Below are 235,972 nucleotides of genomic sequence, written 5' to 3'. Positions count from 1 at the left end.
GCAGATTTGGCCTATTGAATAAGGATCAAGTTAGCCATCCCATAAAAAGTCTATATACTGTCCCATTTTACTGCCTTTCCCCCCCTGAACTGACTAGCAGTGGATCAGGAAGTGTACAAAGAGTAGGGCATTCTGCACTTGTGATTTCACCCACACACTGCCGCTGCCAGCAGATACAGTATGTCACAAAACAAACATGCCGTAAGACCCAAGAAATACAGATTTAATTTGTACATAAGCTTTGGAGTTTATGCTTAAAGTTAGAATATTGTACCATTTTCTTTATATTCATTTTTGACCTTTTAAAGAACTGGAAGTGAATTAAACTTTAGGAAAATGAATTAGAGAGTAGATTTCATTGGTTTATGTGATTTTTAGCAGCAGCACATTCAATTTAGTCTCAGAAATCTGAATGAAAATGGTTCTAACCACAGGGTCAATAAGAGGGAAATGTAATTACAAGCAGACAGTACTAGCATCAGTCTGTGCTAGGTCATAACTTGTAATGTGGCAGGAAAAAACAACAGAAGTGACAGCAGCCAAAAGGGTAATCCCAAGGACAGGAATACAATTTATACTAAAGGATTGCATGTGTTGGTGCTGATATCTGATATGTCTGTATCACTCAGTGGGAGCTGCTCTTTTATGATCCTTGGTCAGCAATAATTGTGCCTGGTAGTCCTCTCGGGATTGACAAAATTGCTTACATATATGACAGTGGCTCTGTTGCAAGGTGCTTATTCTTCTGTGTTTCTGGTGCTGATCCAAGGTGCAGGATAGTCTCTATATTTCCACAAAGTAACTGTCATCCCGTCATGTATACTACTACCAGGTCATGGAAAAGGAGGCCAGCACTGATGGTACTAGGAATGGAAGTGTATTTGAATGGAAGTAAAGTTACCAGGTATTGGACTGCAGGCAGTTGGCAGCAGGACAGCAGCCAATGATAATGCAATATTACTGTTCTTAACATATCATTTGGGCCCTAAAATTACTATGACCCCCATTAAAAAGCACAATTTTCCTACACCAGTGTATAAATTTGTAGCAAATAGTAATTTAAAAATAATGCATCCTTCATTCTAACCAAACTTTTTATGCTATCCAAAAAAGTGTTCCAAACAATACATAGAGGTGGTTTTTTAAGCTTTACATTTTGTCGGTTACCGCCACAAAACCTGCTGATAACATTTTACTATGCAACAAAGATGTCAATCCTGTGCCCGCCTATGCATTGACTGACTGTTCTAAACAATAGATAACAGCAGATTTCATAATCTGCTTTTGTAATCATCATAGTTAGTGAACTACAACCACCCCTGCATTCTCATACATGCTTTTTCACGCTTGTCCCTGAGGCTGTAATCATTTCAAGAAATGCTAGATTTTAATGAATTGCCATGCGGACATCTAAAACTCAAGATACCAAGCGCATATATGAACACACATGCAGTTTGCAAAGTGCAATTCGTCATATTTTTTTCAGTGTAATTGTGGCTGCAAGGGGTAGTTGTGTCTTGGTCCGTGTGTCAAAATACACTCAGTTGTCTGTAACTGTGCTGACAAATAACAATGTCCATTTTTGCATAAATGCAATTGTGGCTGCAGCTGTAAATGAACCCTACAGTCTCTCTTTTTTGGTTGATGGTTTTAAAGACAATCTAAACGGAAATATAGATTAATCCATTGTTTTAATGGTCCAATCACTTCAGTTCTTTAAGGGTCTCTTAAACACAATTGAAAATTGCTATGTCCCTTCTGTGTTTGCAGTGCAGAGGATCCCTGTCCATCAGGCTCATGTTGACTCATCATTTTGTTCTAGTGCCAGACTGAGAATCCCCCTATTGGAAGTGCTCTGGCGCTCTCCCCTGAGACCAGTAATGATGGCTTAGAGTCCTTCTAGAGGACAGAGCAGTTTATTAAAGTTGAAACACAGAAAGTCTGACATTGCTTTAACTACATCAGTGCATGCAGAGAAGATGACCAAAACACAGGTAAAAAACATAACTAGTGATTACTTCTGTTTTTTTATGAGTATAAAATGTTGCATCTGTACTAAGATGAAGCTCCCAGCATTCATTTAGCCTATTGAAAACTGGGGTTGATTTCAAATGACACTGTTTCAGCAGTTGTGTAAATGACTTATTGTGTGTGCTTCTGTTCACATCAATTCCCTAATACAGAGTTGCTGGTGTCCTTAGACATGAACTGTAATTTGTTTCCTGTCTATGTTACAAAGAAGGGGTTAAGTAAGTGGTGTTTCTTGGTCAGGAGATTGTGTCTGTGCTGTATTTTGACTTTGTGCATCCTCCATTGGTCAAAATGAAAAAAGGGAAAATAGGAGTTAATACACAATCAATACAAGCAAACAATGCCCAATAAATTGCCCTGTACTCTACGTTGCTATGGTGACTAAACGCTCTGCATTCAGGAGGAAAAGACAATGCAGCAGAAAAGCAAGCTGCAATACATATATCTCAGGGGAGAATATTTCTCTATAAAGTGAAGTAATACATCTATACACTGAGCTTGTTTTCTCATCAGATGGATGATTACAGACCTACACTGCTAAAAGATAAGTACTGTGTATGTCTCAACTAATCTAGTAATTTGAGCCATGAACAGTTGCACACTGTTAACTCATGAAACTACATTAAAGGACTGCCATCCTGCTCCCTCCACGCAGAGTCTATCACAATGAAAAGTGTCTCTGTAAAACTGACCTATAGATGCTGATTAGCGCAGCAGAGATAACAGATGCCATCTTCTGCATTTTCAGGTTTTCTTTGGATCAGTTTGGTGACGCGGAACTTGCTGGCACATGTGCAATTGAGGGTAACCCCCGGAGTAGCTTTAACTGCACATTTACCAGCAAGCTCCATGGTAGTGGAAGGGGGCATTTGTCTGGAGGGGTTTAGTTCTCCTTTAAACATAAGAGGGCTTATTTACCAAGGTGTGACAATGTGTAAGGTTCTAAAACACAAGCCAAATGTGCCATATTTTTGGCTACAGTTCCCCACTTTCTTCCCACACAGCCTTGTCAAGAGACACTGTTTGTGTCTTAGATATGACGCACAAATATTTGGGCCTGACTGGGAATGTAATACGTTGGCCATAGGAAGGGCACATGTCAGCGGGATGCACACCCCTTCTTTGCATGTTTGGCATCCACTGTACTCTACCCTTTGTGCTATATTTTCTATGTAGCACCACATGCCTCGTCAAGGCCCCCAATGGTACATGAATCCTACACTGCCTATTGGTATTCTTAGTCAGTAGTGCATTTAAATCATTTGTCCCTAAACAAACAGTGGGGAAAAAAATCAGTAAGACCGTAGGGGTCCTTTACTGCCCCTTGACAAATAGTTGCTTCCCGAGAATGCTGTACTCTGCACCAAGCGCCGCAGTAAAAGCTTACATATTTTGCCTGAAGTGTGACACTACCATTTAAAAAGGCTAAAATTGTGCACTTGCAAGTATTGCCCTTCTCTATGATTGGGATCAAGCCATATTTACAAATATTGCCTAGGTGACACACCACAATTAGGGTGTCCTTTTACTTCATTTTTGTAAATGGGTTGTAAAACATTAATATCAAATTCTGCATAATGAGAGAAAATTGTCAATATATACAGTATTCATTACACATTTGCAATGATTAAAAAAATATAAAAATATTAATAAGTGTAATTGCTACTGAATGCAAGGAGTGCCCCAGGAGTGAAATTCCCAGTCTTTCAAAATAGAAAACATGGGTGACCTAAGACTCCAAAGGTGACAAGAGTTTCCGCAGGATGTCATAGATGTTCCTGTGCAGTCTTTACATTAGTGTAAGCAATGCTTCCTTTAGGCAAACACACAATAGTACTGCAGCTCTAGACAGAACAACATCTGTCAAGATCAGAAATCTGACCGGTACAAGCAATGACAAATGTCACAATTGTATTTCTGACATTCCGCAACAAAACAAAAAATGCATGTTGTTTCATTGTGTTAATTGCTCTTCTTTTAGATTAAAGGTTTTGTTTTTATTGGGCATGGAGAATTTCAGTAGTAGAGCTTAGCACACATGAGTTTGAAAAGGTAGCAACACAGTAAGTAAAAAAGCATTTCTCTGTCTGAGTACTGTTCTGTATCAGTGTGTAGTGTAGGGAATAACCTAGTAAACTGCAGTAATACATCTCTTGTCCCAGGATGTGGATAATCCTTCTGGTGACTTCTATCATTAATATTGTGCCATTTATTTGTATTGGTGCCTGCCTCCTAACTGACGCTTTTATAGTCATTTTTGTGCAATATTTGTAAATGAATAAATCATCACCTGTATATTGGTAACTGCTGCAGCTGCTGGTGCTTATAGACTGTTGTCTTTTACAGAGAGAAATTAGTCTTTGTGTTATTCTTTATTACTTTATAGCGCCTGTGACTAACATAACTCTTGACTAGAAGAGCTGTCCTGCCGTGATAGTCATTGTGCAAATTATCAAGTTTGGGTACAGTTTAATTAAAATTGATCTGTTATTCAGAAACACACTTAATCAGAAACACACTTATCTAGTCTTTATCTAGAAGCTATTTATTAGGAGTTAAAATGTCTTGTCATGGCGCACCCCAAGCTGTCACTTAAATTTGTCCCCAGTAGGCTGATGTCCTGTTTTTAGACTAATGCTTGCAGCCTTGGGTTTCACAGTGTTCATTCCAGTATTTAATGGTAAGCGAGAGCTCTTTGTCATTCTTTGCCCGATGTTAAGTGATGACTTGATGATGAGTGGTAGCTCACTGTCATTGTGGCATTTTATAATGATCAAGAGCTCTGTCATTTTGCTACCTGATGGTAAATGATAGCCCTCAGCCATCCTGGCAATGGAATGTAAGAACAATTTTGTCATTCTGTCTCTTGATATTTGGTAGCCACTCTAAAAATATACCCTGGTTATACAGCAGTATATGTGAATTTGAATCCAAAAAATTGGAATAAAAAAAAACAGTAAGATGTTAGAACAATAATGACTCCCTGTGTATTGATAAACTATTATCTGATTCCTAACATGCCTAATGTCATAGTTAAAAAATGTAAGAACAAACAAGGCCATGCCCCTAATTAAATTGACTGCTGAAGCTAAAGGCACTTACAGTAAATTTAATAAAGGCCAGTCCCTATCGTCCATATCAGTTTAAGGCTTTTTGCTTCTGAAAAAAATTGTGACTGTAACTTTTGTACAGGAGAGCAGCGCAAATAAAAAAACACAACTTACTGGTTTTCAGGAAAGTCTAAAGAAAGCTTAGTTTTGTCGACTGCTGCCTTAAGATTAGAATGCTTGCTAGGAAAAAATACCAGAGCTCACTTTCACTTCTGATGCAGTGAATAAAGCACAATTTTTGACTCAGTTGCCACAATGCATCAGGATTTTCAAGAATTCATGCGTCATTGCATGAGCAATTTGGGCATTGATTGGGGTGCAGTTGCACTGCATGTGACTCTTGCACGCTGCATCCAGCACAATTGCATCTGAGTCATCAAAAATAAAGCAACAGTGCTTGCACAGGAAAACCTGGAGCTACCACCTAGTCAGAAGGGTTCAGTAGATTCAAAAGTTTATACGGTAGACTTTAGACCCTACTTCAATAGGTGGTGCAGTGCTCAGTTCGGAATGGAAGACAGAAAGGACTGATGGCTGCTGAGTGCAACTATACAGAAGTGCACAAAGTGCATTTGGACACAAGTACATTTAGGGCTATATATATCATGCTGTGTAAAAAGTGGAGTGAAACATTACTGGTGATGTTGCTCATAGCAGCCAATGAGATGCATTGCTTTGGTTTTCCAACTATTGAAATCTAATTGCTGATTGGTTGCACTGGGCAACATCACCAGTAATGCTTCACTCCAATTTTTACACAGCATGATAAATATACCCCTTACTGAAAGTGATTTTAGACACAACTCACTGCGGGGGAAAAGCGCAAGTTGCCCACTGTGTCTGCGGATGTATATGAGCCCACAGGGGTTTTGTGGCTGCATTTTGGTCTCTAGAAAAGTAACATGATACACACAGATCTTGTGCTTCTAAGGATCTTTCCATTTTCTTACAGTTTGCTCAAACACGACCACATAAAATGAATAGTCAGTACATGTCAGTCCTTTACAAAAAGGCTCTACACAGTAAAAAAAATAAGTAAATAAAATAAAAATCAGTCCATGGAGCCTTGTCACCTAACGCAAGTCTACCTTCTACACTACCCACAGTCCACACCCTACGTCCCACCACACTATAACCCTTACATAGAAGAATTAGTGGAGAACACAGAGTTGGTGACAGACAGAATGAGGAAAAACAAGGTGCTAGTCTAATAATGAGTAACTCAAATAGTGTGCATAACACAATAAACATATTTTCTATGGTCAGCAGCTGCCTGTGAGGTCTACCCCTAGTTCCAGTCTTATTCTGCAATACAAATGAGTAATTTTAAGTACAGGCAGAGCTATGCAGAACAAGACAGATATATTCAAGATGTGTTTCTCCCTTGATGGAGTTGCCCCCAGGAATGAGCATAACCTTGGAATTAAAATTACTTTTAATAGGACGGCTGCTTATGTGACCAAGTATAATACTTTACGCAGCAGAAGGATTAACGTAATCTTTCCTTCTAAAATGCTTTCTGGAGCATCTATGGGAAGTGCTTCCCTTTCTTGCACTTTCATTTTATTACACTGGTCTGACCTAAGTAGGTAAGTATTGATCCTGTGTAGAGCAAATTTCTTTATTGCTAGCATTAAATTATAGATTGGATTTTTTAGTAGTATATCTTGTAACATTTTCCACATAATGCTTTTTAGTATAATCTGCTTCTTGTTGCCTTAATTCTTTTAAACTCCAGACAATAGGTAAAGAGAATGATTTACTCTGGAAAGGCAGAAAATTGAATGATAACTCAATCTTTGTAGGATTAAATAGTTATTATGCAGATATGACCAATTTCAATTTTAGGGAAATTGTCCATAACAGAACTGAACAAGAAACAAGAAAATGGCACATTAAGAATTTAAACAGTGCTATATTTGTTACAGCAAATATCTTGCCTAGGGTTACTTAATTACATTAAAAGGGTAGCTTACTTTTGAATTAACTTTTAGAATATCAATGTCTTCATCATACTAAGACAATGTGCAATTGATCTTTATTTTATATTTTTTATGGTTTTCCAGTTTGGTATTTTACCTGCTATTTGGTTGCTATGGTGCTATTTACCCTAGCAACCAGGCAGTTTGGTATTTGAATAGAGGAGGGTCTACATAGAAAGATAAGTACTAAAAAATAACAATAAATTAAATAATAATACATTTGTAGCCTCACAAAGCAATAGCTTGTAGCTGCTAGAGTCAGTGGCCCCCCATTAAGGACCATGGCACACGGGGAGATTAGTCGCGCTGAGACAAATCTCTGTTGTGGCAGGCGACTAAACTCCCGCAATGCCAACCCACCGGCTAGAATGTAAACCGGTGGTATGGCATATGCGGTGCCACAATTTGCCGAAGTCGCCAAAGTTTCCTCTCAAGGCATCTTCGGCAAATCGCAGCGCCGCATATGCCATACCACCGGCGATTTACATTCTAGCCGATGGGATGGCATTGCAGGGAGATTAGTTGCCCGCGATAAATCTCCCCGTGTGTCACGGCTGAAAAGAGTCAAAAGAGAAAGGCAAATAATTCAAAAACTATAAAACGAGAAATAATGAAGACCAACTACCAAGTTGCTAGAATAGGACATTCTATTGCATACTAAAAGTTTACTTAAAGCAAATACCAATATTTTTGGTGATCATTTCAGGTTGGCCCACACAGCAAATTACTTCCATTGATGTCAGTGGTAAGTTACCCACTGCAGGTCATTGTTACTTTCTTTGCTCTTGTTGTATCACCAATCTTATTGGAGTAAGTGATCGATGGATGAGCCGTGGCTCCAGAACTGCTTGTAGAGTTAATAAATGAACACCTGTGTCACACAGCTGCTTTGGTGGGAGAAGCATTTATTTGCCTTAGCAAAGTTCAAGCAAATGGGTATATGATGAGTAAGCATCAATATATACAGGTATCAATACAGGTATGGGCATTCTTTTGAAGAGTCTGCAAGTAGTTTAAGTATAGGGGTTGGCCCCAAATATTTGTGTTTTTGCTGATAGTCCACAAGGGGTCCAGTTTAGTGAGGGAGCACACCAAGGGGCCTATTAATTACTCTGTGTAAAACGAAATTTGTAAAAAAAAATTGTGTAAAAAGCTGTGTAAAATAAATGGTGAATTTTGCCATCTGAATGCCAGATTTTACAATGTTATTTAACACAAGTTCTGACACTGTTAAAAAATGATGCTATTTTTACACGGGGAAGCATGGCGAATTTTGTATGGCAAATTTTGTTGCTTTTGACTTTGACCCTGGGCCAGGCGCACATGTGCACTGGAGTAAAGATCGGCGGCTCGCTTGGCGAGGTTGCCAAGCGAGCTGATCTTCTCCAGGCTAATTCTTCTTTGGGTTTAGACACAGTTGGTTCGGATTAACGAGCCGACACAGTCCCCAATCCGAGGGAAAAATCAAACCTGCCCGATTGAGATCTGACCGATTTTAGACCAGATGTCAGTCAGGCAGGCCTGTCATTCGTGCCCATACATGGGTAGATAAGCTGCCAAATTGGTCTAAAGGACCAATATCACCAGCTAGAATTGGTCTGTGTCTGGCCACCTTAAGTTTAGCATTTCAATTTATTGCTCATGTCGAACTGGACCAGAACATAGAAGAAGATTTAAAAGTAGAAATGATGGTTGAGGCACTCCTGCAGAAGCACCCAGGGCCTGTGCAATTTTCAGCAAACAGGAGCACCAGTCTGGTGTATCAGGTAAGTGATTATAATAACTGGGGGGGATCCTTACATTTGGCATCACCCAGTGAATATCCCTTTCACACTCCTTTAAAACTGAAGACAGTGTCTGTTGTGGATTCCGCATTCTTAGTATATAGATAAATAAACCCAAGCTCAACACCCTTAAAAACCCTTACATATTCCCTTATGTATATGTAGCTCTTCCTTCAAGTCGATAAGTTGGAGAAAGCCATTTGGAAGATTCCTGTAACTGGTATGTTGTGCCTATATGTTGCATGCCTAAAGCATCTAAACGTTTGTGAGTATATACAGTATCACAAGTATTACAGAAATCACTTTGGAATTTTTATCCTACCATATTTGAGTAGCTATAGCCACAGAAGTATTTATAGTGTATGTGGTGCTTTTAAATGTGATGTGGTGCATAATCACTATTGGGTGTGATACTACAGTATTTATAAAGATCACTGATTTTTTAAGCGAGTACTTTACACAATTGGTGCGTTATCTGAAGTGGAAGATACTGGACTATTTTTGCGATTATTTTTTTCATCTTCTCTTTTGCTTCTTTTTTTTGGAGGAACACTCCAGAGACTTATAGTGGATTTGGCATTGGGTTTAAAAGTGGGGAAGACTTCTCTTTATTCTGAATTGAGAGGACACTTGATTTGGAACTTTGATTATTTTATGGTGATACACTGATAAGAGACAGGTACAGAGTTTCAAACTAAAATTTGGCATGTGAATTTATTTAACATATCAGTTTTGGCAGAAAATGAAAGTTCGTATAGCTTATATGCCAGTATAACAAATAAGTAGCGTTTTGCCAAAATGAAACTGTCCTGCTCAGGGGACACACACAACCTCACTTGGGCAGGTTAATCCAATAAAAGTAAATGAGAAAATAAGTAGAATCCTTGTGCTCTCTCAGAAGCAGCTGCACTTTAGTCCCAAGTCTTTAGGCATCAAATAGTTGCTGGTCCTTGCTACTAGGAAATCTACCTCTTCTGAATAAATATCCTCAGACTAAGAGTTAACTGTGCAGCAAACAGTCCTGTCCCATACACACTTTTGCAAGCATTATGAGTTCCACACCACAGCTTCAGTGTTTCCCCTCTTCACCAGAACAGAGCAGAGAGAGATACCCTTAGAGCTTCCCTGTGGTATAGAGAGAGCACAGCTAACAGCTATTCTGTAAATACCAATTCCCTTGCTGAAGTACTGTAATTAGCAAGAGGCAAAATCGCAAATCTGGATTGTTGCATTCCAGTGTGGTGTGTAGCTATCTAACTTAGTTGTGTTGCATTGCCCTTATTCTTGCTTTTACTTCTCTGGTTTTTAACTCCTCCAGGTCTTAGACTATTTTCTTGACTTATAGTACAAATGATAAGCTCGCTCAAAATAAGACAATAATAATATTAACATTAATTATAAATCAGATATCAACTGATTGCCTCAAAGGCCAAAGTAACGAATCGTACCAGGAATTAAGAAGAGACCCGGGTGTTCATACCCCGGGTCTGTCACTCAGGTAACAAAAAGTCTGAAGAGCGATGAAAAGATAAGAAGAAGCTCACCGTGATCCTGTAATGGTCCGGGTGCTTAGAGCCCCGAACCCGTAGCCAAGGCAAAATATCAGAATTTGTAAAGGTGAATCCAAGCGCACCGGACAGCTGAATGTTCTCTTAAAACTTAGTCTTTATTCATCCATTAAAAACATGCCACGCCTGACGCGTTTCGTGCACGGATGCACTTACTCATAGGCAGGAAGTACAATCACATCACAGGGGATTTAAACAAGAAAGTAAAGATTGACAGAATGACGTGATAACAATTAACAAGACAAAAACACACCCCCCCGGAAGTAAGATCAAAGGAGAAAAAGACCCAAGAGAGACATCCTAATATCGCATATTCACAGGTGAAAAATCATTGTATCCAATAGATAGTCAGGTCAAAGTAAAATCATGGTTGAAAATAAACAACAATCAGTCAAATAGTTATATAAGATAAACACAAAATTGCACGTTGTCAATCAAAAGCATTTAAATAGACCAATGACTAAAGGAAGGTTAACCAATAGCTGCACAGGTAAGTTGCATTTAGCACATTCAATTATATCAAATGAAACAAATGAACAGCATCGGTACAAGATCCAAAATCTAATGTCAATCAAAACATTTATAATAATAATACTGATCTGATTAAGTTAATGCATTTTAGTTCCATATGGTGTAATTTTATTTACTCCCAATCAAAATAGAGAAAGAGAAGGAATTTTTTTAAAAAAACTAATTCAATAATTTTAACCATAATTAAACATAACAGCTCACGTCAAACACAGAGTTCAAACCACTAGGGTGACGTGTGCCCAGAAGAAAAATCCATTTTACTTCTAATCGCAACAACCTTTCAAGCATATCAGACCCCCGTTCATCTGGTAAGACTCTGTCTATGACTTGAATTTGCAGGTTAGATACATTCGAATCGCAACATTGTATAAAGTGACAGGAAACTGGACTTTTGCTGTCTTTTATAACTATGTGCCTTACATGTTCCCGCATCCTACTTTTCAAAGTTCTTGTGGTACAGCCAACATATTGAATATTACATCGTGAGCAAGTAAGTAAATATACAACATGTTGCGTATTACAATTAGCATATGTGCGCATTTTAAAGGATTTTCCAGATGCTGAGCTCTGAAAAGACGTGGACCGTTTTATGTATGTACAAGTAACGCATCTCCTCGCTCCACAGGGATAAGTCCCGTGGGTTGCTAACCAAGTATTCTTGACAGGTCGCGAATGCCACAATGTAGGGGAAAGAACATTCCCCAACGTTGGGGCCTTCCTTGCTACAAATTTACAGCCACCTTGCAAAATGGTAGCCAAAAGAGGATCATTATATAGAACAGGCAAAAGGTTATTAAAAATTTTTTTAATCTTGTAAAATTGATTAGTATAAGTAGTTACAAAGACAGGCATTTCAAAGCCTGCCTGCTCCGCAATGTTCTTAGACTCATTACTGCCAATTTTGCTCTCAACCCTCTTTTTTTCTTTTTTGTTACTTTTATTTACTTTTTTGTTTGTTATCATTTCTTTAGTTTGATTCATCTTTATTAAAGTATTGTCACTCTTAAGTAAATCTGATCTCTTCGTATGCAGTGCTTTGGTAAAGGCCACTAATAGGGGTTTCATAGTATAGCCACGATCTAAAAACCTATCCCGTAGAAAACAGGCCTGCTCCACATAGGCATCCACGGTACTACAATTTCTTCGAATCCTGTAAAACTGACCCAAGGGAATGCCCTTGAACAAATGCTGAGGATGGCAAGAATCTGCCCTTAAGAGTGAGTTACCAGCACAAGCCTTTCTATAAGTGGTGGTTTCTACATTATAACCAGAAGCAATTAGCTTCAAATCCAAAAAGGCAATACTGGTTTGATTAAACTCACTAGTAAACTTCAGGTTGAGCAAATTCTCATTTAAAGATAAGACAAAATTAGAAAACTCCAATTCAGATCCCTGCCATACCAGTAGGAGATCGTCAACGTAACGTTTATAAAAGACGACGCTACGCAAAGACTCCATATTGCCCCCATAAATGTGGGTCTCCTCCCACCAACCCATGTAAAGGTTTGCGTAGGTGGGCGCAAATTTGGCACCCATTGAGGTCCCACACTTCTGGAGGTAATATACACCATCGAACTTAAAAAAGTTGTGTGAAAGTTAGTAAGCAATAGAATCCAAGATGAAAGCCTTGGTGACGGCATCATAAGTGCTATACATATCAAGGTGATATAAAACAGCTTTTAAACCTTTGTCGTGAGGAATGCAGGAATATAAGGAAACCACATCAATAGTACCCCAAGAGTAATTGGCCCGCCACCTAAAACTACTTAATAATTGCAAAATGTGTTTTGTATCACGCACGTAAGAAATGAGTCGCTGAACAAGAGGTTGCAAATATAGATCCACATATTCTGACAGCCTCTCATTAAGAGAGGCTATCCCTGAAACTATGGGTCTACCGATTGGGGGGCGCTCAGCCTTATGAACCTTTGGAAGGTGATGAAATAACGGAATTTTAGGATTCTTAGGTATCAAATATTCCTTTATTTTCTCATTTATCAAGCCTTCTCTAAAAGCTCCTTCCACCAGGTTCACAAGAATACTAGAATAGGTAATGGTCGGATTCCCCTTTAAAATCTGATAGGTAGAGACATCACAAAGTTGACGTAAAGCTTCTTTATGATACATTACACTATCCAATACAACGACCATTCCTCCCTTGTCAGCATTTTTGATAACTAAGGAAGGGTCATTACGTAACTGATCAAGAGCTATCCTTTCAGCATTAGTAAGGTTAAAATGCGAACAATGGCCCTCAGCCTCAGCTTTTAAAGAGAGGAGGCTGCGTTCCACGAGATCCTGAAATGTGTCTATGACACTACCCCTGCAATGTACGGGATAGAAATCAGAGCGAAATCGCAGATTCTTTTTAACATAATGCGAATCCACACCCACTCGATCCACAGACTGATTAGACTCACTCTGTAAAGTATGAAGGGCATGTAAGCATTGTTCATCCCCAAAATAAAGATTCACATTTGAGCATTCAATCCTATCGGAGGATGACAGACAGCTCGTCATTTGGCCATCACGCCCTTGGCTCTCTACTAGAGTGTCAGCTTTATCATATTCAAATTCATTCATGAAGTACTTTTTTAGCGTCAACTTACGCACAAATCTATTTATATCAATCAAAGTTTCAAACACGTTGAAGTCTCTAGCAGGAGAAAAAGATAAGCCCTTTGATAATAGGGCCAACTGCGCTACAGAGATTTAGTTGATAGATTCAAAACATAGGTCTCTTGCTTGTCTTCCGATCGCGAAGCCGGTAGTTTGGGCGATTATCCCTCATAGAGTCAGATCCACTCATATGTTCAGTTGCTTCCCTATAACGGCTAGCCGATCGACCCGAATTTCTCGTTTGTGCTCGGTTCCAAGCTCTCTGATCACTGTTCGCTGTCACTTCCGACATTAAATCCCTTCTACCACGTCCACGCTGTTTAACCGATTGTCTCGGAACTGATCCCACGTCATTGAACACATCTATGGCTCTTGACTCCCGGTCCCGCTGTGAAGAGACAGAAGACAACGAAGAGCAGAACGAGGTACTATCATTTCCAACAAGGGCTTCATCCTCAGTGCTAGAAAACCTAACGTATTTTTTAGGATGGGTTTTCGTAAGGCTGGGTTAGGGGAACTAGTCGAACGATACCTCCCTGATTCCGCCCATGCTAATGAATAAACCCTTCCATTTTCATAATCTTGCCTATCTCTCTTAAGTTTTTTGATTTTTCTTAAAAGTACTATATCCTCCGCTTTCTTTATTTTTTGTTTTAAATTCACATTTAGATCTTGGTAATCATCTGACTGGTGGAACTTAGAAACAGCCTCTGAAATATTAGTTAACTCAGTCTGTGTATGAATAAGATTGTTCTTTTTATATTCTACCAAAAGACCCATCAATCTGAACGAGCAGTCGCTCAGCACTAAATTCCACCTTTCCATAAAATCGGGTTCATGAATAGCAAATGAAGGTGCCTTACGAATCCGTAGACCTCGGGGGATTATATTAAGTTCAATATATTTTTCCAAAGAGGCTATATCCCACCAAAGGTTCATCTCCTTTAAGGTCAATTTTTCAAAATTACGGAACCTCAGATTTAACGGCAACTCTACATCCATTTCGCTTAGGTTCCCAGAAAACACATTTTGCAATCTTTGCATGCGCTCATTGGCGCTCATTCTTGACTTCGCCACCTGCCTATAACAGCTGTTTTTTCGCTGTACTTGGCTTACCTGTCTGCCATTCGTTTATTTTAGTGTTGTATGGGCTGGCCCCAAACCTGCAGATCAGGTTTGGACCTGTGATTAAATGCTTTGATGAGTCTCGGGCCTCACTGGACTGCCCTCATCCCAGATATTTCTGCTATGCTTCCCCGCTCAAACACTTCCCACACTAACATTTATAGACTAGAAAGGGAAGTTTGAGAACAAACTTCATGTTTGGTTGAAAAACATGAAGTCACTGAATGGGCTGTGCCCACTTTTTCTAACCTTGGGCCACAGTTATAAAGTAAAAAGTTGGGGACCCTGGTTTTAATAGTGTCTGAATGGCAGCAACTTAAATTTTCCCACTTAAAGTCAACGAGTGACATCTGATTGGCGGTTGGTGGCTCCACCCCGTTTTTCTAACCTGGAACTGCAGTTACCCAGTGACTAACTCTGCAAAGTTTAGGGACCCTAGGATTAATAGTTAAAGAACGGCAGCAGTTAAAATTTAAACCACTAAAAGTCAATAAGTAAATTGTGGTTGGTGGGTGTGCCCACTTTTTCTAACCTTGAGTTGAAGTCACCCAGTGACAAACAGTGGGCACCCTGGCATAAATAGTGTGAGCATGACAGCATTTTAAATTTAAACCAATAAAATTCAATGGATGAAATCTGATTGGCTGTAAGTGGCCCAACCCACTTTTTTTCTATTTTTGCCCCAGTGACCAACTTTGCAAAAAAATTGTGACAATGACAGCATTTTACACTTCACCATTGAACGACAAATACCCAGTGACTAACTCTGGAAACTTTAACAACCCTGGAATTAATATTTACTGTGAGAATGGCAGCAGGTTGAATTTCCCCATTGAAAATCAATGGTTAAAATCTGATTGGCTGTTGGTGGCTCCACCCACTTTTTCTAACTCTGAACCGCAGTTACCAGGTGACTAGCTCTGCAAAGTTTGGAGACCTTAGTATTAATATTTAAAGAATGGCAGCAGTTTAAATTTAAACATATGAAGTCTATATTTGAAATCTGATTGGTTGTTGTTGGCCCCGCCCACTTTTCTAAACTTGGAACATAGTCACCCAGTGACAAACTGTGCAAAGTTTGGGGACCCTGACATTAAACATGTGAGAATGGCAACAGTTAAAATTTCCCCACTGAAAACAATGAAAGAAATGTGATTGGCTTTTTTTTATCTTGAGTACGGAGTCACCCAGTGACTGACTGTGTAAAGTTTGCGAACCCTGGCATCAAACCAATAAAATTCAATAGGTGAAATCTGATTGGCTGTTGGTGGCCCCGCCCACTTTTTCAAAACTAAAACTGCAGTCCTCTAGTGACCAACTGTGAAAAGTTTGGGGACCCTGGTGTTAATACTGTGAGAATGGCAGCAGGTTGAATTTCCCCATTTAGAGTCAATAGGTAAAATCTGATTGGCTGTTGGTGGCTCCACCCACTTACAAAAAATTCTTAAATGCGTAGTCACCCAGTGTCTGACTATGCAAAGTTTGGGAACCCTGGCAACAAACCAATAAAAATCAATAGGTGAAATCTGATTGGCTGTTGGTGGCTCCGCCCACTTTTCAAAACTAGAACTGCAGTCCCCTAGTGACCGACTGTGAAAAGTTTGGGGACCCTGTTATTAATTCTGTCAGATTGGCAGCAGATTGAATTTCCCCATTGAAAGTCAATAGGTAAACTCTGATTGGCTGTTGGTGGCTCTGCCCACGTTTGTTTACCTTGAACCGCAGTTACCTGGTGCCTTAGTCTGCAAAGTTTGGGGACCCTGGTGTTATTACTGTGAGACTGGCAGCAGGTTGAATTTCCGCCAAGTCAATAAGTAAAATCTAATTGGCTGTTCACAGCTCCGCCCACTTTTGGGCATCCAACAATCATCATATTTTCATTCAGGCTGACCCCATGACTATGTGATTCAAGTTTGGGGAGTGTAGCCTCAAAGATTGGCAGCAGTTTCAATGTCCCCATTAAAGTCAATGGGTGAAATTTGATTGGCTGTTGTTGGCCCCTCCCACTTTGTGTTTTTTTTTTTTTTTTTAAACTTGAATGTGTAGTCACCCAGTGACTAACTGTGCAAAGTTTGGAAACTCTGGCATCAAACCAATAAAAATCAATAGGTGAAATTTGATTGGCTGTTGGTGTGCTCAGCCCCCTGCTGTACACCTTGTTCACCCACGTCTGTAGAGCAACACACAGCTCCAATACTATCATCAAATTTGCAGACGACACCACCATCATCGGCTGCATTTCTGATGGAGATGAGTCGGCTTACAGGGCAGAGGTGAGAGCCCTGACATCATGGTGCCAGGACAACAACCTGCTGCTCAACGTCAGCAAAACTAAGGAGCTCATTGTGGATTACAGGAGACTGCAGGGGGGAGGCCATACCCCCATTCACATTGAGGGAGCAGAGGTGGAGAAAGTCAGCTGCTTCAGATTCCTTGGCATCAATATAAGTGAGGATCTGAGTTGGTCTCACCATGTTGGTGTGATCACAAAAGCTGTAAGACAGCGGCTCTTCTTTCTGCGGCGCCTGCAAAGGTTCGGCACGGACTCCAGAATAATCACAAACTTCTATCGATGCACCATTGAGAGTATTCTGTCTGGCTGTATCACCATCTGGTATGGCAGCTGTAATGCTTTGGACCGCAAAGCTCTGCAGAGGGTGGTGAGATCAGCAGAGCACATCACCAGGACTGAACTGATGGCCATGCAGGACCTGTACAGACAGCGCTGTAGGAGGAAGATGCAGCGGATCCTCTCTGACCCCAGCCACCCCAGCCACAGATTTTTCACGCTCCTACCATCAGGCAGGCGGTACAGGAGCATCCAGACCCGAACCAGCAGATACAGAGACAGTTTCTACCCACAAGCCATCAGGCTTCTGAACTGCTGACATTCTACCCAAACCAACACACACTCCCCATAACTACTGGACTCTTCCCAGTGTCCACTTTAAATCCTCACTGCACAATTTCAAATATTGCATTGCATTTTATTTTATTATTGGAAATACTTGTACCTTTATTGCTCACTTTTATTATATTTAATATTTGTATTGTTTTGTTTTGTTTGTCTATGTAAAGTTGGGAGGAACACGGGTCAAAAAAATTTCATTACAGTAATGATGCTTCATTGTTATTTGTATATGACAATAAACTTGAAACTTGAATAAAAATCAATAGGTGAAATTTGATTGGCTGTTGGTGGCTCCATCCACGTTTCAAAACTAAAACTGCAGTCCCCTAGTGACCAAGTGTAAAAAGTTTGGGGACCCTGGTGTTATTACTGTGAGAATGGCAGCAACTTGAATTTACCAAATCAATAGGTAAAATCTGATTGGCTGTTCACAGCTCTGCCCACTTTTGGGCATCCAGCAATCATCATATTTTCATTCAGTCTGACCCCATGACTATGTGATTCAAGTTTGGGGAGTGTAGCCTCAAAGCAGTAAGATTGGCAGCAATTCAATTTCCCCATTAAAGTCAATGGCTGAAATTTGATTGGCTATTTTTGGCCCCTCCCACTTAGGGGTCATCCAACAAATGTTGCTGTTTCATTCGGGGTGAAAGGCTTCAAAGCTGTAAGAGTGGCAGCAGTTTGAAAACCTTCCCTGTCAAAGTCAATGTGAAAATTAGGGGGTTCGGAGCGGCGCCACAAAAAGATGGGGGGCGCAATCGCTTAGAAAAGCACAAGCAACCTGCTCTGCTATAGGGCGAAGAAGTGTGGAGAGTTTGGGTGTTGTACCCCTAAAACTGTAGGAGGAGTAGCGTTTAGAAAATGGGGGGCGCTAAGAAGTTTTCAACCCAACACAATAAGCGTTTATGCAGTATAGTTAATCAATATGTAAAAATTTGGCCTACTGCCCTATTTTTAACCTTAAAGGAGATGTAAATGTTAAAAAAACAAATCATATATTTAGCCTTAGACTACTATTCTCTACACTTTACACTACCTTCATATTTAATATAAGACTACCTTAATCCACCGTGTCCAGCACTTCCCCCTGGTGTTTTGCAGTCACATGTGCCATGTTTGAAAGTCTTCAGAAGGAGCGGAAGCCCCCACCCTCCTGGAAATAAAAACCCCTGCTCATACACAGGCTCCTGCTGCCTCCAGGCATGCGCAGAAGGGGCTCTCCACTCCGACGTCGGTGTAGTGAGAGACCTGAACAGGAAGTGGGGGCGGAGCTTCACTCTGAACAAGGAAGTCGTGGAATAGAGCAGAATGTAACTCAGCAACCAGGTAAGAAAGAACAGAGGGACAAAGGCAGGCAATCTGGGAAGCTGTTTAGAGTCATTTTATTAATAGAAAAAAAAAAAAAGGTTTACTTATTCTTTAATGGCTTCCCTAATGGCTATACAGTAGCTTATTTATATAAACTATATTCGAGCCTCTGAAGGGAAAACACAGTTTGTAGCAGTAAAGAGTGAGAGTATATTATATTTAAATGCATAGAAACCCACTCTTATTTTTGGTCTTAGTCATCCTTTAAGGCCTTGTGTTGTATAGTTTATGGCTGTAAAATAGTGCTCTGTCTTTGTATGGCATTTTTCTATAAAAAATGGCAACAAAAAAGCGTCTTCTTTCAGAAGAGACATCGCTGATTGTGATCACTGCTAGGAGGGTGCCGTCTACACAAGGTCTTGAGCAATGATTGGATTTTCAGCTGTAGTAAGCAGTCCCATCCATTAAACTCATATATTCTGCCTTTGAGTCCCTATCAGAAGTCATAATACATTAAGCTCTGTGGCTAGCCTAAGCCTTGAGGTTTGCAGTAAACCTTCAATTAAATTATTCTTAAGTAATTTACTGCACACATGCATTTTACTAAATATAGAACATCATTTTCATTTATAGTGTACTTTCCAGTAGATGTGTTTTTCAGACACGCCACTCAATGCTGTGCAATGCTAACAGTCATGAGTATTGCATATAGAAGGTTTCCTCTGTTTTTGATTGAAGGGCAATAGGTATGTAGAGAACTCCCATCTTCATTAATTGTGGAAAGATGTATGTATATTAAATTATATGGTATTTAACTGAAAGCAGAATCTTACTATTTGTGACTGTACAATATTATGCACTAATTAGCATAAATCAAGCTCCTGCTGTACACATTCATTTAAGTACAGCCAAATGTCAGATGAATTGCAGCCTTATTAAATGCAATTTTTACAATTAGGGGATTGTAATACCTGATTGTTAATCATTAAATGGAAAAATTGTAGAAATACCTGTTATTAGTGTAGCATGGTTGGGAAAATCATAGAAGGAAAGTATATCCCTCCCAGAATTCTCTATGAAGCAGCACGGAGGGCTGTGAAATTGAGGGTCTGTTTAGCTGTGAAGGCTGATTAACCTCAATTATAGTTAAAAGGTGGGCTTAAAGGGGGTTATATGTCAAGAATCAAGTAGGCAGTTTTGTTCTTGATTCAAGAAACAAGAAATATATATGCATGGGTTTTCTGAAACCTTGAAGTTGGAGTCCTAAAAAAATCCCATAAATGTGCAATTTGGAACCATTTTCTCCATTGCTTTTCCCTGCTACTGGTTGCACAATCATGTATTGGGATAAAAGAATATATTTTATGTTTATCTGAAGAAGATGTCAATAAATGATTGATTAGTTTACTAGTCCATTAGCCAGTGCATATATTTCATGTTGCCTACTTAATCTAATTGATTACATTAGCAATTTTCATATATTTACATAAATTAACAAAAGATTTTATATTGGGACAGGAAAGAATAGCAGCAAAGTGACCAGTGTGGTTTGGGAATTACTTTTAATTTGAAACAGAAAATATATTTAGATGACTCAGCATTTGTCAATTTTAGATAAAAATCAATCAATGTGCTTATGAACTATACGACAGACATTTTTCACATACCTATCTCACAAAGCGTTCACTTCTCCAAGACACAAAGATTTAAATGGAAATCATACAGTGGAAAGTTAACTGTTATGAAATGAATGAACATTAGAAACAAAGGCAATATACCAATACGTAACTTTGGATCATTTGTCTCAATAAATAAAGGAACAAACATTAAATTTCCTTCACTCATATGTTTGAGTTCTAATTACCTAGTTTTAAGACTTTAATAAAATGCATATCACATTTTAGGTCATATTTATATTTATTCATATTTATGTACAATGTCGGGCTGGGGTATCCAAAGCTGCGATCCCCAAGGTCCCCCTTGCAACATCAAGGATCCCCACTCCCGACGTTTTCCCTACCCTCTCCCCTTGCTGCCACCACGCCACATTGCATACTTAAACCTCTGGCTCCTTCCTCTTTGATCGGAAAAGAGGGGGTGGCGGAGGAGCATCTGCACTGGGTTTTCTCCAGTATCCTGTCGGCCCATTCGGATCCTGTATGCAGAGATATTCTAAGGGTTTGCAAGCTTTCAAGTGTATGTTACAACCTTCAGTCAACTTATTATTATGCATTTGTTATGTTATGCCTCTTACTGAAAATGTGTATAGGTTATTCTACGCATTTGCAGGCCCAGGCAATACGGAGTTAATGTCAATTTCTATTTTGTTGCTAAAGCAATTACCTGTAATAGTGAAAGTACTATTGTTGCATTAGTTCCTATTTTGATGTATAATTTTGGATCTTATCTTCTTGTCTATTCTGGGAAGTAACTCTAAAGCTTGTTTATAAAACACAATTTATAATATCTGCTCAAACCTAACTATATTCCTAGCATGCTGCTAGATTCTTCTGGATTACAGGTTATGTCTTTGCCTGGGTAAAAGTATGCATTCGATGTATAGCCCTGAAATGCAGGATCATAACTTTGGCATAAAAAAATTAACATACCTCCCAACATTTTGAAAACGGAAAAAGGGACAAAAAGAGATGGCGCACATAGTGCGGCACAATTTTTTGGCCATGCCCATTTTTGCAACCACACCCCCTAAATACCACTCCCATTTGACTGAATTTGGCAGGTTATTTAAAGTTTGAACGCATTTCTGGGGGTTTTGGGGTCTTGTTTTATTTATTACAGGTTTTTTTTTTAAAGCTGATATTGCCCTTTAAGCTGCAAGTCTCAGTTCCCCCAAGACACCTTTTGAGCTCATTAGTTACAATTGTATCTCAGTGCAGGTGTGGCTTTTTAACTTTCTGGGCTCTCTGCCAAAAGCAACTTTTTTAATTAAGTCAGAGAAACAATGTTTCTAAGTGCATGTGAAGCTCGTAAGGATTTCTGGTCTCTCTGCCAAAAGCTACTTTTTAATTAAGTTTGAGAAACATTTGTATCTCAGTCCAGGTGAAGCTTGTTAACTTTCTGGGCTCTCTGCCAAAAGCTACTTTTTAATTAAATTTGTATCTTTTTTATCAAAGGGAAATGAGGGACTTTTTAGTAAGAATCAGGGACTGCGGGTTGAGCTGTCAAAAGAGGGACTGTCCCGCAAAAATCAGGCCAGTTGGAGTCATGCTTTAAGGATATATACATCTTCCATTCCTCAGCAAAAAAAAGAGGGACTGCCTAAAATGTTAATGTCAGACAAGGGGGCTGATTTACTTACCCACGAACGGGTCGAAATGAGTCCGATTGCGTTTTTTTCGTAATGATCGGTATTTTGCGATTTTTTCGTATGTTTTGCGATTTTTTTGGATTCTTTATGAATTTTTCGTTACCAATACGATTTTTGCGTAAAAACGCGAGTTTTTCGTAGCCATTACGAAAGTTGCGTAAAATCTGGCGATTTTTCGTAGCGTTAAAACTTGCGCAAAAAGTTGCACTTTTTTCGTAGCGTTAAAACTTACACGAAACTTTGCACCTTTTAAGTTTTAACGCTACGAAAAATGCGCAACTTTTCGCGTAAGTTTTAACGCTACGAAAAAAGCGCAACTTTTTACGCAACTTTCGTAATGGATACGAAAAACTCGCGTTTTTACACAAAAATCGTATTGGTAACGAAAAATTCGTAAAGAATCCGAAAAAATCGCAAAACATACGAAAAAGTCGCAAAATGTTCGTTTTCAAGTCGGAACTTTTCCAATTCGGGTCGGATTCGTGGGTTAGTAAATCAGCCCCAAGGTGTTACAATAAATCATTATTTAAAACATCAGTTAGGGCAGGGCTGGATAAGATACCACGACACTACAACAATCAGGAAGACCATATGGCATTTGGTGTAAAAAAGAAAAAAAGTAGTCTCTTTCAGATTCCAAGATGGCAATTGTTTTATTTCCTGTATCAATTTAATTTAGAGAATATATCAGTATTTTATTTTTGTGATTTATTGTAATGTAGTTTGAATGGAACAGTGTATTTTTAAAATTTTAAATTTTTTCCCTGAAAGCTGGCCCAGCTTTCAGATAAGATGTGAGTGGGTGAGCAGGAAGGGGGTGGGGTACAGGTTCCAGTGGGGGGGAGCACACTGGGTATGTACCAACTGCACATAGTGGTAGGTTAACTGGCTCCTGCTAACCCTAGTATTTGTGAGCGTGTAATATGGGAATTGTATTGTAAACTTCACTAGGATTGGGTTTATATTTTTTACTACACTGCCATGGATTTTGCTAAGTAGATTTTGAGTAACTAACACATTTCTTAGAAACCAACTAATATAAATCAACCTTCCAAGAATCCAGTTTTGCATAAGGCAACTCAGTTCTATGCAAGACTGATACGGATGCCAGAAATGAAGCCTTTTTTTTGCATCTTTCATAATAATGTCTTTGCATGCTATTTATAATTTTGCCATAAAAGTATTTGCCCAATGCTTTTACATTACCTATCTGATTCCCCATGTCCATCTATAAGGGGGCAGCCATATTTGTGCAGCAGTAGTCTGTTAACATTAGAAGCTATAACTGACAGGTTGAAAAGGGACAGTCATATTGGCAACATTCAGGTTTAGAAACTCCAAGTAACGGCAAAAAATGATCAACGTAACATGTAGGTAACTTTTTTATTTAGTTTTTTATATTTTAAAAAGTAGTTTTTTGTGTCAGTATCTCTTTAAGATCAAAGACACTCCACTGTGTATTCTGACTGCCATTGTGCTTTTAAGAAGAACTGCTGCAGCCAACATTCCATTCTTCACCTGCACTTGCATCATATTTTAAGTGGAAGGCATGTTGTGTAAGACAGTAGCAGGCAAGGCAAGGAACGCTTTGAAAGATCAAAGTGACTATTGCCTGTCAGCAGGGTCAGACTGGGGGGTGCAGGGCCCACTGGGGCTTCTACCTTGGGGGCCCCTGCACCACCCAATGGCCCCCGCCACAGCTTTTCAACCCCAAGCCCCCCCCACCCATCCGACCCGCTCGTCCGAGCGCCTAAATTAAACTTACAGTCAGCTTGTCGGGGGAGACAGGAGGGAGACTGCCAGCTCGGTATAGTTACCTGGGGGATCGGGTCTGGCCCACCGGGTTTTTTTTCCAGTGTCTGAGATCTGCACAAAACTCTCTTCTCATCTTGCACTACTGACATATCTAGCATGTCCAGTTCATTTGAATGCAAAGGGGCAGGCTTATCAAAATGTGAGCTTAATTTATCAGTGGGTGAAAGCTAGAATTGATAAATACACTTCTTAAAATCCTATAAGAATGAATAGAACATGGGCGAGTTTTTATGTATTAAGGTCTAAACTCACATTTTGATCAATCTGCCTCTAAGTGATGTTTGTCAGAAAAATTGAGTTTGACCAAACCAAATTTGTTATCCGAATTGCTTAATTTTACTTAAGACTTGTGGTTCTGTTCCTGCTAATTACATTTTGTGGGAACTCCATTCTTACTTCCTTTAAGCAAATAAACATGATTGCACCATCTTTGCACATCCTTTTTTTTTTTTTATATATAAACCATACCTGTGGTTCTCTACTCCTAGAATTGTTTTGGATTATTTTATTTCTCTCTCTTATATTGTTTATATAAAATAATGTAAGCAATACAAAATATAATTAAAAGTTATTAATAAAAAGAGATCTGGGCTGTCTTTGAGACCAGACTTAATTTTCCTAACAGTGTTATATAAGTTTTATATGTTCTTCTAATAGGTTGCTTAAAGAGTTTACGTCACTCTATAGAAAAAAATTAGAGAATGATTTCAATGCTGTAGCAACAAGAGGTAAGGGGACTGGGGGTTCATTACAATAGGTTTTTGTGCCAAGGAGTACTTGATTTTATATTTTACTTTTACATTTTTAAGTAGTTGGCAATGTGTTAATCTAAAAGTAGCTATTGAGTCAATGTAGATAGTAATCCTTGCATACTGTGGTGTTTATCAAAGTTTCTTAACACTTTTTCCAGATTAAAGTGAGTTACTTATTTTAGGGATTTGTGTTGACCCCCCTGTGTGTGTCATAAATACCTATTAATGAGTTCTGACAGGAAGTCCTGAGTCCTGAAGAACTGACTGGTGCACGGTACTGTGCACTACCACGTAGAATAATGACAGCAATGGATAAGAAGGAGCCAGCTTAAAGACCAATCAAGACCAATTAAGGGTAATGTTTAAGGTTAACTCTTATTAGATCTCCAAGATATTGTTCCATTTTTAGAAGAATAACTAATATGCTTTCAGATACAGTGATTGGCCTATTTCTAGTTTTACCTATTTATGAAGCTTTTTAATATTAAATTTGATCAGTTCTTTCTAATCGTATATGAATGAAGCCTGAGAGACTATGACAATGGTATTGATTTAATTGGTGTGTGCAGTCACTGAAAAAGTAATTGCGCCTTCACAATCTGTAATATGCTGTCCCTGCTTTAGATGCAATAAATGGTTTCTGTAGCACTCGACCAGGGTCTAACATTACTGTGGAAGAGTTTTTGTCTACTTCTTCGTGCAGAACTTTAACTCAGGGACATTTTCTATTTTGTTGAGTATGAACAACTCCTTTGAAATCTTGCATTTTATTTGTTGACAGATGTAACAGGGTCCATGTCATTCAAAAAGTTCTGTCTTTAATTCATCAGTACACAGACTTGTGCTTTTCATAAACCTATGCATGATATTATAGTTTGCACATTGAAAGATTTTAACCATTAGGTTGATATACTGTTTAGCTTTGATCCATTTGATAAGTTAGGCCAATCACACAAGTTGTTTACTTTACTGGTGTAGATACACCCTCTGCCTTCCTTCTCCTCTATCTCTGTTGACTGGCAGGAACTGGATTTACCTGTTAGCCACACAGAGCTGATTTAGTATGAGAAATGCTGAAGTATGCATCATCACAGCGAAATCCTTTCTGTGTGTGCAGGCTAATAGACAGATCCTGTGCTAGTCAGCACACGCAGATTTGGGTAATGGTAGGCAGTGGTTCAGCTTTTCTCCCCTGTAAATATGTACCGTTGGCCTTAAAGGGGTTGTCCCCCTTTGAGTTAACTTTTAGTATGATGTAGAGAGTAATATTCTGAGACAATTTGCAATTCAAGTCTTCATTTTTTATTATTAGTAGTTTTTTAATTATGTCATTTTTTGTTCAGTAGCTCACCAGCTTGGAGTTTAAGTAGCTATTTGGTTGCTAGGATCCAAATTACCTTAGCAACCAGGATGTGGTTGGAATGAGAGACTGGCATATGAATAGGAGAGGGACTAAATAGAAAAATAAGTAATATAAAGTAACAGTAACTATAAATCTGTAGCCTCACAGAGCAATAGTTTTATGGCTGCTGAGTTTTGAAAGCTGCAAAGAGTTAGAAGAAAAGCAAATAATTTAAAAAGTATGAAAAACAGAGGTACCAACCCTCTACTACATGCCACAACAGCCTCAGGATGAAACAAATCACCGCTGCCTCCCAGGATCCATAATATAACAGTAAACATGTATTCTCTTAAATAACTTTGTCCAGAACTGGTGAACTCAAATGTAAATAATTTATACTGGTTTCATTGAAAGTTTTGTATTATATTCTTTATCTTGTTTTAATTTAATTACAGCTCGGATTTCCACCATGACACACTTATGGTAATATGGTACACCTAAGTGCAAGACAGCCAATTACCCTGTCGCTCACACGTCCGCTAACCTTTAATAAGCTTACTAATGCAACTGTCTTGAATATTAGGACTACCGGATTTGTGGAAAGGCCCGGATTTGTGGAAAGGCCACAAAGGCCCGGGCCTAGGGCGGCAGAAGTTTAGGGGCGGCATGCCGCCCTGCCGTAACAAAATGTTTAAATTTGGCTCCCATACGGAGCAGTCGGGACCTCTCCCCACTGCTCAGTATGGGAGTTTAAAGGAGCGCGTGCGCACTCGTGGCTGGCATGGGGGGGGGGGGGTCGCGCGTCCGCGCATGCACACAGGTGGAGGGGCGACCAACAGGGGCAGCCTCTGGGTGCCCAGAAGACATATCCGGCCCTGACCAGATACAAGACAACCCATGGATTTCATTATACTCCATGTTGATACCATATATATCAAATTCTATGTCATACTGTTTTCTCTTGCAATGGACATTATTTTGCACATGTGGAATCTGATTGTTACAAAAAATAAATAAAAACAATATTAAAAAAACAAAACACTATGGAAAACAAATAATGAAGACCAGAAGAATTGGCCTTTCTATAACATACTAGAAGTTAACTTAAAGGAGAAGGAAAAGTAAAAACTAAGTAAGCTTTATCATAAAGGTCTATGTAAATACAGCCATAAGCACTCACAGAAAAGCTGCATTGAGTCCTCTATGAAATGAAACACAGGAGTTCTTGTCTCCTTTTTTGTAAACGTGTTCTTAGGGTATCTGACTTCCTCTCTCAGAAAAATCCTTAATTCCCGGGGGCCAGAGTCTGCGCAGCTCTCTCCTCTCTCCCTTCTCCTGTTCCCCCTCCCATAAGAATTTATAAAACTCAGTCCCCCCTCCCTTAAGAATGTGTAAACTGAGCTTCCAACAGCTAGAGCAACAGCAGGAAGCTATGGAGACCAAGCTAAAATGGCAGCTGCTATCTTAAACAAATGAAGGGAGTTCTAGTGGTCTTTACTCAGGTAGGGTAATGCTTTCTGCAGAATAAATATAGCATTTTAGGTGGCACTAATGTGGCGAATCTATTTGCAGCAAAATGCCCAAATGACGTTTCTTCTACTTTAAAAGTGAACCTCTGCTTTAATCTAACCTTGGATAAATATCAGAGACTTTAACTGGTTGTGTAACCCAGTCCTGGTGGGCTGGAGGCCTTCACATAAGTTTAGGTTGATTAGATTTAGGGAGCAGTTACTTTGTACACCTGCAATTTTTTCACCAAGGAAAATGAAAATACTACTAGCGTCAGTTGTCTCTCTCTGAGGCTACAGTGACATACTTCTACTTGAAAAGACAAAATATATGATGCGGCAAAAAAAACTGGAAAAACTGGGCAAATGTTTTTCGCCAGCACTGAATGTCCAAGCTTCTTATGGAGTAAGGAGGCCCTGTCTAAATGGTAAAACACACAAAAAAAGTATCTGTACCCTGACACACACAAATAAGTCTAATCTAAAGCCTTATTAGGTGCAATTTCCAACACAATGAGATGACTGGTTGATAATGGACAGGTACAGGTTTTGTTCTCATTATGCCAGTGTATAATTGCTGTTGACTGCCATTAATTATAGGTGGCTGTGTTTGGTAGTTGTACCTCATATCATTTTGCTAAAGCAACATATAACTTTTGCTAACACTGAGTCAGTAGCTGGTATTTTTGGAAAGTCTATATTAATGCTTTAATTTTGCATAGATCTTGTAATGCCAGGGTCGGACTGGGCTGCCTGGGGACCAGGGAAAAACCTGATGGGCCCCGCTGGCCTAGATTGATGCCCGCCTGTTGCTCCCTCGAGCCGCTGGTCACCATCTCCCGACACAGACCCTAGTCCAACCCTGTGTATAGCAGTAACATTTGGGTAATTAGTTTTAACTGTAATATGAAATACAAGTCAATTTGTCTTTTTATTCACAGTTTAAGTAAAATATACACATCTTTTCTTTACGTGCTTAAATTATTGTTTACCCCCTGCTGTTCCCAGATTTTCATATTTGTGTTTCTGTGCTGGCTTTGCATATAGCATTGCCTGTGCAAGACAGATTCTTAATAATCTAAAAAGCACATTAACCAAGCATATGGTCACAAAGTGATAATGATTATAACACAGGAATGTGAATGTAGACACAATTTTCACTTTAATTTATTACAAGAGTGGCAACTATTTACACAGGTCTGTCTCAACAACAGTAAGGTTTTTGCTTTGAAGATCATTTTAACACTCAGGGAATAAGCACAGAGTGGATTTACAGTACTAACATAGACAAAGCTGCATGGGATGATTTCACATGGGAATTCAGCCTGCGGCTCCACAATTCAAACACTCATGATCTCAGTGTTTATATCAGTGTAACTATTGTACTACACTGATCTCTGTACATGTTGCTGAAATTACTACTAGAGCACATGCTTCCTGTAATGTAAAATATTGGCTACAACATTTCTAAAATATTTTATGGTTTTGTGTGATTTCCTTGCTTTTCCCTGCTAAATTTCTTACTATAAAATTTATCTACTAGAAATATTTAGGATTACTCGCATATCTATCTATCTGTCTATTCAATATATATACTTACTCACAAGATCTATTAACAAACCTGATGGTTGATTCACTAAAGGTCGATAAAGCGCGCGTTATTTATAGTGTGCGTTAAAAATTTTATTGTGTCTAATTTTTCACATCAACGCACGATTCACTAAAAGCATACTTGCGTTAATTTACACGCGATGCTGCTTGCGTTATTTTAGTTGCGAAGACTATTTTTGTGCGGTATTTGACGGAACGCGCGCTAATCAACGCACCGCATACAAATAGTCGCCGCGTGCGAAAAAAAGCACACCATGTTAGCCATACATGCCATTACTTTCGGAAAACTACTGTACTGAAAATTACCATTTCCCTGCAAACTGGAGGCTGCATCACTCTAGGGCCAACACATACTTGAATAAATAACACTGCAAAGTCCATATTTTATTGCCAAAAGCTCATTAACTGTACTTTTCTATAATTACCGCCTGCCTCAAGTAGGTGTTAATTTTCGCACAGACAAATGCAATATTTAGCTCATCTAAGTGTTTGTGAATCATGCGTTAGTGTTATTTCGGCGCACAAATTAACGCACGCGATATGCGACTTAACGCATACGCATACTTTAGCGAATCGTGGTTTTTTTCCATGTCAATTTTAATGCAAAAAAGCGTGCGATAAAACTTATCGACCTTTAGTGAATCAACCCTGAGATGTTTTATGGCTAAACTCCACAGAAGATTTTGCAGGACGCATTTGGACAGACAGAACACATTCTACAAGTTGGATGTAGTTGCATGGGTTAAAATATATTGGAACCATGGACCATCCAACACAACAGGCCTATCGGAAGGGAACACAATGCTGTATCTTAATGCGACAAGATAAAATCTGATGATGTCTCGATGAAATACATTGTCTGTCGTATATAGATGCAGGAACAACACCATCAGACTTCAATTTTACATTACAGCCTATGGAGATCAGATTTTGTAGTTTCCTACAAAATATTGTGTTGTTGCATGGTGTTGAATGCTATTGCATGAAGGACTAGATTAAATCTGACCCACAAAATCTTATGAAAATCTTCCGTGGAGATTAACCTTTAAATCCCCAGCCTTTGAGCAATAAGCAAGGGCCTCAAATTCAATTAGCAGGTAAGTGACATCATCCCAGAGAGACACCCACAACAACACACACAGGTAAGTTACAACACAACAGCTGTCAATCGTAAGCAGTAAAAAAAAAAAAAAAAAAAAAAGCGCAGAATCGAAAATTCAGGAAACCATTAAAGCAAATTGTAACTCAAATGTGCACCGTAGCACAAAGCAGTTATACAGTGTAAATACATTTGAATTCAAACTATAGTATCACAATTATAAAATATATCATGCATACAAATAGTCTATGACTAAAATTCCTGTGCTCAGAATACAAAAAGACAAAATGCAAGATAAAACTCAGTTGTTATTAACATGATTATAGCCCCAGTCAAGTGATGTTTGTGCGCCCAAATATATATTTGAGTGGGTGCTGCAGTGTTGTTTGGGCTACTACAAAACACAGTGGGCAAAACATCTCTCAATTTACCCATGTCTTAATGAGAAATCTTAACGAGAAATCAGGGACACGTTTAGGAAATCCAACTAAAAGGTGTGCACTGGTGCGTGTATTGCAAATGCAATTAGCTCAACCCAGAAACTTGTATTTTTTAGAATTGTACTTGATATGTTACATGACCTGCTAACTTTTGACAATATGCCTATTGTGCCATAGATGTAAGATACTTGTGGATGATTCAACAATGAGTGTGAGAAAGGTAAGGCAGCATACATGAGGCAGAGTAAATAGAATCATTGAACTTTCAAAACACTGTATAAAAATATATACAATCTAAAACTTGATTGTGGCCAAAATTAACAAAGTACCTGTGCTTTTAAAGCTAAGTTAACTTAAAGATAATTATGTGATGAGAGTATCCCTTTAACAAATCAGTTACCAGCCAATGTAATAGGCTATATGTAAGTATATCTTAAGCTGGCCATACACGCACCGATAATCCCGTACGAAACCTCGTTTCGTACGATATTCCGTGCGTGTATGGCAAGTCGGCGAGTCGACCGATATAGCAGGAGGCTGCTGATATCGGTCAACTCACCGATCGGGTGAGTTAAAAGATTTTGATGAGGCGCCATAGAAGGCGCCTGAGCAAAATCTGCCTTCAGTGCTGAATCGGCAGAAAGAGGTAGAAATCCTATTGTTTCTACCTCCTTATCTGCCATTTCAGCCCTGAACGTAAGTGGCGGATTGGAAGATCACAAATCGCCACGTGTGTGGCCACCTTTAGGAAGAAAAATACATACTTACAGTCATTGTATGCACATTCCATTGTAGGGTTACTGAAAAATCAGGGCAGCATCTAGAAAACACAGTTAGCTGTGCTACAATGAATGATTTTCATTTAAATGTATTCATTTTACAGCCAGCACTGAATTTAGTGACCTATCACTGATTTTTTCATGATCTGGTAACCTTATTCCGCTGGGCCCAGGTATCTCTATCCTTCCCTAGTCCTAAAGGCCCAATTAATTGTGGGCATATGTTTTGTAATACTTCTAATCTCTAAAGAGAGTTCGCTAAGAGGAAGAGCTGATTTGGTTACTCCAGAGTATAATGCTCAGGTGTTGGCAGCAACAGAATTGTTCCAATTGATTACTTAGACTTCTTAATTAATTCCCTTAATTGATAAGAGGCTTTGTAAGTGTTCGTAATCACAAGTGTTTACAACGCAGGCTGAGTGCAAAAAAACCTCAGATATGCGTTTTTGTCAGTTCTAAAGCAACCCTCTATTCTACTGGATTATGAAAGTGCAAGAAAATGATGCATGTTGCATCTAAAAAATGTTGAAGACACAAATGGGACATGCAGCACACACACGCTCTTACCTTCGGTCGCACCTACCACTTCCCCAGTAGTTACACCATTGGGTGTGCTCAAACATGCCTCTCAGAAACACATTGAACTTGAGTATGAGCCCTTATGCATTGGCAAAAACGGCAAAAGATTTCATAGACTCACGGATTTAATTGTCTCCTGTTCTTGCATTATTGTCTGTTCAGTTGTAACATTTCCCTACAGCCACATTGGAGGCAGATTTACTGAAGGCCTTGTGTGTATTTGCATTACCTACTGCTCTCCCTACTTGAGAGACCACCTATTATACTATTCCTGTCACAGTATGGTAAGTTAACCAATAGCAGTGCACCTTATATTTGCTTGCTGCAGTTGTTCAGAGAGGCACTTGCCATACCATGCCATTGACAGTGCTGTTAAAGGAAAACTATACCCCCAGAATGAATACTTAACCAAAAGACAGTTTATATTATGTTAAGTGACCTATTAAAGAATCTCACCAAACTGAAATATATATCAGTAAATATAGTCCTTTTACGTCTTTTCCCTTGATCCACCATTTAGTGATGGGCTGTGTGCTCCCTCAGAGATCACATGACCAGAAATAATGCAGCTCAAGCTCTGGCTTGTTTGTTTGCGCTGTGAATCCTATGATCCCAGGAGGCGGCCCTTTATTCTTAAAATATCAGTTTTCTATTTAGGAGTACCCAATAGCACATAGTACTAAAAAAGTATATTTTTATGAAAATGATTTATTTAGATGAAATAGGGTTTTACATACTGTATGAGCTTGTTTATGCAATATATTTTTATGGAGACCCACATTGGGGATATAGTTTTCCTTTAAGGAATGGAAAATTCACAAAAGTGGAGTTTAGACAGAGTTACATAGGAGCAAAACGTTGAAACTTCCATTTTTTTAATCAATTTTATTCCAAAATGTTTTTTCTTTTTTTAGTCAAAAAAAGTTGTACTTCATATTTGTATTTGTTTTAGTTGCAGCTGTCCGGTTACATGGGGAGCACTAGGACCCAGGAGGTAGTGGAGTCGTTTGGCAGTGAGAGTGTATGACAGAGTTGCTACGCAGAAGCGGCTATGGCTGCAGAGACTCGGCAGAGGTCTTTACCAGCAGGCAGCTTTAGGATGGCACGAATAACTGTGGGGATATAGGCAGCAGCTTATGCCCGAGAGAGGGTGGCACAGAAAGAAACAGTAGGTAAGTGCATGCGAGTGCCATTGCCCGGCATGGCTAGAAATGCGCAGCTGTGTGAGGCTGGAGGGGCTGGAGATCACATTGTAAACAAACCTTCGGTGGCCTCAAGCGTGCAGCTTATCAGCGCAGGGATCAGAGAGTAGGGGACGCAGAAGACTAGACTGTCAGCTCTTTGGCTTGAGGTCTCCCCTCAGATACTTTAGCTTATCTATGTGTCTTCCTCAACATGGTTATAAAGCGCTTCCTGTGCATTTCCTGCTTTCAGAGAATTTAGGTCTATGTGTTCATGATTGTCATGCAGTGCTGATAGGCAAGTGCAGTAACAGCGCAACCCCAAGGCTCCCAGGGCTACAGTACATGGAGCACAGTAACAGCACAACCCCAAGGCTCCCAGGGCTACAGTACATGGAGCACAGTAACAGCACAACCCCAAGGCTCCCAGGGCTACAGTACATGGAGCACAGTAACAGCACAACCCCAGGGCTACAGTACATGAAGCACAGTAACAGCACAACCCCAGGGCTACTGTACATGGAGCACAGTAACAGCACAACCACAGGACTACAGTACATGGAGCACAGTAACAGCACAACCCCAGGGCTACAGTACATGAAGCACAGTAACAGCACAACCCCAGGGCTACTGTACATGGAGCACAGTAACAGCACAACCCCAGGGCTACAGTACATGAAGCACAGTAACAGCACAACCCCAGGGCTACAGTACATGAAGCACAGTAACAGCACAACCCCAGGGCTACTGTACATGGAGCACAGTAACAGCACAACCACAGGACTACAGTACATGGAACACAGTAACAGCACAGCCCCAAGGCTCCCAGGGCTACAGTACATGAAGCACAGTAACAGCACAACCCCAGGGCTATAGTACATGAAGCACAGTAACAGCACAACCCCAGGGCTACTGTACATGGAGCACAGTAACAGCACAACCACAGGACTACAGTACATGGAACACAATAACAGCACAGCCCCAAGGCTCCCAGGGCTACAGTACATGAAGCACAGTAACAGCACAACCGCAAGGCTCCCAGGGCTACAGTACATGAAGCACAGTAACAGCACAACCCCAGGGCTACTGTACATGGAGCACAGTAACAGCACAACCACAGGACTACAGTACATGGAGCACAGTAACAGCACAGCCCCAAGGCTCCCAGGGCTACAGTACATGGAGCACAGGTAACAGGACAACCCCAGCTACAGTACATGGAGCTCAGTAACAGCACAACCCCAGAGCTACAGTACATGGAGCACAGTAACAGCACAACCCCAGGGCTACAGTACATGGAGTTCAGTAACAGCACAACCCCAGGGCTACAGTACATGGAGCACAGTAACAGCACAACCCCAGGGCTACAGTACATGGAGCTCAGTAACAGCACAACCCCAGGGCTACAGTACATGGAGTTCAGTAACAGCACAACCCCAGGGCTACAGTACATGGAGCTCAGTAACAGCAAAGCCCTAGGGCAACAGTACATGGAGCACAGTAACAGCACAACCCCAGGGCTACAGTACATGGAGCTCAGTAACAGCACAGCCCTAGGGCAACAGTACATGGAACACAGTAACAGCACAACCCCAGGGCTACAGTACATGGAGCACAGTAATAGCAAACAACATAGCAGATTTAAATACAGGGAGCAAAATATAAGCACAACCCCAAGGCTTGCATGGTTCAGGTTCAAGGAGCACAGTAACATCGCAACACCAAGGCTCACAGAGCTTCAGTATATGGAACACAGTAACAGCAAAACAGCAAGGCCAGTGGGGCTACAGTACTTGGAGCATAACAGCACCAAGGCTTTCAGGATTTAAAGGGCATGTCAACCCCAGCTTTAAAAGTTATTTCTAAATGTAACGGCTATTGAAAGCAGCATTTGCTAAACTCCTGGTTGTTACTTTTTACACAATGTTGCAAATGCCAGTCTTCTCCAGCAAGACAGGTCTGTCAATCTGCTGGCTTGTGGTACATTGTTTTAAATGCCAGAGCCACCAGGGCAGAGAACAGAAAAGGACAGGCAAACACTACTTCTAATAGCAATTATATGTGCAAATAAGTAAAAAAACATTACAAATTTGTAATGAATGTATATTGGAAAGTTGCTAAGAATGATGTTATCTTTTATTAGGCAAAAAATGATATTATGGGTTGACTTGTCCTTTAAGTACAAGGAGCACAGTAAAAGCACAACACCAAGGCTTGCAGGGTTCAAGTACAAGAAACACAGTAACAGCACAACACAACACCAAGCTTGCAGGGTTCAAGTACAAGGTGTACAGTTACAGCACATATTGAGGCACACAGTGGGACAGAACAGTTAAACTGTAACAGTAAAGCGCTAAGGAGCATAGTGTTACAATGTATGGAGCATGCGGTGTATAAGAAGTTATAGCATTAAATGAATTAAACACAAGGGTCTTATTGACTTGGGATCCACATTATCAGTATTCGGGCAAAAATACAATGTGTTGCAACCATTTTTTCCCCCCAGACTGTAGTTTTTCTATATCAGGTTGACAACTGTGCGTTGACAATTGTGTGTGGCCTATGTAAAAGTTTGCAGTTGAGCACAAATGCCTATGTTATGTATGTGGATCTGGGAATACAGATGGAATTGTGTATAAGGGATAAACTTCATGGGAGATTTTGATCCAATTTTGTAGGTCACATGTAGGCACAGAACCCAGTGTTTCCTTACAACTGGCATGTCACCTTGAATGTTCCGTGTGGGCTACACATTAAATTATCAATCCCATTATATTTTGACCAATGTGACTATGTCTGACTTGTTGAATGTATTCTGTTCATCTGACACCATCCGAGTTTAGCCCTAATACTGGTGATAAAACTTCACACACCAGTCAACAGAAAGGTGATATGTTGTGGATGCTTGTGTTGAAACTGAAACTCAATAATAACTTCTCTCATGGCATTCTAGAGTTCTTATTACTGCATTTGCCAAAGACCATTTCCACACAGACCTATTTTATCCAAACACTGGACCAAAACTTCCATTGTTCTCTGAAGTGGTAGCACCTGTGGTGGTCAGGAAATGTTTCCCTTATGGCTTATGCCAGACATGGCATTTGGCGTATATTTTCAGCAAGCCAAAAAACGCTTGCCGAAAATAGCACCATATGCCTCCTACCTGTGCCTACACCTGAATGAAATACTCTCGGGTACAGGCACATGTTATAAGACTTCATATCTTCGGCTGATATCGGCTATATGTGCCTGCACCTGAGCGTTTTTCATTCGGGTGCAGGCACAGGTAGGAGACATATGGCGCTATTTTTGGCAAGTGATTTTTGGCTTGCCGAAAATATACGCCAAATGCCACGTTTGGCATTAGCCTAAAACTCCGCTCAGGCTTTTGTATTGCATATTTGGGCAATTAAAAACCATGTTAGTCAGCACACCCAAAATCAACGTACTGCCCTACCGCTAAATATTTAAGGCGGAAATAACGTCTATAATACCTGATGTATATAGCAGATGCAGACATTGTTAGTGTATGCAAACCAGCCACATTGGTTAGTACTCAGTAAGATCATTATAAGCATGGCGCTGCACAGAGTATTGCCAAATATCTGCAGTGTAGCACAGCTACAGCTGTTGTGACTCATTACAAGTAACAGTAAATGCCTACAAGGCGCTGGACCCTAGCTAATTTATGAATTGTTGTACCTTCTTCTTATTGTGCAGCAGTGCAAAACATGTTGGAATTTGATATGAATATTATACAGTTATAGGATCCTTTATCTGGAAATCCGTTATCTAGAAAGATCAAAATTACAGAAAGGACATCTCCCATAGATATCATTTTAACCACATAATTCACAATTTTTTTAAATGGTTCGTTTTTTCTTTGTAACAACAAAGCAGAATCATGTACCTGATCCCAAGATAGAAGATATTGTTAATCCTTTGTGGAGGGCAAACAATCCTATTCGGTTTATTTAATGTTTAAATGATTTATTAGCAGACTTAAAATATGGAGATCCAAATTATGGAAAGACCCCTTATTTATAAAGACTCAGGGCTTGAGCATTCTAAATAACAGGTCCCATACCTGTATACTGTATCAGAAATATGAACAATCCAATGTAATACTCTTCAGTGGCCAGACGGGAAAAAGCACAGTGGGGATAAAAAAAAAAACAACAAATTACTTGTTGCGGTGGGTAAATTTGCCCAGTGTTATTAATGAGCTCAGGTGAGGGAAAATATGCACAAAAGAGCTTTTTAAACTTACAGTCATATGAAAAAGTTTGGGAACCCCTCTCAGCCTGTATAACCATTTACTCCACTTTCAACAAAAAAGATGGTATGTACAGCGCTGCGGAATATGTTGGCGCTTTATAAATAAATGTTAATAATAATAATACAGTAATAATGTCTTTCATTTCCAGTTCTAGGGTGTTTTTTGAATAAAGATTTTTAGTGAAGCAGTATTTAGTTGTATGGAATTAAATCGCTGGCTGTGTAAAAATTTGGGTACTCTTGTAATTTTGCTAATTTGAATGCATGTAACTGCTCAATACTGATTATTGGAAACACCAAATCTGTTGGATTAGCTTGCTAAGCCTTGAACTTCATAGGCAGGTGTGTCCAATCATGAGAAAAGGTATTTAAGGTGGCAAATTGCAAGTTGTGCTTCTGTTTGACTCTTCTCTGAACAGTGACAGCATGGGATCCTCAAAGCAACTCTCAAAAGATCTGAAAACAAAGATTGTTCAGTATCATGGTTTAGGGGAAGGCTACAAAAAGAATGAGAAAGAAGCCCTTTCTGCACTCATGCCACAAACAGAGTTACCTGTTGTATGCAAAAGCTCATTTAGACAAGCCACAGGCATTTTGGAACAAAGTGCTATGGACCGATGAGACAAAATTTGAGTTATTTGGTCATAACAAAAAGCGCTTTGAATGGTGGAAGAAGAACATGGCATTCCAAGAAAAACACCTACTATCTACTGTAAAATTTGGTGGACATTCCATCATGCTGTGGGGTTGTGTGGCTAGTTCAGGTACTGGGGCCCAGGTTAAAGTTGAGGGTTGGATGAATTCAACCCAATATCAACAAATTCTTCAGGATAATGTTCAAGCATCAGTAACAAAGTTGAAGCTACGCAGGGGTTGGATATTCCAACAAGACCATGACCCTAGACACAGTTGGAAATCTACAAATGCATTTATGCAGAGGTAGAGGTACAATATTCTGGAATGGCCTTCACAGTCCCCCGACTTGAATATCTTGGAAAATCTATGGGACGATTTGAAGCAGGCTGTCCATGCTCGGAAGCCATCAAATTTAACTGAACTGGAGAGATTTTGTATGGACGAATGGTCAAATATACCACCATCCAGAATCCAGACACTCATCAAAGGCTATAGGAGGCATCTAGAGGCTGTTACATTTGCAAAAGGAGGCTCAACTATTGCATATTTTCTGTTAATCCAATAAAGTTTGTCACTGCTGAAATACTACTGTTTCCATAAGGCATGTCATAAATTAAAAGGAAGTTGCTACTTTGAAAGCTCAGCCAATGATAAACAAAACTCCAAAGAATTAAGAGGGGTTCCCAAACTTTTTCAAATGACTGTATATACAGTGGCTTGCAAAAGTATTTGGCCCCCTTGAACTTTTCCACATTTTGTCACATTACAGCCACAAAGATGAATCAATTTTATTGGAATTCCACGTGAAAGACCAATACAAAGTGGTGTACACGTGAGAAGTGGAACGAAAATCATACATGATTCCAAACATTTTTTACAAATAAATAACTGCAAAGTGGGGTGTGCGTAATTATTCAGCCCCCTTTGGTCTGAGTGCAGTCAGTTGCCCATAGACATTGCCTGATGAGTGCTAATGACTAAATAGAGTGCACCTGTGTGTAATCTAATGTCAGTACAAATACAGCTGCTCTGTGACGGCATCAGAGGGTGTCTAAGAGAATATTGGGAGCAACAACACCATGAAGTCCAAAGAACACACCAGACAGGTCAGGGATAAAGTTATTGAGAAATTTAAAGCAGGCTTAGGCTACAAAAAGATTTTCAAAGCCTAGAACATCCCACGGAGCACTGTTCAATCGATCATTCAGAAATGGAAGTATGGCCCAACTGTAAACCTACCAAGACAAGGCCGTCCACCTAAACTCACAGGCCGAACAAGGAGAGCGCTGATCAGAAATGCAGCCAAGAGGCCCATGGTGACTCTGGACGAGCTGCAGAGATCTACAGCTCAGATGGGGGAATCTGTCCATAGGACAACTATTAGTCGTGCACTGCACAAAGTTGGCCCTTATGGAAGAGTGGCAAGAAGAAAGCCATTGTTAACAGAAAACCATAAGAAGTCCCGTTTGCAGTTTGCCACAAGCCATGTGGGGGACACAGCAAACATGTGGAAGAAGGTGCTCTGGTCAGATGAGACCAAAATGGAACTTTTTGGCCAAAATGCAAAACGCTATGTGTGGCGGAAAACTAACACTGCACATCACTCTAAACACACCATCCCCACTGTCAAATATGGTGGTGGCAGCATCATGCTCTGGGGGGGCTTCTCTTCAGCAGGGACAGGGAAGCTGGTCAGAGTTGATGGGAAGTTGGATGGAGCCAAATACAGGGCAATCTTGGAAGAAAACCTCTTGCAGTCTGCAAAAGACTTGAGACTGGGGCGGAGGTTCACCTTCCAGCAGGACAACGACCCTAAACATAAAGCCAGGGCAACAATGGAATGGTTTAAAACAAAACATATCCATGTGTTAGAATGGCCCAGTCAAAGTCCAGATCTAAATCCAATGGAGAATCTGTGGCAAGATCTGAAAACTGCTGTTCACAAACGCTGTCCATCTAATCTGACTGAGCTGGAGCTGTTTTGCAAAGAAGAATAGGCAAGGATTTCAGTCTCTAGATGTGCAAAGCTGGTAGAGACATACCCTAAAAGACTGGCAGCTGTAATTGCAGCAAAAGGTGGTTCTACAAAGTATTGACTCAAGGGGCTGAATAATTACGCACACCCCACTTTGCAATTATTTATTTGTAAAAAATGTTTGGAATCATGTATGATTTTCGTTCCACTTCTCACGTGTACACCACTTTGTATTGGTCTTTCACATGGAATTCCAATAAAATTGATTCATGTTTGTGGCTGTAATGTGACAAAATGTGGAAAAGTTCAAGGGGCTTGAATACTTTTGCAAGCCACTGTACCTATAACCACCATTAATAGGTGACTTGATTGTTTTCGACATTCATTTGTACTGCAGAGATATATGCCTTTGCTAAAGGTTTACAGAGAATTCAGTCACAAATGAATCTTGTTACATACAGGGTACAGTTAACAAGAAAAACATTCCGGTGGAATGATTTAATTCTATATTAAGAAGCAAAGACCTGGCCCATTTTGGGCTTGATAAATATGGCCAATAATGAATCATATTTGGAAAATGTCCATGTGAAAAATTCACATAATGATTATAGGCTGGTCTGTAAGACCTTTGCTTTGCTGTTAAATCCTTAAGGGTCAAACTGCAAATCCAGCACACGTTTAATTCAGCTTTATGTGTTTCTGCCAATGGTTAATTCAATAATTTCTAATTATGTTTTATGGGCAACATTTCGAATTTCCTGCAAGCTCGCAAAGTAGCAGCTCATAGGGGGTTTTAAACAAGTTTTTTCTGTGTACAGACTGACTGCACGTAGATATTAGCTGCTTCAGCACTAAATTGTTTGTTTTCTGTTTACTGCTGAGCCTGTACATTATCCTTGGAAACAGACACCTGCTTTCTAAAGGTCCCCATACACGGGCCGACTATAGCTGCCGATATCGGTCCCTTGGACCGATTCGGCAGCTAATCGGCCCGTGTATGGGGAGAGCAGAGCGGCCTGGCCGACCGATATCTGGCCTGAAATTGGCCAGATCTCGATCGGCCAGGTTAGAAAATCTGGTCGGATCGGGGACCGCATCGGCCATTGCCACCCACATAATCCGATCGTTTGGCCCCAGGGCCAAACGATCGGATTATTTTTTTTTTTTACCTAAATGCTCCCCGATGTTGCCCACCCGTAGGTGGGGATATCGGGGGAAGATCCGCTCGCTTGGCGACATCGCCAAGCGAGCGGATCTGCTCGTGTATGGCCACCTTAAGTCTTGTTTGGGTCTGCGTTCAATAGCTGATGTATTAATTATTATTCCTGAAGTACATTATCAAGAAATGCTTTCAAGCTAATCTATCAGTGAATTGACTTGCAAAGGATTAAATCAATGATATGTACATTTGTGTAAGGGAGTGCATTCGTAGGTTATACATAAAACAGAAGAAATAGAATATACATGAACTGTATACATTTGTTGGTATATATTGAATATGTTTTAATTTTTTTCTTGCTTGCTTATATATATTATAGATATATGTAGAACAAAACATGCTTTAAGCATCACAGGTTCATCAGCTGAGGGGGAACAGTTTAAGTTACATCTAATCTAAAAATGGCTTATCGGAGCATGCACAGAAATTTAACTTAGTAACAGGTACTTTTCTCAGTGTGTGAAAGGAAACAGAAGTGAGTCATTGTTTTCAGAAAGGCATCCCAACTTTTTCTAGTCTGGGTATGTTCTTCTGGTACACTCGCTTAGCCATATTTAGCCATGTTGACCCTGGGCCATTGCTCCTATTAGCAAAATAGGCCCCGGGTACCTGTGAGTAAGCAATCATCTTTTTCTGTCTCCTTGATCACGGGCCAACACTTGCACAGTATAGTGAAAAAGCTGTCTTTTTTGCTCAGCTTTTCACTCACTGTGCATGCCCAAGCGGCACGAAGAAGGAAGAGGATCGTTTGCTTGCAGGTACCCTGGGCTTGTACAGTTTTCTGCTAACAGGAGCACCTATTCAGGGTATCAGGTAAGTGATTACAATTACTGAGGGGTGCCTAACATTTTGACAAACCACAGTGATTGTACCTTTACTTCTTCTCTAACATTTTTTAATTTAAACGTGCTGCAAAAAACTTTTTCTTGTATTGTTAAAAATGTCAATTCTACATGACTTTCCAATATACATTAATTACATATTTTCAGTTTTAAATATATTCGTAAATGCAATGGAAAGCAGTATCTGTTTGACTGTTTATTTTCTCTGCATTCCATGCCTGGACTGAAAAAATGTTGCAAGTCTGCTGCTTTAACATACATGGAGGAGACCTGACTCCTGATACAGTATTTAAAAGGCAGAACTGGAGGACAGAAAGGAATAAACAAACATCGCTTTTAAGAGCAATTACATTTACAAATTACTTGTATTTTGGAAAGTTGCTTAGAAGTAAGTGAAGTGAAGTTTACAAAATAAATGTACCACAGTTCATAATAGTTTTGATTTACTAAAAGCACATGTTTTAGGAATTGCACTTTAATTAAGCCCATAGAGGAGCAGCTCCTAAGGAAATGAGGGCAGGTGGCTGGTTATATTCAGTGCAGTTGTTCTGGTACATAGTATGGCCTGTGAAAAAATGTAAGCAAAGTTTCCATAATAGAGACATTATAGCTATATTTAATTACAGACTGGTAGCATTTTGGCCATCTCTCTGGGGAAAGTGTTGCCCCAAGGTCTTTCTACAAGTGTTTCATGTTGCAGTGATTTAGATCGGCATGTTTTAAGGTATGGCGCTGGATCCAAATGAGGCTTGGCAAGAAAATCGGGTGTAAAATATAAAATTTGTACACATCTTGCTGCTCTGTAATATTATTGCAAATTTGGGACATTATCTTTTTATTGATTTTCAGTCTCTTATCATCCCATATAAAGGACATCATTTTTTCAAGTCTTGCTTATGGTAATATATAATACAATTAATTTGCTTATTTTTTCATTCTTGTAATTCCTGCGCTAGATCTCTGTAGAGATAGGGATTATTATATCTATATATGCAGTCTAATTTGGGGGTCAAGTTAATGCCCAGGTGCAGTAGATATTTCTCCCTTATTTGAAAATTAAAATTAAGCTGAATTAGTGTGTTGAATACTTTTTCTTAGGACAGTAAAATAACAAGAATGTATGATGTGATGCTAGCAGAGTAGATTTTAGAACTTGGCAGTAATGAAAACCCTATTTTGAACATGAACAGTTTATTGGGCAAGGCAATTGTTTTGTGGCCAGTAAAGCAACTTGAACAATTCTTTAACATCTAGTTTTTAATACAATATGCTTAATAGCTCTACCTGGTTACGGGTTGTGTTTTTGAACACTAGTCTAAGTGCTGAATGCAGTGCAAAATGTGTTAGATCAAGGAAATGTTGTGTATACAAAGTACATTTCTTAAAATCACTTTCTGTTGGGCAGTGTTGGCAGTTCGGTTCATTATTTGACCAGTTCTCTTAGTTTTGCCTTGAATGATTCATTATTTGCCTGAATCCAAACATTATGGATTCATTGCATCCCTAAAATGTAATGTAGGCACGCTTGTAAGTTTTTTTACATTGGAGACCTAGCAAGAGTATAAGCATAATATATATTAATATTTAACAAACATTTTCAAGGGTTGCTTTGGGCTTAAAAGGTGACTGTAGGCATCAGGCACCTTTGTTTAGTAGGCTACCTGTCCTTGCAACCCATTTTGGCTTCAGTTACCATCTTAGCCCCGCCCACCGAAACCTCTTTTGTTGCATGTCGGATTGGCTATGGGTTGCTTCACACTGCAATACATTTTTCCAGCAATAAAAAATGAATTATTTGCAATGGCCCCAGTTTCTGTACCCCTTGTAGTTATCCACCATCTTCAAGTTTAAAAAAAAAAAAAAAAGCAAAAATGTAAACCTTATCATGATTACATTTGAGTTGCTGGGCAACTGGATCTAATTGCATGCATTTCTACATAAATTCCTATACATGCAACATACAGTAACATCATGTAATTGATTTTCACCACAAAATACACAGGGTGTTAATGCAGCTATTTGACTTAGTGAAGAAGGAATTGCTCCCAGTATCAGCTGTTTGGGAGTCCATAAGGCAGGAGATTTAGATTTCTTATGCTCTCCAAGGATATAAAGTGCCGATCACAGGCATGTTATTTGAACTGAGTCATAAATTACGTAGTTTGCTTTGTGAAACATTTGTCAGTACAGTTATAGATAATCAATGGGGTTGCTTCTTTATCTTCTTTTTTGAAGTAGAGGCCTGGCCCTGTATTATATTACAGTCAGTAAGGAAGCAATAGTAAGTCTCCCAATGTCTTAAATTAAAGGGATCCAAATTTCCTGAAGATAGTCTGGTTATTACGTAAACCTACAAAAAAAGTCCAAAGGACTGGTTCTAGGGAATATACGCCACATTTGGAAAGTAGCCTCACAAATAATGATTGATAAAAACACAGATCCTTGTACCCCCATTCAGGATAACCTAACTAACCCTCTGCTAGTACGTATGGGTCATATGAAGCTATGGTCCGATAAGGGTGTTGAGACTGTAGTTTATGTATGGATGGATGATGGTTTTTCTTCATTCAGGCAATTGAGACAAATTAAGGGCAAACGAAATCGCCAGTGGCTTTACTGTATCAGAATAAAGAATGCCCTTCAGTCTGCCCATAAAAAAGAAGCCATAGTAGTACAAATCGTTTGCTATTCTACCTTAATAAGTCTTCCACTAAAGGCTTAATTGCCATTCTTTATGCATTACTTCTTTAAGAAAGTAGAGCAGCTCCATTAGACAATCTCTGCCCTGCCATACTTGATATGTGTACCAGGTGCAATCTGGAAAGAGGCTCGCTGGTACATATGCTCTGGGAAGGTATCCAGACGTGACAAACTTTATCCCCTTTTTGCTTTCTTTAAAAGTTCTTTATGACAGTGTATGCATGTCTTTTTATTTTTACTATATATCTCAACTGATGTAATTTTTATTATTCATCTAATACATTTCTACCTGAATTTTTTTGGATAATCTATTTTGCCAAACTGAGGCCAAAGCCGACAGTGTTTATGTAAAATGTATATGAATATTAGTGTCAGCCCATAGTGTAAAAGGGTTAGGACTAAGCCTTAACTAAATTTGGAACTGGTATGGTTCCTCAAGGCACTTACACAATGCTTTGCATTCCTGTGAAGCACACCTGTAGTGTAAAATAACACACATATATTTGCTAAAGTGCATTTATTTAGATGAAAACACTGTTACATGTTACATGTTAAAATAACTACAATACAGGTAAGGGACATGTTATCCAGAATGCTTGGGACCTGGGGTTTTCTGCATAAGGAGTCTTTTCATAATTTTGATCTCCATACCTTAAGTGTACTAAAAAATAATTTAAACATTAAATAAACCCAATAGGATTGTTTTGCCCCCAATAAGGATTAATTCTATATTAGTTAGGATCAAGTATAAGGTACATCTTTTAGGGGGGCTCCCTTTCCTAGCAGATATGTTAGCATTAACTAAAATATCCAACACCAGCACAAACAAAATAACTGACTCCAGCACAAATCCTACATGTAGAGAAACAGGATTTCGGCCAAAGCCAGTTATTTAGAAAGAATGAGCTGTAATACCGCTTCTGCGCAAAGTGTGCAGTCCCCCCAAAGGATGTATTAGAGCAGTGGTTGTCAACCTTCCTAATGCCGGGACCTGTTAATACAGTTCCTCATCTTGTGGTGACCCCCAACCATAAAATTATTCCTAAGACCATCAGAAATATGTGTTTTCCGATGGTCTTAGGCGACCCCTGTGAAAGGGTCATTCGACCCCCAAAGGGGTTGCGACCCACGGGTTGAGAACCGCTGTATTAGAGCTAACTGTAAATCAAAACATGAAGAGAGAATGAAAAGAGACAGATGATGAGAGGGAGATAGTGAAGAGTAACTTGGTTAATTCAGGAACAGGACTGAATTTGTTGTTGATTATAATTAGAAAGTTTCTTATCTCAGTAAGATGAAACTTATATTTAATTTTCATTTTTGCAATAGATCCCCAACTGCGGAGATGTCATGTAAGTAGCAGAGTATTCTTGTGAATTTAAAAAATGACTTCATGCTGATGCTCAATATCACAAATGTGTTGTTTTAAAGGGGATTTATTGTGAAAATGAATATTAAATATAAGCTTTATCTGACTGAAATAAGAAAAAGGAGATAGCTCCCCTTTAACATCCTGTCTTTGCATGGCAGGACTCAAATGCAGATTTATTATGTCCGGCAACCAATCACATATTTACTTTACTTTAATGTAGGGTATTCCCAGAGCTGTCAACCGCCCCTATTTCTTTGGGAGTCACCTGATTTTGAAAGCTCTCCCCCGTTTTCCCGTCCCCCAGCAGCATTCTCCCTATTTTTTCGAAGGCTCACAAAGTCTTGCAGTGAATTTTGGGTGCGCATGCTCACGTCATTTGATGCATTTGCGTGTGTGACTAAAATATTGTGGCGGCACGCTGACATGCTCCACATTTCCCCATAGTCAAGAAGCTGTCATATTGACAGCTCTGTATTCCTTGCCTTTCAAAGAGAATGTTCCTTAATTTCTGTTATTGCTTTTTTAAACAAAGCTCACATGATTTTCAGCAAGAGTTTGGGTTTGTCCTCACTAAATTTAGTAAATTGTCACAAGTACAAACTGAGAAAATAAAGAATAAATTAATGTATTCATTCTATCTTAGTTTACTGTTGACATATTGCTGAGCTAATTTGCAGTTTTGTCTGCACATATATAATTTAGTGATAGATCAATCCAACTGATCTAACCGATCAAGATCTGGCCAGTTTCAGGCCAGATGTAGGTCAGGCAGGCCCGTGGTCAGTGCCCATACATGGGACCGTTATCGGCAGCTAGAATCGGCCCATGTATGGCCACGTTTAGTGAGGAAGTATTCTTTAGTACGTTTTGACTATACGTGTTTAATAGGTGTTGTTGGAGGCACTACTACAACTGGACTGCAAAGACTTTAGGAGCTGCAAGGGCATGGGACTATAGCGCATTCAGCCTTGAAGAACATGAAACCCGCTTTATGAAGATGTTTAGCGGGATTGGGGAAAAATATATTGGGGGTGTTCAAGACCGGAGGTGCAGAGCCAATTTTGTTTGGCAAGGTTTGTGGGCTTCATTATAATGTTATGTTAACACCCAGATTATGTTTTTATAAAATATAATCCTAATTATTTTTCATATTAAGTAGCCCTGTTCGATAAAGGCACTGATCTACTTTCTTTACATTATAGATCCAACTAAGTAAGTATATAGTTAGTAAGTATAGTAAGTAAACAAAGGGCATTGGAGGGTAGATGCCATCCATTTCTAAATGATTTCTTTGTCAGATCTCAGCTCCCATGTAGTGCCAGTCCAGCAGTTACCTAAAAGACAGTACTAGTAATAAACAGTGAATGTGAATGCAGGATGTTAGTGTATCAGCACTCCTGAAAACTGTGTCATACACAGAACAGGATCTGAGACAAAGTTCTCCTCTACTTTAGGATTTCCTGTTGTTAGGGTTTTTTCTGTAATCAAAGGCCTGACGGGAAGGAAACAGTCAGTTGCTTATTTTTATTACCAAAGGAAGTTAAAGAATTAGACTTAGTTTTCACATGTTTTATACTTGCATAACAGTTACTTAATGTGGCTTTCTTTGGTAAGCAATTCTCCCAGCAACAAGAATGTTAAAGCATATGCAGTAATAATATATAGTGCTCTATTATCATTAATGTTCTGCTTTGGAGGAAACACTAAGTTAGCAATGTGAGGCTCGTGGTACTCCAACTACTGTGAACTATAAATTCTGCTATGAGTTGCTTGAGTTGTAGTCAACAAACAGGTGGATTTTCCAGATTATAAAATCCTTGCAGTTATTAGGGGACATTCTTTGCATTAGTCACTCCCCAGATACACACTAATGTATAACTTTATATAGTGCTACTGGGATAAGCACCAGTATACAATTTTACAGTGTAGAGAACTGCACACAGGGAGGACAAACATTATAAAACATAAGAAAGTACAATTAGAAAAATATATAGAGATTAAGTGCCATATGGTAAGAGTGGAAACAGAAACCGTAGGAAGTAGGTCCCTGTGCAAAGAGCTTGACTTAAGTATATATATGACCTGCATGGTTATGTTGGGTTGAAAAACCCAACGTACCATTCTTCCACTTCAGCTTATTCTTCCTCTTTTTCTTCTTATGTTGGACTGAAAAACCCAACATACTGTTCTTCAACTTCAGCTTATTCTTCCACTTTTTCTTCTTCTTCTTCTTCTTAGCGCCCCCCATTTTCTAAACGCTACTCCTCCTACAGTTTTAGGGGTACAACACCCAAACTATATAACTGTGGTCCAAGGTTAGAAAAAGTCGGTTGAGCCAACAACAGATCACATTTCATTCAGTTGACTTCACGTTTTTCAACCCAACATGAATTTTGTTCTCAAACTTCCCTTTCTAGTTATCACTGTAATTTATAGATTAAAATACCAACAGCTGAGCATATGAGCAGTGAAATTCTTCTATGCAGTTAAGTTTTTAAACCAATGGCATTTCCAATATAAGGAATTAAAAGAAGGAACAATCTCCAGACATTAGGGACAGCTGGCAAAGATTATTATTATTATTAACATTTATTTATAAAGAGCTAACATATTCCGCAGCGCTGTTCAATAAGTGGGTTTCATACATTGGACATACAGAGTAACATATAAAGCAATCAATAAGATGCAAGCTATTTATTTGCAGACCTCACAGAAAAGTTAAATATTCTCAGTTATATCTGCATAAAGACATTGCCCACCTGTGACAATAGGTAGGGACAGAGATGTTGAGGAAATCAGAAAGCCAGTATTGGTGAACCCAAAGACCTATGGATCAGTTTAATTGCTTTCATTAAGTAAATGACAACAGCGGTACACATATACTTCCCCTACACACAATAAAATATAAGGATTGGCCATATGGAGGTGTGACACTGCAAGCTAAAATAACTTCCACTAACTTCATATTTTACAGTAGTGAATTATTTTGCATGTGTTTGCTAGAAATAAGTTTATATTACACAAGTATTCTGTAAATTATATACTTATAAATGGTGGTTAGTGATGCTCTAAGTTATAATCAATGCTTAGTAATGTAATATCTGTCGCATGATTCACTGAACTGTGTATTATAATAAATAATGTATTCACTGTTGAGCACAATCGCTTCGGCTCCCAAAGCTGCTTTGAAAGGAAACTTTGGGTGACTTTGAAAATGAAGTGATGTATTTGTTTTACCCATTGGAGTTGCTCAAGAACATAAAGGAGGATGTCCCACAATGGGCCAGTTAGAGCCCTGACCTTAGCCCTAGTGACAATCTGAATACTTTTGCAAAGCATTTTATATTTGTAGAGTGAACTGGGTGCTTGTAATATAGTTCAAAATTGATTTAGAAAATCCTACTCCTTAAAAAACTGATGCCAACATTAATATAAATCTTTCTTATAGACATTGAGACTGTAGATTGTTTGATTTTTTGGCTTCTTAGCCTTGTTATTTTCATTTTACATCTTTGCAGTGGAATGTGGTTGCTAGAACCCAACACCTTAGCAACTAGGCAGTTTAAATCAGACTAAAAGATAAATAGGAGAGGCTTGAATAAAAAAGATATGTGATCAAGAATAGGTTTAAAGGAGAAAGAAAGGTAAAAACTAAGTAAGCTTTATCAGAAAGGTCTATGTAAAAACAGCCATAAGCACTCACAGAAACGCTGCACTGACTTCTCTGAAAAAAGATTAGTTGTGTCTGTAATTCCTGTGCCAGAGACACGCAGCTTTCAACTCTCTCCTGCTCTCCCCTCCCTCAAGAATGCTAAGAACTCACTCCCCCCCCCCTTAGGAATGTGGATCTGAGCCAATCAGCAGGAAGCTGATTCATAGGGGCAGATTTATTAAGACATGAACGCTCAGAGCGTCTGGCCCCAGAATGACTCTTGTTTGTGGATGCTGATCCCACCAACCTCAAAAAACACTTTATATGTAAGAATAGTGAGTCAAATAACTTCAAATTTTCTCAGTATTTAAAAACATCCTCTACACTAATTCTACAAACCTCCAATTTTTAGTTATATTTGTACATCCAAGATATCACGTAATGTAAAAAGTCAGTTAATTTAAGCACCCTTTAAGAAGCATGCATGGTCAGTCAAGTGCATTCTTTCTGCATTACTACTGGCGGCAAGGGCAAATGAAAGAGCCACTTGTGAGGAATATGTTAAGGAATTGTGTTTCTTTACCAAGGGCAACCATGGACAAGAATTCCATTGGCTTAGAATAAGTCGCTTTAATGTTTCCATATTTTATTTTATTTTTTAATGACTTTTATTTGCATTGTAACTTTTACAAAGCAGATATTGCAATAGAACAATTGTATAATAATAATTTGATATCCTGATAGCAAAGGAAAGAAGAACTGAGGAAACAAGAGGAAAAAGAAAGTCGGTCCTGTGTCAGGCAGGCAGTAGGGCTGAGGAAATTAAGAAGCTAAAAGGGAAATTGCCTCAATGGTCTATACGTAAAATTAAAGTCACAAATATTTTAAGCTTATGATCTGTTGATACCTTTGAGGTCCCTTAGTATAGAAAATAAAACATATAAAAAGTCTAGCAGCCACTGAGGGACAGCTAGTTTAAGACCTTATTGTTATATTCCATTAAACCATAAATTTTATTCAATGTATTTTATTCAAAACTTAATCCAAAATGATAAGGTAAATGAGATCTCTGCATTTGAGAAGGTGTGGGTGTGCTATATTTTCACACACCTTCACCTTTTCATGAACTTCTTGTGTTTATCCGTAAGTATGCTAGTCAGCTTTTCATTGACCATAATCCAGTTTAATTTGTCCTTGAAGTGCGAAATAGGGATGTGGGTTGATTTTCAGTACTTAAAAATTGTCATTTTGGCTGCCAGGAAAATAAAGGTTATCGATGATCTTGTATAGTTGTCAGTAAACAGATGGGAATCATGTACCAGCACATAAGAACTCTGTATGAGGTTTCCACCAGTGTAACATTTCTGGTGCAACTGCCCGTAGATTTCCATATTTGAGACCAATTTTCTTTTGAGATGGTAGTATTAAGGTTCTTGTTCCATGCTAAGAGGTAAGAGATCTTTAGAATATATATCAAGTAACAATTGATATAAGGATTAGACAATTTGCATATGGGTAATTAATACAAACATTAAGAGTTAAATTAGATTTGTCTTTATTTAATGTGTGGATAAAATGATTTATCTGCTGATAACAAAAGACCTCAGAGGGGGGTGGGTTATAGACCATATTTTAGGGCCTGATTGGAAGTAAAAGTGACATACATTTAAAGCTATTTGACGGCCACCAGTGGAAAATGTTTTATGGGAGATAGTCCTGGTGGGAAAAGTGGCTTGTCAAGAATTGGTGCTGCAGGGAGAGTTGGTGAAGAAAGTTTAGCAGAATATTTGTCCCATATTTCTAAAGAATGGGCTAAAAATTTATCAGTGAGATAGGGGCAGTATTGAAGGGGAGTCCATAATAATGCATTTGGGATGATTAGGTACAACTGGTGTTTTAAAATTGTGACCCACTTAGTTGGGTACAGGAGCATGCATATGTATTAATGGAACCAGTTGTGCCACTATATAGTGGTTTTGTAGGTATGGAACGCTCAGACCCCCTTGGTAATTGGCCCTGTACATAGTCTGTCAGGTGATTCTAGGGTGCTTATCTGCTCATATAAATTGAAATACTTATTACTTTTTTGTATGGCTTTAATATCCTAATCTGAGCTTGGAATTATATTTTTTATTTTATTGACTCCTCAAAACTGCAACTCTCAGAATCCCCTGCCAGCAGCCAGGATTGCCTCTGAATACAATAATTATACTTTTCTTCTGAGAATAATGGCTAAAAAATAGTTCAGCAGGAAGGAACAGTTAAATATCTCTGCCACGTGGTAGCTATCCAACAGGCATTTCATTATATCAAATAGTGTTAGTGAACTACTTAATAATTCATAATATTTTCTGGAAATATGTACTACAGCTGCCAAAATATAATTTTTCTGGAAAATCAAACCCACCACTGAAGATGCAGACAATTGGGCTCCCTAAGGGAGGCATATGAAATTTCTGTGTGCATGTTGAATGCGTTATGTGAAGACAATATATGCGTTTACTAATGTGCTTAGAATGCATTTAACATGCACTTGCAGAACACTATGCTGAATTCCTGTTCATCTATAAATGCATTGCCATGTATGATTAGAAATGTGTATGAAAGTTGCTTATTGAGAACAGTGCTCCAAATTCAAATATATTGTGCATATAACTGACTTAAGCCGTCCATACACTCACCAATAGTACAAGGTTTCGTACGATATTTGGTGCTTGTATGGCAGATCGACAAGACGACCGATATTGCAAAGACTGCGGATATCGGTTAAGGGCTAAATCGGCAGATGGAGGTAGAATTCCTATTGTTTCTAGCTCCATATCTGATGATTCAGCCCTGAATGTCAGTGGGGGAAATGAACGAACTTTACTGCGACCAGTGGTTGCAGGAAAGATCGTAATTGCTACCTGTATGGCCACCTTTACTTTTCCATAGATCTCAGCACCAAATGAACCAAGCAGTTTTGAACGCATTGTTCCACATCAACAACACTCATCAGACCACCTAAGATATTGGCCTATAGAACTTTGGGCCTCATTTATTAGCATCACAAAAGTGGAAAAAAGAAATACACAATTTTCCCACAATGCAGTGTTTATAATAGTGTCATTTTGACCTCCACAAGCAAAGGGAAAGGCACATACCATGCTACAAAGCTTGCATTTGCTTGTACAGGTATGGCATCCATTATCAGGAAACCTGTTATCTAGGAAGCTTCAAATTACAGGAAGGCCATCTCCTGTAGACTCTATAAAAATCAAATAACTAAAATGTAACAAATGATTTCCTTTTTCTCTGTAATAATAAAGCAGTAGCTTGTATTTGATTCTAACTAAACGTGGCCATACACAGGCAAATTTCAGCTGCCGATTCTGGTCTTTCAGACCGATTTGGAAGCTTATCTGCCCGTGTATGGGCACCACCGATGGACCTACCCAACCAATATCTGACCGCGTTGGCTCATTGATGCAGTCCTCAGTCTGATGGCACCTACTGTATGCCCGTCATTGTACCATTAGGCATATTGGGAAAAGTTTGGCTCCTTTGGCACCCTAACCAAATGAGCGAATCTTTACATGTATGGCCACCTTAAGATATAATTAATCCTTTTTTGGAGGCAAAACAATCCTTTTGGGTTTATTAGGAGGCAGGTTTAATAAGACTCTACTTTTCTCATTTTTTTAAAAAAAAATTCTAATAAACTCATTTCCACAAATGTCTGACATTTACTAAAAAGTCTGAACTGGTAAAGTACATGTGGGAAAAAGTTGCAGAAAAGTCGCAAAGCTGCAACTTTTTTATTTTTTAATTGTCGTGCCAAAACATCTACTTTTTCAAATTATTGCACAAAAAACAGCGGAAAAAATCCAAAAACCTCTAAATTTTAAAGCAAAGAAGGTTCCTCCAGGGAAGGAACATCTTCCATTGACTTCTACTTGATCTTGACAAGTTTTAGCTGGCTAATTGTGTATTAATTTTTTGTAGATTTGTCACATAATAAATCTTGAAAGTTTATTTTTGGCGACTTTTAGCGCTAAGAAATCCAACAGTTAGTAAATGGCCCCTTAATGTTTAAATGATTTTTAAGTATACTTAAAGTATGGTAATCTAAATTATGGAAAGATCCCTTATCCAGAAAATCCCAGGTATTCTTGATTATAGGTCCCATACACAGGATTTATTCACATTATTTTTGTTATTCAGTCCTGGTATTCCCTTAGATAAATAAAGTACAGGGTTGCATTGCACATTGCATCATAGTTATGAGTAACAGGTATAAACGTAGCATTGCCTTTTTGTGTGAAGTATAGATAACACTACATTTCCAGTGACTTAACTAAACAATCTTTTTTAAATTTAGAGGTTAATCAGAAGAATAAGCTATCTTAAAAATGTACCATAAGCTATGCAAGTCTGCCTCATTGTAGTCATGTGTGCTGCCAATATAAGGCAAAAAACAATGGCAATCTAGGGCAAGAAGCTGTGCAAAATTTGTCTGCATATTTTTAGTCGTTGCTGCCCCCTTATCTACACTCCTACACTGAGCCATTTTGATGCTGTAACTGTACTGTATTCACTATGAAGAACACTTTCTGACAGACATTTTCTTTTCAAGGGTATACCTAGGAGTGCTTGGTGACCTTCTTCAAGTTCTGAAATAAGTCCCAGCCTGCAAGTTTAAAGGTGAGAGTCAACTCTTGGTAGACACCAGATGCAGACTGCACGTAAAAGTGCTGCAAAAACTGGTCTTCTTGGTAGCCAGACTACCTACTACTGTGTCTTTTATATCCTTTATGTTGCCCACCTCCTTTTTTATATTGCCATAGTTTTAAGGAATGAACCCTTGCTCTCTGTCAATAATATTAATGCAGTATCAGTATAGAATCTTTTACGGACTTGGTACAGAGAGCATTATTTGATTATTAAACACACAGGCTTAGGTCATTTACAGTGAACAAGGATTTTTAGAAGAATCCCCATGGTTTCGCCATGACCTGTGCTACACACAAAATCACAGATGACACAAGATTTTACACTCTTTATGGTCTGTGATTTCTTGGGCCAGGGGGTGGGGGTTATTTTTCCTAGTATCTAGTTAGAAAACAGTGATGGAGCCTAACCTAATGAAAAAATGTCCCATTGCTTGTATAGCATGTACGGTATTGTGCATAGAAAATATTGCTTGCCAAGCTTCTGCCGTGTTAGCAGTCCTTATTTCAAAGGAGAACTGATGATGCTAGTTTAATGCCAGTTGTGTGCAGCCACAATAGGAAGTATTTGCAAAGCTTGTTATTGTTTTATTGTTAAATTTAACTAGTTAGAGGGTCACTGAGAGGCCTTTCAACTGCGTGCAATTACATAGTCTTTTGAGCTGGGAAAGACCTATTAGGAGTTCTGCCATTATTCTGGCTGGAATTAAAACTAATAGTACTAATGTAAACTGTGTAATTCAGTGCAATTCTGAGGCTAATATTTGCAATGTGTTAACATATTTTAGATATTCACCTAGACTGTGTGCATGCCAAAGTAATACAAAGATACATGTAAAACTGTACGTATTGTTTTTTGTCTTGTTGAGTGTGTGATGCTGTTCACCTTTATGGTATAATCAAGAATATTAACCACCTACCACCACCACCACTGGGGCCAGATACTGTAAGTCAAAAAGGTACCTAAACATGCCACAGCCTACTTTCCTTTGTGTTTCTGTAATGGAAATAGTCAGATGTGGCTACAATGCAATGTCTCATTGGGCTGTACCTTACCTCCTTGAAAGGACTGTGGCTCACCTTGTAATGTTAATTATGCTTGAGCTGCCATTGTCTTGCAAGACTTTCACAACCTTTCTTATGACCTCCCATATCCCTTCGAAATGGACAGCAGGACAGGCAGCGAGGTAAAATTTCACTAGAAGGAGTGGATTGGGGCTATAAACGAAGCTGTCTACAGCTGGAACAACTTTCTAGGTTTTCAGGAAATTGCGCCAAAAAAGTTTTCTAATACATACAAGAACCTTTAGTTTCATCATTATGCTATGAAAATGTGCCTAGTGCAGGGCAAAAGAGCATACTTATTAATTTGCTGTATTTTCAAAAAAACCACTGTAGTACATAAACTGTTCAGGTTATCTAGTGATGTCCTGGGAACACATACATATTTCATAATTCTCTGAAAACCCTTTTTACTTGCAGTACAAAGAGCAGGTACTAGCAGTTTCCTTTTAATTAACTATTTGTGAGTACTGCATTTTTTATTTATTTTTTTTTGGAATACAGTTCTCCACCGAAAGATACGTTTTATAATAAATATTTTCTGCTACTTCCAAGAATGTTATTTATCAAAGTCTGCTAAAGTAACCCAATTGTATGTGTGCTTGGGGGCAAACAGTTTTCTTCGTGGCTCTTTTTCTCAAGTCTGCAAATTTACTGGAGTCCCAGATCAGCTCATTAGCTTCACCAAATTGTGATCTGGTAAGCTTCTAAACATCAGCTTGCTAAGCAGGTAGTGTTCTGTCTTTATTGCATGTTCCTTAGCAACCTGCAAACAGCACAAATTTATTATAAAAATGTAATTTCTTTGGGTGCTTAGTATATAATATGGATGCCTAATTGCTATAGATTACTTATGTTATTTACTATTTGTATGTGCAGTTATTAGCGAGGTGTGTGTGTGTATTTGTGTACATGTGTGTGTTTGGTTGAGGGGGGGAGGGATAGGGCATGGTTGAAATGAATTTCTCAAGCCAGTTGTCTCCCAAGCTTGGCTTTTCTCTGTATTCACATTGTTTCCTTGATTGCTCTAAAACTGGAAAATGAAAACCTTAGCAAAAGTAACAGAAAGTTACACAACTATAACAGTTGTCCTTCAAGTAAAGGTGGCAATATATGTGAAGATCCCGAATATCAAAATTTGTGTCATTGTGAGTTCTCAAGAAATGAGCATTGTAAGAGAAAACAACATGAAGAAATAATCATATATAGTGTAGTGTTCTTATAAATCAACACACCCTTTGTCACACACTTTTTGGACTGAAGCTGCTTTGTACTACCTTTTCAATAGATGCTTTTTAAAGATCTGTTTGTAAGTGCAAGTTTTTAAGTGAAAGTTATTTATTAAAGATTTTTAAGATTTTCTGCACATGCCACTTTTTTATTATCCCTGAAAGGAAGGAGAAGAGCTAGGGTTATCTAGTGATTTGAATGAGAGCACTCTATATGCTGCAAACTCCACTCTGTTCTGTGAGTATATTGGGACACTACAACCAATGGGGGAAATAGCATACCTCCCAACATTTGAAAAGCAGAAGGAGGGACAAAAATGTCTGCTGCGCGTATCACGGCAAAATTTTTAGGCCACACCCACTTTTTGACCCCCCCCCCCCCCCCCCATCCAAACAGGCCCATTTTACAAAACCACGTCTGAAAAGCATAACATACACAAAGTGCACCAGAAGACAGACACGGTGGCCCGAATCATTTTATGACATATTGTGGCCCTAAGGATTTCATTATGCACTCTGGCACCTGTATTTAATGACAGACTCATGACAGACATTGGTAGCCAGGGCCCCCTAAAATACTGGTAGCCAGGTGTTATATTTTGCATTGGTGCTAGAGCAGGGACCCCCTAAAATATTGCTGGTCCTCCCCCAGTGTCCCCATACTATGGGCCGCTCCCAACTGCAGCATCCTCCCCAACATCCTTCAGCTCCCCCCAGCATCCACCCAACATCCTCCAGCATCCACCCAACATCCTCCAGCTGCCCCTTACCTTCCTCCAGCTCCTCCCCAACATCCTTCAGCTTCCCCCAGCGTCCTCCCCAACATCCTCCAGCTCTCCCCAGCTTCCTTCCCAACATCCTCCAGCTCCCCCCAGCGTCCTCCCCAACATCGTTCAGCTCCCCCCAGTGTACTCCCCAACATCCTCCAGCTCCCCCAGCGTACTCCCCAACATCCTCCAGCTCCCCCAGCGTACTCCCCAACATCCTCCAGCTCCACCCAGCGTCCTCCCCAACTTCGTTCAGCTCCCCCCAGCGTACTCCCCAACATCCTCCAGCTCCCCCAGTTTACTCCCCAACATCCTCCAGCTCCCCCAGCGTCCTCCCCAACATCCTCAAGCTGCCCCAACATCCTCCAGCTGCCCCAACATCCTCCAGCTGCCCCAGCGTCCTCCCCAACATCCTCCAGCTGCCCCTTACCTTCCTCCAGTGTCTTCCCCAGCATCCCTCTGCTTTCTGCAGCTCCCCCTGCTCCTACCACCATCCGGCTGCGCCCCAGGGCTGAAGGCCTTTATGTTAGAACTGAACTGAGCAGAGCTGCGGCGCTAAGGGGAGACATGCGTGTGACGTCACGGGAGCAGAGACCTTTAAAAGCGGGACAGATCAGCGGCTATCCGGGACAGCGGGACGGGGTAGCAAAAGCGGGACAGTTGGGAGGTATGAAATAGAGTGAGCCCACCATCTCACATACTTGTTTTACCTCTTCATGTACTTATATTAATACAATAATTGATTAATGCGTGGCACTTGAAGTGTTGTGGAGCTAATTCTGGGTACTTTAAACTTGGTTTGGGATTTATGTTGTATGAGTGTGATTTTAAGGAACGCTGCACTATATATTATTGTTTTTTCATCTTGTTTCCCCTTACAATGCTCATTTCTTGAGCACTGACAGGGACCCAATTTTTTATTTTCAGATTTTTTGGTTCACAGCACAGGCAGAACATCATCAGAACATTTATATATATTTTTGAGAGTTCAGATAGTGTTTATGCACATAACCCAATGAGCTCATGTAAAAAAAATGGGAGTATATTTTCCTTTTAATCTACTTGAATTTCTCTTTAATTGGCCAAATTTTAATCCTTAATTTGTAAACTAACGTTCTGATTAAATACAAATCAAACTGTTTGGATATATTATCTCCCGGTAGTAATTTTTGCCTGTTACCTTTATAAAGGATTGTTATAATTTTGGTATTGTATTACATAATCTCAGGGGCAATACTGCTCCCAGGCTGCACTGGGACAACCTTCACCGTGTCTTATGGCAGGTGTTCCTCTGTGTGACCTCTTACATGACATCAGGAATGTAGGCCCAGGATAGATTGATATTGCAATTAATATTGTATTGCTTTATTCTTCCAGTGGGACAAATACTTCCTGCATTTTAAGTCATTTTTTCACAGTCTGCGCTAATTCTAAATCAAACCTCCATATTGTATCCTCCCAATTTTTAGGTTCCTGCACTTTTTTAAAAAATACCCTAAAACATTAAATTGTGGTTTTACTGTATAAAGCTTTGTAAAATTATCTACACTGGAAGAACAGTGTAAAAGTTTTTATAATAGTAGCAGGTTTTTGTGTCTTTTTCATTGTGTCTTATTTATTGTGTCATCTAGTTTTATGGTAAAGGAGGAGGTTAGTTGCTTGTGCAAGCCGGGGATACGAACCCTGTTTGTACATGAGCAGCTTAAGCAGATTTCCTGCTACCACCAACTGTGCATGTGCAAGCAGGGTCCGTAACGGCGGAGAGACCCGAAGTGTGTCCAGTTGCAATAAAGATGTCGGCCAGGTACGCAGCTGCGTTACTCTGCTGTTTTAGGTTGGGGTTAGTGATGGGGACAGTTGGTAAAGTTAGAAACTATGCGATAATAGAGAGGATGAGGGGGGTCAAGGCAGTGCTAGTTAAGGGGGCTTTTATAGCCCAGGGGGTATAGTTCTCCTTTAAGATGTTTAACTAGAAATCTCACCATTCCAAACAGCCAAAGACCACTGACTGCCTCTTCCTAACAGAGATCATGTAGGTTTTTATTAAAAAGCCTCAGCTCCTGGGCAAGTACCTGTTTTATGATACCAGGATGTGGTTGTAGGTGTAAAGTTTTTTCCTGTTCCAGGCTATTTTATTATTGAAACAAATAAACCATGATGGTTCAGGTGTGAAAGACTAAGGGGCTGATTTACTAACCCACGAACGGGTCGAAATGAGTCCGATTGCGTTTTTTCGTAAAGATCGGTATTTTGCGATTTTTTCGTATTTTTTGCGATTTTTTCGGCGTCTTTACGAATTTTTCGTTACCAATACGATTTTTGCGTAAAAACGCGAGTTTTTCGTAGCCATTACGAAAGTTGCGTAAAATCTTGCGATTTTTCGTAGCGTTAAAACTTGCGCAAAAAGTTGCACTTTTTTCGTAGCGTTAAAACTTACGCGAAACTTCGCACCTTTTAAGTTTTAACGCTACGAAAAAGGCGAAACTTTTCGCGTAAGTTTTAACGCTACGGAAAAATCGCAAGATTTTACGCAACTTTCGTAATGGCTACGAAAAAGTCGCGTTTTTACACAAAAATCGTATTGGTAACGAAAAATTCGTAAAGACGCCGAAAAAATCACAAAACATACGAAAAAGTCGCAAAATGTTCGTTTTCAAGTCGGAACTTTTCCAATTCGGGTCGGATTCGTGGGTTAGTAAATCAGCCCCTAAGGCTTTCTCAAACACAAGACAGTTAGTAAGAGGCTTCTTAAAACAGAAGGCATTGACATGTTACACACATAGCACTGCCTTAAAACCAAACATGAAAGGCATTAGGCTGGTGGCACACTGGGAGATTTAGTCACCAGCGATAAATCTAATGTAGGTGACTAATCTCCCTGAAATGCCACCCCACCAGCAATTCTCATTCTTGCTGATGGGATGGCTTTGGTTTTCCAAGTTTCCTTGTGAAGCAAATCTGTACGATATCTGAAAACCGAAGCAAAGCGAATGCCATCCCACCAACAACATAGGCATTTTGGGGAGCTTAGTCGTATGCAATAAACCTTTGCTACTTCGCTATTGTGTACCACCAGCCTTATATGTCTATTTTCAGCCAATTAGGTTTTGTGTTTGTTTTTTTTTTTTAATTAAAGCCAGAATAAAGTTTAGGTACTTTAATTGACCCATCGGCTTAAAACCAATTTATCTTTTGTCTTTGACCATTCAATCGCCAGTAATTTTTCCTACATAGTTGGTTATAAAATGGGAGCTTTTGGGACTACTTAGGTCCAGTTGACTAAGTTAGCCAATAAAAGGCATTGCCTACTCTTAAATATTCTGGTTTTGATCTATAGCTATCACTGTATAACACTAGTAAATATATCACCAAACAAGTGCATCTTGGTGTATATGGCTAGATATTGTTGCCATTGTTGCTTTTAGGTCAGTGGCCCAAATACGCGTATTTCATAGAAACTAAGAAGGAGCTGTGACTGCCCAGCAATAAAGTGGCAGAGAGAATTTTCCATTTGGTCAGATTGACTGTTATCTGATTAATCTGAGGATTAAAGGATAGCCTGTCAAAATGCCCCCCTGAGGTGTCTATTGGGTAGTATGTAGCAAGCCTAAGTTGGCCTGATACTGACATTTTGAATTGCACTTAGCTTTTTGTTGATGCTGGCGGTTGCATTTTATCAAAGCTTACATATTATTTTGTTTTGTTACATCTCTGTTAACTCATGAGCTACCGGGATCAGATTCTCATTAAGCAAACCAAGTTAGAAAATGAAAACAAAACAGCATTTACTGCTGGCAGGAATATGCCGGCTGAACATTATAAGCCACAGCAGAACTAATTAGAGCAATTTCTTTCTAAAATAAATTATATTTTGTGCTTAATTTAATTAGAACTGTTTGCAGCCAATGTGTATAGCGTGTTTATTCCCTTTTGATATCCTGCCCTGTTACCCAACAGTAGTAGCAGCAATAATAGAAAGGGTAATGCAGTATAAGGACTGGTAATTGGTACTACGCAGGAGGTCATACAGAGCCATTCACTGTGAACCTCACTGGCCCTGGATTTATCTCTGGGACTATTATGTAGTGAGTGGAGATGCTTTGTAATGGCAAGCTCTTTATCATCCGTCTGTTAAACTTATTATTTGGTTCTGCATTGAGCATACAGCAGATGATTCCAGGCTGCCTCCCTGTCTATTTATCCTGCAATCGTTCAAGCCTCCTTTTTCAGTTTGTTTTTTTAAAGGCTTCCAAAATGGATTGATAAGTTCTAACACACAGAGGAGCCTGCATGTCTGTTAGCATCTTTGGTTTCAACTGCTCCTACAGTCTGAGGTGTGAACAGGTAGACAATGTGGGTGATTACAGCCTGAGCCTGAGGTGTGAACACTGCAGGGGGTGAACAATGCAGAGATTAAAAGGTGTGAACAACACAGGGGATTACATATTTAAACAATACAGCCTGATTACAGCCTGAATCTGAGGTGAGAACCATGCAGGGGGGGTGCAGTTAATCACAGTACTGATACCATTTAAAGCTTACACAAGAGTAAGCCATCAAAGCAGCCAGACAGGTGGTGGGGCCAGACAGAGGGGGCCGCCAGTTGGACAGCACTGGTCTAAAGGAATCGGCCTGTGTGTGGCCACCTTAAGTTAGGTCTCTGCCATGTCTGGTGTTTGGCATAGCTTTCAACAAACTTTGCCTGCTTTACTAACTTTGACTATTCAAATGCTAATTGTGAAGAAAGAAAACTATCATATTACAGGTATGGGATCCCTTATCCGGAAACCCATTATCCAGAAAGCTCCGAATTACGGAAAGCCTGTCTCCCATAGACTCCATTTTAATCAAATAATTCAGAATTTTAAAACTGATTTCCTTTTTCTCTGTAATAATAAAACAGTATCTTGTAATTGATCCCAACTAAAATATAAATAATCCTTATTGGATGGAAAATAATCCTATTGGGTTTAATTAATGGTTTATTGATTTTTTAGTAGGCTTATGGTATGGAGATCCAAATTACGGAAAGACCCCTTAATGTGTCCTATACCTGTTCTACATTTTTAGTAATGCAGGTTCTGCTGATTTGCTGCTGAAAGGGAAAGGAAGGGGGGGGGGGGGGGCATGATATCTCCCAACTTGGATCGTAGCTGTAAAGAGACACTAAAGTATATTAGAGCACAAGTCACATGGCTGAGAACACATGAGAACTAAGAATATGTGAAGACTCCCATCAAATTTAAAAATAAAAAAATCTGCTAGCTCTTTTGAAAAAAAGGATTACAATGCAGGATTCTGTTGGAGAGATTCTATAAACGGAGAGATTTTGTAAAAACACATGTTTTCCCATAATGGAATCCCTTAAAGGCCACATACCGTATTTTTGGCCGTATAAGACGCACTTTTTCTTACCCAAAACTGGGGGGGAAAAGTTGGTACGTCTTATACGGCGAACTGCATCTTCCTCTATGTGCCACGGCTCTCTGCTGCATCCTCGCTTTTATAAGGTTGCGCCCGCGCGTACTGACGTTACACGCACAGGGCGCAACCTTATAAAAGCACAGAAGCAGCTGGGAGCCGCGGCAGAGAGAGGAAGACATCACGGGAGCCGGAGGCCGCTGGGGGGAAATGGAAGGTGCTTGGGGGCCCTGGGGGAAGCTGAAGAATGCTGGGGGTGCCGTGGGAGAGCTGGAGGATGCTTGGAGGCCCTGGGGGAAGCTGAAGGATACTTGGGGGGGCCCTGGGGGAAGCTGAAGGATACTTGGGGGGGGCTGGGGGAAGCTGAAGGATACTTGGGGGGGCCCTGGGGGAAGCTGAAGGATACTTGGGGGGGCCCTGGGGGAAGCTGAAGGATACTTGGGGGGCCTGGGGGAAGCTGAAGGATACTTGGGGGGCCCTGGGGGAAGCTGAAGGATGCTTGGGGGGGGCCCTGGGGGAAGCCTCATTATGTGCGAGCCCAGAGACAATTAACTTTATACAGTTGATATAAAATATTTTACTACAGTATTTGGTTAAGAATCTTTTTTTTCTAGATTTTTCTCCTTTAAAATTGGGTGCGTCTTATATTCCGGAGCGTCTTATAGGGCGAAAAATACGGTATTTGATTCTTGCAGCAGATGTTTACTTTGCTGCCAAGATGACTTCCACTCTGCAGCCTTCCCAATTTCTAGACACGTAGATAACAGTAGTATTGATGAGCAAGAAATAGTGAAAATCATTTAAGCTCTCCACCTGACCACTTATGACCTTGACCTAGGCCAACAGTTCCACTACTAGCAATTGTAGAACACATTTCTCCAGCAACCCATAAAATTGTATCCTTAAAACTAGATTACTGCAATGAGAGTAGTGGTCTTCTAGAAAAGGAACTGCGCCAACTACAGTTGGTACAAAATGTGTCAGCCTGACTACTTTCCCATCAATGGTGCCAGAGTCATATTACACCAATTCTACATTCGCTACACTCGTTCCCTCTGTCCAGAAAACCCAAGTTTTGGTGCTAAAGTAATATTTATAATACTATATGCCTTTATTAGTAATGTTTGACTTATATTCATAGATACAGGCCTGGGTGGAAGGTTGTCCTATTATTAGCTCTAAAAGATATTAAAACATATCTATATCGTATAACTCGAATATATATATTTTTGCTTCTGGTTTCTCTTTCAATATAAAATTACAGTGAATTATAATGGGCGACTTGAAGATATTAATTCCCATGAGAGAATAGGCTGAAATTGCCCTCCCTTCACTTACTCTATTGAATAGGCTGGAACTGAGCTCGATTACAGAGAGTGCCAGCTAAGGATACTGTGGAGGTCATTGACAAATGAGAAATTTACTGGAGCTGTAGGGTCACACAACCTCACAAAGAAAAGCTCAGGTATACTTATTCATTCTACATCAATCTTCTTTTTAGTTTGGCTTAAGGAGAGTCCTTTGGAAAAGCCAAATGTTAATAATGTTATTTATATATCCCACTAAATTTATGCACAACTCTGTATGGTATTAAGAATCAAACCTGTAACCTCGTAGACAAAAGTAAGTGATAAAGACCTATATACAGCTCAGAGGGGCCCTGTGCCCATTGTAAAGAAATATAAGCAAATTACTGATTTACGGATAAGGTTTTTTTCCCCCATAATTTTGTTCACCATACCATGTTTTGAGTTTCTGGTTAAGACCACATGCACATCAGGTTAATTCTCGCCCTGTGGATTAATGCAGGCCAAGAATCAGCTCCTAAGATCTAATCAGCCTACGACTGACCTGCACCCGGAGCAGATTTTGGTGCTGAAACATCTTTTTTTACATAGCATTGATCATATGTGCAACACTAGAATTTTTTTCCATGCGTAAATCATTGTAAACATTTCAGTATATGATGGTGATGTGTCATATATCAATGGTGACTCAGTGAGTAGCACTACTAACTTGCAGCTCTGGTGTCCTGATTTTGATTCCAGCCTGGGCACTAACTACAAGGAAAAATGGCCTGACATGTTTTGTGCCTTTTGGTGCACTCATAGGTTATGAGTAAGTGCCCCAACAGGTGAGAAATACTTTAGGCCAGTGCTGTCCAACTGGTGGCCTGCGACCCCCCTCTGTGTGGCCCCCCACCTGTCTGGCTGCTTTGATGGTTTACCTTTGTGTAAGCTTTAAATGGTATCAGTACTGAGATTAACTGATATCCCCGCAGTAAGGACCAAGCATTTGGGTTTTTGCTGCACTACCACCATTGTGATAAAATAGGTGTGGTGTAAAGTGGGGGTGGTTTAAAAAGGGGGAGTGGTCAAAACTGGCTTCCATTAGCGGCCCTCCACCATGTATGCTAGAGAAATTCCGGCCCTCTGCACCGCAGAAGTTGGACAGCACTGCTTTAGGCCATTTTCCCATGTCTAATAAATTAATTTTTTGCTTTTACTACTTTTCCTTAATTTTTATGGGAATCTCACATCATACCTTCATTTGTACACCCATAGACCATACACCCATAGACTGGGGTGAATTGTGTTAACTTTCCTTATGTTGACAGTTGCAGTGCATACATTTTAGTGCAGTGCCTTTACTGTATATTTTATTTATATTGGCATTCAGCACTGCTTTCTTATTTTTCACTGTCTACAAAGACTAATCTGAATTATGTAAAATTTCTGTAAAGTGTTTTTTACCTCACACATCTTCAGTGACATTTGCATCTGAAAACAGCACATGTGCACTGTAAAGCTCATGCAATGAAGAATGCAGGCTTACACAGGCAGAACTTAATTTGATAAAAAGTTTGATAAAAAAAAGTTCTGCTTGGACTGTTATAGTTAAGCTGAGCTCAGGAGAGGAGTTTAGGAGAAAAAAAACTGTTTCTCCAGCAGAGTGCACAGCTAGAGCAGATTTTCTGTGGAAACCAGCAGTGCCATCTCTTCATTGGCTGCTAGACTGGAGGGTGTGTTTGGTATGCTCAGTTAACCAAGAGCCAAAGTCATTTCCTAAGGGAGGGGACTGAGTGGGTTAAAGGAGGAGAAGGTTTCCAAAGTGATTTAGGGAATGCTGCAACCTTACTATATTAACCTTTGAAAACAGGAGTGGCAGGTATTTAAAGGAGAAGGAAAGGTAAAAACTAAGTAAGCTTTATCAGAATGGTCTATGTAAACACAGCTCTAACCACTCACAGAAAAGCTGCACTGAGTCCTCTATCAAAAGAAACACAGGATTTCTTGTCTCCTTTTTCTGTAAACATGTTCTTCCAGTATCTGACTTCCTCTCTCAGAGAATCCTTTATTCCTGGGGCCAGAGTCTGCGCAGCTCTCTCCTCTCTCCCCTCTTCTGCTCCCCCTCCCACAAGAATGCTAAGAACTCCCTCCCCCCTCACTTAGAAATGTGTAATCTGAGCTATAACAACTAGCACCATACAGCAGGAAGCTATGGAGACCAAGCTAAAATGGCAGCTGCTATCTTAAGCAAACAGAGAAAGCTTCTAGGGTTCCTTACTCAGGTATGGTAATGGTTTCTGCAGAATAAATATAGCATTCTAGGTGGCACTAATGTGACAAATCTATTGGCAGTAAAATGCCAAAATTACTTTCCTTCTCCTTTAAAGATATTAAAGAGGCAGTTCAGTTTCGTGGAGGGTTTACATGTCCTTTAAGGTATATACACACAACTATAAAACCTGCTGACTCAGTCCCTCCAGCATGGGGCCCACTTACAGGCCTGACAAACTAAAAATTACTCGGGTTTAAAAATGCCTGTGGCCAGTGATTGCATCAGCCAGATCTGGGCCCAGCACCTGGTTGTCCAAACTGGGCCCAGATCCCAAATTAGGCAACCTCCTAAGGCTAATGCTGAGGAAAAGCTGATCTGCTCCCATCTGCTCATCCAATGTAAGTGCACTGACAGGCAGGGTGTCAGCATGTGTGCACAAACACAAAACAAATTTTGGCTCAATCAATGCATTTGTTTTTCCGCACAAAAATCCACTTTGTTTGTGTGTGTGTAGCCTGGTGTGTCATTAGCCTAAGTATTAGGCTGCAGTAGTTATAGAATAAGGGCATAGACGTGTAGCCTAGCAGTTGCTTGAAAGAGAAAGGCATTGGTCAGTCATCATCTGTAGACAGTGGGCTAAAGGAAAATCATGACATCCAGAGTTGCTGTGTATAGGCATTTATGATCAAACTACATGTTTACTACTAACTTGCAATGTCTCTGGCAATTAAGGCGTTAACGAGTTAGAATTTTTATTTTTTTTTTACAGTTGTGTACAGACTTTTGAAGAAAGGGTTTTAAAAAAGTTTTGGCTTCTGTTATAATAATGGGTATGTGCTGTGAATGGGCAGGCAGTGTTGTAAATGTTCAGGTGTTTGTGCCTAGGCCACTCAATGTGCAAAATACAAAAAAACATGCAGTTTGTTCCCTTATTTTGCACTTTGTAAATAAAGAAAAGTAGTGAATGTATTAAATATGATGGTCTGTCTAGGGTGACACTGGACCTAAATACAGTCATGTAAATACTAATTACTAATTTAATAATGCTGTGCTAAGTTGCACTAGTGCTGTTACCCATGGCAACCAATCAGATCTATGATTTTAGTTTGTCTGATCTCTGATCCTGAGTGTATTATCTAAAAATCCCTGCTATAAATAGGATTCTGCGATACAAGCACAAAGGCTGACTAATCATTTTTTTCAGTAGTGATGGAAATAGTGTTTTTCCCAGATTATATATATTGTTTTCAAATATAAGTGAAACCCTTGTTGTTGTAACAAGAATATTTTTAAATGCATGGATACAATCACAAATTTAAATAAACTTGTGACCTGCAATTATGTTTTATTTGTTGTAGCTAGTGTGTTGATTTACCATGGCTGCTCTGAAGCAGACTTTCAATCATTGCTCATGCATACATAAAATATAGGACACAAATAATTAGGTCTTGTGGGTATCCAATAAAGATAAAAGATTTCAGTTGGATTGATGGTTCTGCTTAGAAAACAGAATATTTTTCTTGTGCTTGTTATAAATATAATTGTTATATAATTTTGGTAAAATGCAGCAAAAGCAGCGTATAGCGTGTTAGCATAATTCACTGCCCTGCACATGCATATCAATGGATATGGAAAAGAGCAGAGGGAGCCTTGACTATTCTACCCCCCATGAAGTATTGTGAGTACAGGGGGACTCAACTATTTGTGTTTTCTTACTATGGTAGTCCACAAGGGGCTCAATTTAGTGAGGGAACTGCCTTAAAGTGAAGAAAGTGTCTGTTGTGGATCCCGCAAGTTTACAGTGGGCATATGGGCAGAAGATCTGCTTGCTTGGTGACCTCGTGTATGGCCACCTTTACTCATATTCTGTGTTGTTGGGTCACACATAAGGGCTGCCATCAATACATAGCAGGGATAGGTTTGACTCTGAAATGGACCATCACGGTCTAGCAAATGACAAACAATGGCCAGTGTTATGCATGACTATACAAAGCTCAAATACATGCAAAATATGGTAGGGGCATATTGTGAGACACTTCATGCTTTTCAGCTGACTTCCTTTTATTGCTACATATAATAAAAGGAAGCCTGGATGGTGCAAAATAAAGGGAAATAGTGCAACAGAATCTGTTCCAATTTGCAAATCAAAATAATCTTGGTAGAACATTTAACTTCCAGCAGAACAACTATGTCAAACACAAGGCTAATTGAGTGGGTCAACTGCAAACAGGCAAATTTCCTACAATGGCCCAGTCAAACCCTTGATCTAAATCTAGCTGAACATCTGTTACAGTATTTGAAAATAAAGGTGGACAAGCAAAGGTGAAGGATCCTTAATACTTCTGCAGACACTGTATATAAAAATATATATATTATAGCATTTCTGAATTAAGGAGTTTTTTCTTCTACATGCTGTTCAAAGACACATTAAACACAAGGACCTTAAAAAATTTGCAACAAAAAAATACAAAATATCTCGTAAAATACAATGTATCCAAAATGTTCATGGATAAAACAATGTAGGAAACATTTTTACCAAGCAAGAGAGCCACAAATATAATATTTTTTGCCTCTTTTTGATCATTTTCATTGATATATATGAAACAACTGCTTAGACCCCCTGTTCGGGTCTAATTGGTTTGACCTGAAAGTTAGAGCCTGCAAATTACCTACAGTCCTGCAATATCCAAAAATGTAGGAAAGAGGGCGCCTTCAGGTTTACTGCAAAATATTTATTGTGGGTAGCGGTAACACAACATGTTTCAGGTCAATACGCTTTATCAAGTCTTCTTCCTACTTTTTTGGAAATTGCAGATTATGCTTGGTTGCAGCACAGAGCAACAACGAGGAAGAAAGACATTTACACATTTTATTCATACACAGTTCACTGACAATTCTATTTTTGTACCCACAGTTCTGCTGGTTCTTGACCCTCTGCAAGACTTTAATATAGGTTAGGCAGTCATATGCATTACTTTAAAGTGAGTGTTTCTTACTCATTTTTTTCCTATTACAGTTATAGAAAATGTCCTCCAGTCATCATTAGTAATACATAAGCAGTTGTTTTCTTAATCTGGAACTGGATAGCATAATTATATATATATGTGTGTAACCCTATCCTCACCGCTTCTGGCACTTTTGACAGTGTTACACTCCACGTGTGGCGCTTACCTGATGGCACGGGACAAACCTGAATCACTCCGCAGTGGTATTGGGAGAGACTGGGTACCTGGTACTTATTAGCGCAGTGCCTCCACCTAGTGGGATCCGGGAGTGCACCTACGGGTGGCCCCACTAGGAACAATAATAATGCACACACAGTACTTGATAAACGAAATAACTTTTATCTGAATAAAGGGGAAACTAATACAGATAACACTCCTATCAAAGTGGCAATAAGGGCCTTACTAACTAGCTTTGCCAGCGCAAGCTATCTCACTAACTATGTACAGTCCTTTAGCTCAGTCCAAAGGAAAGTTTATATACTTTAATCTTCAAGCGCTCCTTTATTAGTTTCACTTTAATGATACTCACTCCAGGGATCTCTTTGGGCGATTCACACAGAATCTTCAGGCGAGTCCAGCACTCACAGCCATGCAGTGCGACTACTAGCCCCTTTAGGTACTCAGATGGGATTCCCCTGCAGGTGTTTGTTCCTCCAGTCAGGACTCCTCACAGGATCTCTGTCTCTCCAGGTACAGGGTCTGCCTTCCCTGTACCAGCCTGTTCCAAAGGCCAGCTTCTTCTTGTGCTGCTCCTCTCTCTGAGCCCACGTGCAGCTTCTGGAGCTCTGGGACTTTCTGTCTCCTCCCTCTGGCTTCCTCTCCCAGGCTGCTTTGCAACTTCCGGCAGCCCTGAGCTTGCTGTTCACCTTGTTGCTAGGCAGCAGCTCACAGCACAAAGTCTCAGTGCCAGCTCCCCTACAGGGAACAGCAGCAGGAGGGGGATAAGTGCAGGGACCCAGCACTACCTCCCTACATTCTCCCCCTGCTTGAATGGGCAACGTCCTCGCTTGCCCTTTCTCACCATTCTTATTCTCCCTAACCTTTGGGGGAGATACACAGGGGAAAGCTTTCTCACTAACTGCCCTGACACTTCCCCTGCCTGAAGGTCTACGCATTCCCAGGCCCAGTCTCTTACTTTTATTGGGGGTGCCAGAGTGCTCAGAGACCATCCTCGTGCCACAGGATTTCTCTTCACAAATATCCACTTCACATGGAAAAGATGTCACATATACATCAGTGAAGTCTTCATTCCGTCCCCAGTCACAGGTGTGGGAAGTATGACCGTACCAACCACAGGTGTAACACCTCACCTGATTACGTCTCTTCCGATACCTCTTTTGGGGTGGCTTCCTCACATCACAGCCATATGAAATAACTTCTGTAGCTGCAGCATTTTCACGTTGCGTCGGACAGTGTGGGGATATATGGCCCAACCGGCCACAACGGAAGCACTTTGGTGGGTCACCGCGAGCACCACCTGCTTTAGGAAATGAAGAGGTTCTAGACATAGTTGACCCCTCTTCCTTTTCGGACACACGAGCCTTGAGCTGAGCAACCTGTTTTTTTAACTCAGCAATCTCTTCCGCTTTCTGCGAATCACTGTATGTCCTTTCAGAACCACGACTTTTCTTCTCTCGTCGCAGAACATTAACTTCCTCCTTTCGGATCTCCCGGATCAGCTCCTGATAAGTTGGTTCTTTCTTTCCTCTGTAGAAAGATCTCAACATCACAGCTGTGGGATCCATAGATAAAGCCCCTCTGAATAACTGTTGTAGCCTCATAGAATCAACACGATCTGTAGCAATGATTCTTCGGCAAACAAGTAATTTTAGCATTTGCTGCAGTCGCTTCAAGTACTCAGACAGATTCTCTTTTTCTTTCTGCATGCAAGACTGAAATTTGTACAACATTTCAATTTCATCTTCCACCGGTCCATATGTATCTTCCAGTACTTCTATCAACTTCTCAGGACCATCTTGTGGGCACACCTCTCGGTGGAGCTTAATTAGGTCCAATGCAGGCCCTCGCAAACTCTCTTGGATCTTGCGACATAAAGCAGGACCAGAGCCAGGCCAATCGGTAATAGCAACCAAAGCAGCATCTCTCCAGGCCTCAAAGGTCTCTTCACCTGGAGGAGTAGGTTCCATACCTGAGAATATTTTTAGTCTCTTATAATTTCCATTGTATGCCAGCTGTCTCAAATTCTCACCGACTTGGGCCAAGACTTCCACCAGCTGAGCTGCCTCAACAACATCACTTAGAGGTCGGCTCCTCCCAGCAGAGTTCAAACTTTCACATGATGCAGTGTATTTCAACTTTGTCTCAGGTATCACATCAAACAGTCTTTTAGTCACTGGGCTGTGATCAGCAGCAGGTATCTGTGGGGTGCCACTGCACAAGGGATTTGGATTCTCCAGATCGCCTCCCACTTCCTTCTCCTCAGGGACATCCGGTAAGACAATTTGCCAGTAATCATGGTCTTCCGCCTGTACACCACGTGCACATGTTTCTCTATTAATCTCACCAGGACTATCCACAAGCACATTTAAGAGGATGCCATCTGGGTCTCGTCGCGAAGCTACCACTCTAGGTCTATAAATAGATCCATCTGCATCTAGGATCTTGTAAATAAATTCCTCTTTTGTTTTTGGTATCATAGGGCCCACTACAGCAGTCTTTTTCGGGTTTAGGCCCAAACTCTTGCACCAGTCCAGAACACTCTGGGGACTCTCAGTAGATGACGCCATCTTGTTTCACTTTCTGTGCAACCAGGTCCCAGCCGGATCTCAGCAGTGCCTCCAAAATGTAACCCTATCCTCACCGCTTCTGGCACTTTTGACAGTGTTACACTCCACGTGTGGCGCTTACCTGATGGCACGGGACAAACCTGAATCACTCCGCAGTGGTATTGGGAGAGACTGGGTACCTGGTACTTATTAGCGCAGTGCCTCCACCTAGTGGGATCCGGGAGTGCACCTACGGGTGGCCCCACTAGGAACAATAATAATGCACACACAGTACTTGATAAACGAAATAACTTTTATCTGAATAAAGGGGAAACTAATACAGATAACACTCCTATCAAAGTGGCAATAAGGGCCTTACTAACTAGCTTTGCCAGCGCAAGCTATCTCACTAACTATGTACAGTCCTTTAGCTCAGTCCAAAGGAAAGTTTATATACTTTAATCTTCAAGCGCTCCTTTATTAGTTTCACTTTAATGATACTCACTCCAGGGATCTCTTTGGGCGATTCACACAGAATCTTCAGGCGAGTCCAGCACTCACAGCCATGCAGTGCGACTACTAGCCCCTTTAGGTACTCAGATGGGATTCCCCTGCAGGTGTTTGTTCCTCCAGTCAGGACTCCTCACAGGATCTCTGTCTCTCCAGGTACAGGGTCTGCCTTCCCTGTACCAGCCTGTTCCAAAGGCCAGCTTCTTCTTGTGCTGCTCCTCTCTCTGAGCCCACGTGCAGCTTCTGGAGCTCTGGGACTTTCTGTCTCCTCCCTCTGGCTTCCTCTCCCAGGCTGCTTTGCAACTTCCAGCAGCCCTGAGCTTGCTGTTCACCTTGTTGCTAGGCAGCAGCTCACAGCACAAAGTCTCAGTGCCAGCTCCCCTACAGGGAACAGCAGCAGGAGGGGGGTAAGTGCAGGGACCCAGCACTACCTCCCTACATGTGTATATATATATATATATATATATATATTTATCTACAATATGGCAAAATTTGCCAATAAATGTCAATAAAGAGCCATTCATACCAAGAAAGAGAATGTCCCATATGCATACTACTTTGTAGGGATGCATCAAAACAACTTTTTCTGGATTCGACCAACCAAATAAAAAATTATTTGGCCAAATCCAAATTTGCATACGCAAGTTAGTGCAATTGTGTCGAGGATTTATTTAATAAAGTTATTAAAGTTAGTAATTTTAAAGGTTTGAAATCAGTTCAGCCAGGCACTTGCATTCGCCTGAATCCTGCCAAAAAAGGCTTTGGTTCGGCTGAAACCTAAACCAAATCCAAGATTCAGTACATCCTTACTACATTTCTGGTCAGCAAGATATTTTGATACAGCTGCTGTAGTTTTGATTTCAGGCAAGCAATAATTATATAAAGCTTATAGCACAAGGAAGCTTTACAGTCTGCTGAAGAGCATTCACCGTCACCTTATGCCAGCCCCCTTGAATTTAAAAGTAATTGTGCATGCCCTTTCAAGACAATGAAGGTGATTTCAGTTGCTTTTTGGTTGTACCATCAGCCTAAGATTCTACTGAACGCACTATACTGGATGGGACTTTCTTTTAAATATGTGTAATTTGCATGTATGTGACTGAAAATTAATGTAGGAGTTATGACTGCTTTCAGAATGTCTTCTAGCCAGAGACATTTTCAAGAATAAACATTTCAAGAATATAACTTTTTGCCTGTAGCACAGAGACTTTCAGGACACCTAATTTGAACTCCATTGATGCTCAACCAGCTGGCTAAAAATATATTTTTTACATAATATTGACAGTTCATAACATTATGTATCTGAGAGTTTTCCCTATTATATCTAAATACTAATGCAATGGATATTACTATGAAGTGCAGTGACAATTAAAGGCATAGTGACACGTTCCAGTTGTAACAAGTCACTATGCCCATATGGATCCTACCATCACTAATATCTTCTTTTATAGGCTCCCCACTGCCTCTCCTCAGCCCCCTCATTAATAACCTATGTCTAACTAAGTCACAACTACAAGTAGTTATGTGTGAATCGGTTCACGAAAAGCATCAAGTCAGTTGGTGTTTTTCCGCTGCTACCGTGCTATTTTTTTTACATGTGCAACTTTTTTTCTCACTCCAAATGCATTAAAGGCAATGATGATTTTTTTCAAGTTTCTTTCTCACTCCAAATGCATTACAGTCAGTAGGTAAATTTTCTCACTCCAAATGCATAAAAGTCAATCGCAAATTTATCTCACCTTTTTTCTAACAAATGCATAAAAAGGAATGGGCATTTTATTTTTTCAGCATTTTTTTTTCTCATGGATGCACTGCAAAATTCTGCATTTCGCCATTGGGGACATTTTTCACTGGCAAAAAATCACCAATGGAGAAATGTAGAATTTTGCCTGGTGAAAAATTTTGCTCATCACTAGCTACAAGCAAAACAGCTTTGTGAGTGATATCTGTCTTGGGAGGTAGGACAAAGTCCTGATAGGCTAGGGCACTATTTACATTTGTTACCCAGTATATCAGAATTTTGTGATGTAACCCAGTGATGTTAGTGCTTTTATTTAATTCAAAATGCCTGGCTTATTTAGCATTTCTCTTGATCTCCCCATATGTCGTTACAATTGCAGGGGCAATTTTTGGGGGTTATGGAAGCAACCTAATTACATGAACTTTTAAAAGCACATCTCCATTGTTGGGGTATTAGTAATGCACAGGCAGGGCCGAAACCCACAAGTCGGCAGATTGGGGCTGACATCTGCACATCAAAAGTGGGTTATGGGCAGGTTTGGCCCAAGCACTTCTATGGTCCTCCCTGCCCATGACTCAATTGAGCCTGGCTTCCGGCAGTATCTATAGGCACTCGCCTGCTCCACCCCCTCTGTGAAGTCAGAGATGGGGGTGGTTTGTGCGCTGATCTATAAACAGGTGTGGAGCCGTAGTTCGGATGCAGGTTGACTATTTGTCAGGTTCTAAAGGATGAGTGGTCTGTTCCTCACTAAAGCACATTTTAAAAACCCTGTATCCTGTAAACATGCATGTGGCTGCAGCCTTGCTGCAGAACTGCACAAATAATAGTTGGATCCCGGGAACCCACTACTTCTTTGTTTATCTTAGTATGTTTCCTTATGTTCTGCCAAGCTGTCAATGTCAGATATGAATGTCCCACAAAGATAATTGCAAGCAGTGTGTATTTTTCATTTGTTTCCTTTGAAGGGCTATGCGAACTGCTGGTATATGGAACCATGGCCTTGATTTTTATGCTGCTGTAGACTAATCAAAGGCATATTTTGGTTTTGACTGTTTTGTGAATGAAAAACAATTAATATACAAACCTTTTACTTAGATTTACTGAATAGCTTGCTATACAAAGTTAAATTCAGGACTTTAGTAGAAGATGGGAAACCTTTGGTTCTAATTACTACATCTCTAGTCACAATAATAACTGGGACTCTATGGCCCTCGTGGTCTTCATGGCAAATAAGAGCAAAAAAATTGCAGTGTAAAGGGTAAAGCCACAGTACTTAAAGCATATTCTTCAACTAAACAAGGCTGGATTTGAGAAACTGGGAGTGATGAAGGCATTGTTGAATGAGGGTGACTGGTGGGGTGTAAGTCCTTGGGTAAGTAAGTTTCTTTTCATGCCACTGTCTTTGTCTTTATAGATGGGAACTGGTTTAAAACTAACCATAAACAAATAAAGTAAGAAAAAACAAAGTAACAATACAACATTATACCAAACTAGCATGTGTCTAAGCACCTAACCTTTCAGAAAATGGGAAATATTAATGCAATATTAATACATTTATTCCTTTTCTGCAGTAATATTTCATGACATAATAATGGATGAACATGGTAACTGCAATGATCATGCAAGTGATTCATTATTGAAACCATTGTACATTTTTTTTTGAAGACGAAGCTACCCTCAAAGGGACTTCCACTGCTTGCTTTATCTTTTAGCTCCATTGAACTGTAATTTGCACAGTTAGCTTTATATAAATGAATCTGCTAGCAAATTCCTAAATTGTGGTGAGCTTGGCATGAATATTTGTGATCAAGATCCAATTGTCTGAGGCTGCATGTGAGCACTTACTGAATTTGCATGTACTTATATGTACTGCAGTCAAAATGTTTTTTTTTTATTACATTGTCCTTTTCAAGTGGTATAAATATAAATATGCAAAGAAGGAATTTTCAAAACACACTATCCTCCTATATTTTTAGTAAAAGTAAAAATAAAAACAAGGTAAACTTTATTTTTCTGTTCATTTTCTATGAAATGAACAGTGGTGGAGATACTTTTGGGAATATCTTGTGGACCAGAGCTAATATGGCTCTGTGGAAAGCAATTGCTAGTAAGCTGAACAGCTGTCCCTTAAACTCTTCCCACAAGGCTTTCCTTAAATGTAATAGATATGGAAATCTGTATTTTCATTTCATTCTACAATCCACACATTCCCAGAGCACCTTCACATAGACACAGTAATATTGTATCAGCCTACATCCTGCATATCACCTGTTGGGTGATGTATGACAGTAACAGTTTGAATTAGCATGTCATATTATCTTGATGGGATCAGATATGACAGGTGCAGAGATCACCATCTTAAAAAAGATGGCTAATATTTCATTTATAACAAGGTGAAAAGCAAAGATCTACTATTTATTTTAGGCTCCATGCCACTATTTCGAGCTGACTTGTTATAACCAGTAGCTAGGGGCATGATGATAGTCAGTGTTTTTTTTTTAAGTTTTATCATCATCTATTTTGACTGAGAATGCGGATGCTGGTTCAAATCCTGTGGGAGCTTTTTATGACCTTGGGCTAGTCTCATTCTATCTGTGAAAGCCTTGAGCAGTGAGTGAGCAAAAAAATAGATCTGAACAATATGTATAAAGTTATGTAAATATCCAGATAATAGTTTTAGAGGACACACCACTACACAGTTAATGTCATAGTAGGATGAGCTAGCCTTGTTGTTTGGCAGCTAAGGATAGTACCTTTCATTTTGGCAAATAATGGCTGTTAACTGTCAGAGATCAATGCTTTCATGAAGTTGTTCTCCTTGCTTGCTGCAGGGTAGCCAACATATGTAGCTGTTTTATGACTGTTTGAAGACAGTCAAAGTCCTGGAAGTTGCTTAAAGAAGTTCCATTTATTTTAGATTTCCCTTAAGGATTTTAAATTGATTTGGGCAAAACTACACATATGACAGGAAGCTACACAGGGAAACAGAAAAATATTCAAAAGTAGCATATTGCATACATAGATATTAAAGGGTTAAACATTGCATCTGAATACCATCAGTAGTGCAGTGGGCAGTTTTTGCCAAGAAAAAGCAAATGCTTGCCACTGGTCCATAAATTACAGTACACGTTATCTCTCAATCAGCAAGGTTTAGAAACAAACACTTTATGGCACTGACTGAAAGCTCTGCTTTCTGAGCAGTTCTGCAGCAACTTGTAATTAAATAAACACATAATAAGTAATTGTACTACTGTTTAACCTCATATAATGTTTAAACAATGTCATAATTGTGACAGCGTTTTTGGCTTTCTTTAAGTCAGCATGCCACTTTAGCTGCACATGCAAGTGATTTTTCAGATTGTGAACAAATTGGTCAACATGCAAAAACCATAAAAACTTTATTACTTTTTTCTTGCCTAATTAGTTTCTTTGAACGGGCAAATACAGATTAGTTAATTCAGAGATGGGATTCAAACTCCATGTATCATTCCAACCACAAGGTATTCATACATCTAATTTTTTTATCCATTTTCCCTCATTGTAGGAGCAATTTTTCCTATCACCCCCTCTTTTTGATCACTAACCCAGCAGACACCATTTGTTGTAACTCTATATGTGTATTTTCCATGAAGTGTCTAGATACTGATGTATCAATCCACTTGTGCAGTTTAAAATTGTGAATATACCCCCTTATATTCTTGCATTCTTATTTGGACTTGTCATGTTGCCTGTTACATGTTAACTTTGCCACATGGGTACTTTATCATATACTACATGTGTAGCTGTACATGTGGCATATTTGGGTAACTCTTTTGTTGGATGGTTAATAAATTCACCCTTTATAACTACATGACATTCTATAATATACACTCTACGCAGGGGAATGTACCTTTTCTTTAGCCATATGAGATGGACATAAAAGTTCTTTAATAGTTTTCCCCCTACTATAGCTGAACAGTAACCAAGGTGACCAAAATCGTGGTCGTTTTGTAACAACAGCCAATACCTCCTTATCACGTCTTCAATATACTTAACAAATTTCATTACAAATGGTCTTTGGGTGCTTTCTGTGTTAACCGGTCGACTTTTCTTACATCTGCTGCTACTCTTTCAATCCTCTTGGGATTATACCCTTGTTCTGTGAATCTTTAAATTAAAGGAACAGTAACACCAAAAAATGAAAGTGTATAAAAGTAATAAGAATAAAATAAACTGCTGCCCTGCACTGGTACAACTGGTGTGTTTGCCTCAGAAATTTATATAAACAAAGCTGCTGTTTAGCAGCCATTCAAAGGAGAAAAGGCACAGGCACATAGGAGATAACAGATATAAACACTATTGTATTCTAGAGAGGTCATCTGTTATCTCCTATGTAACCTGTGCCTTTTCTCCTTTTTTCCAACTTTAATGGCTGCCCCCATGGCTACACAGCAGCTTATTTATATAACCTATGGTAGTAATACTGTAGCAAACACACAACTTTTACCAGTGCAGGGCAACAGTACATTATATTTTAATTACTTTAAAACACTTTCATTTTTTGGTGTTACTGTTCCTTTAATGTGTCTGAGGCCTTGTCATATGTAGTTGTATCTGATGCTATTCTTTTAGCTCTCAACAGTTGCCCAAAAGGGTGACATCAATTATCTTGGAGTTGTGAAAGCTTTAGGGATGTAAGATGTTATTCCTTTCCACTTTCTTGTGGTACAGGCTTGTACCTAATTGACCCCTTGTGTATTCCAGTTTTTATATCAAGGAAGTATATTTACGTATTGGAACATTTCTATGTAAACTTACTCATCATCTCAATTTGTTTCTTTGATCTGGATCACAACAGTAGAATATCATCCACAAATCTGAAATATGAATATATGTACTCCTTGTATATGTCATTCTTTGTGAATTATCCTTTTAGATGTACTGTTCTTTGTGTTAGCCAAGTGATGTTCACAGTTTGGCTGGACCATTTTATGTTACTGTGTATGGCAATAGCCTTTGTGAAACATGCCTGCTTGCCTACATTAATTCAGAGCCAGAGTGCTTTGTGGTGCATTATTCCTAATTCATTGCCCATGGAGATACTTTTAAAAGACTTTTCCCAGTACAGCATTATGATCACTTCTTCCCTACACATTATCTAAGGATTTCTTACTGAGTCCTTCCATACACTTCTATTAACCTCCTCTCTGAAAGGCTTAGTACTAAACAAAACCACTAAGAATTCTGTTCCCCCCTAAGGCTAATATGTGAGTCTCTACCCACAGCTTGAACATTGTCATGCACTTTTCATTTTGCTTGGTTCTAAAACTGGGTAAAGTTCCAGTTACATTTCTTTAGGGCATTGAGGCTTTTTTTAAACAGAGAAGTCAAATACAAAAGTGTATGTTATTAATAAGGTTTTAAATCCTAAATCTAGGTCTGTAATTATCTGTGAATGACCCAAAGGAGAATGAACGCAGCAGAGGTGAATGAGTTACAACACCGTTAAATGACTTAAAAAGAAATTATAGTATCAAGCTGTTTTAAATAGCAAGTATCCTTAGCGACCACAGATTTCAAATAGGAGAACCCTATTATTTATTTATGTTTATGAGTCAGTGTGAGAGCACAGAGGCTTATCTGAAATTGGTATTAGAACAAAAAGAGATCCTGTAATATTTTGGGTAATTGGTATCTTCCATGGGTAAAGTGACCTCTGTTGTCTTATCTTGGGCATTGCACCTTATATAGACAGCATATATCTTTTTGGCATTCTTGGCGCAGTGTGTATTGCTCCAGCTATTGCTCAGTATTTCTTTATTTTCCTGTTTTGGGCAATGTATGGTACCTTTGCTGTCTTGGTCAGTGCATTTGTATCAATTATTTTGATTGATAAATCAAAAAACATTTGTCAAAAAAAATCGTAAACTCAGATATTAACAAATATGCCCCTAGTTACACTGTAGTTAAGGTTGAAAAAGAGCATAGATCCATCATGTGCAGCTATTAAGAGACTTTAAAACAGCAGTTCTCAACCTGGGGGTCGAACAACCCTTTCACAGAGGTCTCCTAAGATCATCGGAAAACACATATTTCCGATGGTCTTAGGAAAAATTTTATGGTTGGGGGTTACCACAACATGAGGAACTGTATTAAAGGGTCATGGCATTTGGAAGGTTGAGATCCACTGCTCTAAGCACTATGGTACTGCACTGGTCAACCACACTTTACTAAGTTGTTGCTGGATGATATATCTCAGTATACTTTTATTAAAGTTAAACATGCTGGGAGCTGTAGTCCAGCAACATCTGGGTTGTATTTTTAAAGCAATATTGCTCAGTAAACTTTCCCTAGCTCTCCAGGGCCTGTAGCAGCATTAAAATGCAGATTAATCCTAATGCCAATGAGAATCCCACCTAAGGGCTACGGCACACGGGGAGATTAGTCGCCCACGACAAATCTCCCTTTTCGTGGGCAACTAATCTCCCCGAAATGCCATCCCACCGCCGAAAATATAAATCTCTGCTGGGATGGCATACGCAGCGGCGCGATTTTCGTGGAAATTTCCTCTCAAGGCAATTTACATTTTCGCCGGTGGGATGGCATTTCGGGGAGATTAGTCGCCTGCGAAAAGGGAGATTTGTCGCGGGCGAATAATCTCCCCGTGTGCCGCAGCCCTAATATGTGTATCTGGCTCCGTGTTTTTTGTTCCTATAACTGGAGTTGGAAGCTTTGAACAAAGGTTTCCTGGCACTGAATAGGTATTTATCTCCATGTTTAATTGCAATATTATGAAGCCAAAATGACACAATAATCTCTGTATATAAGATAAGAGCAAGATGCAAGAGTAGATGACTTCAAGTGAATAGTAATAATACCCAATGTAATATTCAAAAAGTGACACCCCACCAATAAAGTGAAATTGAAATAATGTAACGTGAACAGCTGCCTTCCTCCAAACTAATCCTCTAGCAAAAAAAACTATCTCAAAACAGAGTTGGCGCTCTCACAAAACAAATCACCATGTGATGTGAATTAATTCAAATAATTTATATTTATTAGTGAATCATTATTATCATTATTATTATTATGATTCACTAATAAATATAAATTATTTGAATTAATTCACATCACATGGTGATTTGTTTTGTGAGAGCGCCAACTCTGTTTTGAGACAGTTAAAAGATTTTGATCAGGCGCCTTAGAAGGCGCCTGACCAGAATCTGCCTTCAGCGCTGAATCGGCAGAAGGAGGTAGAAATCCTATTGTTTCTACCTCCCTATCTGCCGTTTCAGCCCTGAACTGTTTGTGGCTGATTGTATGATCTTTCGTGCGACCATCGTACGATCGCAAATCGCCACGTGTGTGGCCACCTTTAAAGCAGTGATCCCCAGCCAGTGGCTCAGGAGCAACATGTTGCTCACCAACCCCTTGGATGTTGCTCCCAGTGGCTTCAAAGCAGGTGCTTATTTTTGAATTCCTGACTTGGAGGCAAGTTTTAGAGGCATAAAAACCAAGTGCACTGACTATCAGAGTCTCCTGTAGTCTGCCAGTCCACATAGGGGCTACGAAATAGCCAATCACAGTCCTTATTTGGTACCCCAGGGATTTTTTTATGCTTGTTTTGCTCCTCAGTTCTTTTTACATTTGAATGTGGTTCATGGGTAAAAAGAGTTGGGGACACCTGTCTTAAGGTATGATGGGTTTATAAACTGTGGGCAGAGGGGGCTGATCTCTTAGACATTACTTAATCTGCCTTTGCTGATATAGGGAGATTGATATTCCTTCAACTATGGGATGGACTTTTTACGAAAAGGGATTTTGTGCTGTTTTACTAAAATAACACTTTTGATATTAATATGTAAACCTGCACAGGTGGTACAGTACATCAAAAAGCCCCACATGTAATTTAGCTTTAAAGGGGTTGTTCACCTTTGAGTTCACTTTTAGTATGATATAGAGAATGCTATTCTGAGACAATTTGCAATTGGTCTTCATTTTTTTTTATTTGCGTTTTTTTGAATTCTTTCAGTTCTTGTTCAGCAGCTCTCCTGTTTGGAGTTTCAGCAGCTATCTGGTTGCTAGGATCCAAATTACCTGAGCAACCAGGGAGTGCTTTGAATGAGAGACTGATATATGAATAGGAGAGGACTTGAATAGAAAAATAAGTACTAAAAAGTAACAATAACAATTAAACTCAAAGCCATAGTTTTTTTGGCTGTCGGGGTCAGTGACCCCCGTTTGAAAGCTGCAAAGAGTTAGAAGAAGGCAAATAATTCAAAAACTATAAATAATAAATAATGAAGACCAATTGAAATGTTGCTTAGAACTGGCCATTCCATAACATACTAACAGTTAACATAAAGGTAACCCACCCCTTCAAGTACAGAAAGCTCCTACTGATCACTATTTCTTATATACAAAATGTGGAAGTCATAGGTTAAATGTTGTAATTACTCCTCCTATAGACTGCATTTCACTTACTAAAATACATACATCCTGCTACTTTTCTGCAAAGAGAAACGCACATTACAAAACCACAACACTTCTCTTAAATGATCCCTGGTAGACGCATTCATTCAACATGGATTTTCCAGGTAGTCAGGGGAATTATATATGTGGATTGTACAAATAGTATCTTAATTAGGGAGATTAAGTAACTCCTTCATTGTTTCATTGATTGTTACTGCAGCAAGTTTAGGGCTCAGTTTTCCAGTCTTCTTGGATCCACTGTATAATAGCAAAATAATATATGTTAGTAATAATAAATTGATGGATCCAGGTAGGGGGTCTGTGTCAGCTTCTTAAGATTTCACTTTATGCCATATGCCACATGGCCAAAATGCCACATAGCAGAATTCTTAACATAAAACCAGTTTTGCTATAATTGCTATACTTGAGGTAAAGGGGTAACTAGTTTTGTTACAGGCAAACGGTCTTAGACACTGAAGAAGCCAGTTTGTTGCCAGCATTCCATATACAACCAGGATGCAACCCATATTCCCAATTTGGACTTGGAAGCTGGGATGGCTGTATTGCTAAATTTAAGTCTTGACATGGGGAAGTAATTTTTTTTTACACAGTTACAATATCTCTTGAGTACTTAACGTGCTTTCAGGAGCTTATATATTGATAGTCGTTATTTATGCCATTACTGCTCTGTTTTTAATTACAAATTAGCACTTTTCTTTTAAATCTCTTGCAGATCTCCCAAATTGCCCCCCACAAATGCAATCCACTGCTTCATTGTATAAAATTAGTTCATTTTATGAACAACCTGTATATCTCATATGTCACAAGCGAAAATATTGCTGGAAGAATTGTTTTGGGTCCAAACTTAGGCCAATAGACTGACTAATGCCAATGCTGTATTTTGCGTACGTTCCAGTGGAAGAAAAACCATAAAAAACTATGCTGACTTTACACTGGTTTTTACTCGGCAAAGCCTGCCGATGTGTGATGAATTTTGTCGCCGTATTTTACACAGCATAAATGGGTCCCTTAGAGTGGTCAAGGCAGAAGCAAATGTCTGCCTGTGTATTGGCAGATTTAGTCTAGAAGTGTTTATTAGTGTTTGTGCTTAACCAGAATAGGAGGGCCGTGCTTTAAATAACATTAGCCTGGCTACCCATGTATAAAGTGGTATGAGGAATTCTTGGATTTATGCCAGCATGTTCTGCAATGAGGTTGATATTTGGGGATGAATGCTAATCTGCTGTATTGGATAGTCTGTGATTGTAATAATATTTTTATGAATCTATAACCTTGTTATGGGCAAAGGGTTGGCATAGCCAAATGCTGGACCATAAGAAGGGCTTGAAAATAAAAAAAAGTTAGAAAGTCCCTGACTTAATTTATAATACCCTGATTAGCCATGTTCTGTTGCCAAGAGAAGATACATATATTACTTTCATCACACATCCCAGTGTGTTTAATGGACACACCTGCTGCACCATCTCACTGGCGCCAGTATCACATTTGCTGCATGTTAAATGCACTTATGGTGTCAACAATTGTGAAGATGAATTGCTTGAGTACCTGTCACTTTTGTACTGAGCTTCTGTAAACATTTTCTCTGTATATCCATAACTAACAATCTGTTTTGGCATTTACTAGTTCAGATTTATATGAAAGTCGTTTTATTTTCATCAGTTATATGATTTAAATTCTCTCTGCACACTTAATTATGTGTGTTTTGTTTTGGAGTCCAGCTGTTCATGTACATTGTGATACATGACATTTTCACTTTTCTGGTTAATTATGAAAATTGGATTTTAATTAGCAATGTTCTCCTTTGTTTAAATGGAAGAACAAGAGAGGTTAGTGTGTTGTGGGATAAAAGTCCAACATTGTACATGAGTGAAAGCCTTTCCAGAAACAAAAGGCTATACACATAGCATTGCTTTAAGATCAAACATGACAGAGTTCACTTTTTTTTACTTTTACCTTTACTTCCATGCATGGTTGAATGGGAAAACAGAAATAAAACAATAACAATTGTAGTGTTAACTAGAAGGGGAAGTTTGAGAACAAACTTCATGTTTGTTTGAAAAGCGTGAAGTCTCTGAATGAAATCTGGCTGTTTTTGGCTCCACCCAGTTTTTCTAACCTTGAATCACAGATATATAGTAAAAACCACTGTGCAAAGTTTGGGGACCCTGGTTTTATTAGTATCTGAATGGCAGCAATTTAAATTTTCCCACTGAAAGTCAATGAGTGATATCTGATTGGTGGTTGGTGGCTCCACCATTTTTTCTAACCTGAAACTCCAGTTTCCCAGTGACTAACTGCAAAGTTTAGGGACCCTTGGATTAATAGTTAAAGAACAGCAGCAGTTTAAATTTAAACAAATAAAAGTCAATAGGTGAATTGTGATTGGTGGTTGGTAGTTGGTGGGTGTGCCCCCTTTTTCTATTGGTGAAATCTGATTGTTTCTTGGTGGCTCCATCCACTTTTTCAAACCTAATGCAGTCCCCTAGTAACCAACTGTGAAGAGTTTGAAACCCTGGTGTTAATACTGTGAGAATGGCAGCAGGTTGAATTTCTCTATTGAAAGTCAATAGGTAAAATCTGATTGGCTTTTGGTGGCTCCACCCACTGAACTGCAACTGCAGTAACCTGGTGCCTAAAGGTGGCCATACACGAGGCGATTTCGCTCGTTGTGCGATGAACGATTATATCGACAAACGATCGTATGGCGATCGAGTTCCCATACGATATGCCATCCACGGGCAACGATAATTCGGGAAAGATTTCGTCGCATCATTATCGTAAAATACGTACGATCGTACATCTACGTACGATCGAATGTCGTTGACTTCCGCTGCTGGCAATCGTGACATGCGCAGAGAACAATTGTTGAAAGACAAATGTCTGACACTCACACCAACTGGCAGATTTTATCGTTAAACGACCAAAATTTTTAAACCTGGCCGATCGATTTTGGGGACGATAATGTCGGCTCGTTTAGTGGGCCGACGATCGTTCGTACACCACCAACTATACGATAACTTAACGATAGCATCGGATCGTTCGGGAATCGGTCGTTTGTAAGTAAAAAATCGGTCCGTGTATGGCCACCTTAACTCTACAATGTTTGGTGACCCCAGTGTTATTACTGTGAGAATGGCAGCAGGTTGAATTTCCTCCATTGAAAGTCAAAATGTAAAATCAGATTGGTTGTTTTTAGCTCCAACCACTTTTGGGCATCCAACAAATATCATATTTTCATTCAAGCCGACCCCATGACTATGATTCAAGTTTGGGGAGTGTAGCCTCAAAGATTGGCAGCAGTTTCAATTTCCCCATTAAAGTCAATTGTTAAAATTTGATTGGGTTTTGTTGGCTTCTCCCACTTTGGGTTATCCAACAAATGTCACTGTTTCATTCAGGGGTGACCCTATTATTATGTTATTCAAGTTTGGGGACTGTAGCTTCAAAGCTGTAAGAGTGGCAGCAGTTTAAAAATCTTCCCTGTCAAAGTCAATGGGAAAATTGGGGTGTTCGGAGCGGCGCCACAAAAAAACAGGGGGCAAGATCACTCAGAAAAGCACAAGCAACCTGCTCCGCTTATAGGGCAAGAAGTGTGGAGAGTTTGGGTTTTGTACCCCTAAAACTGTAGGAGAAGTAGGGTTTAGAAAATGGGGGACGCTAAGAATAATAATAACTAGAAAGGGAAGTTTGAGAACAAACTTCATGTTGGGTTGAAAAACATGATGTCACTGAATGGGCTCCACCCACTTTCTCTAACCTTGGACCACAGTTATACAGTAAAAACCACTGTGCAAAGTTTGGGGACCCTGGTTTTAATAGTGTCGGAATGACAGCAACTTAAATTTCCCCACTGAAAGTCAACGACATCTGATTGGCAGTTGGTGGCTCCACCCCCTTTTTCTAACCTGGAACTGCAGTTACCCAGTGACTAACTCTGCGAAGTTTAGTGACCCAAGGTTAATAGTTAAAGAACGGCAGCAATTAAACCAATAAAAGTCAATAGGTGAATTGTGATTGGTGGTTCCGCCCACTTTTTCTAACCTTGAGTCGAAGTCATCCAGTGACAAACTGTGGGCACCCTGGCATAAATAGTTTGAGAATGACAGCATTTTAAATTTAAACCAATAAAATTCAATGGATGAAATCTGGTTGGCTGTTAGTGGCCCAACCTACTTTTCCTATTTTTGAACTGCAGTCCCCCAGTAACCAATTTTGGGGATTTTAGGCATTCATTGTGAGGCTGACAGCATTTTACACTTTACCATTGAAAGTAAATAGGTGAAATGTTATTGGCTGTTGGTGGCTCCGCCCACTTTTTTCTAACTTTGAATGGCAAATACCCAGTCACTAACTCTGGAAACTTTAACAACCCTGGAATTAATATTTAAATAATGGCATCAGTTTAAATATAAACCAATGAAATCTAATGGGTAGAAATGGATTGGCTGTTGGTGGCTCCTCCCACTTGTTTGGGAACCCTGACATAAATAGTGTGAGCAAAGCAACATTTTAAATATAAACCAAAAAAAATCAATAGGTGAAGTCTGATTGGCTGTTGGTGGCTCCACCCACTTTTTTAAACCTAAAAATGCAGTTCCCTAGTGACCCTGGTGTTAATACTGTGAGAATGGCAGCAGGTTGAATTTCCCATTGAAAATCAATAGGTAAAATCTGATTGGCTCCACCCACTTTTTCTAACTCTGAAACGCAGTTACCAGGTGACTAGCTCTGCAAAGTTTGGAGACCTTAGTATTAATATTTAAAGAATGGCCGCAGTTTAAATTTAAACATATGAAGTCTATAGGTGAAATCTAATTGGTTGTTGTTGGCCCCACCCACTTTTCTAAACTTGGAACATAGTCACCTAGTGACAAACTGTGCAAAGTTTGGGGACCCTAACATTAAACATGTGAGAATGGCAGCAGTTAAAATTTTCCCACTAAAAACAATGAAAGAAATGTGATTGGCTTTTGGCAGCCCCGCCCACTTTTTCTAACCTTGGGTACAAAGTTATGCAGTGACTGACTATGCAAAGTTTGGGAAGCCTGGCAACAAACCAATAAAAATCAATAGGTGAAATCTGATTGGTTGTTGGTGGCTCCGCCCACTTTTCAAAACTAAAATTGCAGTCCCCTTGTGACCAACTGTGAAAAGTTTGGGGACCCTGGTGTTAATTCTGTCAGATTGTCAGCAGATTGAATTTCCCCATTGAAAGTCAATAGGTAAACTCTGATTGGCTGTTGGTGGCTCCACCCAGTTTTTCTTACCTTGAACCACAGTTACCTGGTGCCTAACTCAGCAAAGTTTGGGGACCCCGGTGTTATTAGTGAGAGAATGGCAGCAGGTTGGATTTCTGCCAAGTCAATAGGTAAAATCTGATTGGCTGTTCACATCTCCGCCCACTTTTGGGCATCCAACAATCATCATATCTTCATTCAGGCTGAGCCCATGACGGTGTGATTCAAGTTTGGGGAGTGCAGCCTCAAAGCTGTAAGTTTGGCAGCAGTTTCAATTTCCCCATAAAAGTCAATGGGTACAATATGATTGACTGCTGTTGGCCCCTCCCACTTTGCGGGTTTTTAAAAAAAAAAAAAAAAAAAACCTGAATGCGTAGTCACCCAGTGACTGACTGTGCAAAGTTTGGAAAATCTGGCATCAAACCAATAAAAATCAATAGGTGAAATTTGATTGGCTGTTGGTGGCTCCACCCACTTTTCAAAACTTAAACCGCTGTCCCCTAGTGACCAAGTGTAAAAAGTTTGGGGACCCCGACGTTATTACTGTGAGAATGGCAGCAGGTTGAATTTCCGCCAAATCAATAGGTAAATTCTGATTGGAGGTTCACAGCTCCGCCCACTTTTGGGCATTCAATAATCATCCTATTTTCATTCAGGCTGAGCCCATGACTATGTGATTCAAGTTTGGGGAGCGTAGCCTCAAAGCAGTAAGATTGGCAGCAGTTTCACTTTGTGGGTTTTTAAAAAAAAAAACAAAAACCTGAATGCGTAGTCACCCAGTGACTGACTGTGCAAAGTTTGGAAAATCTGGCATCAAACCAATAAAAATCAATAGGTGAAATTTGATTGGCTGTTGGTGGCTCCGCCCACTTTTCAAAACTTAAACCGCAGTCCCCTAGTGACCAAGTGTAAAAAGTTTGGGGACCCCAACGTTATTACTGTGAGAATGGCAGCAGGTTGAATCAATAGGTAAAATCTGATTGGCGGTTCACAGCTCCGCCCACTTTTGGGCATTCAATAATCATCCTATTTTCATTCAGGCTGACCCCATGACTGTGTGATTCAAGTTTGGGGAGTGTAGCCTCAAAGCTGTAAGATTGGCAGCAGTTTCAATTTCCCCATTAAAGTCAATGATTAAAATTTGATTGGCTGTTGTTGGCCCCTCCCACTTTGGGGTCATCCAACAAATGTTGCTGCTTCATTCGGGGTGACCCCATGATTATGTTATTCAAGTTTGGGGGGTGTAAAAAGTCAATGGGAAAATTGGGGGGTTCGGAGCGGTGCCACAAAAAGATGGGGGGCACAACCACTTAGAAAAGCACAAGCAACCTGCTCCGCTATAGGGCGAAGAAGTGTGGGGAGTTTGGGTGTTGTACCCCTAAAACTGTAGGAGGAGTAGCGTTTAGAAAATGGGGGGCGCTAAGAATAAGAAGAAGAAGCGGAAGAATAAGCTAAAGTCGAAGAACAGTATGTTGGGGTTTTAAACCCAACATAATAAACAATACATTCTGTCAGATCCAGCTTTTTGTTTCAAGACAGTGCTGAACTAACTGTCAGAGATTGTTGGGGTTGCTGAAAAGGGTTGGCATTTGTGCAGGTATGGGATGTGGCCAAAAGGTCCAAAAATGTTATTTTGAGATGTAGTAAGATATGATAAAAAAGAGTTCTGATAAGCATATAAGCAAAATAACCTTTTGTACTCTGTTACAAAATCACACAAATGTTATAATGAGCAGACAAAAATGGAGATTAAAGTGTCACCTTGAGACTAAAAGTTTAGGACTTCAGCAATAACCTTCTAAGAGGTGAATACACACACACAAGCCCTGTCCTTCAGCTCTGCTGTTTTATGCCTTAATTGCTATCGGCATTGTAAAATATTTGCCAGAAATTAAACATTGCATAGAACAGGTCTTTATTCATAAAGAATTGGTGTCATTCTCTTAAATTGTGGGACCAGGAAATGTTATTTTCCTTGCTTTCCTCTCCTGTTTAGCTGCACGTTATCATTCGTTTTGGCCATCATTTGCTAATTAAAGATTTCATTTGGCACAAGGCTTTATTCAAAAGCTGTTTCAGTTGAATGAATGTTTTGATCACTTTGTTACTTATAACACCAGATTCATGTCAGGCAATTTTTCCCCCCTGGGCTGTTAAGAATAGCACCACCAGTTCTGATTTCATGTTTCCAATGTAATATCTTTTGAATGAGGCATCTTACAGAAAAAGAAATTCGTTTTTTTTTAGTAAAAAAGTATGATAGTTCTCCTTTTCATTTACTTGTAAGTGTACAAGGGGTGTAAGGTATAGAGTTGCAAAGGGAACTAAACTAATAAGAAATAAATCAATTTATGTGAATTTTAAAGTTTTGATGTATTGCTAACTACTGTACAGATGGAAAGAAATGTAACATTTTACTTGAGAGAAAAATATTTGGTTTAAAAGGAAACAAAGACTTCCTGTAACTATACAGACTGAACGTGCAGCAATCACATTACGAGCCCAGCAATTCATAAATAATGCATCTGAATCTGTGCAAATACAAAATTCACACATTATTTAAATTGCTGCAAATTGAGTGATTATTTTTAAATTACATTATATTTATATCAATTCTTGTTGAAAGGGAATAAAAGCGTTCATATGGAAACACAAGTTTGCTGTGAAAATATTGTCTTACCTTTATGCAAAGGATTTGTTTGTAATTGTATACTTTCCATATAAACCACTTATTTGGGAAAGGAATTATTATTACTTGAATAATGTGAATATGTCTCACATTTAATAATCTGCAGTCACTCTAAAGAAAGTGAGGGCTTGCAGCTGTGTTGCTACAAATAAGTGAAATAAAATTTGAAACGATATAGCCCCTAGTTAAAGGGACCTTTTGAATGAAGGGGTGCAGGGGGAGGGACAGGTGCATCAGGTATATCATATAGGCACCTGTGGCCATGCCTGCTTATATATAGTAGGGCTAATTTACATCCACAAGAGCAGTTTGCACTTTTCCCTGCAGTCAGTTGCACATTAAAACCACATGAAAGGTAATTGCTTCAAAATGCTCTCTTCTGTATAGTTGTGCTTGGCACCGCTCAGTCCTTCTTGCCTGTTGTTGCAAATCAGGTGCACAGAAAACCCAGAGAAAACCCAGAGCTCCACCACCTGATGGGGCAGTAGCTCCAGGGCTCCCTCTGCACCCCTACCCAAAGAATAAGGCACACAGATGCAAAACACTGGAACCAACACCAGGCAGATATTTTGCACATCTGTCCAATTTACTGAGACTTCTGCTGAACACTTCTAAAACTGAAGTAGTCACCATGAGCCCCCGTGCCACTATATATTCTATGGCACAATTATACAGTCCCATGGGAATCCACTCTAGACAGAAAATCCCATCTACCCAGTGTCTAGTATTATAGTAACACCCCTCAGACTAATGTTGGGCAGTGCTAAAATCTACACCTATTGGATACTTTTGGCAATACTTTGGGTCTGGCTGCACTTCAAAGCTCTGGAACAGTCATAGCTACCTCCTACATATTGCTTACACTACATTTATTGTTACAATTTCAAGTTTTTCTTGAAATGTTGTATTGACAAATGTGGACACACTCTCTAGAAGCTTCTATAAGCATGTTACAGTTTTGGGTGGGCTAGGTATTTTTGGTTTGGTATGTTTATTATTTGCCTATAATATCCGCTTCCAGGTTATTATGTATAGTAATTTTCTATAAGTGATTGGCATTGTTCATGGCATGATTAGCCTTATACTTGATACACTATGGCTCAGATCTCAGTGACCTCATGGAATATAATTGAACTTAATACTAAATTCAAAAGGAGCCTCATGTTCACCTGACTAAAGAGGTATCCTCCCTCTATGTTCTTTCTTCAGGAGTCCCACCCCACAGGCCAGAAAGTCCTAGCCCTTAAAAAAATTGTCAGTGGGCTGGCACTACCACTCCACCTACTCCTCTAATTTGTGAGGAGTCAGTAAGACAGATGGACTTCCATCAGACTGGTACAAAGCAGTGTCAGAGATCTTACCCACCAAATTTTTGAGGCTCTAATTGTGGTCATACTGAAACCAGGTAAAGATGCTTTCCTCTGCTCCTCATACTGCCCCATCTCCCTACTTCACTCTGATGCCAAAATAATGACCAAGATTTTAGCAGTGAGGCTTCAGCATTTGGTTCCTGACCTTGCACGCCCTGATCAAGCAGATTTCATGTCTGGGAGGTACCTGTGGGAGATCTTTTCTTGCATTGGCATTGGCCACACATTCCTAAACTGGATAAAACTCCTGTTTTAGTGTCCTACAGCCAGTGTCCAAGTAAATAGGATCCCCATCTTCTCTATAGAGAAAGGGACACATCAGGTCTCCCCACTCTCACCAATATTATTTGCTCTGGCGATAGAGCCTCTAGCCATACTGGTTAGGCACTCTCCAGGTAACAAAGGTCTCACACATGGTAACATAAAATGGAAAATCTCTTTCTGCACTCTATCTCTCTGGGGTCACATAAACATAATAAAAATGATAAACCACCCAAAATTCCTATATATACTTCATAATGTAGTATGATTCCGATCTTTTTTCAAAAAACGTTACCAAATCCTCTTACCATTTATAAGGAACAACCAGCCCCAACTGTGCACCCCCCTTACAGAGGGAGGCCTAGCCTTTCCCCACTTCTATTTCTATTTCCTAGCCTTGCAGATTCACTATTTAAATAGACGCTTTGTCCATAACCCCTGTAACCCAAATGTGCAACTCCAAGGGATGATACCTCCTTGGAAGGACTTGCCTATACCGGAACCCCAGCTCCACTCCCAATGACCCTCACCACTTCACATAAAGCTTGAACCATAGCGCTCATGTTTTTTAAGCATCCAGGGTCCCTGTACTGGATGGGCTCCTCCCTGCCTACTGTCGCTGCCTGGAGAAATTTTGTGAATGTTGTCGTCCCCTTGTACAAGCTCATGTATGAGACTAGGGGCACACTTACTAAATTCAATACAATCTGGTGAGACATGAAGGTTAACTGAAGAGCCATTCGCCCACCCATTTTTTTAAACTTCCAAGTGGGAATGTGCCTACACGTGAAACTCAGTCGGCAAACCAACCTAATACCTGATCTGCTGTATTATGTTGTTTTGTCATCTTGTTACCTGCACCTTGTTTCAGAAATACTGTCACTCGCTGTTCAACTTGCCCTGGATTCAAGCTACTGATGTATAATTCTAGTATTTTTATTGTATGTGTTGTTTTATATTCTGTCTGGAGAGCACTGCTGTGTCATCCTACACCCCTTTTATTTGCTGCTCACCTGCAGCCAAATCAGGCAACTACCTCCAGCTGGGCAGCTGCAAACACTAAATGGAGTACTGAATTGAAGGCCCATGCTATTCTCCTTCATTCGTTCCAGCGCCCCATTTATCCAGGTTTTCCTAAGCCAGCAAAAAAACACAAGCTTTACATGCTGCAGGACCAGGCATTTTCCCTAGAGCTCATTGTGCATCACCTTCAACACTGGTAAAAATACACATAACAATGATCTTGTTCATTGCATCTCTTACAAAATACCCAGCCAGAGGTATAGAGTAAACAGGTATAGAGAAGTATAGTATCTAGATCACAAACAAGACCTGTTTAAGGTTCAAACTGCTTCCAGTGCATCATTTCCTGAAGAAAATCTGCAAAGGGAGCCTCTAAATACAGAGATGCTCATTTTAATCACACTGGACTGGAGACAGTGCAATACTTCAATAGGCTAGAGTGCCTTCTCCAGCCCAGCATGGATGATCTTAACATCTAAGCCATGACAGCATGTTGTTAGTACCATGGGCTGGGCTAAGGGTGGCTTGTGGGCATTTTTACAGCAAAGAAGGTCATGACTATTCTTACCTAGAAAAACTGACCGGTTCTTATTAATTTTTGGAATGTGTCAGTTCCACTTTAATACTAATGTGTTTGTGGTTTGATCCTTGTTGGGATCTTGGTCAGAAAAGCAATTAAAAAAAAAAAACCTACTTGAAGGCATCTCAGAATACAGGAGGAAATGCAAAACTGATTCACAGATTAAAAAAGGGTAAGTATTTTATTACTTTCTAAGGGCTGTGACAGAAATCGCCGAAGTTGCCTTGCGAGGAAACTTCGGCGATTTCAGCAAATCACCGTGCCACGTATGCCATCCCACTGGTGATTTATATTCTAGCCGGTGGAATGACATTTTGGGGAGATTTGTTGCGCTGCGACTAATCTACCCGTCTGTCACGGCCCTAAGGAGGTCCTAATCAGTCCTTCTCGTGAAACTAATTTATTTGTCAGTACAACCACTTCAGGGTTAGAATTTTACAGTTTCACAGCTCTCACTGTATCAAAACTTTTTCTTGACTTCCCCTTCTTCTTCTCTCAAAGGCTGATGAATACAGCATTAGACAGTTTATTGTATAGTCCCCTATACATAGTTATCATATACCCCCTTTAGCACCCCATTTCCAGGTGTAATCCTTTCTAATTGGGCCAGCCTTTCTTCATAAATGAAACACCTCATGTCCTTTATTATATTCATTGCTCTTCTCTTGACTTTCCCAATTGTAATGCCTTTTTAAGTACTGAAGACAAAAACTGCACTTTATGGTGGGGCTTTACCTGTTCTTTGTAAAGAGACAATAACCAAAGTCAATACAATCTTTGACTAATGGAAATAAAAAACTATGTATACAGTACAGTTAGTTAAACATTCTGTGTTGTTTCTGAAATAAAGTTTCACTTTCCCTGTCTCATCAATCTGTCTTGCTACATAGTTACACTGTTAATAAAACATATCCAGCCCCAATGCCTCTTATCACTCTGTGGATTTGTTTGTCTGAGGTCACCCCAGTTGGTATCAACACTTCCAAACCACAAGGTGAACTGCTTAATAAAGATGCTTAATAAATATAGATTTCTAAATATCTGTGTTGTACCTGCCACAGCTCTCACAAAAAATAATTTGCCCGTAAATTTGGCACCTTTTATACAATATAATTTTTTTAACTAAATGAAATGTTCTTAATCTTGCCATGTAAAAAAATGGAAAACACTGTTTTTTTTGCTGTTGTTAAGTAAACATGACATTAAATTGAGTACAAAAATAAATGAACTGGTTCAACCAATTGGAAAAAAAAACAACAAAATGATTTATTGTGATGAGTTGAGAAAATATATTGCATAGTTCATCCCATTGTGCATCTGTGCATGTCAGACACGTAATTCCTGTATATGCCCTTATATATTTATTCTGGCAATCGCATTCCTGAAAAATAGGAAGAGTTTGAAGCACAATAAGCTATATTTATCAAGATGAAATTGCTGTGAAGGGATTGCTTCTAATTTATCACTGGAAAATGTTCCATAGTTGTTAAGGTAACATTGCTGGTAAGTATGAAGCAATCAGTCTTGGCTTAGTAAATACAGCTCTATTGGGAGAGTGTAATATAGGTGGCTAACGGGAAAAACATTCACAATGGGGATAAAAATTTGCATTGCGAACAGTTTTGCCTTTGCGCTTATATAAAATACCTTTTGTGAACCCTTTGCCATTTACATGACAGTAGGATAGCTATTGCTAATTTTTAAGCTTGCACCTGTGCACACTATATTTAATAAATCTTCTTTATAAAAAAGTTATTTTTGCGCTACCGGTAAATTATGCATTAAACTTTGCAATACAAATAGCAGTCTAATGAAAAATATTACATTGCAAAATGCAAATTTGTATTTTTAATTTTGTTTATTTTTGCCTTACTATATGATATATATGTGTTTCAAAAGTGCTGTTATGAAATCTGGGCTACAGCTTAATTCACTCAGCTCAGCTTACTTTGATAAGGTCCTTTTTTCTCTCAATTTCAGTACATCATGTTTAAGGGTAAGAACCCACAGAGCAGTTCAGTTGCCCATGATAGAGCTCTACTATCACAGGTGACAAACTGCTCCGAAAAAAAGGCTTTCCAATGACAACAATAGGAGTCGCCGGTGGAAAGCCCTTTGCATCACTTTGTTTTCCAAAGTTTTTGGATTACCAACATGATGTGAAGAGCTTTCCACCTGCAGCTCCCTGTATGTTCACTCATTCATCTCACAATAATTTAATTAAAGGTTATTTCTAAATTACACTGCTTACATAGCAAATAATTCACTCTACCATTTAAAATGTTATTCTTGAACCAACAAATGCATTTTATTTAGTTGTAATACTGGTGTGTAGGCAGCCATCTCAGTGCATTGTGCCTGAGTCTGAGCTTTCAGAAGGAGCCAGCGCTACACATTAGAACTGCTTTCAGGTAACCTATTGTTACTCCTACTCACATGTAACTTTAAGAGTCCCAAGCTGGACTTGGATTTCTTATTATTGAGATATTCTGATATCTACTGGGAGCCAGGCCCGGATTTGTGGAGAGGCCACAAAGGCCCGGGCCTAGGGCGGCAGAAGTTTAGGGGCGGCATGCCGCCCCGCCGCAAGAAAATTTTTAAATTTGGCTCCCATACGGAGCAGTCGGGACCTCTCCCCACTGCTCCGTATGGGAGTTTAAAGGAGCGTTTGTGCATGCGCACTGGGGAGAGGGCGCGTTCGCGCATGCGCACGGGGGTCGCGTTCACGCATGCGCACTGGGGGACGCGTTCGCGCATGCGCAGAGGGGGACACCCACAGGGGCGGCCTCGGGGCGCCTCAGAGAGAAATCCGGCCCTACTGGGAGCTGCTATCTTGCTACCTTTCCATTGTTCTGCTGATTGGCTGCTGGGAGGGGGGTGATATCACTCTAACTTGCAGCTCAACAGTAAAGTGTGACTGAAGTTTATTAGAGCGCAGGTCACATGGTTGCAGGACCCTGGAAAATGAAGAATATGGCTTGCCCCTTGTAAAATGTGAAGTGCAGGATTCTGCATCACAGTATTCTTTTCCTTTCAGTTGTCTTTTTATCTATACCAATTTGTTGGAAAAACTACTTAATGCATCTTCATCTTCATACAACTTTCTAATGTTATATACTTAATTTTTGTTTCTCCCCTTCTGTAATTTCCAGCACTGTAACCTGTTATTGTTTTATATGTAAACTATGACCACTGTAACACAATGTATTGCTCAATGCTTGATGCACACTAGCTTCACAGTTTGATGTCTTCATGCAGCTCCTCTTTCTGTCTCAGAAAAATGCTTTCCTCTGCTATTTTGTGAATTTTCCTATTACAGGTAAAGGAGTCTATTCTGCTGTTTCATATTCCCCCTTGTCCTTCTGTGTTGTCATATTTACTCACGGGTCTCTCATTCTTTTTACGTGACTTTTTCTTGTTGTAATACCTTTACTTGCTAAAGAAATGTACTGTAAAGAACTGTTGTACATAGATTCTCAATCAGTGTACATGCAATTGAAGTTTATTGCATTTCAAGGAAAACTCTTACTTACATTTGAATTTATTGTTTGTTTTGCGCATGTAGGTGCATGTCAAACACATTAATGTGATATGACATGCTTCTATATATGGATTTGGAGCCGCCAAACACACTTCTAAACATATATAAATGCACACTTAATTGTAGTTCAAGCATGGCTAAAGGCAATACTATGCATTAACAATTCTGTGCATTAAAAGGTAGATATATTTTTTTGTGTAAGACAAAATATTCTGATGTCTGTCTGTTTGGTTGCATGCTTACTAAGGTATTTGCTACTAATGTGTGAAGGATTCAAATGTAGACATAAATAAAGGTACAAAGACTAATAAATTATAGTACACTATTGTACATTAACAGTACACTATTTTTGTGCCTGGCATATCTCTGTGTACCAGAAGTGGGATAATGCAAAATTAAGTTGTGTTAAATCATGTAGATACTTATGTTCATGGTACAATTTTAGTGTGCATACTGACCAAAAAACATTTCTACATACCAAAAGCTTCCAAAGCATTGATGGCTATTAAACTGATTGGGGCTCATTTACCAACACATCGCAGCGCTATAATAGTCGCAGAGGCAAAACTTTTGCCCTGTGCATAAGCATATTTAACAGTACAGCGCAAACACGGTCGCTTAAAATTTTACGAGCTAGTTTTTATGCAAACTGCTGCGCCATACAAACATGCGCATATAATGTCGCAAAACTGCACATATGACGACACAAAACTTGTAATAAATTGTGTGCATAGATGGCTCTAATAAACCCGTACCAACTACATGCTTCCTAACTTAACAACCTAGTCAGTAGGTGTTTAAATGGAAAAAAAATATGAAAGACTCCATCACATTAACAAGGGAAACTGCCTTTATAGATAAGAACAAAGTTAAAAAAGGGTAAATGTTATTAAAACATTGTAAACAAATTAACAATTATATTTTTATAATAATGCTAATAACGTATCATAATTTTGAGAAACATTAAAATGGTTTTCTTAATGACATACCTAAATTAGTTTATTGTAGCGCAAATCTGCGAATATACTAGCGCAAATGGTGAAGAACGCACAGTCAGAAATACACCACAAATAAACAGGCGTAAAGATTTCAATGCAGCCATGCCTGCGCAAATCTGCCCATATATACGCGCAAATAGCACATATATAGGCGCAAAGGGCACACTCGCACAAAAAATTGGGTACTTAAAACACGCCCCTAGCCACGCACTCAAAAAACATGTTGTTGCTTGCGACATTATTGCGCAGTATTTGCGACATGCGCATAAAAAGAACTGACGGAAACATAAATGAACCAACGCAATTTAACGCATATGCAATTGCGTGTGCACACAAAACGGTGCATAATCATAATTGCATCGGTTTGTGTGCTGCGATGCATTGATAAATGAGCCCCATTGTATACAAAAGCGCATAAAAATGAATACAAACGCTGCTCAGCAACTTTGTTGTTCAACTATGCTTTACTCAATTGTTGGACTAAAAGTCCTGGCATACTGCATATTATGAGTATGCCAGGCAAGAGATAAAGCACACTGAGGGCTATACATTGCAGCTATATCAGGGTTGGATACTCAAAGCAACACTGCTTAACAAAACATTTTTTTACATGTCTATGATCAGTAACCTAGTAATGCATGACAAACTGTTCTGTGTAAATCTGACTTTATCTTCTTTGTTTCTGCAACTTGAGCAACTTGGAAATGTTCACCACAGTTTGTAGACTGTAAGCTCTTGTGGTCAGGGCCCTCTTATCCTATATTTATGTTACCCTTGTCTGTTAAATTATAGTTCACCTTATGGATTTAAAGGAGAAGGAAAGGCTAATAAAGTGTTAATCTCAAGCTGCAGACATACCTTCAGTTGTCTTAATAGTGCCCTTAAGTCTCCCCATATTCACCTGTTCAGAAGATCTGAACGGAAAGAAAAAACACTGAGCTGTGTAAAGAATGTTTCCATAATGCCTCACTCCTGCACAGACATGCAGACCAAACTGAACATGCTCAGTTAGTTGGTGAAAGAAAGACAGTTTACAGACACTTTTGTGAATTTGTCGTTTAAACAATATTTATACGACATTTTAATGACATTTTTCCCCGACATTTTCAAAATGGAGTAAAGCTCAGTGTAACCAATTCTAAGCTCTGCTGTTTTGTTTGGTTTCACCCAGGCACCATTTCACACCTCTGGTAGGGGCCCCATTGGGGGGTCATTAACATATTAATGGGGATTAGCAGACTGTTGTTAGGGGACAAGTTTCTGTCTAACCCTAGAACAATAGGTGCAAAAAGTCACATTAACATTTTATAAACAAGTAAAACACTGAGTTTAATTTATATCTTATATATAAAAAGTTTTTACCTCACATTTGCATGATTATTCTAGTTTTATCTTAATGAGTGAGGCAATAATAACATTTTGTGTGAATATATTGTAAATATTTTTATTAAAAGGAAAAGTAAAGCCTCCCACTGCCCCCTCTTTAATCACTTCACTGACATTTGCCCCATCTTATCTGTGCCCCCATAGCATGTCCAGAACTACAGAGCTGCTTGACAGCATTGGTCCCCCACCTGTTCCCAGCAGCCATCTTTGTGATCAGCAAACAGCACATACACACTGGCACCCAAACTGGGATATTGGGGTACAGGGTTGGACAGGACCAACAGGGCCCTGGATAAAGACTCGATGGGTCCTAGTCCTGTTGAACCTCTATTCACCGGGCATGTTGGTGTGTGGGCCGGATTGCTGCTGACCAGTAATGAGGAGGGGCTAGAGAAGACTGTATTTAGAACAGAAGTGGAATTACACAGAAATATAGGAAACATTAGAAAGCCCAGTTTGTCTTGAAAAAAATGATGTATAGTTTCCCTGGGCAAACTAAAATGACCCCTCAGGAAATGCCAGGGCCGGAACTAGGGGTAGGCAGAAGAGGCAGCTGCCTAGGGCGCAACGATTGGGGGGCGCCAGGCAGGAGTCTCTCCTGCCTACCCCTAGTCCTCTTCCTCTGTCATTGCCCCCGCCACTTGTCATTAGCGGTGGAGGCAATAACCGTTCGGATCGCGCCCCCCCTCGCACCTCTTCCCGTCCCCCCCCTTCGCTTGTGCACATGCACCGTTCGGGGGGGGGGGGAAGTGGCTGACCGGGTTGCCTAGGGCGCCAGGTCAGCTTGGCCCGCCCCTGGGAAATGCCCCCAAAGTGAAATGACAAATGGCACATGAAATGAAATATCCTGCTGGTAAAATCCTTACCCCAAGGCTCCTGTAGCTGTGGGACTGGGTTTGATGGCACCGACAGATTTACTAACAGCTAAAGGCAAATTCATAAAAAAAAATGTTGGGAAAATCACAAAATCTGAAAACTGTCTGTTTAAAAGACAAATTCACAAAAGTGGAGATAGAGGTTTGTGAATTAAGTGGAAAATCCGACAAATCTATCTCCATTATTATTTTGTCTCAATATCACCACTTTTGTGAATTCCCCCCATGAGTCAGCTTCCTGCTGATCGGCTCAGATCCACATTCCTAAGGGGGGGAGCAGGAGAGAGCAGAGAACAGAAAGCTGCGTGTCTCTGGCACAGGAATGACAGACAGAACTAATCTTTTTTTCAGAGCAAGTCAGTGCAGCGTTTCTGTAAGTGCTTATGGTTGTATTTACATAGACCTTTCTGATAAAGCTTACTTAGTGTTTACCTTTCTTTCTGCTTTAAATAAATAGATGAGTAAATTGCAATGAGCAAAAAATGTGCATTGTATTCCCCATATGTGATAAAGTTTGCCCAGTAGCAGCAACCCTTTGCAAGCAATAAGGTGTTTGCTGTTGAACAGGTGGCTGGTAAATTCTATTAGCTGATTGATTGCTATGGGTTACTGCTGCTGGGCAAACATAGTGCCTTTTATTACATGCGGGGGATAAAGTGTAAATTTTCGCTTCCTAATTTTACTCTTATTACATATATGTTAGACAGCAGCAAGAGGACTGATGTTGTAATGCTAAGTAGGTTTGTCATTGGTGCATATTCATGCATTAGTAATTAAGCTTTACACGCCTACTTTAGAAGGTTAGGGGTGCAGTGGGACAGTATTACAAAGGATTTGTTTGGATCCCCTTTAATTTGATATTGTGATGAGATTGATATACAGTAAGTGTGTTTGTATACTTTTGGATTAAAACAGTAAAAGAAAACATTTAGTACCTTATTTTAGTACCATATTTAGATGGTATTTTATTTTGCAACAGGTATTTTTTATTTGTTTATTACTGTTTAAACCTTTATGTTATGTTAGTGTGCAGCATATAAGCTGCTATGTGATTGCTAGGATAACTACTTTTATCATCCAGCTTTTGCCTTGCATGATAGATGCAATAAATAGTGAAATGTAATAACAACTATAACATTCTAGCTTCCCAGGCTTTTGGCATTCTGTTAGCTAGATTTCCCTGGGATGAAACCAAATAGATTATTGCGGCATGTTGTGATTCCAGCAAGCATCAGATTTTCAGTATAGGTATCCCACTTTTTTAAATTTATAATATGTTTTACATTTTTACACAAACTTATATAAACCTGAAATACTGGTAAATGCAGTTTTTTTTTTTTATCAAGACAACTTTATTCAGCAAAAGGGATTGCACAACAAATGTACACTTCCCTCAGTTACTTAGGGACTTCTCCATTATATTCACAGCACCCCCTCTGCCAGCATCAGAACATTGCAGTGTACAATGATTCTGTCAGTAGAAAGGGTTAATTCTCCCACAGACATTGGGTAACCTGCAGTGTAGTTAAATCCTCTTGCATTGTCACCTTAAGTTGGGCAGCCCAGGAACAAGGAGGAGATTCTGGGGTGCATTTACCTGTGCACATGCCACCAATATGTTGTTGAGGGGTTCAACATCCATATTTAGTACATCCACTGGTAATGTGAGAATTATTAAAGCAGCAATAGACAAAAAAAGGATAGATATAAATGTTGGTGTTCCCCTGGGGTTCATGGGTGATGGAATTAACACTCTATCCTCGCTGTGTTTGTTTCCATGGCAACAGCTACGTACAAGATCCAGAGAACTAGACTATCTTCACGACACAGTTGCAGAAACAGTAGCTTGCAGGTTTCTGATATCGCACCACTGGACAGGCAGCACCCACTGTACTGAGTAAGTGTAAAATTATTTCTCCTGTAGTTTGGGAAAATTCTAAGAATTGGAGTCAGTGTGGGCACCGTAGGTAGTTTGCATGCCTTTGTTATATGCAATTTGGCAGTGGCAGTCTAGAAGTTGCAGGTTTGGCGAGACCACTGTGTGCTAAATATATCATTACATGCTGTGTTTAGCTCTCAACTCATGCGATAACAGCCTGGGAAAAACAACCCTTTGATTTCCACACTGCTGACAATAATGCTCTGGCACTCAAACAGAAACCCTAGCCAGTCTGTTCAATTGGAGTTCAGTGGAGCTCGGTGCCAGGGAGGCTGGGAAGTGGGTGATTTTTAGAGTAAATAAATACTATTCTTTCCTTCTGTAAGAGATGTTTTCATGTGAATAATAAGTGTTGTTGAAGCTGGGAATATCTTGTCATACGTGTGGATGTGATCTATGACTTTCTCATATGCATTGACATCTTCATGTCCTCTGATCCTAATAAACTACCGTATCACAGAGAATCCACCTCTCCAGAAATCCAAGTGCTGCTTCTCAAGCCTCCACGTTGAACATGTTGGTTGTATTTTGCATCTCTACTGAAATCTTTCCATATTTCTCTGGAATGTCTGAGGATAAGTGATATTATTTGTCGGGCAGCTGTGTTGCAGGGAGGATTTTAAGCTGGGATTCTAGTCCAGTCAACGTCAAGATTGTCTGATTCCCCTGTGTGAAATAATATGTGACCAGCTGTTCCCCTGCAAAGCGGGGAAATCCTCGCGCACACGATTCTGCCAGACAAGATTTGTATGTTGTGGGAATACATTTGGCGCCTGGGTGGTGTGCTTCCCATTTAGATACTCGCTGAAACCAATTCATAGAGGCAATCATCTAGAATCTATTCAATGAAACATTCGTTTAGCAGCACAGAACATCTGCATAGTGGGCTTTTCTCTAGGTGAAATTTTTTTTTAGTATTCACCATGGAAGATCACCCCTTTTGTTCAGAGTCTAGGCTGTATTTAACTCCGTGGCTGCGGATTTGCTGATTGAAGACATGTTGACAAAGTGGTTAAGCACCAGTTGCTGACTTGTCTTCCCACTAAAATGCCACTAAATTAGCTTTGTGGCCTTTGGAAATCTATGATTATTGAACCAGAAGGGTGGTGAAGATATGTTGGCCAAAGCATTGTAGCAAAGATGCTGCTAATGGAACTGCCATTGTATAAACACTTTTAACAGTTGAAGTAGCTAGGATCAGTGACATAACTAGTTGTTACTTGACCCCACAGCAAAACCAATTTAGAGCCCCAAACTATTGGAATGTTGACTATTATATATTGAAATGACCTATTTATTAGGGTCCTTACACTCCTGAGCAGGGTCTGCTACCTCTGTAGTTACGCCTCTTGCTGGGATAAATAAAACCAACTTGAGTTCTGGTATGTTGCTCTTATATTCAGGAATATGTTTTAAGATGTTATACTGTGTTAGCCATTGAAAAAATGCAGAAAATGGTGATTTTGCCTGACAAAGGGGCCTGGGTGCTTCGAAAGCTTGCAATTTTTACTTACTCAGTTACCCAATAAAAGCTATCTTACATTTTGTGCAGGAATATGAAAAGAATGGCATTCAACAGGTTAGAAATGAGTGATAGAAGTAAAAATAACAAAGCTCTAAAAGATTCACTCTGGATGCTTTAATATGTCTAATTTGTCTGCTAATTTTGTTATTTTTTTCTTTGGTAGGTGATTTGATTTAAGTGCAAGCTGATTTCCTTTAACCACTACAGTAGCGTGACTAGCCCCTATCCTGATTTAAAAGGTGTCTAAATAGATATACAGAATATAGAACCTGACACTGGAAATTTCTTTCTGCAATTAAGTAGGAGGTACTGGGTAACTATTGGAGTACAGTTTGCGTTTCCTGGCAGGTTGCTTTCTGTCTTGTCTTTCCATTGTATTTGTACAGAGGAGGATCCAGATACTCAGTAGCCTCACATGGTTGCGTCTTTTTGCAAGTTAGCTGGAGAATCCCATAGAACAGTGCTGTCCAATTTATTAGGACTTATTATGCTGTAGGCCAGTTATTTCTCATATTTCTCATTAAGCAGACTGGTGGCCATTAAAAGCCTTTGGAGAGCCACATCTGGCCCACAGGTCTCCAGCTGAACAGCCCAGCCATAGAAGAACCATCCCTGTTCTGCACTGGAAAATAGACCCTAACCGGCAAACCTTTTCCCCTCTACAAATGTCACTCCACTTCCTAAACAAAGAAACTGGCTTATCCTCCCCCTTTTTTACTGCAGGCTACTGAAAAACTAATTCATGATGGGTGAAATTGCTTCCATTACCCTTCTAACAAACAATTTCTTACAGCTTAGGTTCTTGTTGAGGGAAAAATTACCTGTTTATAACTCGACCTTCCTTTTATTTGCCCTTCAGGCAGCAACATATACATTAGGGCATCCCCTATTGACTGGTTTTTATAGTTTTAAGGTTTGCAACCCAATCATGGTCCAATATTTGGTGTGAATGCCCCCCTCCTTCATATTTGACATATTTGTAAATTAAAAATGTTTTTTCTTCACTATCATTCTGGGCCCCCATATGGTGCTTTAAGTGGTTCTGGGATTGTGAGCCTACAGTTTGAGGACCTTTTGCAGTGCTACGCAGGCCCAGCTTGCAGTATTGAAACTACAAACTAGTAGATGATTGGGAGTTAGGGCGACATCTATAAGGATTGATTATGTGCTGCCCCAAGTCTTCCTGGAGGTTTAGCATGGTAATGGTTACACCAAGCTTTTCATGTAGCTATATTTTTCAGTGCTTTCTCTATAAACACCAGTTAGCTTTGTCTTCGTATTTACTGTCCAGAAAATACTGATAGATCTTTACCCAAAATTAACATTTTTTTTTTTTTTTACTGTATTGACAGTATTATACCAAGGTAATTATACAAGGCGGACAAAGATTTTGCTGTATTTTTACAATAGAGAGTTTAAAGTTTTTCTCTTGTCAGCCTATTCTGCCCCCATGCTTATAAAAACATTCTTAGCTTGTGTATATATCTGTGTCTCCCTCCAGCATCACAGACAGATGAACCACATTGTGGGATTAATTAGCACAGTACCCTATAAATTCCCTAGGCATTATATAAATAAGAGTGATATGTAATTCGGGGTGGGGGGGCAGTTCATCAGATAAGGCCTTAGCAGTAATAGCAATATTTCTGACCAGCAGAAGGTTTATGACTTCAAGGTGGTTATCAAACAGGGATATCCAACCTGCCTTCCTCTAGCTAGCTGCCAAGGTGTGCTGGGAGTTGTAGTGCAGCATTTGCTAGAGGGCCACTGGTTGTTATTGCTACTATATAAACAGTGTTTACCCAGTGGTATGCTTTTACCTGGCTACCTCAGCTCATGGCTCTCAAGTTGAAGTGCATGGTTAAGCTATAAGGATCATTTCTGCACATTGGCTTCTACTACCTAACTGGGAATAAGAAAGGACAAAGAGAAATGTGGATATTGTGAGTTTGATTAATTATCTAGCATGTACATATGGAAATAAATGAACAATGGGACATCAGGGAATAACCCTACTGCAGGAATGATAAATGAGCCTTTTTTCAGAGATGACTATGTTCAGAAAAAGCATTGGTATAAAAATGACTTTATGTTTATATGTGAAAAAAACACAATCATAGTGACAATTAGTGCACATTATTTAGACACATATATGCCCAGCCCAGTCTAATGTGATGCCATCTTTTGAAATAGGTACAATGATTCCTATTGTTCTGGAGATCAGATAGAGGACACAAGCACAGAGAATTTCTCTTTTCCGCTGATTTAATCTACGGTTTTCTTCAGAGTGGGTGATTTCATTTAAATGGAAATACTAAACTGCAATGTACTGCAAGTGGTGTAGAATGAGTGTTCTCTAAATGGGCCTTCAAGACTTTGCTCAAAATATGTAGCAGAATCTGTGTAAAAGAAATGCAGTTTGCTGTTAGGCTGTGCTGCTGTTTTAGCCAAACTGGGGATAGGATATTTGTCCATATACTGCATGAGCACAAAAAAACTAATGAGACCATAAAAGCCAATGTTGGTATATATTAGGGGTAATTTAGTTATCTTTAAGCTGGCCATACACGTGGCGATCTCACGATGTTTCGTACGACCGTCGGTCGCACGAAACATCGTCAGATCCGCCACACACCATTCAGGGCTGAATCGGCAGGTAAGGAGGTAGAAACAATAGGATTTCTACCTCCTTCTGCCGATTCAGCTCTGAAGGGAGAATTTTGGTCAGGCGCCTTCTATGGCGCCCGATCAAAATTTTCTAACCTGGCCGATCGGCGAGTCGACCGATATCAGCAGCTTCCTGCGATATCGGTCGGCTCGCTGACATGCCATACACGCACCGATTATCGTACGAAACGAGGTTTCGTACGATAATATCGGTGCGTGTATGGCCACCTTTAGGGCACAAGTGCTAAAGCACTAAGGGGTGCAAGAGCAATCCTAAGTAGGCGGGGGGAGATATCTGTATTGTCAAACAAAACCAGAAGTTGCTGAAGTAGACAGAATACTGCAAATGTAGTATTATATAAAACTTGTGTTCACTATGCATGTGTATTTTTATTATATCACATTTTTTTGCAGCTCTGCCAATAAATTTTCGAATATTTGGTATTTTATTCTACCATGCAAGAGACCCCATAGTTGCAGGGGGCCAGACCAGGGGTGTTGAACTGTGGGATCTCCTGTATTGTAGCCTTCCTCCCCAGCCCCTTTTATTGGTTTAACTGCCCCTGCAAACAAGTGAATGGATGGCAGTCGAGCGCTCAGGGCAGAGGAGGGACAGTGTGCACCAGGCCCCTCTGGAACTATTTTTGAGGGGGAGGCCTTGACCTTTGTAGTTAAAGAGATACTGACACCAGAAATTAAACCTTGTTTTACATCTATCATAACATTGTCTTTGCATCCTCTTTATAATTTTTCATTAAAAGTATTTGTCCAATGCTTTTTACATTACCTATCTGATCCCCCATGTTCTTATGTGGGGGCTGCCATATTTGTGCAGCAGGAGGCCGTTAGCATTAGAAGCTGTAACTGACAGGCTGGGAAGGGACAGTCAGGTTGGCAAAACAGTCAGGTTTAGGAACTTTAAGTAACAATTACTTACAAAAGCAGCTCTATCAGTGAAAAATGATAAACATGACCTAAAGGCAACTTTTAATGAGTAGTTTTTTAGTGCCAGTATCACTTTAAGATATTGTGGTAGCCTCTGTGCTTTATGGTCCTAGCAATCAAATCATGGTTTGGAAGACAGATACAATACATTTGTCTGCCAGCATTTGGATCACTTTGAGGCCTTAAGGGCCTCTGCAGACCTTGGATCTACAGCAGGGGTCTCAAACTCGCGGCCCGCGGGCCATTTGCGGCCCTCGGTACAGTATTTTGTGGCCCGCACCAACGCCTTCGCAAAAGCAATGAATGGATCGCGATTTTTATTGCGATTCAAGGGATAATGCAAGGCACGGCGGGCGGGAGCTGCTGATTGCGGAAATGACGTTATGCCATCATAACAGTTATTATGGGAAGACGTTCTGTGTGCACAATTAGCTGCTAAGGAGCTAATTGTGCACACAGAACGTCTTCCTATAATAACTGTTATGATGGCATAACGTCATTTCCGCAATCAGCAGCTCCCGCCCGCCGTGCCTTGCATTATCCCTTGAAAGCCATTTTTTTGTGAAATCCCTTATGCGGCCCAGCCTCATCCTGACTTTGCCTCCTGCGGCCCCCAGGTAAATTGAGTTTGAGCCCCCTGATCTACAGCCTTGCATGGTGGGCATTTTCCAGCTAATGCAATTAATACCTGGTTGAACCCTGAACAAATATTACTCCAGGAGGCTGTCCACGGGATCTGTAAGATGCCAGCTCAGTTAAAAGCAGTCAAGTCAGCAGCTATTACCTGTGTGTAGCCAACTTTATCTGCATAGACTGAAACAGTTACGTTTAGAAACCTTTTGAATCAAGCGCTTTCCTAGTACTGGCACAGATGAAGGCCATAAGTTAGTGACAGTTTTTAGTTTGCATGTCTGCACATTTGGATGGAGTGTTTGTGGAATACTGCCAAGCAAAGCTGTTGGCTATGCAGGATTTTCCCTCATTGTAAGTGACTGTGTGTTTCATTGTATGAATGACATTTTATTACTCACAGGGAATTCCATACATGATTGGATAAACGCAGTTCCCTTTTATATCCATATCCATAATCAATATATCCATCTATTATCCATAGCTCTAAAAACTTAAAATAATCTAAAACAAAAGGCAGAAAACTTACCAGGAAGTTCCTTTTCATACTAAGTTATCTCCCTAATTTGCAGTAGAATTTCTTTTTAGAATGGACCAAAGATTTCTTATATCAAATCACATCCTGTTTAATCCTAGATAGTCTGGACAACTCTGAGTGACTTGCTACATACACATACGCACGTGCAAAATGGTTAAAGTGAAGAACTTATTCTAAACAATATTTACAACCACTGTGAATGTGTTAAAATAATAAAAGGTTTGTAAACCCAGGAACATAACAAAAATGACAGCAGACCCAGTGACTGCAAGTGGAGTCAGTATTATAAGAGGACTTGTGGGGGGAAGGTTAGACTGAGTTGCAGTTTTTAGTTTGCCGCGTATGCACAAAACTGATCTTCTTCTCCAAGGTTGTAGGGATTCCAAACAAATTTCTTGCAGGGCTTAGTAATTTAAGGGTAGTGACAGACCGCGCGACAAATCTCCCAGAAATGCCATCCCACCGGCTAGAATGTAAATCGCCGGTGGGATGGCATACGCGGCGCCGAAATTGCCAAAGTTTCCTCTGAAGGCGACTAATCTCCCCATCTGTCACAGCCCTAATTACACCATTTGTATCTCTTTTTCACTATTCTTGTTTCATGGCCAACAGATACAGCAATGTGGTCGTCAAATATTTATTGAATAAGGGCTAGTACACTATACAAATACGGTATTCAATATTTATATTATGTTTGGATTTTGTCTGTGCAAACAGTGTTTGCCTATGTATTACCTACTGATTTGCAGTTTGAACAGACTTTTATTTACATTCCTGTCTATACTTTTGTTTTTTTTTTTATAAACTTCTGGCATATAAAAGGTAATAATTAGTTTGTTCATAGAGGAAACCTGTGCATTGAATCAAGAGGCTTTTAAACAATTGCCTTTTTGTGCTGGTGCCCAAATGACACATTCATCATTGAGTTTTTGGACTAAAATATAACTTCTGATAGAGTTTGGATACCTACTGTCAGATGTGTGGGACATGCACTAAAGGCCTTAAAAGCAACTCTTTCTCACATGATGTTTGGTTTTATCAGGACACCAAATCAGTTATCCCATTTATTAGAATATTATTCCCCTTGCATTACCAGGCAGGGGCACTGGAAATGAGTATTGTGTGCTTAGAACATTTTTTACCTGCTTATTGCATTTATACATACAAGTAAGTTTTGCAATACTAGCACTTATTATAAACAATAAACATCTCTATGTAGCAGGCATTAGGTCAGTGTAGAAGAAAGTAGTTTGGCATCTATGTATGTATGCATATAAATGGAAAATATATGGAAATATTTACTTTTAATGTTCTGTTTAAGTCATATTCACTTCTTATAAATGGATAAAATTGCCTTTAACAGGGAGATATCATTGTTTATTTGGAGATGTGTTGGACAGGCTAAAGTGATGCCAAGCAAGAATTATTGGCTTCTTTACTAATGAGCGTTATCTGCACTAATGAAAGGCTACCAAATAATTTAAAAAGTCAGGGACACCTATAAAAAAATCAGGTTGCTGGGCTGCACTGATTGCATTTGTGTGCAGTCTGTGCAACCTTTCAAACTGCATTATCTAAATCTGACACTAATTTTTTAAATGTGTTACCTTATGCCAGTGGGCACAATTCTGAGCAGATTAGTGTTTAGTAGACTTTTTTTTTTTGTAACTGTGCCTACCCCTGCTGTAGTAAAAGAACATTCTACAGCCCTGTGCCAGCTGCTCGGTTATTGTGCAGAGTGCATTGCTCTGAGGTCAAGGGTCTTCTCGTTTGCTCTACTCAACTGAGTGCAAGCCAGCTATGTGGCTGCCCACTTGTCGCACACAAGTTTCTCCTGCTTTCATGCTATTTATGCTTTTTACCTAGCCAGATAGCAGTGGTTGTAGTTAATCAGCCATGCTGGGAAAGTGGTGCCTTGTGTACAAAGAAATCATCAACAGTTAGCTAATGTGTGATTTTCTTTCAGTCAAGTATGCCTTCTTTGACATGTCTTCTCTGTGCTTTAATGAGTATTTAAGGATTTATGGACTTAATGTATTTATTAATCTAATAAATCTATTCTGGTGCATTATTCAAAACCACCAAAGTAACTATACTTTGCTATAAGCTATTAAGTGCCACATAAAACATAGATATTATTTATTATATCAACATGCATGCTCTGTCTCCAGCAGCCCCTAAATTCACAAGAGTGCTAATGGCACTGTATTTATTGTGGGACCAGAGTACAATACTTCAAGTACATTCTAGTTGACATCAGAAACTCTGTTTGTTCAGTACTTTCTCAGGGGAAAAAGGGAGATCTGAAGAATGCATTTTAACTCTGTATACTAGAGAGACAATTAGTATTCATCAACGTACGAGTTTGAATCCTTAAACATGTAAAATTCGAATTAGATACGATAATTTCTGATGATGAATAGTCACGATAATATTGTATTGGCGATCCGAAAGTCACTAAATTTTTGTATCCGAATGATTGTAAACGGAAGGAAAACCTTTCTGACTTTGATCCTTTTGTGCATGTTTTTCGAAGCCTCCCATAGGACTCAATGGTACTCTGCAGCTCCAACCTGGCCCAAGGAAAGTCTCCCATAGGGCTCAATGGCACTCTGCAGCTCCAACCTGGCCCAAGGAAAGTCTCCCATAGGGCTCAATGGCACTCTGCAGCTCCAACCCGGCCCAAGGAAAGCCTCCCATAGGGCTCAATGGCACTCTGCAGCTCCAACCTGGCCCAAGGAAAGTCTCCCATAGATCTCAATGGCACTCTGCAGCTCCAACCCGGCCCAAGGAAAGTCTCCCATAGGGCTCAATGGCACTCTGCAGCTCCAACCTGGCCCAAGGAAAGTCTCCCATAGGGCTCAATGGCACTCTGCAGCTCCAACCTGGCCCAAGGAAAGTCTCCCATAGGGCTCAATGGCACTCTGCAGCTCCAACCTGGCCCAAGGAAAGTCTCCCATAGGGCTCAATGACACTCTGCAGCTCCAACCTGGCCCAAGGAAAGTCTCCCATAGGGCTCAATGGCACTCTGCAGCTCCAACCTGGCCCAAGGAAAGTCTCCCATAGGGCTCAATGGCACTCTGCAGCTCCAACCTGGCCCAAGGAAAGTCTCCCATAGGGCTCAATGGCACTCTGCAGCTCCAACCTGGCCCAAGGAAAGTCACGATAACAAAGCTTTAATGAATCCGAAACTTTCATACTCGGTGCGACTAATATGATTTTGTTGCACAAATTGTTGCAAGGTACAAAAAAGTTGCACAAATTAACGAAAAAGTCGCAAAAAATACACACAGTATAAAAATATACATTTTTTGGATACGGATTAATTCGTTCTTTCATGATTGTGCCCCTCATCGGTTAGTGAAGGTAGATCAGATTTGGTAAATCTTTATTAAACAACAAGTAATGCTTACTTTGGATAAGGCTTTAAACCCAAAGGCTGTACAATGAGATCAAAAGTCAGTATAACCAGCTCTAGAACTTAACTGGGATGCATTTATGTGTTTCCCCATGTGAACTGTGCAGTAGACAAGCAGACTAAAGAATGGTAGTGGGAACCGCTGCACTCCTTGGCAGTAACGGTGTATTAGCCTGCATGGGAATGTAAAGCCTTATTAGCATGCACAGGGTACTTGTCTGAGATTCTTGATGACTTCCTGGAGGGGCTATGAACACTTGTTGAGTAGACTGAGAATTCCGGGATATCTTGATGAATGAGAATCCTCTGCCTGAATGCATTCTTCCAAGTCTGCACTAGTGTATCAAAGCGTTTTGTCATGATCTTTCTTACTAAAATGCTTTCATGTGCCTAATCTTACTTAGGGAATGTCCCCAAGGTGTGCATGAGTTGTTGAGATTTTATTTAGCTGTATCAATCAAATCACGTTCAACAGATCAGCCACCCAAGGGTTTTGAAGTATAAATGATTACATGAGAAAAATAGCAGTTTGACTGACCAAGGAAACATTGCTGCAATATGAAACACAATGATAAGCTTTCCCAAAGAGTAACCTAGGATTATCTCTCATGTACAATATGATTGCCAATATGGTAATTTGTTTTCAACATATCCAGAAATATTTTTGTAAGGAAGTCAAAGTAAAAGGTAGCAACATAAAGACTACTATCTTGGAAAGACTGTATGAACATCTAGAGAAAAGAAGAGATTTGATCATTTAGAGAAATGATTAGACCTTAGGTGGGTCATGTGGATTTTTGGTTAGGATATCAACATTGTTAAAACTATAAAACTGTTATCACATGACTGGCTATGCATGTACAGATGTTGTCATAGAAATGAGGGGACGCTTCCTACATTTTTTAACCTGTCCAAACTTAGAAACCATCAATATGCATGGCACAATAAATTTCTGCGCCCAAGAGAAAATGTTAAGAAATATTTAAACCTTTGGCTTTGAAAGAGTTAGCGTTTGCTTATCTACTAAACCAGGAAAGGTTATGAATTTGGAAGTGAAAAGTTAAAGCAAAGATAATTTTACTTAAAGGATGGTTGTTGCATAGATAAAGTTGGCAAGCAGTAATCCATTTCAACATGCTAAGGGAGATCTAAGGAACAAATATCTAAAGTTAGGGCTGTTAGCAAATGTAAAGCATAAATGGGTTCCATGTGGAGTTCCTTTAGCTGTAAAAAGTCTTTCCAATGTCTTTATTTTAGCTACAGTGTAACATGATATGATCAGTTTGATCTCCATACTCATCACTTTTCCTATAACCTGAGACTAAGCAGGACAGCCCTCTGCGCTGTCCTTTACAAAAAACCAAGATGCCTTGATATATAACATGGATTTGGATGCTGCTGCTGCTTGCATTTGGTGAATAGTTTGAAACTTTGTATGTGCTTTACTGATTACTGGAGAAATGCACCAGCTGCACCCATGACAGAAGTGAGCATTAAACTGAGAGACGTTGGGGCTTAGGCAAGCAACTGCACTAGAAACTCATATATGAATTTTGCCACTCCCAGAGACATTTTGGTCCATCGTGTAATGGGGCAAAGTGATTTACTGTGTTTTGATGTACCCCTGTTTGTTATCTAAAGTTTTCTGCAAATGAGGCTACATTGCATTTAATAAGTTTTAACTTTTAGGTCATTTTCATAGAAAAAATTACCTTGGAAAATCATTAAAAATTAGGGAGTGGCTCTGCAAAGTAGAGACCATTTGCATCTGTGCTGCTTATACCTGCAATATTGATTCCATTTAAAGCAGGGGTGAAATTAGAAATTACTGAGGATTCCAAATGCAAGTTAGATATTTTGTTGAGAAAATATGGCGGCTCCATACATATGCCAATTTAAAGTGAGAATACATTTAATATAAACACTACATATTATGGTATTAGGGGACATTTCTAAAGGTTTAGGCAGAAGCACATGATTGTTAGCCACTTAGACCTTTTGGCTCTGCTCTCTGGGGATAATGTTAGATTAAAAATAAAATGCAAGATGCTTAGTACATTGCTGACCGGTGTCGCTGCACTTTTCAGTACACAGTCAGTAAGCACTTTGTATCCCTAGGTGTTCCTGGCTTAAATCATGTACAATTTAGGGCCATGGCAGAGGGGAAACTTCACCCGCCCCATACAGGAAGAGGCACAAGTCTTTGAGCTCTAGTCTAGGAGAGCCACAGATTCAATATTTCCAAAAGTAAAAGACATTTTTCATTTTTTTATGAGGTCTAAAATGTACATTTAAACAATTATCTGCTTTTGATTTTAATGGAGATACATTTGTTAATACAAATATCAATATAATATGTTTCCAGGCTTTCCCAGCAAAGCAGAATGGAGGGCTTCACCATTTCTATGGGATATTTCTTTACAATGTTACTATAGTTGAAATGTACTTTGCAGGACTATTTTTCTACTAGTGTATGCTGACCGAAAAACAACCAATGTTTGATGTAATAATTTTTTAATGCAATATTCCAAAGAAGTGACAGACCCTTACTTTATTCACATAGAACATGAGGCATGGGAATGTCTGACTGAACATTCAACAGAAAAATAAGCAGAAGCATTACAATAATGCGATTTCAGCTGTTTGTCAGTTTCCCTTTATGTTTTAATTCTATGTTTCTTCAGCTTTTGAGTGGACTGCAATTACAAAGTCGGGCCCTATGACTCTATTGCAGGCTGCCTGGCATGGGCTGTTTGTTTTGTGTGCTGCTGGTATTTTCAGGTCTTGACAAAGCAGGAGGGACCAGCAGATTTATCCACCTCCAGCGCTTTACAAGGAAGGGGGAAAACAAGTATGTTTAAGAGGATAATAGCTCTCCAAATAATTCATTGTACTTGACTGTGCATGGAGAAGAGCAGCTTTGAAATGATGAGCCTTTTCCTCTAAAGACCTAATCACTTGCACTCAGTGCCGTGAATCGGCTTCAATTGCTTTGCCCAGCTCACATAGAAGAAGCGATAACATGTATTGTTTTTATTATTGCAATCACACCAATTGCGTTTGAGTGTTTGTTTAACCGGTTAAACACTTAAATGCCCTCTGGGAGCATTTCCAAGAGCAGATGGCTATTTAGTTATCAAAAAGGAAAGTTTTGAAATATGCATTTTAATTAAATGTTTTTTATTTTTTAATTATGTGAATAGTAAATAAGATGAAGTAAGAAGGGTGGGAACCTTATTATCACGGGGGGGTGAGTTGGTTGAAGAGAACAGGGAAAAAGCAGAAATTTTGAACTCTTATTTTTCATCTGTCTATACATCTGAGGAGCCAGCTAATGAAGGCTTCCCTTTTAATATGCCCAGTTCTAGTAATTTAGCTACTGGCGTATGGGTCACTCGGGAGGAAATTCAAAAGAGACTTGAACATGTAAAGGTAAACAAAGGTCCAGGACCACATGGTATTCATCCCAGGGTATTAAAACGAGCTTAGCACTGTGATTGCCAAGCCTCTTCACTTGATTTTTCAGGATTCATTGAGGTCTGGCATGGTGCCGAGAGACTGGCAAATTGCTAATGTGGTGCCGTTATTAAAAAGCCTAAAAACTATAGGCCTGTTAGTCGGACATCATTAGTAGGAAAGCTTTTGGAAGGGGAAATAAGGGATAGGGTACTTGAATACATTGCAGTTCACAATACTATTAGTTTGTGCCAGTACGGTTTTATGCGTAACAGATCTTGCCAGACCAATTTAGTCACCTTTTATGAGGAGGTGAGCAGGAACATCAATGCTGGAATGGCAGTTGATGTCATCTACTTGGACTTTGCTAAAGCGTTTGATACAGTACCTTACAGAAGGTTAATGATCAAATTGAGGAATATTGGCCTAGAACATACTGTAATATTTGTAATTGGATAGAGAACTGGCTGAAGGATAGATTACAAAGAGTGGTGGTATATGGAAATGGAATTTTCTAACTTGTTTATTAATGACCTAGAGCAGTGCTGTCCAACTGGCGGCCCGCGACCCCCCTCTGTGTGGCCCCCCACCTGTCTGGCTGCTTTGATGGCTTACTCTTGTGTAAGCTTTAAATGGTATCAGTACTGTGATTAACTGCCCCCCCCCCCCCCCCCCCGCGCATGGTTCTCACCTCAGATTCAGGCTGTAATCAGGCTGTATTGTTTAAATATGTAATCCCCTATACTGTTCACACATTTTAATCCCTGCATTGTTCAACCCCTGGAGTGTTCACACCTCAGGCTCAGGCTGTAATCACCCCCATTGTTCCCCTGTTCACACCTCAGGAGCAGTAGAAACCCACAAATAATCCCTGCATACTACAAAAAGAACATATACTGAGGTGGTACTGCAATTAAAAAGTTTTTTAATATATAGTTATTGTGCAGACTGTAGGAGCAGTGCCAGCATTGTGTCACTGTAGGCTGCCTGTGTGTGCCATACATAGGGCAAGCAGAGTATGGCACACACAGGCAGGGTAGGGAAGGCAGAGTATGGCACACACAGGCAGAGTAGGGCAGGCAGAGTATGGCACACACAGGCAGAGTAGGGCAGGCAGAGTATGGCACACACAGGCCAAGTTTGGCACAAACCAGCCAGGAATGGCACACACAGTGAAAGTATGGCACGCAGGCAGGGTAGGGCAGGCAGAGTATGGCACACACAAAGGCAGGGTAGGGCAGGCAGAGTATGGCACACAGGCAGGGTAGGGCAGGCAGAGTATGGCAGGTTTTTGCTGTACTACAACCATTAATATGGGTATGGTCATGTGATAACATGGGTGTGGTTTCAAGTGGGTGCGGTTTCAAAAAGGGGAGTGGTCAAAACTGGCTTCCATTATCGGCCCTCCACCACGTAGATCAGAAAAATTCCGGCCCTCGGTACAACAGAAGTTGGACAGCACTGACCTAGAGGTGGGCATAGAGAGTACTGTTTCTATTTTTGCTGATGACACTAAATTGTGCAAAACTATGTTCCATGCAGGGTGCTGCCGCTTTGCAGAGCGATTGGACAAAATTGGAAAACTGGGCAGCAAACTGGAAAATGAGGTTCAATGTGGACAAGTGCAAAGTTATGCACATTGGTAGAAATAATATAAATGCAAGCTATCTACTAAATGGTAGTTTGTTGGGGGTATCCTTAATGGAGAAGGATCTGGGGGGTTTTGTAGATAACAAGTTGTCTAATTCCAGGCAATGTCATACGTGGCTACTAAAGCAAATAAAGTGCTGTCTTGTATAAAAAAAAGCATTGGACTCAAGGGATGAAAACATAATTTTGCCTCTTTATGGGTCGACTGGTAAGGCCTCACCTTGAGTATGCAGTGCAGTTTTGGGCTCCAGTCCTTCAACCCTATCTAACTATGAAATGAAATTGTACGTACAATAACCTATAGCAGCTTTCAGCTCTCTAGACGATGTTGGAGTAAGCTCTTTGTACTGGGAGTTGCAGTTTAACAGCAGCCGTAGTGCTAAAATTCAGAAACATTTCTGCATAAATGTTTTTACTTTGTCCTTCCTAGAGGAAAAAGGAGGTTTTATGATTTTAAAATTATGGAAAGGAGAAAGGGGGGGTTTAATGGATTTCTGTGCCCCAGTACCTGCCTGCTTAACAGCTATAATTTCATGACTTTGTACATAAATTATTTTGTCAGTGTCCTTTTATTTTTATAATACATAAGAAGTTTTATCATGCAGTAAAATGTATTCTTATACTTGTCACTTGTGTGTCATAGAGTGATAAACAGAGCATGCATTGTCTAGGTCTAGGATAATAAAAGCTAAAAGTTAGACCCTCCAGACAAATTTGGTGGTATTGGCCCAATCCATTTGGCAGTCCTCCTCTAATTATCGTATCGGCATAATTTGGCTCAGCACATGGGTGGAAAAACCAAGATCTGCTTTTTGGAGAGGTTATCCATTGCAAGCTTTAGTCAGGTATTGCTTGTGTACTTTATTCTCAGCTGGACTGAGATAAGGGCTTTGAGCAAGCAATTGTTGGACATTTACTATTTCATCCTTGAGCCACTCCTGTGTTACTTTAATTTTGTGTTCTTGTTATCATTGTTTTTAAAGGACTGGGCAATTCTATTGACTTATTGACTTGTGTGGATGGTAGTGCAGCTAAAGGTATGAGGAAGGTATGCACAGGGGCAGGTTAAGGACAGGGGTAAAAAGGGACTTGGCTGCCAGTTGGCAATGGGGATGGGGGCCTTGGCTTGGGGGTTTGTGACAGGGTGCAGGGTCTTGGAGTGGGTGGGGGGGGGCTTTGTGGCAGGGGTGGGGGCCCTTAAGGTGAGGTTTCCAGTGGTCCCAGAAACCTGGTCTGACACTGTCTTCTACTCTGGGCTGGAACACTGCTGCTTTAAAAAACACATCAGCCCAGGGTTCTGTATGCTTTGTGCTGCACTATCATCTTTGTCTGGTGTTCTGGGCATCCCCCATGGGGCTTGGGCAAGTGCAGAACGTTTCTGAAATTTCTGTACTATGCATATGTCCTAATAGAATTGGGGAGGACAAAATTAAAATGGTGCTGGGTGCTCAGCAGACAGAACCCCAGTCTGTTACTTTTTTTAAAAAAAGAGGAGTGCCAGCTTTCTGCAGTAGAAAAGCTACTAGAATCACTGGGGTTATCCTAACAAAGCATGATGCTACCGCAACCATACTTTATAATGACTTAATGACCAAAGTAACATTGGAGTGGCCTCAAAACAGAAAGTTGGTCCATAAAATGTAGGTGCCTAAAATGATTAGCAAACTAAAGCTGGCCTGGCCATATACTAGCCGATATAAGCTTTAGACTGAATTGGCAGATAATTGGTGAATGCACCATTATCATTGTTGTATTGCTTGATGTATAAAATGGTGGACAAAAATACATATTTAAAGTCTGCCGTTACTTATAGAAAAACTGTCTATTATGGGAGGGAGCATGAAGTCAGTATGCAGCAAATAATTGGGTATACCCAACAGATGCATCTCAGTGGGAATATCAGCCAGATTCCCAGCTTGATGCACTATAGCACCAGAGTTAAGCTGATTACTGATTATTAGGAAGTAATCAAGCAAGATCCTAATCCAAATTCATATTGAAGGGAAAGCTTGCTTTACTTATTCAGAGGATTGTGAGCAATTTAGTAATTGGTGATCATCCTGTTGCTGAGCAATTTTACTTTTGCTTTCCTTTCCCGACTTGGAATTAAATTGCCACCTTCCTTTCTTGTGAGAAATTATAGAGCAGGAGCTTCTGCGGGGCCAAGTCTCATCCAAAGGGAGTGGAAAAAAGAGAAATAAGTATACCACCATAACACTGGACAAAATAAATAAATCTATTCCCAAAGCTTTTGTGGTTGTGAGAAATAAATAAATGAATAAACTGGCCTCCAAGGTGGTATAATACACCCATAAAATGATAACAAAAATGGTCCAAAATGTACCTAATTTCTGTTAGTGATGCTCCAGAGAGGAAGGATCATTTAGCTATTGGTTCATTTGCAGCAAAATTTCAGTTTACACATCTTACAAAACTTGGTAATCATACAGGATTTGTTATTGCATTTAAATCAAGCTGCTAAAGCATTAATACCTAAGAGATGGAAATACATTTCCACATCAGTGAAAGAATGGTTCTTACTAGCATAAGAAATTCAGAACCTGAAGAGTTAACAGCATTATTATAACCAGAGCAAGAAATATTGGGAGATTTGGTCTCCATGGCTACACTTTATAAAATTCAATGCACTGTAAATACATAAATATAGTTGGTTTATAACATATTGAAATGGATACTTTCTGAAAATAATATACTGTGTTTGAGATAGGAGGACTCAAGTTATTGCTATATATAAGTTTTGCTATATACAATGTATAACAAAACAGAATCACTATGCTCCCCCATACTTGTTCCTGCTTTTAACCATTTTAGCTTGTTTCTTTTATAAACCTGCATAAATAAATAATACACTAAAAAAGATTAGGGGTTATTGCTAATAAATATGCTATTTAAAATATTTTTCATCTTTCTGTCTGTATGTCTTTCTATTTTCTGTTACTCTTTACACAGTACATTAGGCAAGTACATACCTCACAACAGCTTATGCTCTGATGCTTGAATAAACACATTTGATATAATATTTTCATTGCTCTTAATGAAAAAAAAGAAAAAGTGCAAATTTAGTTTATTAGGGTCACATATATATTTGTACAGCTTCAGGTGCAATTTTTAAAGTTAACCTTATACGGGTATTGGACTCGTTATCCGAAAACCCGTTATCCAGGAAGCTCTTAATAACGGGTAGGTCATCTCCTTTAGACCACTTTAATCAAATAATTCAAATTTTTAAAAAAAAAATTCCTTTTTCTCTGTAATAGTAAAGCAGTACCTTGTACTTGATCTCAACTAAAATGTAATAAACCTTAGTGGGGCAAAACAATCCTATTGGTTTTTTTTAATGTTGTTGTGGAGATCCAAATTACAGAAAAGACCCCTTATTCAGAAAGCCCCAGGTCCAGAGCATTCTGTATAATGGGTCCCATACCTGTACCTATTTATGTAAGAGTCAGTTAGTGGTGAAAACAAGTTTTTGGGCTGCAGAGAAAAATCATTGTATGGCCCTTCAAACCACAGAAAAATGTATACTTTTTTTTAAAAAAAACAAATATTGAAATGACACATTATTTGGAGCCTTCCACACTCCTGGGCTCACCAGCATCCAATATGTCTACTTCCCAATTATTATTTGTGATTAACTATGAAGGCCACCAAGGACCAGCCCTGGCATGACAAGTGCTGGCAGGCCATCCACATATTTGATGATAGTTCAAGTGGCAGTACCATGTGGTATTGCATACAAGGGAACCACACAGGGGAATTAAATGGCAGATTCAAACTGCTTTTAGATCTCTTTTCAAATTAGTCACCAGTGAGCTACCCTTGGTTGGGCTTGGTTGTTTCATGCTATCACATCTCCTGCCCGCCTATTGCTGCCCACACATAGGCCAAGTTTAGGATACTGGTCTTATGATTTTTGCACAGCCAGTGGTGTGCTGGGTCAGCTGATGAGGGCAAGAAGTTAACATGGTTGGCTTAATTTTCTTTTTTGGCCAATCACCTTTTCTGCCAGAGTTTTATTGATCAATAGGAGGGCTAAGCAAGCAGCAAAGGTCTTAAAATTGTAGAGGAACTCTCCAGGAAGGAGAGCTGACTCTTGCTACATTGTATTAAGGGTCAGGGGAAGCAGTGCAGGGAATAGAAAGGGACAAGCAAATACTACTTTCAGTAGCAAAAAACCTTTACAAATAAATTACAAAAATTAGCTGACAAATTTTACATATTTGATTTTATATTCAAAGGTTGCCCAGAATTCCATTGTTTCTTAAGGAACATTCTGTATTCTTTTATTCTTTGGGTGTTGCTATATTTTTATAAAAATATGTGACCAGCAAAACATCACTGGCATGCAAACACTTTGGTCCTAGGAAAAACAGACCTGTAATCATGTCACTGCAATTAAAAAACTTTGGACCATGGTCTTGACATATAATATGTCATTACTAGACATTAAGGGGCCCATTCATTAAACCACAATGCATAAAATTTGGAGTAACCACGTTAATTTCTGACATTTGAAAATGGCATGAAAATAATTTTTTTCTCTTTGGTTGCGTTCCGAAAGTCACAAAATTTTTGGATCCAAACGTTAGTAAACGGCGCAAAAACCTTTCTGGCTTTGAAACCTTCAATGTATTGCATAGTGCATATCTCTGTTGTTGTTGTGAACGAATTGCCACTTTAGAGGCTTGCGTTAGAGCACTAGAGGAACAAGTTGCAACACTGCGTTCAATTGACAATCTTGAGTGGAGTCTCTTGCTTACTGAGCAGGAGCTAGCGGGGTCAGATAGTTTGTGAGAGGGGAGCAGTGAAAGGATGATAAGGCAGTAAGCTGGGTGACAATTAGACAATCTAGTGTGCACCAGGGTTTGCACATCCCAACAGATTTGCTAGATTGTGTGAAGAAGATGGGAGTGTGAACTCTGGACTGGCGGTTCTAGATGAGGCTGATCACTCTAACAGCCAGGAGACCAGTTTTTTCTAGTAGTGGTGGGGAGGAGAGCAGAGCTAGGCCTAAACAGATGGTGGTTATAGGGGATTCGATCATTAGAAAAGTGGACAGGGTAATCTGTCGAGCGGATCGCTTCAACCGGACAGTTTGCTGTCTTCCTGGTACCAGGGTTTGGCATGTGGTTAATCGTGTTGACAAATTATTGGGAGGGGCTCGCCATGACCCTGCTGTCTTGGTACATATCGGTAGTAACGACAAAATGAACGGTAGGTGGAGGACCTTAAAGAGTGAGTTCAGGGATCTAGGCGCTAAGATTAAGCAAAGGTAGTCCAATTTTGGAAATTTTGCCGGTGTCACGTGCAAGTTTAGGGAGACAGCGGGAGCTTAGGTAACTAAAAGCATGGCTAAAGTCTTGGTGTAGGAAGGAAAAGTTTGGGTTCCTAAAGCACTGGGCTGACTTTTCTTTGGGTACAATCTATACAGCCGTGACGGATTGCACCTCAATGGAAGGGGGTCCGCTGTGCTAGGGGAGAGAATGGTTAAGAGGCTGGAGGAATGTTTTAACTAGACAAGGGGGGGTGGGTGAGCTAGAGTTTTATGGGAAAGCTAGTGTAGAAGGGGCAGTGGGACTAGCAAAAGGTTGTGGGGGAGGAGTGAGGGGGGCATATAGTTTATCAGGTAAGGAGCTTCCGTTGTTACAAGGAAAACAGACTAATTTTCAGCTTAGCTCTAACTCTCCGTTTGCTAATGTAAACATCAGAGGGAGAAGTAGTAATCTCCGCTGCATGCTGGCTAATGCGCGTAGCTTGTCGGGTAAATTAGGGGAGCTGCAAGCTATTGCATGTATTGAAAATTATGATTTAATTGGTATCACTGAGACCTGGTGGGATGATAAATGCGACTGGGCTGTGAATTTAAATGGTTATACACTTTTTAGGAGGGACAGAGAGATTAAAAAGGGTGGAGGGGTTTGTCTTTATGTAAAGTTATGTAAAGCCATGTAATAAAGACATTACCAATAAAAATGTTGAATCTCTTTGGGTAGAAATTTCAGTAGGACTGAAGGTCACAAAGAAAATGATCATTGGTGTATGCTATAAACCACCCCGTATAGATGAGGGGGATGAGACCCAGCTATTGTTGCAAATGGAGGAGGCTTCAAAACTGGGTCAAGTTGTTATTATGGGGGACTTTAATTATCCGGACATTGACTGGAGTAATGGGGTGGCTAAGTCAGAAAAAGCTAGTAGGTTTGTAAATATGCTAAATGACAACTTTTTATTTCAGGCGGTTCAAGAACCTACTAGGAATGACTATTTTGGACCTGGTGATTTCTAATAATAATGACCTCATCTCTAACATTTGTGTGGGTGAGCATTTGGGAAACAGTGATAACAACATGGTCTCCTTTGAGATAATGCTGCAGAGACAGCTCTATAAGGGAGTAACTAAAACGCTCAATTTTAGACGTGCAGACTTTGCCAGTATAAGGGCATCTCTGCAATGTGTCAACTGGGAAAAGCTTTTCATAGGGTTAGACACAGAAGGAAAATGGAACATCTTTAAAACATTGCTTTGCAGGTATACACAACAGTATATTCCCCTTGTAAGCAAGGAGAGGCATCGCAAAGCAAAACCTTTATGGCTGCATAAAAGTGTTAGTGTCGAGGTTGGTAAGAAAAAACGTGCTTTTAAAGCATTCAAGTTAGCAGAAACTTTCATCAGGTACAAGGAAGCAAATAAAGCATGCAAAAAAGCTATCAAGCAAGCTGGAAAGGGATATTGCAGTTAGGAGTAAAAATAATCCAAAATTATTTTTTAATTATGTGAATAGTAAAAAAATGAAGCAAGAAAGGGTGGGAACCTTATTATCACAGGGGGGTAAGTTGATTGATGAGAACGGGGAAAAAGCAGAATTTTTGAACTCTTATTTTTCATCTGTCTTTACATCTGAGGAGCCAGCTAATGAAGGCTTCCCTTTTAATATGCCCAGTTCTAGTAATTTAGCTGCTGACGCATGGGTCACTCGGGAGGAAATTCAAAAGAGACTTGAACAGGTAAAGGTAAACAAAGGTCCAGGGCCGGATGGGATTCATCCCAGGGTATTAAATGAGCTGAGCGCTGTGATTGCCAAGCCCCTTCACATAATTTTTCAGGATTCGTTGAGGTCTGGCATGGTGCCGAGAGACTGGCGGATTGCTAATGTGGTGCCGTTATTTAAAAAGGGATCCCGTTCTCAGCCTGAAAACTATAGGCCTGTTAGTCTGACATCAATAGTAGGAAAGCTTTTGGAAGGGGTAATAAGGGATAGGGTACTTGAATACATTGCAGTTCACAATACTATAAGTTTGTGCCAGCATGGTTTTATGCGTAACAGATCTTGCCAGACTAATTTAGCCGCCTTTTATGAGGAGGTGAGCAGGAACCTTGTTGCTGGAATGGCAGTTGATGTCGTCCACTAGGACTTTGCTAAAGCGTTTGATACAGTACTTCACAGAAGGAATATTGGCCTAGAACATTATATTTGTAATTGGATAGAGAACTGGCTGAAGGATAGATTACAAAGAGTCGTGGTAAATGGAACATTTTTTAATTGGACCAGTGTGGTTGTGGAGTACCGCAGGGGTCAGTCCTTGGTCCTTTGCTTTTTAACTTGTTTATTAATGACCTGGAGGAGGGCATAGAGAGCACTGTTTCTATTTTTGCTGATGACACTAAATTGTGCAAAACTATAAGTTCCATGCAGGATGCTGCCACTTTGCAGAGCGATTTGACAAAATTGGAAAACTGGGCAGCAAACTGGAAAATGAGGTTCAATGTTGACAAGTGCAAAGTTATGCACTTTGGTAGAAATAATATAAACGCGAACTATCTACTGAATGGTAGTGTGTTGGGGGTATCCTTAATGGAGAAGGATCTAGGGGTTTTTGTAGATAACAAGTTGTCTAATTCCAGGCAGTGTCATTCTGTGGCTACTAAAGCAAATAAAGTGCTGTCTTGTATAAAAAAGGGCATTGACTCAAGGGATGAAAACATAATTTTGCCTCTTTATAGGTCCCTGGTAAGGCCTCACCTTGAGTATGCAGTGCAGTTTTGGGCTCCAGTCCTTAAGAAGGATATTAATGAGCTGGAGAGAGTGCAGAGACCGCAACTAAACTGGTAAAGGGGATGAAAGATTTAAACTATGAAGTTAGACTGTCGAGGTTGGGGTTGTTTTCTCTGGAAAAGAGGCGCTTGCGAGGGGACATGATTACTCTGTACAAGTACATTAGAGGGGATTATAGGCAGATGGGGATGTTCTTTTTTTCCCATAAAAACGATCAACGCACCAGAGTCACCCCTTTGGATTAGAGGAAAGGAGCTTCCATTTGAAGCAGCGTAGGTGGTTTTTCACTGTGAGGGCAGTGAGGTTGGGGAATGCCCTTCCTAGAGATGTGGTAATGGCAGATTCTGTTAATGCCTTTAAGAGGGGTCTGGATAAGTTTTTGAACAAGCATAGTATCCAAGGCTATTGTGATACAGGTATGGGATCCCTTATCCGGAAACCCATTATCCAGAAAGCTCCGAATTACGGAAAGCCTGTCTCCCATAGACTCCATTTTAATCAAATAATTCAGAATTTTAAAACTGATTTCCTTTTTCTCTGTAGTAATAAAACAGTACCATGTAATTGATCCCAACTAAGATATAAATAATCCTTATTGGGTGCAAAACAATCCTATTGGGTTTAATTAATGGTTTATTTATTTTTTAGTAGACTTAAGGTATGGAGATCCAAATTACGGAAAGACCCCTTATCCAGAATACCCTTGGCCCCGAGTATTCTGGATAACGGGTCCTATACCTGTACTAATATCTACAGTTAGTATTAGTGGTTGTATTTATAGTTTATGTATGTGAGTGTATAGATTGGTAAGTATAGGTTGTGTGTGCTGGGTTTACTTGGATGGGTTGAACTTGATGTACTCTGGTCTTTTTTCAACCCTATGTAACTATGTATAATTTTGGAAGCCTTCCATAGGACTCAATGGTACTCTACAAATCCAACCTGGCCAAAAGATAGTCACGATACCAAAGCTTGCATGAATTCTGAAATGGTCGTAGTGTTTGCGAAAAATACGACTTTTTTGTGGAAGTTAACTAAAACCATGAAAAAGTTGTGTCATTTTAACGATATTATCGTGGAAATTACGAAAAAAAAACTTAATTGTGGTTTAAAGGAGAAGGAAAGGCAAAGTCACTTAGGGATGCCAAAATGTTAGGCACCCCCAAGTGACTTTAACCGCTTACCTCGTACCCCTGTGCCCCTGTACGGAGAAAACGGCACTAGCCCAGGGTACCTGGAGCGCAGCGCTTCCTGCTTCCTTTCTGAAAATGCCAGCGGTCGGCGCATGCGCAGTAGAGTTAAAGGCCGACTTTTCTGTTAAAGTTTGGCTTTTCACTCTACTGCGCATGCACGCGCAGGGAACACAGAAGGAGGAAGCGATCGCTACAGGTGCCCCGGGCTGGTGCGGTTTTCTCCGTACAGGGGCACCAGCCCAGGGTACGGGGTAAGCGATTAAAGTCACTTGGGGGTACCTAATATTTTGGCACCCCCAAGTGACTTTGCCTTTCCTTCTCCTTTAATGAATAGGCCCATTAATATTGAAAATGACTGACCTATAAACAAGAAAGCATAGTTAAATAGTTTGCATTTAAAATAGTGTTTTACTCATTTATTATGCAATAGAGTGTGAACAAAAGGAAATAATGTTTTGGGTGGACAAACCTCTCTTTATCAGATTAGGCTTGCTAGCCAAAAAGTTGTTTCCTTTTGTTCACACTCTGTGGCCTAATAAATGGTTAAGGCACCATTTTAAATGCAAACTTTGTGGGTGCAGCTCCTATCTTGCTTTATTGCTCTGGAATTGATACCATGCTAGGTATTAATAGTAATCTAAAGGTGGCCATACTCGGGCTGATTTTAGCCACCAATATCGCTCCATTAGACCAATTAGGGCCTGTGGAGACCTGTAAGAGGAGGGCTGCCCAAAGGATTGGGCCAATAAGCCTCCAAATTGGTCTGGAGGGGCTGACTCTCCAGCTTTTATTATCCTGTATATGGGCATCTTAACCTGCACAACTCTTAAGACTTAAAGTGATACTGACACTTTTCAAAATATGAATATACATAAAATGCTACCTATAGGTCATGTTGATGGTTTTTCGCTGACATGTTTGCTTCATATTCATACACCTGACTTTTGCCAACCTGACTGTCCCTTCTCAGCCTGTCAGTTATAGCTTACAATGCAAACGGACAAATATGGCCGCCCCCTCTTTCAGGAACATGGGGGATCAGACAGGTAATATAAAATCATCAGGCAAATACTTTTAAGGCAAAATTATAAAGTTCTTGCAAAGACAATGTTATGATAGATGTAAAAAAAAATATTTAATTTCTGGTGTCAGTATCTCTTTAAGGTGGCTCTACACAATATAGGTATACTGCCAATATAGGTCCTTTAAACTGATTCGGCAGCTTATCTGCCTGTGTATGGGCACTAACGATGGGCCTCCCTAACCGACATCTGAAATCAGCCAGGTTTGATTTTTCCATCGGATCGGGGACCGCACCGGCTCCTTGATCTGGTCCCTGAACCGACGGCTGCTATACCCACCATTCTAATTCAATCGTTTGACCCAGGGCCAAACGACCAAATTAGCCCGATATTGGCCACCCATAGGTGTACATATCAGGAGAAGATCTTCTCACTTGGCGACCTTGCCAAGTGAGCGGATCTTACTGTGTATGGCCAACTTAACACCACTACAAATTGGTTGCAACCAATTTCATCATATTGTGACAGTGTGTTTAGAAAACACAGCTTTCTAACCTAAAAATTCACATGAAAGTGTGCGTTTAAGGGCAAAGACACACAAAGCTACTTAGTAGTAGCTACTAAACATCAGAAAATACCCTGCCATAGACAAAACTGAGAACTGCCTCTGCTAAAAACACATGTAGAGACACTTTTCAGTAAATGATCAGCGCTGTCTATTTTATTTTTATATTTTAGGAGTGACAAGTAGCTGCTACTAGTAGCCCTGTGTGTCTTCACCCTTAGGTGCATGATACAGACTGCAGGGGGATATGTGCAGATAGGGTTAATATTCCCTCCTGAGAGAGTAGCTGCCTGTGGAAGTAAAAGCAGTGTGCTCCCACACCTATGGGCTTTTCCTTGAATATTTGAATATTCCTTAGTTGTCTGAAGGAGACTGGTCTTTCCTGTGTGTTTGAAGGAGAGACATGGACCTGGTTGTTCCTAGTGTGTGAGACAACAAGAATCCTGTGGGGCCTGAGACACGGGGAGTGTCTGATAAAAAGAGGCAGAGTGCCTGAGCTTAGAGCTTGAGCTGAGAGAAAGTGAGTGTCAAGGGGCCTGTGACTGTGTGACTGGGAGGAAGGCTGTATAGCGAAGTGTGAGTAACAGGGTGTTAACTTGTGGTGGTCTGCGAAAGGCCTGGTGAAGTCTGGAAGACTACAATCTCTTGTGTAAAAGACTGTTATATTTTGATGCCTTATGAAGACAAGGCAAAGCATTGTTTTTCTGCATTATTGGTGTCACTGTCTCATTCTGGTTGGCAAACCTGTTTGCCTACCATCATAAAAGCTAATCTTCCCAAAATATACTACAGTCTGACCTATAAACAAGTCACATTTGTTAAAACATGTTGATCTTGGGTCAATATTCATTCCTAAACACGTCATTTTCATTAGCTTATAATGCTCCTGTGAATCTCTTACTGCAGGTCTGAAGACTGACCCTTAGTAATAATAGATTTAATGCCTAATGCCCTCTGACAGCGTTGGGTCAATAGTAGACCTGCATCTTTTCTCTCTTTGGCCTAATTACAGCGCAAACTCTAGGATCTTGCAAATCCTCTGATCTTGGCATCTAACTCCTATTGATCTCTGTGATGCTACTCCATGGCTTTCAGATGATGTGAGGGAATGAATGTTAGCTATCGGGTTAAGAGTGTTTTCTGGATCTTCACTTCCTTCTGCAAGCTTTGTTTTTTATCCATTTCTGATTATATTTTACATAATGCTGGATATGCAAACTTGTGCAACAGTGATTACAAGACAAGACTTTGCTTTTATTATGCAGAACCAAGTTTTTCTCTCTGGGAAAAATGGCTCTGAGGTAAAAGATTGTTTCAATACAAATCACACCAGCACCAACACCATTATTTGTAGGATATAGAGAATGTAGACATATTTTATGTGGTAAAAAAAGGGAAAAGGCACACTTATTACATGATCACACATGTTGGAGTGATATCACCCCCCTCCCAGCAGCCGATAAGGAGAACAATGGGAAGGGAGCAAGATAGCAGCTCCCAGTAGATATCAGAATAGCACTTAAAAGTAAGAAATCCAAGTCCAGCTTGGGACTCCAGTTACATGGGAGTAGGAGAAACAATAGTTCACCTGAAAGCAGTTCTAATGTGTAGCGCTGGCTCTTTCTGAAAGCTCAGACTCAGGCACAATGCACTGAGATGGCTCCTACACACCAATATTACAACCAAAAAATGTTTTAAATGATAGAGTAAATTATTTGCTATGTAAACAGTTTTATTTAGAAATAAAAAGTATACCATAAAAATCATGACAGTATCCCTTTAAGGTACGTACCAGCTGTTTGTTGTGGGCTATGTGGCATACATCTAAACACTGCATTGCAAGAGAGTTTATTTCATCAACTCCACCCACTTTCTGATATGCACTACTCTTTTGGGATCAGCAACTCTGGACCATTCAAAGAAAACTGGGACCAGGTCCAATAGGACCTAGGTCAAAATAGGCCCTGTAATTTTAATTACACCAAGGCCCAAACAGCCCTCACCGGCCCAAAATATAGTGACTGTCAGCAGCCCTTTTGGCATTTGCCAGAACACACTTGATTGCCTGTCTGGGCCTTACTGGGACTTTTGCAGAAACAGAAACAACTACCCACCTATCCCCTCACAGGCCTGTTATTTTAAATGGAGCTTTACAATTACAGCTGCTGCTTTTTGATCAGCATACATGTTCTTATTTTTGTACAGTGTAACCCTTAAATTGTTTATGCTGATTGATCCCTTGGGTGCTCCTCTGTGGTTATTTTAAAAATATGTTCTCATGGCCAGTTTCAGCCTCACTAAGCAGTGGAATCTTTCTATGGCAATCCAAGGAATGTTTTTATAATTGGGGAGACTTGAAGCTTCTTGTTAAGTGCCTTTATGTTACTCCCTAAGGGTAGAGGTACATGGGGAGATTAGTCTCGCCGTGACAAACCTCCGTTGTTGCGGGTGACTAATCTCCCCGCAATGCCATCCCACTGGCAAGAATGTAAATCGCCAGTGGGATGACATACGCAGCGCCGCGATTTGCCGAAGTCCCCAAAGTTGCCTAGAGAGGAAACTTCGGGCGACTTAGGCAGATCGCGGCACCACATATGCTATCCCACTGGCGATTTACATTCTTGCAGTTGGGATGGCATTTAAAGGAGATTAGTCGCCCGCGGTAACGAAGATTTATCTTTACTGATCTCCACATGTGCCACTGCCCTTAGACTGATTCCCAGCTTATCTGCCTATGTATGGGCACCACCGACGGGCCTCCCCAACTGACATCTGGCCTGAAATTGGCCAGATCTTGAAAGTTTGATTTTTCATCAAATTGCTTGTTTATGCGGTCCCCGATCTAATGCCACATATGTCTGCTGTTATAATTGAATCATTTGGCCCTAGGGAATTAGCCTGATATCGCCCACTCATAGGTGGGCATATCAGGAGAAAGTCTGCCCATTTGGTGACCTCACCAAACGACCGGATCTTAGTATATGGCCAGCTTAACTCATGGAGGATTCATAGTGGTTAATATATTACTTTATTGTGATCTGATCTTATTTTTTTTTTACCCGTAATTTGTGATAAAAGCGGCTCATTAAAAGTTGATACATGCAAATATTTTTATAAGTGCATTTCCTTTTTACTGCATGTAATAATAATTACATTAGTTTCACTGCAACTCATAAAATGTTGATTTAATATGAATTAATGTTTAATTCATCGTTATCTACCCAAACATTTGATTGCAGAGCAAATGTACAGTGTGCTTTAATGCCATGAATTGTATTGCTCTAATTGAAACATGTCCCAACTGACACCTGCAAGCAATGCTTAAGGAAGCACTGCAGCTTTTAAATAGTTGAATGTATATTACAACAAGCAGCCTTTTTATTACAGAATATTGTTTAGCATTAAAGGAAAAGTAACACTAAAATTTTTGAAGTAAAAAATCTATTCTACCCTGCCCCAATAATATCCTGCACACCATTTATAATTGTGAATGTTTTATTAGAAAATACCTGCTAAAACTTGGCTTCCGGTCATTTGAAATAGGGCGATACGGCAATGCAGGGCAGAATCCACTATGCGCTGACTGATTGATCGATCCTAGCCTTCTTTCTGTATAGGAAGGAGTCGGGCTAGGATTGATCAATTGATTGTCCCATAGCGGACGCTTCCCCTGCATCGCCATATCGCCCTATTTCAAATGACCGGAAGCCAAGTTTTAGCAGGTATTTTCTAATAAAGCATTTAAAATAATAAATGGTGTGTAGGATAGGGCAATTATTGGGGTAGGGTAGAATAGATTTTTTACTTCAAAAATTTTAGTGTTACTTTTCCTTTAAAAAGGAAAAGATACTCATAATCATCTACTATGGTCTGAGGTCAAAATACAGGTATGAGACCTGTTATCCAGAATGCTCAGGACCTGGGGTTTTCCAGATAAGAGATCTTTCCGTAATTTGGATCTACATACCTCAAGTCTACTAAAAAAAATCATTCAAACTGTTTTATTACTACAGAGAAAAAGGAAATCCTTTTTAAAAATGAAAACAAATTTTTGCTTATAATGGAGTCTTTTAGAGATGGCCCTCCCATAATCCATAAATTTCTGGATAACAGGTTTCCGGATCCCATATCTGTACCTCTGTACCCTGTCATTGCTTCACCTTAACATATACTATGGTAGACCTAACAATGACAGGCTGTGGCTCACTGCTAGTTCTGCCAAGGTTTTCCCATACGTCACTATGGGCAGCAGTAACAGGTGTAGAAGTAGTTAAATCTCACCATGTGCCATTTGAGCTGAGGAGAAATGGAATTGTAATTCAGTCTTTTTGATTTATGACATTTGAGTTAACTTTTTAAGTACTGTAGCTTATCCAGTTTGTCTTGCTCCTTCTAACATCAAGACTGAACACTGCAGAGCTGATCAGAAACTTATTGAATTATAAGCCAAAGAATCTTTTTATGACAACCTGTACAGGATAATAAGATCCGGTGCCAATGCACATGAATATGTTTTTTTTTTTTGTGTGTAACTGGTCCTTTAAGTGTCTTTTGTCTTACAGTGGAGCAAGCAGGCATTATGTAGGGTGTCATTGTGAAAGGCAAGATTAGGGTGTGTAGCAACCGAGAGTAGGAGGCAAGTAACACAGTACTGGCTGTTGGGAGTTTTGCTTGCCAGACTGGTTATTGTGGCAGGACATGTGACAGTGGTTCAAGGCTCACACACCCTATAGCTATAAGAGAGGCAGGTGAAAAGTTTTGGAGCAGTCAGAACTTGCTGCTCTCTCTGGTCTGGTAGTGGGATATGTTGTTACTAGCTCACAAATAGTTGAGGATATGTTTAGCTGTGCTTTGCATTTACAAATTTCAGATTTTTATCAAGATAAAAACTGTAGATAAATGTTTTTTAGTACATATACTTTTAAGCTGGCCATACACGCACTGATATTATCATACAAAACCTTGTTTGTTACGATATTCGGTGTGTGTATGGCAGCGCCAAGAGGCGAGCGATATTGCAAGAGGCTGCGGATATCGGTCCTCTCGTTGATCAGCCAGGTTAAAACATTTTGATTGAACGCGCCCGAGCAAAATCTACATTTAGGACTGAATCGGCAGGTGGGGGTAGAATTTCTATTGTTTCTACCTCCATATCTGATGATTCAGACCTGAACGTCAGTGGAGGGTGAGAACGATCTTTCGTTGTGACCAATGGTCGCACGAAAGATTGGTATCGCTACATGTATGGCCACCTTTTATACAAGTGAAATAAATAGGCTTCTGATTAGCAAAATAGGCTGTGTTGTAGAGTCAGTGGTTTTAGTACTTATGTGGGGATAAGTACAGTTCAGATGCTCTTGGCTCTATAAGCACTTATAGGGTGAAAATCTTGTGCTGAAATTATGAAGGTTGATGGAAAGAAATATATTGGCCCTCTGTTCTGGCCATGCACACAGATTTTTAACCAACTCTGCAACATAGTTACTAACTTAAACAGAAGACTCTAAGCTTTTTGGTCAAACTCGCACTATAGAGCTGATCAGCTGCTATAAATGACAAAAACCACCACCTGCTCACAAAGAGAAAAAAAAATTGCCAGCACTCAGTTTGCCTTTAAAAGTGATTTTTACAAAGGATGAGGTGTTAGTATCACACTTTGGCCAAAATAAGTAAGCTCACGTGCCACTTCAAGGCCCCTCATTTAACGTGAGTCCTACACTGCCTATTAACTTTATAAACCTATGATGCAAGTAAAATTAAGCCCCCCAGTAAGTAGTACTACTAGGTCACATTGTTCACTGGGGTACTTGATTTTAATTGCATCATAGACTTATAGTTAATGTTAATAGGCAGTGTAGGACGTTAAATGAGGGGCCTTGATGTGGCGCGTGAGCTTCCATATTTTGGCCAAAGTGTGGTACTAACACCTCATTTTTTGTAAAAATCATGTTTAAAGGCAAACTGAGTGTTGGCATTTTTTTTTTCTCTTTTTCTTTTAGTAAAGGTAATGTACAATGGAAAGAGTGGTCGCCCTTTGCCGGTGGAAAGGCCTACACATCACTTCAGTTTTCCAAAGTTGTGTGAAGATGCCTGCACTAGGAGAAGGAGGAGAAAGTTTCTGCAATAGCTAATTCTAGGAGAGTTAGGCTTAAGGTATGTGGTAGACTTGTCTGGGCTTCATTGAGCAGATCAAAAGGGTTAGTACCCCGTGTTGTCACCAGCCAGTATGTTGGGCTCAGTGATTTCTGGAGTAAAGCACCAATGTGAGCATCTTTCTAGTGCTGGGGACTAGTTCACCTGTAATATTTTGCTTATGCCCAAAATCATCTGGGGAAGAACTACCAAAATACAGATTGGTTGACGATGTGAAGTAACATCTAACAGACTGTATGTGATCAAGAACTCAGGTGCTCAGGTTATTGAAAGATCAGTTGAATGTGTGTCAGTCTGGTTAACCATTCCTCCACCAATATAGCCAGGGACCACCTGAGAGAATCCCATGTAATGCATGCTGTACTAGGGGTTGCAACTGGTCGAGTCCAAGTTAGGTAAACACCATCAAGGTCCTAGGTATCAACAAGCATTCCGTCATCATTCAAAATAGTGTTACATTGCACAAATGGGGAATAAAAGTTACAAGTGTAGAGTATCTTTGCAGTTTTTTTCATATACTCTCTTTAAAGCACAGCTAATGTTATGTGAAGTTCATGTTTTAACAAGAGGAAGCAGACTGTAGTAGGCAAGCAGTTAGCATGTTGCACTTCTGTTTTACAATAAGAACTCGGTTATGTTATCAACTTAGTAAATGGTAGTTACATTGTATTTCTTTTCTACATACACAATAACATATATATCTAGCTGTAGTGTTCTGGGAGTGACCTACTCTTGCTCTGAAGGGCTTACACTAAATCAAACTTGACTGTTGGCTTCATGACACAGCTACGTGAGCTCAGAGGCCACAATATATTTTTGCCAAAAGGAGCCTGTTCTTTCTGTAATTCATTTCTATTCTGATATTGCTGCTCCCATGACTATGTCAAGATGTCTAAGTTTGGGCAAGTGGAATCTCTGACCTGACTGTAACCTTTCAGTTTGGAAAGCAGTCAGAAGTCATACGCAGAGTAGCAAACTCACTACAGCGGTTTCCTATGATTCAGGCCTGCCAGCTGAAAGCCGAGTCTGACAGTAAATAGCACAGATCTGCTGAGCTCACAGCTCCAGTCTCTCCAGCTCCTTTTTGTCAGTGCAAGGCTGTCCCTATAGAACGAACTGCTCTCTCCCCTCACTGACTGTACTAATACAGTGCAGGCAGAGGGCATGCTAGCTGGCTGGAAAGGTTAATACACAATATAGAATATAGGGAAATCCCAGGATGACTGAGTTTATCTTTTTGGTTGTCTTGAGAGTAGTTTTGATATGCCTGATTGTCTCTAGTAAGTGTTTTTAAATGCCAAAGTTATATTTGCAGTTTTCTTCACTATTCTACTAGAGTCATGGCAACTCAGACTCAGATTCTTCAGGAGTCACTGTGATTTATCCCCAGGATCACCAGCCCAATTACCCACTGTCTGCAATTTGGTAACTGGATACTGGTAAACATTGTGGTCGACTTCTGTGCTTCTGGGTACTGGACTCAGGTCTGTCTTGCAGCCACTTTTCTGCTCCCTGCTACCAGTCCAATGGTGCTACAAGACGTGTTAGACATGGTATGTGTGGCAGAGACCGTTGGGCAACATTCAGTAACAGGAGGGGGCCTTAAGGTACACTTCTGGTAGGCTCAAAGAACTCCAGTCAGACACTAATTCTCAGTGTTGCCATAAGGACTTTTTCATGAGAAAAGACCCTTAAGGAAAAACTTACCTAGAATCCTGCTAGTCTTTGAAGAATGTAAAAGCTGTCCAACTGCAACCAATAGGCCAGATGTTGCTGTCTAAAAGATTTTCATGGTCTAAGTACACTCCAGCCCACAAATATAATAGTGACAAATAACTTTTTAGAAAGGATTTCCCTTACTGTCTCAAAGAGGCAATTGATATTTTTAACTTGCATTACCAATTTAGTTCTTGAATGAGCCAGAAAACATGCAGCCATTCTTCTAACTATTCAGTGTATGTAGTCTGATAGCAGCCTGAAGTGCAATTTTGTAGCTAAATGCTAATTCCTGGTTGTACTATTAGAATCTGGCAGATTCTCTGATCTCCTGGGTCTTGTACTCTGCATATCCCTTAGAGAAGAATCACAAATGCTCTGTATTCTGCTCTTTTTTTTCAACTCAGTTTTCATGATTTGCTTGATACACCTGGATAATTTCTAATATAATTTGGCTGCAGGCCATTTGTGCAATTATATCTTAGTTTTAGTACTCAAGAATGACATGAAATCAGGAGCTGTTTTTGTGTGGTGTAAGACTTTTAACTTTCTTTCCAATGTTTCTCTACCATAAAAAGAGGGTATAAGTGTATGTAACTGGAGCTGAATTGTGGCATATGCTCTGACATTTGTAAGGGTATATAGGGAGGGATGGCGCCTTGGTACATTATTGCTGGTGGCAATGTACTCATATTAGAAAGCAGCACTTGCTAAATATACTTCATAGCAGGGCTGACTGGAAGGCTGAGGGCCAAAACCTGATTTTTTTTTAAAGGTTGAATGGGTTAGATTTGATTGTGCAACAGTTCTCTGTATCATTATTTTCCATAATTATATAGCTGGACACTTGTTCATCAATGCTCCCTAGCTTGGTCACTCCTTCTGGGTCTGTCAGGCAAGAGTATTAACAGATTTAAGGTTGAGTTTACCCTAGAAACGAGGAAGTGGTTTTAATGAAAGACTGGAAGATAAATAGAACAGGCCTAAATAGAAGGAGACATAACAAAAACTGTAACCTCACAGAGCAATAGTGTGTGACTGGCAGGGTTAGTGGCTCTCATTTTGAAAACCGGAAAGAAACAGAAGAGTAATGCAAATAATTAAAAAGACATCAAAATAAGGATCAATAGAAAAGTTACTAACAGTAGGAAGTAAACAAAAGTAAAAATAAACTACCCCTACATCAGAAGATAGGACCAGTTGCTGTTCAGTTGCTAAAAAACAAATATGTGCCTAAGAGTGGCCATACATGGGCTAGTAAAAACAGCTTATCGGCCTGTGTATGGGGGCCCTCTGAAAGGTCTATCTGATGCTCCATTGGCTGAAAATCTTAATAGGTGGGCATATTGGGGATAAATATGCTCATTTGGCGACCTTGCCGAACAAGCAGATCTTTGAGTGTTTTGCCACTTTTAGGCCTTCAAAGAGATCATGTGAGCAAAGAACATAGATGTCTGCTATACACATGGAATGCAGAATTTTCCTCAAAATATCCTTTTGAGTAAATAGCCTTGCTGGCTCTTTAGAGCTAAAAAAAAGTATAAGAAGTGGAAAAATAAGAATTAAAGAGTTTAAGGAGCAGTATAGTTATAAGAATATAGATTGTAAGCTCTACGGGGCAGGGACCTCCTTCCTCTTGTGTCCTCGACTCTTAACTTATTGCAGCTGTATTTATCTGTATTTATTATTATACTTTGTATTTATCTATTATCTTAACACCCTGTTTGTATTAACGTATTCTACTGTACAGCGCTGTGTACATAAGAAGCGCTTTATAAATAAAGATATACATACATACATACAAGAATGTACAAATGTAAGAACCACAACATTCTTAATTACAGCTCCCAGTTGTCTTAACTCTTAGGGGCCGATTCACTAAAGGTCGATAAAACGAGCGCTATTTATAGCATGCCTTAAAAAGGTTATTGCTTCTTATTTTTTGCAACTTAACGCTTGATTCACTAAAAGGACACGTGTCATAATGAAGAAGCGATGTTCTTTGCCTTATTTAACTTGCGATGACCGATTTTACGCGATATTTTAACGCATTCGCAATAATTTCCGCCGCATGTGAAAAATCGCATGCTATATTAGCCATACCCACCATATTAGCGCACGCTATTACGCACATAGCAGTTACTTTCTGAAAACTACTGTTCTGAAAATGACCATTTCCCAGAAAACTGGAGGATGCATGACTCCTAGGGCCAACACATACTTGGAAAAATCCCACTGCAAAGTCCATGTTGTGTTGCCAAAAGCTCACGAACCGCAATTTTCTTAAAGTACCGCCTACCCCAAGTAGGTGTTAATATTCACACATATTAATGTGATATTTAGCGTGTTTAACGCTTCATATGTGTTTGTGAATCATGCGTTAATATTATTTCTATTTGCTAATTAACGCGATGCAATAGAAATAACGCTTTGCAATGATGCTTTTTTTTCTGCATGCGAAATGACTTTGATGAATTGGTACTTATTTATCGCATGCTTTTTAACGCAAAAAAAGCATGCGATAAGCGCTATCGACCTTTAGCGAATCGGCCCCTTAATATGTTTGAGTATGCTGGGATTTGTTGCCCAACAAAACTTGGGTATTGTTGAGCAACAGTTTTAAACACCATTTCTAGATTTGTTCTTTATTCCTCCCAGTGCAAGGAATCATTAGGGCCAGTGTCTCATGATGTTGGCACCACACAAGAACAAAGAGGAAGTGCTGGAATGAAAGTGTTGGCATTCAGACTAGGGGCGCTCAGACTATGGGCCTTCAGACTAGGGGCGCTCAGACTAGGGGCCTTCAGACTAGGGGCCTTCAGACTAGGGGTGCTCAGACTAGGGGCGCTCAGACTAGGGGCGCTCAGACTAGGGGCCTTCAGACTAGGGGCGCTCAGACTAGGGGCCTTCAGACTAGGGGCGCTCAGACTAGGGGCCTTCAGACTAGGGGCGCTCAGGCGCTAGGGGCCTTCAGACTAGGGGCGCTCAGGTGCTAGGGGCCTTCAGACTAGGGGCGCTCAGGCGCTAGGGGCGCTCAGACTAGGGGCCTTCAGACTAGGGGCACTCAGGCTAGGGGCACTGTGTTAGCCAGAACGTGTGAGCTAGTACAGAGCCGTTCTAATGATCAATAGTGCTTTACAGGCGATAACAGCGCTCGCTAAACTTGGCGGTGTAACCATGGAGCCAGAGGCCTCCTCCTCCTATCCAGTCATTAGGTGGGAACTCTAATTCTCTTAGAACCATTTTTGCCCGTTTTCCACTGTTGCTAGTGCTCTCCCGCCGCACATTGAGGCTCGGTGTATGTGGCGCGGCCCTGCCCCCAGCTGCACATCCCACAGCAGCAGCGGGATCCAGTGGCTGAGCCTCGTATAGCTATTCTGGACTGGGTGTGAATATGGGAGGATCCTGTGGGGCTGCTGACTTGGGTAAAGTCTCCAAACAAAATGGCTATGAGATAAGGAAAGTGCCCTGCGTAGGACTGGGGTCAGTGCTGTAGCAATGGATGGGCTTCTCTTGCACCCCTACCTTGTCGCCCAGCCCGGATCTACTTGCTTGGACCTGGCCTTTTCTCAAAGGGATCAGCAGGAGGACTTCAAGTCTCAGTGGAGCGTTTGAAATCTTTAATCTGTGCGGAAGGGAGTTGTGCCACATAGGAATATACCTTTCCCGGAGGAGTCTCAGGAATTGGCTACCACTTCCGGGATTCTTGTCTTAGCGCAAATGCCCAGTAAGTAGCGCTTTGATTAGCGGAACTGTGGGGCTAGCACCAGTGTTGCACAAGCCTGCGGTTAGGGGTATAGGCTGTATTGCAGCGGCCGGTCTGTGGCCAAACTGCTGGCTTTGGCGTAAGCACGAACTGCTATTGTAACCTGTGTAGTGCCGACCTACTGTACAATAAGGGCACCCCGTCAGTGCTGTGTGTTCATTCTATTATCCTAGGATTAGGCTGCTAGTGCTGCTTTGGCATGTACAATGGCACTTTTGCTACTTTAGACAGGAGGTGACTGTCATTAGTGCAGGGCAGCATGCACATTGGCAGTGTTGTGACCGGGCACATGTACACTCTGTCACTATTGCTGACCTGAGACTGTCGCTTGTGTATTGGTACCCTAGGACTCCTGTGTAGGTTTTACCTTGGCATTATTTGTACACCTGTGGCACATCTGCAAAATTTTACATCGCTATTATTGCCACCCTTGAACGTGCCTGGGAGCCCAGTGGCACTCATGGAGGTGACAGTGACATTACTGCTAACCAATAGGTGTGTGTGTAGGGGCAGAGAGGCACTCTGGTATAGGTTTGCATTTAACTACCGGGCCCTAGGATGGGCTCATGCATTATTGGTACCCGGTATAAGTCATGGGGCACATTAGTGGCACAGCCCAGGATACAGGACCCACTGAGTGCGCACTACCCAGCACCACATGCTTAAAGCCACTTCGCTGGCTGTATTAAACGCGGTGGGCGCTGGCAAAGCCGATAATATTGAGACTCGAATACAGAGTCGCTAGCAATGGCTGGTACAGGCACTCCAGTACTGTAAGTACTCTGGCACAGCGGGCACAATACGCGGGCACCTTGGGATTGAGAGCATACGGGCACATTGTCTATGAAGGGTCTGCGCTGGGTTTTGCTTCATGTATAGTGCCATTATATAATGTTTTTCATTGCCATCTATGTGTACTGTTTTGCCACCAGAGAGGGAAAGAGGTCGAGCCCTAGCCATTTAACCTCTTCAGAGCCGGGGCGTTAGTGTGGCTCCCGCCCTCAGCCCCTTCACCTTGGTTGCCTTCTCCCCCTGTATGCGTGCGCCCCTCTCCTCCCCCAGTGTCTCTCCTCCCCTCGGATGACGCCCTGCCCACGTTTCTCCCCTCTGGGCATGTGTGGCTTTTTGTTTGCAGTGGAAACAATTTCTCGCTCTTTAGCTTCCCAGCCTCCCCCCTCCTCCCTCTCCCCTCCCCACTGCGCTCCGGGCTGGCACAAGCCCACGTGTCCGGTGCCCGCGGGCTGGCAAACTTTGTCGGATCATGACGGCGGGGAAGGGCTGAACTTTCCACTGCAGGTATGTAAAGGTTTCGTTGGCTTTACTCATGCTGGGGGCAGGAAGTCATCCGATCCACCCTGGGATCGTTTTGGGAAGGGTTAATGGGCAAGTGATCGTCCGTGATCTGCTAACTGATCGCCGACTGACAACTCTAAACTTCATAGGTTTATCCAGCTGGGTTAGTAGCTTTCTGTGCCATTGTGTCACTCCCTGGCCGTGGGAAGTGCGTAGCCGCTGCAAAACATGTTGGTTAGCGGAGTTGTCAGTCACCAGTGCGCTTTCTGATGTCACAACTAAATATGGAAAGTTACTTCATAAAGACTGAAGGTTGGCACCGAGCGCAGCACCCTAATGTGGGGAATTAACCATTCATGGGGTACACCAAGCTCACACAAGGCCAGGGACTCATTGCAAACAGACTATGAGCTGCTTACGTTACATATCTCATGATGAAGTACACAAGGGTGATGTGCATGCCTGAATATATGCACTTATGCAGCAACCTATGTCATCAATATAAGGGATGCCCAGATTTGTGCCCTAAATCTGTTAAGGAAACTGAAAGTTGGCTTTCTGGGACGTGGGATTGACGTAGTGCAACAACATCAGGAAGGCCACAAGTTGCTGATGCCTAATTTTAGCTTGCAAGAAAAGCCTTGTTTCTCTTGAAGAAGTAGAGTAGGAAGATCTGGTTTGATGTTTCCTAGCAACAGGGATTGACTTAACGCTCAGCCAATCCTAACAGCTGGGTCTCAGTGCTTCTTACAGTCAAAGCATGTTGCAATATGAAGTTAATAGTGCAGTTCCCTCTCAGCTTGCCTTGTCCCAGCAGACAGCCTCTTGCTAAACTGTCTGCCTTTAAAGCTTCTTTATTTACTGCTGATGAAGTGCTATGTTTGCACAAACTCCAGCACTTTTTATCCTCCATAAAACAAGCTGAATAGGAGGGATGGCTCCCCCTGACTTGCTCTTTGTGTTTGGAAACCTGTAAACAGAGAGAACAGAGGAGGGGGAGGAGAAAAGTTTTGAGATGGCAGGGCAGCTGCTAATGTGATTGGGACTCCTTAAACATTTACTCATCTGCGTTGAGCTAGTGTCTGCATGTTTAGATAAATAACCCTGGAAGTGCTGGGGGGATTTGCAGCCCTTCACAAGGTAGCCAAGGTGTTAATGAGATCAGTGATGCTGTTCCCTTTTGCTCCAAATTATTACAGTTTTGGAATATCTGAATGCAGATAATTTTCATTATTATCCCTTAGTATGTTGGATTTATTCTTTTCTTTTTTCTGTATTCTTTTATTAAATCTGTTAGGATATATTGTTTATATTTAAAAATAACCGTGATGCATATTTTTAAGGGACAGTCTCTGGTTAATCTGCCCTTCTGCTGAAATTGAACCTTATCACCCATCATCCCTTAACAGTCAGAAGTTGTCTTGTATGCCAGACTTGGTAATTTGCAACAGCTGGAGGGCTGTGAATTTGTCACACATGTCCTACATTCTTGCTACACAACAGATTCACATTCAGATTCACAAGGTAATGCAAGGGACAAAACTTCCTTGTAGCTTGGGGTTGTGACTGTTTAGGCATGATTTGCTTTGTTTGTGCTGTGTTAGAACTTGCTACATTTGTGCATAAAGCTTCAGTTCAGTGTATTCCTTTTAGTTATGTTTATATGACTTAAATTTTAAGGTTCTTCTGGTGCATAGAATACCAGCACAAGAAGTAAATACGAGTTCTTATTTGGTGGTGACCTATGGCTCCCACACTTTCCAGCCTTTGCTGAGCTTGATTGTAATGAGTGCTAATTCCAGTTCTTAAGAAATAACATGAATTGATGTAGGCCTTTGCCACATCACCTTGCAGCAGTATTCAAGTATTTTAAATACAGTGTTTAGCTGACTTAATTAACTGTGTCTTGGCAACTTTTGAGAAGTGAACTGTTGTGAAGAGGAAAATGTTAGCGAGGACACAATCTGCTTCCTGTGCTTAGCTGTTTTTTTAGATTCAGATTTCGATGCATAGCATTTGGGGAGACGAGCAAGGTGATCTGAGAGGATATATTTGATGGTTACCTCTATTGGAATGAAAAGAGGTGATACAACAAATATTGAGTGTTTGCCAGTCTCTTAGAGACGTTACTGGCACATAAAAAAATTACTCAGAATAGAGAGAATCATGTTGTTATAGCAACAGTACAATTAAATTACTGTACTGTCAACTATAATATAATTTTATTGTTTAGAGGCTCTTGGGACCAAGAGCTTCCGTTTGCAGACCAAGCAGTGTTTGAAAGATGTACCAGCAGGGTAATGTGTCCCCTGTGCTAAGGGCAGTACTTGTACAAATATCAAATCATCTATGGAGAGTCCTAGGATAGATGGTTTTTCTGCACAATCTGAACATGATACTCCATAAAAACAAATATATGTGACTGTGTATGTGTGTATGTATGTGTGATGGCTTGAGTCTAAACCGAAACGCTGAATTAAACACCATTTTCTTTGCTTCATACAAGTCCTGTGAGTGCGGTTTGTTTGTGCTTACTAATTCCTGGACATACACACACACACACATATATATATATATATATATATATATCACAGCAGCAAAGAGATCCGCACTCACTGGACTTATAGAATTAATATGGTGTTTATTGAGGAGACTAACGTTTCGGCTATATCGCTAGCCTTTATCGGCTATGGGTTTCCGGATAAGGGATCCCATACCTGTACACATTTGTGTTTTCATGGGTTGATTTCACTATTAAACAAACATTAAATAAGTTGAACAACTTTTGCTGTAATAGAAACAATGTATGTATTTATGTAATACTGGAGTATTCTCCAGTGTTTACAGGCAATGTTGAACATCCAAACATGCACAAGGGTTAGTCTCCTCAAGAGCCTAGTAACTTGAATGTATGTTTTTTGACCATGGGAGGACCTGTAGGAAGCCTATACAGACACATGATGGGATAATTGGCAATAGCTTGTATTCTTAGGCTGATGCTACAGAGGGCTGATTCTCGGTCTGTGGGAAAAATGCAGGCCAAGAAGAATCAGCCCCTTTACCTTTCCTGCAACCAGAAGCATTGTGTCTGCCCAGGTGCAGGCACACATGGCAGAGATCAGCAAAAAAATGTGAGAGTTTGCACTTCAAGCTGATATCCATCATTTATGCCAGCACCCGGATGGACACAATGCTTCCGGGTACAGGCAAGGTAGGATGCTGATACCAGCGGAGGGGCTGATTCTCGGCCTGCCTTCGTTTTTCTGAAGGCCAAGAATCAGCCCCATGTGGCATCAGCCTTAAAATCAGTCATGGTCTCTAGGCTGTTTTTAGTATCTACAGTATCTGCTTCTATTGGCTTTCCTTTAGCTAACATGGTACCATTTTTGAGTTATGTCAAATGCCTATTGAATGTGCTTCCCTTAAAGGACCAGTAACACCAAAATATTTTGTAATAAAGCCAATTTTAAACTGATGTACGCCTTTTTTTTTTAAAGCTTTAGTTAAAATTATAGTTACATAATGCTCTATAGCAGTGCTGACTGCCGGGGGCCCCCCAGCATTTTTCACACCTCAGATTCAGACTGTAAGCCACTGTATTGTACACACCTTTTAGCCTCTGCATTGTTCACAAATCAGGCTCAGACTGTAAGCGCCCACATTGTTCACCTGTTCACACCTGAGACTGTAGGAGCAGTGCCAACATTGTGTCACTGTATGCTGCCTGTGTGTGCCATACTCTGCCTGCCCTATGCTGCCTGTGTGTGCCATACTTTATTCTATCCACAGGGGAACCATATGGATGTAAGTTTATGTTTTAATATGACATAATAAACTACTTTCAAATATGAAAGAAGGCTGATATCCCTGCAGTGAGCATCAGACATTTTTAACTACTGTATTTGTGTTTTTGATGCACTACCACCATTAATGTGGGTATGATCTTAAAAGCTCTTGTGATAACATAGGTGTGGTTTAAAAAGTGGGAGTGGTGAAAACTGGCTTCCATTATCGCCCTCCACCATGTAGGCCAGAAAAATTCCGGCCCTCTGTATCACAGAAGTTGAACGGCACTGCTCAATAGCAAAAAGGTGATCAGGCATTGGGCAGCTCGCATTCTGTGCATGCCAAACCAAAGTTAGCTTTGTATGGGAGGACCATCAGCACTTTTTCTCAGCATCTGCAGTTGAAATTTATGCTCACAACATTACCACTAAAGCTATCCGAAGCAATAGGTAAACTGCAGACACTAATAAAAAAAAAAACATTGTTGCTGAAGGTCCTCCACTACTAAGCTGACTTCTGGTTGAAGAATGCAAGCTGCCTGTTGCCCTATCTCCCTGCTGCTATGGAGCATTTTGTAAAAATAATTCTACGTTACATTTCTAGTCAAGCCAGTCTCCGCACTGCCTGACCATGGAAAGTTCATATTTTGAGAACTTCGCCAACTAGAACCTCAGGAAACAATCCACATTATACACAAAAATAATACAAACTCTTCTCTAGCTTCTGAAAGGCAAATTCTTGCAACTTATTTTGTCAATATACCACCTCAACATATTACTGCATATTGACTTGTCACTGATATGGTTAATGCGTATTTAATTGTGTAGTTCCTTTTTTCTTCCTTGTTTGTTTTGGTTTTTACTTTTTGTTTATTATCTGTAATATAATGTTTAAAAATCAAATGAAGAGATATTAAAAAAAAAAAAAAAATTTAGCTGAAGCTTTGCAAAAACTAGGGGTGTGCTTTACCTATTACAGCAATTTGGGGTGACTTAAGTATTACAATATTTTGGTGTTACTGGCCCCATTAAATTGCACAAAAGCAGCCAGCCTTTTCCTGCAAGATACAGTACTAATGAACTAATGTTATCATGGCTTGTCCTAGAGAACACACTGGGGCTCTTACTGGGGCAACTAATACTGGTGATTGTGCACTGGGGTAAATAGTACTAGGTAATTTACCCCAGTGCACAATCCCATAGCATCAACCATTAGCTTAACCATATCTGTCTGTTGCTTATTATGGAGGCAGATTTGCCCAGTTTTATTAAATGATCCCTGCTCACTCTCCATTTATGCACTTTGGCAACATAAAGCATTCTGGCTTTTCATAAAGCTACAAATGTGCTTTACATGCTTTTTGCACAAACAATTGGATCAGAGATATTTGGCAACCTCCTGGGGTTACATTTGTTCTATTGACTTTCTTATTAAGTCGGGAAAGTGACCACGTATGCCTTGTTGGCTTCCCCTATTCATAACAAGGTAAGTATGTGTTCATGTTCTGTTGAATTTCTTTTTTATTGGGGAGTAAGTGAGTACTCATAAGTTGTTGGATTCCCATATTCATAACGGGGTATGTGTGTATTCATACTCTTTTGGAATTTCATACAGTAACTGTGTACCAGATTACTTCTGGTTCTTTATGTTTCTATAAGTATTTCGGCATGTATGAAAGTGTTTGTTATCTATGTATTTATGTATTGGGTTTTAAACAGTTCTGCCATAGCTAATTTTGCACATTTTCATTATCTCACAGGAGTCTTTGCCTAAATGGGTCCAATCATGCCTCCTAGTAAGAAGCCAGAGAGCACAGGAATAAGTGTTTCTAGCCAGTGTTACAGGAGTAGCACTTTATCCAACCCACTCCACGATGATGATGACTTAGACTTTCCACCACCTGCTGTGAAAATCAATAAAGAGAAAGGGGGAATGGAAGATGAGGAACTAACAAATTTGAACTGGTTGCACGAGAGCAAGAATTTGCTTAAAAGTTTTGGGGACACTGTCTTACGAAGTGTCAGTCCAGTTCAGGACATTGATGATGACACCCCTCCTTCACCTGCTCAGTCAGACATGCCCTATGACGCTAAGCAGAACCCAAACTGCAAACCCCCATATTCTTTCAGTTGTCTCATATTTATGGCCATCGAGGACTCTCCCACCAAGAGACTGCCAGTAAAGGATATTTACAACTGGATCCTAGAACACTTTCCTTACTTTGCCAATGCTCCAACGGGTTGGAAGAACTCTGTCAGGCATAATCTATCCTTAAATAAGTGTTTTAAGAAAGTGGATAAAGACAGAAGTCAGGTAAGCTGATTGTACTGCTACTGTAAATGTACAATAAAGAGCAAATAAGCATGCACAAATTTAACTGCACATATTTAAGAACAGTAACACCAAAAAATGAAAGAGCTTTAAAGTAATAAAAATATAATGCACTGTTGCCCTGCACTGGTAAAACTGGTGTGTTTGCTACAGTAACACTACTATAATTTATATAATAAGCTGCTGTGTAGCCACGGGGGCAGCCATTCAAGCTGGAAAAAAAGGGAAAAGGCACAGGTTACATAGCAGATAACAGATAAGTTCTGTAGAATACAATAGTGTTTTATCTGTTATCTGCTATGTGCCTGGGCCTTTTCTCCTTTGAATGGCTGCCTCCATGGCTACACAGCAGCTTATTTATATAAATTATAGTAGACTTTCTGAAGTAAACACACAACTTTTACCAGTGCAGGGCAGCAGCACATTATATTTTAGTTACTTTTATACACTTTCATTTTTTGGTGTTACTGTTCCTTTAAAATACCCCTTTAAGAAACAATCTTAAGATGACCATACACGAGCAGATTTGGGCCTGATTTGGCCAGCCATGTGCAGGGCCAAATCAAACTGATTCAATCATTGGCCCCTGGTCAATAATCAGATTATATAGAGAGGCCTACGGAGACTTGTCAGACAAGTGTGCTCCTCTTCTGACCTACCCGATTGATAGCTGGGCGATTTTTAGCTAGATATTGCTATGGCTTCCTAATGGTAGACCCGATACACACATGGGCTGTGTCTTTATTAAATAGTGCTGTAGAATATGTTGCTACGTTAATAATAAATAATATTATCAGAGCTAATAAACTGAACTGGGTGTATAAGCTGCAGATTAGGCAAGTAGCCTACTCGGTCTGGGCCCGTGTATGGCAATATTTATTTTAACATTCGCTTTGCAAGTAATAGATATGCATGTACATTGTGATCATTAAACAAAGCTAGTTCTTATCAACATGTTTTTATAGATTACATTCTACTGACCTTAGGAGTGAATGCAAAGCCACAATGGCAAGTTTCTAAATTCATGAATTTACAGCTTGTGCTGTTAAAAGCTAAACTTCAAACTTCTATTGATGGCAAGGTAACTTCCCTTACATTGCAGCACTGTGTTCACACCATGTCCACTGAATCAGTGTTTTCAGTGAGACATTATGAAATGAAAACTTTCATCACAATCTGCTAATTTTAATTGGAATTGTAAGTGAAAGCAATGGCCTTCACATTCATCTTGTTGAACTAGTATTCTTGCCATTCACAGACAGTGTAATATTTGTATAGCAACTTGATGGCAGGATCAGTAATAGGGTAGGTCTTGGGACTCCAGCATAAGTGGGACCCTATGAAGAAAAGAAATGTTAAAATTCAAACATTCTAAAGCAATTGTTTGTGTTGTTTTCAGTATACTCATCCAAGATGTCTAACTTGTAAGCCCTTCAGCTGTTGTGTAGGTTAAGATATGTTACTGTATTAAAGGGAGTAAAGGACTTGAACTCCACCGCATCATGGGGACACATTTATGGGTTCTGTCATAGTGTATGAATCCTAAATTGAGACACAAACACTGTACTGTATATATGCTGACACTTTGTTTTTACATATTTGGCATGTGCATGCACAAAAAAAAACCTCCACAGAGCTGACATCTTAGATTTTATTTTGCGTTTTGCTTTCATTTCATTGTTTCAAAGAACAGTCTTGAGTAAACACAATGATGTGTTATTGCTTTATAAATAAACTTAAATAGTAAATAATAATTATCACAGCTCCAAAGCTGAACTGGGTATATAAGATGCAGATTATTTATTGGTTTAGGAAATTATAGACATTTTGTTGATTTGTAGTGACACATTTTTCAGAAGCAGTTTTTATTAAAAGGAGAAGAAAAGCTACTCGGGCATTTTATTGGCAATAGATTAGTCACAATAGTGCAAGTTAGAAAGCTAGATTTCCATCTCTGACCCTTCATCTTTTTAGCAGGATGAAAGACAGGGCTTAAAGTACATTGGCTGACAGTGAATATTGCAAGATATTCAAATAAAACCCTGGGTTAAGCAGAAGTTGTCTAGCCTATACAGGTTCATGGGAAAGTATCCATGACACATATTTTACATTGTTTGTTTTCTATCTGGTGGTCAGTGGAGGATTTTCCTCTCCATTCTTACATTTTCCAGCAATCCCAAATCCCAGCGGGTTATAAACAACAGTGAAGCAAAGAAATCAATAAATCAGACTTTTTAAATATTATTCATCATTCTTCCTCTGCAGGTTTTGCAGATCTTTAAAATATTTGTACCGTACAGCATTGCTCAGTGCATGTAGCATGTAGCAGGTTACACATGATTATGGGGGGGGGGGGGGGGGGGGTGAGAGATAGACACAACAGCACTGATAAAAGATTTAAAAAGAAAAAGTCCAGACTCAAATCCATTTGAGAAATTCTAGCCTCTGGCTACTCCTTACATCTCAGTAAATATCTGCTCAGTAAGCCGTATTTAGTCCTCTGGATATATTTAAAACTGTAATTATATAGCAAGTGTTGTGTTATATGAGGTATAAGGGTAGATGACCGAACTGCCTATAGGTGAGTTTGGAATGACTTCATGTGTTTGTTGTGTGAGCCTTGAAAGACACAGTTATTCTCTCTGCTATCCCCCTGTTTGTCCCTTTTGCCCGTGAATTTCCAAGTCCTCTGCCATCTGGTCCTCTGCTGCGGAGAGAGGAATTTTTTTTGTATATGTGTTCCCATGGAAACATGCTCACAGTTGATATGGAAAGTAACCAGTTGCCATAGGAACAGAGTTAGTGATGTGGCAGTTGGTGCGTGTGTTTAGCTGCGAGCCTGTAACCCTTGTTGCAGTGCTGTTTATGGAATTGCAGTAATGTTGTGCAATCCACAGACCAGCTAGTGATAGCAAGAGGATTTTGGGAATGATTTAGACATAGAGATAAATATCGCAGTTTTGGCTGGTTCTGTGTGGGGGCTGGGCCAGAAAAATACTATTCCCATGCTGAGACAGCTGTTTTTTTCCAGTGCTGCTTGCTGAAACTTTGCTTTAAGGTATATCAGCTATATTGCTGACAGCTTTAAAGATTGATTTTGTGTTCTAAAACCTGTTTTCTTCTGTTCTTTCTGCATGCAGAATATTGATTTTTGGGTCCTGTCTGTCTGTTATTGCTGCATGCATAAAGGGATTATACCTATGCCTTGGAACTTTTTCACTTTGTATTGAGTTCTGGCAAATGTAGTTTGTTCATGAAAATACACCCCATGTATTGTGCAATCATTTGCATGGCTAAAGGGATTTACACTTATAAATTTTTACTGCATAAACAAATACAGCTAAGGGCCGTGACAGACGGGGAGATTAGTTGCCTGCGACAAATCTCCCCGAAATGCCATCCCACTGGTGAGAATGTAAATCGCCGGTGGGATTGCATACGCAGCGCCGCATATGCGATCCCATGGGCGATTTACATTCTCGCCGGTGGGTGGCATTTCGGGGAGATTAGTCGCCCGCGACAAGTGAGATTTGTCGTGCAGCGACTAATCTCCCCGTCTGCCATGGCCCTAAACCAAGCATTAAGACATGGTGGCAAAATCTAGTGACATATTCACATTAACTGAGCATTCTCTTAGCCTGTAGATGCTAAAATGTGTAATGCCCAAGAACATGATAACCTATTGTTTCTCCTACTCCCATGTAGCTACTTCATACAAGTCATGGGACTGATAATATATGTTGAAGGGAGTGGCATATAGCTTATAATGCTTTTGCACGGACAGCTAACTTTGTGGGGCTATTTCAGATGTTTCCAATAAGGCCTTCCTATGCCAAGAAGATGTGCCATATTTTGATAACTTCCAATTTTGAGTGCAGTCTCTTGACATTGCAGTGTGCCAACCCCCATACACAGGGCCAAGGCAGCTTTAGGAGGTGGGTCAATGACCAGGGACCCTTGCATTGTTTCTTTTCTGGGGTGCTATGCGTAATGTGTCTGCCCCAATGTTGGCTTATTTTGCTTCTATTATAACTTAATAAATCTTCAATGACATTGAGGCTAATGTCACATTAAGCATTTTCTATGCTGGCAGATCACACAGATCCTACAGGGTTTATAAAATAAAAACTTGTCATTTTTGGCCTGTAAAGCCTACATTTGCCTATAGTGTATATCAGTTGGGCATGTCTCCCCCACCCAAATGGCATTATTTGTACTGCATATATCCCCTCCGCTTGCCAGCACCATCACATTTTCCTAAAGCAAATAGCAGCTTTCACCCTGTGGCCATTTTTCCTCTGATACATAATCAGATACATTTAAATCTGCAAACAGCATACACACACAAAGACCTTTATTCAGCAAAGTTCTGCTTTGTTTGAGCTGAGCTCCTTGTTAGGAGAACAACTGAGCATGCCCACAAGCCATAAGTCAAAGCAAATTCCTGAGGGAGGGGGACGAGGAGAAGGAAATCTAAGTGATAAGGAGATGTTGCAGCCTCCCTAACCTCTGGACAACCAGTATAGCAGGTATTGAAAGATTTCAAAGAGGCACACTGGTTCACTTATTAAATGTTTGTGTGTGGGGCTTACATGTCCTTTAATGTGCAGGGGACAGACAGAAAAACTTGGATTGCACTATGTATTTTGCCCTAGAAATTGGGATGTTGTTGAATATGCTGCCCTCAGGCTGCTGTTATATGGCTAACTTTTTTTAATTTATTTTTGTCATTTGTTTGTTGAGGCGACAGCCAGCTGATGAGTTGCCAATATAAAATATTTCTGTCTTGACTTGAAAGTATGCAACATTTTTAATACTTTATGGACAAACGTGGGTACTAGTGTGCTACTCTGTTATAAATACTACAAAGTCACCCCGTTTAACTGCTAGTTGCATTTTATCACTACCTTATAAGAGTATTTCCAAGAACATATGACTTATATGCATACTACTAAACAACTTAATTACTACGACTGAACCTGCTCAGTTAGTGCCTTTTTTCCTTGGCAAAAAAACAGTGGTGAGAAACCAATTGTCTCCTATGGCATAAACACATGTTCTGCTTCCATTGTTGTTCCTATTAAGGACATGCACCAGTTTCAGCAGATGGTACTGAACAATTATAGATCATCATTTATTTAGAAATATTTTTGTCTGAGAGATCCACTGAAAGGTTGTTGTTTTCTTCTTGCTTAGCAAATAAAAAATGGGGGTTGTCTTTCTTTTTAGTAATATTTGGAATTTTCTTAGTTTAATCGTTGTCTGTTGTTTTAATACTGTTTATAATGCAATAATTACATTTGCTTTCTGTTTTTAGTTATCATTTGCTCCTAACAGTGCTAGTACAGCATTTAGTGTGAAATGAGCTGAATAGATCTATTTAGCAACTACTTGGTCTGGTGAGGAGCAAATTTTGTCCTGGTAGACAAGGTACAAGCTAGAAAATGATCCTTCCTGAAAGATATTTAAGATTGATTACTTGCAAGATATCCCCCATGATCCTTTTGAATCATCCTAGTGAATATGCACTGGAAGATGGGCAAAATTCCTCTAAAATTTTGCATATATTTGTGCAACACACTAACCACCATATGTAATAAAGGGCACTAAGTTTGCCCAGGAGCGGAGCAGTAACCCATAGCAGCCAATAAGATGTTTGTTTTTATATAGGCGACTAGAATATGCTGCTTACTGATTTGCTACTATGGGTTACTGCTTCTGGGCAATCTTAGTGCCTTTTATTATATAACACCCTAAGAACACTAAAATACCATTTTGGACTGTCTGTATTTTCAGTATTATTGACACTGGTAAGAGGAATGACTAGTGAGAACCAGCAAATTGTTGATGATTATGTCATCACTTTAAGTTGTCACTGGTTTGGAAGGTTCCCAGTATGACATTTGCCTTGTTATGCTGTTTTTCACTTCACCACTCCATCAAAGAATGTTTCTTAGGGGATCAAAATTATTTTAAGCTTGACTGTTTGGCCATGTAATGAAGCATGTGCAGGTATAGGATATGTTATCAAGAATGCTCTGGACCTGGGGTTTTCCAGATAAGGGCTCTTTTCTTTTCTCCATACTAAAAAATAATTATTTTTTAAAGCCAATAGGATTGTATTGCCTTCAATAAGGATTAATTGTTACTTAGTTGTGAACAAGTACAAAGTACTATTTTATTATTACAGATTAAAATTAAATCATATTTTAAAATAAATAAATAAAATTCAGATCTTTCTGGATAACGGATCCCAAACCTGTATTTCCATCAGAATGAATCAACAGATATTGTGGGCAATGTGATCCTAATTCATTAATCTTCTGTTGCAGATTTTTTGAATATTTGTACTGTACAATGTTGCTCAGTGCATGTAGCAGGTTACACATGATTATGATGGGGGGGGGTTGAACACAACAACACTGATAAAAGATTAAAATAAAATTTCAGTCTCAATTCCATTTTACATCTCAGTAAATATATCTTTGCTCAGTAAGCTGCATTTTGGCCTCTGGATATATGTAAAACCTTAATTATATTGAGAGGGTTGTGTTATGAGGGATAAGGGTAGATGACAGGACTTCCTATGCGAATTTAGAGTGACTTCATTTGTTTGTTGTGTGAGCCTTGAAAGATGCAGTTATTCTTGTTTTATCATTTGCTTCTTGAAACCTGCCTGATAGGTATCTGATCCATGATGATTCTTTAAAAGTGTAGTACTGAAAATACTACAATTGTGTGAAGTGCTACAATTTTTTACAGTGTGAATCTCTACAGCTATGGCATACCTGCCAAATATAACCGTTATGGAAAATGGAATTTATCCTTTTCTTTTCTGTTCTCTGCCCTGGTGGTTCTGACATCTGAAACAATTAAGCCAGGATTTTTTTCACAGAAAGTTTTCTAGGAAGAAACTGTATACATTTATTGTTTACAACAAGAACAAACGAAGCACACCCTATTGAAATTCAAATGCCCAGGGTGCTAGCAAAAAAATATAAAGCAAGAGAATGAGCTGCACACACCAGGACTTGGCAAAAATATAATAAGTTTATTTAAGAAAAGAGATCCAACGTTTCGAGCACTAACTGTGCTCTTCCTCAGGGAAAAAACCCTGTGGAAGAGCACAGTTAGTGCTCGAAACATTGGATCTCTTTTCTTAAATAAACTTATTATATTTTTGCCAAGTCCTGGTGTGTGCAGCTCATTCTCTTGCTTTACATTTATTGTTTAATATTTCCATTAACCAGGTCCATAGGGCAACAACAATGGTATGGCCCCTTAAATAGATACTGTCATAATATTTATGGTATACTTTTTATTTCTACACTGTTAACATAGCAAATAATTCACTCTACCATTTAAAATTTTATTGTTGAACCAAAATATAATTTTTTTGTCAGTTGTTATATTGGTGTGTAGGCAGCCATCTCAGTGCATTGTGCCTGAGCCTGAGTTTTTAGAAGGAGCCAGCGCTGCACATTAGAACTGCTTTCAGGTAACCTATTGTTTCTCCTACTCCCATGTAACTGAAGGAGTCCCAAGCAGGACTTGGATTCCTTACTATTGAGTGCCATTCTGATATCTACTGGGAGCTGCTATCTTGCTACCTTCCCATTGTTCTGCTGATCGGCTGCTGGGAGGGGGGTGATATAACTCCAACTTGCAGCTCAACAGTAAAGTGTGACTGAAGTTTTTTAGAGCACAGGTCACATGGTTGTGGCTCCCTGGGAAATGAAGAATATGGCTTGCCCCATGTGAAATTTCAAAATTAAGTATAGCACTGTTTTTGTGCTTTTGAAAAATGGAGGATATCAATGCAGGATTCTGCTGGAGAATTCTATTAACCTGATGCGTTAAAAAAAAAAAAAAAATCCCATGACAGTACTCCTTTCATAACCTTATACTCATAATAGCAGCCAGATGATTTACCTTCTGCAGAACAACAGAAAGAAACACTTTTAAGAAAAGTGGACTATGCTTTTATCTGTAAGACATATGTAATAAAAACCAAAACCATGCATGGCTTATGTCTGATTGTGGGATTGTTTCCATTCATGTTTCATATGAGTCAGTATTTGTCTTTTCCTTCAGATGTGCCAGGAGAAAAATATTCACTTACCTGATATCCCTCCAGAGGCTTTATTAATTGTAATTGCTGTCTCAGTGGAAAAACAGTTTGTTAGTGTGTTATATGGGATGTGTTGTGCTGAAGTATGGGTATTTCTTTGGATACCTCCCTCGATTGATAGATACCTCCCCTCCATCCTATGTAACACACATCTGGAGCACAGGCTATGGCAGGGAAAGCTATTTTTTTTTAAACAGGTGACAAGCGCACCTATTGGGGGTTCCCACGGTGTGTAGCTGTTATGATATTTATAAATCATTTAAATTAAACCTAGAATTAAAGTTAAGAGAAAGGGAGATAGAACAAAAAGGTTGTGGGATAATAAGTTTTTATTGGTCCAAAACTCGACGCATATGCCATCCCACCGGCGATTTACATTCTTGCTGGTGAGATGGCATTTTGGGGGAAATTAGTTTCCCGTGGTAGCAAAGATTTATTGCGGTCAAGTAGTCTCACTGTGTACCACTGCCCTAAAGAGCCGATGACCCCTGTTATTAAAGCTTCATCTGGGGAAACATTTGTTTTATTTAAATACCTTTAATTAGATGTAAGCATCAATTTGCTAAAAAACTGCTAAGAAACTTTGCGTGGCTTCAGATTACTGAAGTGATGTGAAGGGCTTTCCCCAACAACTCCCAACTGCTCCATGGGTTTGTACCCTTAAAAGAATGAAAAACTGAACAAGCAATGCGTAGCACTTGATGTGACTGTGTGTATATAATGTGTATGGAACTGGAAATGTACACTCTGAGCCCACCAACTTGTTTGTTTAATTAGATCAGTGCTGTCCAACTTCTGTTGTACCGAGGGCCGGAATTTTTCCGACCTACGTGGTGGAGGGCCGATAATGGAAGCCAGTTTTGACCACTCCCCTTTTTGAAACCGCTCCCACTTGAAAACACACCCATGTTATCACATGACCATACCCATATTAATGGTTGTAGTACAGCAAAAACCTGCCATACTCTGCCTGCCCTACCCTGCCTGTGTGTGCCATACTCTGCCTTCCCTACCCTGCCTGTATGTGCCATACTCTGCCTTCCTTACCCTGCCTGTGTGTGCCATACTCTGCCTTCCCTACCCTGCCTGTGTGTGCCATACTCTGCCTTCCCTACCCTGCCTGTGTGTGCCATACTCTGCCTTCCCTACCCTGCCTGTGTGCCATACTTTCACTGTGTTTGCCATTCTTGGCTGGTTTGTGCCATACTTGGCCTGTGTGTGCCATACTCTGCCTTCCCTACCCTGCCTGTGTGTGCCATTCTCTGCTTGCCCTATGATGCCTGTGTGTATGGCACACACAGGCAGCCTACAGTGACACAATGCTGGCACTGCTCCTACAGTCTGCACAATAACTATATATTAAAAAACTTTTTAATTGAAGTACCACCTCAGTATATGTTCTTTTTGTAGTGTGCAGGGATTGTTTGTGGGTTTCTACTGCTCCTGAGGTGTGAACAGGGGAACAATATGGGTGATTACAGCCTGAGCCTGAGGTGTGAACACTGCAGAGGGTGAACAATGCAGAGATTAAAAGGTGTGAACAACACAGGGGATTACATATTTAAACAATACAGCCTGATTACAGCCTGAATCTGAGGTGATAACCATGCAGGGGGGCAGTTAATCACAGTACTGATACCATTTAAGGCTTACACAAGAGTAAGCCATCAAAGCAGCCAGACAGGTGGGGGGCCACACAGAGGCGGGCTGCCAGTTGGACAGCACTGAATTAGATGATGCTTGTAACTTGCTAAGCTTGTTACACCCTAAGTACTCAGGTCAGTATAATGGTTCCTGAATATAACTGTATATGTATATACAGTCGCCACAATGGCAGCGACTACAATAGCCGCGGTGACTATTCTCTGTGCAAAGTATACAAGTCGCCAAAACCTTGTGGTATAAGTCATTACTACTTTTAGGGGCAGATTTATTGAAACACGAGTTCGAATCCCTAATGGGAAAAATTCGGATTGGAAACGAAAATTTCTTGAGATTGCAAATATCACGAAAATGCTTACAAAAAAATCATATTAGTCACGATAATATTGTATTGGCGATGCGAAAGTCTCTAAATTTTTGTACCGAACGATTGTAAACAGCGGCAAAACCGATCCGATTTTTTTGCGCGGAAAATACGATTGGATCGATTGAGCGAATGCTGGGAGCATTTGTGGATAAGTAAATGTGCCCCTTAGTGTTGGTGATTAGTTGCCCGGTCTGGTTTTATAAAATTGTGGTGACTAATCGCCTCGCCATCTTCACCCTAAAAGTGCTGGTGCTGTAGCTTCTGGTCTGCTGGTCTTCTGGTCCTTTTGATCTATGCCTCGTAACTTGTTTAGGGCAGTGGCCCACGTGGAGATTAGTCGCTCCTTGACATGCCATCCCACTGGAAGAATGCAAATCACCAGTGGATGCCATGTCACAGAGAATATGTGTGGCAGTGCTTCATTTTAGGCAATAGGACAAAAATGAAAAATACTTGTTCTCTTTTATTTCTTTGTTTTCATGTGCTCTTTTCAGTCTGTGATTTTCAGATGAGTGTGTACAAGTACAGCATAGGCGGCTTAGATTCTAGTACAAAAATGATAGATTCTTGCCTGGTGCTGTTATACAGTGTGATTGCCAATTGCAGATAGACTGGGAGAGCGGGAAGTTGGGGGATGATGTATTTCAGGCTTTCAGAGGATGCTGGGAGTTTGTACTTAATAAACATCTGTGAAAATGTAGTTGTTTATGCCTGGGAGAATGATGTTAATGAATTTACTGGCACTGTCAGCATCTGCCGCTGACAGAATGTTTTACTTGAGTCCCTGAAACATTCCACCACTGAGATTATCGAGCTGCTTTTCTTCTCTCATGAGTCACTTGTTGCCTTGGAGATAAATGAAACGCAGGTTCTTTCCGCTTTTCATTGGAGTCTTTGTAGGCTGCTCTTATTGGTGGACTTAGGGGAAGCTGCACGCCAACTGTCATAAGGTGGAAATTAATCACCATAAAAGAGGCCTAAACTCTATTGATTTTCCTCAGCTGACTACTGTGTATGGAAACAGGAGGAGCAGGCAGTGGAGGGGTGCTAGAAAAACCTAATTCATAACAGGAACCTAAAGAAAAGGATTTAAAATACAACCAAACATGAATTTGTGGACAAAAAGCAGATGTTAAACACTCTTTGTTTAAACCTTTGTGATGCTGGCCAGCGTCACAAGTGCACAGTGCTGCCTAAAGTGACTATTGGGCAAGTGCTTTAGGGCAGTATGTGTGCGATTCTAAACCGTGCATGTCAAACACCAAGCAACAGAGAGAGAGAATCCTAATTTGTATATCTATTAAAAGCATTATCGTTGTGATAAAAAATATGCCCTCTCCCATTGCCCGTTGCAGTAAATGTCCTTCCATTAACTTTAAATTAGCATTTTATTACTAAAGGGCAATAGGTTGATAGGGTACCGCCGAATACTGCTGGGGTATCAAAAGAATTTCCAGGCATTTTTATCATTTTAGATTGTAACCTGTATTGAACTAGGCTCTCTTTCCATCTTGTATTGATCCGTATTTGTAAGTAATTTGTATGTTTGTTGTATACACCCTTTCTGTTGTACAGCGTTGCAGGATAGAGAAAAACAGATATTATTAAAGCCTAATGTGCTGTTTCATTGTACACGTGCCATGGCCATTTAGGGAGAGTGCTGCCAACCTACATAAGGAAAGGGTTAGACGTTTATTAGGCTGTACTTCTGTGCTAATAGGGTAAATATTTAGATAAATCCTTATCTTTGTGACTTGTGTCCTCTGGGTCACTTGAAGCGTGCTGCCTCAGTGCAATCAATATGCTGATCTGTTCACTCCCTCATGCAAAAGTTCACTTGCCCGTGTGTATAGGAACTTGTGGTACACATATATCAGAAATGATAATCTATCTGTTGGACTATATTTTTTCCTATTGTAGTTTCTACTACAAAACTATTGTGATTTCCACTTGCTGACAAGCACTGTGAATTTTCTGCATTCCTGCACAATGGCAATTATACTGTGGCTTGGCTTAACCTGTTTGGAACAATGGAACTTTTTTTGCAGATCCATTGCAATCGTAGGAGAATATCTATGATGTACTATAAATGAAAATTATAATTAAGCATGTTCTTTTTGTAAGCCAGTGTTTTGAGCCTCTTTAAGCAATCAGTCATATGCCAGCTATTTGTAAATACATTTTAATGAATGAAAATATAAATTCTTACTATAGCATTTGTCTGTGGATTATATATGAGAAGCTACATGAAAAGTATTTTCAAATATGGAAGAAGATCTCCTACTTACAGCATTGTGTAAGTGCATAGAAGCATCTGAATAGTTTGTTGAGTAATTGCATCTTGTCTTTAACACAGCAATTGATTAACCCCATAAGTGCCAGTAAACTTGCTGGTTAAAAACCGCCCCTATTAACCTCTCAACGCTTCCTATAGAGATATATAGGAAATGCACTAGAAGGAGGTCAATTAATTAAATGTAGAAAGTGTCTTTAAGTGAGGATCCTTCTGGTAACACCACATCTGCCTTGGGGAGCATGTTTCCCATACGGAAGTCTTGACTGCTACTGTTTTCCACCTGAACACAGCAGCAGTTAAGAAGCCCCATGTGCCTTTTGCCTTGAGGGTAGTGTTGGACACAACTGTTTCTCAGTTTGTGTATATATTTAGGCCGAGAAACAGCCCATCTGGTCATGTGCCTCTCTTCGCTGATAGGCGCTGTGTTGGCCTGGGACACACAGGACAGATTTCTGTGTTAAAAAAAAAAAAAAAATCTGCCCCATGTGTCTGCACCCATGCCAGCCCAGTGTCTGGCAGTGCACAAGCGGCGGTATCTCAGCATGAATCTATACGCAGGCCAAAAAACAGCCACATCTGGCACTACTCTAACGGTTAAATACTTTGGCTGTATTTGCAATCGCGGGTGGGTGCGTGGTTGTTGCACACCTGGTGGGATGCTTCAAGAAGGAAGACTTTCATTGCAGCACAAGCTAACTTCACAGCCCTGCACAGAGTAAGGAGACTTGTATATAGAAGTGTGGTGCTGGGCTATAATGTCAGGAACAAGGAAGAACCAAATTAGAGTAAGAAGAGCTTTGATTGTTCCTTTAAAGTGGTTCTTTTATTGGCTCAGGCAAAAGTCTTTCACATCTTGAAGTCAGTGACAAGGGATTTGGCAAGCTGTCAGAAGCAAGGTAGGGGAGTGGAAGCAGCAAAACTAATACAATATAATTTAAACAGGGCAAAAAAAAAATATAGCAACATATTTCAGAAATTGCCTTATTCTATGTAACAATTTGAAACTGTAGATTTTGATTTCATGATTGCTCCCCTTTAACTGCAAAAAAACCCGAAAACTCGAATGTAAAAATTCACCACATAAAAGCTTGCGAGTTTCTATGTTTATTTGTTTTGTTTTTGAGATCATCACACCCCCCCAGCTGAAGGTAATCCATGGTGGTCTGCTGGTTCTTGTTAAGGCACAGAGAATAAGCAAGGATTTGACCACTAAATAGAGAAAGCTTCACTTTCTTGAAAACAAAACATGATGAATATATTTAAGGCTGCTCTTAATCCTTAATTTGTTTTTTGATCAGCACTTTTTGCAGGATTTTGATACAGTGGAATCTTTAGCTTCTGGCCTAACCAAATATGAACCATAGAGGGTTCATTCATACTCATTCATGATGTATATAAATATTTTGTTACTGCATTACTGTTTATATGTATATTAGATAGAAATGTTGCATCTGTGTATTTTATGAATGTTTATAAGATATTTGTACCTTCATGATGTATTTTACAATGCAAGCAAACTTCCCAGTTAGAGATTTACAGCATTGTATAAGTGCCTGGAGGCACCTGAACAGTTTAGGGCTCTGGTACACGGGGAGATTAGTCGCCCACGGCAAAACTCCCTGCTCGCGGGCGACTAATCTCCCCGAGTTGCCTTCCCCCTGCCATCCCACCGGCGAACATGTAAGTCGCCGGCGGGATGGCAGACGCGGCGGGGTGATTTCGGGCGATTTTCGGCGATTTGCGCCCGCGAGCAGGGAGTTTTGCCGCGGGCGACTAATCTCCCCGTGTACCAGAGCCCTTAAAGTCAGGCAAGCAATTTGAGTCTGCTCAGAATCATTGTAATGTGCCTTGTGCAGAGCTATTGATAAACCCAGCAAGTGCCAGGAATGCTGCTGAGAGATAAGGGGACTGCTGCTGACATTCAGCACTTATAGGGTTAAACTTGTGAGAAAGAGAGTGTGAGTGAGTGAGTGAGTGAGTGTGGCTAGGCTGGCTCATACAGCCTTGGTTGGCTTTTTAAAGGCTATTGAATTCTTCCCATATGGAGCTATAGTAAAAGTACTAATTAGAGCAAACAGATAGATAGATCTCTGCTCTAAAACACATGCTTTGGCTTTCAAAGCAGAGGTCAGACTTAATCTAATACGGAGTTCTGTAGGAAGTGATTACAGACCGAAAGGAGTGTTTTGACTGCCAGTGGAAATCAAACTGTCCTTGTGCCATCAACCTAACAGTTTAACTTTAGGTACTTTCAGATTTCATAAAAGCACTAATATGTCATAAATATGCATAAATATAAATACAGACACTGAACTCCTGAATTTACTATTAGCAAAACAGATTTCATTTGATATAAACTTTCATGCTTTATAATATTTGCATATAATTGGCACAACACATATCCTTCAAAGTCAGCCATTGGTAATTGAGGGTAACATATTTTTTTCAGAATATACAATTTTATTTTGGGGCGGAATCCTCAGGTTTTAAGATTGCAAAATAGGTTTTTAAATTCACTTTGGTGTTTGGACAGATCTTTTATGGAGGATTCACTATTTGTCAGAATCCAAAATGTTTACATTGGTTCACCCCAACGAATGTTATTACCCACTACTTAATATCATGTTAGATAAAATAAAAAGGTTTCTAATGATGACCCTTTATGAAGCGGTGCTTCTTTTTGTCTCTTGATAAAGGATCCCCCTACATTACAACCAATATGTTTTAGTTGTGGGAGATAAGTATCACAGTTTCAACATTACTTACCCATGTTTTGTTATAAGTTTATTGACAGCATATTTGAGTATCTGTATTACTACTAGAGTATGCAGTGCTCAGCCTTTTCAGCATATGTATAATACTATCAAGGGAGAAAGTACGGTAGTTTTCTTTGGCCCTTGATTGTGCCATATTAAGTCTGTTTTGGGTAAAGTACTAGCACTAATAAGCATGTTTTTTTTGTTTTTTTTTTTTTTTTTGCAGAGCATTGGAAAAGGTTCTCTATGGTGCATTGATCCTGAATATAGACAAAACCTGATACAAGCCTTGAAAAAGACCCCCTATCACCCCTACTCACATGTTTTCAACACCCCACCCACATCTCCTCAGGCATATCAAAGGTAAGTGTTTACTTTAGAGTTTTGCATAAAGTATACAGCAAATGTTTAAATGGCACAAATTTGCAAAACTACATAGTCTTTCATATACTTTAAATCATGAGGTCTGGTTTACAAACATTGCTCCGCTTCTAAAGCTGGAAACACCTTTTTAGTTGACTTCATCGCCATTCCTCATGAGCAAAAGCTTCTATGTCCTGTGCCTTTAAAGGTCCCACTGTATTGTGTTGATTGGTCATTTAAGGGTGTATTTTATAGTTCGTAAAGTTTTCCAATCAAGTTACCAACAGTGGGCATTCGCTCATCTGGTTTACCGACTTCCAGTCTACCCAGTTTGAAGCCCTTATTACATACAACTCTGTTTCGCTGAATTGTACTTAAACTATCAAGGCATAGCAGTAGTCAGGCAAAGGCTTATTTGCCCATACCCAAGCACTGATTTACATTTATGCTTTGTGGACTAAAGCTTACAGTCAGTGACTTGGTTGGAGGGACTGTATGCACCTCATGTGATGTATTTTAATATAATTCATTGTTGTGCCACAAGCTACCTTACCTTTGTCACTTGTGGTAGTCAGTACATTTGTTGCCCAATCCATGCGCCCATCTGAAGCCTCCATTAACTTCATAAAAGACAACCAGAAGAAAATGTGTACATATCTGCAGGTTACAGATAGTGTCCCTGTGGCATTTGTACAAGCAGAATATAGACACTCCTTAGGTTTATGTTACATGGTCTCCATGCCACTAAGCACCAGACCTGTTTTGTTATGGATACGCTCTGTTTGTTTGTGCAGTACTTCTGTCAGTCAGCCAGCAGAGTATGGTGGCTTTCTGATTAATGGCTTTTGTAAGATGTGGGTGTGTGTAGCTCAAAGGAAGATGAACTCCGGTCACATTCAGTAAGAGCTGGGCCAGTGTGTGTAGGTACAAGAAATATTGGAAGTACCATTGCATAAAACGTTCTTTCAAAATGTTTCACAGAAAAAAATACAGAGTTCGTCTACTTCCATTGCAAGATGTCTGCTTGCCTTATACTAAAATATGTAATATCACTGTATCTTCTTAGGTGCTTAAAAATACAGAAATTTTTTTTCCCCCCAAAACAATTGTACAGGAATGGGACCAGTTATCCAGAACGCTTAGGACCTGGGGTTTTCCAGATAAGGGGTCTTTCTGTATTTTGGATATCCTACCTTAACTCTGCTAAAGAAATTACTTAAACAGTAATTAAACCCAATTGGATTGTTTGGCTCCAATAAGGATTAATTATATTTTAGTTGGGATCAAGTACAAGCTGCTGTTTTATTATTACAGAGATAAAGGAAATCATTTTTAAAAATGTGAATTATTTGATTAAAATTGAGTCTATGGGAGATTAATTACGGAATTCGGAAATTTCTGGATAATAGGTTTCCGGATACCTGTACTGTATGAGCAGATATGAAAAAGGCACATGCTATATTTAGGAGATGCTGTTTTCATTATCACAGATATACAGTGGAGGAAATAATTATTTGACCCCTCACTGATTTTGTAAGTTTGTCCAATGACAAAGAAATGAAAAGTCTCAGAACAGTATCATTTCAATGGTAGGTTTATTTTAACAGTGGCAGATAGCACATCAAAAGGAAAATCAAAAAATAACTTTAAATAAAAGATAGCAACTGATTTGCATTTCATTGAGTGAAATAAGTTTTTGAACCCCTACCAACCATTAAGAGTTCTGGCTCCCACAGAGTGGTTAGACACTTCTACTCAATTAGTCAACCTCATTAAGGACACCTGTCTTAACTAGTCACCTGTATAAAAGACACCTGTCCACAGAATCAATCAATCAAGCAGACTCCAAACTCTCCAACATGGGAAAGACCAAAGAGCTGTCCAAGGATGTCAGAGACAAAATTGTAGACCTGCACAAGGCTGGAATGGGCTACAAAACCATTAGCAAGAAGCTGGGAGAGAAGGTGACAACTGTTGGTGCGATTGTTCGAAAATGGAAGGAGCACAAAATGACCATCAATCGATCTCACCTCGTGGGGTGTCAATGATTCTGAGAAAGGTGAAAAAGCATCCTAGAACTACACGGGAGGAGTTAGTTAATGACCTCAAATTAGCAGGGACCACAGTCACCAAGAAAACCATTGGAAACACATTACACCGCAATGGATTAAAATCCTGCAGGGCTCGCAAGGTCCCCCTGCTCAAGAAGGCACATGTGCAGGTCCGTCTGAAGTTTGCCAATGAACACCTGAATGATTCTGTGAGTGACTGGGAGAAGGTGCTGTGGTCTCATGAGACCAAAATAGAGCTCTTTGGCATTAACTCAACTCGCTGTGTTTGGAGGAAGAAAAATGCTGCCTATGACCCCCAAAACACCGTCCCCACCGTCAAGCATGGGGGTGGAAACATTTTGCTTTGGGGGTGTTTTTCTGCTAAGGGCACAGGACAACTTATTCGCATTAACGGGAAAATGGACGGAGCCATGTATCGTGAAATCCTGAACGACAACCTCCTTCCCTCTGCCAGGAAACTGAAAATGGGTCGTGGATGGGTGTTCCAGCACGACAATGACCCAAAACATACAGAAAAGGCAACAAAGGAGTGGCTCAAGAAGAAGCACATTAAGGTCATGGAGTGGCCTAGTCAGTCTCCGGACCTTAATCCAATAGAAAACCTATGGAGGGAGCTCAAGCTCAGAGTTGCACAGAGACAGCCTCGAAACCTTAGGGATTTAGAGATGATCTGCAAAGAGGAGTGGACCAACATTCCTCCTAAAATGTGCGCAAACTTGGTCATCAATTACAAGAAACGTTTGACCTCTGTGCTTGCAAACAAGGGTTTTTCCACTAAGTATTAAGTCTTTTTTTGTTAGAGGGTTCAAAAACTTATTTCACTCAATGAAATGCAAATCAGTTGCTATCTTTTATTTAAAGTTATTTTTTCGATTTTCCTTTTGATGTGCTATCTGCCACTGTTAAAATAAACCTACCATTGAAATGATACTGTTCTGAGACTTTTCATTTCTTTGTCATTGGACAAACTTACAAAATCAGTGAGGGGTCAAATAATAATTTCCTCCACTGTAAGATCTGGATAGTTTTGTCATCTGAAATATAACTTCTGACTTATTTGGACTACAAAAAAATCTTTTCTATAGGCAACAGTTGATTAGAACATCTAACAAAGTTTCCCTCAGTCTCTATCGAAGAGCATTCCATCACATGCCCAGACAATCAATCTTTAGTGAGAGATGGGAAGAACAGCTGGGCTTTAGGGGAATACTGCTCTAAGTCTGCCCTAGCAAGGCGATTAGCGTGATGGTAACTATGGCAACTGGAGCGTCACTATAGCAACACATTGCGGAGACAGGTGCAGTTGGATCACAAGGCTGTTAGTTGCCTGGCAAAAGGACAGGACATTTGCACGTATAACTACACAGTTACCATGGCAACAAATAACCCCACATAGTGGCTACAGTTAGCTCCCAGATTTTTCTTGGGAGATGTGGTACCTGCTTTTGTCTGTATTTTCTTCTTTTTTTCAAAAAGATTAGCAGTGGCATGAATGATCTGTTATGACAACTTGAGGTCAGATAGCTTCAGGGGAAAAGAACGCACAAGAATACAGTGGCATGAAGTGTAGCTAAATATCTCCCCCACCCCCAAATAACAATTGCAATAAAAGCAATGCCATTTCAGTATATTTTTAGGGCAGCAAAGATGTTAGTGTGCAGAGCCACCATTATTTCCCCTATGTAGACCATAAAGGGAAAGCATTTCATTCTGGCACATCTGATCATCAATCTGAATATTTCTGTTGGTCGTACAGCCCTGGAAAAACATCTTTCAGAAAGATATGTCACAGTTTAACAAATGTCTGGATTTATTTGCCTCGGAGAGCTGCAGAAATCTCCAGTGGTTAATATATAGACCTGAGCTGGTGTGGCTAGAACATTACCATGTGTGGCTTTAGTAATTCCTGTAAGCCACTGACAGTGCATGTTCCCTATGTGTATTGTTTGCTACTGTCTTTATTTTGCAGTAATATGTATGGTAACCTGCTCCTTTGTAGGACCATGGAAAATGCTTTACTGCTAATTGTGTGCACAGCTGTAAATGAGAGAACATAGAGAAAGCTCACCGGATAGTCACCTTATAACAGGGGTCCCCAACCTTTCTTACTCGTGAGCCACAGTCAAATGTAAAAAGGCTTGGAGAGCAACACAAGCACCATAAAAGTTAATGGACGTGCCAAATAAGGGCTGTGATTGGCTATTAGGGGCCTCTATGCACACTATCAGCTTACAGGGGGCTTTATTTGGTAGGAAATCTTGTTTTTATTCAACCAAAACTTCCCCCCAAGTCAGGAATTCAAAAATAACTCCCTGGTTTGGGGGCACTGAGAGCAACATCCAAGGGGTTGGGGAGCAACACGTTGCCCCTGAGCCACTGGTTGGGGATCACTACCTTATAGTATCAATATTTAATGCTAATAGCACGCATTTCTTTGCCACTGTATGTTCCATTGCCTTAAGGATGAAAGGGAGGTCCTAAATACAGATAAAATTAATTACACACCACATGAATACAGCAAATTAACTTGTACTTCCATCTACAGTTCACCAAAAGTGAATTTAAAGGGGGGTGGGGCCAACTGCTGAGTTGACTGATGCAAGATCCCTGAGCTCCGATCTACTGTTAAAATATTTTTTGAACAGCGGGTGATTTGCAAACTATTGGAGTATGTCTTGGAACACCCCACCACCCAAACTGTGCCAACAAACCTGGAAATAACCACTCAGACCTGTTGTAACGGAAGTTGACTACACTGAACGTGTCGTTTACTGAAACAATTGGGACCCTCTGCAACCTCTCCCTGTAACTAATCAAACCTACGGGAACATTGGAAAGCTCCGTTCCTCTCTGGAGATGTGTGTCTGCATCCCAGTGAGCACTTTCCAGCCCGACCACTAAAACTTAGCCGAGGCCTATGTGCCTTTTATATAAAGACTTCCTTAGGTTTCCAAGTGAATACGGTGGTAAAGGATGAAAATAATCAATATATAATTATGCAAGGGACCTCTTCTAGGCAAACGATACACACTGGTCAACGTTAACTACCCCTCAGATAACCTGAAAGTTGTCTTCCATACCATGTTAACTCAAGTAGACAAGGTAATGTTAATTTTAATGGGCGATTTCAACCTAGTAATGTCCCCCACTCTAGATAAGAATACACACCCCCAAACCTCCCGCAGCTTTAACAGTCTCTCAAGACGTGGCCACTAGTAGATGCTTGGCGAAAGTTATTCCCATCAGACAGGCGTTATTTTTTTTTTCACCCTCACAAAGCATACTCCCAGATTGATTATTTCTTTGCACCAGCCCCTATACTATTGGTAATCACGAACACTACAATACATCCAGTAACCTGGTCAGATCACGCCGCTATCACTATGTCAGTACAGTATCAATCAAGGTTTGGCCCCAGGACTAACTGGCGCCTTAATGAAGTCTTACGCTTTAATTTCAGCAATCACTGAACAAATTACAAATGAAATAAGACTATATTCTGACCAATTTAGATGAATCCCTGTCTGCTTGCTTATTCTAGACAGTCCATAAGGCAGTACTAAGAGGATCATTTATTCGACTGGGCTCCAAACATAAACAGATCCACCAAGAAAAAATAACAGAAACCATTAGCGCTCTTACGCATTTCAAGAACTTACCTAAGCAAAATCCAACTCCACTACTCACTAAAGGATTGTGGACCTTTCATTTATGCTGACAAAGCTATCGGGTGATCCAGACAAAATCTTTTCACGTACAGGGACAAACCTGACACATTACTAGCCCGAAAACTAAATAACTATAACTAACTACCTTCAATCACAGCTCTCCAGAACAAACATGTTACCCTTCCACAAGAGATACTCCAAGTATTCTATGAATTTTATAGCAATTTATACACTCCTAACCTGGTGCCAAAAAACAGACCCTGAATTCCAGTTTTTTCCTTAAATTTACCTAAACTGAATGAATGAAATTAGAGACCATTAAGGTGCCCATAAACGCACTGATATTGTTGTACGAAACAAGGTTTCCTACAATATTTAGTATGTGTATGGTGGGTTGACAAGGCAACCAATATCGGGTCGTCTTGTTGTTTGGCCACGGTGGAATATTTCGATCGTGTGACTTTGTTGAATCGTCTTTTTTTCTTAACAATTCTGGGACCAATGCACCCGAGATAGAATGAGTCACCTTTTCACTCTATTGTGCATACGCATGAAGTACAAGCAGGAAGAGCATTGCTTACACAGAAGAACCCCAAGCCAGTGCAGTTTTCTGCAAAAAGGGGCACTGGAACAGGGTATCTGGTAAGTGATTAAAATTACTGATGGGTGCTTAACATTAGGCACCCCCAAGTGACTTTAATCGCTTTCCTTTTACCCCGGGCTGGTGCCCCTGTTCCTTCTTCCTTGTTCCTTCTGGCGCATGCGCAGTAGAGTGAAAAGCTGACTCTTTTTTTTTAATTAAAGTTTGGCTTTTCTCTCTACTGCTCATGCGCAAGAGCGCAAAGCAGGGAGAGGAGACACTCGCTGCAGGTACCCTGGGTTGGTGTGGTTTTCTCCTAACAGGGGCACCAGCCCGGGGTAAAAGGTAAGCGATTAAAGTCACTTGGGAGTGCCTAACATTTTGGCACCCCCAAGTTACTTAGCCTTTCCTTCTCCTTTAATGTGAAGTTATTCTTTGAAAGGAAGGTAAGCCATTTTGCTCTGGATAGTATCTTTTTTTTTTTTTTTTTTAAATTTTGGGGATGCAAATGCTATTAGTTAGTTGTGATGTCCATGCCATCATGATACCCATTAAGAGCAGGATGCAGCTGTGGGTAAACAAACATGGGAAATTGCACCAATTTTTGCTTTTTTTCAGGATGCCCAGTAATACAGGGGTAAGACTGCTGTTTTTCTTGGCTTCCATCCTTAAGTGTGCACACCAGGCAAATTTACTATTGTACAATTGAGCGAGTGAGTGCAGTTTCACACACTACATAAAGGAGATTCATTTTCAGTTTAAATTAATCTCTTAAAGTTACCAGGGAATCTTTTTCCTACCCCTTTTAAACTACAGCCTGAGGTAAGGTTGTCACGGCACTGCACTTACAGTAAATAATGCCCAAGATACTAATTAGTTCAGTAATTTCAGTGTCTGGCTGGAACAGCACACCAGTTCTACTAGTGCAGTGACCCGCAACCAGTGGCTCGTGAGCAACATGTTGCTCTCCAACCCCTTGGGTGTTGCTCCCAGAAGCCTTAAAGGAGGTGCTTATTTTTAAGTCCCTGGCTTGGAGGCAAGTTTGGTTGCATAAACACCAGTAGTTCTGCCAAATAGAACCTTCTTTTAGCTGCCAGTCCACTTAGGGGCTAGCAAATAGCCAATCACAGTCCTTATTTGGCAACCCATAAAAAATTTTGTGCCTGTGTTGCTCCCCAACTCTTTTTTTTTACATTTGATTGTGGCTCATGGGTTAAAAAGTTTGGGGATCTCTGTAAACTAGTGGAACTAGTGTTTTATGTGCTGTGGTTATAAGAATTCAAGCACAAATCTGCATTTGTAGTAATGCCAATAAACACCTATATAGAAATGTGTTTAACAAATAATCATTATGATTATCATTGTTTATAAACAATATTTTCTTCTTTTTTTTTTTTTTTTATATGGAGCAAAGTGTACTTATATAGGAAAGGCCCTGTGTTTAACGTGGCCATACACTGACTGTCCCTAGGGTTGTTCAACCAAAAGGTTTACTGCCAATCAGTCAGTTTTATGCTGTGGCCAGATAGTGTTATTTTGGTTTGTAGTAGCCGACAGCACATAGGTGATACAGAAGAAAGAGAAGGAACACTGGCTTTAGCTACACGCTGCTTGCCAGTTTTGGAGTGCACTTTAAACCAGGGTGGATAGTAAGTTGGGCAGTGGGCTATATTTTTTAAATATGTCATTACTTTTACTAATTTGGGGTAAAGCGTTATAATTTGCATTCAGAAAAAGGGCCTGATATAATGAAACCTGTTTATGGAATCTGGATCTTTGCTCCTATGTAAAGTATATGGCAGGTGGAGGAAGGTACTCATTGTAATAGCTGCCTGCTTATCTCAGATCTGGTCTTTACTTTAAAACTCATTTTAGATGTAATGGCAATCCTCTTCACTCAGCGTTTAAACATTGATGTTCAAGGTAAAAATAGCTGGTTTTATTGAAGAATCAGCAAACAAATCCATTCATTGGAAACACAGCTGCAGCTTCCATTTCGTGTACAACAGCACTCAAGAGACAGGTCCTTTCACTGTTCTTTAGGTAGAGGGCAGGCAGAGGAAGGAATCACCTTGATGCTCTTGCCTAAGCTAATATCTAACTACATTATAGATTGTGAATAGTGTTTCTTTGCAACATTATTAAATGATAGAGAAGAATGTTTCCCACCTTAACCGATATTATAGTAATAGACGGCTCAAGTAAGGTGTAATGAAAGGTCAGCTCATATAACACTTGCAGAACTGTAAGGCCACATATTGCTTCATGCTGTAGAGGCACTTGAAAAAAAAAAAAAAAAAACTACATTTAGGGTGAAGACACACTGAGCTTCTAGTAGCAGCTACTTGTCACAGCTACTGAAATAGACAATGCTGATCGTTTACTGATATATCACTCTATGTGTGTTTTAACAGAGGCAATTCTTAGTATTGTCTATGGCAGGGTATTTTCTGACGTTTAGTAGCCACAACAAGTAGCTGCTACTAAGTAGCTCTGTGTGTCTTCACCATTAGCTTTAAGTTAGCGGAGGCTCTGCAGCAGCTGTGGGTTTAAAATCCATGTACTATACCATAGTATGAAACAATTTTGAGCTATGTCTTAATCTGCTCGTGGTACATTTCATAGTTGTCTGGAAGTCTTAAAACCATTAACTATACATTAAACTTAACAAAGGGATCTTAAACAGTCTGGCTTTTAAAAGCATATCATGTATAGGGGGACTTAAAGTTGATGCATCCATAAGCCACTTGAACATTAGTCAGCCACAGAGAAATGCTGTTGGTTTCTTTTCAGACAAGCTGTGGTAAGTATGTAGTGTGATTTGTTTCTCTGCCATATTGGCTTTTGAAGTTTAGGTTTTTAAAGCCTATTTTTATCCAGTCAATAGTAGGTTAAAGGTCCAGGAGTTCTGTTGCAACAAAGTGAATGGAAAATGGATTTCTTTACTTACGTTCCATCTTGCTGTGTAATTTAGACTTAGAGTTTGCTCATTCCTATTATGCGTGGCTCTGTTTACATGGCACTATAATGGGAACAGAGGGCGGCTTCTCCAGCGCACAAACAAACTGAGGAGAGAGTGCAGACATGTCAGCAATGGGAACCAGCTTGCTGGCACCAATTAGTACTTCTGATTACTGCAAGAGGATTGCAATTTTAGGGCTAAAGAATGGGCACTGGGCAAAAGCATTTGAAATGAGATTATGGAATTAAAAAGCTCCCTGCTTTGTTCAGAGCATAATACAGCAATTCTGCTTGAGTGAGTGAAACAATCCAGTTTGGAAGCTGAAGTGCCAGATCAAGGTCCTGTGGCTTTCTTGAAAAGCCTACCCCTGAGCTGACCACAAACTGGCAAATACATTTAAAGGATCAACCACCCTTTAATACAAGTAACTTGTTAATCAAAAGGTGTTTCTAGCATGCTAGGATGTTTAAGTAGCATATTAATAGATAAATAACTAATACATTTCCTTATTTCTATCTTTCTTTCTCTTTCCAGTCATTGGTCAAGAGTTTTATAATGTGTAGGAGGGTAAAGGTTTTGCCAATTTTTATTTTATGTAGTCACCTAGGAGGATTTTGAACAGCTAAGAGCTGGTCTGGATTTACAGTTGGGAGTTGTGTTCCATTGCAGGTTAAAGGAAATAAAAAGGTCGAATCACTGGGAAGTGCCAAAACGTAGGGCACCCCCAGTAACTGTATTCACTTACCTGATACCCTGGACTGGTGCTCCTATTAGCAGAAAAATGCACCGGCTGGGGTACATGTAGGCAAGCGATTCTTTTCCATCTTCTTTCTTCGCACCAGCTGCGCATGCACAGTAGAATAGAATGCCTAAGTTTAACAAAAAAGCTGGATTTTTCTACTGAGCATGCGTAGGCCCTGGGATCACAGAGTAAAAGAAGAAAAGAAGAGAATCGCTGACCTGCATGTACACTGGGCCGGTGCAGTTTTCTGCTAATAGGAGCTCTGGTCTGGGGTATCAGGTAAGTGAATACAATAACTAGGGGTGCCTAACATTTGGCACCCTTCAATGATTTTAACTTTCCTTCTCCTTTAAAGTATTTCCCTGGCAGTTCAGTAAATGACATGGGGCTGCAGGGTCCCCTAGTCTTTAAAAGGGAAGCCACCACACGTCCTTTCTCTTTTGGTCCACACCTGCTTGAGGAGGTGGTGTGCTAAATGGCCTGAGCAGAAGTCGGCCTCAGTAGGTGAAGTAATTTCTAGAAAGATGAGTAATCGCTTTAGTAGTAAGAGGCTAGTTGATAAAGCAGCCAAATGCTCCATTAAAGAGACCAGCAAGCTTAGTATTCTGTGTGGTGTCACACGGCTGAAGACACGGAGCCTGCATTTTTTTTGCAGGCTAAGAAAAGCGGATCTGCTCCCTTACGCACCTCTGTAAAACTGCCCTGACAAGTACAACTTCCGCCACCGCTTAGCTACACGATTGTTTTTTTTTTTTTTTTTTTTTTTGCAGGTTGAGAGCAAAGGCTCCCTCAGCCTAAGTCTCAGAAACAGGGAATTCCTGTTCACTGATTTCTATGTACTACCTCTAGGGTGCTGGGAACACTACAGCTCAAATATAGAAAGAATAATAACTGAGGAATAAACGTTTAAAAGCATTTATGAGATTATATATGTTTGTACCATCTGGAATTGAGAACCATTCAGGTAGCATGCTCTCAGTCTAAGTTTTAAGAACCAGTGGTGCCAAAGTTAATAACAGATCAAGTTCTGTGTGGGTAAATTCAGTGTTCAGTTTAACACTTCCAGTACACCACCAGTACAGCAAGGGCTTGCCTTAGAGCAGGGTTCCTCAAACTTTGGCCCGTGGGCCGGATCCGGTTGAATATACCCGGCCCCTCGCTGTGTCCTCACCCCTGGCAGCAGAGAGAGAAGACTCAGCGGGGAGCTGCGTGGGAGATCGGACCGCACGAGGGCTCATCGTTGAGTGGGAGGGGGAACAGATGGAGTGGGGGGGGAGCTAGAAAAGGTAGGACTCAGCGGGCAGCTGGAGGGTGGACGGACGGACGGAGGGGGGGGGGTGCTGCCCCCAACAGTCTGAGGGGCTATTGAACTGGCCCCTTGGTAAAGAAGTTTGAGGACCCCTGCCTTAGGGGAAAGAGTTGCAAGTAACCAATGCTTTACCAGGTGTAACTGCCAGGCATAACCTATAATGGTTTGTGCTTTTTCTTTTTGGTTTTGCTGGCCCTCAGCTGCTCACAGTGTTTGGAACCCCTTTGTCTCCCAGTCAGTTAATGGATGTTGGTTAGTTGATACACAGGATGGAAAAATGACTTTGACCACTTCCTCTGCAGAAAATGGCAGCACAGGATTGAACACTTTTAGGCCCGAAAACAAGAAAAATCAGTTCCCTTAAGCAGGTGAGAAATCTGTTTGAGTCCCTGGTAAATACTTGGGTATTAAAATATCACAGCTGTATTGAATGCTTGAGTGCATGGAGCTGCAGTGGAACAAAATGTTTCCTGCAGAAAAACTTAACCCCTCATAACTGTCACTACAATAAAATTATATAGAACATGGGTTTTCTTAGCTTAGAGGAAAGTGCCTATCTATATTATGTCTCTTATATCTTTGTTGTCAAATAAATGGTCCCAAAGCAGTTCCTTGCTAAGCCTGTGAGGAGGAGGAGGGGGGGAAAGGATCAGTCAGCCTTATATTGCAGAGTTGCTGGTCTCCATAGAGATGCATACCGCTATTGTAACATGATGCAAACCATGTGCCTGACAAGCACAAACAGCAGCTCCCACACCAATCAGTCCTGGCAACCCCTCTGCAAAAGCAAATGATCTGTTCTTCCAAATGCACCCCTGCACAGTGGAAATCTACCACCTATGACCTTAATCTGGGTTCTATACAATACATCCTGTGGTGCAGACTTCTATATATAGGCTTTTATATATATATATATATATATATATATTATATATATATATATATATATATATATACACACACTGCTCAAAAAAATAAAGGGAACACAAAAATAAGACATCCTAGATCTGAATGAATTAAATATTCTTATTAAATACTTTGTTCTTTACATAGCTAAATGTGCTGACAACAAAATCACACACAAATTATCAATGGAAATCAAATTTATTAACCCACGGAACCTAAAAGATTTCAGTTTGTTTTTCAATTGAGTGGTATAGTTTATAGGTCACATTAAAGGTGGAAAAAGTTCTGAAATGATTTATCCTTGTCTCATTTTTGTACAGCATAGGAACCTGACATTTTACCAGGGGTGTGTAGACTTTTTATATCCACTGTATATATAAATAATATGAGAATGTGAATAGATATGATTATATTTAGCTTTACCAAGGTACACAAAACCTTCACTGACTGCAGTAAGGTTTATCATACTGACTAAGGCTAATGTGCTGTCACAGTGACATATACACCAAATAAATTACAAAATGGCGTTCAGATACTGTAGATTGTGAGAATCAAGCAAAATACCATGGGAGTCATCTACATCTTAGTGTTGTTTCCATGAAAGAATGAACCTGTCTGCTGTAGGCATACTGAAGAGGGTAATATTAAGAAGAAGACAAAATGAGTGTAGTGTGCATGCTTGGGACAGGCAGCCTAAGTTCCTATGTGGTTTGAAGCTTAGGTCATGCTGCATACTGATGGGAAAGGAATGGGACATTTGCTTTAGGTTGCTGAAGAAGAGTACAGGTCATTTGTTACAGGCTGATGGGGAACACATGGGCACTTGCAAGCAGGCTGAGGAGGAACACATGCAACATTGAGCAAGCAGGCTGATAGGGAATACATGGTCACTTGCAAGCAGGCTGATGGGAAAGAGGAATGGGTAAACAAATGGGGTATTCATTATAGGCTAATGAGGAAGAGAAATGGGTGCGTACTGTAGGCCACTATGGCAGAGAATAGGCTACCTACTGCAGAGCTTTTTTTAACTTTTTGAACCAAAATCCTTCCTTTTAAAAACTGTAGAACTGACTTCCTTCAGGTCTTGTTTTAAAAGTATGACAAACCAATTAAATGTATAGTAATTAAGTCTTTTTTTTTTAAGAGGTATTTAGTACATCACATACCAGAATAGAGGGAGGGTGGCCCTGTGTACTGGTGTTATACTGGTATGTTTGGAACACCACAAGTATTTTTGTGTTAACAGCATGTTAGCCCAGTGGTTAGCACTGCTGCATTGAGGCAATGGGGTCCTAGGTTTCCTTCAAGCCAGGGCCCTATCTGCAAGGAGTTTGTATATTCTCCCTGTGTCTCCATGAGTTTCCTCCCACATTTCAAACCTAAAGGCATGTTAATTTGTTTCTAATAAAATTAAACTAACTCTTTAAGCTTTTTGAAAAGGGAACTTTGCAACTTTACAATATACATCATGCAGCCTTTTCATAATTTTTAATGTAATAATATTGTGAGGCAACTTCCAGTTCACTTTTGACAACTCAAGTGATGCGTATGCCATCGCACCGGCTATTCACATTCTTGCCATTGGGAAGGCATTTCGGGGGTATCAGTCACCCGCGGCAGCGAAAATGTATCCTCTAATCTCCCTGTATGTCGGTGCCCTAAGGTCAAACTCTAAATGGCTAATCGGTTCTTGCATAAACCCTGGAAGACACATTAAAGTCTCATTTAATCTTAAACAAAATGTGATACTGCAGATGATCAGAAGGCCACAAAATTGCATACACCAAATGCACTGATCACATTGCTCTATGATATTATTTCCACACATGTTGCCAAACAAATGGATCTTTCCATGTACAAGTCCTAGAGTAGCCCCTTTGAATCCTACAGAGATCAGTGATGTATTTGTAATGTGAATGACAGCTCATTTATTTTTTAAACATTTAAAATTTAAATCATTTAATTTAATTATCGTACAGGTATAGGATCCGTTATCCAGAAACTCATTATCCAGAAAGTTCTGAATTACAGAAAGGCCATCTCCCATAGACTCCATTATAAACAAATAATTCTAATTTTTAAAAATGATTTCCTTTTCCTCTGTAACAATAAAACAGAACCTTGTACTTGATCCAAACTAAGATATAATTAATTATTGGAGGCAAAACAATCCTACTGGGTTTATTAAATGTTTAAATAATTTTTTAGTAGACTTAATGTATGAAGATCCAAATTACAGAAATACCCCTTATCCAGAAAACCCCAGGTCCCAAGCATTCTGGATAACAGGTCCTATACCTGTTATAATACGTGTCTAACTGATTAAGCACTGGAATATTTAGGTGTAAGTTAAGACTTGACATGATTTAAGATCAAATCCCTGTTAGCAAAGAGTTTTCTGTCCACTACAGCGTAGTCTCGGAGGCATAGGTACATGGTATCTGTATAAGGTAACCAGATATCACTAGAAGCCGTTTTGTCACTCATCACTTTACATTGAAAAAACAGCTACAAGCATTCACCTTCAAACGAACATCTTCCCAGGACACATTGGGCTCCGAGCGTTTCTCGATTTCAGAACAGCCATTGTTGATTGTCACTAAGCAACTGGTAATTGTGATATTAGCTGCTGCTAAGCTGTGGGCAGCAAATGTATAAACAATTTGTCTGTTTTGACAGAGGCACTGGGTATAATTTACTAAGCTCTTTTGCTCCAATATGCCTTTCAAAGGTAGGGTTTGTAAGGACAGTGACGAACCGTCTATACATAATGCTGGATGTGCTTCAGATCGATCTGTGTGTGTGTGTCTCTATCTGTAAGTGATGGTATTTTTAATTAGAAGTGTTAGAAGAGCAAAACATAAAGTGGGAGGATGAAAGAAGTTAATATAGAAGCTAATATAGGTGTAGGTATAGGATGGCAGGACTCATGCAGCAGCAATGCACTTTTGCTTGTGAACACATGATCTGTTTCTCAGCTGAGCCAGGGCCATACATAGCATGAGTGGAAAGATTTAGTGGGACCTATCATCTCCTGTTCCATAACAAACACCAATATCACTTTTGTCTCTGTAGTCCTATTCATCAGTAAAATATGCTTTGTAAGAATCTGGCTACAGAAGCCACATCAAAGCTCAAGGATCTTGCATTGTGTTAATGTGGTGTTACCTTATTTTATTTGTAAAAAGAGGAAAGCCACATATAAAATAAGAGTGTCAGTATAATTTTATTAAGACAAACTTGCTTGTATGTAAGCCTGGAATTATATGGTTTGTGGGTGATGTTGGGACGTACAGTACAGATAATTACAGTCAAGTCTGTGGAGGTGGCTGGGTTTCTTTCCCTTTTCAGTATTGCTCATTGTTATTGTTTATATCATATGGTGCAAGAGCCATGCAAAACTAGTTTGCCTACTGTAAGTTAGGGCCATTAGAACAAGAAGAACAAGAAGTCCATATGCTGCCATGACCATTGACTGGCTTATTCTAGTTGTGAATTTGGAGTCAGAGGTATTTTGGTCTGGAACTAACGTGACCACTGACCTGCTGGAAGTTGTACTTGGCATCTCTCAATTGGTTTGTTGTGTATTTTGGAAAAGTTGAACTTGATGGACAAACAGTATGGCTGTGTATCAAAATCCTATAAGGGCACGCCTTCATATCTTTCACCTCATTTAGGGTAGAGCATAGACAAGAGTGTGTCAGAATTAGATTACAGTTATTACTACCCAGCACTGACACTCACTCAGAGCTGTCTAGATGTCCTATGAGAGTACTGGAGTATTCACAATTTAGGGTAATGGAACGCACTGTTCTTTTTTCCGCCAGCAGAGAAAACATTTTGAACGCTCCAATCTGCCCAGTGTTGCAATGGCACTTGCAGGCATACTTGACAGGTGGATACCTATTTTCTCCACTAAATATCCTTTAATCTTGGGTTCAATTGAATGACCTTTCAAGAGTAAAAGTAAAACCATCCTATTGTAATATCACTATGTTTCGAATAGTTTTTCCATTTGTAATGTCCATTTCCTTAAAGAGTCACAGTTTCTGTGTAAATCTGGTGTCATTTGAATAACCGCCATACTGTTTTCTGCATTTGTATTCTATGATTTGCGTTTGGGTAGGGAATATTGGTTTGGCAGTGGTATCACCCCAGCTAAGCTTGAGCTTTGGTGGTCTGTAAACAGTACACAGGGGGATACAGACAGCATGGTTTATGCTGCTTTAGTATCTCCTGCTTTTTATTTTCTTTGAAGGCATAAGATGAATGCATGAAAGAGATGTAAAGTGCCCTTTCATGAATGGCTCGCCAGCCAGAGAATAGTCCTTAAATCCAGCCAAGTGTCACTGAAGAGGCTGCTTTACACAGTCTCCTATTCTGATTTTAATGAAAGTCATAACACCTATAAAAACACCAGAGTAGGGGGTTAAAATGTCATTGGTTGAAGATAGTGTTTCTGTATGAAAGTGTATATGTATGAGCGAAGGGTAAGATATGGAAAAATGGTGTTGTAGCACTGTGTAACAAAGAGGTGCAGAAGCAGTGGCTCTAAAATTGTAATACATTCTTGCACACACATTTACCAAATATAGTTATTGTGGGCTTGGGCTAAATAATTGGTTTATGAGGAATCTAAAAGTGGCCATACACTGGCAGATATCAGCTGCCGAATCATGTCCTTCAGATGGATTCAGCAGCTTATCCTATCAATGTATGGGCACCCCTGATGGGCCTACCAGACAAATAATTGGGCAGGCTCCTATTCACATTTTTATAATTGACCCAAGGGCCAAATGATTGGATACTCCCAATATAGATCACCTTAGGTGGGCATATCAGGGGAGAGATCCATTTGTTTGGCAACCTTCCATGTATGGCAATCTTAAGTCTTCCTACAAATGTAAAATGCATCATGTCATGGTTCTCCTAAAACCTAGTTCTTTTACAGGAAGTACAATTTCAGTAACACCCAGTAACATAGGGACTGTACAACAGAGGAAAAGTTAATTTATAAGTGAACCTTTAAAAGCAGTGCTGTGCAACGTGTGGCCTGGGGCCCCAATCTGGCTGCTGTGACTACTTACCTTTGTGTAAGCTTTAAATGGTATAAATATTAAAATTAACTGGCCGCCCAGTTACTCTGCCTGCCCTACCCCACCTGTGCTTGCCATACTCTGCCTTACCTATGCTGCCTGTGTGTGCCATACTCTGCCTGCCCTTAGCTGCATGTGTGTGCCATACTCTGCCTGCCCTACCCCACCTGTGTTCGCCATACTCTGCCTTACCTATGCTGCCTGTGTGTGCCATACGCTGCCCGCCCTTAGCTGCATGTGTGTACCATACTCTGCCTGCCGTACCCTGCCTGTGTGTGCCATACTCTGCCTGCCCTATGCTGCCTGTGTGTGCCATACTCTGCCTGACCTACCCTGCCTGTGTGTGCCATACTCTGCCTTACCTATGCTGCCTGTGTGTGCCATACGCTGCCCACCCTTAGCTGCATGTGTGTGCCGTACCCTGCCTGTGTGTGCCATACTCTGCCTGACCTACCCTGCCTGTGTGTGCCATACTCTGCCTGACCTATGCTGCCTGTGTGTGCCATACTCTGCCTGTCCTGTGCTGCCTGTGGGTGGTGAACCTGTCAGGGATTTGTTCTGTGAGTTTGAAGCATTTGGAAATAGTCATATATGGTACATAAGGTGTGTAATTATGTGCTGGGGGCTGCTGCGCTATCTACAGGGGAGGAGGAGGCATATGGATTTAAGGGTATGGCTTATTATGACAATGAACTTTTTTCCCATATGAGTGATGGGTGATACCCCTGCAGTGAGCTCCACCCATTTGTCTTTTTTAGTGTGATACCACCTTTAATGTAGATGTGGTCTTGTTTGTGTCAGTATGGGTGTGGTTTAAAAAAGAGAGTGCACAGCACTGTTTTAAAGTATCAATCCCCCTAATGTACTGTGCTGTGGAACATGTTAGCAATCTTAAAATATCCTTCTTAATTATAACTGTATGCCCCAGTAATCACAGAATCATCATTTTAACTTGCTTATCATGAATTTTATTTCAAAATGTTGCCTTTTTTATGGTTTTTAACAGTCTTTCTGTTTGTCTGCAGCACATCAGTCCCACCCCTCTGGCCAGGAAGCACCTTCTTTAAGAAGAATGGAGCCTTGCTCCAAGGTAAGTTGATAATACCCTCATGGGTACCTATTAAACTCAATCCTGAAAATATTTCTGTATTATTTGATTTTGTACCATTGGTGGTCTTTTTTCCCATAATCCAGCAAGTTTCTATTACCTTTTCTTGGTTCTTTGCATGCGAGAAATGGCTCTTATTTATATGTAGTGTTCAAGTTATTCTCTGCATGGAGTTTGTTTATTGTCCCTGTGTAGAGCTTTTTTTTTTCTCCCACAGCCCAAAAAATATGCTGTTAAGGCAGGAACTAAAGAACTACTGTAAGTGACTTAAAGGAAAAGTAACACTAAAATTTTTTAACTAAAATATCTATTCTACCCTCCCCCAATAATTGCCCTATCCTGAAAACCATTTGTTATTTTGAATGCTTTAGTAGAAAATACCTGTAAAAAACTTGGCTTCCTGTCATTTGAACAAAGGCGATACGGCGATGCCGGGGAAAGTATCAGGAGATGCATTAACTATGCGGCGATCGATTGATCGAGCCTAGCCTGACTTCTGTACTAGGAAGGAGTCAGGCTAGGCTCAATCAATCGATCGCCGCATAGTTGATCCATCTCCTGATACTTTCCCGGCATCGCCGTATCGCCTTTGTTCAAATGACAGGAAGCCGAGTTTAACAGGTATTTTCTTCTAAAGCATTCAAAATAACAAATGGTTTTCAGGATAGGGCAATTAGGGGGAGGGTAGAATAGATTTTTTTATTTAAAAATTTTTAGTGTTACTTTTCCTTTAACATGCTCTGTAAGTAAACAGATGCAAAGTATGCCCTAACCAGCAAGGTCTCTTCACTTTTTTGCATAGCTCATAAGCCACAAGTTAGGGCTCTGGCACACGGGGAGATTAGTCGCCCGCGACAAAACTTCCTGTTCGCGGGCGACTAATCTCCCCGAGTTGCCATGAGCCGCCATCCCACCGGCGAACATGTAAGTCATGTAAGTCGCTGGCGGGATGGCACACACGGCGGCGCGATCAAGAAAATGTTTTAGTACAACTTTCAGAAATCTTAATTTGTATATTTCCTTCCTTACCAAACTCCTAATGCACTGAATTATATTGATTGAGCATTTTATAACTCCACTGTTGCCATTGCCCTCCTCAAGTTAATACAATAATGCCCCCTGCGGTGTATTGTTATCAGTGGTGTAACTAGATATTCCTGAGTACTGCAGAAAAATCTTTCAATCCCCCACACATTGAGGAAGGTGACTTAAAGGAACAGTAACACCAAAAAATGAAAGAGCTTTAAAGTAATAAAAATATAATGCACTGTTGCCCTGCACTGGTAAAACTGGTGTGTTTGCTACAGTAACACTACTATAATTTATATAATAAGCTGCTGTGTAGCCACGGGGGCAGCCATTCAAGCTGGGAAAAAGGAGAAAAGGCACAGGTTACATAGCAGATAACAGATAAGTTCTGTAGAGTACAATAGTGTTTTATCTGTTATCTGCTAAGTGCCTGTGCCTTTTCTCCTTTGAATGGCTGCCTCCATGGCTACATAGCAGCTTATTTATATAAATTATAGTAGACTTTCTGAAGTAAACACACAACTTTTACCAGTGCAGGGCAGCAGCACATTATATTTTAGTTACTTTTACACACTTTCATTTTTTGGTGTTACTGTTCCTTTAACTCCTAACATTATATTGAAATTGGGCATCTGTCAAGACCTCACAGCGCTTCATATACTTCTGGGTCCCTAAGCAGCCACTTGGAATGTTGCTTTGGTTGTTACCCACCTGAGCAGGTATAAAACTTGGGAAGGAAACGATGGCCCTACTGCTGGAACAGTATTCCAGAAACTAGTAGAAACAATGGGATGCTAACACATGGGTACCAAGATGGAAACTGGCATACAGATATGTTATACAGCTGTTCTGAAAAGTTTCATTGTTCCTTTTTAGCATTATAGTGTATTGAATTTAAAGGGATAAGAATTCAAAATATTTACTTTACCTGAAAACACTGAATTATTGAGTAAACTATTAGTTTTAAAAAAAAAAAAAAAAAAAAAAGAACATTTTATGGCTTTAAAAGTAATTTGCACTTTTTGTTTTTGCAATGGGGGAATCCATTTTCAAATGCTAACTTGACTGTTTTCTTTTACTTTTTGGCAAGTAACAGAAGGTTCTCTTGCTTTAAAAGCTAATGACACCCAAGGCACTTGTCAGCCAGCTGATATGTACCCATGCTACATATGCTACCTTCTGCATCTCCCATAGACTTACTTAGAGCTTTTCACAAACCCTCTTCAGTCTTATAAAATACACTCACTGAACTGCATCCAATGTGACAGTGATCTTAAGGTGAGATTAGATTTTAGGGTATATGGGGCATTTTGTTGCCGAAAATACTTTGTAGTTGAAAAGCAAGGAAAGTGGTGCCAGCCCATGGTGCTTGCCATGTGACAAACCCCCTGTGTGCCATTACTCTTGGATATCTGGATATGCTGCTAGAGAAGAGCTGCTGCCCCTTAAGGGCTCTGGCACACGGGGAGATTATTTGCCCGCGACAAATCTCCCTTGTCACGGGCGACTAATCTCCCTGAACTACCATCCCACCGGCGAACATGTAAGTCGCCAGTGGGATGGTACACGCTGCGCAGGCGATTTTGGCAAATCGCCGAAGTTGCCTCGCAAGGCATTTTCGGTGAGTTGCCGAAATCGCGCCGCCACGTGTGCCATCCCACCGGCGACTTATATTTTCGCTGGTGGGATGGCAATTGATGGCAACTCAGGGAGATTTGTCGCGGGCGACTAATCTCCCCGTGTGCCAGAGCCCTAAGATAAAGCAGAAACAAATGCTCATTATCTGAGTGTTCATAAACAGTTAATAAGCTGCTGCTTGGAATGTGCGACTGATTTAACAACAGTGAAAGAGATAAGCAGGCTTAGTTGAAGCAGACAGGCCTGCCCAGCCAGTATCTGACTCAAAATACTGTTGGGGCAAGGAGCGAATTTGTGTGTTAATGCGGTCCTTATCCCAACCGGCCTTTATCCTGTCAATGTGATCTGTTCGTTTGGCCTTTCAATGTATGGGTGCCTTAACGCCAAAAGGATAAGTGAGTCTTATCTGCAGGCTGAGAATCATCTCTGTGTGGCTGTAGCATTATGCTGGCCATACTCTCTACATTGGTCGTAGGAAAGATCATTAGTCCACTCCACTAAAAAGAACTGATTTGTGGACATACAGGTAAAAACAAAGGAATTTTCTACCCGTATCTAATGATTCAGTATTAACGTTACGATGTTGGGGCTCCTTTAAAGGGGCCTGAGAAAAATGTTCAGTCCTGTCCGATTGATAAGACAACTGATATATATGGCTTTTGCTGATATCAGTCGCCTCATCTCCTACCATATATGCATCGATTATTGAACAAACCAAAGTTTTATATGACAATATTTGTGCGTGTCTAGCCACCTTTAGAAAGGCTATCGGGCTCAATGTAGGGAGAAAGTATGTCATTTGGGGGGTTGTTTAGGGTATTTTTAGGGATTTTAAAAGGTTTACTTATTCTTTAATGTAGTTGGAATGCAATGCAGAATTATCTCAAGTGGTTTCCAATGTATTTATTTATCCACTGCATCAGTAAATGATTGATTTTGAATAATTGCTATATCCTGGTCAGTAGATGCTATATTCTTGCATGTATAGCAACATTGTGTGCTCTTTAGAGACTGCCTGTCCTGGTTAAATGGATCTCTCCTGCTTTCTGTTTATTCTGTCTTGGCACAGCAAAGGATGTCAGTTAAATTGTCACAGGATGTAAGGAAGGAGCAAGATTAAACTCTTTTTACTGAAGTTGTGTACTGAGCATTCAAGTACAAGCCGTCCCTCAAACTAAACAGGCTAAAGTTTAATGGCGCAGATTGGTTTCCTGAGCAACTAAGAGGTGTGGTTGGAAATTATAGAGTAAAAAAAAAATCTTGCTGCTGTTTAAATGCTAGGTGTGTATACATGTTATTATCTACAATCTGATCCCTTGTGTCTACAACCACAGTCCGTACATTGTGATGGCCCCTTAACCCTCTTGCTGCCATAGAGACTGGGATGCATAGCAATATGGTGCCTGTTTGAGAGGGGGGGGTTAAGAAAGTAGAGAATTCAGAACTATAAGAGTGAAGACAGATGGGGCGAAAACTTGCCACAATTGTTTAAAACCCCAGCCGCGGTGACAGACAACAGTGTGGTGCTGTACACAAGTATACTAGTCGCTTTGTGTGAAACGTACTGCATGGGACTAGTCGCCAGACTTTTGTGGTGGGCAATTAGTTGCCGTGACTGGAATTTAAAAATTGTGCTGACTATAATTGCCCCGTGTCTTTGCCCTAACAGATACAGTTTATGTATAAACAACTTTAAACAACTATCTGGTTACTAGGGTTACCTTAGAAAAGAGGCATTTAAATGTCAGAACACAGTATGAATAGGAAAGGGACCTAAACAGAAAGAAATGGAGTGGTAATAAGGAAATAGCAACTAGAGTTGATTTTTGAGAGAGGCAAAATAAAGACCAATTGCAAAGATTACTTCAATCTGCACTGTAATCCGAAAGTCAATTTAGGGCAAGGCCACACGGAGCAAATAGTCAGCCTGCAGATAAGCTCAGACTACCAATACAGCCCTATGCTTAACAATACTTCTAGTGCGTCTGCATCCAGGCGCATTCAGTGCTTCCGGGTGCAGGTACACGCATATAATAATGAAGAGCAGGATTCTGCATATAAAATAAATACCAGTTATTAGGTGACAAGCAATCATTAGCAGCTTATTTTTGTATACCACATGTTTTGTTGTTACCGATACATATTAATTAAAAGGCATTTTGTTGTTTTCAAGAATTATTGGAATCTGAGCGGTTCAGCAAAGCTTTCAGCATTGTGTTGCCATTACTATTTATATACATTAATGACCCTGAAGATGTGGGTGCATGTTTCTGGCCGGTGGTCCCAGGCAGCCCGTAGTGCTTCTAATTGCAGTCCATGCCCCTTGCATGCAACCGTTCTTGTTCATAACAATAGATGGATCGGTTTTAAATCTAGGTTAAAATGATATAAAGCTCTCAAATGAAGGTGACTTTCAACAAATGTATTCCTCTCCAATTCTAGATATCACCAAACATCCTACTACATAAGTCTTTAGAATGGTTAATTACTTAAAGATAACTCAAAAAAGGGCAATTCAGCTAATGAGTGGAACTAATTAAATGAGCAGCCGGCGGTATGTCACACAGGAACAGACTGCAAGTAGGACCTGCGGAGAAGAGTGCTTTCCCAGTCTGATTGGATCAGCATCAGAATGATGCAGTGCTCGGAATGATTGCATGATATGCTTGTGTTGTACACTCATCAGCCGCAAAGCCACCAATAACTCTGCAAGCTGGAGAATTTTCTCTCTTTTGCCAGAATCTTACAGATATCCGTTATGTTTTGAAATCGAACAAAAAACGCTTGGCAGCTGTTCTAGACTTAAGGTGGCCATACACGGGCCGATTGTAGCTGCCGATATCAGTCCCTTGGTCCGATTCAGCAGCTTATCGGCCCGTGTAGCGAACGAGGGGCATGCCCGACCGATATCTAGCCTGAAATTGGCCAGATATCGATCGGGCAGGTTAAAAAGATTAAGTCGGATCGGGGACCGCATCGGCTCATTGATGCAGTCCCTGAACCAATTGCCCCATTGCCGCCATTATAATTCGATCATTTGTCCCCAGGGCCAAACGATCGAATTACCCTGGATTCTCCAGATATCCCCACCTACGGGTGGGCGATATCGGGAGAAGATCATGTGTATGGGCACCTTTAGACTGATGAAAGTGCTTTGAAAAGAATTAATAATTATTTTAACTTGTTCAACAATTACATTGTATTTATGGGATGATTTGGGACTCTATCTGTGAAATATAGTTCTCAGCAACCTTCCTTTATACATTATTTAAAAATGTTTAATGATTTTAGCCCTACCATGCATAGGTAGTTTTTGAATTCCTGACTTGGAGGCAAGTTTTGGTTGCAAAAAAACAAGATTTATTACCAAATAAAGCCCCCTGTAAGCTCATAGCATAGAGGTTGTCTAATAGACAATCGTAGCCCTTTTTTGGCACTTCCATGAACTTTTATGGCGCTTGTGTTGCTCTCCAAGTCTTTTTACATTTGACTGTGGCTCATGAGTAAGAAAGGTTGGGGTCCCCTGATGTATATTAACAAATGTTTAGTACTTATCTGCATTTATCTGCTGCAGCGCTGGGTGCCCATGAAGAAGAGTACTTTACATCCAACAAATATGTAGTTGTGTTCTTTATTGTTTGTACAGTATATAATAACAGGATTTGTTTGGTGTCAGCCTGCTACCTATTAACTTTGCAAACTCTCAGAAAGTAATTCCATTCCTAGCAGTATTTATACACTTATTTCTGTTGCACTGACCAATGAATTCTATTTATGATACAGCCTTGTCAACATTTATATGCGAGTATTGTTTCTGACATTTACTATAACTGATATGGAGAATGCTCTTTTTGGCCACTCTGTGATGCCACTTATCAAACAAGTCACTTCTTATCCCAATACCAGTCCTCGACACTGACCATCCCATCAACAAAGGACACAGAGGAGAAAAGCAGTGCTCGTATTACTAGATTTACTAGCCATAGCTATTGAGATATTGGAGTGTGGTGAAACTACTTCCTACATTTTTTACTGGTAATTGTATGGAAAGGGTTCCTGGACACATGAGCTGACTGAAATTTAGAACTAGGTGTGTGCTAGACTTTTGGATATGTTATGTAAATTTCAGATATTGAAAGTTATATGAGGTAAATATGTAAGATTTTATTTGACACCTACGTCGGTTCTGAACAAAGCCAGAGTCAGAACTACAGAACAAAGAGACCACAGGGTTTTTATAGACTTTGTGACATAGTAGCATACGTCATAAGAAACATATATATATATATATATATATATATATATATATATATATATAGGCGTTACCAGTGTACGCACATAGAAATATCTGTTCACAGCACAGAAACAAGGAGCTGCTCTTTGCTAAATAGGCGGTTCTATCCTCAAGGTCATAATAGACATAACTAAAGGTCCCCATACTCTGGCCGATTATAGCTGGCGATATCGGTCCCTTGGACCGATTCAGCAGCTTATCGGCCCGTGTAGGGGCAGAACCGAGGGGCCTTGCTGACCGATATCTGGCCTGAAATTGGGCAGATATCAATCAAGCAGTTTAGAAAATCCAGTCGAATTGGGGAGCTGATGCGGTCCCCGAACCGACTGCCCCATTGCCTCGTGTAGAATTTGATCGTTTGGCCCCAGGGCCAAACGATCGAATTCACCTACATGCCTCCCCGATATTGCCCACCCGTAGGTGGGGATATCGGGTGAAGATCCGCTCGCTTGGCGACATCGCCCGTGTATGGCCAGCTTAAGGCTAGCTTGAGAACAGGATCCATCCGAGTTAAGGGTAAGAACCCACAGAGCGGTTCAGTTGCCTGCTATCGCGGGTGACTAACCGCCTTGAAAAGGCTTTCCACCAGAAACTTTGTGCGACTTCAGATTACCGAATCAATGTGAAGGGCTTTCCACCGGTGACTCCTATTTTTGCTGGTGAAAAGCCTTTTCGGAGCAGTTTGTGGGTGACTGTGGGTGAATCTGCACACACAGAATTTATTCTTCATCAGATAGTGCTTTCCGCACTGAGCACCAACAAAGTAGATACTCTGATAAATGCACAGAAACCTCTTGGCCTCTGCTACAGAAAAATTTTGATCAGGCGCCCGAGCAAAGGCAAGTGTTAAGCACTGTACCCTGTATTATTTCAGTAGATACTTCTGTTTTAGCTTTAAATTAATATTGCATTCTTGGAACTATTTTTATAGACTGAAATATACAAAGTATGAACCCAGCCAGTTCTTTGTACTGACACTGTCCGTAATGTAATTTCCATTAGTGGCAGGATAAAGAGAAGCATGTACTTAGGAGCATTTTGCTTGGCAGCACACAATAAATAAAGTACCCCCCCCCCCCCGACACCCCATTTCTCAGCTCCGATGCACAAAGGAATACTGTACTGTATTCAAAAGTCTTCTCGTACAAATGTCTCTTGTCACATGCAATCAGTGTTTTGCCATTTAGGATGGGAGAAAGCAAAGGCTGCACTATAGTAAAATCATTGTCCCAAGCTGGGAGAGCAGATTGTGTAGTAGGGAAGAAATAAATATTGCTTCTAATGTTCACCTTTCTGAGCGACTGCGTGCCTCTTGTCTGTGTGTGTAGTGACCCATCTGAAAACACGACCTAATGTAGCACTTCAAAAACATGTTTACCTCTCTTCTACCCTCTCCATTTCTAATGAAATAATTCTTGTCCTTTAAACCTCAAGCTGCTAGCGGCAGTTTGTAACAAATCAATACATCTTTGGTAGCTTTCCCCCCTCACTTGTACTCGTACAATGATTCTTTGTTTTACAGATTAGTGGCATGTAAAGAAATGTCCCTTTTCCACCAAGCCGATGGCTGGCAACCTAAGACATAGAGTAATACACCTTACATTTATTTGGGTACTTAACAGAATGGGACATGCTCATCACTGTGTGTGTCCCTTTCTGAATCCATGAGTGCAGGGAAAACAAAAAAATAGCACATTTTTAAAAAATCAGTCAGATTTCTTTTAAATCTAATTTTACAAGTAAATACAAACACTTCTCATTTTGATACTATTACCTACGTGTTTAAAAACTTTTCCTTGTACAAAATGAAAGTACCATTGTACCATTTTGCTGTCTAGTATTAATGTATTAATGCAAAATTTGTCATTGTATGCTAAAATACAGATTTTATTCTTGGCTCAGGCATGAAAAATGTGAAATGTTTCATGTATTTATTTTTTTCATTCTCAGGTATTTATCATTTGCCTTATGAATTTTCTTAAAGGTGATGTCTGAAAGAATTTGTTTTTGGTTCCATAAGATTTTAACAGTAAAGCAACTTAAAACGCTTAAAAGACTTTTATTCAAATATATTTGTGCCCGTTACTTTGAATACCTTTCGGCATTTTCCTTTTCCCTGCAGAGTCTCCAAATCATCATTTCCTCCCTTATTGTTGTGTGCGAATCCACTCGCCATTAAATATCTTAGGTTGTGATTAAAGGGCAGTGACACACAAGATTTGTCGCTTGTGAGAAACCTGTACTTACTACGGACAACAAATCTCCTGAAAATACATTGCCATCCGGATCCGTTAAAGTCATAGCCGCTAAAATTTTACATGCGTTATCCAGCAAATTCCTGCAGGCGACTAATCGCTACGCAAAGGTTGAGTATAAGTAGGTACTGTATCATTGGGGGAATATTAGGCTGAAGTGTAGGGAAAAGCTGTATCGCAAAAAACTTATTTTGGGACTTTTGTGGCTAAACTGAAAAATGTTTTTACTGTGAAGCAGCTCCTTGTTCCTTAGTACAAAAGGAGACGTTTGGTGAGCACAAAGCATGTGCGCCTTACTCCTTGTCACTGTAATGAATTTTGGCACACAATTGTTTGCACAAGCTAACTTGAGGGCTTGGAGCCATGGCCTATGGCACTGTATGCCAAAACTAACCATGCTTTGTGTGCTTGATATGCCCGGATAGTTGGGCTGTATAGTCAAAACTGGCCAATCTATCCAACCAAATCTAGGCATTAGTAGTTGGTAATTTTCAGATTAAATAATTTGCTAGTTATTTTCCTAGTTCCTTTTTGCGTGTATCATCTCTAGAAAGAGGATTGTTTTCACAAATGAATAATTTGCAACAGTTGTTTAAAGGAGAAGGTAAAAACTAAGTAAGCTTTATCAGAAAGGTCTATGTAAATACAGCCATAAGCACTCACAGAAACGCTGCACTGAGTCCTCTATCAAAACAAAAACATGATTTCTTTTCTCCTTTTGTGTAAACATATTCTTTGGGTGTCTGACTTCCTCTCTCAGAAAAATCCTTCATTCCTGGGGCCAGAGTCTGCAGCTCTCTTCTGCTCCCCCCTCCTATAAGTATGTATAAGAATTCACTCCCCCTCCCATCAGAGTGCGTGATCTATGCTACCAATGGCTAGAACTGCAGCACTGAAGCTACAGAGACAAAACCAAAATGGCAGCTGCTATCCTAAGCAAAAGGAGGGATCTTTTGGGGCTGTTTACTCAGATATGGTAAAGCTTTCTGCAGAATAAATATAGTGTTCTGGGTGGCACTAATGTGGCGACTCTTAGCAGTAAAATGCCAAAAGGAGTTTACTTCTCCTTTAAGTAACAAATGTAAAGCTGGTCATACATGTACCGATAAAATTATATGAAACCTAGTTTTTGGACTGTATGTGGGCTCCTAATTATTGTCCCAATATTTTTCATGGCCGTTTAGTTGATCGGCCAGGTTAGAACATTTTGGTTGCCCAACGCATGTATTGTGTATTGCGCAGTATCTTGGGGGGACCTACGATAAAAGTCACTTTCTTACAATTGGTGTCGGCCAACTATTTCATGTATTTTAAGAGCTGAATGTTCATTTTAGACCATTGCATTTAAACGTATGACCGACATCTGAACGTTTGTCGGAAAAAGACTAAAATATGAACGAGTACGGACACCTTAATGCTAACAGAGACAAAACAGATAGAAATCTGTCATAATCCCACCCCCCACCGCCAACTTACCAAGGGCAAGATGTTTTCTGTTAAAAAAAAAAAAAGAAATAAAAAAGAAATACATGACAGAATATAATAATGAGCTTTCATGTAATCTTCAAACTATTCCACAAGATTTATAGGTGCTAATGATTAACGTGTTTGATGGCAGGTATCATTATTATTGATGGGAGAGATGCTGGCAGCTAGATTACTGATTAGTCATAAGTTTCCTCCTTGCTCTGGGACCAAACCGGTTACAGTACAGCAGTAAAATAGAAACAATTGCAAGCATATGCGTGGGTATGTAGTATAGGAAACTGGATGTCCCATTTGACACTGTCTTCCCCAACTTTTTTCTTTGCAATTGGATGTGGGAGCACATCAGTGCTGGGGAACAGTACAAGGCTTACATTGCTATAGCATGGTGTCTCTAAAGGTACCTATCTGCAGGCCAAACTGCCTGTATGCTCATGTGAAATCCACTTATGGGAAAAATGCCTGTAATTTCAATGGAAAAATGGAAATGCCACTCAAACTTTCTATTCTAAGGGACTCTGGTGAGCAAGCACTTAACCGTGGCATATTGTCCCGTAGACTTTGGACAAGCTCTTTGAAAGCCCATGGCTAGTTGGCATCAAAGTTCAAGTTCCTCTGGGGGCAGGAATTGGATGAAGGAAGAGTGTCTGCATTAGCTAAGCTAGCCTTGTTAGAGGTCTTTAGTATTTATATAGCTTTTCACTCTATTGAGGGAAGAATATAAGCAAGTTGTGTAACAAAGACAATGTTTGCTTGTGTCTCCCTGTTTGGCTGCAGGCTGCCTACAAGGCTGACTGCTGAATGAGGCACAAAGGCTTATTTGCTACTGTGTTGTCATGACAACAATGCAAATAAATGTAAAGACGAGCCCCCTCCCAAGTGTCCCTTTGTTTATTCTCTGCACAAGGCACTAACCTGAGATTTCCTTTTTCCTTGGGATGTAAATGGAAAAGAACGAAGAGAGGTCTGTAATGTAACTGGCTTATTTAAATATTTGAATTAAGCCTATTTAACTGCAAGGAAGGACAACTGAAAGCAAGTATCAAGGGTACACTGCCTAAAGAAAGAACAGAATCCGTTATTTAAGTCTTTGGCTTATAATTAGGCTCTTTTAATTTCATAAACTAAAGTTTAGGCCCATACCCACAGCACATGCAAACTGTCCATTAGTAGCTAACCCGAGGGGCTAGAGAGCCCTCGTGCCCTGAGAATGAATGGCACACAGGGAAAGGGCATGCCAATGATGCACATTTGCTGCCCTTCTGGCACTGTCAGTGCCACATACAGACAGGGGCAACGCTCTCTCCTTTTAGGTGCAATGGGGATGGCTAGATGTAATGTAAACCAAATATACAGGCAAATGTTTTTGCTGTGGGTTCAAGTTTACAGTCTGTGGCAACAAATGTTTTTACAATAATTTGTTGGGCTCTAAATAGGGAGCAAATGTTCAATGCTTTATGAACAGGAAAATAACTGAGGGTCGTAATATGAGCGATTTCCTTTGGGAAAAAATAAGTTAAATAAGTGAGATGAGCAGCACAAAGCCAGAATTATACAATGTGGAAAGAATGTTTTATTTCCAAACCTCATGTTTTGTGAAATGTGAGAACTGCTCTAAAAGTATCCATCTTTTAACTCCACTCTGTCCATGCTCTGTGATTTTTACATGCATTTTCCCAGGGAGGTTTTTGGCCAAATATGTCACAAGCTGTGTACTTCCCCTTAATAATAATTAAAACTGTTGTGCTTCTGGCACACAAAGCAGTTATCGTGTGAAATTTTAGCCTTCTGTGCTTTTTGGCCAGTAGTTGTTAACTGGTGTCTGAAGTTCAGATATTTGCATTATCCTAAGGAAAACCTTTTTTAAGAAGTTCCTTTGCATTTTTTTGCTTCTTTTATAACCACATGTACCTTATGCCAAGGCACCTTTACACTGAAAGATAAGGCTCCATGGAGCTGGCTTTGCTGCTGTCAGCCTGGCACTTTTTTTTTCAGCGTAAGACAATTGGATCCGCTCCTGTATGCCACTCCATTCATCTGCACATCATCCACTTGCTTGTAGGCACACACAGCGGAGCAGACTGGAAGTCGGGCCAAACCCCGAAAGCAGGCATTTTCAGGCCAACCTCCAATCCACTCCGCTGCGAGTGCCTGCAATCGAGTGGATTCTGTGCAGATGAATGGAGCAACGTACAGGAGCGGATCCGCTTCTCTCAGGCATACATAAAAAACATGCTGAGACCAGCAGAGTCAACATTCTGTGGGGCCTCATCCTAAACGAAAACTAAAGCTAAAAAGACATTAGCCTGTAAAAATCTCCAATTAAAGGGGTTGTGCACCTTTAAGTAAACTTTTAGTATGTTATAAAATGACCATGTCTAAACAACGTTTTCATTGGTCTTCATTATTTATTTATTTTATCGTTATTGAACTATTTGCCACCTTCTTCTAACTCTTTGCAACTTTCAAATGGGGTTCACTGACCCCAGCAGTCAAAAACGATTGCTCTGTGAGGCTACAGTTTTATTGTTATTACTTTTTATAACTTCTTTTTCTATTTAGGTCTTCTTCTATTCATATGCCAGTCTCACATTTAAACCACTCCCTGGTTGCTAAGGTAATTTGGATCCTAGCAACCATATAGCTGCTTAAACGCCAAACTGAAGAGCTGCTGAACAAAAAGGAAAATAACAAAAAAATACAAATAATAAAAAAATGAAGACCAAATGCATCTCTATACATCTCTATAGCAGCAAGAAGTGGATAGAGAGAGGGAGGTAGTTTTATAGAAGGCTAGTCTGTGCATACAAGAATATGTTCCCTAATAATTATTTTGTAACATCAATTCATTTTTTTTTTTTAGCTTTTCTTTATTTTAGTTTGATGCACACAACATAAGCGCTAACTGTCTATGACTCTTAAACTTCTGCTGAACTGAAACACCCAGCATTCCAATTTATATTTAGCTGCACTAAGTGCCACCTCCCCACTGGGCTTGGGTTTGTGTGAGACTTCCCAGTTTTAATTCCTAGTTGATCAAGACATAATATGTCTTTATCTAATATGTATAAAGATCATTTATGGGATACATTTCTGATTGGCAAGTGTTCTTTTGTTGGAAATCTGCTTTAATCTCCTTTTGTTTATGTACTTCAAGCTTAGTGTTTGAAGCACTGGCTTATGACAAGCAAGGCTGCCCCCTGTCCGGACCAAGCACATTAGTCTTTTTGTGTGACTCTTGCATTTCTATGCATCCATTTTACTTTTAGATAAGTAGCTGAGAACATGCAGTACAATGGATGTATTGGAAAGCCCATGCAGCTATTAGGTAATGCCACATAGGGCAGTTTTGGATGCTTTATGCAAAAATATAAGCCCAAAAATATGCCGCCACAGAGCCCAAACCACCCCCTTGACTAACACTGAAATCACACTAACAACACCCCCCCCCCCTTTTTTTTTTTTAAACCGCACCCACTTCAAATCACACCCATGTGATCACAAGAGCTTTTAAGACCAATGGTGGTAGCACAGCAAAAAACCAAATGGTTGGTGTAGGGATATCCCACTTCATTTGTATGTGAAAGAATTATATTATATTATTATTAAGAATTATATTATATTATTATGTCCTATTAAGACACACCCTTAAATCCATATGCCTCCATATAAAGACCATTTCCAAATCCTAACAAAAAGGGTAGGGCAGGCAGAGTATGGCACACACAAGCAGCATAAGGCAGGCAGAGTATGGCACACACAAGCAGCATAAGGCAGGCAGAGTATGGCACACTCAGGCAGGGTAGGGCAGGCAGAGTATGGCACGCACAGGCAGGGTAGAGCAGCCAGAATATGGCACACACAGGCAGCATAAAGCAGGCAGAGTTCTGCCTGTGTGTGCCACACTCTGCCTGCCCTATGCTGCCTATATGTGCCATACTATGCCTGCCCTATGGTGCCGGTGTGTGCCATACTATGCCTGCCCTATGGTGTCTGTGTGTGCCATACTCTGCCTGCCCTACCCTGCCTGTGTGTGCCATACTCTGCCTCCCTACCCTGCCTGTGTGTGCCATACTCTGCCTGCACACACAGGCAACATACAGTGACACAATGCTGGCACTACTCCTACAGTCTGTCTTAGGTGTGAACAGGTGAACAATGTGGGTGCTTACAGCCTGAATCTGAGGTCTGAACAATGCAGGGGGCCAGTTAATCTAAGTACTGATACCATTTAAAGCTTACACAGGTGGGGGGCCCACACAAAGGGGGGCCGCCAGTTGGACAGCCCTGTTTTAATTGAAGCCAACAACCTAAGAACTTAGCAACTTGACCAGTTTTCTCTCTCGCTCACTCACTATTGGTTTTTGAACTTTCTTTATGCATATACCATTACTAGCTTTACCAGCAGAAACTCTACAATCATACACATTCCCTTTACAATAATGTGTGTAAAGGTCCCCATACACAGGCCGACTATAGCTGCCGATATCTGTCCCTTGGACCGATTCGGCAGCTAATCGGCCTGTGTATGGGGAGAGCAGAGCGGCCTGGCCGACCGATATCTGGCCTGAAATTGGCCAGATCTCGATCGGCCAGGTTAGAAAATCCGGTCGGATCGGGGACCGCATCGGCTCGTTGATGGGGTCCCCGATCCGACTGCCCCATTGCCGCCCACATAATCCGATCGTTTGGCCAAACGATCGGATTATTATTTTTTTTACCTAAATGCTCCCCGATATCGCCCACCCGTAGGCGGTAGATCTGCTCGTGTATGGCCACCTTAAGTTCTTTTGAGCAACGCCCCCTCCTATTGTCTTCTAACAATATGCAATTGTAACTTTGGACCTACTCTGGAGATATGTTTATTTGTATATGTAAACTACACAAATACAGGACATAATGTCCTGTATTTGTGTGGACAACCCTTAGCTCATCACAAGGTTACAGATACACAAAATGTGCGATAGACCCAGAAGTATGTACAGACAGAACCAGCACTCACACTAGAAATAGCTGCTTCCTTACACAAACAGATAAGTGTTGCACTTCAGTGTCAGGATTCACCACTAAAATGGATTCACCAAATGTTAACCCTCAAAGGGCACTTGCAGCACTGTGGAAAATTTTAAAGAAGTAAATAATCTGTGTGATTAAAGGCTAAGATATATATATATGTGTGTGTGTGTGTGTGTGTGTGTGAATAGAAATCTAAATGCCCCTGCAGTCTGCGTGATTCAATCTTTTATCATTCATCTGTTGCAGGGAAGATCTTTCTAATAAGGATGAATGCCACAGACCATCTCAGTTGCATTATATACATGAAAATGAAGAAGCTCATGTGTAGCAAAGTGAAAAATGCATTTTTTGTTTCCACAAAATGTAATTCTCCTGCATGAAGCCCAAAACAAATTGGCATGAAGCTGTTAGCAGTAAATTGAATTTTTTGGTGTGTAATTTAGTAGAAATAGTGACAAGTGAAAACGTAGAGGTCATTAGTCATTGCGTTTAAGCTGCACCGAGGCTTTAATCTGCCAGGGTGTGATCTTTGTGTCTGTTCCAATTGCACACTTCATTTCCTTGGACACGGCACAGTCTGCTATGTCTGTCACGCAGCCGCACTGCTCCCTTAGTCAGTTTCGCCCTAGGGCAGATGGGACGCTGTTCTGGGGCAGATGTTCTTTTCAGTTTATTCAGCGGTTGGCCTTGGATGTTTACTGTTGTCATGGTGACCTTGGTTTCCATGGCAGCACTGCTGCGACCTAAACGTGTGCCACGGGGTTATGGCTGTAAGAGGGATCGTATTTTTCTCAGTGTGTGCAGCCTGCCATCTGTCAAGTGACAGAGATGAAATTGGTTCGGCAAGAGATTAGTGAGAAAGGCAGTGACTCTGTGGCTTTTTATGTGTTTGTCTTTGCTCTGAATATTGTTGGAATAGAAGCCTGATTTCTCCCAAGCAGGTGCTTGCTTCCTCTTTGCTTTCCATAGCAGCCTTGTAAGCGTTGGGAAATCTTGGTGTTTTTGACAGTTAGAGGGGCTCATTCGGTGTAGAGCCTGCCTTTGCACAGCTCACCAGGGCTTCTGTCAAATTGCATCATCATTTTGCTTCCCCTTGTTACACTTTGCCCTGGGTATTCACATCAGCAGAAATCCATAAGAGCCTAGCCGAATGGACAAAAATCATTTTCAACTTAAACCTGTCTTCTGATTGTCCTATATACTGCGGTGATGGTGGGTCTGCTCACAATCTCCATTTCCTTAAGCTCTTCTAAGCTGCCCCTCAATATCATGATAAAGTTTAGCTAAACTGGTAAAATGACATCAAAACATAAACTCAATTGTAAATAATTTATCTATTGGTTGATTTTTCCAGATCCCGACATTGATGCTGCTTCTGCCATGATGCTATTGAATTCTGCCCATGAGTTACAAGCAGGTTGTGAGTAGATGCTTCGGTATAGTAAAGTAGAAATCAATGTAACAAACCCTAAGAAAATCCTCATCTTAATGAAACTGCAGTTAGTTTGGACTCCATGCGCCTTATACAAATGCAGCCTGCACTGGCAGCCCTTAGCCCTTTTTATTAATCAGTAGCATGTAAGGAAAGCTCCTGCTTAAAATGAAAAGATCGCAAATCTTCAGAATGGCTGCACAAATCATTTTTTTTAGTCTTACATGGATTTTTAAGCTTGTTGTAAGCGTTTTGCTCATCTATAATGAGTTTTAAGTACAGTATATATATTTACCCCCCTTTAAGGTCTAGGATTTGATCAGGGCCCCCTCTTACCTTATAACAAAGTTACAGATATATAATTAAATAATTATTATAGCCACTGAATGATTGTTCCAGGAAGATTCAGGGTAGCCAATAAGCATTCTCTCTAAATCTTACTCTCCAAACCTTCAGTCTAGGCTTCCAGGGCTATCTATAAAGGCAAATAGGTAATCTCAATACATTTCTCCCTAACCCCAGTGATTGCTGTGGACCCTCTCTGGCAGGGCCAGCCCCACAGTTTGGGAGAAAGTTTCAGATTCAGTAAAAAAAATCCTGGCAGCAAAAATGACTTTATAGAGAAAAATATATAACTGCTTACAAATTCTAAATCTGGCACCCTCCTTAGAGCTGTTATTTTAAATCTATTTATAGCTCCGAATACACATTTTGTGACAACATAAGTCCCATTTGTTTAATTTGCCTACATCATGAGACAGACGCTCCGATCCTGCTGTAAGAGCACAACCATCAATAATATATGATGTAAAAACATAATCCAGAGATAAGAGCAATGATTTCCAGCTATGAAAGAGAATCCCTCCTCACCAAGAATGACTCATGTACCATTTACATCAAATGTAGCACAGACATTTTGCCCAGTAATCACATCTTTTTTAAATGCAATACCTGCTTTAATTAACTTGAAAAATGAAAAAGTTTGTCCATTTTGGAAATGTAAATGACATTTCGGACAACAACTCTGTGTAAAGCCCCCACACAATTGAATCAAACAATGCATTTTCAGTGTGATTGCATCTGAATTTATGCGACAATATGATAAATCTAAAGCAGATTTCTCTGACCCAAATGCATGTAATCGGACCATTTGGCCTGTACAGGTAACTCCCAATTCATCCTGTGTGGCCAGCTTTAGAGATTATTGCCTGAAGTGGACATCAATAGGAAATACCTATAAAAAGATATAATTGTATGTTTATGAGTGATTATACTGCCTGTGCAGTATGAGCTGCACCACATGTCCCACTGATCGGTGGAGGGAATTGCTGTTTTAATAGCTGGTTAACATCTTGTTTGCTATAGTAGAAGTTAATTCCATGTCTTTAGTGACATTAAAAAACTAAAATGCAGATGCATGGGTTATGCCATGTTAAGCGTGGTGAGTGAGGAAGAAGCAACTTTTTTTACACAAATACAGACTTAGCAATAGTGTTGCATATCAGAATCACACTGCTAAAACCAATTTAGTTTATAGTTACAGACACCTAGGGCTAATTACTTTTCCTAACAGCCTATAAATTGTAAGGATATAGCCCACTCAGATTTTAGTTTGGGCTATTGGTGCATTGCTTGCTTATAAGCTCTAAAGTTCAACATATTTCTGGTCAAACTAACTTGTGAAGCTCGGAGCTGCCCTGGTAAATTTGAACAGATTTGGGCTGCCTGGCTGGAGGCTAATCCCGAAGTTCAGCCTGACTAACCCACTGGGCACCTGTGTTGCTTTACTCTCAACTTATACAATGAATCTTTCTATATATTCTCTCCTATACCAGCTGTTGTCCATTGTATGTATGTATGTATGTATGTATAACTTTATTTATAAAGCGCCACAAGGGTACGCAGCGCTGTACAAGCTTACAAAAATACAAAATTACACACAGGGAGGACAATCTAACCTCTGTAAACTAAGTTTGCAGACAAGACTATTATATGACTTCTTGGGTCTTAAGGTGGCCATACACATTACAATCTTACCAAACAAGCAGATTGTCTCCCAATATGGGAGATATCGGGCTAACTTGATCATTTGGCCGTAGGCGGCATTGGCACCATCAGACTGCATCAAGGAGGTGATCCCATGAAAAATCCTGCCCAATCTGACCAATTTTAGGTCAGATGTCAGTTGAGGATGCCCATACAGGGGGCAGATGCTGCTGAATTGGTCTAAAAGACGCGAATTGGCAGCCCTGGAAATGACATAACTTGTATTACTGTCTTGTTTTCCACCAGTATTGTGTTAAACTTTAAAATGCATAGATAAAACTATAAAAAATAATGTATGTATGCTTTTGCTGCTTCTAGAGGCTTCAGTTGGACAGATCTGAAAGGACATCACTTGTGGGACAGTAATTACTGCTCTTTCAGCTGACTGCTACTCTATCATCAACTGCATTTTTGGGCAGAGAGCTACCAGTATAGGCTAAATTGCCCCTTCAGCCATTAGTCCGATTAATTGTGTTCTAACATTCTGAATTGCAAAAAAAAGTTTGCCAGTGTGAACTAGCCCTGTAACTACAGCTACTTGTATTATAAAATGAATCAAAGGGTATTTTCATCTTAGTATACTTTTTAAAATATGATTATTATCCTTACTTTATATAGTGCAGACACATTCCACAGTGCTTTAAAGAGATACCACATCATTCACATCAGTTCTTCTCCTAGTGGAGCTTACAATCTGAAGTCCCCATGCCATTCACACAAACATAGGAGCCAATGAACCCTCCTGTATATACTTCCACTATTCAGTAAAATAAAAATGCTGCTACTGAAGTCTACCCTATCAGTCTTTGTTCTGGCTGGCTGTACACCCAAGTTAAGTTCAAAGAACACAAGGTGCTTCGGTAGATATAGGTGTCCATTTGGCTTTATTAACTCATAGCTCATAGGCCAATGTGCCATAAAATTCTCTTCCCTCCTGATCGTTTAATGAGGTATTCAGAAATCACTTAGCTGGGTGGAACATTTTATTGGCTGTGGACTGTGGTAAAGATTTTACACCCACGTGTTGTAATCTCTGACCCAAGGGCTGAATATTCAAGTCGATCCATATGCTAGCCAATCACATTGCAAAGTAAACATTACTCCTCTATATATTTTCAAGCTTAAAATCTTTTCAGAAGTTTTTGCTGATAACTGGTATTGTTACAGCCTCTCCCATACTGATCATGCACACTGAAACACAGGGCAGACACACACACACGTCACTGCTTCCGGCTTAATGACACATTCTGCTGTCAGCATTTAAAGTTTAACACAATGCTGTTCACTTCCCACTGCCACCTATGAGTAAATGATTGTAGATGAGGATTTCAGTCACATTGATTTCTTAGCATTATATTTGGGGAGGGGAGTAGGAATGTATTGAAGTACCAATAACAGAGGTGGCCTTACGCATTTTGTGTTGTCATATCCTATGACTAAGGGGCTGATTTACTAACTCACGAATCCGAATGGGAAAAATTCCGATTGGAAAACGAACATTTTGCGGCTTTTTCGTATTTTTTGCGATTTTTTTCGTCGCAGTTACGACTTTTCGGAAATTGTCGCGACTTTTTCATAGCCGTTGCGATTTGCTCGTATCTTGTTGCGACTTTTTCGTATTGAGCACTCGTAAACTGCGGGCAAAACTTTCAGACTTAGCATGATTTTGGAAGCCTCCCATAGGACTCAATGGCACTCTGCAGCTCCAACCTGGCCCAAGTAAAGTCACGATACTGAAGCTTGAATGAATCCGAAACTTTCGTACTCGGCGCGAAGGCTACGAAAAAGTCGCGACAATTCGCGCAAGCCGTAACGCTACGAAAAAGTTGCGACATTTTGCGAAACAGTCGTAACGGCTATGAAAAAGTCGCGACAATTTACTAAAAAAATCTCAAAATACCGATCATTAAGAAAAAAATGCATTCGGACCGTTCGTGGATTAGTAAATCAGCCCCTAAGTGTTATGACAACACCAAAGGAGGATCAAACTTTTATTATGTTTACTCAAATTTTTGTATTGATGATGTGATTATCTTGCACTCTTTTGTTACAGTGTTTTATGCAACCTGTACAGCTCACTGACAAGAGGTGTCTGTGGGGATACTGCAATATTGAGACACTCCACATCATGAATTATTATTATTATCCTTTATATGACAGACACCTTTACGCAGAGCTTTACAGATCTGTGGTTAGAAATCATTACATGCCAGGGTACCTTTTTACTTTGCCTTTACACCATGCAATTGTCCCTGTTCTGGTGAGACTGCAGACCAGAATAAAGCTGGGTGTACTGTAAATTGGGATGCGTTGTGAGATGGTAGGAGATATTATTAATGGGACGATTTGCTTAGTCTTTGCTTTGTGTGTGCCTGCTCATATAAGTGCTATTTTATGACTGCAATTGATGTAGTTTTGTATGCTGACAGCATTCTTCAAAAGTTCATGCGTCTACACCTTCCTGCGCCTAAATCCTCCCCACACTTACTGGTAAATCAAGCAGGGCACTTGGGCATGGGAAATTTATGCAGGGCAGGCTGCAGACTTAAACCTAAGGTATCACATGCAGATGCCATGTTACTGCTGAGCCCTGGAAATGAGATCATCTTGACTGTCATTTTGAGTGCAACTGCATCTGGTTCGTCAAGATGCACATGTAATTTGCATACAGCTTAACACATATACTCAACTGCACAAATCTGCGTGACCTCAATTGCCCTGAAATTGTTGGAAAAATGCTGCATTATGTTATGAGCCCTATAAGTTCAGAAGTTTTAGCCAGTTTTTAGCCATCAAAGTTGAGCTAGAAGGAGTAAGTAGCAAATTCAGGAATTGTATTTAGTTTGCATTAGAGATTTGATTAAATCCTAGCAGGATTTTGGGCAAATCCCAAGTGTTCAGTTTAACCAAATCTGCACTTTAAAGCACTGGAAAACTGAAAGTGACAATTTTGCTTTGCAATTGATACAAACCCCCGGATATTTGAATATGCAAATTAGGGTTTTGATTTAGTGCAATCATTTGTGGAGGAATTAGTATGCAGTAGAATTTAAAAAGGATGGATTTGGTGAATCCCTAGTTTGCACAGAGTGGAGCTATACACATACGTTGGCTCTGTTCAGGAATGCTTTGCACACTTGCTACAGTTTGCCAATGTTCCGATGTTGCATCACCTACAGCTAACACTATACCGCTTTAGTGTATTTTGTGAAATCTCGAGTGAGAGGCAGTGGTGCAGACCTAGAATATAGATACCTCTAGTGAAATCCTTTTGGTGGGAATAGGAAATCTGAATGAGCTGGTAGTGAATTATTCACAAACAGCTGTCACATATATGAGAATTGTCAGAAATGCTTTCAATATTATGATTATCGTATACATGTTTAGCTTAAACATGACACGGCTTCTCATTTGTGTTCCAATTAGTCCTTAATTTGAGGAAAACTTGCTGTACCTTAAACATTTCTGTCCCTTTGGTTGGTGTGAGATTTTCTGAAATTGTGACCCATTCGCGAGGGAATTTTCAGTATCAGAAATAGTTAGGTCTGGTCCTAAATGGGACAAAAGAAGAATCAGAAAGCTCTACTGTTTATATCATTTCACAGAATTAAGGCAAAGAAGGCAATGAGCACCCAAAAATTATGGACACAGTGCTGATTAATCAAACTTAAAGGCAATATAAATTCTTGCTTTGACACCTTACTCTGTCTGATAAACTAGCCAAATGTGTGTAAGAACTTTAACATGGACATCTGTTTCCCTACTTTGCACTGTTTCAGCAGGTGGTGGTGGTGTTATTCTTTGGGAACTTTGGGGCGTAATAAAAATTAGCAAAATTGATTATCACTGTATCATTTTGTTTAATTTGGTAAATCACAAAATTGCTTTCAGTCCCAAATGTTTTATCAGATGTCTATTATTTATGTTCTTCTGCCGACACAAAGGAAATATTTTCATACTTGTTAGGCTGTCACTTGCAATGTGGGTTGCAGCTACAAAAAAAGGTCAGGGTACATTAATAACTTTGTTTCCATTCAGGGAAACTGAATGTAAACAGGGACACTGAGCCTTTCTGTGTATTGAGTCCTATAGGAGAACTCTGTTCAGTACTAACACAGTTTTGTGTTGTAAATTGGAATTCTTTATCTGCAGGCAACCCTTTGCTGTACAAATGCTGTAGTGTTGATATTTATAACTATATGTACAGCAGTTCTATGTTCGTAATGATAGCTTTCATCTAGATATGTATAGCTCAAGGTTTTGAATTGTGTTTGGGGTCGTTATAAATTATTTCCTTTTATTTTTCAGTGCCTCCTGGTGTGATACAAAATGGAGCCAGAGTGTTGAACAGAGGAATCTTCTCTGGTGTCCGACCTTTGCCAATTAATCCTATTGGAGCAATGGCTGCCTCAGTCAGGTAAGTGCGCAGTGCTAAACACAAAGGGTCCTTGTTCTGCTCATTACAGATTTTTTGCTAGTTAGCAAACAGTCACTCGCTACAAATAAATTTGTTTAGTTACAAAATTGCTTCTGTTTATCAGAGCTTGCTTAAATACACCAGCATCAAGGCATCTGTAAATATGTAGAGTACAAAAAATGATCTGTCTGGTATAGGCCTAATGTGGTCATATATAGTAGCAAAGTGTTGTACCGTGTTAGTCATAGGACAAAACCAGAAAATATAGGGAAGGTGATAACTTTTATTGGCTAACTGAGTAGGTTAAACAATGAGAGCTTTTGGGACAACGGTACTTAGGTCCCTGCTATAGCTATGATACCATGTTTTCTAACCTACTCAACAAATTAAAGGTACCTTCTCTATATTTTCTGGTGGTTATATATAACTTCTTCCTACAGAGTACAGTGAGCCAGTACCACAGGTATTGTCAGTCATAGCTGAGGTTCCAAAGTTGTCTTATACTATTGTTTTAACAGATATCACAAAGCAGGAGCACAGATGTAGATGGGGATATTGCCAGATTGTATATTAAAGGGAAACACTATAGCTAAAGCTCATTCTCAGGCAACTGGTGATATTACTGTATGAAGCTAAAATAATTATTCCCACGTGTACTTTTGAATTTCGGCACAATCTATGCAGTGGTAAACTACTATGAATTAACATTATATAAAAAAAAGGCTACACTGTTGTAGACCCCACTCTGTAGCAGTGCTTTAGGTGTTACTAGGATAAATGAACCACAAAGAAGAAAAAAGCAGCATAAAAACATTACAGAATGCTTTAGAATTCAGAGCTTTTTATAAGTTGACACAGTTTCAAACAAGCTTTTGCACAGAACAAACCTAGAAGGAGCCTGATCTAGTTTACATGCAGTTAAAGAAACAATACGATCAGGTTAATCAGATATTTCACACATGATATAGATCGACCTGGGAGTTCCTGCCCTTACAGAATCACTTGTTTCAGTATTTAGTTTAGTTATGTTATTGCACTACACTGTGTTTTAAATATCCCTGCTAGTGTGTTATCCGTGGCTTTTAAGTGAAGGCACAGACACTAAGGAAAGCTCTACTTACTGTAATAACAAGGCAACTGTGGGGACCAAATATTTCTTAGTGTTGAATTAGAAAATAGTCAGTTGTTCTGTATTGTCAGGAATAGTTGCTGTTGTAGGATACTCTTCCCAGAAAACCAGTCAAACAATATTGTTATGCTTATATAAGTGTATGTTCAAATCTGTACGTATGTACAGTGCATAGGGCAGAAGAGGCAAGCCACCGTAGCAATATCAAGATGCAGGTTGAAGTTTATCTGATATACCAAGCTGCCTATAGGTGGGACTGTATATGCACTAGCCTTGGGAACCTGCAAGTAAATGATCCTCTTATCTTTCTTCACACCACTTGTGCATGCGCAGTAGAGTCAAAAGATAAACTTCAACAAAAAAGTTTTTTTTTACTCTACTGTGCATCCCTTGGCCCTGGGAAAGAAAACGGAAGTAAGATGACTCGTAGGTACCCTAGGTAGGTACCCTAGGCTGATGCAGTATTCTGGTAACAGGAGCACCAGGCTATCAGGTAAATAATAACAATCACTGGGGGGGGTACTTAACATTTGGCACCCCCCTGACCTTATTCTGGCTTCTTTAACCCTTGCAGTATAATGACCTATGTTGTGGAAGGGGTTAATGTTTTCAGAAGTTCCACCCATTTTAATAACATTTATTTGGTATACAAGTTTTAGCCCCATGGCAACAACATAACATATTTATGAGCCTTGTTGACGACTGTCTGAAGGATATTGCTCTGTGTAATAGACCAGAAACCTGAAGCTTGGAAAAGCAATACTTTTGAAGGGCAAGCTAATTTCTGTTGTTGGTCTTCATTAACCTTCTCACTACCAGAGGCTCCTGTAATGCACTAAGTTCAGATGTTGTTTGTAACATTATGTTGTTGTGGTGCTGGGGTAAAAGTGATGTCACATGCAACAGCAATTTACAAAAGAGTACAAGGGTCGATACATATCAGGATTTATATAATGCATTGAACATATATATATATATGTGTGTGTGTGTGTGTGTGTGTTTGAGTGTGCTGAAAATTGGGCATTTACTACAGAGCAGGGGTCAGGTTTATTGCAATCACAAGCCAATGGCACCAACACAAATGTATTAGAATGTTACTTGTTGCGTCCATATGTGCTGGAGAGCATAAACAATGCCACTGGCTGCCATTGCTGGTTATAAACAACTGTGCATGGGCACATGGATTTAATGTATTTGAGTGCATATAAATGTGTATGTAGTCTTAGAACACAATCAGATCGAGTAATGTGGTTTCTCCGGATGGTTCTCTATCAGAATAATATGCACTTTTTTAGTGACCTAGTTTACTCACAGAAGTTAATAGAGAAAACACAAAATACGGAAAATTCGAATGTCAAAGAGAGGTAATGTAGAGTGGCCGGATGCTGTACTGTAGGGGCTAAAGCACATGGGTTTACTTTTCTTTTTTTCCTGAGAACTACACATGTACACGCAATAAGCTTGCTTGTGGGATTAATATATACACTGCTCAAAAAAATAAAGGGAACACAAAAATAAGACATCCTAGATCTGAATGAACAAAATATTCTTATTAAATACTTCATTCTTTACATAGTTGAATGTGCTGACAACAAAATCACACAAAAATTATCAATGGAAATCAAATTTATCAACCCATGGATGTCTGGATTTGGAGTGTGTGGCCTCCACGTCCCTATATGACCTCCCTACAGCGCCTGGGCATGCTCCTGATGAGGTGGCGGATGGTCTGAGGGATCTCCTCCCAGACCTGGACTAAAGCATCCACCAACTCCTGGACAGTCTGTGGTGCAATGTGGCGTTGGTGGATGGCGCGAGACATGATGTCCCAGATGTGCTCAATGGATTCAGGTCTGGGGAACGGGCGGGCTAGTCCATAGCAACAATGCCTTCGTCTTGCAGGAACTGCTGACACACTCCAGCCACATGAGGTCTAGCATTGTCTTGCATTAGGAGGAACCAAGGGCCAACCGCACCAGCATATGGTCTCACAAGGGGTCTGAGGATCTCATCTCGTTGCCTAATGGCAGTCAGGCTACCTCTGGCGAGCACACGGAGGGCTGTGCGGCCCCCAAAGAAATGCCACACCATAACTGACCCACTGCCAAACCGGTCATGCTGGAGGATTTTGCAGGTAGCAGAACGTTCTCCACGGCGTCTCCAGACTCTCGTGCATCTGTGAAGAGCACAGGGCGCCAGTTGCAAATTTGCCAATCTTGGTGTTCTCTGGCAAATGCCAAACGTCCTGCACGGTGTTGGGCTGTAAGCACAACCCCCACCTGTGGACGTCGGGCCCTCATACCACCCTCATGGAGTCTGTTTATGACCGTTGGAGGTCATTTTGCAGGGCTCTGGCAATGCTCCTCCTGTTCCTCCTTGCACAAAGGCGGAGGTAGCGGTCCTGCTGCTGGGTTGTTGCCCTCCTACGGCCTCCTTCACGTCTCCTGATGTACTGGCCTGTCTCCTGGTAGCGCCTCCATGCTCTGGACACTACACTGACAGACACAGCAAACCTTCTTGCCACAGCTCGCATTGATGTGCCATCCTGGATGAGCTGCACTACCTGAGCCATTTGTGTAGGTTGTAGACTCCGTCTCATGCTACCACTAGAGTGAAAGCACTGCCAGCATTCAAAAGTGACCAAAACATCAGCCAGAAAGCATAGGAACTGAGAAGTGGTCTGTGGTCACCACCTGTAGAACCACTCCTTTATTGGGGATGTTTTGCTAATTGCCTATAATTTCCACCTGTTGTCCTGTGCAAATGGAATCATTTGCACAACAGCATGTGAAATTGATTGTCAGTCAGTGTTGCTACCTAAGTGGACAGTTTGATTTCACAGAAGTGTGATTGACTTGGAGTTACATTGTGTTGTTTAAGTGTGTTTCTGAGCAGCAGGGCCGCTATCAGAAATCATGGGGCCCCTCTAAACAAAATTTTCTGGGCCCCCTCCTCCCACGCCCTGCCCCCCAATGGCCCCTCCCATCAGTAGCATCCTCCAGCCCCCCCCCCCCAAGCATCCTCCGGCTTCCCCCCAGCTCCCACCAGAATCCTCTGGCTCCCCGCTGCATCTGCACAGCACCACCCCCAGTGACTTCCTGCGGCTTCCCCCCTCCACCCCAGCTGCTTCCTCTGGCTCCCCTGCGGCTTCCCCCCCCCCTCCTCAGCTACTTCCTCCGGCATCCTCCAGCTCTCTTACCAGCGACTTCCTTCATTGGCGTCCTCTTGTTATGTGCTGGCTCCCCGCTGCAGCTGAACATTTTATAAGGTTGCGCCCCGTGCGTACGTATTTTGTAAATTCTTTTTAAACAGTTTATGCCCTTTTTTTTAATATATTATTTTGGCTTCATATTTGTTACGTGTGAAGGAATTGCCATATTGCTTCTGTGCCAAGATTAATGATTGGCCACACATTCCAGAGTAGCCATAACTAAAACTTCTAAATTACCATGCACATGATATTAATTAGAAAATTCATAAGTGACATTTATACATGGAAGTATGGAGGCTTCACTTAGCAATAAACATGTCTGTACTCATTAGTAAAATATTAAATTAAGGGGCATTTATGAAAAATTGCGTGGTTGTGTTAAATGATCCTGCATAAAATGGAGTAATCTCTCTTGTGCTGACCACATCTCAATTTCGCTTAAATCTGATTGTATTTAAAGGGATTATGTCATGATTTTTATGGTATACTTTTTATTTCTAAATTACACTCCAATTTGCAGCTCAGCAGTAAATTGTGACTAAGGTTTATCAGAGGACAGGTCACATGACTGTGGCTCCCTGGGAAATAAAGCATATGGCTAGCCCCATGTGAAATTTAAAAATGAAATATAAAAAAAAAAAATCTAAATGTTTTGGAAAAACAGATTTCAATGCAGGATCCTGCTGGAGAAGAACAAAAAACATGTTTTCTCATGACAGTATTCCTTTAAGAAAGATGAGTTAATATTTATAGCATTCTATCAAAGTAATTATGCTTGAAAGCTTGTGGTACTTTTCTTAAATCCCACATTCCATGCAGTCTCCATTCCAGCTGATATCCGTGTCACTGGGATACAGTGGTGTGAAAAACTATTTGCCCCCTTCCTGATTTCTTATTCTTTTGCATGTTTGTCACACTTAAATGTTTCTGATCATCAAAAACCGTTAACTATTAGTCAAAGATAACATAATTGAACACAAAATGCAGTTTTTAAATGAAGGTTTACGTTATTAAGGGAGAAAAAAAACTCCAAATCTACATGGCCCTGTGTGAAAAAGTGATTGCCCCCCTTGTTAAAAAATAACTTAACTGTGGTTTATCACACCTGAGTTCAATTTCTGTAGTCACCCCCAGGCCTGATTACTGCCACACCTGTTTCAGTCAAGAAATCACTTAAATAGGAGCTACCTGACACAGAGAAGTAGACCAAAAGCACCTCAAAAGCTAGACATCATGCCAAGATCCAAAGAAATTCAGGAACAAATGAGAACAAACGTAATTGAGATCTATCAGTCTGGTAAAGGTTATAAAGCCATTTCTAAAGCTTTGGGACTCCAGCGAACCACAGTGAGAGCCATTATCCACAAATGGCAAAAACATGAAACAGTGGTGAACCTTCCCAGGAGTGGCTGGCCGACCTGGAAGGCTTGCTGTGATAGATGGAACCATGAATTCTACTGTCTACCAAAAAATCCTCAAGGAGAATGTCCGGCCATCTGTTGGTCAACTCAAGCTGAAGCGATCTTGGGTGCTGCAGCAGGACAATGACCCAAAACACACCAGCAAATCCACCTCTGAATGGCTGAAGAAAAACAAAATGAAGACTTTGGAGTGGCCTAGTCAAAGTCCTGACCTGAATCCTATTGAGATGTTGTTGCATGACCTTAAAAAGGCGGTTCATGCTAGAAAACCCTCAAATAAAGCTGAATTACAACAATTCTGCAAAGATGAGTGGGCCAAAATTCCTCCAGAGCGCTGTAAAAGACTCGTTGCAAGTTATCGCAAACGCTTGATTGCAGTTATTGCTGCTAAGGGTGGCCCAACCAGTTCAGGGGGCAATTACTTTTTCACACAGGGCCATGTAGGTTTGGATTTTTTTTCTCCCTAAATAATAAAAACCCTGATTTAAAAACTGCATTTTGTGTTTACTTGTGTTATCTTTGACTAATAGTTAAATGTGTTTGATGATCAGAAACATTTTGTGTGACAAACATGCAAAAGAATAAGAAATCAGGAAGGGGGCAAATAGTTTTTCACACCACTGTATATCGGAGTTGGAGAGATGGAACTTCTGATCAATTTGAGTTTGTTATAAATATTGAAAATTAGGATTGAGAAACATCAAATCAATGACATTGACTGGAAAATAATTTATAAATCAAAGTGGAAACTCAATAATTTGCCCTTAAAACCCCAAAAATAATTTTTGCTGATAAAAGAAAACTTAATTGTAAGCAATTTTGCAATATACATTTATTACTTTTTTGTAATGGTTTTTTTTAGTTATTTCAACATAGGCAGTGTCTGCCTTTCCTTTCTATTCCCTGCCCTGGTGGCTCTGCCATTTGAAACAATGTAACACTATAATGTAACAATGTAGCAGATTTTACAGGCCTGACATTTGCAATGTTGTTTAATTAGTAACAACCAGGAGTTTCGAAGATGCTGCTTTAAATAGCTATAACATTTACAAACAACTTTTAAAAGAGAAGGAAAGGCTAGTAAAGAGTTAATCTCAAGCTGCATACCTTCAGTTGTCTCCCCATATTTCGCCTGTTCGGAAGATCTGAAGCGAAATAGGAAGAAAATATGCTGAGCTGTGTAAAGAAAGTTCCCATAATGCCTGCACCGAGACCCAGACCAAGTGAACATGCTCAGTTAGTTAGACTATGAGACTATGAGTCAGCTTCCTGCTGATTGGCTCAGATCCACATTCCTAAGGGGGGGGGGGAGTGAGTTCTTGAGTTCATTCTTGAGAGAGGGGGGAGCAGGAAAGCTGTGTGTCTCTGGCACAGGAATTACAGACACAACTAATCTTTTTTCAGAGAAGTCAGTGCAGCATTTCTGTGAGTGCTTATGTATTTACATAGACCTTTCTGATAAAGCTTACTTAGTTTTTACCTTTCTTTCTCCTTTAAAACACTAATCATTTTTAATAAATTGATATTGAAAAAGTTGCTTAGAATTATGTTTTCTTTTATTAGGCAAAAATTTTTGTCCTTGTCCTTTAAGTAGAAATTGATGGGACTGTTAAGGAGCACTTATGATGAGATAGATTAAGAGACCTTCTTATTATAATATAGCTACACTCAAATGTAGTATTGTATAATGCAGATATTTGTACTATTATTTCAGATCTAACCATTAACATTTTCCTTCTGGTTCTGTTTTTGCAGAAATGGCATTGCAAATTGCCGAACGCGGATGGAGAGTGAGCCGTCGTGTGGATCCCCCTTAGTTAGCAGTGACCCCAAAGATGACCACAATTACAGCAGCGCCAAATCTGCTAACAAGAGGAGCTCATCGCCCAGTGACTCCATATCGTCCTCCTCTGCCGATGATCACTATGAATTTGCAGCCAAAGTCTGCCGAGAAGGCAGTGATATCAGCTTCCAGAGCCATGAGAGCTTCAGTGAGACAGAGGAAGAGGACAAGAAACAGATAAAGAAGGAGTTGAAGGATTCCCTGGTTGAAAGCGGCTACTCCTCCCAACACAAGAAAAAGCAGCATTTACTAAAACTTCGGAGGATCCCCAGTGATGCCCTTCCTCTGAAAAAGAGACGCACAGAAAAACCACCTGAGAGTGATGATGAAGAGATGAAAGAGGCCGCTGGGTCTCTCTTGCATTTGGCAGGAATCCGCTCTTGTTTGAATAACATCACCAATCGGACGGCTAAGGGACAGAAAGAGCAAAAGGACAAAGAAACCACAAAAAATTAGTGCAAATCATATATATGTTTGGATTTTAAAACCATTTCTTTCAGCACGTCAGGTGAATTCTAATGATTTTGTGGCAATATCAACAATTTTTTCCCCTTTATTTTTATTTTGGTGTTTCTTTTGGACCCTTGAAATGTTTATTTTTTAAAGGAGATTGAAGCCATAGAACTCAGCTAACATTTTCCGACGAAAAAAAAAAAAAAAACCTAAAAAATTTCAAAAGCCAAAATCACCTTCACTCTCAACTGCTCTCCAGGAAGGAATACATGGTTTATCTTGTCTCAGTGACAACAACCTGTGTAAGAAGGGAATTGGCACGTTCTAGGATGGGGGGGGGGCATACCTCAGATATTTCCTGGCTGTCATATCCTGTGTAACATTGTGCACACCACAGATAGCAGTCGGCCACCATCACTTACATAAAAACAAATGAAGCCCTGTGCCATATGTGTGCTGAATAAGCCCAGAAAATGATCACTTTTGCCACTGTATGATACATATTTTTGTGTAGAACTGAAAATCTTGCCAGTCGGTGTTGATAAAACTAGTGAACTTTGCCTTTTACTCCCCCTTTCTTTGCTGGTGAAGGTTGGCAGAATGGTATGTAAACCACACATGCAGAGAAAAGGTTTTCAGTAATTGGGCAGGGGGAAACCATACACTTAAATATTGGCACTGTGCTAGAATCAAATCCAAGAATAAATCACTTATTGGGTCCTTTTGAAAATGGAAATCTTTAAAAATGCTACAGAAACTGCCAGAAGTATTATGCTGTCAAGGGGCATACTAATGTACACTAACAACCACTGCCCTCCGATATGGAGCTTGTGTTACCATCGCAACTGCAATTACTCTGGATGGAAATTCAAACTACGATTTCAGACGCAACCATTAGCCAGCAGCAAACCCAAAATTCTTATCCACAGGTGCATGGATTCCTATTAAAAAATTGCAGCTTTTTTCAAATTGACAACAAAAGTTAATGTAAGGTAAATAATGTATTTAGCATGAAGCATGAATTATTTTCATATAAATAGAAAAAAAAATAGAGGAAAAAGGCAATGCCTCTAATTTGTAGGCCATGGGCCTGGACTTTCTTTTTTTTTTTTTTCCTTTTTCTTTTTTTTTTTTGAAGCAGGTTTTTTAAGGTCTAACCTTCTTCAGGGACAAACAGTTGACTGTTGGGGAACTCACTCTCTCTGCAATATATTGATACATACAAATGTCATTCTCTGGTAGGGCTTGGATGGTTGAACTAAACTGCCTTGTCTGCACATTCAGCCCTCCCCCTACTGTATTTCTCTGTTTATATAAACAAAAACGTATGTCTTTCTCCTTTATGTGTATTTGTTAAACAAGATGCAATAATGTAAACAATTGGAGTAGTGAGTGTGAATGAGCGAATACGGGGACATTTTATTGGACAGGCCATGCACATTGAGCCTTGAACAATAACAGAAACACACAAAGGTGCTCTTGGGTACAGTGCACTGGGTAAAACACTGCGCTTCACAAAGCTGTTGGGAGCTTGAGAGCTATAGAAGTCTACCAACCAATAACTGATTATTGTTATTCAATGCAAATATTTAGCATTTTATAGATCCTACCTGTTACAATACGCATCACCAACACCATTATCCAAAAAACAATTCTACATGCTTTTATAAGGGAAATTCATAATATAAAATAGATTGTAGCAGCCAAATCTATTTGTAGAGTTTTGTGTTTTTATTTTAATTTTCCAGTATATTCCATCTCTGCGCAACCTTAATATTACAGAGCCTTTTAACTAAAATCCTATAGGCCCTCAAAAGTAATTTTACAGCTCCCAGCCAATGAGGTCATGGGCTTCTTTCTAGTACAGCATCCTTTAACGAGACCATACACGTTACAATTATGATCTTGACTGCGACCATTCATCGTTTGTACCCTCCACTGACGTTCAGGGCTGAATAGGCAGATATGGAGGTAGAAACAATAGGGATTCTACCCCTATCTAACGATACAGCCCTAAATGCAGGTTTTGCTTGGGCGCTTCAACGGCACCCGATCAAAACCTTTTGTCCCACCAGATCGACGAGACGACCGATATCCAAAGCTTTCGCGATATCGGTTGTCTTGTCAATCCACCAAACACACCAAATATCGTATGATATGGCCAGCTTTAACATGTTGGCCTGCAGGCTTGGGTCTTTAACATTAAAATGTAGCTAACTGATTTTAAGTTGGGAGAGCACTTCGCCCACAATTTATACACCCTGTATTGTGTATTTCTGCCTTTGTTACATTTTATCTTACACAGACACTAAAACTAGCTATACATGCCAGCCAGCCATTCTATACTGCATCAGCAGCTTACTGGGCTATGTATGGGGCCAAAAACAACTGTTGACCATGAGAGCTGAACGTTTGAATCAGGCAACCTACAAAACATGGATGTTGCTCATACATTTAACATGATTCCTGTCAGTGTTAAACTATTAATTATAGTGATTATAACATACAAGAACTCACCCTTCAGCTTATAACCACACTCTGGTACAACCTTCAGCTCAATAACTAGCACTAGTTCAACAACTAGTTATAATTTACCATATTTCTGTTCATAAATAACATGCATTAGGCTTAATCACTGCCAATAGAAAGTTTTTTGCTGAAAGTCATCTTGGGTATTGCTAAAGCCCTCGGTCTCTTAAGCAAAGGACAACACAGCCAATTTTGTGACAATAGAAGCATGCATGTAGCATACAACGCAGAATGTTTACATATTTGTTTACATCCAGATATCACTGCCTGCTATAAAATTGGTGCTTGTTCACACAATAAGCATAGAGTTAGGGTTGCCAACAACAACCAACTAAACAAGGCACACCAATAAAAATCTGTCTAAACACAGAATGCATGGGTTTTAGTAAAGCCTTTTAGACTTGGTTTTTAAAGAAACCTTTTAGTAATGGTGTTTGTTATAAATAAACCTCACAGCTAAATTCAGTCTGTATAATTGATCTCAAGGGCAACCAGGCGTTGCATCTTTTACTGAAGCGGAGTGTGGCATCTTCTTAGATTTCATAAGGGGAGGAGGACAACATTTTGTTTGGGGAGGCTACGAGTAGCATGCTTCAACTGGAAAGTGTAGAATCATGCAATAATATTTGCTCCCTTAGCTTGCTTTATTCTGTTAATTTTTGCAACAGTAAAAGTGGAATTACAGATGCACTAGAATACATGAATGCAATTCCTAGCCCAGCCAGCATTACAATGGTGTAGTTGTTTGTACTAGATTTGCTTCCAAAACAGGTCTGCAGGGAGCTAAATAGATTGCCATTAAAGTACAAAATACAACTGCCACCCAACCTAAAACTGCCAGTGCTAATGTCATTTTCCAATCCAGACTTGTAGAGCACAATTATTATACTGTTCATGACTATAAAATTCTTCTCTTGCTAAATAAATAATCCCTTTGTCAGTCCGGTCTGCCATGTTGGCTCTCTCCTACCAAAGAGTCTTTCACTGACCAGTTCATGTTTTTATCTTAAAACACAAAAATGGCTCACTGCCGTAACTTTTATGTCAATTTTCTTTTTTTAACAGTTCTTTAATTGCACATGCTCACGATTTTATAAATACAGGATTGTAACATGCACTTTCCATGGTCAGGCTCCCTACTGTGCCCTCGCTGTATGTTCGGTCAGGTTAGGATTGGTAGATCCTGTATTTGAGAGGGAAATTTGTTTTCTAATCGGCTGCACTCACTACTTCAAATTGTCCTGCTATAAAATGTTGAGGAGAAAATAATGTGTGTATGTGTGTATGAAAAAGAATACATTTTTCACTTGTAGATCTTTTTATTTTAAGGATTCTGTAACATTTCTAAAATATTTTATTTTGGTGAAAAAAAAGTTATAAAGCAATCAAAAGGGCCGCGCTCTGTTGCACTGTGGAAGCCTGGTTTGCAGTGTAAGGCTTCATGCACACTACAGACTTTGCTCAAATTCTAGTTGCGTACAAAGGGAAGGACAAATGTGCACTCTGAGAATCTGATGAGTTCATACAAACTATTAAAGATTGCAGCTTAGGCCTAGCCATCAGTCTCTCATCACAAAATGCCAATGAAGCCATCAGATTCTCATAGGAAACTACTGTTCCCCATTCAGTACCCTTGGAGGATCCAGCTGTAGGGTTGGAGCTAGAATTGACTAAAATTTGGTCTGTGTACATTAGGCCCAACTGGTAACAATCCTACAATCCTGCCTTGCTGGGGGGGAGACTGTAGCACAGCAACACACCAGCAATTTGAGGATAGTGGCAACATGGTCCAAAAAAAAAAAAAAAAAAAAAAATCAAACCATAAATGGCCAAGATGAGAAATAAGTACAACAGAGAAGATACTGCCATTCTTTATAGTGTACTTATCATGTGCAACTGCCAATGTTCTGAATCTAAAGAACTGTCATCAGTGGAGGAGTTCTGTTTACCAAGTGAGCAGGCAGAAAGTGAGAGCAATCAGCCGCTTGTTAGCAGATACGGAAAATGATGATTTTAAAACACACTTTGCATTTCACATTTTCTTGATGTGTAATCATATTGCCAAAGAAAAACTATTTCATCGATTATTGTAAATAACACTTTCCCAAAATCTACCATAACGTTTCTGTGATGTATTGTCTTCCAGTTGCAATAAAATTTACTGAGTTGCATCAATTGACATTATTGGTGAGTTTAATTGTTATGTTGTCCTTATCTGAAGCCTCTCCATTTTGCCCCAGAGGGGGTTTAATACGTGGCTGATTTTAAAACAGAAGTCGGACTAGTCCGACCCTTACAAGAGAACTAAAGTTTAAATCACTCGGGGTGCCAAAATGCAGCCCCCAGTTATTAAGATTGATTATCCAATAACTTTTTGCTAAAAACTGCACCAGACCAGGGTATTTCTGCAGAAGATCCTCATCCCCACCTTCTTTGGTTTCTTCTATCTTCTTTACCTTCCAGTCCGGGCAGGCGCGTGCACAGAGTGTAAGCCGAAAATAAAAATGAAAAGCTGGCTTTTTAACTGTACTGTACATGCTAATGCCGAGAGAAAAGTAAGAAAGATTGCACCAAAGAACCTCTGCAGAAATACCCTGGACCAGTGCAGTTTTCTGCTAACAGGAGCAACAGCCCAGGGTATCAGGTAAGTTATTACATTCACTGGGGGTGCCTAACATTTGGTACCCCCAGTGATTGAGACTTTAGTTCTTCTGTCATCCCTTGGCTGCTCTGAGAAAACCATACATTCTGCTGAATGAATTTTACATTTCTCCTAAGCAAATAGGTAACCCTCACTCATTGGGTAACCAAAGTGTGTAGCTGGTACAGTCCCAAAAATATAAAAGTGTGGTTTTGTACATAACTGCAAATCTAAATATTTTGTCATTTGCCAGCATGTTTTCTCCTACTAGCTCTTGGATACAAAGAAAACAAAGCCTGACTGGTCCTGAATAAAGTATTTATAAGGCACCAAAAACTCCGTTTGTAGAGAGCCCAAGTGTTACCATTTCCACTGGACACTGTAAATACATTTCCTGCATGCCTGCATGGTAAGTATTTCTGCTTACCAGAATGAATAAAGGTAAGTGCCAGACAGATTACTAGAGAATAGGGATGTACAGCAAATCTGTATCTGCTTCTCAGCAGTTCCCAAAAGGAAGCTTCCAGAATACAATATGTAAAGCCCTCACTTGGCCGACAGACCTGACAATCTTTCCAACATTCGCACTGTCAATAATGAAAGCAGCAATGGAAATGTATTCTTGACACTTGGCCTACTGGAGAGGTCCAGGGCAATGAGAAAAGACAGGTGCAGAACTGAGAGGTACCTGCAAGAATTGTGTCCCAGGCTGCTTTGTTCCAATGCACCCTTCCTGGCTCGGATAATGGCAGATAACATCGTTGGGGAGGTGGGGAAGTGTCCCCAACATAAAAGTTTAATTAAAGGTTGTTCACTTCTTTAAACATCATATAAAAAGACTAGTTTTATAATATTTAATTTTACAGTTTGATTTTTTTACTGTCTCTGGAGCAGCTTCGGGGGTGTCACCCACTTGGTAGATTTCTTTCTTTATCTTTGGCCCTGCTAAGCATAATCCTTTAAAGAGCAAGGAAAGGCTTCTACTAAAGCCCTTAATATATTGTAGAGCCCCCTTGCCTGTAGCATATGGCCAACTTTTTTGGGGGGGATTTCCCCCTGGCTCCCCCAGCATTGTCCCTGCGGCAACCAACAAACACCCCCCCGCTCGCACTCGCCCCCCCCCCCCATGGGTGTTAGACAGTTAAATTGGGACTGTGTCACTGTTGCTGAAGGCAGCTGTAGTTTACTAACAGATGAAGGGATGTGGGCACATTGTGATTTTAGGGAGAAAATAAAAAAATAAATGTCCCTGCGGCAACTAAAAAACATCACCCCCCCCCCCGCGGCAACCTAACACCCCCAACCCGCAGCGCCACACTTTCATATCCCCCACCACCCCCCGCTCCCCACAGTGCTCGCCTGGTTGATCGGCTCGTTCTGTGTCCTCTTGAGTAGGGGGGGGAAGCGCGCCTGCTTCTCTCACTGAAAACAGAAATGTGCCGCCTACAGTGTCCAGATCCCATAGTCCGTGCAGGAGCGATGCATTCTGGGAATCTTCTTTACCCAGCTCAGCGTTTTTTCTTCCTGTTTGGCTTCAGATCTTCTGAACAGGTGAAATATGGGGAGACTTAAGGGCACTATTGAGACAACTGAAGGTATGCCTGCAGCTTGAGATTAACTCTTTACTAGCCTTTCCTTCTCCTTTAAAGGAACAGTAACATCAAAAAATTAAAGCGTTTTAAAGTGATTAAAATATAATGTGCTGTTGCTCTGCAAAAAACTGGTGTTTTTGCTACATAAAAGCTACTATATAAATAAGCTGCTGTGTAGCCACGGGGGCAGCCATTCAAGCTGGAAAAAAGGAGAAAAGGCACAGATTACATAGCAGATAACAAATAAACTCTGTAGAATACAATGGTGTTTAATCTGTTATCTGCTAAGTAACCTGTGCCTTTTCGCCTTTGAATGGCTGCCCCCATGGCTACACAGCAGCTTACTTATATAAACTATAGTAGTCTTTCTGAGGCAGGCACACCAGTTGTAGCAATGCAGGGCAACAGTACATTATATTGTTATTACTTTTATACACTTGAACTTTTAGGTGTTAATGTTCCTTTAAGGCAGCTGTTCCAATTGATACAATAGTTGCTAACACAATGCTGCTGAGAAAGGTATTAACTAATGTAGCAGAGTGTAACAGTTCTGCACCTGGAATACTGAGCTGCAAGACTGTCACCAGAGAGAGGAACAGAAAATTTAAACTTCAGAAAAACAGTAAAAAAATACTAGACTACGGAGCTGGAATTTACATGCATTCCCATCATGCTCTGCCCCAGAGGAGCTTGTAACCTAAGTGCCCTAGAACAATGCTGTCCAACTTCTGTGGTCCTGAGGGCCGGAATTTTCTGGCCAACGCAGTAGAGGGCCGATAATGGAAGCCAGTTTGACCACTCCCCCTTTTAAAACCACACCCATGTTATTACAAGAGCTTTTAAGACTATACCCACATTAATGGTGATAGCGTAGCAAAACCCCAAATGGTTGGTGCTCACTGTAGGGATATCACCCTTCATTCATATGTGAAAGAATTTTATTATGCCATATTAAGACACAATCTTAAATCCATATGCCTCCTCTTCCCCTGTGGATAGCGCAGCAACCCCCAGCACATAATTACACGTCTTAGGGACCATATAATGACTATTTTCAAATGCTATCAAACTCCCAGAACAAACCCCTGCCAGGTTCACCTCCCACAGGCAGCATAGGGCATGCAGAGTATGGCACACACAGGCAGCATAGGGCAGGTAAGAGTATGGCACACACAGGCAGCATAGGGCATGCAGAGTATGGCACACACAGGCAGCATAGGGCAGGTAAGAGTATGGCACACACAGGCAGCATAGGGCATGCAGAGTATGGCACACACAGGCAGCATAGGGCAGGTAAGAGTATGGCACACACAGGCAGGGTAGGGCAGGCAGAGTATGGCACACACAGACAGCATAGAGCAGGCAGAGTATGGCACATATTCTGCCTCTCCTACCCTGCCTGTGTATGCCATACTCTCCTGCCCTACCCTGCCTATGTGTGCCATACTCTCTCTGCCCTATGCTGCCTGTGTGTGTGGCACACACAGACAGCATACACTGACATAATGCTGGCACTGCTGTCTGAGGTGTGAACAGGGGAACAATGTGGGTGATTAGAGCCTAAGGTGTGAACAATGCAGAGGATGAACAATGCAAGTATTAAAAGGTGTGAACAGTACAGGAGATTACATATTTAAACAATACAGGGGGTTTACAGCCTGAATCTGAGGTGTGAACCATGCAGGGGGCCAGTTAATCTCAGTACTGATACCATTTAAAGCTTACACAAAAGGTAAATCATCAAAGCAGGTGGGGGGCCACACAGAGGGGTGTCGCGGGCCGCCAGTTGGACAGCCCTGCCCTAGAACATTCATGCAACAAATGCTAAAATCAATTTGATCTGGAGGAGACCCACACAAGAGTGAGAACAAATAGGACGGGAACTTCGATCCCCAGTAATGCAAGGCCGTATAGCTAACCACTTAGCCACCATGCTGCTCCGCTCCTATTAGAAGTGTGCTTTCTATATGTGTAGCCCTATACAACCAGAGTATAGAACAAGTATCTTTAAAATGGTTCAGGATTTTTAACACTGTTTAAAACTGTATTTTTGTCACTTTTAAGGTGTGTGTGTGTAAAAATAATATATTAAGCAACTGCTACATTCTCGAGGATATTCAATCACATACTGAGCTCCCCTTTAACAAAGAATAAGCGATCGCTCTAGTAAGAGCTCGTATTAAATTCTGCTTATGAAGTGCTTGGGCCTGTAAAACTATACTGTTAAATTCCCAGATCAAGCAAGTAGATTAATATGAAATAAGGGCCCTGCTGTTGTGATAACGAGTCCCAGGAAATCCAATGTGTTTTTGCAAAATTGCAAAATGTTTGTTATTTATTTGGATAAAGTCTGCTGCAAAACTATGTTCCATCTGTGATACTCTGCTGGCAGCAACACAGCAGAAATTCCTACACCAATATAATTAGAAAAAAAGCTGTTAATCAGTGAGCACCCGGTGACAAAACATGTTGGAAAAAATCAGCACATACTGCAAGCAGCAAAAAACACAGAGAATCTGCCCATCTAACACAGTCTCGCTTTGCCTTATATTTTTCCTATAGAACACTGAGGGATATGTGAGGATACAGAAGGATACAGATATATTTGCTTAGATATTTCTTTTCCAGAATACGGCAAAGCTACGAATATCTGGGAGATTGCTGGGCAAGGGGTGGCATTACAGAGCAAGGGGCCTTGGCATGTAAATTGCCTTACTTATTTCCTTTCAAATCTTGTCAGTCGTTACAGATTTAAAAAAAAATATCCTAGTGAAGCCATTTTACCCCGTTTTAGGGACATTAAACAAACTATATTCCTTAATATTGAGGATATGATAGACCGTATTTTTAAAACTGTTTCAAATAAAAGCTTTTGCACAACAATTTTATTTTCTAATACATGCTACTTGTCACAACCTCAGGGCCATGAGTTCACAGACATAGGGCAGGACCCAAAGAGCAAACGCTTGGTATCACAGGATGAGGCGTTTATTGGAGAAATGGCAAGTAGACATCAGCAGGTTTCCATAAGCCAGTAAGTGGTAGCCAGCCTGCTCTCTTGTTCCTTAGGGAATAGGGGAATACACACAGTTCGGGGGGAATCTTCTCGCCGCAGCTAAGGTATATGCCAGGGGAACACGGGAGGGAGTCCTGCCGTAGCGAGGCTACACCCCAGACAAAAGGCTCCTTGGAACTCTTAGCAGCCACCTTTGTAGCCAGAAAGGGAGCAGCCCCTGTCGTAAATGCAGAACAGGGTTTGATTCCTTCTGCCAACCCAAAGGCAGCTACCAGAGGGGCCAATCATAGCTAATCCCACTGGGCCTATGGGAAGCCACCTAGGGAGCATTCCCAGTTCAGTCTTTTGCATTTACCAGACAGAGCACTGCTCTCACAAGGGGTAACTATGTGTATTGTGTCACTATGGGGTCTGGCTCTGTGTGCCCTCACAATAGGGGCAATTACATTAGAAGGGCCAGACAGAGCTGGCTGGCTACACACAATACACACCTACTGTAGATGAGATTAACCTACACAATGCATTTGCTATAACAGGTAGGAGGGGACAGGGGGTACATTTCACCATAAACAGAAATATCTCATGGTTTCATCCAACTTATACAGTTTGTTATGTCACACTACTAAAGAATCCCACATTGGAACACTGCAATTTTAATCCATTTCCTCCAGCTTTATAAGGGCACTTGTCCTTAAAGGTAAACTACACACCTGAGCACTGCAGAGGGCTTACTGTATCATATGTAAAACACTTATCTATAAATAAAGCCTTTTTGTGAACTATATATTTTTCTTTTAGTATGTTCCCTTAGGGCTCTGGCACACGGGGAGATTAGTCGCCCGCGAACAGTGAGTTTTGCCGCGGGCGACTAATCTTCCCGTGTGCCAAAGCCCTTAGATCAGTGCTGTGCAACTTGTGGCCCACAGCCCCCCACTTGTCTGGCTGCTGTAACTGCTTATCTTTGTGTAAGCTTTAAATAGTTTTAGTACTGAGATTAACTGGCCCTCTGCATTGTTCACACCTCAAATTCAGGCTGCACAGCAGGGGTCAGTCCTTGGTCTTGAAGACCTGGAGGTGGGCATAGAAAGCACTGTTTCTATTTTTGCTGATGACACTAAATTATGCAAGACTATAAGTTCCATGCAGGATGCTGCCACTTTGCAGAGCGATTTGACAAAATTGGAAAACTGGGCAGCAAACTGGAAAATGAGGTTCAATGTCGAAAAGTGCAAATTTATGCACATTGGTATAATTATACACTAAATGGTAGTGTTTTGGGGGGATACTTAATTGAGAAGGATCTGCGGATTTTTGTAGATAATAAGCTGTCTAATTCCTGGCAATGTCATTCTGTGGCTACTAAAGCAAATAAGGTGCTGTCTTGTATAAAAAACATGAAAACATATGTATATGAAAACATAATTTTGCCCCTTTATAGGTCCCTGGTAAGGCCTCACCTTGAGTATGCGGTGCAGTTTTGGGCTCCAGTCCTTAAGAAGGATATTAATGAGCTGGAGAGAGTGCAGAGACTGCAACTAAACTGGTAAAGGGGTGGAACATTTAAGCTATGAGGTGAGACTGTCGAGGTTGGGGTTGTTTTCTCTGGAGAAGAGGCGCTTGCGAGGGGACATGATTACTCTGTACAAGTACATTATAAAAAAGGATTCAGAGGTTTTTCATGGTGAGGCAGTGAGGTTGGGGAATGCCCTTCCTAGTCATGCTGTAATGGCAGATTCTGTTAATGCCTTTAGGAGGGGCCTGGATGAGTTCTTGAACAAGCATAGTATCCAAGGCTATTGTGATACTAATATCTACAGTTAGTATTGATGTTGGTATATATGGTTTATGTATGTGAGTATTTAGATAGGTCAGTATAGGTTTACTGTATATGTGCTGGGTTTCTTGGAAGGGTTGAATTTGGGATGGACTCTGGTCTTTTTTCAACCCAACTGTAGTACCTGTATCACAGTCAGAGTGGGTTGGTGGCACAATACAGTACAAGGGCTGCCATCTGCTTAAACTGTCCTTTTGTGCACAAAATCTTTAGTTTATTACAAAAAAGACTTGAAAAAATATAGGAGAATCAAAAGTACCGCACAAATTAGAAACCACTGTATCAATTAGTTTGCAATCTTCTGTAATTAATAATTAATTTGAATTAATTGAAAACGATGGCAGGAAATTTTTTCTAGCTGGAACAAAGGCAAAATGACTTATAAACCTTACTTTTCATAGCAAAGGGCTGACCAATGTAAGCACTGAACTACAACCTGGCAAGGTTGCTGGTAAGCTGTGCTATAAAAGCAAAACATGCTAGCCATTCCTATCTAACCAGTAGTATAGAATATTTTTGTAAGAGCCTTCCATCCCTGGTCCTTAAATTTAAATGTTTAAATGTTCCTCAGCTACAGCCTATTAAGGTTTATACCATTTTGTAGCCAACTACATTTGGGCCCTAGGTTAAGATACAGGGATATACATTATTTCTATCCAACAGCCAAATCAAAATAAAATCTATTTTTTCTGGTCTCCACCTTTAGCTGTTTACAGGATACCATTGGCATTGAATAGATGGCAGGAGTTCCAGCAAACTGATAGCAACAGGTACTGTAATCTACATTTTTATAATATTTCCAATTGACTTTATAAGCCATAAGCACAATTTTGCTGCTTCTTGCACCACTGGTCTTTTCACTACTAACTTTTTCCCTGCTTGATGTCACTGCGGTTGCCCTAAATTCATATAGAACCAAAAGGCAATATGGGTTGTACATTTGTAACCAGTTATTACAACTATGGATATCTGTCATGTTTTGCTCCACTGTGGGCAATTAGTAATTATGTTTTTATCTCTAAAGAAATATCCTTTCATGCTGAAAGTTTGCCTTCAAAATAGGTTTGTCATTAGTACAACAATACGTTGAAAGTTCGCCTTCAAAATAGGTTTGTCATTAGTACAACAATACGTTATACAAAAAAAGAAAATAATTAGCAGGTCTAGCTCAAACTGCACAGCCTAATCTGGTGCTAGAGGTGGGATATCATTGGCACACAGAGAAGTTCTGCATTCAATTTATAAGGGGCACATTTATAAATGCTTAAACCTTTGTATCCCAAAACCACGCAAGAGTTCCCAAACTTTTGCATGGTTTCTTTTGCACGAATCAGGCTATTCGGATAATCGGGTTTTTCTTTTCTCATACAAGAGAAAGTACAAGTGGAAAATATGCTAGAGAATGAAAGCCATAAACAAATCTGGATATTAGCATGGTGGATAATAATATGTTATTGGGACTACTGTATCTTTATTCAAAGTGCTGCAGTGGTGTAATTAAGAGAATGTTCATCAGGGTAATGCAAGTAATAGGTCAACATTTGTCAAACTTGCATTTTTAGTAAACTGAAATGCATTTTTATTCTGATACATATTGTTTTAATTCAGTGTTAAAACTGCTTTAACAAATAATACCATTTCTGGATGGGTTGGTGGTCATTACAGTTGCCTTTTCAGTGGCCCAAACCTCATAAAACTGTAGCTTCTAGAAAGAGATTTACTATATCCACCCTTCAGTAAAGGATCTATGAATATTCATGGAAGTCCAATGCATATTTAAATGCTCTGCTCGTAAGGACACAGAGACGCAATAAATTTACACTGGTAAAAGGAATCATTGGGAGGCTGAGAAAATAATACCGAAGCGCTGAAGAGAACAAGACTCTCAGGAAGCAGAGTGGCCACTTCTCTAAACACTATTCAGGGCCACCTTATAAATTTTGTTAATGGCCGAGGGATGAACCTCAAAAAATAACAGAGTTTTTCTTTCTTTTATTACCAGGACATTCTAGATTCTCACAAATGAAAGAAAGGTTTGTAACCAGAGAGAGAAAGGTACATGCATTTTTCCCTGCTAATTTTTATACATTTGCAATGTTTTCTTTTTTATTCTTGTGTAAACATGAATACTTTTTTACACCCACAGGCAAATACTGAGAACAGCACTCCATATACAGTGGATTTCTTATTCTTTTTTCTTATTCTTTTGCATGTTTGTCACACAAAATGTTTCTTATCATCAAACACATTTAACTATTAGTCAAAGATAACACAAGTAAACACAAAATGCAGTTTTTAAATGAGGGTTTTTATTATTTAGGGAGAAAAAAAATCCAAACCTACATGGCCCTGTGTGAAAAAGTAATTGCCCCCTGAACCTAATAACTGGTTGGGCCACCCTTAGCAGCAATAACTGCAATCAAGCGTTTGCGATAACTTGCAACAAGTCTTTTACAGCGCTCTGGAGGAATTTTGGCCCACATTCTCCTTCAGGATTTTTTGGTAGACAGTAGAATTCATGGTTCCATCTATCACAGCAAGCCTTCCAGGTCCTGAAGCAGCAAAACAACCCCAAACCATCACACTACCACCACCATATTTTACTGTTGGTATGATGTTCTTTTTCTGAAATGCTGTGTTACTTTTACGCCAGATGTAACGGGACACACACCTTCCAAAAAGTTCAACTTTTGTCTCGTTGGTCCACAAGGTATTTTCCCAAAAGTCTTGGCAATCATTGAGATGTTTTTTTAGCAAAATGGAGATGAGCCTTAATGTTCTTTTTGCTTAAAAGTGGTTTGCGCCTTGGAAATCTGCCATGCAGGCCGTTTTTGCCAAGTCTCTTTCTTATGGTGGAGTCGTGAACACTGACCTTAACTGAGGCAAGTGAGGCCTGCAGTTCTTTAGATGTTGTCCTGGGGTCTTTTGTGACCTCTCTGATGAGTTGTCTCTGCGCTCTTGGGGTTATTTTGGTTGCCATTTGTGGATAATGGCTCTCACTGTGGTTCGCTGGAGTCCCAAAGCTTTAGAAATGGCTTTATAACCTTTACCAGACTGATAGATCTCAGTTACTTTTGTTCTCATTTGTTCCTGAATTTCTTTGGATCTTGGCATGATGTCTAGCTTTTGAGGTGCTTTTGGTCTACTTCTCTGTGTCAGGTAGCTCCTATTTAAGTGATTTCCTGATTGAAACAGGTGTGGCAGTAATCAGGCCTGGGGGTGACTACAGAAATTGAACTCAGGTGTGATAAACCACAGTTAAGTTATTTTTTAACAAGGGGGGCAATCACTTTTTCACACAGGGCCATGTAGATTTGGAGTTTTTTTTCTCCCTTAATAACGTAAACCTTCATTTAAAAACTGCATTTTGTGTTCAATTATGTTATCTTTGACTAATAGTTAACGGTTTTTGATGATCAGAAACATTTAAGTGTGACAAACATGCAAAAGAATAAGAAATCAGGAAGGGGGCAAATAGTTTTTCACACCACTGTACTCTCACAGTTCTCTCTCTCTCTAGGCTTCAATAAATCTGCTAGGAATTAAACAATGGGAGCTCCTTGGTGCACTTTTAAGGCTTTTAACAAAACAACTCAAAAATATGTATTTAAAGATCAACATACAAGTCACCCAGGCCCGGATTTGTGGAGAGGCCACAAAGGCCCGGGCCTAGGGCGGCAGAAGTTTAGGGGCGGCATGCCGCCCCTGCCGCAAGAAAATTTTTAAATTTGGCTCCCATACGGAGCAGTCGGGACCTCTCCCCACTGCTCCGTATGGGAGTTTAAAGTAGCGCATGCGCACTCGAGGGGGGGGAGTTATCGCGCGTTTGCGCATGCGCACTGGGGGGGGGGGGGCGCGTTTGCGCATGCGCACGGTGGAGGGGGGGCGATGTACAGGGGCGGACTCGGGGCGCCCAGAACAGAAATCCGGCCCTGAAGTCACCAAAGACAATTTTATTAAGACCATAGGAAACACTGCAGAAGTATTCAATCATTGCACTTTCCTATTTAGTAAAGCCACTTTCGGAAACAATTACTGCTTTTAAGCATGTTTTACTTTATTTATAAGTATTTTAGAGTAATTATGTAGTAGCTTTGCAGTGCTAATAATTCTAACCTATTTATATTTTCTCTGGATAGTTTATGTTAGTTGGATGACACTTATTAACATCAGTTAACAAGTGTCATTCAACTAATAATTCTCAGTTGTATTGAGACTAGGGCTTAGACTGGGCCATTGTGTTTGGGATAAATGTCCTGCTAAATAGTTGAACTTCACTAAAACATCAGTTTGTTAGTAGAATATAAAAGGTTCTGTTGCATTGTTTCCATGTATTTATCACCAGCCATAATTCCTTCTATTTTAATAAGATACAGAATAGGGAAATCACTGGTGACATTACTGTCCCACCTACAGGTACATCCATGTTTGCCAAACAATGCATTAAAGTGGCCATACATGCACTGGTATTATCCTACAAAATAAGGTTTCGTATGATATCTGGTGTTTGTATAGTGGGAAACGAGGAAATGTTGGCAGGCTGGCAAAACAGTCAGGTTTTGGGATTTCAAGTAACAATTACTTACAAAAGCAAACCTAGCAGCAAAAAATGATCAACATGACCCATAGGCAACTTTTTATGTAGATTCATATTTTAAAAAGTTGTTTTTTCGTGTCAGTATCACTTTAATAATGTTGGTGGCCTTAGAAAGCATCCTACCATTTACAAGACGTCTGCTCAACAGTGGCTGTATTGGAGTCCATAGAAGGAGTTTCACCCTTGGGATTGCTTGGATGGCTAAAAAAGATGTGGCACTAAAAGCATATAAGATACTGGAGCTGAAAGCATGCTTAAATCTGAATAAAGCCAGCACTAGGTAGCTCTGATGTACCTACAAAGAGTTAACAGCTTTGCCTAACTCATCAGGTTATACTAAGGCCCTTGTGTTTTATTTATTTCAGGTTTGTAACAATCCACTCAAGCCCTCAATATATTTCATGATGACCCATTGGTTTTCAATTTTGCTGTTCCGTGTTACTTGTATTAGGATATTTGCCTGTGTTCTCGATTTGTGATTTAAAAACAATTCCAAGCTTGCAAGCAATTATTTCCTGCTCCTGTACTGTTTGAAATGGAATTGATACAACAGCAGAGCCCTGTGTCACCAGTTATTCACGAGATGCCCTATGCCTTAAATTACTTTACAGCATAGTGGAGGTCAGAAGGATTTCTTATACATGAAAATTATATTTCTGCATATCCTTAATCTTTTTAGCCCTGCATTAGTGCCATGTTAGGCACTCAGTTCCATAGTATTTATTTACTAAAGTTCAATAGATGGAAATAATGACACCAGAAAAGGTTTACTAAACTGCAATTGCTTCTAGCACTGTGGATTTTTTTAGTGCACATATATGTTAACGCCGATCATTATGTTTTGCAAGATTTACTAAAGACTAGTGTCAAAATCATCACCACGTAACAAAATTATCGCCAGTTTCTATTTCCATAGGAGAGTGGCATTATGTGAAAAAAGACCAGAAATTTTATAGCAGGAGATGTAATGTCAGTTATTTAAGTCCATTTAGGAATAATGAACTTATAAATGCATTATTTATGCACTGATAATTAGTATACTGGTATGGGACCTGTTATCCAGAATGCTCGGGACCTGGGGTTTCCAAATTAGGGATCTTTCCATAATTTGGATCTCCACTAAAAAAATAATTTAAAAATTATATAAATCCAATAGGATTGTTTTGCCTCCAATAGGGATTAATTGTATCTTAGTTGGGATCAAGTACAAGCTACTGTTTTATTATTACAGAGAAAAAGGAAATCATTTTTAAAAATTAGAATTATTTGCTTATAATGGAGTCTATGGGAGATGGCCTTTCCGTAATTCAGATCTTTCTGGATAATGGGTTCCCGGGTAAAGGATCCCATACCTGTAACAGAGTCTATGGGAGATGGCCTTTCCGTAATTCAGAACTTTCTGGATAATGGGTTTCCGGGTAAGGGATCCCATACCTGTAACAGAGTCTATGGGAGATGGCCTTTCCGTAATTCAGAACTTTCTGGATAATGGGTTTCCGGGTAAGGGATCCCATACCTGTAACAGAGTCTATGGGAGATGGCCTTTCAGTAATTCAGAACTTTCTGGATAATGGGTTTCCGGGTAAGGGATCCCATACCTGTAACAGAGTCTATGGGAGATGGCTTTGCATAATTCTTTCTGGGTTTTCGGACAGTGGATCCCATACCTGTACTATGAAAATAATTGATTACTGATATAAAGCCACTGGCCATCATTTCATGCAATGCTACAATAATAATTTATAATAATTACTATTTAATGTAAAACTATTAATTAGTTTGGTCATTAGCAATAGTACTTACAAAAAGATGTACAGAATAAAAATTGCTATTACCGCCAACTATTGCACTACAAATTTGTTGCATGTTAGTACACGATAGTTGTGTTAATTTAGTTGCAAGCAAATTGGCAGCGTTAATAGATGAGTTATGGACACTCAAGTAACCATTTTATCCTGGATTGCTTTGACCTTAATCCTTTGGTTTCAAGGAGACACAGCCTTACCAAGACAGGGAGACACAAGGAAGAAAACTGAAAGCACTTACAAAATTCATTAGGTTGCCAAAATAAATATCTAGTAGTGCTGATAACCAGTAACTGCTTACATTCTGTCATTAGCAAGTTTATTTTCCTGTCCATAAAAAAATAAAAAAATATTCCTTTGATCCCTAAAAATATCATTAACATTCTAAGATATATAACTCCAAAATATCAGAACCAACTGTGACTAATCCAACCAAAAGTCACACAAGGTTGCAGTATTTTATGAGATATTCATAATCCCAATATTATTGAGTACATCCATTTCCTTAAAGGACATGTAAAGCCTACATTTGCCTACAATGTATATCAGTTGGGCACATCACCCCCACCCAAATGGCATCATTAGTACTGCATATATCCCCTCCGCTTGCCAGCACCATCATATTTTCCTAAAGCAAATAGCAGCTTTCACCCTGTGGCCATTTTTCCTCCGATACATAATAAGATACATTTAAATCTGCAAACAGCATACACACACAGACCCTTATTCAGCATACATTTTATCAAGAATACAGGCTCACACAGGCAGGACTGTCTTTGATAAAAGTTCTGCTTTGTTTGAGCTGAGCTCAGGAGAGCTGGTTGAGAGAAAAAAAACCGAAGCAAACAGCTAGAGCTGAGTTTCTATGGGAACCAGCAATGCCATCTCTTCACTGGCTGCTAGACTGGGGGGCGTGTTTAGTAATCTGAGCTTAGAACAACTGAGCATGCCCACAAGCCAACAGCCAAAGCAAATTCCTGAGGAAGGGGGGGCGAGTGGGTTACAAGAGGAGAAGCAAATCTAAGTTATTAAGGGGATGTTGCAGCCTTACTAAAAATAATTTTTTTATCTCTGAACATATGTCAGGAGTTGTGTGTTATATATACCATATAATTATACCGTATAATTAGTACCGAATCCTGTCAAATAAAACAAAACGAAAAAAAAATGGCCAGGCAGCTCAGTGGGTAATAATAACCTGACAACCTGGGTGTAATTTAGTTTCCAAAGACCAGTTCACAAAGGTGTTGGTAAAGGACAAGAAGAGCCAGATACACCGGGGGTAAAAATATATTAGGCCTCTCAGTAAATCCAATTACTATTTTCCCAGGCTGGTGCTCCCTTTAAATGAAAAGAAAAGTTACAATCACTGGGGTGGGGGTGCCTAAATGATTGTGATCAATTACCTAATATTCTGGGCCAGTGCTCATGTTAGCAGAAAACTGCCCAGAGTTCATGAGATGGAGTGATCCTCTTGCTTCATTTATCTATCTTTGGGAATCCCAGGGCTGGCACATGTGCAGTGGAGTGAAAAAGCTGACTTTCTTGTTTAAGTTTGGCTTTTTACTTAACTGCGTATGTGCAAGCAGTGTGAAGGCAGAAGAAGGAAGAGGATTGCTCAGTTTCAGGTACACTGGGCAGTGCAGTTTTCTACTAACTGGAGCACCAGCCCAGGGTATCAGGAAAGTGACTTGGGGGGTGCCTAAAATTTTGGCACCCTGCAGTGATTAGACTTTTCATGCTCCTTTTGAAAGAAAAAAAAAAAAAAAAAAAAAGTGTGTAGTTTTACTGGTCTTTCCCAGTAGACTGTGGTGGTGCTTACACTTGTGTATGCACAGTAGAGTAAAATCAGAAAATGTTACTCTATATATAAGCCTGGCAGTGCAACCTGGGGGTGCATTTTTTTTTTTTTAACATGAGCACCAGTCTGGAAAAAATGTTAGTAATTTTAATCTCTGGCTCTACCTAACAGTTTGGCACCCCAATAAATTAGTGTATCCTTGACCTTTAAAGGAGGGCACAAAGGTAAAATCTTAAGGTTGGTGCCAAGTTAAATTCTCTTTACCCTGAGCCAGCAGTCCTTGGCCTGGGGGCAATGTCCTTTTAAGCGCTGCATTGCCACAGTTTTCAAGCTATTCCTGCACCATCCTGGGCAAGTGATTGTGTGGTACAGGCCACCTGCTGTCAGTTTCAAACCATGATGTAGTCAAGGAACTTGTCGAGAGAAAGAAAGAGGGATGGTCTGATGTTCTTCTGGTTAGTTTTCGGAGGTTTCTAATGGTTTTCCTAAACCGAAAAAAATCAAACCAGCCCCGTTTACGTCTGGGGGTGTACTTGGGGGTTAGGGTGGTTAAATAGGGTGGTGCGGCACCAGTGAGTGCTTTGAAGGTGAGTACAAGAATCATGAACTGAATACTGTACGTGACAGGTAGCCATTGCAAGGATTGGCAGAGAGGGGCGGCAGCACTTGTGTTGCGGGAGGAGAGGTGTATGAGTCTGGCAGCACTGTTCATGATGGATTGGAGTGGGGTCAGTTTAGACAGGGGAAGCCCACAGAGCATGCCTTTTATGTCTTTTAAAAAATGAATGGAAATTTCAAACTTACCTAGAATAGCTCTCTCATCAATTTTACATTCACTTATTTTAAAGGCTTACTTATCCGTTAATTTGCCATGCTACATTTAACTGTTTCATCTAATGTAATAGTGATCTTCGGTGCAGGAGTCTTATACCAACTGTGTATTGAATCTCATAACACATATGTATTAATTCACACAGAATATTCTACATATAGGGGCTAATTCATCAAAGTACGAGTTTGAATCCCGAAATGGGAAAAATTCGGATTAAATACGATAATTTCTGATGATCGCAAATATCACGAAAATGCTTACGAAAAAAACGTAATTGTCACGATAATATTGTATTGGCAATCCAAAAGTCACAAAATTTTTGTATCCGAACGATTGTAAACGACGGGAAAACCTTTCCAACTTTGATCCTTCTGTGCATGATTTTGGAAGCTTCCCATAGGACTCAATGGCACTCTGCACCTCCAACCTGGCCCAAGGAAAGTCTCCCATAGGGCTCAATGGCACTCTGCACCTCCAACCTGGCCCAAGGAAAGTCTCCCATAGGGCTCAATGGCACTCTGCACCTCCAACCTGGCCCAAGGAAAGTCACGATACCGAAGCTTGAATGAATCCGAAACTCGGCGCGACAATACGATTTTGTCGCACAAATTTTGTCGCAAAGTACAAAAAAGTTGCACAAATATACGCGCAGAAAATACGCACAGTACGAAATACGAATTTTTCGTATTTCGTACCTGTCGTACTTTAATTAATCAGCCCCCATAGTGTACCCAGTTTGTGTTTATACCTTGTAAAGCATTACATACACTTGTGGTGCAGCGAATGGTGACTATACTCATCTTTCACTGCTGCCTTCAAGAACTTTTCCTTGTCCACATTTAATCATCACTGCCAGAATAAAAGCTACCCAAGCACATTTAACTACCCAAAACCTTTTATTTCTGTGCTGCAGTGTTTTCAATTACTTATTCAGTTTCTGACGTACAAATTGATTTGCTATTATGTCACCCTAGGCAGCTGTCTACTTATTCCCACTGTTAAGTTGACATGACCACCCCTCTCAGCAGGCTGTATTGCCCATAACCCATATTTAATTATGACTGGCTTCTGACTTACTCTCTCACTTACTCTTCCTCTTTTCTGGACAGTGCTATCCAAAATGAATCTTCCTCAGTTGTACTGAAATCATGTGCCACACAGAGACCACATTACTTGTCTGTATCATATATATAGCTATACTTTGTTCTTACTAACCAGATGCCCAGTGTTTGCTGTAAAACAGTTCGGAGCAAAGTCCGCCAAAAGCTGAAGGCATTCAGTGCCTACAGAAAGTCTAAAGCAGGGGGCTCAAACTCAATTTACCTGGGGGCCGCAGGAGGCAAAGTCAGGATGAGGCTGGGCCGCATAAGGGATTTCACAAAAAAAAGTCGGGAGCTGCTGATTGCGGAAATGACGTTATGCCATCATAACAGTTATTATGGGAAGACGTTCTGTGTGCACAATTAGCTCCTTACGTCTTCCCATAATAACTGTTATGATGGCATAACGTCATTTCCGCAATCAGCAGCTCCCGCCCGCCGTGCCTTGCATTATCCCTTGAATCGCAATAAAAATCGCGATCCATTCATTCGGCGTTGGTGCGGGCCACAAAATATTGTACCGAGGGCCGCGAGTTTGAGACCCCTGGTCTAAAGGCTATATTACTTCAACATTCAGTGAGGAAGGAGAAGATCTAAATGTAATCTCATTGATAGCTCTAACCAACATTT

At 40.2% G+C, this 235,972-nt stretch overlaps 2 protein-coding genes across 7 annotated transcripts; one reads left to right on the top strand and one right to left on the bottom strand.

Moving 5' to 3' along the window:
• Positions 1-20,985: 20,985 nt before the first annotated feature.
• LOC116406792 (zinc finger CCHC domain-containing protein 12-like) lies at positions 20,986-72,496 on the bottom strand. The gene is made up of 2 exons (XM_031891697.1): positions 70,744-72,496; positions 20,986-21,124 (listed from the first exon to the last, which is right to left on the bottom strand). The coding sequence occupies exons 1-2, from the start codon at positions 72,486-72,488 to the stop codon at positions 20,986-20,988; spliced, it is 1,884 nt and encodes a 627-aa protein (XP_031747557.1). The 5' UTR covers positions 72,489-72,496.
• Positions 33,242-218,303, top strand: foxn3 (forkhead box N3). Of its 6 annotated transcripts, XM_012968386.3 has the most exons (9): positions 33,242-33,394; positions 54,693-54,760; positions 103,028-103,137; positions 147,337-147,890; positions 163,347-163,483; positions 181,844-181,908; positions 198,998-199,063; positions 205,430-205,538; positions 213,055-218,303. In XM_012968386.3, the coding sequence occupies exons 4-9, from the start codon at positions 147,351-147,353 to the stop codon at positions 213,596-213,598; spliced, it is 1,461 nt and encodes a 486-aa protein (XP_012823840.1). In that variant the 5' UTR covers positions 33,242-33,394; positions 54,693-54,760; positions 103,028-103,137; positions 147,337-147,350; the 3' UTR covers positions 213,599-218,303. The 6 variants fall into 6 exon arrangements, with proteins under 6 accessions (XP_012823840.1, NP_001016300.2, XP_012823838.1 ...); NM_001016300.3 differs by lacking the exon at positions 103,028-103,137 and having other exon boundaries at positions 33,313-33,394; positions 213,055-213,786; XM_012968384.3 differs by lacking the exons at positions 33,242-33,394; positions 54,693-54,760; positions 103,028-103,137 and adding an exon at positions 140,012-140,459.
• Positions 218,304-235,972: the final 17,669 nt, after the last annotated feature.

This window comes from Xenopus tropicalis, chromosome 8, assembly GCF_000004195.4.
Source record: "Xenopus tropicalis strain Nigerian chromosome 8, UCB_Xtro_10.0, whole genome shotgun sequence".
NCBI lineage: Eukaryota > Metazoa > Chordata > Amphibia > Anura > Pipidae > Xenopus > Xenopus tropicalis.
This window is presented reverse-complemented; position numbering and strand designations above follow the sequence as displayed.

Coding starts and splice junctions, on each gene's coding strand:
- LOC116406792 (XM_031891697.1), bottom strand. CDS start 72,488: ATGATACCAAAAACAAAAGAGGAATTTATTTACAAGATCCTAGATGCA. Junction 21,125..70,743: donor GCTGCTGTTCCCTGTAGGGG/AGCTGGCACTGA, acceptor CTCTGCATACAG/GATCCGAATGGGCCGACAGG.
- foxn3 (XM_012968386.3), top strand. CDS start 147,351: ATGGGTCCAATCATGCCTCCTAGTAAGAAGCCAGAGAGCACAGGAATA. Junction 163,484..181,843: donor TCTCCTCAGGCATATCAAAG/GTAAGTGTTTAC, acceptor GTTTGTCTGCAG/CACATCAGTCCCACCCCTCT. Junction 205,539..213,054: donor GCAATGGCTGCCTCAGTCAG/GTAAGTGCGCAG, acceptor CTGTTTTTGCAG/AAATGGCATTGCAAATTGCC.